Here is a 288,358-nt window from a genome sequence, read left to right on the forward strand (position 1 = left end):
CCACAAACCTGCAATTTGTAAAAATATAATAAAGCAAAGGCTAAAATAGGTATGTCGGTATGAAACATTTTGCCCAGGAGAGAGCTCATTTCAGTTCAATTCAGTCTGTATTGACCTCCTCTCTGTGCTCAGTCCATTTTCTTGGCCCCTGTCTTTAGGAAGTATCTAGTCTGTCTAAAGAAGCAACAGGCTCACACACAGCCGTCTATAATAATAGCTGCAGAAGGTACTGTTGAGGTTTTCCATGCATTCTTCTTTATTTCTTATTACAACCTTGTCATGTAAGTGTATCAGGAATGCTTTTGGCCACAAGCATTAGAAAACCCTTCCACTTACTCAGACAAGTAAGGAGTTTATTTTTTCCCCACATGAATCGGTTTTCAAGTTAGGAAACTCAGCACTGTCTGGCTGGTTAAAGTCATTATGAAGAACTAATTTTCTTCTGAAAAGTGAAAGTGTTAGTCACTCAGCTGTGTCGGACTCTAAGACCTCATGGACTGTAGCCCGCCAGGCTCCTCTGTCCATGAGATTTCCCAGGCAAGGATACTGGAGTGGGTAGCCATTTCCTCCCTCAGGGGATCTTCCTGACGGATTGAACCTGGGTCTCCTGCATAGCAGGCAGATTCTTTACTGTCTGAGCCACCGGGGAAGCCCAATTTTCTTCTATCTACCTATTTTACCACCATTAGAGTGTTTTTCTTTCTTGAATAGAATAGAATGGATGCTGCCCCTCCAGACATCCCATCCACATTACAGACAGAAAGAAAGGGGATTGAGTGATACAAACTGTAACAGGTAAAGAGCAACAGCCTCCTCCTTGTCAGACATTGCCTTTTTTTGGAAGGAAAGGTCTCCCTGGGGTCTTCTGCCTGCATCTCATCAGTAGAGTTATGTCATGTCATGGCCATCTCTATCTGAAAATGAAACTAAAATGTAACTAATTCACTGACCAGTCTCTGTAGTAGAATAAGGCAGAAGATAATATGGTTGAGATGAATGCTGAATCAGCTAATCTACAGTAGCTGCCAGGGCAGGTGTTGTCTGGATTTTCCAGATAAGGAAACTAAGGCTGAAAGAAGTCACATGATAAGCCTGAGTGAACTAAGACAATGTGGACCACAGGCTGTATGTCAGTCTGTCCTGCAGAGATTTTGTGCATTGCTCAGAGAGAGGTGAAGGAGTACCCTTCATCAGTGTCTACCCCAGCCTCCTTGGTTCAATGTCCCTTGCAGTCATCCCCAGATCTTGGACAAGCAACATGGACTTGTAGAATTCTTGAGGCCACTGCATATCTCTTGAGAAACTGACCTTTCAGATGGTGGTGTTGGAGCATTACCATGGCGGTGTATGCTGCCAGCAGACCAAGGCCACATGCCAGTAAATTTGTGTGGCACCATCAGGGCTAACAGAGAATTTTGCTCATGGTCGAGTTGGTGTAGAGGTTGGTTACAGCATTTGGGATAACTTAAAAGAGAAATGGTGAAGAGGAAATGGCTTGAGGAGGTAGAGGTAGAAGAAGAGTCTTTGTCCCTGTTGGACTGGCTTGGGCTTGAGTGGATAGAGAGACCTGGGGTGAACGGTAGTGCTGGAGAGGAGCACTGAGGTAGTCCTGGGGTCTGTAGCTATTTGGATGGTCCACTACAAGACCTCAAGGAAGGTAACTATGAATTTTTGAGAGATTTAAGGAAGGCCTAAATAAAAAGATACATGCCATAGTCACAGACTGGAAGCCAATATTGTAAAAGTAGAAGTGCTGTCCCTAAACTGATCACTAGATTCAGTGCAATCCCAATTAAAATCACAAGATGCTTTTATGGAACATGACAAGATGATTCTAAAATTTGTGTGGAAATATAGAAAGTGAAGATTAAGACATTCATATAAAAGGACAAGATAAGGGAAATTGTTTGAGCAGATATCAAGATTTACTATGAAGTTACAGCAAGTAAGATAGTATGATCTTGGTGCCAAGATAGAAAATTGAGCCAGTGGAGTAGAATAGAGAACTCAGGAATAGCTTTTGCATGAATATATGAGAAAAATAATATTGCAGATTACTGGGGAAAACATGAGAAATGAGAGGTGACCATGTAGATAGGTATCCATGTGTGAAAAAAATCTGACCCTATTCCCATATCATCTATAAAAAAATTTTTTTTGATGAAATGGAACACTCTAGATAGATTGGAGTCCTAAAAAGTAAAGATAGAATAGTATTTAAAAGATAATATGGGAGAATACCTTCACGACCTTAGAAAAGGAAAAATTTTCATAAGAGATACAAAATGTACCAATCATAAAAGAGAAAATTATTCTACATTAAAAATTTCTGTTTATCAAATGCACTATTAAGAGGGTGAATAAACAAGACATAGAGTGGAGGGAGATATTTTCCACACTTATAACTGACATTATATAAAGAACACCTACAAATCAATAAGAGAAGACAACATAATTTAGAAGTAGGAAAGTACTCAGATACACTGTAAAAAGGAGGTCAAAATGGTGAATATACTTAAGGAAAGGAATTCAGTCTTGTTAGTAGTCAAAAAATACAAATTAAAGCCACAGTGAGATTCTGTTACACATCCATTAGATGGGTTAAAAAAATTCTAAAGTCTGGCAGCACTAAGTATTGGCTAGGGTGGGGAACTCTCTTACACTGTTTTTATTTATTTATTATTTATTTTCCTTGGGGTATAGTTGCTTTACAATGTTGTGTTGGTTTCTGCTCTACAACGAAGTGAATGAGCTACATGTATACACACATCCTCTCCCTCTTGGATCACCTTCCCACCCTTCACCCCCCCCACCCATCTAGATCACCACAGAGCACCAAGCTGAGTCCCTGTGCTATACGGCAGGTTCCCCCTAGCTATCTGTTCCACATATGGCAGTGCGCAGACATCAGTCCCAGTCTCCCCGTCCATCCCCCATCACCGTGTCCACAAGTCTGTTCTCTATGTCTCTATTCCTGCCCTGCAAGGAGGTTCATCTGTACCCTTTTTCTAGATTCCACATATGAGAGCATAATTCTGGTGCAACCACTTTGGAAAACTGGCATATTTGAATAAAATTAAAGATTTGCTAACCCTGTGACTCAGAAGTTCCGGAATAAGAATGTACATGAGCAAGAATGTTCGTAGCAGTATTGCTTTCAAAAGTATCAAACTGGAAACAACCCACATGTCCATCAACAGTAAAATGGATAAACTGTATTATATATTCAATGCATACAAATGAATATTATACAGCAACAAAATGAACCCAGCTATTATATGCAACAACATAGATGAATCTCATGAACACAGTTTGACCAAAAAAGCCAGAAACAAAGGAATAAACACTACATGATTTCATCCATATGACATTTAAAAACCAGCAAAACTAAACTACCTCAATTTAGGCTTGCATACGTAGGTAGGATGTGATTATTGTACATATCATGATAGTGTACCCCTCTTGTGGAAAAAGGGGGGATAATTAGAAAGGGACATGTAAAGGTGCTCCAGTGGTGTTAGATATAGTTTCTCTTGACCTGTGTTGATTATCTGGGTGGTCACTACTTGAGAATGATTAAAATCTACATTCATGTTTTATGTACTTCCCTGGGTATTACATTTCAGAATTATACTCAGAAAGACTTTAAGAGACCTTCTGATTTAAACCCACCCCCATTTTCTGATGAGGCAACTGAATCTGAGACCTTTAAATGGGTCATCTAAGGCCATTAATTAGTAACCATCAGAACCAGGAATACCCTCTTGTCTCCAGGGTAAAGACTTTTCCATCTACTTTACATTTGTCTCAACTCAAACATCAGTAGTTCGGTTCAGAAAGGGTTAGCCACACAGCTGAGAGAAGGGCACTTCTGGGTGACTTGGGTCATCACAAGGGCAGGTAAAAAATGCCTCATTCTTCTCCTAGGGTCCCAGCCCCATGCTGATGGTCCAGGCAGTATTAAGCTGGGACTCCAGTATTAAGCTGGAAGCTTCACCCTGGTGTACTTAAGGATTCCATCCATTTAAGTCATTCAGCCGTGTTCAACTCTTCGTGACCCCATGGACTGCAGCACACCAGGCTTCCCTATCCATCACCAACTCCCAGAGCTTGCTCAAACTCATCAAGTCGATGAAGCCATCCAACCATCTTAACCTCTGTCGTCCCCTTCTCCTCCTGCCTTCAGTCTTTTGCAAAAAGACCCATCAAGGTCTTTTCTGATGAGTCAGTTCTTTGCATCAGGTGGCCAAAGTATTGGAGCTTCAGCTTCAGCATCAGTACTTCCAATGAATGTTCAGGACTGATTTCCTTTAAGATTTACTGATTTGATCTCCTTGAAGTCCAAGGGACTGTCAAGAGTCTTCTCCAACATCACAGTTCAAAATCATCAATTCTTCAGTGCTCAGCTTTCTTTATGGTCCAACTTTCACATCCGTAACTACTGGAAAAACCATAGCTTTGACTATGCAGTCCTTTGTCAGTAAAGTAATGCCTCTGCTTTTTAATATGCTGTCTAGGTTTGTCGTAACTTTTCTCCCAAGGAGCAAATGCCTTTTAATTTCATGGCTGCAGTCACCATCCACAGTGATTTTGGAGTCCAAGAAAATAAAGTCAGTCACTGTTTCCCCATCTATTTGCCATGAAGTGATGGGACTGAATGCCGTGATCTTAGTTTTCTGAATGTTGAGTTTTAAGCCAACTTTTTCACTCTCCTCTTTCACTTTCATCAAGAGGCTCTTTAGTTCCTCTTCACTTTCTGCCATAAGGGTGGTGTCATCTGCATATCTGAGGTTATTTCTCCCTGCAATCTTGATTCCAGCTTGTGCTTCATCTAGTCTAGCATTTTGCACGATGTACTCTGCATATAAGCTAAATAAGCAGGGTGACAATGTACAGCCTTGACATACTCTTTTCTTAATTTGGAACCAGTCCGTTGTTCCACATCTGGTTCTAACTGTTTCCTCTTGAACTGCATATAGATTTCTCAGGAGGCAGGTAAGGTGGTCTGGTATTCCCATCTCTTTAAGAATTTTTCACAGTTTGTTGTGATCCACGCAGTTTTATTTCCCTGCCCTGCTCCACATTCCTTGGATGGAACTTTTGGACCTAAAAGATCTGGCTGGTGTAATCAGCTCTTGTGAATTATATGTTTTATTACCTCTCAGTCAAGAAGACAACAACCTAAGAGACATAGAGTATAAGCTCTGAGAGGACAAGAACCATATTAGACTTGTCCAAAAGGCACTGTATTCCCAGTGTCCAGCACAGGGACTGGCACAAAGAAAGAGCTCCAGCAATACTGATTGGTCATTTGTTAAATGAGGGTTGGGTGGTCATTAATTGAATGGCCAGCCTCGGATGGCTGTTGGGCAAGAAGGAGCTGGGAGTGAAATGGGGAGCTGAATAAAGGTCCCATTCCTTACCTAAGGCAGTCCATGGTCAGTATATGGGCTTTGTAAGTAAGCCACCAGTGCTTGGAGGAGGGAGAGATTAATGTAGGTTATCTGGTTGAAGAAATCACATTGGAACTGTCTTGAAGGATAAACAGAAATTGATAATTGGCAAAAAAGAGTGGAAGATATTATAGCATGGGCAATCGCAGTGATGTGGGGAAACTCCAGCCAATTTTGGAGACAACAATTGGTTTGCCCTCAGCAAATCATTCAGGTTGGGGAGTATCAATTCAGTCAGTGTGTCTCTCTGCCCTTTCTGACTTGGCATTCAGGAGAGCTTTGCCCCATGGCTCTCCCACATCACACCTAGCTTCTGCAGGGTGAGGTCATGCTTCCTCTATAGGGTCCAGCCCAGCCCTTGTTGATTCCCATCTACTCTGTACCTGGAACAATGGCTGCCGCCATTCTCAGTGCTGGCCCTTGATGCTCAATAACTAGTTCAGTGGCTTTGCCGAATCCCCCTTTGATCATCGGGTTCTCTGTCAGCAGTGTTTTTCCTTGTGACCATATGAATTCCAGATGACAGTTCTTCCAGATGTCCTGGATTGCTTTTTTAACAAGTTGAAGTACACAGTTCCATCCTGGCCGTCTCTAAGGCCCCAATCCTTCTGCATTTGGTCCCCTGGCCCCCCATATTTTCAGCAACCAACGTAATTAATGTGCTGTCTAATTTGTTTTCCCAGAACTGTGATTATGCTCAAGGTATCTCAAAGCTTTTTACAGTAATTACTGGGAAAAGGCTCAGAGAGTGTGAACTGTGCATGTGGAGTGAGCTGTCATCTGGCCCTTGGACACTTAGATATTAAAAATCTCTCCAACTGTGTCTGCCTTCATTTGCATTTCCAAATTTTTAGGTTAGAGGGCCTTTCAGTTGATTGAATAATGGGTTAATGGCATCCTCGCTCTAATTAAATCGAGATTGTCTCTTTGTGAAAGTGCACACTTGATAGTCTCTATCTGGATCATTCTAATTGCATTCTGAGAAGGTGCCATGGGGGCTCTGAAGAAGTGACTGTCCTGTGTGAGGGTAGAAACTCTGTGTAAGGGGAGAAGAGCAGGTCCAGGAACACTTAGGCTCTCTAGTACTGTGTATTCAGTGTTGCTATAATACAAGACTTGGGAGAGCAGGGACCTGCTCTGTCATGTTGAATCCCATATATTCTGTACCTTGAACAATGACTGCCACTGTTCCCAATGCTGGTTCTTGATGCTCGATAACTAGATCTTTTTTCAATTTTTATTTATTTTTAATTTTTTGGTTATGCTGCATGGCATGCTGGATCTTAGTTCCCCAGCCAGGGATTGAACCTGTGTCCCCCGCAGTGGAAGCATGGAGTTCCAACCACTGGACTGCCAGGAAGTCCCATTGATGACTAGTTCTTAAATGAATGAATGAATGAATGATTTGCAGCTGTGTTGTCATACTAACAATCCAGTGGGGTAATCTGGATAGTCACTTGGATATAGTTTAAATCCCATATTTCAAGATATGATTTTCAGATCCAGAGCATGAGAAGGTTCTGGACATAGGAAAAACTAAGTTTGAGCAGTTTCTATATCTCTCCAAATATTGAATATATGAACATGGTCCCAAAATGAGCATTCTGTTATAACGGGAGAGGCAATCTCCTCAACAAACTCTTGCCTTGCTAATAGCCATCTCATTTCTATGCTAGTTATTCCATATGTCAAAATCTTTTATGTGAAATCCTATCCTGATACCAGTTCTAGCTAACTGAAAACACATTGTTCCCTCTAGCCGTTCATCTGTATACTTAACTCTAATCTGTTTTTCCCCTTAACCCTAATAATCCTTGACTGCAGAGAAAGACTCTGCTGTGGTGGGAAAAGTATTCTGGGTATGTCCACTACAAACACTTTGGCAAAAAATATAACAACCAGTATTATTTTTTAATGTGTGGTCTAGCTTACAAGAAAGAAAAGTGAATCTTTCGTTAGCCATCAGGGGAATTCAAACTAAAACCACAACGAGATACCATTTCACACCCACAAGGATGATTATTAAAAAAACAAATACAAAATAACAAGTGTTAGTGGGATGTAGAGAAATTGGAACACTTATACATAACTGGTGAGAGTATAAAATGGTGCAGCCACTGTGGGAAAGTTTGGCAATTTCCCCAAAAGTCAAACATAGCATTATTATATTACCCAGGAATTCCACCCGAGAGAATTAGAAAACATGTGTTCAAACAAAACCTTATGCACAGATGTTCTTAACAGTATTATGCATAATAGTCAAAAATTAGAAACCACCTAAATGTTAATCAACTCAAATGGATAAACAAAGGATAGTCATGCAATGAAATGTTAATACACTTTATCTCAGGTTGCTTTTTCCCTCCACAAAAGTTGATGACCAGATGTACCACATAGAGTTCTGTCTATTAGGAGGTTTATGGCCTTGAGTAGAGCCATAATGGGTCAGCAGTACATTTTTGGTTCACAGCAACAAATCATTCATGAATGAGAATCAGGTTTTTAAATTTTGTTATATTAGCTGGTCATACAGAACTCCCCATGAGGTCTTAGGTCTGAGATGAGGGAGACGTATTAGTACCACAGAAGGAGGTGGTGTGGGAATTTGGAACACCTGATAGTGTAAATTATTTGAACTCTCCAGTTTTGTTTGAACTCAGTTCCTTCATACAATTGATTACTGCTGTGCCTCTCAAGCTTGTGACTCAGTGGAAGTTACAGGATCCAACCTTCATAAGTTACATTGTCATCTGGTGCCCCATGATCATACACTCCGTTTCTGCTAGGGCTCAATGGCATGCCAGGAGCTATTGCTTGAATGATGGATATCTCTCTGCTGCAGACAGCATCAGTTCAGTTCAGTTCAATGGCTCAGTCGTGTCCAACTCTTTGCGACCCCATGAACTGCAGCACTCCAGGCCTCTGTGTCCATCACCAACTCCTGGAGTTTACCCAAACTCATGTCCATTGAGTCGGTGATGCCATCCAACCATCTCATCCTCTGTTGTCCCCTTCTCCTCCTGCCCTCAATCTTTCCCAGCATCAGGGTCTTTTCCAATGAGTCAGCTCTTCGCATCAGGTGGCCAAAGTATTGGAGTTTCAGCTTCAACATCAGCCCTTACAATGAACACCCAGGACCAATCTCCTTTAGGATGGACTGGTTGGATCTCCTTGCAGTCCAAGGGACTTTCAAGACTCTTCTCCAACACCACAGTTCAAAAGCATCAATTCCTCTGCACTCAGCTTTCTTTATAGTCCAACTCTCACATCCATACATGACTACTGGAAAAACCATAGCCTTGGCTAGATGGACCTTTGTTGACAAAGTAATGTCTCTGCTTTTTAATATGCTGTCTAGGTTGGTCATAACTTTCCTTCCAAGGAGTAAGTGTCTTTTAATATCATGGCTGTAATCACCATCTGCAGTGCTTTTGGAGCCCCCCAAAATAAAATCAGCCACTGTTTCCACTCTTTCCCCATCTATTTGCCATGAAGTGATAGGACTGGATGCCATCTTAGTTTTCTGAATATTGAGCTTTAAGCCAACTTTTTCAGTCTCCTCTCAGCATAGCTTTGAGTATTCCAGAACTCAAGAATTTGTACTGCTACTGTCTCCCAATAGAACTTGCCAGAGATTCCATGCAGCACATTTATCTACCACAGATACTTCTAGCCCCATTGACCTCTGCTGGGTTATATGAGCCCAGAGCCTTTTGTGACAGCCTGGACCTACTGAAGCACCCTGTCTGCCTCTAGGCTCCACTCAACACCCACAGTTTTCTGATTCATCTGATAAATGGGACTGAATGATATTCCCAACCATGGTATGTGTTATCTCTAAAATCCAAAGAGACCTATCAAGCACTGTGGCCCCTTTTCAATGCTGGGGGTATGAGGTGCTATAGTCTCTCCTTTATTTTGGAGGGGGGCATTCCAGCACACCCCAGACTATTGGACCCCCAAATACTTCACAGTGTGTTAGGCCTCCTAAATGTTTGTAGGATTTATCTCCTACCTTCTGGCACTCGGGTGCCTTACTAAGACTTCTAGAATACTTATCATTCCCACTTACCAGCTCTAAGTAGGATGATTTCATCAATAGGGTGGACCAACCACCATGAGGTTCTGTGGAATGTGGAGATTATCAAGGTGCCTCTGGACTACAATGAGACAGACCCTAGGAGAAGTAATCTAGCTCTAGGGCAAGACTATGAATGTGTTCTTCTCTCTGTTGGAGGTTAATGCAAACTGCTGTTGATTTGCTTTTCTGATGGAGATTAAAAATAACACCTTCACCATTTCAGTAGATGCTTTTCAAGTACCACAGGCTGTATTGATCTTCTCAGTAAAGATACTGTATCTGGCATAACAGCTGGGATTGGGATTATAATTTGTTTAGATTTATGGTAAAAGCAATGAATCATCTTTGCCCTGATTCATTTGATTTTTAGGTCTTTCAGGGTGGCACCATTCTCTGCTCTTCCATGCTGGATGCAGTGTTATTTCTGATTTACTATCATGCCCAGGAGGCAGTGGTTTAAACCTTCCTTACTATAATGACTCTTGCCCGGCAGGCCAGGGAACCAGATGCTAAGTATATCCATCTCAATTATGCAATCAGAGACTGAGAAAATGAACCTGGGCCAGGACTCCACGTAATGCCTGGCCTCCACATACCCCATCCCTAGGCACGGGGACCATAATGGCATTTTTGGGGTCCCCATGGTAGCAGTGTCAACTAAAATCCTATGTCCAGCAGCCTTCAAATATCCGGATATTCTCACTGCATCAGTGTGCAATTACACCAGTGACTGTAGGTCCCTTTGGAGGAAGGATTGGGAGAGTATCTGCTATATACTCTTGATGCAGCATTGCAGGGTTCCTCAACACAGCTCAGCCCCTTCGAACATGTGCTCTAAAATCTGGCTCAGATTTGGAAAACAGGTGAGAAATCATGACTTTTTTTCATTGCAATCAACCTGCTGCTCACCCTCTACTGATTTATTTTGATCACAGTAGTTAAGCAACATCTTCATTGGCTCTCCACTTCCTGCCCTTAGAAACATCAGTGTCTGTTAGCCATTGCCCTGATCCCCAAGGATCAAGGCCCTTGATTCCAACTGACTTTGATGTTCATTATGGTAATTACACCTGCATTGTCTCTGAAGTTAAGTGTTGCCTCCTGACCTCCCTATTCCAGAATTCTATCATCTCGTTGACACTAGGGACACCAGTTCTGCAGCAGCATCTCTTACCATCAGCCCTGGCCTCTACAGACAGCACTGAGCCCTCTCTCTAGCATATTCCTCATTGCCTTAATGAAGGAAGTGTCTTCTGGGCCTTCCCAAGGAACACAGTCAACTGGAGAGGTCTCTGGCATTACAAAAGAAGTCCATTCAAATGCTTACCTCTTTGAGGGTTTTGACCTCCTCCTTAACACTCTGCCAAGGCATCTCTACCTTATTTCCTGTAGACCATCATTGATTCCAAACTTCAAGGAGCCATTCCAACAGCTTATTTAGTGCCAGCTCCAGGCATCCTTGCCATGATATCAAAGACAAAGTAATTGAAGTGTCAGGGCTTCCCAGGTAGCACTAGTGGTAAAGAACCCACCTGCCAATACAAGAGACATAAAAGACGTGGGTCTGATCCCTGGATCAGGAAGATCCCCTGGAGGAGGGCATGGCAACCCACTCCAGTATTCTTGCCTGGAAAATCCCATGGACAGAGGAGCCTGGCGGGCTACAGTCCACAGGGTCACACAGAGCCAGACACAACTAAAGCAAATTAGCACAGCATGGCACAATGGAAGTGTCTCCATATCATTAAATCTTCTGTTACCAGCCTTATATCAAATCTTTCTGTCCAGTAATCTTGAGATTCATCTCCATATATATATTTTGTCATATATTTGTCACAATCTGAAGCTCTTTTGGGGAATAATTTATTATGACACAAAAAAGACAATATTTACCCCCTAAAGCCATGCTGAAACCCAACCCCACTTATCAATCTAGGGGTGGTAATAGAAAGCTACTCTCCTAGAAATGTGGGGTACCTCTGCTGGTCCAGAGGATTCCAGGTTCTCAAAGGCATCTATCCAAATATGCCTATCCTGTGTGTCAGGATCCTGATTTTATCTTACCAGGGCTGTGATTTTAGCATAGATTTGTTAGGGCTATGAATTCATCTTCCTTCACAATCAGATCTTGGTATGATTTTTAGCACAATCTGTCCTCTTGCTAAAGGTAATGAGAATCACTTTAAATATTGCCATGCAGGCTTGATGGACTTCACAATGTGTCTTGATTTGAGAGTAGGCTGTCATGAGCTTGTTATTTATGTTCCTTCTAGATTTCTATGGCAGTTTACCAACCACCTCTGCTTTTAGTTGCAAGAAATGGAAAACCCAAATTGAGCTGGCTTGAAAAATAAAGGGGATCTATGGCTTCCCTGGTGGCTCAGAGGGTAAAGCATCTGTCTGCAATGCAGGAGACCTGGGTTTGATCCCTGGGTTGGGAACATCCCCTGCAGAAGGAAATGGCAGCTCACTCCAGTATTGTTGCCTGGAAAATCCCATGGATGGCGGAGCCTGGTAGGCTACCATCCATGGGGTCACAAAGAGTTGGACACTATTGAGCAACTTCACTTTCACTTTCACTTATGGGTTCACATAGATGAAAAGGACAGAGGTGAGTGGAACTTCAGGGCTTATTTGGTTCAGGGGTTCAGTGATGCTGTTCCCCTTCAGAGTCTGGTTTCCCTCCCTCTTTCTGCTCTGCCTTCCAAGGCTCCAGCTTTATCCCAAGACTGGCTCCCTTCATGGTGCCAAAGTGGCTACAGAAGTTCTGGGCTTTGCATCTGCTTACCATAATGTGGTGTTGGAGAAGACTCTTGAGAGTCCCCTGGACTGCAAGGAGATCCAACCAGTCCATCCTGAAGGAAATCAGTCCTGGGTGTTCATTGGAAGGACTGATGTTGAAGCTGAAACTCCAATACTTTGGCCACCTTATGCGAAGAGCTGACTCATTTGAAAAGACCCTGATGATGAGAAAGATTGAGGAGGGGAGGAGAAGGGGACGACAGAAGTTGAGATGGTTGGATGGCATCAGCAACTCAATGGACATGGGTTTGGGTGGTCTCCAGGAGTTGGTGATGGACAGGGAGGCCTGGCGTGCTGTAGTTCATGGGGTCACAAAGAGTTGGACATGACTGAGTGACTGAACTGAACTGAACTGAACCGTAATGTCCCAGGGAGAAGATCCCTCTGCAGGTAGCGCTTTCAAAATAAAAGAGGAAGTTTCTTTCTCATATGGCCCAAACAGTTGACACTTGAATCTCGTTGGTCATATTGTGTCACATCTCCATTTCTGAGTCATTATCCTGATTATCCCCAAATAATCAGGACCCACCCAAAGGAGATGGGCTACCATCAGGAGGGCGAGATGTCTGAAAAAAAATATTGGGTATTGCTAGAGTTGCTGGCTAGGCAGCTAACAGATAAAGATAGTTAAGTGTATTCCAAAATTTTACAAAGAAGTTGTATTTCTTTGGGAACTGAAGAAAACATAAATGTAAAAATGCTCTTTGATATTCATAATAATACTGTTCTATATGCAACAAAAAATATCAAACTCCTTTTACTAGCCTTTTTCATAGTAATGTACAGAATGAGGCCAGCATTCTAAAGTCAGACTTCACTTAATAATACAATTAGGGGTGATGTTCAAAATATTTAATGAACAGCATGGCACAATTATAAATCAGTCTGAGTGGTCACCCAATCAATCAGGGACCATTGGCTCTTAATACTGCATCAGTGATCTCAGCAACAATTGTAGTCATTATCACTTAGCAGTCACTGTCAACAGAGTACCACATCTAACCATCTGGTCTACCTTCAGTCACCGGTGCTGGGCACCTCATTGTAGCCCAGTGATCCTTACTGACACCCAGCCTTTCACCATACTTGGACAGAGGATCCCCACAGCCAGACACACACTTCAAGAGAGATCAGGACTGTTATTGTAAAACAGGAAGGGAAGTATGAGCTAAAGAGAATGAAAATAAAACTCAGAAAAGCCTTCCTGGTCCTCTGTTGGATTTAGTGAAGAAAGACAGCATCACAGTCAAGAAAAGCCAATGTCAAAATGAACCTGATCATTTGCAGCAGTGTCATCTTGGGTAAGCTACTCCACCTTGCCAAGCTTCAGTGTTCACATCTATAAGTAATACAGAATTGCCTTGAAAATTGGTTATGAACATTTCAGTTCAGTTCAGTCACTCAGTTGTGTCCAACTGTTTGCAACCTCATGGACTGCAGCCTGCCAGGCTTCCCTGTCCATCACCAACTCCCGGAACTTGCTCAAACTCATGTCCATCAAGTTGGTGATGGTCTAATGAACATTTAGAGGTAATGTAAATAAAAATGATCCTCTGGAGAAGGAAATGGCAATCCACTCCAGTATTCTTGCTGGGGAAATCCCATGGACAGAGGAGCCTGGCAGGCTCCATGGGGTGACAAAAGAATCGGACATGACTTAGCAACTAAACACACATGCACAAATAAAGTGTTTAGCTAAGTGCTAGACATTTTAATTAATCATTGAGTTAATCGAACATAAGTATCTGTTACTACCATCTCGAAGAGAATGGTTGGAAAACTTCAGACAACTCAGGGATTAATTGTAGGATTAGTCCTCTGATTTCTAAAGTAAAGGAAACTCAGGCACAGACCTCTCCATCATTTCACCCCCATTTTGGGCTTGAACCATCCACTCATCCACGCTGCCCTGTCTCTATAAATATAATGGGCTGACAGCCACTAGTGCTGGAAACAACTCTTCCTGAACTGGAATTTCTGACAGCTAACTTCCACAAGCTGTTCATGAGTTATTTCAAGGGACATTTTGCTGTCAATCACTTACCCCTGAAGTGGACTGCACAGCCTGCTCTGCACCCAGGATCATAAGAGGGGCGGGAGCAACATTTGTTTCTTGGAAATTAGAACACTAGTTCATGACCCATAAAAGGAAGTTGAGAAAAGGACTGTGATGCTAAACAAGAAAAGGAAACTATTCTCATCAGGAACTCCATATATGTGAAGCATTATGTTACCTTGCAGAATCCTCATAAGAATCCTGGGAGGCAGGTAATAGATTCCTATCTTACAGGTCGGGAAACTGAGGCTCAAAAATGATAATTTGCCCCACCTGGTAAAGGGAGGTGATAAGTTTCAAGTCTGGGACTTTTGGGGTACAAAGTTCTTCCAGTATTTCTCAGAGGTTGTGCTATGAGTACGATTCTGTTTTGCATGTTGTCTAGCACCTCTGGCCCCTGGGCATTAAAGGTCACCAGCATGACCAGGTCATTGTAACAATTAAAATTGCCTCCACACATTTTCAAACCTCCCTTTGTTGAGGGGTGGGATGCCCCAGGCTGAGAACCACGCAGATAGATAGATCTATGGTGAATTTATCTGTAATAAAACAGCATCAGATTTCAGAATGGGATCCTGACAGAGTCAGAGGAGGGAGGACAGTTGCAGACTCCCACAACTTGTGTGGAAACACATTTGTGAATCTGAGTGGGTGTCTTCCTACCTGGAGCCAGTAATGCTCCTCTAGGCATAGTGTGTGCATGCAAACCAATGTGCACATGTGTGAAGCATGCCCTTGACTATGGAGTGTCAAGTCCTAGTTTCCCAGGCCCCCTACTCTCTTCCTCCACATTCAATCAGTCTCTTCTGTCCTGTTGAGTCCCCCTCCTAAATACACTGCATACACATTCCTGCTACCCTACTCTTCTTCAAGCCTGATCATCTCTCATCTGGAACATTGCAATGGCCTTCCCTCTAGTTGTAGATACCACCCGTTCACTCTTCATACTGCTGCCAGCTTGATCTTTCTAAAAGGCAAATCAAAAGACCACATCACACTCTAACTCAAAATTCCTCAGTCACTGCCACTGCCTTTGCAGTTTTAGAAGCAGACCCTGTATCTAAATGAAATCTTCAAACAGAAGTGCAATATATAAAACAGATAAATGCAGGACTGCTCTGTTGAATTATGTAGACTCCTGGAGACTTCACTTTCACTTTAGCAAGGCATACAAGGTCTTTCATGATCTGTCCCCTGCATACCTCTACAGCAACATCTTTTAATTCTCTAGGATGGGTGTGGTTTGGTGGCTAAGTCAAACCACCTACATTCAAATTCTTTGCCACTTAATAGCTGTGCAAATTTCTGTTTATAATAGCCAGGACATGGAAGCAACCTAGATGCCCATCAGCAGATGAATGGATAAGGAAGCTGTGGTACATATACACCATGGAATTTTACTCAGCCGTCAAAAAGAATTCATTTGAACCAGTCCTAATGAGATGGATGAAACTGGAGCCCCTTATACAGAGTGAAGTAAGCCAGAAAGATAAAGAACATTACAGCATACTAACACATATATATGGAATTTAGAAAGATGGTAACGATAACCCTATATGCAAAACAGAAAAAGAGACACAGAAATACAGAACAGACTTTTGAACTCTGTGGGAGAAGGTGAGGGTGGGATGTTTCAAAAGAACAGCATGTATACTATCTATGGTGAAACAGATCACCAGCCCAGGTGGGATGCATGAGACAAGTTCTCCGGCCTGGTGCACTGGGAAGACCCAGAGGAATCGGGTGGAGAGGGAGATGGGAGGGGGGATCGGGATGGGGAATAAGTGTAAATCTATGGCTGATTCATATCAATGTATGACAAAACCCACTGGAAAAAAATAAATTAAAAAAAAAAAAAAAAAAAGGGAAAAAAAAAAAATAGCTGTGCAAATTTGGATGTATTGTTTTACATCTCTGTCCCTGCATTTCCTTACTGGTAAATGGGCTAATAGCACTTCATGGAGCTCTTTTAAGAATTAGAAGAGTTTATATTTGTGAATCACTTGAAACAATCCTGGCACATAGTGAATACTCAGTAAACATGCACTCTTATGACTTTCTTCTTTTAATTTTAAAAAATTTCATTCATTTATTAGGTGCGTTGGGTCTTATTTGCTGGCATTTAGGACCTTTTAGTTATGGCACATGGGGGATCTTTAGTTGCAGCATGAAGACTCTTAGTTGTGGCATGTGGGACCTAGTTCCCTGACCATAGATTAAACCCAAGGCCTCTGCATTGGGAGCATGGAGTCTTAGCTACTGGCCCACCAGGAATTCTCTGACCTTTCTTATATCTTACCCGGAATTACCCTAGATTCCAAATTCCCTGGTGGCTCAGACAGTAAAGAACCTGCCCGCAATGGGGAGACCAGGGTTTGATCCCTGGATCAGAAGGAAATGACTACCCACTCCAGTTTCTTGCCTGGAGAATTCTATGGACAGAGGAGCCTGGTGAGCTATAGTCCATGGGGTCCCAAACAGTTGGACATGACTGAGTGACTAAAACTTTCATTTTTCACAAGTTCCCTAAAATGTCTTACCCACTCTATTACTTTGTACACTGTATATGAGTGTGAGCAGTTGTGCGGGGCTTGACTATAAGACCTAGAGTCATGAGGCCACACGTGGACTGATATAGCATCAAAAAGCTCTCCAAGACTTGAGGGGACTCCAGCCACCAGAGGCTTTAACCAGGTGCCCTCTTCTCTCTGAGCACAGGCTTCTACTCTGACTGGACAGCCCACTCTGTATTCTCTAAATTCTTATGGAATTCAGTCTGATTGAATTCAGTTTCCAGTGCCTGCTAATTGTGCAAAGTCCTTTGCGCCCAGTTACTTCATTAGACATTAGACATTATCTACTTGTCAGGAGGTCATCTCTTGTGCAATCAGTGGCCACAGCACTTCAGAGAATGGCTTTGCTTTTCTTCTCTGAGGCAGATCTATGGATGAGGCAGTACAGCTGGTAGGGAGGTTGTGATCAGGCTTCCCACATTATATCCTACAACCTCCACGGAACGGACACCTTTCCACCTTTCTGCCTGGCAAACTTTGCATTCACCTATCAAGTTTGAACCCAAGGACCACATATTTCTTCGGCCCCTCTTCTCTGATTCTCCCAGACAGTACTGGGTGCTGTTTTTATACATGCTGGACCTTGGTACAACTCTCCATTGGAGGATCTGTCTTATCAACCTCTGTACTCCTCTCTGCCCGTTTTTTCCTCAGATACAATTCATATGTAACATTGTATTAGTTTTAGGTATGCATGATCATCTTTTCACAAGAATTCCTCCTGTGTCTCTACTACCTGGCACACAGTAGGTGCTTAACTAAAAACTTTATTAGTGAATGAAAGAAATTTAGGTATTCATGCAAAAGAAGGTAAATTTCAGCCCATGTTTGTTCCATTTGCTTCATGTGTTGTTGGTCATGTGTTAGCTTCTCCAGGAACATGTCTTTGATCTCCTGCCTTCCCGGACCTGAAAACAGCATTCCTCTGTGCTCTATGTTAAGTTTGTGTGGTACCCTGTAGTTTGTCTGTTTGTTTTTTCACATTTATCACCTAGGATGGAGACTTATTTCCTTATATATTTGTCTTTTTGCCTAGAAGGGAGCTCACTGAGGGCAAGAAGTGGGACTTATTCATCTCTAAAGCTCCTGTGTCCTCAAGATACACAGGAGTATCTTGTGTACCCAAGATACTTCTTGAAATAGAGCAGGTGATCAATACATGTGTTTTGAATGCATGAATGAATATAGGCTTCAAAGCTATTCCAAAATAGCAGAAAATTCCCAACCCATTAGCTTAGTCTTTGCAATGTGATCTTCTTGCTGCAGACCTCCTTTTTTCATTGTGTTTGGTTCAGAGTAAAACTACTTATTTTCTTTTCTCATAGTTTTCACAATGTCCCAGAACATATTTCAACTGACTAGAGGGGGTGAAGGGATGGAAAAATATCATCAGTGTTCCACTGTAAACAACTGAAATCCACTATAAACCTCTTCAAATTGGTTTTTGTATGATTGCTTTGCCTACACAAAGTCACAGCGCTCACAACTGAACGATATGTGGAATTCCTCTACTATCCCTAGTTTCTTCCTGCTTCCTCCCTCCTTTGCAAACTCTCTGCCATTTCTAGTCTGACACATGTGCATTATGCAAAATGCCAAGATGTTTTTGAAAAAAAAAAAAAGCTTCTTCTCAATGCCTATTAGCTCAAAAACACCTCAAAAATTCCTCATACCATGCATGAAAATAAATTTCAGATGTATTAGACCTAAATGTGAAACCAAACTGTAAAACTGTGAGAAGGGAAAATAAGTTAATATTATGAGTTTCTAAGAAAAAGAGGATTTCTTAAATAAGGCACAAAAATTATGAACAATAAAAGAAAAAATAGATTTGAATCCATTAAAAATAAAAACTAATTATCATAGACAAAGTTAGAACACAACTAAAACACCAGTAAAAATACGTGCAACATATTTAACAGACAAAGGAAGAGTATCTAGAATATATGAAGAATTGCTAAAAATTAATAACAAAAAGACACACTCAATATAAAATAGGCAAAGGAGCTGAACAAGGAATTCACATAAGAAGAAAACAAAATGGGCAGTGAGCTTATGAAGAGCTGCTTAATTTCACTAGTGATCAAGGAAATGGATATCTAAACAATAATGACTATTTGCAAAAATTAGAATCAGACAACATCAATATTGAAGAAGATGTGGGGAAATGTGAATTTTCAACAGTATGGACAATGTTTTAAATTAGTACAACTACGTGAGAAAATAACTTGACAATTGTTAATAAAATTGGAAATGCACACATGTGATTGAGCAATAATATTTTTAGGTTTATACCCTAGAGAATAAATTACACATGGTTACATGGAAACACATAAAAGAATAAAGGAATTTTTTTTTGGTAATCTTGATAAATTTGGGAACCTTTGATGTAACAGTGTAGCTCTCTGTGAAAGTCGCTCCGTTGTGTCTGACTTTTTGTGATCCCATAGACTATATCATCCATGGAATTCTCCAGGCCACAATACTGGAGTGGATATAGCCATTCCCTTCTCCAGGGGTTCTTCCCAACCCAGGGATCAAACCTCGGTCTCCGAATTGCAGGCAGATTCCTTACCATCTGAGTCAGCAGTGAAGCCCGTCATAGTGTAGACTGACCCGCAGAGCAGAGACAAGGAAAATGACTTGCTTGCAGGTTTTTTATTTGTTGATTCATTAACATAGAACTCAAATCCCACAACACTATAACTCATGTCTGAAGGATGCTTATCTGTGCTTAGTCACTCAGCTGCATCCGACTCTTTGCAACCCCACAGACTGTAGCCCACCAGGCTCCTAGGTCCGTGGAGATTCTCCAGGTAAGAATACTGGAATGGGTTGCCATGCCCTCCTCCAGGGGATCTTCCCAACCCAGGTCTCCTGCATTGCAGGCAGGTTCTTTACTGTCTAAGCCACCAGGAAAGCCCAAACACACTTACTTTCTTCATAAGGCACATCTCTTCCTGAGCTCAGGAACACCAGCCAGCACTTCAACATCATGCTTGGGAGTCATTTTAAACAGTGAAATCACCAACAAAGGGCATGTAAATGTGAAAAACGTCACAGTAGGTAGACTACAAAAAGTACCCTAATTTATGATATGAGAGTTGAAACAAGAAGGCCGAGTGTTGCCTTGTTCCATCTTTGGTGAGACTACAAGGATCTGATGACTCAGAATTTTCCCCTCAATGTGTATCTATGAAGGACCATAAAGGGGAGGTATATATTGATTGGGGGAGTTACAAGGAAAGTTTAATGAGTAGCCAAATTTGCAAATATAAAATCTTCAAATAAAGAGGATTGACTATATATGTAACAGTGGCTTTTCATGAAATGAAGACATTCATGTAACAAGCACCCAAGTTAAGAAATGAAACATTTAGCCCCCCTTTGGGCTCTCTTTCAAGGACAACCACTCTCCTGACTTCTAACATCATAGATTAGTTTGTAGTATGGTTTGTTTTTTCTTTCACATTATATCAGTTTAAGCATGTATTGTGTACTCTTGTGTCCAGCTTTTTTCAGTATTATATTATCTGTATTGTTAGACAAGTCTTCCCTGGTGGCTCAGCTGGTAAAGAATCTGCCTCCAATGCAGGAGTAGGAGTTCCCTGCATTGGTTTGATCCCTGGGTTGGGAAGATCCCCTGGAGATGGGAAAGGCTACTCACTCCAGTATTCTGGCCTAGAGAATTCCACGGACTGTATAGACCATGGGGTGGCAAAGAGTTGGACACAACTGAGCGACTTTCACTTTCAATACAACTTTAATTGTTACATACGATTTATAATATAATCTATGAATCATATTCATCCATGTTGTATTTATCATTTTAAAACATCTTTGTCAGTCTGTGTTATTCGATTAATTTTTTTCAGAAGTGAGTTTATATTCTTATTGTTGCTTCTGTTGTCTTTCTTAGAACTAGATTTCCTCATGTGTTTTACACTTTTGATTTTTAAGGTCATTTTAAGTGACCTTTAAGCAGGGAAATTCTCTGCTTCTTCACCTTTCCTTTTTTTTAAATAAAAAAAAATTTATTGGAGCATAGTTGATTTATAATCTTGTGTTACTTTCTGCCATACAAAGCGAATCAGTTATACATGACTCTTTCCTTTACTTTCTAGTAGTGGAAGGGGTGTGCTCCTGCCTTCCTCTAACTCCCCAAGTTCCAGTTCAGAACTGATAATAGGCATGTTTCAGCACCCCTCTTCTGCTGCAACTTGGGGCTATTCAGTCTCAGAGCCTGCAGGAGACTTGGCTCAGGTCCTGGTTGTGATGTTGTATCTGTTCTGCTGTCTCCTTAGGTTCCTACTGACCTGGAAACAGTTACACCAAGAGGTAGGGTGGCAGCCTTGCTAGTGAAAAGTGAAGTCGCTCAGTCATGTCTGACTCTTTGCGACCCCATGGACTGTAGCCTACCAGGCTTCTCCGTCCATGGGATTTTCCAGGCAAGAATACTGGAGTGGGTTGCCATTTCCTTCTCCAGGAGATCTTCCCGTCCCAGGGACTGAACCCGGGTCTCCTGCATTGTAGGCAGACGCTTTACCGTCTGAGCCACCAGGGAAGGCCTTGCTAAGCCCCCCTCAAAGAAGGGGCACTGACTCCTACTCCTGGCTTCATGCGGGGAGCCTGACTCTCTTCGGCCTTGTGTGGAGCTCTTTGGCTCTTGTCTCTCTTTTGGAATGGGTCTCCTGCCACCATTGTCTGGATCCAGACTTGGAGACCAGCATGCCCCTGGCTTTCACCCTTGCTTGCTATTGCGAATTCCTGGTCCCAGAGATGCTTCCCTTGTCTTTGATCCCAGTTATCTCTTTTTGGTTATCTTTTAATATTGGACCTGTCCTTGCTATATTTCTGGAGATGGAAGAAGTTGTAGAGCAATAAACAACTATATACTATGGTGCCTAGAAGTCTGTGTTGCTTTGCTTTACAAGGATAGCAAAGCCATTTTTATTCAGCTCAATAAAGCACTGTTCAAGAGTCTCCAACTAGGTGGAAACACCCCAAATGTCCATCAACTGATGAACAGTAAACAAAATGTGGTATACTTATATAATGGAGTATTAGTCAACCATTAAAGAGAATGAAGTACCAATGATACATGCAATTACATGGACAGACATTGGAAATATACTAAGTAAAAGAAGCCAAACATGAAAGGCTGTCTATTGTATAATGCTATTTATAGGAAATATCCAGAACAGGCAAATCCATAGAGACAGAAAGCAGACTGATGGCTTCCAGGAACTGGGGGAGCAGAAAAGGGGGAATGACTGCTAGGAGGTATGGTGTTTCATTTTGGGGTGATGAGAATATCCCAAAACTAGATAGTAGTGATGGTTTTACAACATTGTAAATGGACTAAATGCCACTGAATCGCACACTTTATAATGGCTAAAATAATGAATTTTGTGTTATGTGACTTTTACCACAAGACAAAAAAAGAGTCTCTATTCTGCACAACTTTCCTACTGCTCCCATTTGAATGTATCACTCCTTAATTGCACCAGCACAATACCTGGTCTGTCCCTCTGTCAGACTATAAGCATTTTCAATAGAAGAGCTGTGTCCAATTCAGATTTGTTTCTCTGTTACCTTGCTTAGTGTCTGACACAGAGAAAGCCCAACAAATGCTTGCTGAATCAATGAATGAACAAATTAGCTGAACTCAAACACAACCACTCAAAAAAAAAAAAAAAAATCACCCTTCCTCAGGGTCTGTCAATTTATTGTTAGAATGCTCCCCTGGGGAAAGGATTTTCATTCAGAAACATATTGTGACACTCTCATGGCTGAAGCCTTTGGTGTGAGAAAACAGTGCAAAGGGCCCTGACCATTCCCTGGGGTCCCCTGAAAATGTTGACCTCCTAGCTTCTGCCAGCCCTGACCTATCATCTGCTGGAGGTGCAACTGCAATGGCTGCAGGCTCAAATATTCAAAATATTCTCAATAACAAAGCTCAGAAATGCTTCTGCTGAGTCATTCTCCAGCACAAAGCATTTTCTTTATGAGGCTCTCATCTGTCCTCTGAGGCGTAAATTGCAAATATCGCAGCCTCATTCTTCAGAGGTGCGTTAAATGACTTCTCCTGGGTCAGGCAACAAATGATGAAATAAGTGATGCATCAAATTGGGAAAGACTTCAAGGGGGTCTTCCTGTCTATGCTCCTATATATGATTACATATTTGTAGGCTTTAGGGTTATAAATTTCCTGAATACACAGCTCTGAGACTGAAATTTTGAGGTACAAAAATTTCTTCCTCAACTTTAGCTTCAGTTCTTTATGATATGGCTGAAGATGTTTCTTCTTGTTCCAACTTGTGTGGAGAGGAAGATAGGAAAGGGTTATTAACCACCTCCCCCACATCAGTGCTTTATATCCTCAAGTGACTTTTAAATTATCCCTTTCACTCTTCCATATTAAAATGTGCAATCTTTTTGTTAAAAATAATTGGGGACCTACCATGTGCCAGGAACTCTGGATTCCAACCTAAGTAAAATATAAACCCGCCCTTCAAAGTGGAAATTCAGTCTTTCTTTAGGGTTTGCTTGAAGTTCCTCTTTCTGACTCTAATCCAACTTGCTAAAATGTGCCCCTAGATCTACCAGCAGGCAAACATTTTACTAGCTTATTATTCTTCTCTGTGTGTTTAATAAATGGAAAGAGTCTGTGTTAATCTCTCTTCATGTTGTGCCAATGATCAGCAACCTGTGGACAGGTTGGGATTGTCTGTGCCCAGTCACATTGAAATCCCTTCAATTACCTGAAATGGAGCAGTTAGTTTTTGCCTGTGAAAGAAACAGAGCAGAAACCTGAAAATAATTGCTTTTTACCAGTGAGTGTAGAGTTCCATGGAAACATCCCCTTCTTACACATCATCCCCAGGTCTGACATCACGGAGACACCTCACCTGGCTTGACTTATGCAAACAGGGCTCTTCTGGGAAACCCCACAGACACCAGCAGTGCCCTGCAGTTTCCAATCCCTGTGTGGTTCCTGGAGCTGTGGCTGAGACACAGCAGGCACAGTCAAGATGTGTATTTCTCTGTCATCTAGGAGACTGAAGCCATCGTTTTCTTTGCTGTCTCATCCTCCTAGCAAGAAGGGATACATGGGGCCCCTAGCCTGCTTTGAAAAAGACATGCTAGGATTCTGAAACTAGCCCTGCAGCTTGCCTCCAGCATGATGCTAACTACTCATGAGACAAGCATCTCTGTCATTGTGCCACCTACAAAATAGAGTTACACAGTAAAAGGATTTGGGATTTTAAAAAAATGTTTAAAAAAGCTGGTAACAGTCTCCTAAGAGGGGGTCAGAGTAGCTCATAGTCACCTGTCATTCATGAGTCCGGACCACAAATACTGTTGTCCTACTGCTGTTGGTCAGCAAGGTATTGAAGGGTCTGCTTTGGATGTGGCTTCTCTCCCCTCTCAATGCCTGTTGTACCATCTTCTTGCGTGTGCCTAAATTATAGCTAAATATACGAAGGCAGGGGACTGTCTGCCTTGTTTGTCACTCTCTTAGTTTGGCTTCCCCGAGAAACAGATGCTGGGACAAAAATTTAAGTGCAAGCAATTTATTTGAGAGGAGATTACAGGAAACACTGGTAGGAAAGGCAGGCAGGGAAGCCAAAAAAAGAATCATTACCAAGAAGTTATATCAGGGGTAACTGGAGCCTGATCCCACGGGTGAAGCCTGGGAAATGGGATATTATACAAATCTCAGAGTTGTCCTACCTGAGGAGTGAGGAAACTGGGGTATTTATATCCCAGTTTCCATCAGTCATTGGTTGAGGGCAGGTCCTGTATAATAGTAATTGTATATCAATGCAAAAAAAAGAAGAACCTTAATTCTTACTTCACTTCATGCAAACAATTTAATGCAAGGAGGGTCATATGTCTAGATGTAAAAGACAGAACTATAAAGTTTTCAGATGAAAACATAGGAGAATATATGTACAACCTCAGAGTAGTCAGAGATTTCTTAGGCAGGACACAAAAAGCACTAAAAAAAAAAAAAAAACCCTTACAAATTAATAAAATTGACTTCATTCAGAATTAAATACTTCTGCTCTTTGGAAAACATTGTTAAGAAAACAAAAAGGCAAGTAATAGAATGGGAAGAGTATTTTCAATACATATATCTAACAACAAACTTGTATCCAGAATATATAAAGAACCCCCTACAAATCAGTAATGATAAAGATTTGAACACATACTTCATGAAATAAAATATACAAATGGCCAGTAAGCTGTTTGAAATGGGGCTCAACATCATTTGGTATCTGGGAAAGCAAATTAAAACCACAGTGAGATGTTACTATAGATCCACTAGAGTTGCTAAAACTGAAAGGACTTGACATGCAAATGTCAGCATGGATAACTGGAACTCCCATATTTTGCTGGTAGGAGTACAAAATGGTACAACCCCTGTGGAGAACTCTTCGGCAGTTTTTTATGGGGTTAAACATATCTATCTCTAGAAACCAGCAATTCCACTCCCTTGGTATTTAATGAAGATAAATGACAGCACATCTCTACAAAAAGACTAATACAAAAAATGTTTACAACAGCTTAAAAAGCCAAGCAAACAGAAAACAATTCAAATGCCTATCAACAAGTGAGGAACAAATCATGATATAATCATGCAACAGAATGCTATTCATCACTAAAAAGAAATGAACTACTGGTTTATACAACATGGATGAAGCTAAAAGACAAAATTACACTGAACAAAAGAAGATATAAAAGAATATATCCTGTGGTTTTATATATAGCTCTCTATATAAATATATATATATATATATATATATTTGTGGCTTCTCAGGTAGCTCAGTGGTAAAGAATCTGGCTGTCAATACAGGAGGTCCAGGAGATGCAGGTTCAGTCCCTGGGTTGGGAAGATCCCTTGGAGGAGGAAATGGCAACCCACTCCAGTATTCTTCCCTGGAAAATCCCACGGACAGAGGAATCTGGTGGACTGTAGTCCATGGGGTACAAAGAGTTGGACACAATAGAGTGACTGAGCACATACATACATACATACATATATATATATATATAAAGTCCAGAAACAAAAAAGCTTATCTACAGTGATTAAAGTCAGATCAGTGGAAAAATTCAGACCAATGGTTGCCCCTGGGAGTTGGAGACTGACCGGAGGGAGGCACTCCTAAGGGAACTTGGTGTTCCAAGTTTGGAAATGTTCCATATCTTTTTTGGATGGTGCTTACATGAATGTATACAGGTGTTAAAACTTGCCTAATTGAATATATAAGATCTGTGTTTTTTATTGTATAAAATTTTTATACCTGAATAAATATTACAGACATATCTTTAAAAATGAAAACACAATGGCCATTAAAAACATGGATTAATTTGTGTTCTGTCTACCCCACCCCGTCAGCCACCCGGTCGTAAGCTTCAGGTGGACAGAACATCTGTTTTATCTTCTGTATTCCCAGTACCTACTACAGTGTCTGGGATCTCTTGGATGCTCAAGTCACATTTGTTAATATCAGAGGTTTTTAAGAGCCTCTGTGCATTGAGCTGTGGCTTTGTATCGAGCTGTGGCTTTGTATCTCTCTCTGCAGACATGATCCATTCTTGGCAGACACTGGTGGCTCCAGAAACTCGAGCACAGGTGCATTGTCTAGGAAGGGAGCTTGCAGGTGGGAGCCCAGCAGGGCCCTGGGTGTCCTTGGGCACTGACAGGGTCCCAACTGTGAGCACCATCTGCTCCTGTGAAGGGTGTCTGACAGCATCCACAGCCAGGGACCTGGAAGGTGAGCGCCTCTGAGACTGAATATCAGGCTCCCATCCCCATCCTCCTGCCTATGGGGGTGCATGGAAAGTCACTTTAACCCCACAAACAGAAAGTACCCACACATGTGCTGCTTTGTAATTTACCAAGAATTTTCCCACAGATGATCTTACTTTATACTCCCTAAGACCCTGGAAGATTGGTATTGGCTAACTCTGTTTCACAGAGAGGTTAAGTGACATCCCAAGGTCACATAGCTGGCAAGTGGTGAAATTGGGATTCAAACCAAGTTTCTAACCATTTACTACTATATTAAATGCAGTACTGCTGTGTCATTTAAGGAACTTCGGAAGCCATTTCTCAAATCTGACCCCTTCAAGCTCTACTGGACTAATGGAAAGATAACTAACAAATACCCCTTATCTTGAATACAAGTTATTCTACATGCCCCTCAAAGATGAGCCTGCCTGGACCACCACTGTGATAGTGTCACTTCTCTACGTCAATTTTCCATACTCTTCACCATCTACCAAGTAAGATTCACTCTCCTTAGCTACTGTTCAGTACTCTTCTGCCTAACTCATCTTTGTGGCCTCATCTTCCTTAAAACCCCTTGCATTCTAGCTGGTTATGTCACTATCCTCATTTCTGCAACTTTACTCTTCAACTTGCCCTCCACCTGGAATACCAGTTTCATCCATCTTCCCTTGGGATGCTTTTACTGACCTTTCAAGTTGGGACTGAAATGCCACTGCCATTCCAGATTGTACAGTTTCACATTACCTGAATCCTTAAAGCACCTTTCACTTGGCATTAACGTCATATATCATGGGTACCTCTCTTTGTCTTCTTTATTAGATCCTAAGGTCCTAGAAGGCTATATTCATGCCTAACATATTTCCATAATCCCTGTAGTTACTAACATAACTATATACTGTAGACATTTAAAGGTGTTTTGTTGAGTGAATAAATGACCCCTTCTCCAACCATGGCCTATGCATTTAATACCCTTTGAAATGCATGGTTTTAAAAATTGTTTGCATTTTAACTTTATGTGTTGGATTAACACAGCTTCCATCTTCCACACACAATGCTTCCAATTTGACCCAGCCTGCACAGATACCCAAATTCTTTGCAAGTGGGGTAGACTCAAGGAGAGATTGCAGAGTCCACAGTCCTACACCGGCTGCACAAATTGCTTCTACTCTCAGGACACTATTTTGCACCTCCATCTATTCAATGAGGGTAATAATCTCTGTTTTGCTTTAATTTACCACAAGGTTGTTGAGAGAACAAATAACAGATGTAGAAGTGCTTTGTTGATTATAAATCATTCAGACCTGTTACTGAGTTGCACCTGCTGTTTGAGCCTCATCCCATCGTTGGCAACATCCCACCCATTTGCTCCTCTCTTTTAAAGAGAACTGGACCATCTGGAGGGAATATGTCTAGGGTTTCCTGAATGGTGGGTAGAATTGGGGCTGTGTTTTGGTGGGGTTGAGGTGGGCAGGGCTGTTGTCATCTGAAAGGCTGCTGTGAAAAAGGAAACCACACTTGTCCACATAGCGCAGAGACGTAGCCTAGTCCCAATGTGTAGAAATCTCAAGGCCAGTTACCAGAAAGGTCTCAGAGCGGCAGATGTCCTGGGCTTCCTGACGGAAGTTGAGGGCCGGAACTACTGAAAGGCCAACTACCATTTATAAGCGTCACAGTCCCACTTGAAGGTGGAAGTTACCAACACCACTTTGCCCACCAAGATGAGATGCCCAAGGTCCAGAACTACGCCCTTAACCAGAGGACAAACGCAACTCCCTACTCGCCCCACCCTCATGCGAGTCTCTGGGGTTTGTCCATTGGCTTCCACTCTGGGGGAGGGTGGGTCTTGGGTCATTTCGCTTTCTGATTGGCTAGCTGCACCGATTGACAGGCGTGCTGCGGCTGCCCAAGCCAGGAAGAGAAACATGGCGGAGGCGGGAAAAGAGCACGCGAGTCTCGGGTTACGAGCAGGAGACGCGGCACAGTGGCCTTTGCAGCGGTATGGCCGCTTCATGCCCTCCGGCACTGGGGAGCCGCCTGGGCCTGGCCAGGAAGCTGGGATGGCTTCTTCCCCGACATGGAAGGTGAGGCCTGAGGGCGGAAAGGGTTGGGGGGCTCTCACCCGACAGGGAAGGAGGGACGACTGCAGCCTGGTTCCTGAGGGACTGGGATTCTTAACCACTGAGCCACCTAGGAAACCCCTACCTTGTTACCTTATCTTAAATTAGAGATAATAATGGTACCCACTGGGTGGTATGGTTGTGTTAATATATATAAATCACTCAAACAGTGCCTCGTATAAAGTTATAGAAGGGTTTTCTGATAAAGTTATATAAGTGTTTATTTTGTCCTGGTGATATGTTTTAATGCCACGGGTTGCTGATCATTCACTTCCTTTTGGTCTGGTTTCACTGCTGGATGTGGACCCTGGGGTTTTGGATTGTGCCTGTGTATGTATGTTGGTATGATTTGGGCAGCAGTGGGTAGGAAGAAAGTAAAAGAGAATGCAAATTTCAGATAAAGGATACAACATGTGCAAAGGCCCTGCACCTGTACAACCTCAGAGAGTGTAATGTACAGACAAAAAGAGTGAGTCTGGTGCTTAGACAACAAGGAGTCAGATACCATGGGATGAGATTGTCTAGAGAGGTAGGCAGGTACCTTATGAACAATGTCCTAAAACCAATAGGAAGCCACTAAAGGGTTTTAAGTTGGAGCATGTTCATCTTTGAAAGATCACTCTGGTTGAAGAGTGGAGATAGAATTGGAGAGGAATACGAGTAGAGTTCAGAAGATTCCCTGGAGAAGGGCTAGGTTACCCATTCCAGTGTTCTTGGGCTTCCCTGGTGGCTGAGATGGTAAAGAATCTGCCTGCAATACAGGAGACCTGGGTTTGATCCCTTGGTTGGGAAGATCACCTGGAGGAGGACACGGCAACCCTCTCCAGAATTCTTGCCTGGAGAATCCCCATGGACAGAGGAGCCTGGTGGGCTACAGTCCATGGGGTCTCGAAAGTGGCGGACATGATTTAGCAACTAAATAACAACAACAGGTAGAGTCAGGAAGATCACTTAAAATGCTTTTGCAGTGTGGTGGGCAATAGCTGATAATGACTTAGGAGGGCAAGGATGGGAGGATAGGGAGGGAGAATGGCAGTAGAGATGGGGAGACCAGGCATGTTACAGCTATGTTTTGGAGGCCAAAATGACCGGACTTGGAGATTGACTGGATATGAGTGGTGAGAATAAAGAGCTCCTGGGTTTCTGGCAGGAGCAACTGGATTGGGAAACATTGGAGGAAGAATAGTGAAGGAAGGATCCAAGACTTCAGTTTCAGATGTATTGGGTTTAAATGCATTTATGCAGCATCCAAGTGGAGATGTTGAATGCAAAAACATCTGGGCTGGAGATGTAAATGTGTCATCAACATGAAGGTGACATTCATAGTTAAGAGATGATACAAGATTTCAGGACCAAGCTTCAAGGTAGGTCAGGACAGGTAGAGGGGACCGAGTCCCTAAAGCAGATTGCCAAGGGTCAGAGAGTTGGGAGATACCAGGAGAAGGCAAATCCATCAAAGCTACAAAAGATTATTACAAGAGGGAGAGAACAATTAACTTTGTTGAATGATGCTGCAGAGTGAAGAATAATGATGACTAAGGTGTGTCCTTTGGATTTAGCAACATGAAGATCCTTAATGGTTTTTACCAAGAGAAGTTACAGTAGAATGAAGGGGGTGGAAGCCAGATAGGGGTGGGCTGAAGAGTAACTAGTAAGTGAGAAAGTGTGACCAATGTGTGTGGACAATTCTTCTGAGAGATTTGACTGTAAATGTGAGTAGAGATGGGGCATAACGAATTGTTCACCAATTTCTAGACTGTTAGAGCTAAGACCATTAAAAAAGGCATTAACTACTTAGTTGTATTCTGTAGAGCACATCCTGAGAAATTGTAATAGTTATTGTTCAGTCGCTAAGTCGTGTCTGACTCTTCACAACCCCATGGACTGTGGCACTGCAGTCTCCTTTGTCCTCCACTTTCTCCTGGAGCTTGCTCAGATTCATGTCCACTGAGTTGGTGATGCTATCTAACCATCTCATCCTCTGCCCCACCCCCACCCCCCTTTTCCTTTTGCCTTCGGTCTCTCCCAGCATCAGGGTCTTTTCTTCCAGCATATCTTTTTGCCTTTAATACTGTCTATGGGGTTCTCCAGGAAAGAATACTGGAATGGGTTGCCTTTTCCTTCTCCAGTGGACCATGTTTTGTCAGAACTCATTATGACCTGTTCGTCTTGGGTGGTCCTTCAGGGTATGGCTCATAGCGTCATTGAGTTATGGAAGCCACTTCTCCATAACAAAGCTGTGATCCATGAAGGGGAAGTTGTAGTATAGCTTGCAAATGCAAAATTGAATGAATAGCATTAAATTGAAGAATCACTAATCTATCATAGGATCTTGAAAGAATGGAAACGTTTGAGGACAATTAATTATTGAAATTGCCCAGCAGGTTCCTTGATACCATCTCTTCACACCCTTATAATTCTTTCTCCTCAAGCATCTTTGTTGGGTGCACAGCCTCAGATGCAACTGGGTAACTATTAGACTCCTATCTTGCAACCTGGAGGTCAGGGACATTAGACCATTCTAAGGAGTTATTACATTTCTTTCCTCTTCTTTGCAAGGCTCTTCATAATTGCTTATAAGGAGCAACACTTTTCAACAGTTTTCAAATGTTTGGCATAAAGCCACAGCTACAGTGACAAGAGATGAGGTTTGCTTTTGCAGTGCTTTTGAAAACTGAACATTTGTACTTTTCTTTGAATCTGTGCCGAACCATCCTACCTGCTGTGATCAGTTTCAGCCTAGGTCTGTCATTTTGGGAGGGAAAAACGAAAGAGAAAACAAGATTTGTTCTATTTTATGTGTTCTGTGACTATTGTGCAATAGTAATGATAAAAGATGAGCCATCTAAAGAACTGCACTAAGTCCCATGTGAATTTCTTATTTTAAAAATGTGGTACCTCTGCAGTAAGAAAAAAAAATGTGTGTTAAGTAAAGCATAAAAATATATTATTTTGGAGAATAGAGTCATTCTGGTCTTTTTTTCTCTAGGGGACTTTTTAAGTTCAACCTTGGTTGAATCTGTTTTGAGTTTTTTCATTTTTTCTTAAAATTGTGGGGAGAATCTGATTTCCTGCTCCTGTTCTATATAGTTGTTTAATGACAAAGAAGACTTTCATCACAATGGCCACAATGCTAAGGCAAAAATGTTGATTAAGAGAAAAAAATGAATAGTACAACAAGTGTAGTACTTCTAAGACTTGGAGTCCTGGTTGAGAGGTAAGGTCAAGTCTGAGACATCTTATATAGAGACTATGGAATGTATATGTATATTGATTTATTTGTCTGAATTGAATTATTCTTATGAAAAGTTATTATCTGTAGATAAGTTAGCTACAGTTTGGAAGCAGATAAACTTTATTTTTAATTGAAGGATAATTGTTTCACAGAATTGTGTTGTTTTCTGTCAAACCTCAACATGAATCAGCCATAGATATACATATGTCCCCTCCCTTTTGAACCCCCTCCCATCTCCTTCCCCACCCCGCCCCTCTAGGTTGATTCAGAGCCCCTATTTGAGTTTCCTGAGCCAGACAGCAAATTCCCTTTGGCTATCTACTTTACATATGGTAATGTAAGTTTCCATGTTATTCTTTCCATATATCTCACCCTCTCCTCCCCTCTCCCCATGTCCATAAGTGTATTCTCTATGTCTGTTTCTCCATTGCTGCCCTGTAAATAAATTCTTCAGTACCATTTCTCTATATTCCATATATATGCATTAGAATATGATGATTATCTTTCTCTTTCTGATTCACTTCACTCTGTATAATAGGTTCTAGGTTCATTCACCTCATCAGAACTGACTCAAATGAGGTCCTTTTTCTGGCTGAGTAATATTCCATTGTGTATATGTACCGCAACTTCTTTATCCATTCGTCTATCGATCGGCATCTAGGTTGCTTCCATGTTCTAGTTATAAATAGTGGTGCAGTGAACAATGGTATACATGTGTCTTTTTCAATCCTGGTTTCCTCAGGGTATATGCCTAGGAGTGGGATTGCTGGATCATATGGTGGTTTTATTCCTAGTTTTTTAAGGAATCTCCATACCGTCTTCCATAGTGGCTGTATCAATTTACATTCCCACCAACAGTGCAAGAGTGCAAATAAACTTTTTGTAATACTGCAAAAAAAAGTGTGAAAAAAATCAACAATTCAGAGACTTACTTGGTGGACCAGTGGCTAAGTCTCCACACTCCCAATGCAGGGAACCCAGGTTCAATCCATGGTCAGGGAACTAGCTCTTACATGCCGCAACATGCCAGAGATTGAAGATTCTGCATGCCACAACTAAGACCCAGTGCAGTTAAATAAATAAATATTTAAAAAATCAACAGTTTGGGACTGTGCTACTCAGATGTCAATGTGCATATCCGTCATTTTGTAAATCCTGACTTAGTAGGTCTGATGTGAGCAGTGAAATCCTGTAGTTCTAACAAACTTCCAGGTGATACGGGCTGTTGGTTCAAGGACCATACTTTGCAGAGCAAGAGTTTAGAAGACCTTGAATGAAATGGCAACCCTATAGTAAAATTAATAAAAATGGATTTGTGGGGTTATGAGGTAAGGCAATCAGATTAATAATGAATATGCAAGTGTTTTATTAGTAGGGTTAATATTTAAACCATCTGTCATTTAAGTGGAATAAGCAAATGAAACACATCTTGAACTTGATTTTAATTCCTTACATCTGTTAGCCCAGCCTTTCTGAAAGAATTATCATAAATAATAACAGATTGGTCCATTTTATGTATTTTATGCTTGAATGTAATTTAGTCTACTAATTTGAGAATAATTTTGAAAGGTGATGTTAATTGCAAGTTGCTTTTAAATTAAAGTTATACCACATTTTCCACACTCCAAGGATTTCTCAGACATGCCCTAATTGGTTGAACCTGACAGTGTCTTGTTTTTTTCCTTTCAAAAGGGGGGAAAAATCCTTTAGTTTTTATAGAAGGAACTTAATATAATTGCCCTACTTAGAAATTAAGAAATAGAAAATGAAGTTTGTACTTAAAATGAAATTTTAAATGCAGATTCAACATAAGATATACTTTGGGTCCTCTTAACAGCATCCTTTGTATTTCATGTGCCTGCATATTACCTAGCATATGATAGGTGCTCAGTAAACATTTGACTGTGTGGTAGCTTACTTTTCTTAAGATAGTGTGATAATTATGATGTGATGATTTAGTTGCTCAGTTTCGCTGACTCTTGTGACCCCATGGACTGTAGCCTGCCTGGTTCCTCTATCTGTGGAATTTTTTAGGCAAGAATACTGGAGTGGGTTGCGATTTCCTTTTCCAGAATCTTCCTGACCCAGGATCAAACCTGGATCTCCTACACTGCTGGTAGTCTCCTGCGTGGCAGGCAGTTTCTTTACTGACTGATCCACCAGGGAAGATATTTCTACTATTTATTGTTTATTTTGGTATGTTTCTTACAGCAGTCCTATGAAGCAAATATTATTATACCATTGTATAGATAAGGGAACTAAAACTCAGAGAGGTTCAGTGACTTGCCCAGGAACACAGAGAACTTAAAGAGAGAATTCACACCCTGGTTTTCATGCCTCTAAAACTTGTCCCTTTAACCACTATGCCGTTTGTCTTAGAACTGTTAATATTTCATATGAGGACTAGCTGTTCAGTAATATAGATGAGGAATTTTGAGATTAACACACAGGGTGAAAAATGATAAAAATGATTGTAGCTTTTTTTTTTTTTTTTAAGGAAAATTTAAGATTCAATAAAACCCCAAGAAAATTATTTTTTAAAATAGTGAAGTAGTAGTTCTTCTTTGCCTACCTGGTAATTTTTGATTGGATGCCTGATGTGAATTTTGCCCTATTCGGTGCAGGATATTTTTGGATTCCTATAAATACTCTTTGAGCTTTTTGCTGGGATAAGTTATTTGGAAGCAGTGTGATCCTTTCAAGTCTTGCTTTTGAGGTTTGTCAGGTGTGACCAGAGCAGCATTTGATCTGGAGATTTTTTTTTTTTCCCCCTCCCAAGGTGAAACTCTTGAACATACATGCTCTACCCAATGCCTTTACACTGTGAGGTTTCTCTCTCTGGCTGATAAGAACAGACCCTGTTCCCTGCTCTGTGTGAGCACTCAGGATTGTTCCTGAAGTCCTTCCCGGTGGTTCTTGGCCCAGACTCTGGGCCTTTGCTCCCACACGTGTATGCGCTGAAGATTTGAGGAGGGGTCTCTCTTGGCGTGGCGCTCTACTCTCTGGTATTCCAGCTTGCAGACTCACCCTGACCTTCCTGGACTTGAGGCTGCGTCCCCCCCACTTAGGGACAGCTAGCCAGGTTCTGCCCGTGCTGCTTCTTGTAGCTTGGCCTGGAAACTTTCTCCAAGAAGTATTCTAGGTCAATGGTAAGACTCACTTCCTTTTTTTCTGTTATTTCTCAGGAATCATGTCCTTTAAAAACTGTTGTTTCCTCTAATTTGTGCAGCTTTTTAGTTGTTTCAGGCAGGAAGGCCTGTTATATACATTAGTTTGACCAGAAGTGGACATCCATAGTGGGTCATTTGATTCAGCCCCATTTTGTCATTTTTCAATTCAATTCATCAGTTCAACAAAAATTACTGATTTATCTACCGGGTACTTGTCATTTACTTAGGCACTAGAGAGGCTATGGAATTATCCTTGTGTTTCGTCACAGTCTTCAAATATTGGGGTACTTGAATACAGGATTCCACGTAAGGTCTGATCACTGAAGTGGTGTTTCTCAAGGTGTAATAGGCAGACTATTTTCACCAGTCCCTTGAGGTGCTGGTTGAAGATGCAGATTCATGGTTCCTGCACCAGGCCTAATGAATCAGAATCTCTAAGGATGGCTCTCCAAGTGATCCTTATGTACTGCAGTCTGTCTTCATGCCCCAATTCTGAAGGAAAGGTGAGGGAGAGGGAACAGTTGATAAAGTAGTACTGATATTGTTTAATTATTTATAATTTATGTAGTAATTTCATAAACCTCTTCCCACTAATTCTCACATTTAATATCTCTATTTAAATCTTATTACCCTTTTATACACAAGAAGCTGAGCTGGGCTAGGTTAAATAGCTTGCCAGAGGTTTACAAAGAAATGGAAGAACTGATTGTAAAACTCTTGTCTTCTTCAAGCCATTCTGCTGTATACTGCTGCTTCCTTCAGTGGTACCTCCTTTTATGAAGATGTAGGGGGGATGGTCATCAAGAGTTGTTATTCTTTCATGTAGGTTGCTTTTTTAAAAAGTTGACAGATTATGTTGCTTTATAATTTGTATTAAGATTGGCTGTGAATAACAGAAAATGCAAAATAACAATGGATTAAATAAAGTTTATTTTTTACATGACAGCACAGGGCTGGTATGATACTCCATAGTGTCAGGAAATGAGAATCCTTCTATTTTGTTCCTGCCATGTCTCTGTCTCACAGTCCGCAATAGAACTGATATTCTGAATGGCCTGGTGGAGGAAGGGATGAGAAAGTAGACAAAGGAAGTAGACTGCTGTCCCATAAGGAAGTTTCTGGTTAGTTGCCACATGACACTTTCTGCTGTAGCCAGAATTTAGACCTATGGTCGTCTTAACTGTATGAACAGTTGGCATATGTAATCTGAATTCCATGAGATCATATGTCCAGTGAGAATCAGGGGCTCTCTTACCATATAAGGAAGAAAATGGCTATTGGAAAACAACTGGAAGTCTCTGCTAAGAAGTGACAACTCATTCCTGGTTGGAACTCAAAAAGCATTTCTAATAACAACAGCAACAAGCAAAAAAACTTATTTAGTACATAATTACTATATGTCAGTACCTAGAAAGGTGATTGACAGACATCCCCCAAATATTTATTGAATCAATGAATCAAGGTCAGGTATTCTGGTAAATATCTTATCTTACATGACATCATTTAATCTTTTGATGACCCTATAAGGTAGTTATTACTGTTTGTATTTTATAGATGAGGAAGTAAGTGTACTTGTAAGTTGCAAAACAAGGATTTGATCCTAAATCTTTCTATTCCAGATAGTAGTAGTCATTAGTGTTGTTCACCAGATTTTACTAAGATTGCATATCCCTGGTCTCTTTTAAGTTGTGTCTTGTGACTGGTTTTGACTAGTTAAAGGTGAGCAGATGAGCAGAAGGTGCCTATGGAATATGCAGGAGCTTTAAGAGCCAGTGGATGATTCATCATCTTTCTCTTTGCTTCAGTATGGCAAGTATTGGCTGCCCTAAGTCCTATAGTGAAAATGATAGGCAGTGTGAGGTAGGGTGGGAAGACAGGTAGAAGGATGCATGGGTAGTGTGAGTGAGAAATAAAACCTTTGCTTTGGGGAGTTGTTAATTTCTACAGCACATTCTAGCCTACATCTGACTGATACAGAAATAATTTTTATAATTGTGGTTGTTTAATTGAATTGTATGTCACATACAGCGTACATTGTAGATTGCTTAGGCTTTTCTGGAAGGATCTTCTAACAGATGTTCTAACATTTTTTTTTTTCTTTTGACAAAATCATCACTTGTTCCAAAGTACCAGATTATAAATACATATTTCCAACTCTATTCTCCTTAAAAAACAAAAAGTTAATTTGATTGTATAACAGGCATAGTTTTCATAGAGGCTATGGCTTGTTTGCAAACATGGTTTAAGGTAGAGTTTATCTAGACAAATATTTTGAAGAATTTTTTTCAGTTTAGTGGTTGAAGAAGTCTCAGAAGTTATAGTTTAAAATGAGGCCTGAGAAAATAAAAATTCATTTATGTTTAGGATTTGTTCCCTGCCTGCTTTGTGCTGGACACTGTTCAGCGCTCTGTTTAGAGATGATTAAGGCATCACCATTGGGAAATACAGCCAGTTAAGCTCAAGTACCTGCTTATTTGGAATATAGGGTGCTTTTCACCTAAAAATGACATTATGGCATCTGAGAAATAAATTAGAGTGTTTCTTTAACTAGATTTAGAAATACAGTTTGGATATTGGAACTGTTATAGTTGTGAATGAACCTTGTTAGTGAATAAATAGAAGATAGTGACTATGAAGATAGCAAGGCAGGTGCAGAGGCCTAGGATAGGTGTGCCAGTGGGAGGCACTACTTTCTAGTATGCTGCTGCTAAAGTCGCTTCAGTCGTTTCCAGTTCTTGGCAACCCTATGGACCATAGCCCACCTGTCCGTGGGATTCTCCAGACAAGAATACTGGAATGGATTGCCATTCCCTCCTCCAGAGGATCTTCCCAACCCAAGGATGGAACCTGCATCTCTTGTGTTTCCTGCATTGGCAGGCAGGTTCTTTACCACTAGCGCCACCTGGGAAACCCTTCTTTCTAGTATAATTGGTGATTTTTATAGTATTTATTAGTTTGGGAGATTTTCAAGGATTTCTAAATGTATTGGAGAAATGTCCTATAACTGTGTTTTATAGAAAGATCAATAACCAGAGGGACCTTGATTGGTAATCCGGCCATAAAGTCATAAAGATCTTATTCCTCTGTTGGAAGGTAGGTATTTTGAGTAAATATATTCCACTTATGGCTAGTAATCAAGGTGAACAAGTTAACTTCAATAGCTAGGTTTAAAAGCACTTGAAAATTTTACAGTCATTTATTTTATTGGATATATGTGGTAAAAAGAAGGGGAATCACATCTCTTGCTCTGATGCATGAGATCATATTTTTAGATTCTAAAGAAAAAACAAATTGCCCAGGTAGTTTTTTTTGGTTTGGGTGTTATGCTCTTAATAATTGTATGTGTTTTTGTTATTGTTAACACTTTACATTTCTGTGAAACATCAAAAGCAAAATACTGAATTTTACAGTTTGGTAATGGTTGTATAGCAGGACCACTTTTATTAGCATAATATACCCTACAAGTTTGTTGAAATAATTTATGAGTCTCTTTAGCTACCAAGAGTGAGTAAGGAGGCAACTAATAGTCTACTTAACAATTTCACACATTTCCATATTTTATGATGCATAAATCAGCAGTTTGGGCCAGTATATAGAGCTGTGACACTTTCTAAGGGGTCTTAAAAGCAGGAAGAAACTCAAGTACATAATTTAGTTTGTCCCATCTGACAGGTAATGCTAGCCTTTTGTGTAAATATATTTTAAGTACATTTGAAGTACTTTTCTATATTTCCATATATTTCTTTTAATCTTTTTGATAGTTTTAGATTAGTCCTATAGTACATTCTTGCACAAATACATGAATTTAAAATGGAAGACTCTCTGATCATTTCACCAATATATTAATAGAAGCTGTGCCTGAAAAGCCTGCTTGTGATAGGCACGCTCTGTATCTCAGTGTGTGCTACTGTGTTGATGGCAAAATACTGCATAGCCAGAGGTCAGGTTGATGTAGATCTTTCTTTCCCCAGTTTTATTGCAATATAATTGACATTTAACAGTGTATAAACTTAAGATGTACAAAATAATGATTTTATATATATATGTATATATATACATGTATATATATACGTGTATATGTATATATGTATATATATACGTGTATATGTATATATGTATATATATATGTGTATATGTATATATGTATATATATAGTGAAATGAAAGGTTTAGTTTAGTTAACCTCCATCACCTCACACAGTTACACGTTTTTCCCTTGTGATGAGAACTTTTAAAATCTGTCAGCAACTTTCAAATACACAATACAGTATTGCTAGTGTAGTCATGATGTTGTACATCTCCAGAACTTATTTATCATATAACTGGAAGTTTGCACCTTTTGACCACCCCTACCCATGTAGCTCACCACCCTCTTTTTTTTCCACCAGTCTGTCCTGTTGCTATGAATTTGTTTTTTTCTTTTTTAATTCCACTGTGATATCATCCAGTATTTGTCTTTTTCTGACTTATTTCACTTAGCATAATACTCTCAGGGTTCATTCATGTTGTCACAAATGGCAGGATTTGTTTCCTTTTTTTTAAAGGCCCAATAATGTTCTATTGTGTATATGTGTATCCACACACCATATTATTTTTTACCCATTCATCTGTTGATGGACACTTAAACAATTAAATAATGCTCCATGAACATGGGGTACAGATACCTCTTTGAAATAGTGATTTTGTTTCCTTATGATGTATTCCACACAGAAGTGGAGTTGCTAGACCACGTGGTAGTTCTACTTTTAACTCTTTTTTTTTTAGGAAGCTCAATACCGTTTTCCATGGCGGCTGTCCCAGTTTACATTACCACCAGCAGTGCACAAGGGTTCCCTTTCTCTACACCTACCAGCACTCATTACCGCTTGTCTTTTTGATAATATTAATAGCCATTCTGACAAATGTGAGGTGTATCTTATTGTGGTTTAGATTTTATTTCTCTGATGGTTAGTGATGTTGAGCACTTGTATCTGTTGGACTTGAACTAGTTCTTTAGAAAAATGTCTTTTCAGATCCCTTTCCCATTTTAAAATTGGATTAATTGGTTTTATGCTATTGATTGGTATGAACTCCTTGTATATTTTTTTAATATTAACCCCATGTAAGATAGGTGGTGAGCAAATATTTTCATCCAGAGCTTGTCTTTTCATTTTGTTGGTCATTTTTTGATGTACAGAAGTTTGTTGGTTTGATGTAGTTCCAGTTGTTTGTTTTTGCTTTTGTTGCTTGTGCTTTTTTTTTTCCATTTATTTTTATTAGTTGGAGGCTAATTACTTTACAGTATTGTAGTGGTTTTTGCCATACATTGACATGAATCAGCCATGGATTTACATGTGTTCCCCATCCCAATCCCCCCTCCCGTCTCCCTCTCCATCCCATTCCTCTGGGTCTTCCCAGTGCAACATCCAAAAAAAATCATTGCTGAGACCAGTGTCAAGGAGCTTTTTCCCATTGTTTTCTTTGAGAAGTTTTATGGTATCAGGTCTTACATTTAAGTCTTTAACTCATTTTGAGTTAAATTTGTGAGTGATGTAAAATAGGGATCTAGTTTCATTATTTTACATGTGAGTATCTGATTTTCCCAGTATCATTTATTGAAGAGACTGTCTTTTCTCCATTGAGTATTCTTGGCTCCCTTGTCAAATATTTGTTGATCTGTATATACCTGTGTTTTTTCCTGGATTCTCTATTGTGTTCCATTGGCTTATGTGTCTTTTTTTTTTTTTTGCCTGTACCATAATACTGTTTTGATGACCTAAATCTTAAGCCACTAGAAAGAGAAGATATGAATGTGATGTTCTGACACATTAAAATGATCTTTTTTTGTGAAAACTTTGTCATTAAAAATAGCTTTTTAAAAAATTTTCTGTTGTGCTAAAGTGAACATTCCAGCAAAATGCTAAATTTTCACCCATTAAAAATATTTCCCAAGAGCCATAAATAAGTAATTTTTTTCTCAGATTCCTAGATTGTATTAGGCATTATGATATTTGGAATTTCTGGGATGGGTTAGGATATTTCATGTAGTACTCTACTACATGTAAGCTGAATGCTTTTCTTTACCCTTTACTTAATCAACAAAAAATCTTTAGTAAAACTTTTGATTATGCTTGAATTTCTTTAATAAAGGTAAATAGAAGAGTATAGTAGACTCACACGTCCATATTAACAGCTTCGACAGTTACCAACTCATGGTCAATCTAGCTTCATTGATACTCTTTCCATGTCCATCATGTTTGACTGTACATGGTCTTAGTTGCAGCATATGGGATCTAGTTCCCTGACCAGAGATGGAACCTGGGCCCTCTGCACTGGGAGCACGGACTCTTAGCCACTGGACCACCAGGGAAGTCCCCACTATGTTATTTTGAAGCACATCTCAGCCATCTTAGCATTTTATCAATATTTTAGTTTGTATCTCTAAAAGATAGAAACTTAAAAAACCCCACAATCATAAAACCGTTTGTTACCCCCCCAAAAAAATAACAGTTCCTTGATACTATCAAATAGTTCATGCTCAAATTTCTAATAGTTTCATAAGTTTAATAATTCTTTTAAACAGGACCATACATGGTGATTGATTAGTATTTGTTTTAATCTTTAAAGTTTCTTCCATATGTTTCCCTGATCTACCCCTCTTCCTTCCTTGCAATTTATTTGTTGAAGAAACTGAGTTCTGAAGAGTTTCTGACTATATGATTTTGTGACTGCATCTCTGGAGTGCAATTAATGCGATCCTTAGTCCTCTGTATTTCTTGTGAATTGATAGCTGAATCCAGAGGCTTGATAAAATTCAGACTCAGTTCTTTTGTTTTGGGGGGTTATGGCTAGACTGCCTGGTAGGCACCACCTATTGGAAGTGTGTAGTGCCTGTTCACGTCTCTGGAGTTGCAGCTGTTGCAGCACAATGCCTTTTTTGTTGTTCAGTCTCTCAGTCATGTCCTCTCTTTGCGACCCCGTGGACTGCAGCACACCAGGCTTCCCTGTCCTTCACCATCTCCTGGAGCCTGCTCAAACTCATGTCCATTCAGTCGGTGAGGCCATCCAACCATCTCGTCCTCTGTCGTCCCCTTCTCCTCCTGCCTTCAATCTTTCCCAGCATCAGGGTCTTTTATAATGAGTTGGCTCTTCACATCAAGTGGCCAGAGTATTGGAGCTTCAGCATCAGTCTTTCCAATGAATATTCAGGGTTGATTTTCTTTAGGTATGATTGGTTTGATCTCCTTACTGTCCAAGGGCCTCTCAAGAGTCTTCTCCAACACCACAGTTCAAAGGCATGAATTCTTGGGCGTTCAACCTTCTTTATGATCCAAATGTCACATCCGTACATGACTACTGGAAAAACCATAGCTTTGACTATAAGACCTTTGTCAGCAAAGTAGTGTTTCTGCTTTTTAATATGCTATCTAGGTTGGTCACGGCTTTTCTTCCAAGGAGCAAGTGTCTTTTAATTTCATGGCTGCAGTCACCATCTGCAGTCATTTTGGAGCCAAAGAAAATACTCTGCTACTATTTCCATTGTTTCCCCATCTATTTGCTATGAAGTGATGGGACCAGATGCCATGATCTTCGTTTTTTGAATGTTGAGTTGTAAGCCAGCTTTTTCACTCTCCTCTTTCACTTTATCAAGAGGCTGTTTAGCTCCTCTTCACTTTCTGCTGTAAGGGTGGTGTCATCTGTGTATCTGAGGTTATTGATATTTCTCCCTGCAATCTTGTTTCCAGCTTATGCTTCATCCAGTCCAACATTTTGTTTGATGTACTCTGCGTATAAGTTAAATAAGCACGGTGACAGTATACAGCCTTAATGTACTGCTTTCTCAATTTGGAACCAGTCTGTTGTTCCATGTCCAGTTCTGATGCTTCTTGACCTGCATACACATTTCTCAGGAGGCAGGTCCAGTGGTCTGGTATTCCCATCTCTTGAAGAATTTTCCACAGGTTGTTGTGATCCACACAGTCAAAGGCTGTAGCATAGTCAATGAAGTAGAAGTAGGTAATTGTTTTGCTATTTGTTTAATCATTGCCTTTACTCTGTTTCTCTTCTTCCACTTTTGCTCCTGTTTTTAAGATTTGTTCTCCTGTGGCTGAGTATTTGTTTCACATTATCTTGTACATGTGATTTCTTCCTCTTTGTAGTTATGCTCTGTGTTTCTGAATATTTCTCCTACTTGATCATTCAGACCATTAATTTGATCTCACCAGTGTCCATCCAGTTCTTCAGTTAAGCTACTGAATTTTTATATTTGTAAAGCATGTTTTTAGCTCCAAGGCGCATTAAATGTTATTTATAATAATAGTTGTTATTTTTTGGCTCAAGTTGCTGTTGATCTCCTCCTGCAGTGTGTTTACTGCTCAGAGCTACGTGTTCTGTGTGTTCTGTTTGTTCTTTGTCTCTTTAGCCTATTTGATATGTTGTTATTTTCCTTTAACTTATGCCTCTTCTTACCTTTGGGGCTCAAGCCCAGTATACCTTAAATGTTAAGTGTTGGAGTGTGCGTGAGTCTCACCTTCTAGGTCTTCTGTAGAGGAGTACAAAGGACTCAGCTGAGTAAGTTGCCCAGCTCCACTATGACTCCCTAAAGGCTGGGAGAGCACTCAGAATTTCAGAATACACAGGCTAATCTTCCTGGCATAGTCGACCAATTTCTGTGAAGCCCCAAGTGGATAATTTTTAACACTTTGCTCTCCTAAATGATGAAATTATATATCACAAAAATATCATAAAGAAAATTATTTATTATGCAAACAGCAAAAGTTCTTTTATTGAGATTCATTATTATAAGCATGACAGTGAGATAATTAAGGAAAAGGAAATGCACACAATAGTGTAAGGCAGGAAGTAAAAGCACAGATGCTTAGCCAGTTGTTTTTATATCTATTGAACAGCTAAATGTTTGAACTTTGCTTCTTTGGTTAGAGGCTGATACTTTATGTAATTAATTTCTTTGAGAAGTGATTTAAAAAGGTAAAATTGAAAATCTCCACAGGTACAGTTTAGGCAACTGATGATAAAATTGCTGATATGTTTTATTCTCTTTTTGTTATTTAGTTTGGAAACATTTAATGTTGTAAAAGAATAATGTTTTAATATTAAAAGTATTATTCAAATTTAGTAAAATATTTTGAGTGTGAACTAAAATTTTCACTTGCCAAACAAAAACATTCCATCTTGTTGCTTGCACTTTGGTTGTTTTAAAATTTTCAACACAAATATAAATGCCAAAGAGAAGGTTCCATGAAATGACAGCTTTGTAGTAACTTAAGTTCTGTTTCCTAGTCTTTATAATCCCTGTGCTGTCACTGTTTATTTTGAATCTATGATTTAAATGTAGAAGAATGTTGTACCACAGGGTTCAAATCAAGTGTATCCTAAGAAAGGGTTTGAGACAAGAACTTTGCAGCAAGCTTGAAGTATATCAAAGCCTTGTGAACTTCTCTTGAGGCAGATATATGTGGTTAAGTCTGCATATATGTGTGCCAACTTTATAATTGGGAGTTTTCCAGATGAATGTCTATGTAGGAAACAAAGTTTATTAAAGAATAAATAATAATAATCTGAAAATTTGAATCTTAGGTAATGTATTGTTTATTTATTTATTTTTTGTAATGTATTGTTTAAACTCAGCAGTATGTATTGTTTAAACTCAGCAGTTGTTTTGAACTTAGATCAACAAAAGATTTTTTTCAGGGAGGGGTATTTCATCGGTGACATTGATTAGAATTGCTAGCACTTGGTGGTAATAAAGAGCAGCTGCTTTTTAGTGAGTTCAGCTATTGTTTATAAATTCTCAGCAAAGCATTCACTTATTGCCTGCACCAGGGTTGACTGCTCTCACCATCCCACTCTTGGTATGCCACTAATTATATTTATTGTTTACTGTTGTCTATACCTTGTCTTGCATCTCATTCCGCATTAGATCCACGAGGGCAGCTAATGTTTTGTTCAGTGATGTATCCCATCTAAAAAATGCTTCTGAGCGTCAGTTAGGTGCTCAGTAAATATTTGTTGAATGAGCAAATGAATCAATGAAGCGGTCAAGGACATTCCTTTCTATGTTTTTTTTTCTTTCCCAAACACTTATAAGAGAGAGCAATACATAGTGGGTACGTTGTTAATGTTAACTGACTGACCTAAACACTTGGTTTATGGCCTCTTCTTTGGACTCTTGAGTTTCCAAATGAATTCTAGAATCAGCTTGTTAATTTCTAAAAAAGAATTTAAAGTTTTATTATTGCTGTAACAAATTGCTACAGACTTAGTGACTTAAAAAAAAAAACACCCAAACTTAGTTTGCTTACACTTTACTTACAGTTCTGGAGGTCAGAAGTCTAAAACAGGTCTTAAAAGGCTAAAATTAGGGTGTCAGCAGGACTGCATTTCTTCTGGAGGCTTTAGGGGAGACTTATTTCTTCCCTGTTCCAGCTTCCAGAGGCTACCTGAGTTTCTTGCCTTCTCCTACCCTTCCCTCTTCAAAGCCAGCAGTCACGTTTCCTTCTCTGACGGACTCTTCTGCCTCCTCCTTTCCCTTACAGGGACTGTTAGGATTCCACTGGGCCCATCTGGGTAATCCAGAATACTCTCTTGTCTCTAGATCCTTAACTTAATCACATCTGCAAAGTCCCCTTTGCCATGTAAGATAAGATATTTACAGATTCCAGGGATAATGACAGGAAGCTTTGGGTGGGGATTATTATTCTGCCTGTGTCAGCATTTGACGGCATTTAACAATATTAAATTTTCCTACGTGTGGACAAAGTGTCTCTCTCCATATATTTACTGTATATTTCTATCAGTTTTCAGCTTGTAGATCTTTTACTCCTTTTGTCATATTTATATTAATACCTAACTAGTTCATATTTTTCATGCTGTTGTAAATTTTGATGTTTTTAAAATCCCAGATTCCAGTTGTTCTTTACTAGTTTGTATATATTTAGTTTTCATGTATTGATCTTGTATCCTGCAGTTGTTCTAAAATTCATTTGTTAGTTCTAGGGAAGTAAATTTGATTTTCTATATAAATGATCTTGTTATCTGTGAATTAAGATAGTTAAGACAGTTTTTCATCTTTCTTTCTAGTCTGAGTGCTTTTTCTTTTTCTTGCCTAATTTCAGTGGTTAGAACTTCCAGTACAGTGTTGAATAGAAGTGATATTCTTGTCCCTTATCTTAGAGAGAAAGCTTTTAGTCTTTCACTGTTAAGCATGATGTTAACTGTAGTTTTTTCATAAATGCCCTTCATCAACTTGAGGAAGTTCCTTCTGTTCCTGGTTTGCTGATTTTTTTTTTTTTTTTAACTCAGGAATGGATACTGAATATAGTCAAATGTCTTTTATATATTCTTCCATTTATTGAGCAGTGATCCTATGATTTTTCTTTTTTAGTTTATTAACATGGTGAATTACATTCAGTTCAAAATACTTCCTAATTTCTCTCTTAATTTCTTATTTACCCATGGGTTATTTAGAAGTTCAGTTCAGTCACTCAGTCGTGTCCCACTCTTTGCAACCCCATGGACTGTAGCACGCCAGGCTTCCTGTCCATCACCAACTCCTGGAGCTTACTCAAACTCATGTCCATCGAGTCAGTGATGCCATCCAAACATCTCATCCCCTTCTCCTCCTGCCTTCAATCTTTCTCAGTATCAGGGTCTTTTCCAGTGAGTTGGTTCTTCACATCAAGTGGCCAAAGTATTGGAGTTTCAGCTTCAACATCAGTGCTTCCAGTGAATATCCAGGACTGATCTCCTTTAGGATGGACTGGTTGGATCTCCTTGCAGTCCAAGAGATTCTCAAGAGTCTTCGGCAACACCACAGTTCAAAAGCATCAATTCTTCAGCGCTCAGCTTTCTTTATAGCCCAGCTTTATAGTATTTAGAAGTGCATTGTCTAGTTCCAAAATATTTGGGAACCTTTTCAGAGATCTTTCTGTTTCTGATTTCTAACTTAATTTGTGCTCAGAGAACATACTTTAAAATTTACTAAGACTTGTTTTATGGCCCAGAGTTTGGCCCGTGTCAGTAAATGCTCTGTGTACACTTGAGAGGAATATATATTTTGCTGATATTGAGTGGTGCCCTGCTGTGCTTAGTCAGGGTCATGTCTGACTCTCTGTAACCCCATGGACTGTAGCCCGCCAGGCTCCTCTGCCCATGGAGATTCTCCAGGTAAGAATATTGGAGTGGGTTGCCATGCTCTCCTCCAGGGGATCGTCCCAACCCAGGAATCAAACCCAGGTCTCCCACATTGCAGGCGGATTCTTTACCATTTGAGCCACCAAAGAAGTACAAAAATACTGGAGTGGGTAGCCTGTCCCTTCTCCACGGGATCTTCTCGATCCAGGAATTGAACCAGGGTCTCCTGCATTGCAGGCGGATTCTTTACCAGCCAAGCTACCAGGGAAGCCCATTGATATTGAGAGGAGTGTTGTGTAAATGTCAGTCAGGTCATGTTGGTTGGTAGTGTTGTTCAAGTCTACTGTATGCTTGCTAATTTTCTGTGTACTTGTCAGTTACTGAGAGTGGGTATTGAAGTCTGACTATAATTGTGGATTTGTTTACTTTTCCTTACAGTTCTGTCAATTATCGCTTAATGTATTTTTATGTTTTTTTTTTTTACAAATATTTATTTTAATGAAGCTGGTACAGATGATGTCCATTTAAAACCTATGTATCCCAGGCCAAAAAGTATAAATAAAGCGTTCTGTTATATATACTTCTGCATGAATAACGTTAACTGCTAATGAAAATTAGAACTTTTCTGGAATCTTTTGACAAGATTTTTCTTTCATCTTAAAATGCTTTCTTTCAGTGAAGCCATCTTTGGTCATTATTCTCACCACCTCTGTCATCTTGATGCCAACTGGGTATTCCACTTCTTTTGGTCCAGACCCTCAGATGTTACCCTGGAGAAGGAAATGGCAACCCACATTTTTGCTGGGAAAATTCCATGGACAGAGGAGCCTAGTAGGCTGCAGTCCATGGGGTCACAAAGAGTCGGACACGACTGAGCGACTTCACTTTCTTCTTTTTCAGATGTTAAAAGTAGCTTCAAGTTAAGGAAAGGTCATTTTTCCACAGTTCAGTTCTCTGAAAGACTTCCGACTCCAGCTGAAAGTCACAGACCGGGAGTGAAGCAGTCACATGCTGCAGGGCTGATTGGAAAGTCATTATATTACAATCATTATATAGCACTTGCAATGGGTGATCTTATTATCACAAGCCTGCAAATCCACGGTTCTGGGAAAGGTGGCCTCTCTGTGCACACATGTAGTTTTTAAAAAGGAGAGTGCAGTATGAAGGGGGCTGAGATTTGATCGGGCTTCCCAGGTGGTGCAGTGGTAAAGAACCCGCCTGCCAATGCAGGAGACGCTGGTTCTGTCCTTGGGTCAGGAGTATCCGCTGAAGTAGGAAATGGCAAGCCATTCCAATATTCTTGCCTGGAAACTTCCACGGACAGAGGAGCCTGGGGGGCTATAGTCCATGGAGTTGCAAAGAGTGGTTAGACACGACTGAGCATGCATGCATGCATGAGGTTTGATCACCAAATCAGCACGATTAAAATAAGCGATAACAAATAATAGACACTAGAATTCAAATTACTAGATATTTTACAGAGAGGGGGTGCCACTTTTCAATTCTGTTTTAAACACCACATTATAGAAGCACTATTTTAAAAAAATAAAGAATTAAGGGAAAAGAAAAAAAAAAAAACCTAAACCATTGAATGACCCCCTGTTTGTTCCTGATAAACTTCAATCACATCTTCTCCCTTCAATCCCAGGTCTTTTGGCGTATGACTGTCACCAGTGCTCTGGCCTTCAAAGAGAAACCTGGTTGAATTCATGTGAATTCCCTGTCTTTGACAGTTGCTTCTTTGAGTTTCTTGAGATATGTCATCATTTTCACTTTGAAGTGAATCTCACTGCTATCCTGTCCAGAAACTTTGAGTTTAATATGTTCTTCTCTCTTCTTATCCCCCAAGTCCTCAATTGAAGATCTTGCCTACTGGTCAGACATGATGATGGTGGCGTCCCTTGCTGTCTCTGCACAGCAGTGGCCTGGCTAGGCAGAACCTTGCCTGCTTCATGTATTTTTAAGTTCTTGTTGGTGATGTAAATGTTTAGGATAATTATGTCTCTTGACTAATTGACTCGTTATCTTTATGAGATGATCTTTTCTATACCTTTTGATGGTCTTGCCTTAAATTAATATAGCTATTCCAGCTTTCTTTTGACTAGTGTTCAGTTCAGTTGCTCAGTCGTGTCCGACTCTTTGCGACCCCATGGACTGCAGCACGCCAGGCCTCCCTGTCCATCACCAACTCTTGGAGCCTACCCAAACTCATTTCCATTGAGTTGGTGATGCCATCCAACCATTTCATCCTCTGTTGTCCCCTTCTCCTCCTGCCCTCAGTCTTTCCCAGCATCAGGGTCTTTCCAAATGAGTGAGCCCTTCGCATCAGGTGGCCAAAGTATTGGAGTTTCAGCTTCAACATCAGTCCTTCCAATGAACACCCAGGACTGATCTCCTTTAGGATGGACTGGTTGGATCTCCTTGCAGTCCAAGGGACTCTCAAGAGTCTTCTCCAACACCACAGTGTTAGCAGTGTGTATTTTTCTCACCCTTTTGTTTTTTACATGTTTGTATGTTTATATTCATATATAGTTGTGCCTTGTCGTCTCATCTTGTTGTCAGATTGTCTTTTATTGAAATGTCTAAACCATTTACATTTAATGTGGTCATTGAGAGGGTTAGTGTAAGTAGTCTTGGTATTTTCTTTGTCTTTGTCCCACCTGTTCTTCCTTTTATATTCTTATTATTTTGGATTCATTAAATATTGTTTTTAGTCACTTATATCCATCTTCTTTTAAAGAAGATACATAGACAGATAAATAAGTAAATATAAAAAACAGAATTGGTAAGAATTGGTGTGATTGGGCATAGTCGTGGAGAAGAATTGGACCCATTCTGTTGACCAGTGCCAGCTGCAGGCATTGCAGTTTTCGGTGTATCTCATCAATTTGCTGAGCATACCTCTCAGATATTATGGCTTCGCCAGTATTCAGAATTCAGTCTGTAGTAGGTCAGACCGGCAGCAGACTACCACATGGTGACCACAGTCTTTTTGGTGCAAGTTTGGCCTTGCACCAAATACTTCAGAGCTTCTTCTTAGTCCAGCCATTGACCTGGTCATCGCTGGTTGTCATTTAACATCTACTTTTCGTGGCACATTACAGTCCAATTGAGAAATGGTTCATTGTTATTGTGTAGAATAAGAGAAGATGACACTTCAAAATGATGATTATTTTGATTTTCAGTGAGCTCGCGAGGCACCCACTTACCAAGCTTTTTCACCTTTCCAATTTGCTTCAAATGTCTAATGACTGGAGAATGGTTGACGTTGAGTTCTTCAACAACTTCTTGCGTAGTTGTAAGAGGATCAGCTTCTATGATTCTCTCAATTGGTCACTGTCAACTTCTGATGGCTGGCCACTGCACTTCTGATTTTCAAGGCTCTCATCTTTGCAAAACTTCTTGAACCACCACTGCACTGTACTTTCTTTAGCAGTTCCTGAGCCAAATGCTTTGTTGATGTTGTAAGTTGTCCCCACTGCTTTATGACCAATTTTGAGCATAAATAAGAAAATCACTTGAATTTACTTTTTGTCTAACATCATTTCCTTAGTTTTAAAATAAATATAAAATGAACAGTAAGTAATAACTCTTTAGCAAAAAAAATAGTGATAAATGTGCATTAAAATGATGTATAATATAATCACATTTAAGAATGTATTGCAGTATCAAATGGTAAAGTTCAACTGTGCAAAACTGCAATTACTTTTGCACCAACCTAATACCTGATTTGGATAATGGGGCAGGGAGTTGTTGGCAGTTTTCGGTAGGATGGTCCGGAAAGGTGTTACTTGGAAATATGATATTTAAGCAAAGGCCTGAAAAAGATCAAAGAATGAGTCATGTGGATCTAGGAGGAGACAATTTCAGATAGAACAGCAATTGTAAAATCCCTGAGCTTTATAATCATAAATGTGCCTAGCAGGTTCAAGGAGCAGCAAAGAGGCCAGTGCAGCCAGAGCAGCATGGCCAAAGGGACAATGAGAGCAGAGAGGTCATGGAGGGCTAGATTGTGGAGCACCTTGCATGAGTCTCTGAAAGAGATGGAAAGCTGATATTGGGTTTTGAGCTAGAAATGACATGACCTGACTTAGGTTTTAAAAGGATCACTCTGGAAGATGGTACTTTAGGACATTAGTCTGCCATCTTCTTGGATCCCTGGCTTGCTGAATAAAGTCTCTATTCCTTGCCATAAAAAGGACCACTCTGGCTACTGTAATGAGAATAAAATGTGTTGGAAAGGGAGAGCAAGAATAGAAACTGGAAAGCCAGTTAGGAGGTTATTGTAATAAGCCAGCTAGAGATGATGCTAACTCAGGCCAGACTTGTGAGAAGTGGTTAGACTCTGCATATTTTGAAGGACTTGTTCTTGGATGTGGGTATGCAAAAAGTAGAGGATTCAAGAATGATTCCAAAAAAAAAAAAAGAATGATCCCACAGTTTGACCTAACAAAATGGAAGTATAGAATTATATTCTGAGGTAGGAGGTGGGAAAATTGTGGGAGTCAGAAACCTCCAGCAGTCTGGTCCATGGTCGATGTCTTGTGCATGCAGCCTTGCCGCCCCCTGTTTTGGCTCTGAAGAGTGGGCCTTGGACCTGGAACACTTACTTAGCAAGAGATAGAGTCCTCACAGCCTGTGCTTCTGTGTTCTGCTGAAGCATCATATGGCACCTGGCCAGCTGCATTGCTGTATCTGTCACCTGGGGGGAGAAGGAGGAGTCGTTTTGCTACAGCCCTGAGGGGTGAGTACTGGCCAGCTGCCCTCCATGGCCGCCTAGAGGGATTTGCTGGCCATGGGGGAACCAGCCTCTGGTACTAAGCTTGATCAAGTACTGTTTCCTCCACTGCTTGACTGTTGTTTTCCATGGACTCCAGTACCACGATACAGTGAGCAGAAGTGTTTGGACTTCTACTTCTGGTGACAGGCAACAGATGCCACTTGCTTGACAGTTTGTGAATCTTGAATGAATGGGAAGATTTGGATGTCAAGTTAGGGGCTGCTAATTTTGAGGTGATGGACTGTTAAGTAGAGATGTTGAGTGGCCAATTAGGTGTAAAAGTTTGGGGATTTCCCTGGTGATCCAGTGGTTAAGACTCTGTAATTCTTACTGCTTGAGGAGCTAAGATGCTACATGCCACATGGCACAGTCAAGTAAAAAAGATGTAAAAGTTTGAAGGTCAGGGGAGAAAATATGATATAATTATTTGGAAAGAATTGTCATCTCCATAAATGAGCATTTCTGTCTAACAAGAAATGTATATAAAAATATTCTAAACAGCATTATTTGCAGTAGATTTACACTAGAAAACAATATTCATCAACAGAAGACATAAAAGAATTCTCTATGATTCCATTCATATAAATAAAACTAAACCATGGTGTTAGAAGTCAGGATAAATATTATCTTAGGGAAAGGAGGGAGCAGGTAGTGATTGGGAGATAGCACTAGAGTAATTTCTAGATGTTTGTATGTGTTAGTTGCTCAGTCATGTCTGACTCTTTGCAATCCCATGGAGTGTAGCCTGCAAGGCTCCTCCTTCCATGGGATTTTCCAGGCAAGAATATTGGAGTGGGTTGCCATTTCCTGCTCCAGGGGATCTTCACCACCCAGGGATTGAACCCGAATCTCCTGCATTGCAGGCAGACTCTTTATCGTCTGAGCCACCATCTCAGTAGCGATTGTGTGTTTGCTTTATCATCCCTCATTGAACTGTTCATTTAAGTGTTGAGCACCTTTTGGGACATATGTTATAGTTATTTAAAAAAAAAAGTCTAACTGTCATGTTAGAATATTGGCTTCCAAAGAATTTGTTTCAGGCTCCAGTTTCAATAGCTGTGCTTGATTGCTAGCTGTCCTTGCCCTTTTAAGTGTTCATGAAAATTACAAGGTAGTCTGTTTAAAACTATGATGGAAAAGCATTGTACAAATAATTGAACTCCTAATATTGGGAAAGAGGCTGAATAACAACCACTGAGGGAAATAGTGCAGGGCTTAGCATACCTCCTTTGACATCCAGAATATTACTTGATTTTTAAATTTGGAATTTAAAGTGAATTAGAGAAAAGTCTAATTTTCCCCCTCAGTCTTTCCCATCAGAAAGTTTCCATAAGCCTCTTACCCTTACCCATCAGAGAGCAGACAGAATTAAAATCACAATCATAGAAAACTAACCAAACTGATCACATGGATCACAGCCTGTCTAATTCAATGAAACTATGAGCCATACCTGGTAGGGCCACCCAGGATGGACGGGTCATGATGGAGAGTTCTGACAAAACGTGGTCCCCTGGAGAAGGGAATGGCAAACCACTTCAGTATTCTCCTTGAGAACCCCATGGACAGCATGAAAAGGCAAAAAGATAGGACACTGAAAGATGAACTCCCCAGGTTGGTAGGTGCCCAGTATACTACTGGAGCTCGGTGGAGAAATAACTCCAGAAAGAATGAAGAGATGGAGCCAAAGCAAAAACTATACCCAATTGCGGGTGTGACTGGTGATGGAAGTAAAGTCTGATGCTGTAAAGAGCAATATTGCATAGGAACCTGGAATGTTAGGTCCATGAATCAAGGCAGATTGGCAGTGGTCAAACAGGAGATGGCAAGAGTGAACATCGATGTTTTAGGAATCAGTGAACTAAAATGGACTGGAATGGATGAATTTGACTCAGATGACCATTATATCTACTACTGTGGGCAGGAATCCCTTAGAAGAAATGGAGTAGCCATCATAGTAAGCAAAAGAGCCTGAAATGCACTACTTGGATGCAGTCTCAAAAATGACAAATGATCTCTGTTCATTTCCAAGGCAAACCATTCAGTATCACAGTAATCCAAGTCTATGCCCCGACCAGTAATGCTGAAGAAGCTGAAGTTGAATGGTTCTATGAATACCTACAAGACCTTCTAGAACTAACACCTAAAAAGATGTCCTTTTCATTATTGGGGACTGGAATACAAAAGTAGGAAGTCAAGAGATACCTGGAGTAATGGGCAGATTTGGCCCTGGAATACAAAACGAAGCAGGGCAAAGGCTAACAGAGGTTTGCCAAGAGAATGCACTGGTCAAACTCCCTCTTCCAGCAACATAAGAGAAGACTCTACACATGGACACCACCAGATGGTCAATACAGAAATCAGATTGATTATATTCTTTGCAGCCAAAGATGGGGAAGCTCTATACAGTTAGCAAAAACAAGGCCAGGAGCTGACTGTGGCTCAGATCATGAACTCCTGATTGCAAAATTCAGACTTAAATTGAAGAAAGTAGGGAAAACCACTGGATCATTCAAGCATGACCTAAATCAAATCCCTTACGATTATACAGTGGAAGTGACAAATAGATTCAAGGGACTAGATCTGATAGACAGAGTGCCTGAAGAACTATGGACGGAGGTTCGTGATATTGTACAGGAGGCAGTGATGAAGACCATCCCCAAGAAAAAGAAATGCAAAAAGGCAAAATGGTTGTCTGAGGAGGCCTTGCAAATAGCTATGAAAAGAAGAGAAGCAAAAGGCAAAGGAGAAAAGGAAAGATATACCCATTTGAGTGCAGAGTTCCAAAGAATAGCAAGGAGAGATAAGAAAGCCTTCCTCAGTGATCAAAGTAAAGAAATAGAGGAAAAAATAGAATGGGAAAGATTAGAGAGCTCTTCATGAAAATTAAAGATACCAAGGGAACATTTCATGCAAAGATGGGCTCAGTAAAGGACAGATATGGTATGGACTTAACAGAAGCAGATGCAATTAAGAAGAGGTGGCCAGAATACACAGAAGAACTATACAAAAAAGATCTTCATGACCCAGATAACCACGATGGTGTGATCACTCACCTAGAGCCAGACATCCTGGAATGCGAAGTCAAGTGGGCCTTAAGAAACATCACTGTGAACAAAGCTAGTGGAGATGATGGAATTCCAGTTGAGCTATTTCAAATCCTAAAAGATGATGCTGTGAAAATGCTGCACTCAATATGTAAGCAAATTTGGAAAACTCAGCAATGGCCACAGGACTGGAAAAGGTCAGTTTTCATTCCAATCCCAAAGAAAGGCAATCCCAGAGAATGTTCAAACTACTGCACAGTTGCCCTCATCTCACATGCTAGCAAGTAATGTTCAAAATTCCCCAAGCAAGGCTTCAGTAGTACATGAACTGTGAACTTCCAGATGTTCAAGCTGGATTTAGAAAAGGCAGAGGAACCAGAGATCAAATTGCCAACATCCACTGGATCATAGAAAAAGCAAGAGAGTTCCAGAAAAACATCTACTTCCACTTTCTTGACTATGCCAAAGCCTTTGACTGTGTGGATCACAACAAACTGTGGGAAATTCTTGAAGAGGTGGGAATACCAGACACCTGACCTGCCTCCTGAGAAATCTGTATACAGGTTAAGAAGCAACAGTTAGAACTGGATTTGGAGCAACAGACTGGTTCCAAATCAGGAAAGGAGTACATCAAGGCTGTATATTGTCACCCTGCTTATTTAACTTATATGCAGTGTACATCATGCAAAATGCCGGGCTGGATGAAGTACAAGCTGGAATCAAGATTGCCAGGAGAAATAGCAACAACCTCATATATGCAGATGACACCACCCTTAAAGCAAAGAAGAACTAAAGAGCCTCTTGATGAAAGTGAAAGAAGAGAGTGAAAAGATTGGCTTAAAACTTAACATACAGAAAGCGAAGATCATGGCTCCAGTCCCATCACTTCATGGCAAATAGATGAGGAAACAGTGGAAACAGTGACAGACTTTATTTTCTTGAGCTCCAAAATCACTGCATATGGTGACTGCAGCCATGAAATTAAAAGACGCTTGCTTCTTGGAAGGAAAGCTATGACCAACCTAGACAACATATTAAAAAGCAGAGACATTACTTTGCCAACAAAGGTCTATCTAGTCAAAGCTATGGTTTTTCCAATAGTCATGTATGGATGTAAGAGTTGGACTATAAAGAAAGCTGATGGTGAAGAACTGATGTTTTTGAACTGTGATGTTGGAGAAGACTCTTTTATGTTCCTGGACTGCAAGGAGATCCAACCAGTCTATCCTAAAGGAAATCAGTCCTGAAAATTCATTATAAGGACTGATGCTGAAGTTGAAACTCCTATACTTTGGCCACTGATGTGAAGAATTGACTCACTAGAAAAGACCCTGATGCTGGAAAAGATTGAAGGCAGGAGAAGAAGGGGACGACAGAGGATGAGATGATTGGATGGCATCACTGACTCAGTGGACATGAGTTTGAGTAAGCTCTACGAGTTGGTGATGGACAGGGAAGCCTGGTGTACTGCAGTCCATGGGGTCGCAAAGAATCAGACATAACTGAGCAACTGAACTGAACTGAGAGAAAAGTGAGTAGGAAATCTTGAGTATCTATGAGTTATTTTGCTTTAATTATCTCAGCTCTCTACCACAACTGTAGAATATATCTAGCAATATAAAATATAATGAGAGTAAATGCATGGTCTTATGTTTAGGTTCAGATGAAGAAAGTGAAAGTGTGATTTACCAACATAGATGATGAAGTTTCAGGAGGTTTTGTTGATAGGATCACTCTTCAGTGGGATTACCCCTCCCAAGATTAATGTGAAATAGTAGGCTTCATTATGCAAGTAATGGGAGATGATGAAATCACACCAAGAGTATTATGGTCAGTTTGGGGTACCCTGTTTTTAAGAGTGACATTACAAATTAAATCTCATCTCAAGAAAAACACCAGATTTTGAGGGGTTATGAAAATGGAGTATATGGCTGAAAAAACAGACAACAACTTGTATTCTGACAACAACTTGTAAGGTATTATTCCCATGTTACAGAAAGGAAATTCAGGCTCAAAGATAATGATTTATTAAAATGTAACTCAAAAGTGGTTGTCTCAGGCACCATATCTCTCAATTCCTGATTTAGTATTGTTATTTCAAAATATTGGTTTTTGTTGTATTTTTTAAAAAGCTTGGTTATTAACCCCTGTACGAGGAGAAACTTGAAACTATAGGGGAATGATTACACATTAAATGAGGTTGAAAGGGAACATTTAGATTGGAAGATCAATGTGAGAAGATAGTTTGGTTTTAACTATCAGAACTAACTAACAGAAACATCTTAAATACATTTTTCTCTTTCTTTTTCAAGGTTTTTGACTCCAGTGAAGAATCTGGGCATCTTGTTCTCACCATAGTTATATCGGGGCATTTCTTCATTTCCCAAGGACAGACACTGTTGGTAGGTTTTATGCATATAATATGCATATATTTCTTTGTAAGCTTAACATTAATTTTGTATCCTTAAGGTTCTTCAGTCTCATTGAAATTTATCAGGTTCAACAAATTAAGCATTTATTGAATGTTCTATAACAGAAATAAAAAGACATAGTATTTCCTGCCATTAAAGGGATTTTAGGGTTTTCTTGGGAGTCAAAGTGGATCAAAGGGTTAAGATTAATCAGTATTATAAAGGATTCTTCATTGGGGAGATTGGGTTGAAGACAGTTTAGACTTATAGAGAAATGGATGGAGAGTTTTCTAGATAAAGAACATGTGCAGAGGAATTGTTGTTTAGTAACCGACTTGCTCTCAGTTGGTTGTTGTCGACTTCTGATGGCCTGCTGCTATGCTTCTCATCTTCAAGGCTCTTATCTCCTTTGCCGAACTTCTTGAACCACCAGTGCATCAGGCTAAATGCGTTGTTGATGTTTCAAGTTGTCTCTGCTGTTTTACAACCCATTTTGAACTCAAATAATTTGCTCGAATTTGCTTTTTGTCTTACATCATTTCTATAGTCTAAAATAAATAGAAAAAAAAACAAATAATAAGTCACTGAAAAATGAAAGTGAAAGTTGCTCAGTCATGTCCGACTCTGCTACACCATGCACTGTAGCCCACCAGACTCCTCTGTCCAGGGAATTCTCCAGGCAAGAATACTTGCCTGGTAGCTCAGACAGTAAGGAATCTGCCTACAATGCAGGAGACCCAGGTTCAATCCCTTGATCAGGAAGATCCCCTGAAGAAGGGAAAGGCCACCCATGCCAGCATTCTTGTCTGGAGAATTCACTGGACAGAGGAGCCTGGCAGGCTACAGTCTATGGAGTTGCAAAGAGTCAGACATGACCAAGTGACTAACACTTTCACTTCCACTTCAGTAAGTCATTAGCAAAAAAACTTGAAGCAAGAAATGCACATTAAAATGATGTATAACATAACCACATTTACTTAAGAATGTATTCCAATATCAAATGGCAAATTTCAGTAGTGCACAACTGCAGTTACTTTTGCACCAACCTAATAATTCCCTGTGCTATACAATAAATCTTTGTTCTTTATCTGTTTTATATATTGTAGTTTTATCTGCTAATCCCAAACTCCTAATTTATCCTCTCATCTTTCCCATTTGGTAACCATGAGTTTGTTTTCTATGTCTGTGAGTCTGTTTTGTAAGTAAGTTCATTTATATCATATTTTAGATTCAACATGTAAGTGATTTATGATATTTGATTTACTTCACTTAGTATATTAATCTCTAGATTCATCCATGTTGCTGCAAATGGCATAATTTCATTCTTATGGCTGAGTAATACTCTGTTATGTCTTGGCTGCTATGAACATAGGGGTGCAAGTACCCTTTAGTAGAATTGCTAGATCATATGGTAGTTCTATATTTTAGGTTTCTGAGGAACCTCCATACTGTTTTCCTTAGTAGTTGCACCAACTTACATTCCCACCAACAGTGCAGGAAGATTCCCTTTACTCCACACTCTCTCTTGCATTTATTATTTGTTGACTTTTTAATGATGGCCATTCTGACCAGTGTGAAGTGATACCTCACTGTAGTTTTGCTTTGGCATTTCTCTAATAAGTAGTGATGCTGAGCATCTTTTTCATGTGTCTGGCTATCTGTCTGTCTTCTTTGGTGAAATGTCTGTTTTTAAATTGGGTCGTTTGGTTTTTTGTTGTTGTTGAGTTATATTATCTGTTGGTAGATTTTGGAGATTAAGCCCTTGTTGGTTACATCATTTGAAAATATTTTCTCCCACTCCGTAGGTTGTGTTTTCATTTTTTAATGCTTTGATTCAGTCCCATTTGTTTATTTTTATTGCCTTAGGAGACTGACCTAAGAAAACATTGCTACGATTTATGTCAGAGAATATTTTGCCTGTGCTGTCTTCTAGGAGTTTTATGGTGTCATATCTGATGTTTAAGTCTTTTAACGGCCTTTGTTTTAAAGTCTGTTTTGTCTGATGTGAATATTGCTACCCCTGCTTTCCTGTCATTTCCATTTGCATGAAATATATCTTTTTCTATTTCCTCACTTTCAATCTATGGGTTTCCTTCACCCTAAAATGGGTCTCTAATAGGCAACATATTGTAGGCTTTTATTTTATATCCAGCCTGCCACTCTGTATCTTTTATTGGAGCACTTAGTTCATTGAAATTTAAAGTAATTATTGATAGATATGTATTTATTAACATTTAAAATATTGTTTTCCAAAAGCTCTAATTTTATAAAAATGCATAACATTAAAAATGTTTTTTATTCTGAATACACATAAACACAGACATACTGTAGAAAACTTATGGAATAAAGAAAAATATAAAGGAGAAATAAAACTCTCCTTGTTTGAAAGTTCATTTTTTTAAAATTGAAGCACACTTGATTTACAGTATCATGTTAGTTTCAGGTATATGACAAAGTGATTCAGTTATATATATATTTTTCAGATTATCTTCCCATTACAGGTTATTACAAGATAATGAATATAGTTCCCTGTGCTATGCAGTAAATCCTTGTTGCTTTTCTGTTTTAAATGTGGTAGTGTGTATATGCTAATCTCGTACTCCTAATTTATCCTTCTCTCCCCCTTCACCTTTCGTAACCAAAAGTTTGTTTTCTGTGTCTGTTAGTGTCTGTCTGTTTTGTGAATAAATTCATTTAATTGTCTTTCTCTATCTGACTTACTTCACTTGGTATGATAACTTTTATGTCTAGTCATGTTGCTGCAAATGGAAAAAATTCATTCTTTGTATGGGCCAAGTAACATCCATTGGGCGTACCAGATCTTTATCCATTCATGTGTCAATGGACGTTTAGGTTGTTTTCATGTCTTGGCTGTTGCAAATAGTGTTGCTATGACCACTGGTGTACATACATCTTTTCAAATTAAAGTTTTCATCTTTTCTGGATATATGCCCAGGAGTGTGATTGCTGGATCATATGATAACTATTTTTAGTTTTTTAAGGAATCTCTATATTGTTTTCCATAGTGGCTGTACCACTTTACATTCTCACCAACAGTGCAGGAGTGTTCCCTTTTCCCCACATCCTCTACAGTATTTATTATTTGTAGGTTGAAAGTTTATGTTTGAATTGGTATTTAGAAACAAAATGAGTAAAGAAACAAGATAGTTATTAATTTCCAGTCAAAGAAATTGTACAAGAAAAGAAATGTAAGAGAAGGCTATTACATCAATTAGCTGTGATTGGTATCTATATTGACATAATAAATTTGTATAGATATTTACTGACTACATAGGCGTAATATATTCATTTAACAAATGTTTATTGAGCAATTACTGTATGCTGGGCATTGTTCTAGATGCTAGGAATACAGCAGTGAACAGCAAAAACAAAAATCCCTGTCATGATGGAGTGTCATTGTTCTAGTGGGGACAAGCAGTAATAAATAGATCAAATATATTTAAAAGATATGAATTTTTAGTGAATCTCTTACATGTTCTGTTATGGCAGCATCCCACAGTTGTATGCTGTGACAATTCATCCCTCCACTCTAGTGGAAGATAGCTTTATCTTTGAATGCGAGATGACCTGCAAAGGCATCTTTGTGTTCCTTGTTACTTTTAAAATTGTAGCACTACTTGGACAGTTGTGCTTTATCTGCCGCTATTAGGGCTTGTATCAGTTGCCAAGAGACAAGATTTCTTGTTTAACTTCGAAAGTAGGATATTCCAGATGATGAACTGATGGATGTCGAGCACAAACTAATTCTCCTTGTCAGTATCATGGATCTTTGCTGAATGGTGACATTAATGCTGTTTGACTTCCTCAGACATAGGGTCCCATCCTGTTCTTATCTCTGCTCCATTCTTTTGCACCAATAGTAGTTGTTGTTACAAACTTTACATCATACATGGAATGATTTTTGCACGGCAGTAACAAGACCCAAGTTTATAAAATTCTAAGACATCACTGTTGAGATGTCTACAGCTTGGTACATGTTGCACATACGTGTATAACTTGGTTAATATTTTTAAAAATCTTCTTTAAACACTTTTTTAAAAGATACCTTTATTAAGTTATAATTTACATAAAATAAAATTCACTAATTTTGAGTGTTCAGTTGATGTGTTTTGATAAGCATATATATTTGTATAACTACCACACGATCATGATATAGGACATTTCAGTTAATACAGAAAGTTTCCTTGTGTGTCCTTATAACTCGTTCCTTCTGCCCAGCATTGGTATCTAGCAAAACCACTGATCTGCTTTCTGTCACCATAGATTTGCCTTTTCTAGAATTTCATATAAATAAAATCATACAATATGTAGTCCTTTTGTGTCCAGCTTCTTGCACTTAGTATAATACTTTTGAAAGTCATCCATATCGTTCATTCTTTTCGTTACTGAATAGTATTCTGTTATGTGGATAACAGAATTTGTTTATCCATTTGATTTTTGATAGACATTGCGTTGTTTCCATTTTTTTTACTATTATGAATGATGCTGGTATAAACATTTGCATACAGCCTTTTTTTTTTTCATTTTTCTTTAGTAAATTCCCAAGAGAGGAACTGTTGCTGGATCATATGGTACATCTGTGTTTAACTTTATGAGAAACTGCAAAGCTGTTTTTCAGAGTTGCATTCCTACAAGCAGTGTATGAGGGTTCTGGTTGTTCCATGTCCTCACCGACACTTGGTATTGTCAAGTTTAACTATTTTAACTGTTCTTGTACATATGTAGTGGTATCTCATGGTGGTTTTAATTTTAATTTCCTTAAAGGCTAATGAAATTGACCATCTTTTTGTGTGTATTTACCATCTGTGTATTTTTTTTTTCCATCTGTGTATTTTATTGAAGTGTCTTGTTTCTATCTTATTACCATGTTTAATTGAACTGTTTGTCTTTTCATACTGAATTATAAGTTCTTATTTGTTCCTTTTTTTGCATTTCTTTTTTAAAATTTTATATCGGAGATAGTTGATTAACAATGTTGTGTTAGTTTCAGGGGTACAGCAAAGTTATTCAGTTATCCATATATATCATCTATTCCTTTTTCAGATTCTTTTCCCATTTTAGGTTGTTATACAATATTGAGCAGCATCCCCTGTGCTATACAGTAGGTCCTTGTTGGTTATCTGTTCTAAATGTAGCGGTGAGGACATGCCAATCCCAAACTCCCAATCTGCCTCTCCCTGCCACAGTTCCCCCCTGGTAACCGTAAGTTTTTCCCAAGTCTGTGAGTATGTTTATGTTTTGTAAACAAATTCACATGTATCATTTTTTTACATTCTGCATGTAAGTGATATCATACGGTATTTGTCTTCTCTGTCTGACTTCACTTAGTATGATTATCTCCAGGTCCACCATCTGTGTTGCTGCAAATAGTGTGATTTCTTCTTTCAGTGGCTGATTTTCATTCTTTTATTCCATTGTGCATACGTACCACATCCCCTTTATCTGTCAGTGGACTTATGGGTTGCTTCCATGTCTTGGCTATTTGTAATCAGTGCTGCAGTGCACATTATGGTGCATGTATCCTTTCAAACCATGTTCTCTGGATATATGTTCAGGAGTGCGATTGCTAGATCATTTGGTAGCTCTATTTTTAGTTTTCTAAGGAACCTCCATACTGCTCTCCATAGTGGCTGTACCAATTTGTGTTGTCACCAACAGTGTCAGAGGGTCCCCTTTTCTCCCCACCCTCTCCAGTATTTGTTTGTAGATTTTTTGACAATGGCAATTCTGACTGATGTGAGGTGATATCTCATGGTAGTTTTGATTTGCATTTCTCAGTTCTTATTCTGATGATAGCTGTTTTATCAGAAGTGGGTTCTGCAAATATTTCATCCAGTCTGTGACTTACCTTTTCATTTCTTAACAGTGTCTTTTGATGAGCCAAAGCCTAAAATTTTAACAAAGTCCTGTTTTTTTTTTCTTTGTATGCTATGTAAGAAATTTCCATCTACTCTGAGATTGTGATGATATTTTTCTATGTTTTCTTCTGGAAATTTTATGATTTTAGCCCTTACATTTAGACGTATAGTCCATTATTTGTTGTAACATAACATTAATGTTTATTATTATTTTGTATAGTATCCTTTCTTCTCTTCAATTAAAGCAATATTGTATTGAAAACTACTGTTATGGAACATAATCATGGATCTTAGGGAACCTACTTCTGGAACCTTTGAATTAATGTTTAATATATAGTGAGGGATAAGGGTCTGGGTTAATTTTTTCACACATATATAACAATTGTCCCAGCATCATTTATTGCAAAGTCTATTTGTCATTGAAATTACCTTGGCACCTTTTTAAAAAATTGGTCTGCTGTGTATATGTGGGTCTATTTCTAGACTTTCTTTTCTCTTCTGTTGACCTAAATGTCTATTCTTACTCCAATAACATACTGTCTTGATTACTTTAGCTTTGTTGTAATTTTTGAAATTAGTAATGTAATTCCTCCATGTTCTTTCTCTAAGTTGTTCTGTTACTTGCATTTCTGTTTAAATTTTAGAGTCCGCCTTCCTGCAAAAAAGCCTGCTGGGTTTTTGATTGGAATTCCTTTGAATCTATAAATCATCTTGGGGAGAATTGACATCTTAATAGAGTCTTCTGACCCATGAACATGTTATAACTCTCCATTTATTTATATCTTTTATTTATTCCATTTATTCATAAACTCTCTCAGCAGTGAATTTGTAGTTTTCACAATAGGTCTTATACATATTTAGTTAAATTTGTCCACAAATACTTTATAGTTAGGTTAAAATAGAATTTTAAAAATCTCAATGTCTAATAATTTGTTGCTAATGAGTAAAAATATATTTGAATTTTTTCATGTTGACCTTATATCCTGTGATCTTGGCTGAATTCATTTATTCTTCAGCTTTTTTTGTAGGTGTTTTGTAGTTTTTTCTACATAGGTGATCTGTTGTCTGAATAGACAGTTGTACATTCCTCCTTTCAGTCTACATACTCTGCCCACCTCCCTGCTGTTTCCCCCCAGGATTGCACTGAGTGGGGTATCCTTTATGATGTTGAATAGAAATAGTGGGAGTTGGCACCCTTGTCTTGTTCCTGGTCTTGGGAGAAAAGCCTTCAGTCTTCACCAGTAAGCATAGTGTTAGCTGTAGGGTTTTTGTCAATCACCCTTTATGAGATTGGGGAAGTTACCTTCTGTTTCAGGTTGCTGAGAGTTTTCAGTCATGAATAGGAGTTGAATTTTGCTGAGTGATGTTTCTTTATCTATTGAGACGTTTTTTTCCTTTTTTAGTTCTGTTGATGTTAACAACTTTAAAAATATTTAGTTCTTACAGGTCAATGTTTATTATAGAAATTTTATTTTTAGATTATGTGTATGTGTGTGATAAAATAAAAGCACACATTTTTAAAATCTTTTTGGAAAAGATCTTGATGCTGAGAAAGAGTGAAGGCACAAGGAGAAGAGGGCAGCAGAGGATGAGATGGTTAAACTGCATTACCAACTCAATGGACATGAATTGTAGCAAACTCTGGAGATAGTGAAGGACAGAGAAGCCTGGTGTGCTGCAGTCCTTGGAGAGGGGGTCACAAAGAGTCAGACACAACTTAGCAACTGAACCACAACACTTAAAAAACATTTTGCCCCTAAATCAAGGGACAGTTTTGTCAGTTTATGCAGTGTAGTCAGTATTTTCTGGATTCCACAAGAACCAACACATAGAAGAGGAAACATTTTTAGATTATAGCACATTTCAGTTGCAATTTTGTGTTGGTATTACATTTACATGCCCTCTCCCTTCATACTAATCTGGATTGTGATATATTTTTAGCATTTTTCCCATAAAAGGTAGGGACAGGATAGCCATGGAAAGTTTTAGCCACTTCCATTTTAGTATGAGAATCTAATTATTGGCATGGATTAAAATGTGCTGTATTTATACTATCAAATTTTATAGAAGCTGCACAACCACCCCCACCCCCCAATCCCGAGAAAGTACAAAGTCACTTTTTTCAGAAAGATTAATTGCTCAGGCTTGGTAACAGCTCCCTCTGTGATGTTATTTTATCGAAATCCAAACAGGTTTTGGGCTCTCTGCTTGGACCTGGGCAGCTATTTAGATTTGATTTCCCTAAAACTTCATAGTTCTTTACCACCTCCTGTGAGGTCCATGGGAACTTAATGCTTCAGATTAAACTGTAGCTTGGTACAGTAGTACCATAGGTTTCCATTTTGCCTGTTAAATTAGCAACTGCATCCATGTAAGAACATTATTGCCAAAAGACTCCATGCAGAACCACCACTAGGCCATTCTGTTGTTATTTATTTCAAAGGGTTGCTACAACCAAAGGGCTGGGAGACCTTGGCTCCATCTTTAGGCTACCCCTTTCCAATCTGGGATTTTGAACAGATTCTCTCTTACATATTGTGGGCTTTAAAACTGTCTTTAATCCTGATAAATTACACACACATGAAACTTAACCTCTTCACCATTTTTAAGTGTAAATGAAGTACTTTCACATTTTGTGCAGTCATCACCTATGTCTGTCTCCAGAATTCATCTTGAAAAAGTGAAACTCCACACTCATTAAATAGCTCATCGCTCCTCTCCCAGCTGAGCCCCTGGCAACAACCAGTCTACTTTCTGTCTCTGAATGTGACTACTCTAGCTGCCTCATGCAAGTAGAATCATACAGTGTTTGTCATTTTGTGACTGGCTTATGTCACTGAATACAGTGTCCTCAAGATTCATTTAGTTAAAGTGTGTGTCAGAATTTTCTTCTTTTTTAAGGCTGAATAATATTCCATTGCATGTATATACCACATGTTTTTTATCCATTTTTCTGTTGATGGACACTAGGTTTGTTTCCACCTTTTGCCTATTGTGAGTAATGCTGCTATGAACATGGGTGTATAAATATTTCTTTGAGACGCTGATTTCAATTCTTTTGGGTATATACCCAGAAGGGTTACTGGAACATAGGGTAATTCTATTTTTTGAGGAACTACCTTACTTTTTTCCCACAGTGGCTACCATATTTTACACTCCCATCAACAGTGCACAAAGTTCCAGTATCTCTACATCCTCACTAACGGTTGCTATTTTCTTGTTTTTTTTTTTAATTGTAGTATGTATAATTGACATATACCATTATTAGTTACAGGCATACAGTGGTTCAATATTTGTGTACATTGCAAAATGATCACCACAGTAATCTAGTTAACATCCAAACCTTCCATAGTTAACAAATTTTTTTTCTTATGATGAGAACTTTTAAGATCTAGTCTATTATAGTAACTTTTGAATATGCAGTATAGCACAGATCTTCGTTAATATGTGATTATGTCCTGATAAACCCATCATAAATTTAAAATATTAATTTAAAAAATTGATTTAATCACCTGGCCTACTAAACATCATGGCTTAGCTTTGTTGTTGTTCAGCCACTCAGTCATGTCCAACTCTTTGTGACCCATGGACTGCAGCACGCCAGGCTTCCCTGTCCTTCACCATCTCCTGGAGCTTGCTTAAACTCATGTCCATTGAGTCAGTGATGCCATCCAATCATCTCATCCTGTGTTGTCCCCTTCTCCTGCCTTCAGTCTTTCCCAGCATTGGTCACCCAGTGAGTTGGCTCTTCACATCAGGTGGCCAAGTATCGGAGCTTCAGCATCAGTCCTTCCAATAAATATGCAGGGTTTAGGATTCACTGGTTTGATCTCCTTGCTGTCCAAGGGACTCTCAAGAGTCTTCTCGAACACCACAGTTCAAAAGCATCAATTATTTGGTGCTCAGCCTTCTTTATGGTCCTACTCTCACATCCATACACAACTACTGGAAAAACCAGAGTTTTGACTAGATGGACCTTTGTCCGCAAAGTAATGTCTCTGCTTTTTATTATGCTGTCTAGGTTTGTCATAGTTTTTCTTCCAAGGAGTCATAGCTTTCTTCCAAGGAGCAAACATCTTTTAATTTCAGTAGCTTAGCCTAGCCTATCTTAAATGTGCTCAGAACATTTACATTTGCCTACAGCTGGGGAAAATCATCTAACACAAAGCATATTTTGTAAAGTGTTGAATATCTCATGTAATTTATTGAAATCTGCCCTGAAAGTGAAAAACAGAATGATTTTAAGTGTATTGGTTGTTTATCCCCATGATCAAGTAGTAATTGGGGGAGCTCAGCTTACTGTCGCTGCCAAGCATCACGAGAGAGTACTGTATAGCATATTGGTAGCACGGGGGGAAAGATCAAAATTCAAAGTACAGTTTTATTGGATTTATATTGCTTTTGTACCATCATAAAGTCAAATTGTTAAATTGAATCATCATAAGTTGGCAACTGTCTTTATTATTAACTATTGTCACCTCGGTATACCTTTCACCCCCAGGACTTTGGTTCAGTTTAGTCGCTCAGTCGTGTCTGACTCTTTGCGACCCCATGGCCTGCAGCATGCCAGGCCTCCCTGTCCATCACCAGCTCCCAGAGTTTACTCAAACTCATATCCATTGAGTCAGTGATGTCATCCAACTATCTGATCCTCTGTCGTCCCCTTCTCCTGCCTTCAATCTTTCCCAGCATCAGGGCCTTTTCAGATGAGTCATCTCTTCACATCTGGTGGCCAAAGTATTAGAGTTTCAGCTTCAACATCAGTCAGCATCCCCAGGACTTACTTATTTTATAACTGGAAGTTTGTGTCTTTTGATCCCTTTCACAACCCTGGCAATTGCTAATTTAGTCTCTGTATCTATAAGCTTGTTCCTTTGTTTTTATTTTTAGATTCCACGTATAAGTAAGATCATACAGTATTTGTCTTGGTCTGAATTAATTCACTTAGCATGATGCCCTCAAGGTGCTTTCACATTGTCACATGACAAGATTTCATTTATTTTATGGACTGAGTAATAGTCCATTGTATATGTAAACCACATCTTCTTTATTAATTCGTTGATGGACACTTGAGGTTGTTTCCATATCTTGGCTGTTAAAAATAATGCTGCAGTGAACATGGGGTACATATGTCTTTTTCAAGATAGAATTTTAATTTTCTTCAAAAAAGTACTCTGTGGGATTGCTGAAGCATATGCTTCTATTTTTAATTTTAAAATTCTATTTTTAGATTTTTGAGGAAACTCCATAGTGTTCTCCTCATCAATTCACACTTCCACCAACAGTGCACAAAGGTTTCCTTTTCTCCACATCATTGCTAACACTTGTTATTTCTTGTCTTTTTCATTATAGACATTCTAACAGGTATGAGTTGATACCTCACTGTGGTTTTGATTTGCATTTTCCTATTGATTAGTATTGTTGGGAGTCATTTAATATACCTGTTGGCCATCTGTATGTCCTCTTGGGAAATATTTCTGTTCAGATCTCTGCTTATTTCTTAATGAGATTGTTTGGGGTTTTTTGCTATTGAGTTGTAGGAGTTCTTTATATGTTTGGGTATTAACCTTTATTAGATGCATGATTTGCAAATATTTTCTCCTATTAGTATGTTACCTTTTCATTTTGTTGATGGTTTCCTTTGTTGTGAAGAAGCTTTTTAGTTTGATGATATAGCCATACTTGTTTATTTTTACTTTTGTTGCTTTTGCTTTTGATGTCAGATTCAAAAAATTATCACCAAGACCTTTGTCAAGGAGCTTACTATAAATATCTGTTTTCTTCTTGGAGTTTTATGGTATCAGGCCTTATATTCAAGTCTTTAATCCATTTTAAGTTATTTTTTGTTTATGGTGTAAAATAGTGGTCCAGTTTCATTCTTTTGCATGTGGCTGTCCAGTTTTCCAAACACCAATTATTAAAGGGACTGTCCTTTCCCCATTGTGTATTCTTGGCTCGTTTGTGGTAAATTGAAAGTGAAGTCGTTCAGTCGTGTCTGACCCTTTCCGACGCCATGGACTGTAGCCCCCAGGCTCCTTGGTCCATGGGAGTTTCCAGGCATGAATACTGGAGTGGGTTGCTATTTCCTTCTCCAGGGCGTGTGGTAAATTAGCTGATCATATATGCTGGGTTTGTTTCTGAGCTTACTATTCTGTTCCATTGATCTATGTATCTTTTTTATGCCAATATCATACTGTTTAATTATTATAGCTTTGTAGTATAGTTCAAAATCAAGGTGCATGGTGCCTCTAGCTTTGACCTTCTTTCTCAAGATTGCTTTGGCTATTCAGGGTATTTTGTGGTTCCATTAAAATTTGGAGATTGTTTGTTCTACTTAAATAAAAAATGCCACTAGAATTTTGATAGGGATTGAATTGAATATGTAGATTGCTTTTTGTACTGTGGACATTTTAACACTTTTGGTTCTTTCAATCCATGAGCATGGACTCTTTGCATTATTTATGTGTTCTTTTACATTAATGTCTTACAGTTTTCAGTATACATGTCTTTAACCTCCTTGGTTCAGTTTATTCCTAGGTATTTTATTCTTTTTGATGCAATTGTAAATGAGTTTTGTAATTTCTTTTTCTGGTAGTTTATTATTAGCATATAGAAATGAGCAAATTTTTATATGCTGATTTTGTATCCTCCAGCTTTATTGGATTAATTTACTAGTTTTTTGGTGGAGTCTTGAGGGTTTTCTATACAATATCATGTCATCTGCCAACAGAGATAATTTTTTACTTCTTCCTTTCCAAGATGGATGCCTTTTTCTTTTTGTTGCCTAACTGATCAGGCTAGGACTTCCACTACAATAAGTCCGCTACATATGAACCTTCAAGTTGTGAACTTCCAAAGATGCACATGTGTGTTGCATCAACATCAGGAATGAGTGAAATCACAGCTCGCTGCCCCCCCGCCCCAGCTCCTAGTGCTGAGGATGCTTCAGCTCTGCCATCTCCCACCTTGTCTCATTCCTCCAGTCAGTGACTCTTCTTGCCTGTTCACGTGATGCCAGCCCCTCTGTGCCAGCTATTGTACTGTACTGCTGTGCTTTTCAATGTACTATAAGGTTAAAAAAATTCTTTTTTTAATTTTTGTGTTTGTTTTTTTATGTATTATTTCTGTGAAAAGTATTATAAACCTATTACAGTGCAATACTATATAGCTGATTATGTTAGTTGGGTATCTAGGCTAACTTTGTTGGACTTACAAACAAATTGGACTTACAAAGGTACTCTCAGAACAGAATGTGTTCATAAGTAGGGGATTTACTATACTATGTTGAATAAAAGTGGCTATAGAGTGGACACCCTTGTGTTGTTCCTAACTTTAGATGGGAAGTTTTCAGCTTTTATCATTGAGTATGATGTTAGCTGTGGGTTTGTCATATTTGCCCTTTATTACGTTGAAGAATATTCTTTCTATACCCACTTTGTTGAGAATTTTTTTTAAAGTCGTAAATGGATGTCGAATTTTGTCAAATGCTTTTTCTGGATATATTGAAATGATCTGTTGATTTTTATCCTTCATTTTAATGTGGTGTATCACATTGCTTTGCAGATGTTGAACCATCCTTGCATCCCTAAAATAAATCCCTCTTGATCGTGATGTATGATCCTTTTAATGTATTATTGAATTAGGCTTGGCTAATATTTTGTTGAGGATGTTTATGTCTCCATTTATCGGGGTTATTACCCTGTGATTTTCTTTTCTTGTGGCATCCTTGTCTGGTTTTGGTAGCAGGATAATGCTAGCCTCATAAAACGAGTCTGCAAACATTGCCTTTTTGATTTTTGGAAACTCTTCTTCTCTTTTCTGGAAGAGTTTGGGAAGGTTTGATATTAATTATTTAAATGTTTGATAGAATTCACCAGTGAAGCCATGTGATCCTGATGGATTATTTTTTACTGATTTGATCTCACTAGTAGCTGATTTGTTCAGATTTTCTATTTTTTCATGACTCAGTATTGGTAGGTTGTCTAGAAATTCTCCCCTAGGTTGTCCAGTTTGTTGGCATATAATTGTTCATTACATTGTTCAAATGTAGTTCTTATGATCGTTTGTATTTCTGTGGTGTATTTGTATTCTGTATTTTGTATTCTATATTTTGTATAAATATTCTGTATTTCAGTTGTCTCTTACATTTCTCATTTTCTTTGATTCCTCTTTTTCTTGTTGAGTGTTGAGTCCAGCTACAGGTTTGTTGATTTTGTGTGTCTTTTCAAAGAACCAGCCCTTAGTTTCATTGATATTTTTTCCTGTTGTCTTCTTAGTCTCTCCTTTTTCAGTTATTTTTAATAGTAGCCATTATAATGGGTGTAAGGTCATACCTCATTGCATTTCCTTAATAATTGGTGATATTGAATATCTTTTCATTTGCTAGCTTGCAATTCATTTATCTTCTTGGGAGAAATGCTTATTCTGGTCTTTGCCTGTTTTCTGATTGGGTTTTTGTTATTGTTGAACTAACTGTGGGATTAAGTTCTTAAAACTATGATATGTCTCCAAACATACACACACACACACACATACAGTTAAGCTGGTGAATGCAGGTGTTTTTTATTTTTGTTTTTTGCTAGGTTTCCCATGATTTTCTTCTTCTTTTAGCTTGCATTAAGGGCAGGATGAGGCCTGTGAGCCTTTTTAAGGCTAGGGACATGGAGGTGTGGCTTTTCTGGGGCACGGGGTTCTGTACCGTGCTCAGGCAGCCACCCTTAAGTGTCAGATTGCTCTTGCCACCTGCTTCTTTGCTACCCTCTCAGTCCTGCTTGGCTCCTCCTGTCCAGGTGCTGGAGTTACTGATCATGGTGAACTTACCCTTCAGTGAGCTGCCATCTGTTTCCTTTCTCTCAAACCACTTTTTAAAAATGTGGACTTCATAACTTCTTTTGGAATAGTTCTCTAAGTTTAAAAACATATTCTGGACTTCGCTGGTGGTCCAGTGGCAAAGAATTTACCTGCCAATGGAGAGGACATGGGTTCGAGCCCTGGTCCAGGAAGATCCCAGGTACCATGGGGCAGCTAAGCCCGTGTGCCACAACTGCTGAGGCCTGTGTACCCTGTTGCCCATGCCCCGCAGCAGGAGAAGCCGCTCCAGTGAAAAGTCTGTGCCACAACTAGAAAGTAGTTTCCACTCACCACAACTAGAGAAAGCCCGTGTGCAGCCCCGAAGACCCAGCACAGCTAAACAGATAAATAATAAATAAATAAAATTCTATAAAACCTATTCTGTTTATAATTATAAATCTTTAAAGATCTGCCTTTATCAGCATCTCCCTTCTCAACTCAGAAGTTGCAGAACCCAGAGTCTTAAGCTAAAGTTCTTAAAGATAGCCAAAGAGAAAGTCACTCAGTCGTGCCCAACTCTTTGTGAGCCCATGGACTCTCCAGCCCATGGAATTCTCCAGGCCAGAAGACTGGAGTGGGTCGCCTTTCCCTTCTCCAGGGGGTCTTCCCAGTCCAGGTATCAAATCCAGGTCTCCCACATTGCAGGCGGTTTCTTTACCAGCTGAGACACAAGGGAAGCCCAAGAATACTGGAGTGGGTAGCCTGTCCCTTCTCCAAGGGATCTTCCTGACCAAGGAATTGAACTGGGGTCTCCTGCATTGCAGGCTGAGTCTTTACCAACTGAGCTATCAGGGAAGCAAAGAGAGCCAAATGGGGGAAATTATTCTCTAATACTTTAGCCTCTGTTTCCAAGCATTCCTTTTTATCTCAGTTGGTTCTGATCCAGCCCAAGTGTCTTCACCTAAGCAAAATTATGTCTGTAACAAGAAGTTAAATGGCCTTGAGACAATTTTAGTTCTATTTTCTTGGGAAATACGGGTCATCCTGGAAATGGGGTTCATAATTTTTGGTTTGTCTTACTTTTCACATTCAGCTCAAATATTCTTCCCAAAGGAATAGATTGTTTACCAGTGAAAATGTTATATTCCTATTTAAGTGAGCTCTGGAACTGTCAAACATTAGTTTTAACTCAGTTAATTTTACAAAATATTTGTCCAGTCTCTTTAACAAGTGGTGCTGGGAAAACTGGTCAACCACTTGTAAAAGAATGAAACTGGAACACTTTCTAACACCATACACAAAAATAAACTCAAAATGAATTAAAGATCTAAATGTAAGACCAGAAACTATAAAGCTCCTAGAGGAAAACATAGGCAAAACACTCTAACATAAATTACAACAGGAACCTCTATGACCCACCTCCCAGAGTAATGGAAATAAAAGCAAAAATAAACAAATGGGACCTAATTAAACTTGAAAGCTTTTGCACAATGAGGGAAACTACAAGCAAGGTGAAAAGACAGCCTTCAGAATGGGAGAAAATAATAGCAAAGGAACTGACAAAGAATTAATCTCAAAAATATACAAGCAACTCATGCAGCTCAATTCCAGAAAAATAAACGACCCAATAAAAAAATGGGCCAAAGAACTAAACAGACATTTCTACAAATAAGACATACAGATGACTAACAGACACATGAAAAGATGCTCAACATCACTCATTAGCAGAGAAATGCAAATCAAAACCACAATGAGGTACCATCTCACGCCAGTCAGAATGGCTGCTATCAAAAAGCCTACAAACAATAAATGCTGGAGAGGGTGTGGAGAAAAGGGAACCCTCTTACACTGTTGGTGGGAATGCAAATTAGTACAGCCACTATGGAGAACAGTGTGGAGATCCTTAAAAAACTGGAAATAGAACTGCCATATGACCCAGCAGTCTCACTACTGGGCATACACACCAAGGAAACCAGAATTGAAAGAGACATGTGTACCCCTGTGTTCATTGCAGCGCTGTTTACAATAGCTAGGACATGGAAGCAACCTAGATGTCCATCAACAGACAAATGGATAAGAAAGCTGTGGTACATATACACAATGGAGTATTACTCAGCTATTTAGAAGAATGCATTTGAATCAGTTCTAATGAGATGGATAAAACTGGAGCCTTTTATACAGAGTGAAGTAAGTCAGAAAGAAAAACACCAAAACAGTATATTAACACATATGTATGGAATTCAGAAAGATGGTAACGATGACCCTGTATGCAAGACGGCAAAAGAGACACAGATGTAAAGAACAGACTTTTAGACTCTGTGGAAGAAGGCGAGGGTGGGATGATTTGAGAGAATAGCATTGAAACGTGCATGTTACCATATGGAAATAGATCACGAGTCCAGGTTGGATGCATGAGACAGGGTGCTCAGGGCTGGTGCACTGGGATGACCCTGAGGGATGGGATGGGGAGGGAGGAGGGAGGGAGATTCAGGATGGGGAACACATGTACACCCATGGCTGATTCATGTCAATGTATGGCAAATACCACTACAATATTGTAAAGTAATTAGCCTCCAATTAAGATAAATTAATTAAAAAAAATATTTGTCCAAATCACAGTCTCAATTTCAAAATTTTCTGAGAGGAAAAATTTGGCACAAACTTTTAAAATCAAGTGCATTCTTTAAATTAGAACCAGTCTTTGGTCACTTTTTCAGGAAGGATCAAGGAAGACTAAGTCCTTCATAACTTTATTTAATTACCCACTTCTCACATTTAAAACTACTGGCATCAATTAATACCAGGTTTTTTTGTGTTTTGTTATTTCTCCTACAGAAAGAGTTGGGCTAGCAAGAGTTAATAAAGCATTTTGCTGCTCTGTTTTTATACTTTCCCACATTAAATAAATTTCAGCTCTTATGCATTCCTGGTCTGAAGAGTTGCTGACTACCCATCCCAGAGACATGTGAGAGCATCCTCTATCGAATTTCCTCCACCTCCCCTGGCTTTTCAGCTTCCTCTGGGGATATGTGATCATCCTCCCCACCTTAGTGAGGTGCCAGGTGAATTAGGCCTTAGACTATCTTGTCTTTCCTCTTTTCAATTATCCGTTGGGCTCAACTCTTCAGAGAAAAAGAGAACAGTCTGTGAACTCCACTCTGTGACTACTCCAGGGAAAAACATAAGTGCTCTCATCTCTCTTGTCTCCACCCATATTTTCTTCACTTGTCTTCCCAGTATTCCTTCCAAACTTTTAATGAGGGTGGTGGTATGTCTGTGCCAGTCCAGTCTCACTTCTGATGCCAACTGATGTATTTCAGATGAATGGAGGGAGAAAGCACATTCATACACAGTGGAGTTACATTAATTTCCTTAATTAATTGGCAAAGGCAGTAGAATCTTATTAAAAGCAAGGTGACCACTCATGGCAGCAGTAGATACAGTGAATCTCAGCAGAGCTTTCCTTGACCCTGTTGTCTGATGACACCATTTTTGCCAGGCTCTGAAAAAACCTCTTTCCTAAGCCATAGCCTCTTTATACTTGGGATTCATGTTGTTGATGTTCAGTCACTAAGTAATGATCAACTCTTTGCAACCCCATGGACTATAGCATTCCGGGCTCCTCTGTCCTCCACTATCTCTTGGATTTTGTTCACATTCATGTTCATTGAGTCAGTGATGCTATCTAACCATCAGGTGGCCAAAGTATTGGAGCTTCAGCTTCAGCAACAGTCCTTCCAGTGAATATTCAGGATTGATTTTCTTTAGGATTGACTGATTCGATCTTCCTGCAGTCCAACGGACTCTTAGGAGTCTTCTTTAACACCACAGTTTGAAAGCATCAATTCTTTGGCACTCAGCCTTCTTTATGGTCCCATTCTCACATCCGTACATGACTACTGGAAAAACCATAGCTCTGTCTATATGGACCTTTGTTAGCAAAGTGATGTCTCTGATTTTTAATACCCTGTCTAAGTTCACCATAGCTTTCCTTCCAGTGAGCAAGCATCTTTTAATTTCGTGGCTGCAGTTACCATCTGCAGTAATTTTGGAGCCCAAGAAAATAAATCCTGTCACTCCTTCTATTTTTTCCCCTTCTATTTGCCATGAAGTGATGGGACCAGATGCCATGATCTTAGTTTCTTGAATGTTGAGTTTTAAGCCAGCTTTTTCACTCTTCTCTTTCACCCTTACCAAAAGACTCTTTAGTTCCTCTTTACTTTCTGCCATTAAAGAGATATCATCTGCATATCTGAGGTTGTTAATATTTCTCCCGGCAGTCTTGATTCCAGCTTGTGATTCATCCAGCCCAGCATTTCACATGTTGTACTCTGCATATAAGTTCAATAAGCAGGGTGACAATATATAGCCTTGACGTACTCCTTTCCTGATTTGGAACCAATCAGTTGTTTCGTGTCCAGTTCTAACTGTTGTTTCTTGACCTGTGTATAGGTTTCTCAGGAAGACTGGAAAGGTGGTCTATCTAGTACTCCGTCTGCTTAAAAATTTTCCACTGCTTGTTTTGACCCACACAGTCAAAGGCCTTAGTGCAGTCAATGAAGCAGAGGTAGATGTTTATCTGGAACCCTTGCTTTCTCCGTGATCCAGTGAATGTTGGCAGTTTTAATTTCTCTGCCTCTTGGAAACCCAGCTTGTACATCTAGAAGTTCTCAGTTCACATACTGCTGAAGCCTAACTTGAAGGACTTTGAGCATAACCTTGCTAGCATGTGAAATGAGAACAATTGTATGGTAGTTCAAACATTCTTTGGCATTGCCTTTCTTTGGAATTGGAATGAAAACTGACCTTTTCCAGTCATGTGGCCACTGCTGAATTTTCCAAATTTGCTGGCATATTGAGTGCAGCACTTTATTTATTTTTTTTCATTTATTTTTATTAGTTGGAGGCTAATTACTTTATAGTATTATAGTGGTTTTTGCCATACATTGACATGAATCAGCCATGGATTTACATGTGTTCCCCATCCCGATCCCCCCTCCCGCCTCCCTCCCCACCCCATCCCTCTGAGTCTTCCCAGTGCACCAGCCCCAAGCACTTGTCTCATGCATCCAACCTGGGCTGGTGGTCTGTTTCACCCTTGATAATATACATGTTTCAATGCTGTTGTCTCAAAACATCCCACCCTCGCCTTCTCCCACAGAGTCTAAAAGTCTGTTCTGTACATCTGTGTCTCTTTTTCTGTTTTGCACATAGTGTTATCGTTACCATCTTTCTAAATTCCATATATATGCATTAGTATACTGTATTGGTCTTTATCTTTCTGGCTTACTTCACTCTGTATAATGGGCTCCAGTTTCATCCATCTCATTAGAACTGATTCAGATGAATTCTTTTTAACGGCTGAGTAATATTCCATGGTGTATATGTACCACAGCTTCCTTATCCATTCGTCTGCTGATGGGCATCCAGGTTGCTTCCATGTCCTGGCTCATAAACAGTATGGTGCAGCGCTTTAATAGTGTCATCTTTAGGATTTTAAATAGCTCAACTGGAATTCCATCACCTCCAGTAGTTTTATTCATAGTAATGCTTCCTAAGGCCTACTTGACTTTACACTCCATGATGTCTTACTCTAGCTGAGTGACCACACCATCATGGTTATCTGGATCATTAGGACCTTTTTATATAGTTCTTCTCTGTATTCTTGCCACCTCTTCTTAATCTCTTCTGCTTCTGTTAGGTCCTTACCATTTCTGTTCTTTATTGTAGCCATTCTTACATGAATTGTTCGCTTGATATCCCGTTTTCTTGGAGAGACCACTAGTCTTTCCCAGTCTATTGTTTTCCGCTGTTTCTTTGCAGTGTTCATTTAAGAAGGCCTTCTTCTCTCCCCTTGCTTTTCTCTGAAACTCTGCATCCAGTTGGGTATGTCTTTCCCTTTCTCCTTTGCCTTTCACTTTTCTGCCTCAGCTGTTTGTAAAGCCCCCTCAGACAGTCACTTTATCTTCTTGCATTTCTTTTTTCAGGGGATGGTTTTGGTCACTGCCTTCTGTACAGTGTTACAAACCTCTGTCCATAGTTATTCAGTAAAAAGACGTGGAGCTGACTATGGCTCACCTCATGAGCTCCTTATTGCAAAATTCAGGCTTAAATTGAAGAAAGTAGGGATTCCTGTTACCATTCCAGAAAAATGTATCCATTAGCTTCTGACTAAAAGGATGTTTGCAAGCATTGAGTTCACATCTAAATCATTTTCTAAAGTTGAAAGCTGTCAGTCCTCAGGTGTTTCTTCAAGTTTTTAAGCATCCTGGAAATCCAGTGTCCTTCACATTATTGAGTTACTAGGGTTTTGTCGTTGGTATTATTGGCATTATCTCTCTAGAGTAAGAATATTCTATCTTTAAATGTATGTTGAAATGTTTTTTTCTTGATTTGTCATTGGCTTTTTTAAAAATGAGTTTTGTTGGAACATAACTTATACACATTAAATGGTACTAATTGAATTCATTGAGTATTGATCAATGTATACAACAACAGAAACCACCATCACAATCATGATATGAAACATTTCTTTCATCACCAAAAACTTCATATCCTCTCATCCCTAGATCCAGGCAACTGTTTTGTCTTTTTCCTTGCTTTCTGTCACTACAGATTAGTTTTGCCTTTGCTAACAATTGATATAAACAGAACTATATAGTGCATACCCTTTTGTGTCTGGCTTCTTTTATACAACACAGCGTTTCCGAGACTTGTCCATGCTGTTGTGTGTAGCGTGTTCTCTCTTGTTGCTGATGAGAATGTCATTTTATGAGTGGTATCACCTTTGTTTATCCATTCACCTGTTGATGGATTACTCTGTACTTTTGCTAGCAAGCACTTTGTGTTATCAATTTTTATAGCTTTAGGTATTCTAGTGTCTGGGTAATGGTATGTCATTGTGGTTTAATTATCATTTTCTGGATGACTAATGAAGCACATCTTTTTTTTTTTTTTAATTTATTTATTTTTTTTTTTCAGTGGGTTTTGTCATACATTGACATGAATCAGCAATAGATTTACACGTATTCCCCATCCCGATCCCCCCTCCCACCTCCCTCTCCACCCGATTCCTCTGGGTCTTCCCAGTGCACCAGGTTCGAGCACTTGTCTCATGCATCCCACCTGGGCTGGTGACCTGTTTCACCATAGATAGTATACATGCTGTTCTTTCGCAACCCACCCTCACCTTCTCCCACAGAGTTCAAAAGTCTGTTCTGTACTTCTGTGTCTCTTTTTCTGTTTTGCATATAGGGTTGTCGTTACCATCTTTCTAAATTCCATATATATGTGTTAGTATGCTGTAATGTTCTTTATCTTTCTGGCTTACTTCACTCTGTATAATGGGCTCCAGTTTCATCCATCTCATTAGAACTGGTTCAAATGAATTCTTTTTAACGGCTGAGTAATATTCCATGGTGTATATGTACCACAGCTTCTTTATCCATTCATTTGCTGATGGGCATCTAGGTTGCTTCCATGTCCTGGCTATTATAAACAGTGAAGCACATCTTTCATATGCTTGTTTGCCAGATTAAGAAACAAAACATTTTATTGAGGTATAGTTGACATTGTAACATGATATCAGTTTCAGATATGCAACATAATGTTTTGATATTTGTATGTATTGTCTAATAATCACCACAATAAGTCTAGTTAACATCTCTAACTCTACATGGTTATAAAATTTGTTCCTTATGATAAGAACTTTTAAGATAGCAACTCTTAGCAACTTTCACATTCTCAATACAGCATTGTTTAACTGTAGTCATCATGCTGTATGTTACATCCCCATCAGTTATTTCTTCTATAACTGGAAATTTGTACCTAAGAAACAGAACATTTTGAGAAACCCCAAAACCTCTCTTGTGTTCCCTTCCAGTCACTGTTGTAGACCACCACTTTCCCAAAGGCTAACCACCATTCTGACCTCTAACAGAACAGATTACTTTTGCCTGTTTTTGGACTTTGTATAAAGTGAATAATACAGGACTCTCCTCTGTCTGGGTTCTTTCACTCTTTGTTATATATATGAGACTTGTTCTTGTTATTGTTTTCATTTATAGTTTGTCCATTCTCATTTTGGAATATATCACAATTTGCTTATAAGTTGTATTGTTGATGATGTTTGAGTTACTTCCAATTTTTAGCTATTAGAAGTATACTGCTGTGAACATCTTAGTATATCTCTTTTGGTGAACACTTGTTGGAGAAGACTCTTGAGAGTCCCTTGGACTGCAAGGAGATCCAACCAGTCCATCCTAAAGGAAATCAGTCCTGGGTGTTCATTGGAAGGACTGATGTTGAAGCTGAAACTCCAGTATTTGGGCCACCTGATGCAAAGAGCTGACTCATTTGAAAAGACCCTGATGTTGGGAAAGATTGAGGGCAGGAGGAGAGGGGGATGACAAAGGATGAGATTAGATGGCATCACGGACTCAATGAACATGAGTCTGGGTAAACTCCGGGAGTTGGTGATGGACAGGGAGGCCTGGCGTGCTGCAGTTCATGGGGTTGCAAAGAGTCAGACTTGACTGAGCGACTGAACTGACTGACTACATATTTTTGTCGGGCATATATGACCAGGAGCAAAATGGATGAGTTTGAAGCAAAATGGATGAGTTACAGAACACTTCTCAAACTTTAATGTTCGTAATAATTACCTGAACTCGTAGTAAAATGCTGAATATGAATCAGCGGGTTTGGGGTGTGGTCTGAGATTTTGGTATTTCTAACAAATTCCTAGGTGATGTGTTGTTTACTAGTCCATGGACATCCTCAGAGGGAAAGTTCAGAGAGTATGCCTGTATTCAGCCTTGGTAGATACTGCCAAAGAGCTTCCCAAGGTGATTATGCCAGTTTACACTCCCACTAATAGTGTATGAAGGAGAAGGCAATGGCACCCCACTCCACTACTCTTGCCTGGAACTTAATGTATGAAAGCACTCCACGTTCTTGACAAAACTTGGTATTCTTTTTTTTTAATTTTGGCAATTTGAGTAGGTGTGTAGTGATATCTCATTTTGGATTGAATTTGTATTTTCTTATGACAAATGAAATTATGTTTTTTCTTACGTTTATTGGTCATCTGGATATTATCTTTTGTCAAGTATCTGTTGAAATCCTCTCATTTTTCTATTCAGTTATCACTGATACAGTTCTTGCTTCTGTTACTATGTTTTTATTCCCCTTTTATGCATTTTAGTATTCTGTGATCACATTTTTATTCTTATTATGACATATTTCTTCCAACTCTCACTGATTTTTGTCTTAGTCTTAGCCAAACCTCAGCTTGTTATTCCAATATCGGATCTTTCATCTCTTGTCTCAAAAAAAAACCAGTTTTTAAGAATTTTGTTAAATTTCACACAGGCGGTTTTAATTAAAATTTACTTCTGTTTCTCGATTTTTTTTTTTTTAATTTTATTTTTTCCCCAGTGGGTGTTTTGCTAGCCCCAGGCCGGTGGTATGCTATAGTTACTCATCCACCTTCCTGCTCTTTCTGCCTGCTGTTTATGGGAGAAATTCTTAAATTTCCTAGATCATCATTTGGTATACTGCAGTGCATGTCCTGGGGCAGTTGTTTTCAGTGCCCTTGGTTGGTAGTGGTAAAATGGATTCCAGCTGGGGGGATTCTTATTTTTTCCCTATGGACCACCTTTTCCCTAGCTCTTGTCCTTCTTAATGGTGTTTTTGCCAGTATTGCTTCTGCTTTCCCTCTGAGTCACCGCACTTCTTTTCAGGAAGATAAGTCACTAGTTGACTCTTGACATTGTTCTTCCATCCGAATCTATCTAACATGTCTTACAGAAATTCTTCAACAGTTTCATCATGTGAGTGGCATCCATTCCTAGCTTCCAGTGTGGATGTAGTTCTCTCCTATTTTAGACTTGTTTTGGCATTTTAAATGTGCTGGGGTGAAAGTGTGAGTTCAATGCCCATATTCAAGAGGTTCTCATCCCTAGAAGTATAAAACCTTTTAGATAATTTTTAATTTCTTCCCACTAAAACAGTTAGTATTCTGCCAAAGTATACCTTTTCTCTTTTGCATTTTTCTGTGAGATTTGGTTGTTCATGGCACTTTAGATGAGGTTATGTCTTAGTAGTTGGGTGATCTATTGTCAGTGGGCTGGAATATCCAAATACAAATCAAGAACATTTATGTAGATAAAAGTAATTCGCTTATTATAGTGGATCTGACAAATGAGGCACTCTAATTGGGTGATCTTTGACCTAAGCCTGAGCTACTTTGTTATACTAAGTGTTTTGTGGAAAGTGTGTATCTCTAGCTTCACTGATATGGTAATGGCTCTGATAGGGAATTTAAGGCCTTATCTAGCCTGCTTTGCTTTTAAAACTATAATTATACTTTTGTTCTGTAGCACATAGTTGTGGTTTCTATTTTTTATCCTTTCTTCAGAGACTAATTATTGACAATTTTAAAAAGTGCTTCTATTTTGTATTTAGTATGAAAATCCTAAGCATACAAAGCCACAAATACTGACCATTTCTTCTTTTTCTCATCTTTTCTCTAAGTGAGTCATAAGTTGGGAATAATACTTTTGAAAAACATTAGCTACTCACAATGAGTTATTTTGGCACTTAAAACCCAAGTGCCTTCCCCTCCTCCTTTTTTCATTTCCTAATATCTCAGAGTCAAATTTGCCAGATTTCATAGATTGTGTCTTTATTTTTAGAGCTCCTATTTAGTTTACAAGATTTGTAGTTTGGAAGGAAAAGTGCCTCTTGGGGGCTAAACTCTGGTTGATTCTTATTGCGTAATGTTGAAAGTCTGCATCAATGTGTAGCTCTCCAGATATCTGTGATATATTTTACTATCAACGTCATAAGTTCAATCAGAACAATGTAAATACCACGGTCTTAAATTTTCTTTTACAGTACAAAAAAAAGTCTTTAAAAAGTTTCCTTCTTATCATTTTTGAATGCAACAAAATAATTCTTGTATGTCCCTATTACCCTCTTATCAAATTATGTGGCATAAGTTTGGTCATAGTCCTCAGCTAGGCTTTTGGATTTCCTTATCTTGTTAAAACTTTATAGAATTTAGTCTTTCTGAAAACACATCTTTGGTATAAATTTTTTCCCCACATTGTTCAAGTCTACACTAGTTTCAGTGGAACCAACTCTAGTTGGATTCCTTTAAAATAGCAAATCTTAAAAAAAATAAAAAATAAAATAAAATAGCAAATCTTTTATTATTATTATTGGAGACCAGTCGTAATTTTTTAGATCACTAATATTAGCTTCCCTGGTAGCTGGGTTTTCCTGGTAGCTCAGCTGGTTAAGAATCTGCCTGCAATGCAGGAGACCCTGGTTTGATTCCTGGGTTGGGAAGATCCCCTGGAGGAGGGCATGGCAGCCCACTCCAGTATTCTTGCCTGGAAAATCCTATGGACAGAGGAGGCTGGCGGGCTGCAGTCCCTGGGGTCACAGAGAGTTGGACACAACTGAGTGACTAAACACAGCAATATTAGCAAAGAAACAATGAGCAGATTTTACTTTGACTGTTACTGTTAATACTTAAACTCTTCTTTTTAAACCTTTAAAGCAGTTAAATACTTGTGAATGTTTAATACTTTGGTGGAACTTGTTAAGGAGGCACAAATTTATATACTTGAAGCCAAGAAAATGTAGTCGGTTCCAAATGATGAGGTTTAGATTATAAGCACCAGCACCATAATCTTAAAAAAAAAATGTTTTTATTTGGAAATAATTTCAGACTTACAGAAAAGTTGCAGAAATACTACATGGAATTCCCATATACCTTTCACCCAGCTTCCCCTTAACATTTAACATTTGTTGTTTAGTCACTAAGTCGTGTCCAACTCTTTTTCGACCACATGAACTGTAGCCCTCTGTCCATGGGACTTGCTAGGCAAGTATACTGGAGTGGGTTGCCATTTCCTTCTCCAGGGAATTTTTCTGACCCAGAAAAAATTTTTGCATCTCCTGCATTGGCAGGCAGATTCTTTACCACTGAGCCACCTGGGAAGCCCACATTTAACATAGGACAGTGACCAAAAGCAGGAAGTTGACTTTGACACAGAATACCGTTAATTAACAGATCTCGTTCTTATTTCGCCAGCTGTCCCACCGTCCTTTTGTTGGCCCAGGATCTAACCCAAGATCCCACAGTGCATTTAGTTGTCATGTCTCCTTGAGCTCCTCTAGTCTGGGGCAGTTCTTCAGTCTTTGTCATTTATGACTTCTACTGGACAGTTATTTTGTAGAATGTCTCTGAAAGACAGAGATGTTTGACCTTTATCAGTTCAACATCCTAGACAGTACATGATGTTGATATGTCTCATTACCAGTGATGGTAACCTTGATTACTTGGTTAAGGTGGTATACCAGCTTTCTCCATTGTAATGTAATTTTAACATTATTGTTTCTCCCTTTAGAGTTAATAAATGTCTTTTGGAGAGACATTCTGAGGTACCCAGGTTTCCTGTTTCTCATCGTACTTCTGTCCACTCATTTTAGCATCCTTCGATGATTCTTGCTTGCAGTGGTTATTTCTCTGGTGTTTGTCAAATGGTAACTTTATGATTTTTTTCTACACTTACTAGTTGAAATTCCCTTATTTTTAAAAAATGCTTTCCCTTATTTATTTATTCGTTTGTTTGATTATATCAGTATAGATTCGTGGATATTCACTTTATTCCATAGATTGCTGTTTATTTTGTCAGTAACACCATTTTATGAGTTAGACTATCAGGATTTTTAAATTTCCTCATGAACAATAAAATTCAACTTTAGGCAAAATATCCAACTATTCTTACCCTCAGTGCCTTGAGTCATAAAATGGAAATACTATCTGCTCTGCTGTATATAAAATAGTTTTCCAAACTGTAAAATGTGATACAAATGGTAATAGTGTCAATTATTTTAAATGCCTGTGGTTATTTAGAGATCAAAGGCTGTTTTCAGGGGCAGACTTGAGAGTTAATTCTTTTCGACTGTTCACTTATTTCTAGAGGGAGGACCAGGAATGAAGGTGACCAGAAGAAAGCCAAAAATAAATCATAGAAATACAGAGCAGCAAGTATTCTCACATTCGGCTATACAGTAAATGCCTTCTCACTTCCCTAGAATATTATGCAAATAGTGTATTTCTTTGACTTTTAGTTTTGAAAACTCCCTTGTTTCATATAACAGAATATATCACCAACTTAAACGTGGCTTATAAAAACAACATTAACTTAATTTTTCCTGTACCTCAAACTGTTGTTTGGTTTGGAAAAGTTATCTCTCATATACTTTGTTAATGGATGTATGAAGCACACAGAGCCATAAGGTATTGTGCATGTTACTGCTTTTGGCTTTTTCCCCCCCAATTTGTTTTGTGAGTCTTTTTAGATAGTGATGACAATACTGTGTGCAGAAGTCCTTGATGTGACTTTCTGTTATTTAGTTTCTGAATCAATATATATGTCCGATGCCCAGGATCATTCATTCCTCCATCCTGTTTGCTCTAGGTGTTTGGAGGATCTATTGAATGCTAAATTTGTGGTTTAAGATTTTATTTTTTTTTGTCTTTGGGGATGAAGGTTTTATTTCCTCCTGTCACAACAATCAGGCAAAAAATAGTAGACAAAGCTGCTAAGTAGGTCGACTTGCCTGAGCTTGGTGAGGTGGCAAATTCTAATGAGATTTCCTGACTTCAGCAGTTACTAGTGCTGGGAACAGAGAGAAGAAATAGCAGTATTTGGACTGCAAATAGTCAAGGAAGAATAAATGAGTTTCCACTTTGTTCAACATTTGTAACTGAGGAAACAGAAGATTTCACACCATGGAGTGTTTTGTTTTGTTTTCTATTTCATGTTAACAAACATGGCCAAATAAAGGCATGGAACCAGAATGAAATAAAGAGATCACAGCAAATGATTACATTAGTGGGCATTGGCTATTTCAGTTGCCATCTTCTGTGTTCTTGTGCAGTAGACTGGACTTGCCACCTTGTTGTAGGTGTATGTTTATGAGAGCTGGAAGGAAGTACAGAAGCTATCAAAGGTTGCTGTTTTCTGCCAGTTATTGTAGGATGGATGTTTTATAAAATCCACAGAGACCTCAAAATCAACAGTAAGTGCTGTGAACTTCAAACTTTGTGGTTTAGCTTAGCTTTTGGTTTTAGCTTGGAGTTTCAGCTTTATTTTTTTAAAGATTGGTTTTTGGCTGTTTATGTGTTTGCGTGGTGGCACGCAGCTGAGTTCTCCCCACGTCACCGCCATCCTAACCTGGTCTACACAGTGAGGACGTCAGGCTCTCTCATGGAACACCTGCTAGGGTGTTGACACTCCTAAGTCAGTTTACTCCGATTCTTTTCATTGAGTGGAACTGAAACCTCTTATGAGGAGGAAGTACTGTGGGAAAATATTTTTTAATTGCTGCAAGGCCATGTGGAAAAATTTTAAATAGAAATATTAAATATTCACACAAAAATTCAGTTTGTTGCTGTGAAATTCAGCCCTTCATGCTGAATCATTGGCTTGGTTGACAAAGAATCACTGGATACTTTTTAACAAATTATATTTAAAAACAAAATATCTTTAACACTTGTGTTCCCCTCATCTTTACTACCACTAATTCAAGTTTAGGCCCTCATTATTGCTCTTGTTTTTTAATTAAAAGTTTATTTTGAAATAATTATAGATATTAGGCCCTACTTATCTCCTGTCAGGGTTATTTCAGTAACCTTCCACTGATCACTTTTCATCTCTTATTTAGTGTCTGTACTGTTATCTGAGTGATCATTCTACAACCCAAGTCTGATCAGATCTTTCTCTTCCTTATGGTTGCTTCAGTGGCTTGCAGTTGCCTTAGATAAAACTTCTTTGGGTAGAATGCAAGGACTTTAATGGTCTGGACTCTGCCTGAATTTTCTGTCTTTAACTCTTGCACTTCCTCAAATGACTTCTGATTCCACGGAAACTGTAGTTTTACTTGTCACCTTTGCCTTTTAAATTTCTCTGCCTGACATGCTTTTGTTTAATTGTCTCACTGATTAGCTCTTATTCATGCTTCAAGATACAAGTTAAACTTTTTATTCTAGATATTGTCAAACATACACAAAAGTAAAGAGGATAGTATAATGAACACCCATGCATCCATCACCGAGCTGCAGATTATTAACAGCAAATCTTTCAACTTTGTTTTTCCAACTCAGTCTTTATTGAAGCCTTCCATGACCTCCCTAGGCAGCAGAACTACCCCTGTCCTGCGTTCTCCTTGGCACCAAGGCCCTTCTGCTCTTAGACGCCTTCTAAGTTGGTGTAATCGTGCCATGCCATGCTGAGTCCCTGAGTCGTGTTCGTCTCTCTGCAGCCCCATCAACTGTAGCCCACCAGGCTCCTCTCTCCGTGGGATTCTCCAGGCAAGAATTCTGGAATGGGTTGCCATTCCCTTCTCCAGGGCATCTTCCCAACCCAGGGACTGAACCTGCGTCTCCTACATTGCAGAAACCCCTTGTATTTCCAGGTTATGGCTGAAAATGTGAAAAGCATAAAAATTTATAGGAAGGTCCAAAGTAAACGATGAAAGTTTACCCTATGAATCTTTCCAGTCTTATTGAGGAAGGACAGCATTGATTCACTTTTAAGAAAGCTGATTTCATGGTTTATTTTTCAAAATAAATGTTTCATTTAATGGAGGGTAGATGCAAAGATGCAGCGTAATCATCAGAGCAGTAAATACTTAAATATATACAGTTCAGGAATAGAGTTTATTTTCTTGTGAAATGAGTTTTATTAATATCATATTCTGTAGATGCGCTCAACAAGATTTGAGAGAGTTCTGTTGTGAAAAGTGTGACACTAAGAGCGGTATTAGTGGGGAGAGAAGGTGATTCTGATTTACACGGGCTGCGTGCTTGTATGCTCAGTCTCTTCAGTCGGGTCCGGCTCTTTGCAACGCTGTGGGCTCCTCTGTCCATGGGATTCTCCAGGCCAGAATACTGAAGTGGGTTGCCATGCCCTCCGCCAGGGGATCTCCCCCACCCAGGGATTGAACCCACATCTCCTGTGTCTCCTGCACTGCAGGTGGGTTCTTTCCTCACTGAGCCACCTGGGAAGCCCATACAGACTGTAACATTCTATGCACTTTGTGGACTCCATGTCATTATTAATAAACAAAATGTTATGGAAAAAATGAAAATAAAATAGCAAGCTGAAGACTCAGTTTCCACAGTAACATTTTATCCCACTAATTAAGGTTAGATTCCACTTAAAGTTTTAGTACTGAAAATCTGTCAGAGAATTAAAAATATTGAAAATTTTGTGTTGATTTTATGAAATTCTGGCCAGTTCTTTAGATTACCGTTACCTCCCTCCCAAAACTATTTGCAGACTATTATTTGAAAAAGGATGATCTCTCCAAGGCATGTGTTGGTAGTGAAATTAAGTAATTTTTCTTTTTTTTTTTTTTTTGCTTTTTTCATTTACAAGGAATTACAGAAGATTTAAGGGTTATTTAAAGATACTTTGTTATGAAAATAGTTCAAATAGAAAAATGTAGGGAAAAAATAAAATACTTTGCACCCAGCTTCAAGCAGTCTAATATTTTTCTACATTTCCATCAATTCTTACTGAAATTGATTACACTGACTAGAGAAATGCAAACTTAAACACCAGTGACACACCATTATATGTCTATTAGAATGGCCAAGATCAAACAAAAACTACAATAGGAACTATTTGTAAGGATGCAGAGTAGATGGAGTTCTCCCACTTTGCTGTTGGGAATTCAAAATCATGCAGGCGCTTAGGCAGAGTCGGGCAGTTTCTTGTAAAGTTAAATATATGCTTACTGTATGACCTAATTGAAGGCCCTTAGATATTTACTCAAGTGAAATGAAAACCTATTTTCACATGAAAATTGGTTCACAAATGCTTACAGCAGCTTTATTTATCACCCTAAACTGGAAAGAACACAGTCTCAATCACTGAATGTATAAATAAAACTGTGGTCCATCCAGGTAGTCCTCTCAGCTGATGGACACAGCACCATAGGTGAATCTTGAGTGCATTTTGCAAGTGAAAGAAGCCAGCAAAGGGGAGGGCCTACTGTGTCGTTCCCGCTACCTGACATTTGCTGTGGTTGTTTGTCAAGCTCAAAGAACTGTAAATTTTAAAATGTAGATTTTGCTGTATGTGAATTACAACTTAATAGATATGACTTAATTTTCTCCCATCTTTTAAGGGTATAACAAAAACATTTATAGAAAAAAGTGCTAGAATGCCTGGAATTCACTTCAGATTTGGCAGTTGAACTATAGATTAAATAAAATTGTCTGTGAATGAGTTGTTGTTGGATTGGAGGATGAGTGCATGAATTGTTAGTTTTACTGTTCTCTCTACTTTTATATGTGCTTGAAATGCCCTGTAATAAAAATTTTTAGTGTTGCTTATCTGATAGATGTGGAATGGGATCTCATGTGTAAAATTTTTATTTTCCTAATTATAGTGAGCTTTAGCATTTTTTTAGATTAGCAATTCAGGATTCCTCATCTGTGAATTGCCTTTTTTTGGTGCCGTGTCCATTTTCACATTAGCTTGCTTGTCTTTTATTTGTCAGTGTTAGACTTGTCCGTATTCTGGATATCAGTCCTCTGACATGGGCTAGTATATGGGTTGCAGACTGCTTTTCCCAATGTGTCATTCAGTTCAGTTCAGTCGCTCAGCTGTGTCCAACTGTTTGCGACCCTTTGGACTGCAGCACACTAGGCTTCCCTGTCCATCACCAACTCCCAGAGCTTGCTCCAAACTCATATCCATGGAGTCAGTGATGCCATCCAACCATCTCATCTTCTGTCATCCCCTTCTCCTCCTGCCTTCAATCTTTCCCAGCATCAGGGTCTTTTCTAAGGAGTCAGTTCTTCACATCAGGTGGCCAAAATATTGGAGTTTCAGCTTCAGCATCAGTCCTTACAATGAATATTCAGGACTGATCTCCTTTAGGATGGACAGGTTGGATCTCCTTGCAGTCCAAGGGACTCTCAAGAGTCTTCTCCAGCACCACAGTTCAAAAGCATCAATTCTTTGGCGCTCAGCTTTCTTTATAGTTCAACTCTCACATCCATACATGACAACTGGAAAAACCATAACTTTGACTAGACGACCTTTGTCGGCAAGGTAATGTCTCTGCTTTTTAATATGCTGTCTAGGTTGGTCATGGCTTTTCTTCCAAGGACCAAGCGTCTTTTAGTTTCATGGTTGCAGTCACCATCTGCAGTCATTTTGGAGCCCAAGAAAATAAAGTCTGTCACTGTTTCCATTGTTTCCTCATCTATTTGCCATGAATTGATGGGACCGGATGCTATGAACTTCGTTTTTTGAACGTTGAATTTTAAGCCAACTTTTTTAGTCTCCTCTTTCACTTTCATCAAGAACCTGTTTAGTTCTTCTTCATTTTCTGCCATAAGGGTGGTCTCATCTGCATATCTGAGGTTATTGTTATTTCGCCCAGCAATCTTGATTCCAGCTTGTGCTTCATCCAGCCCGGCATTGCATGATGTATTCTGCATATAAGTTAAATAAACAGGGTGACAATATACAGCCTTGATGTCCTCCTTTCCCGATTTGGAACCAGTCCATTGTTCCATGTCCGGTTCTAACTGTTGCATCTTGACCTGCATACAGACTTAGAAGGCAGATCAGATGGTCTGATATTCCCATCTCTTTAAGAATTTTCCACAGTTTATTGTGATCCACACAGTCAAAGGCTTTTGCATGGTCAATAAAACAGAAGTAGATGTTTTTCTTTGTAGCCAAAGATGGAGAAGCTCTATACAATCAGCAAAGACAAGACTGGGAGCTAACTATCGCTCAGATCACGAACTCCTTATTGCCAAATTCAGACTTAAATTGAAGAAAGTAGGGAAAACCACTAGACCATTTAGGTCTCCTACAGTGTAGTAGGAGCCCCTGAGTGAATGATCCTATATTCACTGTTTGTGGTATTCTTCATGTATCAAAGTTTTAAATTTCTCTATAATTTGATTTGGCATTTGGTCAGTTTGTTTACCAGTTAAATATGTATGACCTAAATCAAATCCCTTACGATTATACAGTGAAAGTGACAAATACATTCAAGGGATTAGATCTGATTACAGAGTGCCTGAAAAACTACGGACGGAGATTCATGACGTTGTACAGGAGGCAGTGATCAAGACCATCCCCAAGAAAAGCGTGTCACTGGTGTGTTCTGATTAGTTTATGGTGGCTTTACCTGCACGTTAAGTTTCTAGTTTTTACATAGGTGGATTTATCAATGTATTTGTGTTTTGTGCTATTATATCTTGCGTTATTCATAAATGCTTCTGCAGAAATATTTTCATATCCATTTGTTTTTCAGTCTTTCTGGAATTTCTCTTTGTGTACAGTGTGTTGTAGGAACACAGAGTTTTGTTTTTGTTTTTTTTTCTTATATGGATGACCAGTTGTCCTTACACTGTCGTTTTCTTACTCTTCATCCCTGGGCTGCCCACTGACGTTGGTTACCTTGCTGGGCTATGGTCCTGCTTGGCAGGAAGAATCCTAGCCTTACCCTCCCGCTCACAACTAGCAGTTGTTTCCCTTTCCCTTGAGTTTCTTTAGATAGCTTGAGATTTATGCTCTTTAGCTTTGTTTCCCTTCAAAGTTTGGAAATCAGTCATTTAAAATTCTTCCTCAGAAATATGTTTTTGGAGGAAGGCAGGGAGAGGAGCAGATTACTGCTGATTTTACACATTGGGCTGCCCTGGAATGATCTGTTTACATTGTTTTTTGTTATTTATTGAAGCATTAATTGTACATATACACAGCATAAAAAATATGGATTTTGCTAGAGACTATAAACCTTTTATTGTATTCTATTTTAATTTGGATTAAGAAACCCTGGACCTTGGGCTGTCTAAATTTCTACAACAGAATTTCATTCTTTTCTGTAACCAGTCTAAATTACGTTGTATTCTTTGGTCCCGCCATATTCCGTTGCTCCTCTGTACATCTGTGTCTGCGGTCCCCATTTTCTCCGGTGACTTGTTGCGCCCCCCCTGCTTCACGTTACCTTGCTCACTAGTGTGTGAGTTCTCACTGTCGTATTTACCTTTTAACTGCACGCACCTGGCACTGCTCCTACAGTGCAGTAGGAGCCCCTGAGTGAACGACCCCACATTCACTGTTTGTGGTATTCTTCGTGTATCAGAGTTTTAAATTTCTCTATAATTTGATTTGGTCAGTTTGTTTACCAGTTAAATATGTATGTATTATTAGTCAGGTCCTACTATGTATACTTAACCTATTTATCTCAAATTTGCTAGATCCACCGAGATTCGTATGGAAATAGTTTTTTGCTTCCTGATGCTGTGTGTACAAATTTTCTGACCATCTCTTTGGTACAAGCTGGTTGGGATCCTTTTACAATTATTTTTTTTTAACCAATGCCCTTTTCCCTAAATAGAGCCATTTCTTATCCAATGTTCAGCTCTGGTTCTCTGTCTTAACCTGGTTATAGTTCATAGAAAAATTCTGATTACATCTTGCTTACTGTAGCTCTTTAACATTGTACTCCTTAATTTGAAAAGGGTTTCTTTTTATTTTTATTCCTAGTGATGGAGCATTTGAGGAGGGCATGCCTGAGAAATGTGGTTTGTATAGAGAACATCCTTTCAAAACTGAAAAGAATTAATGCCCCACTGCTGTTTTTTTTTCTTTTCATGAATAAATGTTTTTGTATTGATTTAGTCTTTTTATGCAGAAAACTTATAGTAGGCCCATAAATTAAAGTTAAGGAAAGCTTTGTTATTTCTTAGAAACTAAAAGCGTTCCTTTTTGCATTTGGTCTTTTGTCACACACATTTTCTAATAATGGAAGATAGAGAACTGAGTAATAGGACTCTGAATTGTGACCCTTCTCTTTTTGAAAAAGCTTTGCCACATTGTCTTGTTCTGTTTTTAATGTCACTTAGTATTATCTAAGCTGTACTGAAATAGCAAGAGGTGGCATTATACCTAGCTCAGCTGGTTCACTGCCCTGTTATAATTACTACTACTTGTGAAATCTAAAACTTAAAAGTTTAAAAAGATGCCATGGTGCTGATATAACATAGCTGAAGTGCCACTAGGAATGATTTCAACAGAAGTGCTGTATGTAATTCTTTAGGAACTAGATCAGATATTAATATCAGCAGTGAATAATGTGGATGTACTTGGTTATAGTTTAATTCAGCCATATTTATTTCTATATCAAAACTAAATCCATTCATTTGTAGAATCATTGTTACAGCAGTAAATCTTTGAGGATATAAATGTAAATGAACAAAAATGAAAGAAAGTGAAGTCGCTCAGTTATGTCTGAACTCTTTGCGACCCCATGGACTGTAGCCTACCAGGGTCCTCTGTCCATGGGGTTTTCCAGGCAAGAGTGCTGGAGTGGGTTGCCATTTCCTTCTCCAGAGGATGTTCCCGACCCAGGGAATAAATGAAGGGGTTTTGTAAATCCTGTCTTTCTTATATGCCTGAGAAACCGATGACCGTGTCAAACTTACGTGCCCCTTAGGAAATCAAAAGCAATACAGGTCTAAGAGAAGGTACTTATATAAATTTCTGTGCTGACTTCATAAATTAGAAACTTAGAAAGGATTTTCTAAATTACCAAGGAAAAGATTCAAGAGATACTGACTGTACAAATGTGGAAAACTTTGGCATGTCCAATAAAATCCATTGTTGCTCAATTCCCTAGTCGTGTCCAGCTCTATGCAACCTCATGGACTGCAGCATGCCAGGCCTTCCTGTCCCTCACCATCTGCCAGAGTTTGCCCAAGTTCATGTCATTGCATCAGTGATGTCATCCAGTCATCTCATTCTCTGACACCCTCCTCTCCTTCTGCTCCTAATCTTCCCCAGCATCAGGGTCTTTTCCACTGAGTCGCCTCTTCACATCAGGTAACCAAAATATTGGAGCTTCAGCTTCAGCCTCAATCCTTCCAATGAGTATTCAGGGTTGATTTCCTTTAAGATGGAATGGTTTGATCTCCTTGTTCTCACAGCAAGTATACTGGGGTGGTTTGCCATTCCCTTCTCTAGTTGATCATGTTTTGTCAGACCTCTCTACTGTGACCTGTCCGTCTTGGGGTGGCCCTATAGGGCCATAGCTTCACTGAGTTACACAAGCCCCTTTGCCTCAACAAGGCAGTGATCCATGAAGGAGATATAATCCATAACCAAACCAAAAAAAATTTAAAGTGGTGTAAGGAAGGCCACTCTAAATCAGATATAGAAACCCAGAATCTATAAAAAATTGATTAAGTTTTGCTGTATTAAAAAAATAAAAATTTTCTGCATGGATAAAATGGCCATAAAGTTTTTGAAATAGAAGAAGAAAAATGACAAACTAAAAAAAAAAATTTTTTTCAAGTTAAGACCAAGTGTTCATTTCTTGGATTATATAAAGAATGTCTGCAGTTCATTTAATAATAAATTATAACCCCATTTGAAATGGGCAAAGGATATAAAAAGATTATCCACAGAAATGGAGACTGTGTACACTTTAGATAAAATATATCATGTATGTATATCTGCTTACTTATCTAGAGGTTTTATAAAAACTTGGTCTCAATGGTTGCTCAGGGAGGTGAACTGGGTGGCTGAGGACAGAGAAGAGAAGAGGACTTAACTAATTTTTAATTTCCCATTTTTTAAAATTGGTTTTAAATGAGTATTACCATAGATACGCACAGTCCAATAGAAATACTTCTGATGATGAAAATTCTTACTGTCCAGTATGGTAATAGCCATATGTGCCTTTGGAATCAACTTTTGGCATGTGATTAGTTTAACTGAGGAGCTGAGTTTTTAATCTCATTAAATTTATTATTTTTAATTGAAGTGTAGTTACTATACTTTAGGGGCTTCCCTGGTGACTTAGAGGGTAAAGCGTCTGCCTGCAATTCAGGACACCAGGGTTCAATCCCTGGGTCAGGAAGATCCCCTGGAGAAGGAAATGGCAACCCACTCCAGTACTCTTGCCTGAAAAATCCCATAAATGGAGGAGCCTGGTAGGCTGTAGTCCATGGGGTCGCTAAGGGTCAGACACAACTGAGTGACTTCACTTTCCTTTTCCTTTAGAGTTACTATATTATGAAAAAGGTATACAATATAGTGGTTCACAATTTTTAAAGGTTATACTCCATTTTTAGTTATTATAAAATATTGGCTGTGTTCTGTGTTGTACAATATATCCTTGTAGCTTACTTAAACTTGATAGTTTGTACCTCCCACCCCTAAGACATGTGTAACCGCCTCCTCCCCTCCCTATTGGTAACTGTTAGTTTGTTCTCCGTATCTTAGAGTCTGCTTGTTTACTGTTATGTTCACCAATTTCTTGTACTTTTTAGATTGCACATGTAGGTGATAATCATGCAGAATTTGTCTTTCTCTGACTTTATTTCACTTAGCATAATACCATCCACATCCATCCTTTCCTTGCTGCAGATGACAGAATTTCATTCTTTTTTACAGCTGAGTAGTACTCTGTTGTATATATATACCACATTCTCTTTATCCATTTGTCTTTTGATGGATACTTAGATTGCTTCCATATCTTAGTGATTGTAAATAATGCTGCTGTGAACATTGGGGAACATGTATCTTTTCGAATTAGTGCTTTGGGTTTTGTTGTGGTTTTTTTTTTTTTTGAGATATACACCCAGGAGTAGAATTGCTGGGTCTTACAGTAGTTCTCTTAGTATTTCATGAAATCTCCATACTGTTTTTTACAGTTGCTGTGCCAATTTACATTCCCACCAAGTGTATGAGGGTTCCTTTTTCTCCACATCTCACCAGTATTTGTTATGTATGTTCTTCTTGATGATACCTATTCTGACAGGTGTGAGGTGATATCTCATGGTGGTTTCGTGTTTCCCTGATGATTAGTAATGTTGAGCCTCTTCTCACGTGCCAGTTGGCCATCTGCATTTCGAAGAGGATGCAGATTATTTGAAATGCTTTTTAACATTTTGACTTTTTTCCATTATATATTACTCTTATCTGTATGTATACATATGCATATGTGTATTTTTTATGTTAAAATAGAGAAACATTTCCCAGGGAGACAAGATTGCTTCCAGGCTGAGTCCTAAGAAAAAGTAAATTAAGGTAGACCAGCAAAACTTTGGAGAATATATTGATGAATGAAGTACCCCATGCCCTGGAAATGAGACAGCATTCTGGGCCAAGCCTTACTTAAAGAGATGTTGTGAAGGATTTGTATAAGCCCCCAAGATGCTATAGTTGTCTGAGACCACACCTATGGATTCCACTGCTCCCAACAGTTTTTTGGGGGCGGGGGTTGAGAGAACTTCACCAGAGCAGAGGTGTCTTCTATGTCTTTAGACCTTTGTCTTAAGAGATTTCAGGTCCTTAATAGTCCTTAGGATTTCTTGGCAGTTTATGACTTTCAAACGTCTTCTGTTTATAAACTAGATATGTAGGTGTTCATATACTTCACCCTCCCCACTTATTCCTTTGCACACCATATAAAAGAGCTGGTTTTTATCCTGGGATAAATAGTGTTACCAAATTCTCAAGCCTGTATGCCTGACTCACTGTGAGGCCCATCAATACTAAACACTAGAGTTTGGAACAGAGAACGATTGCTCCAAGGAGATGAGTGGCTCATGCCCTAAGAACCCCAAAGTTACTGAAAGCTTTCAGCAAAGCCCCTTCGAAAGCAAAAGGTGAGGGAGGGGCGTGGTTGGTTGTTGCAGACTTCTTGAGGTCAGGTCATGGTCAGGTAAGGATGTTCCTGTAAATCTCTACCAGATGAATGTTATTCTCTGTTCTGACCAGAAAGGGCAAAGTCCCCTGCTTTCACCCTCCAAGGTCCTGGTCCTGACTAAGAGGAGGCAGAGCTCAGTTGGCAGCTCCTTCAGGGCCAGGTTCCCACATCCTGCCCAGCTGTTGTCCCTGAGGGAGCCAGGCACCCAACCCAAACTGGCCCTCAGTGTCCTCAGGCTGCGCAAATGGGAGACCCCAGGTATCATAGACTGCAGCCCAGGCCACTGCTCGTAGGTCGCAGAGACAGGGATGAGACGGTCACTGCTCCTCAAGGCCTGGGTCATGGCTAATGGAGGGCCTTAGTGAGGGCTCTGGAGCTCTGCAGGATATAGTCCCCAGTTTGTTTCCTGGGCCCTCCAACTCACCCACTGGCCCAAGGCTGGGTGAGCAGGAGGGGCCTCCAGGAAAAGACCTGAATCCGCCTCTTACCTCACTAATGACCACCACGCCGCTAAGCCTTGAGTGAATCACTTCCCCAGTGGTCACTCATTGACGGTTGCCAGTGGGCAGGGCCACTGTGGCGCTGACCAGTAGCTGAGCAGGACACTAGCAGTCGCTGACTGACAGTTGGTTGCTCGCGGGTGGGGCCCACTGAGGCATGAGCAATGGCTTAGCAAGACGTGTTCCCTAGTAACAGGGTGCAGTCACGAGGCACAGCGGTGGCCGCCTGCTGAGGGCTGTGCTTGTCCTGCTCTGTTACAGTAGGACATTTTTGAAGGATTCTACGCAGGGGAGTGACAGTTGTATTTTTTTAAATGAAAATGATCTTCTCACAGTTGTGCAGCAAAAAGGCTGGATGGGCAAGAAGATGCTTTAGGAAGCTAGTTACTAAATCAAGAAAATGGTGGCTCATACTCAGATGCTTGGAGTTGATTCAGTGGGTTGATTGAGGAGATATTAAAGGTAGAATCAGTAACTAGTGGCAGATTGGAAATGGCAGTGGTAGAGAGGAGAGTGATGGGGAACATCTAGGTTTCTGGCTCAGCTGAAGGTGGCATCCTTCGTTCTGGTTAGGGGACTCCAGAGGAGAGCCAGCCTGGCAGCGAGTGTGTGTGATTACTACAGCTCTGGTTCTGGACAGTTGGAATTTGAGGTGTCTTTGAGACACTCAAGCAGAGATGTCAGTTCCACAGGTTCTCTTTACTGTTTAACAGTTAAACGTAACAGTTAAACGGGTTCTTTGAAGGTCAGAGAGAGGTCTGCGCTAGAGATAAGATTTAGGAATCACAGGCATTTAAATAGTAATTGAGGCTGTGGATGTGGTGAGAATATCCTGGGGAGGGGATAAAAAAAATGAACAATGGAAAGAGGAGGTTGAGGAGATTAAGATAGCAAAGGAGGTGGCAGAGAAGGAGCTGTCAAGGATAGGAGGAAAGCTGGGAGAGTGTGGGGTCATAGAAGCCAAGGCAGTCATGTTTCAAAAAGGAAAGGGGGTCAGCTATGGTGAATACTGCTAAGACATTGAGTAGGAGCAAGATTTTTAAAAATGAGTTAATCAGTGTGGAGTTAAACAAGAAGATGTGGAGTTTTGAAAATGGTGTGACAATTGGACAGGGAAATCTGGATAGATAATTGAACTCTTAAAAAGAGAATTATGTTTGCTTTAATCCATGTATTAATTAAATTCTTTGGGTTGCAAATAACAGAAACCCAGCTCAATTTCCTTTAAACAAAATGACTTATTGCCCTGTGGAACTCTCATGTCCAAGGATAGGAGTGGCCCCTGGGACCTTGAACCTAGGGGCTCCAACAGTATCATTAGCTGTGTAGCTGTGTGTCTCTGTCTCTATCTTTCTCTCTCAACTCTGCTTTCCTCTAAGGGAGGATTTCTCCTGGTGGTCCCTGGCAACTTAAGGCCTTTTTTTTAATCCTTACAATTCTAATGGGAAGAGTGTCCCTCCTTCCCAGTTTTGGCAACAACCTCAGGATTTACTTGGATTTTTCTCATTTATATCACAGGCTTATCCATAAACTAATCACCTTGGTCAGAAGCAGATAGATATGCTGACAGGTGAGGCCTGAGTCACCTGCTCACCCCTGGATCTGGGCCAGATAAGCAAGTCAGCCTTGTCTTAATCACATGGGTTATAAATAAGGTGATTTTCTAAAGGAAGATCAAGATGTGTTCCCTGAAGAAGGAAGAAGGTATGCTGGGCAGATGGAAACAACAGACATCTATTTCAACTGTAAAATAAGCCTTTGGCTCAATATATTAGAATACCCTCTTCTGCAATGTATTTTGTAGGCAACTTTTCAGCATAAAGGATGACTAGATTTCTCTGTTATTATAACTTATAGAAAGAGCCTCTGGGTCTGATTCTTATGGCTAGAGAAAGGTAATTATTTTTGTTCCATGTACTGCTACCCGTTTGGGATGCTAAATAATAACTAATCTTCACCAAGTATTTGAGTAGATACTTAATATCACCAGTCATTAGAGAAATGCAGATCAAAACCATGAGGACAATCACCTCACATAAGTCAGGATGACCACTATAAAACAACAAACAGAAAATAATAATGTTTATGAGGATTTGGAAAAATTGGAACCCTGGTGCACTGTTGGTGGGGTTGTAAAATGGTGACTGCAGCTGTGAAATTAAAAGATGCTTGCTCCTTGAAGAAAAGCTATGACAAACCTAGATAGCATATTAAAAAGCAGAGACACTACTTTGCTGACAAAGGTCTGTATGTATACTCAAAGCTATGGTTTTTCCGGTAGTTGTGTCTGAATGTGAGAGTTGGACCATAAAGAAGGTTGAACGCCAAAGAATTCATGCCTTTGAACTGTGGTGTTGGAGAAGACTCTTGAGAGTCCCTTGGACTGCAAGGAGATCCAACCAGTCCATCCTAAAGGAGATCTGTCCTGAATAGTCATTAGAAGGACTGATGCTGAAGCTGAACCTCTGATACTTTGGCCACCTAACTCGAAGAGCTGACTCATTAGAAAAGACCCTGATGCTAGGAGAGATTGAAGGCAGGAGGAAAAGGGGACGACAGAGGATGAGGTGGTTGGATGATATTACTGACTTGGTGGACTTGAGTTTGAGCAAGCTCTGGGAGATGGTGAAGGACAGGGAAGCCTGGAGTGCTGCAGTCATGGGGTCGCAAAGAGTCGGACACGACTGAACGATTGAGCAGCAGCAGCAGCCTATGACCCAGCAGCTCCACTTCTGTGTATACGTCTGAAAGAATTGAAAGCAGGGGGTCTCAGAGATGTTTGTACACCCATGTTTTATCAGCATTATTCACAGTAGATAGGCAGAAGGTGGAAGCAACCCATGTACCCATCAACAAATGAATGGATAAATGAAAATGTGGTGTATCTGACAATGGAATAATATTCATCCTTAGAAAGGTAGGGAAGTCTGACACATGCTACAACAGGAATGAACCTCAAACATCATGCTAAGTGAAACACGCCTGTCCCAGTAAGACAAACACTATATGATTCCACTTCTGTGAGGTCCTCAGGGTAGTCAAATTTATGGAGACAGAAAGGAAAATGGTGGTTTCCTGGGGGAGGGGGAGATGAGGATCTATTGTTTAAAGGGTACAGAATTTCAGTTTTGTAAGATGAGAAGTTTCTGGGGATATGTTGTACAACAGTGTGAATGTACTTGGTACCACTTGACCATACACTTAAAAATGATTGTGATGGTTAAGTTTTATGTATTTTTTAATCACAATTAAAAAAAATTCTAAAGACATACTGACTAAATAAGCCAGTTATACAGATTTCCTTAAGGACTAGTTTATTACACTTTGCACTAAGGATGGGTGCCTGTAGCCAAAGCCATGGAAATGTTAGGGGTTCAATTTACCGGAAGCTGCATGTAGCACACCACTGCTACCACCTCGTTCCCTTTTGTGCTGGATGTACGTCTGAACCAAACAGTAGTTTTACTTTGCAATGGCTTTGATAGGTTTGTATGATCCACTTGCCCTCATTTTCCTAGCCTTGCATAGTTCAGTTGTGTTATGTGTTATCTGTAACTACCTTTTTTAAAAGAGTACTTCTAATCTAGTTCCCAGGAGTTTGTAATCATCATCATATTTGTTTATAAGAAGTCAATCCATGACTTCTTTTATGTCATTGGACATTTTTATTCATTCAGTAATAAATGCCTACTGAATATCACTCTTTTTAAAAATTTTACTTTTATTGAGGTGTAAATAGCATTAACATTTTATTAGTTTCAGGTATATGATGTACTGATCTGATGTTTGTATACACTGAGAAATGATCACCACAATAATCTGGTTAGCGTCTGTCATCTTACATAGTTAAATTATTTTTTCTTCTGATGCGAACTTTCAAGATCTACTATCCTAGCAACTCTCAAACATACTATAGAACATTATTAACTATAGTTACCGTGGTATATAGTACATCTTCATGACTTGTTTTATAGCTAGAAATTTGTGCCTTTTGACCCTCTTCAGCATTTGAATGTTATTCTTGAGCTAAGAGATAGAAGTGTGCATACAGCCCTTGCTCTCAAGGGACTCAGACCAGAAAGCTACATAGGACAGATGGTGTGTGCTGCAGCGACAGTGTGCTCAAGGTATAGGCGCCTTGGGGATGGGCCAAGGTATAAAGAAAGTCTTCTTAGCAGAGCTAAATGACTGGGATAAACTTAAAAATTGTTTTAGCATACAAAAAAAATACTTAAGAGAAAGTAGACAAATCCAGTCTTGGTGGGAAATTTTAATACACCTCTCTTTTTTTTTCTTATTTATTTATTTATTTTTTATTTTTATTAGTTGGAGGCTAATTACTTTACAATATTGTAGTGGTTTTTGTCATACATTGACATGAATCAGCCATGGATTTACATGTAATACACCTCTCTTAATAGCAAATAGTAGAGCAGATAAAAGTCAGTAAGCACTAGAGGATAAAACAATGAACAGTCTTGACCTTGTGAACATACATACAACACTGTACCCAGAATGATTGAATGCACATTTTAAAGTATGTATAAGTGCCAAAGTCAAGTATTTGTTAGTCTAAGGGGTGCTTAGAGGACATTTTGTAGTCATTATAAAAGTATATTGTTGTTCAGCTGCTCAGTTATGTCTGACTCTGTGACACCATAGAATGCAGCATGCCACGCTTCCCTGTCCTTCACTATCTCCTGGAGCTTGCTCAAACTCATGTCCATTGAGTCAACGATGCCATCCAACCATCTCACCCTCTGTCATCTCCTTCTCCTCCTGCCTTTAATCTTTCCCAGCATCAGGGTCTTTTCCAATGAGTCAGCTTTTCATATCAGGTGGCCAAAGTATTGGAGCTTCAGCATCAGTCCTTCTAATGAATATTCAGGATTGATTTCCTTTAGGATTGACTGGTTTGATCTCCTTGCAGTCCAAGGGACTCTCAAGAGTCTTCTCCAGCACCACAGTTTGAAAGCAACAGTTCTTCGGCTCTCAGCCTTCTTTATGGCCCAGCTCTCTGTGATTAGTCAGTTAGTTAGTGCAGTCCCTCAGTCCTGCGCAACTCTTTATGACCCTGTGGACTGCAGCACGCCAGGCTTCCCTGTCCATCACCAACACCTGGAGCTTGCTCAGACTCATGTCTGTCAATTCAGTGATGCCATTCAGCCATCCTATCCTCTGTCATCCCCTTCTCCTCCTGCCTTCAGTCTTTCCCAGCTTCAGGGTCTTTTCTAATGAGTCAGTTCTTCATATTAGGTGACCAAAGTATTTGAGCTACAGCTTCAGCATCTCCTTTCTGTCCAAGGGACTCTCAAGAGTCTTCTCCAATACCACAGTTCAAAAGCATCAGTTCTTTGACGCTCAGCTTTCTTTATAGTCTAATTCTCACATCCAAACATGACAACTGGAAAAACCATAGCTTTGACTGTAAGGACCTTTGTTGGCAAGGTAATGTCTTTTTTATTATGCTGTCTAGGTTGGTTATGGCTTTTCTTCCAAAGAGCAAGTGTCTTTTAATTTCATGGCTGCAGTCACCGTCTGCAGTCATTTTGGAGCCCAAGAAAATAGTCTGTTACTGTTTCCATTGTTTCCTCATCTATTTGCCATGAAGTGATGGGACCAGATGCCATGATCTTTGTTTCTTGAATGTTGAGCTTTAAGCCAGCTTTTTCACTCTCCTCTTTCACTTTCATCAAGAGACTCTTTAGTTCTTCGTCGTTTTCTGCCATAAGGGTGGTGTCATCTGCATATCTGAGGTTATTGATATTTCTCCCAGCAATCTTGATTCCAGCTTGTGCTTCATCCAGCCCAGCATTTTGCATGATGTACTCTGCATATAAGTTAAATAAGCACGGTGACAGTATACAGCCTTGATGTACTCCCTTCCTGATTTGGAACCAGTCCATTGTTCCATGTCTGGTTCTAACTGCTGGTTCTTGACCTGCATACAGATTTCTCAAGAGGCAGGTCAGGTCGTCTGGTATTCCCATCTCTTGAAGAATTTTCCATAGTTTGTTGTGATCCACACAGTCAAGAGCTTTAGTGTAGATGATGAATCAGAAGTAGATGTTTTTCTGAAACTCTCTTGCTTTTTCTATGATCCAGTGGATATTAGCAATTTGATCTCTGTTTCCTCTGCCTTTTCTAAATCCAGCTTGAACATCTGCAAGTTCACAGTTCACATATTGCTGAAACCTGGCCTGAAGAATTTTGGGCATTACTTTACTAGCGTATGAGATGAGTGCAATTGGGCGGTAGTTTGAACATTCTTTGGCATTGCCTTTCTTTGGGATTGGAATGAAAACTGACCTTTTCCAGTCCTGTGGCCATTGCTCAGTTTTCCAAATTTGCTGTCATATTGAGTGCAGCACTTTCACAGCATGATCTTTTAGGATTTGAAATAGCTCAACTGGAATTCCATCACCTCCAGTACCTTTGTTCGTAGTGATGCTTCCTAAGGCCCACTTGACTTCACCTTCCAGGATGTCTGGCTCTAGGTGAGTGATCACACCATCGTGGTTATCTGGGTCATGAAGATCTTTTTTGTATAGTTCTTCTATGTATGCTTGCCACCTCTTCTTAATATCTTCTGCTTCTGTTAGGTCCATACCATTTCTGTCCTTTATTGAGCCCATCTTTGCATGAAATGTTCCCTTGGTATCTCTAATTTTCTTGAAGAGATCTCTAGTCTTTCCCATTCTATTGTTTTCCTCTATTTCTTTGCATTGATCACTGAGGATCACTTTCTTATCTCTCCTTGCTATTCTTTGGACTTTGTGCATTCAGTTTAGTATATCTTTCCTTTTCTCCTTTGCCTTTCACTTTTCTTCTCCTCAGCTATTTGTAAGGCCTTCTCAGACAACCATTTTGCCTTTTTGCATTTCCTTTTCTTGGGGATGGTCTTGGTCACTGCCTCCTATACAATGTCACGAACCTCTGTCCATAGTTCTTCAGGCACTTTATTTATCAGATCTAATCTCCATGATAAGAAAAGATGAAAGACTGAAAATCAGTGATTTAAACTTAGAGCTTAAATCGATGGAAAAATAGCACATCAAGTGTAAAGAAAACAGAAGGGAAGAAACAGAGAAGAAATCAATGAATTAGAAAGCAAATATAGAAAAATAACCAACAAAGCCAAAAATAAGTGCTTTGAAAAGATTAACAAAATTGATGAACCCTAACAAAAATTGATTTTTCAAAAAATAGAGAAGATGTAATACTAAGAATGAAAAGGGAGATACCACTTGAACCGCATTAAACATTAAAGAAATTAAAAGAAGATACTTTTAACATCTTTATATCATGCGATTTGGTTGTTTGGATGAAATGTACAAATTTCTTGAAAAATACAACTTACCAAAACAGAAAAAAAGAATAGAAAATCTAAGTAATACAATATTTATTAAGAAATTCCATTATTTAAAACCTTCCCATGAAGAAAACCTCAAGGCCCATAATTTGTCTGGCGAATTCTTTCAGACATTTAAGGAAGAACCAATACTAGTCTTGCACAAACTCTTGCAGACAACAGAAGAAGAAGGACTTTCCTAATTTTTCTTATAAGAAAGATATCAAAAGAATAATATAGAAGGATCTCTCTTACTGACCTTTTATTAATGTAAAAGTCTTTAATGTAACATTAGCAAATTGAATACAGAAAAAGGATAATATGTTATAGCAAAGTAGGTTTTTTCTTTTTTTTAATTAATTTATTTATTTTAATCGGAGGCTAATTACTTTACAATATTGTAGTGGTTTTTGCCAAACATTGACATGAATCAGCCACATTCGCACATGTGTTCCCCATCCAGAACCCCCCTCCCACCTCCCTCCCCATCCCATCCCCCAGGGTCATCCCAGTGCACCAGCCAAAAGTAGGTTTTTTCAAGTATGCAAGAATAGCTTAATATTTTAAAAAATCAATGTATTTAACCACATTGACAGGAACTAGAAGAATTATGTGAACATTTTGATAGATATAAACTTTTTGACCCAGCAGAAAAGGGCCCTTTCAAAGACTCTACTTGTCTTCCCAGCCTCCTATCGTAGTGTTGTTATCTGTGTACACATTCCTTCAGCCATATGTGGAGCAGTTTGTACTTCCTGAATCCTAAGTTATTTTTTTGCCTCTATCTTTGCTCGTGTTGTACTACCTCTTCTTAATCCAGTGATTTAGACTTGTCCTTCAGGAGTCAGCCCAGGATCCTGGGAAGATGTTGGCGGCACAGTCTCCCCTCCCCTTATATACAGTAAAAGGCCTTTGGATAACTTCTACCTCCACAGTCGATATGTAGAACATTTTTATGACCCTTAAAGGGAGAAAACTTTTCTGTAAATATCCTAATTACTGACCTATCTGCTTTCTGTAGAAAATACAGATTAAATTTGTATTTTCTAGAGTTTCACATAATCAGAATCGTATAATATGAACTCTTATATGTATGACTTTTTTCACTTAGCATGTTTTTGAGATTCACCCATGTCATTGTAGCTCATTCTCTCTTCCTGCATAGTCGTATTCCATCTTATGAATATTCCATAGATTATCCAATTACATGTTCCTGAACATTGAGTTGATTCTGATTTGAGACTTTTATGAATAAAACTATCATGAACATTACTGTACAAGTTTCCCTTTTTTTTTCTTTTTAGTGTATAAGGTTTTGTGTATGTATGTATTTTCTTTTTCCCTGGGAAAATTCCTAAGAGTGAAATTGCTGGATAGTATGGTAAGTATGTTTTATACTTTATAAGAAACTGCCAAATTGTTTTCCAAAGTAGTTGTGGACCATTCTAAACTGACCAGCAATGCATGAGTATTCCAGCTGCTTCTTATCCTAGGCAACACTTGGTATTGTTAATCTTTTTAATTTTAGCTTACCTGTTGGGTTTGTAATGGTATCTCATTGTGATTTTAATTTACGTTTCTCTGATAATGAATGTTGAGTATACTTTAAGGTGTTTATTAGCCATTAATAGCTCCTCTTTTGTATTAGAATGATCAAAAGGTAACACTTCATTTGTTACCTTTTTATCAATTTTATCTTTTTCCTATTGAGTTGTTTGTCAGAAGTTTTTATTTTTTAAATTAATTGTTGTTTTGGAGTATAGTTGCTTTAGTGTTGTGTTAGTTTCTGCTGTAGAGCAGAATGAATCAACCGTAGGTGTACACATATCTCCTCCCTTCTGGACTTCCTTCCCATTCAGGTCCCCACAGAACATTGAGTAGAGTTCCCTGTGCTATACAGTATGTTCTCATTGGTTATTTTATACATAGTATCCATAGTGTACATGTGTTAAGTCTCAATCTCCCAAATCATCCCACCCCCCCCCTTGATATCCATATATTCGTTCTCTACGTCTGTGTCTGTTTCTGCTTTGCAAATAAGATCATCTATACCATTCTTCTAGATTTGACATATATGTGTTAATATATATTTGTTTTTCTCTTTCTGACTTACTTCACCCTGTATGACACTTTCTAGGTTCATTCATGTCTCTACAAATAACCCAGTTTCATACCATTTTATGGCTGAGTAATATTCCATTGTATGTGTGTACCACACTTTCTTTATCCGTTCCTCTACTGATGGACATGCAGGTTGCTTCCATGTCCTGGCTATTGTAAAGAGTGCTGCTGTGAACATTGGGGTGCATATGTCTTTTTGAATTATGGTTTTTCTCTGGATACTCTGTCAGAGGTTTTTAAAATATATATATTCTGAATTTTAAGACCTTTATCTGATGTGTGCACTGTGAACATTTTCTTCCATACTGTGGTTTACTTTTTGGCTTACTTTTTCATCTTCTTATTATTGTCTTTTGAAGAGCTAAAGATTTAAATTTTTCAGTTCAGTTTATGAAATGTTGCCTCATGGTTCATACTTTTTGTGTCCTGTAAAAGAAATCTTTGCCTGTAATTAATTTATTAGGCCTGAATTTATTTTCAGTTAATTTTTATACATGGTGTGAGGTAAGGGTCAAGGGTTTTTTCCCCCATATTAATAATTTAGTTGTCCCAATACCATTTGTTTGAAAGGCTATATACTTTGTTCATTGAACTAATGTGGCACTTTTATTGAAATTAATTGCCCATGTATGTGAGGGTATGTTTTTGGAGTCTGTTCTGTGACATGACATGCCTATTCTTATGCCAAAACCATACTGTCTTGATTACCCTAATTTTATAGTGCTCTTGAAACTAGTGGTGTAATTCTTTCCATCCTGCCATTTTCAAGCTTATTCTAGGTCTTTTGTGTGTTCATATGAATTTTAAAGTCTGATCTATAAATTTCTACAAGGTTTTAACTGGGATTTCCTCAAGTCTGTATGTCACCTTGGAGAGAGTTCAGTCTTAACACTATCATAGTCTAGTCTGTGAACATGTATATCCCTCCCTTTGTTTAGGGCTCACTTCACTTGTTACCTTTTTATCAAGTATCACAGTCCTGCACCACCTGCTTTCCATTGTCTGACCTCAGTTGTTGCCAGGAGTTTGTCCAGGTTTCTCGTTGTTTATGACAGAAGTATAATTTTTGACTCTCATATTCCTTCTTGGCCAGAAATGGCATCATAGCTTTTGAATCTTCTCAAAGTGTTAGTCAGTTGTATCCAACTCTTTGTGACCCCATGGACTGTGTAGCCCACCAGGCTCCTCTGTCCATGGCGTTTTCCAGGCAAGAATACTAGAGTGGGTTGCCATTCCCTTCTCCAGGGGAATCTTCCCGACCCAGGGATCGAACCTCGGTCTCCTGTGTTGCAGGCAGATTCTTTACCATCTGAACCACCATGGAAGCCCTGAATCTCCTCAGATCTCTCCATAAAAATAAATGAAATAGGAAGGCAAAGCCAGTTGCCCATGAATGTCATCTACAACACAACCAGAAGACGAGGCATCTCTTTGACCCTCAGAATATATGAGGCTAAATCACTGACAGCTGAAGACCTGTGTGATTTCATCTTCCGTACAGGAAGAAACAAGGGATCAGCCGAGCTTCTGATGCCTTGAGATTAGTAAAGGCTTTTCAGAATTCAGAAGTCAACTTGAGAAGGTTCCCACTAACAAAGAGGATCAATAACTGCAATGGATTGAAGCAGCAAATACATTTTAATTTGTGAGTTTCAAATGATACTTCAAAAAATACCCTCATTGTCATCATTGGAGTGTACTAGGGAACCACCTCATTATTTTGAAAGCTGGCAAATATAAGAAAAAAATCAAGTATTTATCCTGTTTCCTATTTTTACCTAGAGTAACAAAGTAGTTGAGGAAACAGTTTCTCTTTATAGATATATTTTAGCTCATAAATGAAGAATGAATGAGGGGCTTCCCTGGTGGTCCAGTGGTTAAGAATTTGCCTTGCAATGCAGGGGAACACCGGTTTGACCCCTGGTTCCATGAGGCAACTGAGCCTGTGTGCAACAACTCCTGGGCCCATGCACCCTAGCGCCTGTGCTCTGCACCAGGAGAGGCCACCGCAGTGAGACGCCTGCTCACTGCAACCAGAGAGTAGCCCCCACTCGCTGCAACTAGAGAAAGCCTGCACATAGCCGTGAAGACCCAGCACAGCCAAAACCAAAAATAAATATATTAAAAAAAAAAAAAAATGAAAAAACTAAAACCTTGTTTTGCAACCACTGATGAAATCAGTGGGTCTTGGCAAAGATGATCAATGGCTGCTAGCTTCGCCAAAAAAGGCCTAAAAGAGATTTCTGTGGAATCATTCATGACCACATAGGAAGTAGGTACAAAAATCTAAGGGAAAAAAATCAAACCTGAACTGATCTAGCTTCTTGATCTGATTACCAGTCTATAAGAATTGAGACAGAGGTATCTATTAAAAAACAATAAGGATACAATTACAAAAGTTAGCAAGGATAACTGTAGAGTAGGGATCAGCAAAGTATAGCCCATGGGACAGACCTGCCTCACCGCCTGGTTTTGTGTGTGTGTGTGTGTGACTTGTGATAACAGTTTTTACATTATTTAAATGGTTGGGAAAAAAACAAAAGAACAATATTGTGGAAGATGTGAAAATTATATGAAATTCAAATCCCAATGTCCACAAATAAAGTTTTGCTGAAACACCGTCACGCTCAGCGGCTGTGGCTGTCCTCATGCTACAGAGGGCAGCCATAGACTTAAATACTTGTAACAGAGACTACAGATTCTACAAAACCTAAAATATTTACTCACTGGCCCTCTACAGTTAGAAGAAAAAAAACAACCCAGCTAATCTCTCATTTAGAGGATTAATGACCCAGTTTCTTCAAAAAAAGAAAGAAAAGTAAGGAGAAAAAAAGAGATGAAAGAAAGAACCAGTAGTTTACCAGATTTATGTGACATATTAATTGTCATAGTATATAGATCATATTTGGACCCCTATTCAAAAAAAATGAAGCAGTGTAAAATAAAATCAGAAACATGAACAGTGATAAAGACCTGTGATGCTATTATGGAGTTGTGAAATAAGATTGACCACATTATGAAAATTGTGACCGGAAGATGGGTGCATGGCAGTTCATTACACTATTTTCTGTATTGACATAGATGTTTGAAAATCTATTTTGCAAACCTAAAAATAAATTATTTCAAAATAAGTTTTCTTAAAAACCACTTTGGGGTTATTTCCTCTGGACCTGATAATCGAATGCCTCTTTGCTGTGCTTCTGAAGAAACATGAACTTGCCATGTTTGTTTTGTTTGTTCCTGCTGAATGGTTCGTTTGATTGATTTCCTCAAACTATTGGTCCCTGGGGGTGGGGGCCATGTGTTATTTGACTTTGAATCATAGAATCTGGTACATAACTGGCACATGTTAGATCCTTAATAAATATTTTTGGAACAAATTGTGACTTTTCATGGCATACTGTGATTTCTAGATGTTAAACATTCTAAAATGTAGTCTTTGTTTTGTTGACATTATTCACTAGTATTTATTTATCTTACACCTTCAAAACAGCCTGTATTTCAGCATGAAGCCAAATTGTTTATATACCTCTTACGAATCAGGAAAATATAACTCTAAATTGAGGCAGGTTATTGAATGGGTGTGTTAGTTTAAACAGATAGCATGGTGTTTATCTGCATGGTAAGTGTGGTGTAGTTCTTTCCAAGTAAGACAGTTATTCTTCAAGTACAATATTGTGTATTTCTAAATGTAGTGAAAAATGTCCATATTCAAATCTAAGATCAAAATCTATCCTCATACCAACTATAAATTATTTTTGTTACTTAGTTTTTGTTCTTTATTTGCTTAATAAATAGCAATTGGTTGTGATTGTTGACATTTTAAGATTAAAAAATCCAACTCTTTTGCTTTCTTTCTTCATTCTGCACATCACCTTCATATTCTGTAGCAGCTCCTTTATCATGGATATTTTCTTTCCTGTTTTCAGTGTAATTTGAACCTCACAAATGCTGAGCTGCAAGGAAAGTGAGTTAGAAAAACAATCATGATGGTTAAGTCAGAGTCTACTTTTCAAATAAGTCACCTGGCATGTCAGTGCTTCACGTTCATGGTACCTTTTGGTACCCTGGGCTTGGGCTCTCACTCATATTGTGAATTGTCAGATGGTTAGTCATCAAGTTATTTTTGTAACCATATTCTCCTGTGCTCTTTTCCTCTCAGTCAGGGTATTTGTAGCAAATGTGAGCACTTTCTCTTGTTATTTCCATAAAAGTTAAATGCTCTGTTTTCTTTAGGGCCCTTATAATCATATCTAGCATGGTTTTAAAGCTAATTTACCTAGCTAAAAGCCAGCGACCACTATGATACCCTCTTGGCTTGCTTGCTTAAACTAGTAGGTGAAGTCAGACCTGAGAGGTTTCTAAAGCACTCGAGAAACTGGCTCAATGACAGTATCAACACCAAGGGAAATAGGCTTGGTTAGGGTGAGCTCGCAGGTAGTTTTTCCCACCAGCCTTGGACGTTAGATTATCTACATCTAACCTCTGTGTCCGTTTGTTTAGGTCCTTTTCTCTCTTACTTTGTTGGCTTCGTTTTGGTTTATCTTTATAGTAACTTGTAACTCTTACTTATAATGACAGGGACCAAGGAGAACATGGATAACTAAAATCTGGAAATGAAGTTCATAATTTATAATACTTGAAAGTCAAAGCCTGAGGCTCTCTTTATATAAAAGTGCAGTGTGACCCCAACTTGGAGTTGTGTGGGGTTCTGGCCACTGTACCTCAAGGAGACTGCAGAGCTGGACAGCATGAGGGGATGGGCCAAAGTATGATGGGAGGAAATAGGGGGTGTCAAAGTATGATGGGAGGAAATAGGGGGTGTCAGCGATTGGCATTCTTTTTTTATTCAACAGATATGCAAGATACAAAGATGAATGTTCTTTGGAGTTTTCGCTAAAGGGGGAACTAGAGGGGAAGGACAGAATGACAGGTACACAGACATTACAGTGCACAGCGCCTCCTGACTGCTGATTTCAGTGCATATTTTTAGCCCTATTTTTACGCTATCCCTGGACATCACCTGACACTGTTGACCATTCTTCACTAGAGTCTCACTCCTCTAGGCTTCCACACTCCTCTGTCCTAGACTCGAGTTCTTAATATTGGCTTCTGTTCTTTCTTATAGTAAATTTGGTATTTCCTGGAGTATTCCTCTTCTCTTCCTTCCCATTATCCACACCAAACCATTTTTCTACCCCAGAACTTTGAGGGCATTTGGCAGACTCTTCAGTTAACAGTGGGTTCCTTAGCCAGTGATGTTTGGCTGGGTGAGGGGACAGCATCGCAGGCCCCAGGGAGGGAAGCTCCCTGGATGAGTGTGATGCATTCTCCCTTCCTTTTGGGCAGCCTCTGTGTCTTTTTTAAACCCTAGCACAGTGGCTGGCCATGGCAGGAGCTCAGAGACGGTGTGTGTTTCAGTGGCAGCAGGTACAGTGTGCTGTGGGAGCGCAGAGCAAGTCACTTAACTGAGAAAGTTAGAAAAGGTGGCACAGAGGAGCCATCTCCTTAAAGGAGACTCCAAGAGGTGGACTTTCAAAGATAAGGAGATCAACTATTAAAATGTAGGAATGTATGAATGGCAAGTGGTTAGGTATACAGACTTCTTTTTACTAAATCCCAAAACATTAGAAACATTGGCATGAAATATTTTGTTGATTTTCATGAAATTTCATTGACACTTAAAGATGCTTCAGCAAGGTTTAGTGAATGAAAGAATGAAATTTCATGAAAATCAACAAAATATTTCATTCTTTCATTCACTAAACCTTGCTGAAGCATCTTTAAGTGTCAAAGATTGTATGTTGTATGTATTGTTGTTTTCATTGTTTAGTTATTAAGCCATGTCCGATTCTTTGCAACCCCACGGACCGTAACCCTCCAGGCTCCTCTGTCCACAGGATTCTCCAGGCAAGAACACCAGAGTGGGTTGCCATTTTCTTCTGCAGGGGGATCTTCCCGACCCAGGGATTGAACCCAAGTCTCCTGCCTTGGCAGGCATATTCTTTACCACTGAGCCACCAAGATTGCCCATTGTATGTATAATAGTAAGCACAACAAACATAGCCCCTGCCTGTCTGGGCTAATAGTGTAGTGAAAAAATAGACATTAAACAATGAACACACACACACATACACACAAACTGATAAATGCTATGAAAGAAAAAAGTACGGTGCTATTGGAAAGTGTAGAAGAGTTACCCAGTTGAGATTTGGGTTAGGTTGAAATGAACAGTGGTTAGAGGTTAACTAGGTAAAAAGCCGGGGAGAAGAGGCAGAGGGAAGAGATGTGTGACGTTCTAAGGAAGGGTGGGTTGGCTAAGTTGAAGAGTAAGAGCCATAAAATGGCTCATCTCAAAGGTGTTGTCAGGGAAGAAGGCCATTCCTGTTCCGGCACAGCCACGCCAGAGCCCTGAACTGAGGGGCTGCAGGATCTAATCTAGTGACATTTGCTAAACATCGTGATAGTTCCCAAGGATCCAAGGGGTAATAAGACACACTCTAGAACCTGCCTTGCACTGCCTAGGGATTCCACCTCATTCTTATCAGGGACAAAGAAATGTGGCTGATTACAATAGAGCATGCTGAGTACCGGATCCTGAGAGAGCATGGAATTCTGGGAGGTCAGCCAGCTTTGCCTTGTGGGGTTTGGTTGGGATAAAGTGGGGGTTTAAAACGCCAGTGAAAAAGGAAGGCCACTTCAGGAACAAGCTCTGCAGCAAAGCCAATGTGTGAGGAGCCGCCTGCCGCAGCAGTGGCAGTGTAAGTCAGCAGGGTGGTGGGATGAGACAGCCGTTCGGGGACTGGCTCTCTGAGAGCTGGGGGTTGACTGGTTTTGAGGGAGGAGTAAGGAGAGGAGCCCAGGGGGATCCTGGTTGATCCCTCAGGGTGGTGACTGACTGGGATGTGTGATGCCATCCATGGAGGCAGCCGCCTCCGGGAATGGCAGTGTCTGTGGAGAAAACTCTTCCAATCTGGCCGAGCTGACATGGAGGGATGTGTGAGCTAGCCAAGTGATGGCTCAGGGGACCCACAGTGGACTAGAGGTGGGAAGTCAGAGGACCAGAGGAAGTCAGGCCAGGGCCAGGAACCGCTCATTTATTTTCTAATAAACTTTTTATTCTAGAATAGCTTTGGATTTACAGAATAGTTGTAAAGATAGTACAGAGTTCCCATAGACGGATTTATTTAGGTCCTGCTCTCATCTCTTCCTTGAGTTTATGCCATGTTGGAATAGGAATTCTTGTTTACCCAAATATTCCCACATGCATGCATATGAGGCTTAATGTGGTTAAAAATCAAAGCAGTATGAAAAGATATATAGTAAAAAGTCTTACTTCAACCTCTGCCCCATCCATACTGTTCACTCTCACTCCCGACAGATAATGACTTTTATTAGTCTCTTGTGTACTCATCCTTCCAATTTTTAAAATGTTGTTGTTATTGTTTAGTCGCTAAGTTGTGACTGACTCTTGCGATCCCATGGATGGTAGCCCGCCAGCCTTCACTGTCCCTGGAATTTTCCAGGTAAGAATACCGCAGTAGGTTGCCATTTCCTTCTCCCTGACTCAGGGATCAGATCTAGACTCCTGCATTGGCAGGCAGATTCTTTACCACTGAGTCACCAGGGAAGCCCTTTTAAAATGTAAATACAAGCAAATAATAAGAATATACCTTGTATGTTCCCTCCTTTCCTTATACAAAGATAACATTGTCTTGGACATTGTTCTGTAGCTTGCTTTTCAGCACAACAGTGTACCTCACAGATCAATACATAAAGACCTGCACTGTCCGGGAAGGGAGCTGTAGGCCATACGTGGCTACGGAGCACTTGAAATGTGACTGGTGCAACTGAAAAACAGAATTTTAACTTTTATTTAAAAGTTAGGTTTAAAAATTAAAGCACTGTAAAATATTTTCCCACTAAACTCTGTTGATTTGGTAGAATTTCATTTCACATTAACCATTTAAAATACAGCATCTCAACTGAGATGTAGTGTAAGTGTGAATCACACACTGGGTTTCAAAGAGTACCAAAAAAAAAGAGAACATAAACTATCTTAAAAATGTTTTACAGTGTTTGCCTGTTGATCATGTTTTGATACATTAGTCGCTCAGTCATGTCTGACTCTTTATGACCCCATAGACTAGCCCACTAGGCTCCTCTGTCTATGGAATTCTCCAGGCCAAGAATACTGGAGTTGGTTGCCATTTCCTACTCCATTTTGATGTATCAAATTAAATACTAAAAATTTACCAGTTTATTTATGCCTTTAAAATGTAGCTAGTAGACAGTTTAAAATTACATAGGTGGTTCAAATCATACTTCTCCTGGACAGCACTGACATAGAACATCATGGTTTGTTGTTTTTTTTTTCACAGTTGTATAGTATTTCATTACATAGCATATCATACTTTATTTAACCAGTCCACTGTTGATGTATACTTGAGTTGTTTCTAATCTTTTTTTTTTTTTTTTCCTAATCTTTTACCATTGAAAATATGGAGATGCTTAACCCTATCCATGCATCACTTCATATGTGCAAGTTGATCTATGAAGGGAATCCTCAGTCCAGCAGAGGTTGCTGGGTTAAAGAGTAAAAGCATTCATAGTTCTGATGACACCATGTTGCCCTCCATAAGAGTGTACCAGTTTGCACTCCTCCTAGCAATGTATGTGTGCACCAGTTTCCCACATACTTCCATTTTAAACAAGTTTCTACATGTTTGGGATAATAATGAATACGTTTCTTTTTGCTGATTCTGAGAGAGTTTTAAGAAGAAATCACAAATGGTTTGCCTGACTTGTTTTTTCATTAAAAAAAAAAAAAGACTCCTATTAATGATAGAATTCTTAGAATCAACATTTTAGAATGGTCTCTTTTTTTTTTTTCCTCCTTTTTAAAAAAAAAAAAAAACTCAAGAAATTAACCCACAGTTTCCTGAACAACAAATTTCCTTGCAGGTTGTAGCTTTCATCATATTCAAATCTAGGAAGAGAAAGTTGATGAGAGTTCAGAAAACGTTTTTATAAAGAGCTGGAGACGTCTCATGTCCCTCCAGCGCCCCCACTGGCTGTGGTAGACTAACACTGTAAGGCAAACGCAGTTGCACGATTCTGTATACTGTCAGCTCATCAGTTCCCTGAGGGAGTTAGGACTAAATGCCAAGCACCTCTCCTGAGCGGCCATAATCATTAGGCAGCCCACTCTATTTACAGAAAAGCTTATCTTTACACCTTTAGGCTCCAGCAGTTGTCTCTCCCTTGAGATTTATGTGCCCTCCCTCTACTGCTCTCTTTGCCTGTTTTGTTTTTTCAGATTGAAATAAAGAACTAGACATTCAGCATCCAAAACCAAATTGCTTTCATTCTTCCATTCATAGGAATCGAAAATAAGATTCTCATGTAGAGAAATCTCACTATGTAGTTGGGATGTGGCAGATAACTTAATTAGTATAATGGAAACCTTTGGCTTCCAGGAATTATAAACTCGTATTTTGCCAAATCCTAGAGGTGTAACATTGTATTTTATAGCAAATAGGACTATAGGCATTTGCTATCTTTAAAATAGTTTGTTGATTTTCTATATGAGAAGGTTAAGAAAAGCAATACAGGCTGAGACTGTTAATGTTGACCGTGACTCAGGAAGAGCACTGAGGTACTGGGACCCTTGGAAGCGCCGTCCTTGGCAGTTGGTGATATTGCGTCATTTCTGTTGTGCTTAAGTTCTAGAATAACTACATAGACAACTTTCTAATAGGAAGGAGCGGCATCACAGCTATTCTGTCTCTTTTGCTTCTGTTGCTAATTTTGCTTAATTATTTTGTTTCAGGAGGGGTTTTCACTCATTGGTAGCAAGAACTGGTTGAAGATTGTAAGACGCATGGATTGTCTGTTGTTTGGAACAACAATAAAGGTAAGATTCTGCGTGGCCAACTGTTTTTAAGCAACTGTTCATACACTTCTCATCTGCTAAGTGTGTATGGGAGTGGGTGCAGGAGCTTCTCTTTGCAGGTGAATTGGTACTGGGAAGAACACATTTGTTTAAGAAAGGTTTGCATTCTGAGCAAAACATGAAACAAGGACTATTGAGAGGCAGAAGCATAGTTACTAAGGGGATGTTGCTGAAGAACCAGGGCTTTGACTGATCTGTCAATACCTGTCTGACAGAGCTCTGCGACCAGTCTCCATCTCCCAGCACAAATTGGGAGAAGGTGGAGTTACATCATTGTTTGTCTTGCTATTTAGATTTTGAAAGGGGTGTGCTTTCAAATGCTTCACTGAATGTCTTTTCATTTTTCTCTTTAATACTAAATAACAAAATTCCTTTTTATTTGCTTACTTGGCTGTATTAAACATACAGAATGATCCTCATGAAAGCAACATGAAAACTAATCACCTGTATTATTTTCTTTCAGAAATAACTGTAAAAACCAATCTGTTAACATTCACTGACTAGATAATACTGAAGTTCAGGTAAAAGATCCTAATTTTTATTGGGCTCATAGACTGAGAGTTGAAAGAGGTCTTCAGAGCACCAGCCACTCCAGAGGATCCCCAGAGAATTCAGAGGGTCCATGAACTGCATGGATTTTCACTGACCTAAAGGTCACTGAAATTTATAATTTTGTTCAACAATGCCTGTTGGCATCAGACCACATTTGCACCAGTAGAAACCAAATGTCATCATATCACTTTTTAGCTGTTTCAGATATCTTCAATGTCATTTACGCTCATCATACCCCAATGTTATGGTGGTGGTTAGTCCTGCTGCTGGATCTTTTTATTGAGTACATTAATAAGGAAGCATATATCTTATTAGAGTATAAATTACTGCTAATAGTGTGATAAATTATTTAAGTATACTTCAGTATAATTGGGCTTCCCTGGTGGCTCAGACGGTAAAGCGTCTGCCTACAATGCTGGAGAGCTGGGTTCGATCCCTGGGTCAGGAAGATCCCCTGGAGAAGGAAATGGCAACCTACTCCGGTAGTCCATGGGGTCGCAAAGAGTCAGACATGACTGAGCGACTTCACTTCACTTCACTTCTTCAGTATAATTGGTTTCCTTTGAACTCATATATTTTATGTGATTAAAAACATTGTTCTGAGAAGGGATCCTCTGGCTTCATCTGACTGCCAAAGGGGTCTGGAGCACGTACTCAAAACATTCAGGAGCCCCTGTTTTCATTTTACATGTGAGGGGACTGAATTCAACATAAGCCAGTAGCCAGCTAGCTATCAGAAAACTGGACCACCCATTGGTCTCCTGACTCCTATCGATGGTGTCACATTGAATGAGTATATGTGTCTTCTAAAAAGTTATACTATGCCATGTGTCTGATATTTGAGTTTTAATTTTTTTTCTGATTGTTATTAAATTTTTTAAAAAATAACTGTAAAGGGGAAATAATTTGACTGCTCAAAAGTACTAGGCATGTGTATTGTATCAGTCAGGACAATGTTCAGATGCATGTGACTGAAAATCCAGGTGTAATGGCCCCCCGCAAAATAAAGGGTTATTGTTCTCACCAAGTGGACGAGCCAGAAGCAGGCGGCTGCCGGCAGTTGGCTCTGCAGCTCCACTGTGCCCGAGTCAGTGCCTCTGCGGGTCCGTTGGCCTCTCCCTCACAGTTTCAAAATGGCTGCCGCAGCCCTGTCATGTTTCCATTCATGGGAAACCAGCTTCACCTGTTCCTTTTGTGAGGAAAGCATAAACTTCCCTGTAAGGCTGTCTACCTCCCACAGTCCCCGAAAGATGTCTCCTTCTGTCTCAGGGACCAAAACAGCATAATGTGGTCATCCCGATCTGCCAAGATTAGCCAGTGAATGTTTTGGCTTTTCCAGCCTCTGGTATGGATTGCCTCATGCAGTGAACAGTGTCTGCCATATAGATAATTTATAATTTGGGGATTGTGGTATACAGAGGGCTTTGTATCCTGCTTTCCTCACTTAACATTATATCTGGAACATTATACCAAGGCATTTCTTAGTCTTTGAAACATGATTTTCTGTGACTACCTAGTATTTTTGTTGTTTCGATGCACTGTGAATAGGTTAACAAATTCCTGATTTTTCACTATTGTAAAAATGTTTTGATTTTCATTAGGATTTATTTACAGAGTTCTTGAAATAAAAGTACTAGAAGTATGAATGTTTATTTTGTAAATGTGCCCTCCAGATAGGTTGTTCCTGTTTCTTACAGCACTGACGATCTGTAAAAATGCCTATTTGTCCACATCCTCTCCAACAGGGTGATGTAATTTAAAAACTAATTTCTAATTTGATAAGCAAAAATGAGCATCTTCCTTTAATTTGCATTTCTTTGGTAACTAGTGAGAATGAATGTTTTTTTGTGTGTTTGTTAGCCAGCCATCTGTATTTCTTCTGTGAATCACCGTCTATTGCTTTTGCCTAATTTCCCTCTTCAAAATCTTTAGACTCTCTATGTATAGAGATTGCATGTTAAATGCTTGTATTTTGTGTAGTTATATAATTTTAAAGGTGATTATTTGTGTATATACCATGTACTTTATATGTAGATTTTTAAATATTCAAGTTTAGGATCCTTTTGCCTGTTGTTATTGGAATGGTATTCTTTATCCAAAGATAGCTGCCTATTACTAGATTTTTTCTGAAGTATTTTAAATTTAGCCTCCTTACTAAACTATTGTTAGCTTTGATAATTTAATTTCTAGGAAAGTAATTTTATAATCTGCAAACAATGATAATTTTCTTCCCATAATTTATACTTACTACTTTTCTCACCTTACTGGATTATCTAGACCTTCCAGAACACTGTAATTTGACAGTTATACAGTCATCCTTGACATCTTGCTGATTTGAATGGGAACAAGTGTGTAGACATTAAGAATATTTCTGGCTGTTGATTGGATATTCTTTACCATGTTAGGGAGATACTCTTTCAACTATAGTTTATTTACTAAAACTTTTATCAGGGTTACATATTAAATTTTAACTCCTATCAAGATCATTATTTGTTTTACTTTTTTAATCCTTCATTATATTAATACTGAGCCAACAGATTGTTATTTTTGCCTTACTTGGCAAAGGGTACACAACTTTTTTGCTTCTTGACTTGGATAACTTGTAGTTAGACAAGTATTGCAAAACAAACATTTTTTTCTGTAAATTGATAAATAAAAGTATTTAGAAATAAAATGTTTGTTCCTTTAACAGAAATTTAACATAACTTAAATTCAAGGGGCAATAAACATTATGTTTCTTTTCTCTTTGGCTGAAATAAGTAGATTGTAAAAGATGTGCCTACTTGTAATATGGGCTTCTTTTTCTTTTTCAGTAATTGTAATCAAAATGATCTTGGCTGATTGGCTAACAGTCAACATGTAATTCCCTATGTGAAAAGACTGATTCAAAGGAATAATCCTAAACCCACTGTCTTGACTCACCTCCCGTAACTCACTGAAGAATATTTTCATGGTTTTCTCTGGCCTCAGCCTTGAGTATCATCTCTTGGTTTCAAAGCAGTGTTGAAGTCCTTTGTCCATACTCTCCCACCCCCAATTTCTGCTTAGAGGAATTCACTGCTAGTGGTGGGGAGATTCTCACATCTCCTCGGCTGTCTTCCTGCGTGGTGCTGACTGGGCCCATGTCTTCGCGTTGCTGATACCCTGTAACATTAGCTACAGAGCCTGCAGCTTAAGATCTCTGCATGGAGATGCCATTCACACTTGTGAGTCAGTATTTAATGGACCCAACGCTTCCCTGAAGGTGAAACCTCATTTTCTTGTGTGTACATAAAGATAAGTATAAAGAGACAGGCACTTATCCTTACCATTCGTTTCTTCAAGGAGTTTTCTATTAGTTGTAAGAACTTGAAATTAAGTATTTTGAAGGAGGGTAGGAACACTTTAACATATAAGTCACCACTTTTGTCATTGTTCGTCATCACTAAGTTGTGTCCGACTCTTTGCGACCCCACGGACTGCAGCACGTCAGGCTTCCCTCTCCTTCACTATCTCCTGGAGTTTCCCCAAACTCATGTCCATCGAGCCATCCAACTGTCTCATCCTCTGTCGCACCCTTTTCCTCATGCCCTCAATCTTTCCTAGCATCAGGGTCTTTTCCAGTGAGTTGGCTCTTTTCATCAGGTGGCCAGAGTATTGAGGTTCGGCTTCAGCATCAGCCCTTCAAATGAATATTCAGGGTTGATTTCCTCTAGGATTGACGGTTTGATCTCCTTGCTGTCCAAGGGACTCTCAAGAGTCTTCTCCAGTACCGCAGTTTGAAAGCATCAATTTTTTGGTGCTCAGCATTCTTTATGGTCCAACTCTCACATCTGTACATGACTGCTGGAAAAATCATAGCTTCAACTATGTGGGCCTGTGTCGGCAAAGTGATGTCTGATGTCTCTACTTTTTAATACACTGTCTAGTTCTGTCATAGCTTTTCTTCCGAGGAACAAGCGTCTTTTAATTTCATGGCTGCAGTCACCATCTGCAGTTATTTTGGAACCCAAGAAAATAAAATCTTATCACTGTTTCCATTTTTTCTGCACCTGTTTGCTATGAAGTGATGGCATTGGATGCCATGATCCTCATTTTTTGAATGTTGAGTTTCAAGCCAGCTTTTTTGCTCTCCTCTTTCATCTTCATCAAGTGGCTCTTCAGTTCCTCTTTGCTTTCTGCCATTAAGATGGTGCCATCTGCATATCTGAGATTATTGATATTTCTCCTGGCAGTCTTGATTCCAGCTTGTGATTCATCCAGCCCAGCATTTCACATGATGTACTCTGCATATAAATTAAATAAGCAGGGTGACAATACACAGCCTTGGCATACTCCTTTCCCAATTTTGAGCCAGCTGTTCCATGTCTGGTTCTAACTGTTGCCTCTTGACCTGTGTACAGGTTTCTCAGGAGGTAGGTAATGTAGTCTGGTATTCCCAATTCTTTCAGAATTTTCCACAGTTTGTTTTGATTCCCACAGTCAAAGGCTTTAGTGTAGTCAATGAAGCAGAAGTAGATGTTTTTCTGGAATTAGCTTGCTTTTTCTATGACTCAGTGGATGTTGGCAATTTGATCTCCGGTTCCTCTGCCTTTTCTAAATCCACCTTGTACATCTGGGAGTTCTTGGTTCACGTACTGCCAAAGCCTGACTTGAAGAATTTTGAGCATTACCTTGCTAGCATGGGAAATGAGCGCAGTTGTGCAGTAGTTTGAACATTCTTTGGCACTGTCCTTCTTATGATTGGAATGAAAATTGACCTTTTCCAGTCCTGTGGCCATTGCTCTTTTTTCCAAATTTGCTAGCATATTGAATGCAACACTTTCACAGCATCATCTTTTAGTAATTGGAAATAGCTCAGCTGGAATTCTGTCACTTCCATTAGCTTTATTCGTAATAATGCTTCCTAAGCCCTGCTTGACTTCACATTCCAGGATGTCTGGCTCTAGGTGAGTGATCACACCATTGTGATTATCTGAGTCATGAAGATCTTTTTTGTACAGTTCTTCTGTGTATTCTTGCCACCTCTTCTTCTGCTTCTGTTAGGTCCATACCATTTCTGTCCTTTATCTAACCCACCTTTGCATGGAATGTTCCCTTGGTATCTCTAATTTTCTTGAAGAGATCTCTCGTCTTTCCCATTCTGTTGTTTTCCTCTATTTCTTTGCATTGATCACTGAGGAAGGCTTTCTTATCTCTCCTGGCTATTCTTTGGAACTCTGCATTCAGATGGGAATATCTTTTCTTTTCTCCTTTGCTTTTCACTTCTCTTATTTTCACAGCTATTTGTAAGTCCTCCTCAGACAGTCATTTTGCCTTTTTGCATTTCTTTTCCATGGGGATGGTCTTGATCCCTGTCTCCTGTACAATGTCATGAACCTCCGTCCATAGTTCATCAGGCACTCCATCAGATCTGGTCCCTTAAATCTATTTCTCACTTCCACTGTATAAACATTTTCCAGTTAGCAACGTGATTTGTGTATTTAAAAAATACAAAATACTGTTACTATGTTAGCATCTGAATTTCTTTACAGAAGAAATTGAATAAAGGTACACAATACATATCGCCTATTTGGGGTGGCTTTTGGGTAAACTGAGTCTTCTAAAACTAGAGAAGAGATTGGACTAGAAAAAAGGAAACTAATTCTGTTAAAATAATAGGCTTATTGTTATTGTTACAATTTAGTTCTTTTTTTAAACTTACAGTAAAATAAATTTGATGTAGTTGCCACTTAAAAATTTTAATTGCATCTCTCCCACATTTGCTGGTTTGCCAGGGGATATAAATCATACAGCTAATTAAAGGCAGCACGTGATTGATTTGTCTGTGATTTGTAGGTAAGTCTGGCCTCTTTAAGGATAAAAGGGCACTGCAAATTAATGAGATACATTGGCTGTCAGCATTTGCCTTTCCCCAGATCCCCCATTTTGTTTTTCAGATTCACTGGCTTGTTTAACGTGGTGTCTATTTGGCTAGCTCTTTTATATACTCAGGTTTGGAAAATTTTGTTCAGCCAGGATTGTTAGCTTCACTGATGCTCCACCTAAGCAATTAGACGGTATGAAATCTTTGTTCCAAAGTAAGATGAAACATGGATCTTTTACTGCAGTCAGTATAGTGACCTTCCTAATCTTTATGATGGGCTTTTCCATTTTTGCTGATGTCAGTCCCCTGAAGGAAGTGAATATATTATGAGGCACAGCTCCCAAAAGGGAAAAGAAAACTAATTACTGGCTTTTCTATGTGCACATTGACAATCTAGGGTAACTGCTCCCTTATTGACACCCCTTCCCCTTCAAACAAAGGGAAGACCCCACAGTAGAAGTAAAGTGATATGACGAGGGTTGCTGAGGATAACTTTTGATTTGTCATACAGAACAAGAGTCGTATGTTCCGGGTACAGTTCAGTGGAGGCTCCAGAGAGCAGGCACTGGAACACTGCTACAGCTGCGTGCAGAACCTAGCCCAGTACATCACCGTCCAGGTGCCCGACGGAATCAGCCAGGAGTTCAGGCCAAGTCCTGGCCAGGGGAAGGGCTGTGTGCAAAGCATCCCACCACAGTATGGCGTAAGTAGGCAAGTAGGTGGATGAGAAACCTGAGAAGGTAATGCTGTGGGGGCCAAAATCACAGTGGAATTTGCCACGTCCACCACATTTGTAGCTTAAAGATATCTAATGTTGAGTGACTTACTTTTATTGACATATATATAATCATAGTGTTAGTTTCATGTATACAATAGTGATTTGATATTTTTATACAAAATGACCACATTTAATTACCATCTGTCACCATACAAAAGTATTACAATATTATTGACTATATTCCCTGTGCTGTACATTATATCCCTGTGACTCATTTGTTTTTACTTTTTTAAAAAAGACTTATTTTTGGCTGCACTGGGTCTTCACTGCTGTGCGGACTTGTTTTCTCTGGTTGCAGTTAGTGGGGCTGCTCTGGTTGCAGTGTGTGGGCTTCTCATTGCAGTGGCTTCTCTTGTTGCAGAGCACAGCCTCTAGGCGCGGGGGCTTCAGTAGTTGGGGCACATGGGCTTGCTTAGTTGCTCCACCGCATGTGGGTCCCATACCAGGGACCGAATCCATGTCCCTTGAATTGGCAGGGGGATTCTTAACCACTGGATCACTAGGGAAGCCCATTCACTTATAATGGGAAGTTTGTGCTTCATAATCTCATTCACCTGGTGTGCCTTCCCCCCACCCCAGTTCTGCAGCCATGTTTGTTCTCTGTGTTTATGAGTCATTTTATATTTGTTTTTAGATACTACATATTTTATTGTGTATATATTGGGTGGGCTAAAAAGTTCATGCAGGTTTTTCTAACATCATAGGGAAAAACCCAAATGAACTTTTTGGCCCACCCTACACACACACACACCCCTCATTTTTGTATCTATTCCAGTGTGTGTGTGTACGAACTTTCTGGCCCACCCTACACACACACACACACACACACACCCCTCATTTTTGTATCTATTCCAGTGTGTGTGTGTATGAACTTTCTGGCCCACCCTACACACACACACACACCCCTCATTTTTGTATCTATTCCAGTGTGTGTGTGTATGAACTTTCTGGCCCACCCTACACACACACACACACACACACCTTTCTGGCCCACCCTACACACACACACACACACCCCTCATTTTTGTATCTATTCCAGTGTGTGTGTGTATGAACTTTTTGGCCCACCCTACACACACACACACACACACACACACACACACATTTTTGTATCTATTCCAGTGTGTGTGTGTACGAACTTTTTGGCCCACCCTATACACACACACCCACCCCTCATTTTTGTATCTATTCCAGTGTGTGTGGGTGTATACATATACACACACATACCTCATCTATGGCCACTGTAAATAATGCTTCAGTAATCATAGGGGGGAAAATATCTTTTTGAATTAGTTTTTGTTTTATTTGGATAAATACCCAGAAGTGGAATTACTAGATCATATGATAATTGTTTTTAATTTTTAGAGAAACCACCATACTGTTTTCCATAGTAGCTACCAATTTACATTCCCACCAGTAGTGCATAAGCATTCCCTTTTCTCCACATTCTCACCAACACTTTACTACTTGTCTTTCTGATAGCCATTCTGACAGTTGTGAGGTATCATCTTGTGGTTTGATTTGCAGTTCTCTGATGATGAGTGATGCTGAGTATCTTTTCCTGTGCCTCAGGCAAGGGCAACAAAAGCAAAAAACAAACAAATGGACTAAATCCAACTAAAAAGCTTTGCATAGTAAAGAAAAGGATCAACAAAACAAAAAGACAACCTATTGAGTGGGAGGAGGTATTTTCAAATGATACATCCAGTAAAGGGTTAATACCCAAAATAACAAGAACTGATATAACTCAGTATCATATAAAACAATCTGATTAAAAAATGGGCAGAGGACTTGAATAGACATTATTCCAAAGAAAACACTGAGTTATTTTTTTAATTCAAGGTTGATTCTCACTATAGTTACCTATAAGGCTAGAAATTAGATTAGCTGGGAGTTTCAGGTGTATCATGGGTGTTAACTATAGTACAGTGGTTCTCAGAGTATGATGCATGGACCCTTCCCTGAGACCTTTTCAGGAGTCCAGAAAGTCCATATTATTTCTGCAATAATATTAACAGATTATTTGTCCTTTTCCTGTATTGATACTTGTTATTTAATGGGACAAAAGCATTGTGAGCAAAGCTCCTGTCACCTTAGCATAGATCAAGGCGGTGGCATCTAGCCGTTCCAGTAGTCGTGTTCTTTCTTCACTGTCACTGCAGTAAGAACCAACTAACAAAACCATCTGTGTTCTGAAGCACGACGGCTTTCTCCTGGGAAAGCACCTGCATGGCAGCACTGGGTGCCGAACCAGCCTCTCTTTATGGAACACCATTACCACTTAACAACAGACGAACTACAATTATTCAGATTTGGGTGGCTGGTGGCCATTTTCTCAAGTGAATGTAGTAATCCTATTACTTCAAGAAGACAATTTATAGTATTTGACAATGATCAAATAACCTTTCCAAGTGAAAATTAGAATCTTGGAAAACTTGTATCTGCCACTTGAGCTTCACAGCTTCCTAACCCAGAAGACTTTCTTGACGGTACTGGTAATGAACATGATTTTTAAAATAACTACCTCACAAAATGTTTCAACATGTGGAAGATCTGTACACTCCAGTGAACCAGTATTTTTCAAATAGCAAATACATGGTGCTACAAAACCATGCATGGATGAAAGATCTGAAGTATGAACTAGATCAATGGATTGTTTGTTTTTGTACCTGTTAACTTCCCTCCACCTATTTCTCTATTTTACTGTCCCATTCCCCTCTCCTCTAGCAACCATCTGTTTATTCTCTGTATCTATGAGTCTAGTTGCTTATTCATGCCTTTTAATTTCCACATATAAGTGAAATCATACAGTACTTGTCTTTCCCTGATTTACTTCATTTAGCATTCAGTTCAGTCAGTTAAGTTGCTCAGTCGTGTCCGACTCTTTGCGACCCCATGAATCGCAGCACGCCAGGCCTCCCTGTCCATCACCAACTCCCGGAGTTTCCTCAAACTCATGTCCATCGAGTCAGTGATGCCATCCAGCCATCTCATCCTCTGTCATCCCCTTCTCTCCTGCCCCCAATCATCAGGGTCTTTTCCAATGAGTCAACTCTTCACATGAGATGGCCAAAGTATTGGAGTTTCAGCTTCAGCATCAGTCCTTCCAATGAACACCCAGGACTGACGTCCTTCAGGATGGACTGGTTGGATCTCCTTGCAGTCCAAGGGACTCTCAAGAGTCTTCTCCAACATCACAGTTCAAAATTTTTGGTCAATTTCTCGGCACTCAGCTTTCTTCACAGTCCAAGTCTCATATCCATACATGACCACTGGAAAAACCATAGCCTTGACTAGATGGACCTTTGTTGGCAAAGTAATGTCTCTACTTTTTAATATGCTAATCTAGGTTGGTCATAACTTTCCTTCCAAGGAGTAAGTGTCTTTTAATTTCATGGCTGCAGTCACCATCCACAGTGATTTTGCAGCCCCCAAAAATAAAGTCTGACACTATTTCCACTGTTTCCCCATCTATTTCCCATGAAGTGATGGGACCAGATGCCATGATCTTAGTTTTCTCAATGTTAAGCTTTAAGCCAACTTTTTCACTCTCCTCTTTCACTTTCATCAAGAGGCTTTTTTAGTTCCTCTTCACTCTCTGCCATAAGGGTGGTGTCATCTGCATATCTGAGGTTATTGATATCTCTCATTTAGCATAATACCTTCTAAGTCCATCCATTTTGTCACAAGTGACAAGATGTTTTTTATGGCTGAATAATATCATATTCTCTTTATCCAGTCATCTATCAACAAACACTTAGGGTTAATTTGCTCCCGTATCCGGGCTACTGTGAATATTGCTGCAGTGAACACAGGGGTGCAAATATCTTTTTGAATGTTTTTGTTTTCTTTGGAAAAATACCCAGAAGTGGGATTACTGTATCATATGCTAGTCCTGTGGGGTTTTTTTAAATTTCTCTTCAATAAATGGTGTTGGGAAAACTGGACTTCCTCATACCATATAAAATCATACAAAAATAAAATCAAAAGGGATTAAACACTTAAATGTAAGGCCTAAAACCATAAAACTCCTAGAAGAAAACATAGGCAGTACACTTTTTGACATCGGTCTTGGCAATATTTTTATGGATCTCAAGCAAGGGAAATACAAGCAAAACTAAAAAAAAAAAAATCACTGTTTTTTGTGATCACGGTTGCACAGCAAGGGAGGCTATTAACAAAATAAAAAGGCTGCCTACTGAATGGGAGAAGATATTTGCAAATGGTATATCTGATAAAGGGTTACTATTCAACATACTGAAAAGAACTCATACAAATCAACATAAAAAAAATTATAAAATGGGCGGAGGGCCTGAATAGACATTTTTCTAAAGACATACAGATAGCTAACAGACACATGAAAAGATGCTTAGCGTCACGTATCAGGGAAATGCAAATCAAAACCACAGTGAGATATCCTCACACCTATTAGAATGGCTGTTGTCAAAAAGTCAAGGTATGGAGAAAAGGGAACCCTTGGTACACTCTTGATGGGAATGTAAACTGGCATAGCTGCTATGGAACAGTCCAGAGATTCCTCAGACCAAAGGATTTTAATATAATAATTTAAAAGTTCATTGCTATGATTTAAGATTGTGTTGAAACTAGCCTTTAAGAAACTATCACTTGTTGAATTTTGATGTCAGATCAGAGTATCCATAATTACCTGAAAAACATTTTTAAAAAATAACTTTTTCCATCTATATATCTGTATGAAGCCAGATTTTATGTACTTCAACCAAAGCAATATGTTGTCAGATTGAGTGCAGAAGTAAATATGAGAGTCCAGCTAGATATTAAAAGAGAATTGCAAAAATCATTGTATTTTTGTGTTAGGAAAGTTATTTTCATTAAAATGTTTTTAATACTAACATATAATGGATTTATAATTTTAAATGAATAGTTAAAATTTGTTTTAATTCCTAACATATAAATATCAGATAGATGTAATTCAAAAGCTGAGGGCCTCAGTGGTTTGTAGGAATGTAAAGGAGTCTTGTGATAAAACTTTTGAGAATCAATTCTAGAATTTCTCCTGCAGGTACATCTTCAAGCATTTCGTTGGCATAGTCCCACATGCTGCTAGCATAGGTTACCTCTGCTCTTAGGATGAAATTCCAGTTTCAGGCTGGGTTTTTTATTTATTTTGAGCAATGACTTTCCAAACCTGGCTTTCCATTACTTCATCCTGTAAGTTCCCCTTAAACTAACTGGGCCAAGACAATTCATTTTTACTGTTTTATCACCAACTTTCTTTTTATAGTGTATCTGGGGCAAACAGATTTTATATTATTTATCATAAAATGTTTTTCTTTAAACAAGTACTGTACAGTTTCCCTTTGATTACATTTAGTTTGCCATATCATATTTTAATGTTTTAGAATTCTTCCCATTTGTTTCTGCATGACTTTTTGTGAACATGTCTTAACACTAAAGCTGGTTTTCTTACAAATCTTGGATCTAATTTAAAACATTTTGCCTCATCAGCTTCTGTTTTATTAAGAATCCCCTCTCTAAAAATGGAATGATATGGCTTATTATAAGATACTTTGATGCTTACGATCCTTTACCCCTTAAATAGATTGCCTTTCTTTGTAGGTGTCACTGACCAGCTATTAATAGATTGAGATTATAGTACCCAGTGCATGCATGGGGTGCAACAAGAACCAAATAAGGTCCCAGCATTTGGGAACTAGGTCTGGAATGCCTCATAAAGGTAATGATATAGAGGACATACATATAGTAAAGACATACACACGTCAGGGTAGAACCTAAATACAATTATCTAAAAAAAGAAAAACTGAGACAGTACCTTAAAGAGGCTGTGGGTCTTTTAACTACAGTGGCAGATGAAGGCCCTGGCCCTCTATTTAAGCTCATCCCAAATACCTAGGTAGAAATATCCCCAGAGCGGCTAGAAAATGTTCATATCTTTTCTTGATTCTGTATTCAAGGCCTCCTTGGATCTGTAGTTTGGTGTTCTGGGTAGATGAGATGTAGAGTGTTGTGCAAAAGACTATAGACTTTGGAATCCACATGGATCTAGGTTGGAATCCTTGCCTGTTAGTAGCTGTGTGTTCTCAAGCAAGTCACTTACCACGTGGTGAGACTGCAATTCTGTCTATAAAGCACCTAGGACAATACCTGGCAGATATCTAAATAAGATGATTCATTATTACTGCCAGTGCTGTTACCTTTTCAGATCTGCCTTGCTTTGCAGGTGAACAAATAAGCATACCAGTTACTTATTATGAAGAGTCAGCACTCACCAGTCAGTAGGGCCATAGTGAGATGGAGTGTCTGAGGCTGCAGAGCAGGAGACAAAAACTCCCTAAGGCCTGCCCTTAGCTTCCGCTGTTCAAATTTGGTATTGTGCTCCCTTTTTCACAATCCAGCTCCAGAGGTGCAAACTCTGGCCAGGCTTTAGTTATCTTGCAGCTCTCCTCATTCAGGTATCTTTTTCCCAGTCCCTGTATTACTTTTGTCTAAAATGGTTTGTTTTTTTTTTTTTTGCAAATTAGAGGTAATTCCGTATCTCTTTTTTTTTTTTTTTTTCAGGTTCTTGAGTCACTTCCTGGCTTATATTTTTACTTTTCCTCTGCCTTGTAATTTTGCTAATTGTGGCCTAACCAGGTGTTTCTCAACCTGAGGGCTTGAGGCAACCCAGCCCACGGCAGCTCCTAGATGAACTCTTCCTCCGCTAGCACTAGGAGTCCAGGAAGGGGCGGCCAAGGGCTTGTCACTGCGTGCGCAGAACCTGCCGTCTGCGTGCACTCAGATGGAGGACTGTCCAGTCCTTAGAGCCATCCTTCTGACTTCCGCTGCTTCCATCACACTTGGCTGTAGATCAGTGTATGTGGCATATGAGTTTTGGTTAGTCTTCCCTAGTTGTTTGAAGAACATGGTGTGAGCTGAGCTGATGTCTCCTAGGAAAACCTCAGAGCTGGAAGAAACACTAAGCAGTGGAATCTGACTTTTCTGGATGAGGAAAAATGGGGTTTGCCTAAGGATTCCAGACTCATTAAAGCCCCTTACCTTTTAGCTCACTTTTATTTAGTATTTCTAACTAGTTTTCTTTCCTTTGTTCTTTTCTTCCTCTGTCCCACCACCCCATTTTTGATGCTTCAGATACACATTTCTGCCAACACCCACTGAAATTAGCAGGACATTTACTTTGGCAGTCAGAACATACTGATACACACCTTCCAGGCAGGGCCTTGGGTTCTCCCTGTGATACCACCAGCTCGCAACTGTCTGGAGATGATTAGTACTCCAAGTGCCACTGCTATCCAGAACACAACTAAGCCTGCAGGCATGTGGCGAGGAAGGAAGGGTGGTGGGGCTCTTGGAGAAGTTTTTGTTTTTAGGTAGAAGCAGCCTCTAATGCCTCCAGGCTTCCTCCTACACCTTGTTCATTTTATTTGCCTAGAAAACATCCCCAGTTCTGCTTAAGAACAGCCCCTCCAGTAAGAAGTAGCTTAGGCTCTGGAGCATTCCTACCCCTCATGCTTATTAGCATACACACCCTTCCTGTACTGCCCTCCACTACAAGCCTGAAGTCTTACACTCCCCTCCATGCCAGCACTTCCTCAGTTTCATTCAAGTTGTTTTACTTGTTAGTTTCTTACTGGGTTGTGGGTTCTTGCAGGTTTCCTGTGGCTCCCTTCCTTTGTTCATCCCAATGTCTAGTGCACAGTATACACAAACATTGTTGAATGAATATATCTAGGAATTGTACTAACAGAAGAACTTAATCATAACCTCAGAATGTCTAAAATGAGATTTTTTTTAAAAGTTACAACATTTGGTTATCTTGCAACTATAGTGTTCCCCCCGACCCCATTTTGCTTTTCTACAAGGAACATGTATATTACCCGAGTAATAATCATGGTTTGTCACCTTCTATAAATTATCAGAAGCTGGGCAATGTCCACTGCCCTCCAGTACCAGCACATGGTCCTGGGCTGGGCCTCTTAAGACAGAAGTGTGCCACGGTGTCAGGCAGGAAAAGGCACTACCAGCCTGTGAGACGTCAGGACGGCAGGCACAGGGCGGTGCCTCAGATTTCCTCTCTGTGTCTCTGCTGTGGTAAATCAAGTAACAGCCAAGCTTAAACCAGGACAGACTACACCAACAAAGACTTTAGTACCTTTACTGATTTTCTTCAACATTTTAATGCATGTGTTCCACTTCTTTAATGGCCTAGGGTATTTATGATTATGTTCAGCCAGTCTAACTGCATGCTGTTTCACTGCAGAACTCAGAGCAGCAGCAGAGGGTGCCGGCTGACACAAGCAGTCCAGGAGGAAGGACCTCAGTGGCCTGGTTAGCTCAGGTAGGGCCTATTTCCACATTCAGTTTTCATGTCAGGAAAACAGTGATCCCGAAGAACTTGGTATTCCTCTGTTCAATCCTCTGTTCTAGAACAGTAACTTAAAGTGTTACTGTATAAGATGGTAAAGACAGAGACAGGCCACTTCCACCTATCCTTGTTGTGAGGTTAGACATGATGGCACATACTGAAGAACTATCTTCCTGAGGAAATAAAAGACAGAAAGTGGTCTCTAATGTTAGCCTTTAAATATGTGAGATAAGCAATTTATTCACCACCATCCTAAAAGAGGAATAAAGGTAAGAATTTCAGTTTAACTTTGGACATGAAATTTGGAAACTCTTCTAAGACAGATACCAATATGAATCTGAAATCGGATCAACCATGGTTTCTGTAGGGGCAGATCTTCAGTGTGAGGATCTCAGGTTAAGGATGTATGGAGCCCTGGGAAGACTCCACTCTGTTACCACAGAACTGCTTTTGGACGTGGCCCCTCCACTTGAATTTTGCTGTTACCAAACACTCTTGCAGAGCTATTCATTCAGGCTCAGGGTTCCTGAGGCTGGTCGTCTCCTCAGTGCGTGCATTCCCTGCTGTGCTTGACAGCAGGTTCTCAGCCAACAGTTCATGCTTTCCCTAAAATTCTGCATGGAATTCATCAATATCCAATTTTCCTAAGTTTTCTTTTTACGTTATCTATTAACCTGTGCTAACAGTGGTGTAAGAAAGAAGATAGGGGTGTTTCTCCACCTGGCACACCACTCATGCAAAATAAATGGGCAGTCACAGATTTTAAAACCTGAAAATTAAGACTAAATAAGAATTCATGTCTATTTCTTTTAGTAAGTCAGAACTATGACAAAATTTAGAAACCTTGTTTTCGAGCAGCAGGGCAGTTTGTAGCCTTGTATCTGCACCAGGATTATAGGTTAACTGAATCAGAGTGACTAAGCCACAGAAAAACATGAGCAGAGTAGGGTGTGATATCCTTATTCAGGAAGTATCAGTTACTATAAAAGATGAACCTCGGTCCAATTTATTTACAGCATATAGAAGAACCACGTATAAAGAAAAAGCATCAGGCTAGCTCAGATATGTTACTTGTTTGCTATAACCTTCTAGACAAGTCATTCTTTGAATATAAATTGGTAAAATTCTTGAAAGCCATTTAGCAATGTAGATAAAATTTAATATCTTATTACCTATAATACCATTTCATCTACACAAATATACATACAAAGATGTTTTTCAGTAATTTTAATAGTAACAAAATAGGAACAATTATTCACTAATGGGATACCGAGTGGTTAAAAAGTGCCATAACCATAAGCGGGATAAAATGTAGTCAATAAAAAGTGACATCTGTCTTAATCTGTTGACATTGGAAGATATTCATAGTACATTGTTTTTTAAAGGCTACAAAACAGCACACATGATTTGACTTTTGTAGTAAAGACACACACACGAAATAAATTTGGAAGGAGATACTACTACCATGTTAATAGTGGCTCTCACTGGAGAACAGGGAGGGCTTCATTTGACTTTCATTTTCTTCTTTCTACCTTTAGATAGTCTGAAAAGCTGGTTTGAATTTAGAAAAGTCAGTTTCTATTATAGATAGTTCCTTGAGAAATGTCAACTGTATACATATACACCAAACCATGCAATCCATGGAAAGGGTAGAAAACCTACCTATCTAGCAGAATTAACATGAGGAGTGAATAAGGCTAAGTCAAGGCTCAGAGGTAGGTGGACCACACACAGAGCTGAAGCCATCTTCGTTGCTTGGGTCGGTGCATCTTTTGCGTAATCTTCCAAATTGCCAAGCACAGTCACAGACTTTTTTTTTTTTTTTAAACTCTCCTCATGTTTAAATATTGGCAGCTTAGTCAACTGACTTTAAAATACTACAGGTTACCAAAGACGACAGAGAGATGACAAATAAGCATGTGAAAAACGTGCAGTATTATATGACATCATTTGTATGACATTCCAGAAAAGGCAAAACTATATACAGTATGGAGGACAGATCATAGTTGCTAAGAGTTGAGGGTTTGACAATAAGAGCAGATAGCAATGAGGGAATTTTTGGGGGTGATGGAAATGTTCTGCCTTCATTTAGCAATGGACACATGCCTCTACTTGTCAAGCCTCATGGACAGAACCAGAGAAAGACACAGCAAGCTGTGTCCTTGGGATAGTCAGTTTGTAACCTTTATTACATTCAGAACCCAATTTCCATATGATGAACAGCTCACATCCATTCTTCCACCTATTAGGCGGGAAGGATGAACTAAGTGGAGTTCATTCATTGATAGACTTCTCAATCCACAAACTTAATCAGCACTGTACTCTTCATTAAAGCAGTCAGTATCTTTGCAAATCACTTTTGGTATACTTGAAATACTAAGGATACCAGTTTATCTCACTCTGTATGTATATTTAGAAACATTATGTAAAGGAACACTGACTTTTGGTGTCTCACTTCCCAAATCTTACCTTAAGACAGTTTTCCTGTGTTCTAGTATTCAGGCTGTTGCTTTCCCCTGTACTCTCTAATAAACTACTCTTTTGGAATCCCCACAGTCTCTCATGGCATCAGAGGAGCTGCCACTTGTCTATGAACAATCTGCATGGAATGCACAAGGGTTAGGCCCCTTTCTACGCTTGTGCCTCATGGATCAGAACTTCCCGGCATTTGTGGAAGAAGTGGAAAAGGAACTAAAAAAGCTGACAGGGCCGAGTGATTAACAGTCTGTGTACATACAGAAATTGGGAGCAATGGGGAAAAATGCTTCCTCCTAAGATTATAGAGAATAAAGAGTATTATTCCAACACCTTTTATCAGTTTTATTTTTAAAAACAGGTGAATCCATTTTTTTTTTTTTACATCATTGCACTTCAGCAATTACACAAAACACAAGTACATGCATCTACCAATTACGCACCGCGTGGGAACCCTGCTGGGCGTGAAAATCTACACCCGAATCAATGAAAAAATACAGTGTCAACCTCAAAGAATAACTAGTTGCATAGAATACCATGCTATAACATTTCAAGATCATTGAAAACAAAAGGTAAATTATAAAAGTTTGCCTTAACTGAATGTACAATTAGGTTTTAACACATCAGTGCAAAAGGATTTAGGAATTTACATGATTTAACAAGAAAAAATAATCACTTTAAAAGCAATCATACATATATACTGTAATTCATTATATCCATTCAGTGAATTGTTCCAGCTTCTCATCAAAGTCATAGGTTAAGCCCTTAAAATTATAGATTTCAGTTTATATTACTCATCTTTATGTACCAGAACTGAACAATTTCCTCATCTGACAACATACAATAAGGAATGAGTATCAGCAGCTTAAAAATGAAACAAGCATTTATTTTGGATTTCTCCCACCCCAAAAAATATAAATATATATATATATATTTATATACTGTATATATCTGTATGTTTTGCTGTACTTTACAAAAATGTATCACTAGATGGCAGCAGTGCATTTTAGAGCTTTGCCAATTTAACAGCTGCATTAAGTAAAAAATGGCGCATGCATGATCTGACCCTCAGAGATCACCTTTTCACTTCTATTTAAATATTTTAACAAAAAATAAAAAATAAAAGCAACATTCACAGCACATCAAGCCCAAAATAGTTTACACCTTCTACACTGAAGCATTGTTTAAAATGTACCTGGCTAGATCACCCTTACAGGAGAGGCTAAATAAGGCATGCTTTAGACAGTCATCATGGTGCTGCTCACTTGAAAGGGGAAAGAACCAAAGAGGTCCAAGCAGAAAATTTAGCGGGTCATGTTGCCACCAGTTTCAGGAACCTAAAGATCTGTGAAGAAAGTATTCAGAAATTAAAAGGGAACATGCACTGTCACTGAATAGGACACCAAGCACCACAGAAAGCTTTGGTTCAAACAGCATGCTCAGGGATGTGGTGTGAAATTCTGATCTCCATGTGCCTAAGCAGGAGGCACTCTGGCCCAGCTGTGCCTGGCCCGGAAGCAAAGTGGGACCAACTGGCCTCCAGAATAATCCACCTAAGAAGGTGACAATTTAACTTTTACCTCTTTTTAAAGAAGTAAAGGGGTAAGGTGATGCTTTGAAACATCATACACACTCTGAAAAGCATCTATGTTTTACAACTCAGCTGAAAATGTTCCTTTCCAGCTGCTTCACTGGACAGACAACTTGTTCCATCAGTATTGGAAGCTCTGAAATCAACTGAAAGATCTTGCAACATAACATCAGCTATTGAAGACTTTGTGAAAAAGTCAAAAGAGGCACATTCATTTGAATATAACTTAAAACTTCTAAAGAAGTCCATACTTACATTATAAGTAGTATTTAATTTGTGTTTCTCTGGCGCAAGTTTTTATCTTTGTGATTGTTGGTAGAGTTGGTTTTCCTTTGGAGGAAAAATTGCATTACAAGAGTTAAGCTCAAGGTCAGTAGCAACTTTTCAAAGTATAACACATGGAAATACAGGGACTCTTTCACTTACTGCCATCCCCGGTATAGTAAGAAATTTTACTGCATGATATTAATACACAATTAATACACCCTGTGTAAAGTGCCTACAACCTTAATCGATCCTTTTGACTCCCAAGGCAGATAATACCCAGGTAACATGGGCTTTGATTTATAAACTATAATTACGACAAAAGTGAGTTAGTTAGTAGCTTTTTCTCTACTCAACACCACTGTCTCGTCTCTTCTTAATTATATTCAGGCAGGGCTGTGCTCTCTGGCACTGAACTAATTTGAGCACGCTTCTGCCTCTGACTTCTTAGTCCCCAGCTCTAGGAAAGAGTGCAAATCTTGGATTGATTTGAAATTTGTAGTTTTGTCTCTCTTGAATACCCACAATTTAATGGAGCCAGGCAGTTTATCCATGCTATAGTCTAGCTTGAAATGAACAAAACCTGAAGCCTCAGACACACTGGTCATTTCCCCCACAGTATCAATTTAAACATATGGGGTGTGCAGAATTTTAAACATTTTTTTTTTTTGCATGGTATTCCACTTTATATTGCTACTAAGGACAAAACTGTACCGCCTGTCCTGGGAATCAAAGGGCTATCAGTCAGCTCCATGTCCAGCTAAGAAGTCTACACTGCAACACTGCTTTCCATTCACTGTCTTCCCCTACAATCTTAGCTATGCCCTTTAGTTAAACTGCAAATACAAAATAACCCAACCAGAAACTACTGAACCAAAGTCCAACAAAGTACTTACATTGGCCCAGCTGGTTCATCGTCTACACAGGTATTCAGGTTTTAATAATCCATTGAGAGACAGGAGAAGAAGGGAGAAAACTGTGAGACTCTGCATCAGGGTTAATAGAACAGCAAACGGCAAGTGGCAAACATGGCTATTCATAGCATTTATTCAAGGCCATTCCATCTGGAGGTGCAAAACACTCATGGAGTTATTATTTCTAGATTCAGGTTTTTAATGGCAGGTATGTTGTTTCAATGGTTTTAGTTAACACTTTGAATGCTTGTCATGAAAAACTGCAACTGGAGCGGACAGATAGGCTGCAATATTATTATACTCATCTTGTCCCCAAGTTCCAGTGGTTCACTCTTAAATAATGAGAAGACAGACCAACATTTCAGTTGTAAAATCCTGCTGTTTGTTTTCTTGTGGTGAATGCATGCATAGTTTTGACTCAATCCTGCAATGTAAGATGGATGTGTATGTGCCATATGTTTAGCCACACATCCTCTCTTCCCCACAGGACACTGTTCCTGCTGTTCTGTAATCTTTACGAGAGTCTGTAGTCTGGAGAATAAGATAGAGGAAGCCACAATAGTTCAACCTAATAGTGGGCCAGTCAGGCTGGGCTGTGCCAGCAGCAAGTGTATGCAGACCAGAGGATGTTCTGTGACAGACCAGAGAAAGCTGAGTAGTGCTGACGTCCCTCTAGGAAAGACTTCAGACAGAAAAACAGGCTCATTCTTGTGCCCTGGCCAAAACCAGAACCCAGATGAGCCATGAGTTATCTCTTTTTTTTTTTTAATCAAACACTTACATTATCTGAGTTTAGGTGCCTTCTTAAATTGGTATTTTCTGATTCTGATTTATGAAGTTTTTCTTTCCTGTTTCAACTAAGGGCAACTTGGTCCCCTTTAATCAGGGTTATATGTATGTGTGTATATATGTGTGTGTGCGTGTATACATATATACACAGACACACAAGAATTTTTTAAAGGCCCATAAAGGTGGGGGAACAAGTTAAGTGCTCTTAGTTTCTTTTTATTTTACAAAAGTCAGGTAGACTAAATGATTCAGAACTGAAGGCTTCTAGAAAAACTCTCAGCAGGATTCCACAAGGGGGCTTGGTGCACATGAAGCAGTTATGGAGATTACAGTCTCAGTGTAGGCATCTGCAGGAGCACACATCAGGAGTAATGTCTGTCAGAGGGAGACATTGCTCCACCTGTTCCTTCGAGGCAACGGAGAGGCAAAGCCACCGCCAGCACACACAGTGACTGGAGCAAAAAAGATTTCAAAAAAAAAAAACAAAAAGAAAAAAAAACAAAAACGGAAACAAAACTAACCACAAACCAATGACTTATCAGCCAAAACAATAGGCTAGCGACACACCAGTGTCCACAGGATTCTACTACTGAACAGTACAGAGAACGAACTAGGACTCAGACACCCAAGACCCCTGGGTGCTGTCGCACAGTGGAATGATACAGAGACGTACCAGGCACTGAGACACACGAGCCTGGCCTGCATCCTCCCTCACCGCAACAACCTAACATGCTCAGCATCCCGGCCAAGCCAACCCAGCTACATGCTAGGAACTCAGCACTGCAGGGACTGACAGGAGCAAACTTAAGAGTATTTTTAGTGCTCTGGCTGTGTACCCGAAAATACAAAATTCTAAAGCAAGATAGCTGATTCAAGAATATCACCAATCTACTCCCAATTTTAAGAGAAAAAAAAGCAGGGGAGAGGGAATCGCGATCGCCAAGCTCATCTTTTCAAAGCATGACACTGTCAGCACCAACCCAAGCACTTCACACCATGAGCTTTTCTTTCTTCAGTAATGTGGATGTATGTACACCCTGGTGCCTGACTAATAATGTCATTTCCCAGCCCAACAAGCCGATTAACGTGCAAAGGGCTGCATGAAGGGGTTTTAGCAAGAGTGGCTCTGGTGTCGCTGCCATGCCTGCAAGTGGGAGCAGCTGCTGTACACAACAGTGTCTACATCTCACAGCCCCTTCATCTCTCTCCCCAAATTCACTTTCACATTTACAAGGAACAAAGAGCCTCAGGTCTCCCATTTCCCTAACCTGAACCACTATCTGCAGCACCACTCTCTTTACAGGTCAAACAAAACAACAACTTGACCCCTAACAGGGAAATCAGGAGAGAGGGAAAGAACAGAACTACAGAAAAAAGGTACAAAAATTAAAGTAAATGAGGATTAAACAGCAAACTGAAATCCAAATTAGTTGTGAAAGTGAATGAAGTAAACTTGAAGAAAAGTGTTAACATTATGAACTGTGCATCGTATAGACTGAAGCGGAGATTAAACAAACTCCAAAAGCATGCATATCACTCACTTACCACCATGTTTTAAGGGTTTGATGCAATTGAGGGGGGAAAAAAAAGAAGTCATAGTAACCGACAAGTATCAACATACCCCCAAACCCTCAGGCCAAAAGACAGCCACTTAAACAATGACTATTCTCTCCAGCTGGGTATTACTCACAGCCACTGACTAGATGAGAAGAGGAGGGCTGGGGAATAATGGAAACAAGATGCTTCTGGAATCCATCTTTGAGTGAAGTTCCTGGTGGGGCTGTTGCAAACACTGATTCAGCTGAATGTTGTCTACCCAATCAAATGCACTAGAACCCTCACTCCCCTTCCCCTACATTGACCCAGAATCTGGAAGGGTGCTCTGCAATGCCTAGTAAATAGCAGCTTACTTGATATACCACCACCTCAAAAAAGATGGCTTTAATGTCAAAATGAGTTGACTGGTCAAAGCTCCTTTTTCACTGCCTCATCTCACTGAGGATGAGTTTTTATGGTTTCTAAAACCACTTAAATTTTGCCAGATCTCAGCAGAGTAGCACAAAATCCAAGAAAGATTAACAATTACTTCCAATTTGCTTCCTTGTTCAGTTCTATTATACTTTCCTCATAAGGTAGCTTGTTACTGGCTCAGATGACCCCTGGTTAAGAGACAACACATGTGTTTCGTGTATCATTTTTAAAATTCATATTTCTTTCCCAACATTCCTGGCCTTTGTAAAGCTTCATATGCTACCAATGTTTTGATCATCTAATTGATTTTGGCACATTAGACTAGCTCTTAATTCTGAAGTGTCAAAAAGAGTTTGGATACATCACAGCCACTAAAAATGGTTCCCACAAAACTGCAAATATCTTTTCTACCAGTATCTTAAAGGAAAAGTGCCTATACTTGCTTATAAAGGTTATCTCCCTAATGGTGAATGTAGAAAACTCTTTGATGCCAGCACTTTTCTTAAATCAGCTTCTGTTTTCATTCAAGGTCAGTAAAATGTGCAATAGAACGGAAGGCCCCAACAACTGAGCAGGCTCATTCCCCATCTCCTCAGGGTACTGGGGAGAGATCTGAAAGCTTACTCTAATCACTCTCTGGGTTCAGTCAGCAGGGAACCAACACAGCAGGTGTGCTCCAAACATGTGTCCAGCAGTAAGGTGGATGGAAGACTAGAGGGATGCTAGTTGTATCTAGTCTTTTTAGAGAAATAGCATTTAACATTTTCAAAGAATGTAGTCAGGAGGTGAGTAAAAAAAAACAAAGCCCCCACTTGGCTCCATGATTCATCTGTTACTAAAAATGTTGACAGCAAAAGGTGACAAGCAGATAATCCTCAAAGACACCGTAATAGGGACCTAAGGGATTTAGATATAAGTTTCACTTACAAAATGTCCTAAAAATACTCTACTTTTTCTAGTAAACAAAAAGTCATGGGCCTTTTTCTTTACCTAAAAAGCAGCTAAACCTTAACACCCTATTTTCTACGTGAGAAATCTAAAGCAGTATTTGCTTTTCTAGTGAAACACAGGCTGAACTATGTAAGTTGAAATTTGTGTGTTTTTATACTTTTGTATTATTCCCTTAGTGCTTTTCTAATACAGTGGTGAGTTACCAAAAACTCACAAACTGCCCAAACTTTATATATGACTTTTATATAAACTTTTTTCATATAAAAAAGGTTGAGTTAGAAATGCATTATTGTTGTATTTTGATAATAGTATACCCACTGGCAGAGAAAAAGCATGTCAGGCCTCTTTAAAAAAAAGAAACAATTTTCACAATGGTATAAATAAGTCAACACAGAGCTATGAACGGTCATTTGATAGGTAAAAAATTTATCACCTCTAAAATTCCAAATCTGTATCAGGTATAATGTACCTCTTCATTCATTCCCAAAAGGAGTATATGCATATATCTGTATGTAAATCTGAGGCAGGGCAGATGGGAGGAAAGCACATGAGGTGAGTTTGCTCTTGTGAATTGCACAGGAGTTGAGGGGAAACTGGCTAAAGAAGAAAAAGACACAGCATAAGGAAAACTCATGGAGGAACTTTTTTAAAAAAATTACTTCCAGAAGAAAAGAAACAAGGGGAGGGCAGGAATAGGGAGGAGTCTGAGAAAAGGAGGAAGACAAAGGAGAAAACTATGGGATGGAAATGTTCAAGCAAGGGCAAGGGGATGACAGAGAATGGAGCCTGGACCGTGCTGGCCGTCAGGAGGGGAATGGAGAGCAGGCAAACTGCAATAATCCCAGTATCCCAGATTTTTCACACCAGTTCAACAACAACAACAAAGTAAAAGCTGCTTGCATTACAGCATTTTTCTAAGACACTAGAGCAAGACGGTTTTACTTTGCACTTACCCTGCAGTCCTCTTTTATACAGGATTCACTCACTCTCCATAATAATTTATCTTAAAAGAAGTACTTTCCCCTTAGGAAGCTGTTCATGAGTTTTGCTGGCCACAGATGTCTCTTATTAGAAACTCGTCCCCATTTGTGTTCAACTGCCATAGAGCTCTTAAAAAAAAGATAGCTGCTACCTCGGACAGGTGCTTGCAGTTGTCAGAATCAATACTAACCATTCCTCATGTTAGCACTGAGGTCTTCCATACATACTGGGACAGCAACCTGGTAAGTGAAATGGCTTCCTGCAAAAACCACTAGAATCTCTGACAGGGACAGGCTAAGCCAATGTGTCACTCTGCCAACAGAGGAGCAGCCAGCCTTGTCTTAAAAGTTAAAAAATAAAGTTTGGAAGCTCATTTTTACCTTTTTCTACTGACTTTTTGCATCTCAACCTTTCCAAAACAGAAGCCAAGAAAGGTGATATTTAACAAAGCAAAACCATTCAGAGGGAATGAAAAAGCTCTTTTCAGGAGTGAGAGAAAACCACTCCTAGTAAGCCAACACTGAAAACACACTGGCAGGCAACTCTTCCCCTTTACTCTCAGATCTAAACATAGGTACTCTGCTTTGGAAGTCCTAATTTGCACTAAGAAAGAGAAATTTTGAGAAACAAGCATTACTCATACATGATAAGCCTAAGAAAGCAGTTTTACTTCATAGAATAGCAGTTCTGTGGACCCAAGAGAAGGAAAGTAAAAAATCCCAGGAAACGCTGAGTCGCACAGAACAAGCCCAGGAATTTGCACAGGCCCGTCTGCTTCCAGCTGTGTCCATCCCGTTCCTCCATCTAGTTCATTGCTCAACGTACCCTTGGATGGACGTCCAAATACATTATTAGTTTCAACAAAAAACCTTGTCACCAACCTCACTACAATCCTCCCTCTACCAAGTGCAAGCAAAGAGACTGAGGAGCTGCTGAGAAAAGAGGAAAAGAAGGGGAGGTGGCTGCTGCCCTCAAACGCGTCCTTCCAGAGAATCTGAAGCCACTGGCATGCCCTCAGGGCCGCACTCCTTCTAAGGGAGCACCAGATGTCCCTGAGCATTCTCCACTGACACACATGGCAGGCAGCGCATCCCGCTGGCCAGCCACAAGAACACAGACCGCTCTCTGGGGCAGGGCACAGCACTCCAGTACACAAGCATGGGCCCAGAACGGCCAGACTGGAGTTGACATCCTCCCTGTCACCCAGAGCTGGCCCCCGCTGAGCCTAGGGGCACACTCTTCCAGTCCAATCAGTGACAGGCAAAGGGTGATCATGGCTGGCTGGTCAATTATTTGTTTTTGCTGACAATATTATAGGGCTGGAGGATGGAGCTGGGGGAGCTAGTTAGGAATCTGAAGTACCATGGGTGCGAGTCTCAATCAGCAGTCTCCCCCGCCAATTACAATCAGAGAGTTAGAAATGAAACATCCATAACAAAAACACAGAAACTTCCAGAACCTTCTCTGACTCTAGGTATGTCTATCAATCTAAGATTCTTGTTCTTTCCAATGCCTAACAATTGGCTGTCGTTCTGCTGCTCTTATTCACTTACTTCTCTGACCCTGGGCCAGTCTGAGAGTCCTGCTCAGGCTGGGACGCCAGACAGTACTGCTTTGCTATTTGTTTTAACTGGGGGTGGTGATGCGTCAGATGCTCTCCACCATTCTTTGTGAGACAGACAAAAAGCCAAATGGCAGGGGCCTGCTTCACCAGGAACCTTGAAAACCTTCTGAAGAGGCCAACCAAGGGAACCAAAGGGTGGCCTGTTCCCATGGCTTATCCCAAGAACAGTTTGACTAGACTGGTGCAGTTACCTATAGGGGCTACACCAGGCAACCATGTGACAACCAATCAGATACCTTAAATCTGCCTGAAAAGGCCAGGTGGCCTGCGATCTTGGGGTGGCTTCTAGGCTTGACTTGGATTCTCCTCAAGCTCAATCTGCCTGATGATCTGTATTGGAGGAGGACAGAGCTGAACAAAGAGACTGACCACTGCCCATTCCCCACAAGGGGCCTGAAGGGCAGAAGGGACTGGGGTTTGAGAACACCCACATGGAAGGACAGAGCTAACAATTATAGCTCGAAGTGGCTAATCTTAGGGGTAGGGGATGAGGAACCAGTATAAGAATTTTTCCTTCTCTCCTTTTGGGACTGAATCCCAATATCCTTATAGTCCTCTTTGGGTGCTTGGAAACCACCCCCAAGGAACCAGCCCCAACATTACAGCTATTTTGTAGGGATGCTCTTACCGTCAGGAACTTCATCTGGCCTCTTCCTCTTTTCATATACAACAATGATCACCACAAGGATGATGATTTCTGCCAGAATTCCCAAGAAAGGCCAGAGTGGGGCCAGGTGGCTCCGTACCCTGAGGATGGTGACCATGGAGGAAGAGCCAATGGAGTTGGTAGCATTACATTCATACTCGCCAGGGTCTTCTGTGATCTGCAGGTTCGTGATGCTCAGCTCAGTGTAATTTTCCCTGTTGATGATGATGAAGCGGCCAGAGGTATTGACAATATCCTACTCAGGAGCAAAAAAGTGAGAACACACAAAGATCAGAGTAGGTGAATTAGTGCCCAACACAGGGTGACACTTTTCTCCATCCTAAGCAAAACACTGAACTGGATCAGGAAGCAGTGTCTAGTGTCATTTTTGTCCAAGCAACTTTGAACACTTGATCACTGACTTCCCTTCAATCTCAACAACAACCAATCAATAAGCTTCCAGCAGAATGAGGACTTCTCCAATTTTAATGAAGTGAAGGGACATCCTTCCCTGCAGACCCAGAAAAGATGACTTAATCTGGAAGATGTTGCTCCAAACACCAGGAAAGAACTCCGTAACCAGAAAGAGGATGGAGAAAGGGTGTGAGCTCCATGGTCAGGTATGTATCTGGTAACATCAGGCCTATTTGATGACTTCAGATTCAGCACATCTACCTCACACTTGGTGAATTCTGGAAAGTTTCCCTAAACTTCCCCTACAAACAATGCCAAGAACTTGCTCCTAGTCAGAATGGAGGAAATTCATAACTTCCACTTCCTTTCAGAATTACAAGGTTAAAGGAAGGTTTAGTTAAGAGATATTTACTAATATATGCTACATGTTTTATATCCAACCTAAGAGGAAGGTGAGAAAGGGAGAGCATGACACAAAAATGACCTCCAGAGGGAACCAGACCTCCAAAGAGATGGTCCCAGGAACGTGCAAGAAGCGCCAACAGAGGGCATGTATAGAGCCACACTGCACTGAGTGGACACTGCTAGGAAGAGTCACGGAAACTTGGAGAAGAGCTAACATTTGAACTAGACTGTGGGAGAGGAGAGCTGACCAAGCAAGACAGGAATGCTCCAGGCATGTGTGGGAAGACAGGGGTGAGAGTATGACCAGGGGTTTGGGTGGAGCTGGAACAGGTTTGCAGCTCTGGTCTCCTGGGATACTAGCAGGGGAAAAATTTGACTCTGTGTCAGTTCACATGCAGCAACTGAAGGATAATCAGAAACAGTAGAGAAGAAAGGTAAATATAATCTCCAGAATGATGTCTAGCTATAGCATAAATCATGTCTGCATTTAAGTATGGGTTTGGCTAAAATGAGATATTCATAGCCTTCAAAATTAAGAGTTATTCTGTGAAAACTTCAACCCTAGGATTTGAAAAGCTGCCAACTCCTCTAACTCCTGCTCTACTCATTCACTAATTCCACATTTCTCACTTATGATCTTTGGTCCACAAGCCTTCAAAGGGTTTTTAAATTTTTATTTTATTTTCAATTGGAGGATAGTTACTTTACAATATTGTGATGGTTTCTGCCATACATCAACATGAATTAGTCACTGGTGTACACATGTCCCCTCCTTCTTAAGCCATCCTCCCACCTCCCTCTGCATCCTACCCCCTCTAGGCTGTCACAGAGCACCAGCGTTTGGATTTCCTGCATCATACAGCGAATTCCCACTGGCTATCTATTTTACATAATGTATATATTTCAATACTACCCTCTCAAGTCATCCCATCCTCTCCCTCCCCCTCTGTGACCGTAAGTCTGTTCTTTATGTCTGTGTCTCCACTGCTGTCCTGCAATAGGATCATCAGTATCATCTTTCTAGATTCCATATATACATGTTAATATATGATATTTGTCTTTCTCTTTCTGACTGACTTCACTCTGTATAATAGGCTCTAGGTTCATCCACCTCATTAGAACTGATTCAAGTGTATTCCTTTTTATAGCTGAGTAATATTCCATTGTGTATATGTACCACAGTTTCTTTATCCATTCATCTGTTGATGGACATCTAAGTTGCTTCCATGTCTTAGCTATTGTAAATAGTGCTGCAATGAACACTGGGGTACATGTGTCTTTTTCAATTACTGTTTCCTGAGGGTACATGCCCAGTAGTGGGATTGCTAGGTAATATGACAGTTTTATTCCTAGTTTTTTAAGGAATCTCCATGCTGTTTTCCATAGTGGCTGTATCAGTTTGCATCCCCATGAACAGTGCAAGAGGGTTCTCTTTTGTCCATACCCTCTCCAGCATTTACTGCCTGTAGACTTTTTTGATGATGGCCATTCTGACCAGTGTGAGATGATACCTCAGTGTAGTTTTGATTTGCATTTCTCTAGTACAAGGTTGAGCACTTTTTCATGTGTTCTTTAGCCATCTTTATGTCTTCTTTAGAGAAATGTCTGTCTAGTTCTTCCTCCCACTTTTTGATTGGGTTGTTTTTCTGATACTGAGCTGCATAAGCTGCCATGTGTATTTTGGAGATTAATCCTTTATTAGTTGTTTCATTTCCTATTTTCTCCCATTCTGAGGGCTGTCTTTTCACCTTGCTTATAGTTTCAAAGGGTATTTTTAAAGTACTATCATATGCAAGAAACGTTTGTGGTCCGCCACCAATTTACCTTGGTTAATCTTTATAACCTTTCTAAGGAACCTGGATTACATGATCTCTAGGGTCCCTTCTGATTCTAAAGACTGACAATCAAAGAGGATGCCTGAAAAGTATAGTTCTAGGCATACAAAGCCTGGAGAGTAATGTATGACATCCCATCTGAGAGAATAGGAGATTGGTCAAGCATTAATCAAGAGTCTAAAGTTTTGACTCTCCCAATACCATCAGGAGTCATCCCACAGATTGGAAAAGATGTTTTCTTTGAACTTTTCTGGAGCAGATACTGCCAGATTTCCAATGCCTAAGGCTGCCAGTGGGCCTCCTTAGATTGTCTCAATTCCTAATCAGTAATTTAATATGTTTCAGGAATATATAATACTATTAACTGCTCTTACTGCCTTGCCTTCCCTAAAAAATGAGAAAAATACATGAAGACCACTTCAAGAACAATATTTTCTCTAGGATAAATGGACTAGAATAATAGTAAAATTTTAAGACTGGGGTTAGCTCTTCTCGGGTGTCTTATCTTGAAGGCAAACAGCCAAGCCTTTTACCAGACAGTTTTAATAAATTCATATGTAGGGATTCCATGCTGAGCAGAGACTATCAGTGCCCTTCAAATTCATGGTATAACCATGACCCCAGAAAGGGTGACCCAAGCCACGGCAGCTAGGATGGCAGGTTGCAGAGACTTGTCCCGATGTCTGGAGCGCCCCAGGAGAACTCCAGCAACCACAGACACCCACACACAGAGGGCCAGGGCTGCCTCCTACTCACCACGAGCATACCATTCTCCTTCTTGTGCCATGTCCACTCTGGGTGGGGGTAGCCAACTGATTTGCAGTACATCATGGCATCCTGCCCTTCATTCTTGTTCTCACTCCGTTTGTGGCCAGTGATGTCAGGAGCAGCTGTGACAAAGTGTTGAATACCGTTACCATGGGAGCCTATGCTGAACAGGATACAAGGCCCCAGCTACTGCCTCAGAGCCCTGCTTCTTAGTCAGTCTTTAGACCCACCCTCATATTCAGCTTCGATAACATGCATTTCAGGTCAGAACAGAGCAATGGAACCAATCCCATGCCCTAACCTCCCACCCACCAAAGCAGGCACCAGGATTACTATATGTGAAGCTCTACTAATAATATGGGTGGTTCTACAACCTACTGGAAGACAACAGAGGTGCAACTGTATAAATTAAGCCATCCTTTAAAGAAATGTAAACAGAAGCTATTATCTTCTCTGCCAGTCATGGTTTTTTTCTCACAACACCTGCATTAGCAGTAATTATGTATTATATCAAATGCCATATATTATGTTAAGGAAATGAGAGAGCCCTGAGATCAAACACCTAAAATCAAGTCCTATTGTAAGGTATATAAAAACAATGAATGATAAATGCTTGGAGAAGCTACCCAAGGAATATCAATAGCCAAGCTTCTCCCAGAAAATAGGGAATCCAGCAAACCAGTCTTCACAAGAGAAGAAAGAAATGAACAGGAAATTCAACCAGTGTCTCACACGGTTGTTTTAATGACTTAAGAATCTGATTTATACACCTGATTTGCAGTTATCTCAATGAACCAAATCTTCAGGAAATTTCTAGACATGCTGGAAGCTGTTGGTCTCTGCTTTTCATGATCATTTAGGAAAAAATAAGCAGCATATGTGGCTTAAATATTAGATAAAGTTCAAGGACCCAAGAAGCCTGAGATGAGAGCTAATTCTTTGAATTTGGCCTTCTTTTATCTTAACTATAAATTTCCACCTTACCACATCAGTTCTACTAATCTGAAAGCAATAAAACTCAAAGTAGGCCAGACATCGCTTTGTTGGCCAAAATGCGAAAGAGAATCAACAGGCCTGGTCCAAATTCCAGTTTTGCGAGTTATTTAATTATTCTATGCTTGAATTTTATACCCATCATCAGATGGAGTTATTTCTAGCCCCTGCCTATATGCAGTGTCTTACATAGACAGATAAATGTCATTTTGAGACTGTAAAAGCCTGTATAATTATACCATGGGCTGAATCCCATGTTTTCCTTCTGATTGGCTTGGTTTTTCTTGGCTTAAAAATAATCCCATGTCCTGCTCCTCTCACACTGTGCTTCCTAAGACCACCTCCTGAGGCACCTGGATAGGAAAAGAATGATCAAGGCCCCAAGCCACCTCTACAACCTGCCAAATGAAAACCTGGTCATTACCACTCAGTGTGAGGTGTTTTCCAGATAGGATATTATAAAGGAAATGTCTTTTTGTTTTCCCAGCCACAACTCCTCACTACAGAAGGGAATGAGTCAGGCTGGCTCAAGTTCTCCACATGCCAAATTTCTTCCACAGTGGATCAATCACCTCTCAGGCCTAATGTTTAACCTGGTCACTCTTCCTCAGAGCTTTCTGCAGTCAGTAAATATTAAGAACTACTTAAGCACTCCAAGGAGCAAGCTCCACAGCATACTAACACGCCATCATGGGGGAGCAGGGAGACACAACAAGCAGAAGAGCTACCACACTGTACCTCTAGTATGTTTCATTCATTGGACAAACATTTGTTGAGCACTCATCATGTGCCAAATTCGTCACAGAGTGGCAGGAGAAGGCCTTTCTGATAAAGTGAATTTTAGCACAGTCATGAAGAAAATAAAAGAGTAAGCCACATGTATCTGCAGGAGGAACACTCCAAGTAGAGGGAAAGGCAAAAGCTTTGGGGCAGAAATGTGCTTGTTATGTGTAACGAACAGCATGGAGGAATTTGGCTGAAACAGTAACCAAGGGGATGATGGTAAGAGATTAAATCAGAGAATGGAGCCTAGACATGATAGGATTTTGTAGGACATACATTGTCCGACAATTGCTTTGGCATTTACTCTAAGTCAGCTGGGAAGCCACTGGTGAATACTAAGCGTAGGTATGAAATTATCTCTATGTTTTAACAGGCTCCCTCTGGCTACTATGTGGACAACAATTGTAGAGAGAGAATAGTGGAAGTAAGATCAATTAGGAGGTTCTGAGAACAATCCAGAAAGGGGGAGGGGGAGGTTTGGATGAGGGCAGCAGCAGTAAAAGTGAGGAATTCTGGATATTTTATAGGTTAATATATTTGTTAATGGACTGAAGGTAGAACGTGAGAGAAAAAGGAGCCAAGCATGACCCCAAGGTTTCTGGTCTGAGTAACTTCAAGAATGGAATTGCCAGTTACTGAGATGAGGAAGACTGAAGAAGAATTAGCATGGCTATTTTTTTTGTCGTTGGTTTGTTTTATTTTGTTTTGCTTAGGGATAAAGCAATGATGGTAATAAAAAACCAGGAGTTCAAAGTTTAGGAAATGTTAAGTTTAGGACTTAATTTAACATCCAAGTAAAGTTGTCAAGTAGGCAGTTGAATATCAAGTCCAGAGCTCAGGGAAATGGTTGAGATATAACTTTCAGAAATTGGCTTACATGTGATGTTTTTTTCCACTTTCATTCTCCTTTGCCCCACAGAGAATACTCAACTCTATTTACTCTGGCCCAGTTAAGTGCTTCCCTGTTAGGTCAGTTGATAAACAATCCGCCTGCAATGCAGCAGACCCCAATTCGATTCCTGGGTCAGGAAGAGTCACTGGAGAAAGGATAGGCTACCCACTCTGTAGTTTGGCCTGGAGAATTTCATGGACTCAATAGTCCATGGGGTCACAAAGAGTCGGTCACGATTGAGTGACTTTCACTTTCAGTTACTTGACTAATTCCAGTAGTGCTGTGAATTCAGCAACATCAGATTTTGCCTTGGAGACTCATCCCCAAGATTATACATAAGAACCACTTAGAAGACTAAAACCTGAGTTGGTTTATGGCTATACAGTCTCTAAAAAGCTACTACTCTTGAAGACCAAGACCTGGGTTTTGGTCTTTCAGTCCTACCTACCTCGGTGCTCAGGTTGAAAACACCACACCCTCCTTTCATTCATCTACTCCAGTTTCTATGGAGGCTTCTATTTACAGACAGGAAGGTGCCTAAAAGGCTATTAGATGCAGAGACAACAGGAACTTATTGCGCCCCCCCGCCCCACCCCCACCCTTTGTTGGCCATGTTTACATAGTAAAGCCTACAAGTTTTCATGGTTAGATCTACTGCTGCTTTCTCAACTCGGCAAAGAATACTGAGTGAAGCTTAGGAATAATATCCCCTCTTCCTAATGTACTCAAAAGAAAATGCCCTGATTATTCACCCTTGGATTGGTGGAAGTATCACTAGTATACTAGGCAGACAGGAAATTAACGCAGGTTACATCACTTTACCCTTATAAGGAATGATTATAACAACTATCACTTCAGCCTTTGCGTCAATGAAGTAGGTCACTTCTCTCTGTTCTTTAGGGGAGCTGCTCAATCAGAAAACCTGTTCTTGCCCCACCAGCTGAGCTAGATGGCAGACTAACAGCAAGAAAGGTAACTGAACTCTCAGAACACGTCAGCAGTGGTCAAAGAAGGGGACTCTTAGGGCACAGAGGCTACCTTTTAAATAATCCACAAATTATTTGATATTCTTCCCTTCATGAGGTGGAGCCCAATTTCCCTCCCCTTGAGTGTGGGCTGGACTTAGTGACCTGATTCTAAAGAATAAAATATAGCATATGTTATACATACACGTATTTATAAAATGTTTTTTCTGTATGTATGTATATATATAAAAAGGCGTACAACTTTGGAAACTAGTTTACAAAATACAAAGTGGCTTTCTGTGCATGCATATGCTGTTTCTCTCTTTCTCCCAATCACACACTCTGGGGGAGGTCAGCTGCCATACTAGGAAGACACTCAAACAGGCCATGGAGAGGCCCACAAAGTGAGGAATTAAGGCCTTCTGCACAGTCACTGAGGCAGTCATCTGGGAAACAGATCTTCCAGCCCCAGCCAACAACCTGAGAGACCCTGAGTCAGAAGCACCCCACTAACCTGCTCCAGAATTCCTGACCCACAGAAACAGTGAGGTAGTATTTGTTGTTTTAAGCCACTGATTTTGGGGATAACTTATTATGCAGCAACAGATTAATATAATCACCCAATGATGCAGATATTACCCCATTTTTATAGATTAGAAAACTCAAGTTTGGTAAAGTTTTTAAGAACTAAAATTATACTGCTAATAAAAGGTAAAGCCAAAATCCAAGTTCAGGAATTTCTGATTCCAGAGGCCATGTTCTTTGTTCTTTACCAAACAGAAAGGGAAATAAACCAAACTAGAACAGAGTCCACAAACAATAAAAATATACAACATGCATTACTGGTAACTGCAAAGCAAACTGCCCAAATGTTATCTTTGCTTGCAGATGTATTAGAACACTCTAGACCAGAGGAGGGACTGATCTATCTGCTATAATTTAACTACTGTACTTCATATATTATAATGTAAAGCGTCTTGGACTTCAAGCAGAGAAATTTGGCTCTACTGAGACTCTATTACTCACTGAGTAACCCAAGGTGGGTCATTTAAAATCCTTTGAGTTTCAGTATTTACTTCTGTAAAATGGGAATAAAATACTCACAATTCACAGAGGTCTTATGAGGATTAATTTACATCTCTCTATTAATCTAGCACACTCTTGGAGCCCAGTGTCAAAAATAAATATTTAAATTTCATTTTCAGTCAGGGAAAGTTTAGGCTAAGGCAGGTGTTTGAGTTCTAAGAAATCAAAGAGATGCTGAATATTATGTCTTCTCCCTGTTTGCTGATATAAACAGGACTCTCGTTTATAGCTCTAATAAAGTTTACTTATGTCAGATACTGACAAATTATACTGAATAATGGCCTATTTATATTGATTATGGTACCTTGCCTTATATGGGCTTGCCATTTAATAAGGAGCTACTTAAACAGGTCCTGTTGGTCTGCAGGTAGGTCTGAGGAGTTGAACAGAGTAAATACTGCTTACTTCCCTTTACCTTCTCAGGAAGGCACAGATGAGGTAGCAAAGAAGTAGTAAAGATCTTTAAAAGAGATCACAGACCCACTTGGAAATTAACTCATGATCTGGCCTTATTAGCTACATACTCTAAATCCCATGAATTACTGGATGGACCCTTCTAGGGTCCTGATGAATGCAACACTGGGCCCACCATGTGGCCCTCTCCAAGTCTTGGGTTGCCCACCGATACCTGACCCGATCTCATTATCTGGGCCTTTGGCTGAGGACAAAGGCATGTTCCTCAGGACCTTCTGCTGCCTAAGCTGCAGGCACTTAGAGAAAAACATCCAGCTTCTCTGCTAGGCTGGTGGATGTACAGAGTGTCAGCTTAGGCAATGGAGGTATTTTTAGTTGAAGTGAAGAACTGACTCGTCGAAAAAGACCCTGATGCTGGGAAAGACTGAAGGCAGGAGGAGAAGGGAACAACAGAGGATGAGATGAATGGATGGCATCACCGACTTAATGGACATGAGTTTGAGTGAGCTCCGGGAGTTGGTAATGAACGGGGAAACCTGGCGTGCTGTAGTCCACGGGGTCGCAAAGAGTTGGACACGACTGAGCAACTGCACTGAACTGAAGGTTAAATAAAGTTAACACAACAGAGCTGAGATAGGGATCAAGGTATGGGGCCCCTTACCTGCGCTGCTCATTTTTCAAAGCAAATTCATAATCGTGCAACTAATTTTCAAAGAAACTCCACCCTTAAAAGATACTGTACAGTGTCTCATCATATAACACACTGATAATGTAGAGATGGTCTCTCTGCTTCCTTCAGGCAACCTATCAAATCCCAGAGACAAATTTTCTATAGGCAAAAATATAAGTTTGGCTGAAGGTAGACGGAGAGTTAAGATATACTGCTAGCCAAGGGCCAAGCCCAAGAAGCAATACAAGACGGCCAAGACAGAAGCAAGAAAGATGTTGGCTTTTTGGCTCAGTAATTATACAGAGTAGATTCACCACTGATGTGAGGACTAGAGCAGTCTGGGACTAGTGCTGCCTTCCACGGACGAGGCCTTTTCTTTTCCTGCAGGTGAAACCACTGGGCAGGGGGCACTGAAGTCTCCACTAAGACACTATACTCATCTGGAGTGCTTTTAATAAGCCTGATGCCTAGGGCACATTTCATATACCTTAAAATCAAGTTTGAGAACCGCTGCTCTGACACCTTTCCTGGCATCAGTGTCTGAGGGGATTAGAGGGAGTGTCTGAGACAGGGAGATGAATGTTTCAAAGTACAGGGGGCACTGAGGTGACAGTCTCAAGGTTAAGAACTTGACAGTCACTACTATTAGGAAAAGAAGCTTAAAAATCACTTCCTTCACTAACCCAGCCTCTCATCTGTGTCCATATAAGGAAACCACAGACCTTTAGAGCCTTATAGAACCTTCAAGATCATCTATCTCAGCCTACTTCATCGTATACTTGGAGAGTCTGAGGCCCAACAAAGGAATGTGACTAGTCAGGATCATGGCAAGTTTTTAACAGCAGGGTCAGGATTAGAACCCATTTCTTCTCTCAGTCAACTCCTTTACATTGTTATTTAATATGTTCTGAACACAGCAGTGTGGCGTAGTGCTTAGGAATATGTGCTGTGGCACAAGGGTGCTTGAGTGAGGACGCTGGCTCCACTGGTGGACTCTGTCACACTGAGCACGTCATTCAATGCCCTTGAGCCTCAATTTTCTCACCTGGAAAGTAGAGAGAATAATGGCATTTACCTCAGAGTGCTGTGAAGACTACAAGAGAGGAGCCACACAAGTAATGTACTTGGCACAGTGCCTAACACACAGTAAGCAAGCAGTAACGTTAGCTGTTCTTAGTCTTGTAACAATGAAGTAGGTGAGGGCAGCACCCTGAAGAGAGGAAAAGAAGGAACAGGTATGGCTGTGGTTGATGTCCAAAATGTTCAAGCAGCTCTGCTTTCAGACTTTTCAAGTCAGGGCAATTCTGAGACAACCGGCTTTGACATCAGCTTTAACTTAACCATGACACAACCTCAAAGCATCTTCACCTGTCAAACTAGCTGCCCATCAAACAAATAAATGAGCACAAAAACACTCTGCATGCGGAAAGTGCTGTACAAATGTGAGAGATGTATTATTACTCTTAATAATGATATTTGTCACCATCACCATACAGTCTGCCTCAACCAGTTTGAACGTTGATGTATCAGTCATAAGTCCATGCAACGAAGTAAGAAGCAGGGAGTCAGGACAAGGTCACTCACAGAAGCCCTAACATTTAGTCATAATATTCAAACAGAAAGAAAGCTAATGAGTAGGGACAAGTAAAACAAGATCAATCTTGGCTCTCATTGTCACCAAAAGATTGAACTCATTTAAAATGCCCAACGAGCAGCAAGACATAATGATGGGCTTAATAAGACACCAGACCCAAACCTTCTCAGTGCTGGGATGGACCTTTCACAAGAGGTGATGGCATGTCTGTTGCAGAGGATTTGAAGACCACCAAAATCCTTTTCCAAAAACAGCAATAAAACTCAAACTCATTGTTTGTTGGATTAATAAAAATGATTAAAGGGTGAGGATAGGGTCTGGGAGTCATGAGAAGTGTTTTTTCAACTTTGTAAACTACATAGAAAATTTTAACTTGCTTTTATGAGCACATTTTTTAGTTTTAGAAAAGCAAGTAAGATGAAAAGAGAGGGAGCAAGGGCTAGAAAAGCTGAAAATTTTCAGGGACAGAAAATTCAACATCTATTCATTCACAAATGCTGTATGGGTAAGGCGTGGAGTCTCTGGAAGACACAAGACTCTGAGGAGTCGAAAGGCTCAAAAAGGAAGACGATCCCAAGAGAGGCTGTTTATGGGACAGAGGTCCTACAAGGTCTAGTTATCACTGTTCCCTCTCCCCCTGGCCAGCCCTGCTCCATCTTCCTCCCCCAGCATCTGCTCGGGTCACCTGCCAAATACCTAAGAAATGTAATCCTCAACAGTAATAGTATCTTCTTGTTTACACTGTGCCTCATGCTTGTCCTTTGAAAAAAGAGAAAGAACAAACCCTACTTCAGGTGCAAGGCCTTCCCTGCTGCTGCTGCTGCTAAGTCACTTCAGTCGTGTCCGACTCTGTGCGACACCATCCCTGGGATTCTCCAGGCAAGAACACTGGAGTGGGTTGCCATTTCCTTCTCCAGTGCATGAAAGTGAAATGTGAAAGTGAAGTCGCTCAGTCATGTCTGACTCTTCGCGACCCCATGGACTGCAGCCTACCAGGCTCCTCCGTCCATGGGATTTTCCAGGCAAGAGCACTGGAGTGGGGTGCCATTGCCTTCTCCAAGGCCTTCCCTACTACATGTATATACAATCATCCCCAAAATTCCTTTCTCAACAGGGATCTACAGATTAGGGTGGAAAAGCACTGCCACCTCAGGTCTGTTTCCAAATATGTGTCCCTCCCTGTGGTTCCTTCAGCCTTTTCTTTTGTACATAACAAGTAACTCAAGATTTGGTCATGTGACACACAATGCCTTGTCCCTGGCTAGTCTAAGTCCTTAACTCCCCACAGGGCTGAGGCCAAACAAACACCTTGGGAAGTTCTCAACTGCAGGGAAAGCCAGATGGGGAAGAAGGGGTCTGAGTGTAGAGTAATGGGCTGAATTATATTGCCCTTAAGTGCCAATTTAGTTAAAACCACAAATGAAGATTATGAGTCTCCTTTCGGCAGAGGTCACTTACGTTTCCTGAAAATCCCCTGAACTTCTCTGTTCTTGAGTGCCACCACCTCTTGCCTATTACTTAGTAGAGTTTTTATAAATCATTATAGCTATAAAAAGATAACTTGTCTCTTATCCCACCCTAGTGGAGCTGAGAAAAAAAAAATAAGAGTTTACATGAAAATGCTTTGGGAATAACACACACACTGGTCTAAATTCAAGGCAATTTTCTACCCCAACCACAATCAGGAGCTAGTTTCGAATATGATCCTGGGTCTATGGAAAACCTTTTTAAATTTACACAAGAAAAGTCAAATGTTCAGGCTTTATCAGACCAAACTATCCCTAACCCGAAAGACATTAAGTGTTCAGCTGTTTTCTATCCAGGTGTCAGGGGAGAGTAGGAAGAGAGGATAACTAGAATTCCATATGCATTTTCTTGACAGATTAACATACCTGCCCAAGCTAGTTACAGAATATGTTTTAGCATTATACAAAAACAGAATTCTCTTAAGGTCTACTTCTTTAAAATTAGGATGTTTAACACCACCTGCCCAATCCTCCTCACAGGACTATTGTACAGTACAAATGCAATAGAGCACAGTACATGCCTTCGCTATGGTGAGATACTGTGTATGCTGTAACTTCCTCAGAAGACACTCCTGCCTGAAGCTTCCAGACCACTTCCCTGCCAAAGAGAATGTGAGGAAAGATGCCTCTGGGGCACCTGAACCCCACCTTCTCAAGCAGCCAACCAATGGAAAAATAACCCCTCTCCACTCTTGAAATGCTGCACAGAAATCATTAACTCCTAATCAATATGATCAGAGTTAGTCAGGACTTGCAATTGTATGTAATTTATTCTTTAGGCTTGGAGAGCTTGATTAACTAGACACACCACTTTCCCTCCCTCACCTGTCCTAATCTGTTTCCTCTGCACTTGAACTTTGTGCCAAAGGCTCAGTCTGGAATGTTGCAGGGCTTTAACTCTCATACGGAGGAGTCAAATATCTACTCATGTAGCTCAGCTCATCTGGGTGGGGAAGGGCCCTTGGCTGGTTTAGAGAAAATGTTTTCTCATACCTACATCCTATGCTGAACAAATATGGCATTCTTTAAAAACAGAGATAAACCCAGATCTCTGGAAGAAAAACCACAGAGTTAATCAAATCCTAGGTTCTCTGGTTTGCGTGAGCTGTAACCAAGCCACTGTGACTCAATCCCTGCAGGCATTTAGAATTCAATCTTAGCTGCTAGAGGCACTACCCATCCTTACGTCAACAAGGACACAAGTCAGGGCAAGTGTCACCAAGACACTACTTTCATTTAGTAACACCATGTAATAGAAACTTTCACTATGTCCAAGCTTTTTTTTTTTTTTTGAGTCCAAATTTTTAGTCTTCCAAATATTTTAAGGAAAATCTGAATACCTGCTATAAATTAAGGAAAATCTTAATACCTGCTATATATAGGCCATTCCCGTTTCCTAAATTTATCCTTCCAGTTTCTAGAAATCACCCTATAGATTTAGACAACAAGTTTGTGTCCTTTCTAAGCAAAAATGAAAAGGCCTGGAAAACACCCTCATCTCTTCAGTCTGACCTCGAACAGTAGCCCTGCCTCTCCATGGTCATTTTATAAAATGGAAAAACGTGGTGATGGGAGTCAAGACTTAAGTTCCATGCTATCATAGCGTTGTCACAAACTGATGGTAGGACAAGAGAGCCAATGGTTTTCACTTTTCTGGGTCTCAGTTGCTTCTTTGAAATAATACAGGCAAGTTGGGTTAAATGTTAGTTAGCTCTAACTCTTACAGTTCTATTGGCCTTCCTTGAAACTTCCAACTACAATCTCATCTTTAAGATGCCATGCACCCAGAGGTTCTTTTAAAATTCTAATGAATTACCTACAAATAGTTTAAGTTCATTGGAGAACTTAACTGGCACACTGGAGATAACTACACAATAATACTTAAAAGGCACTATTCTAAGAACTTTACCTAAGGATGAACCATATGAAGCTGCCAACACTGAAGTATTTTTTGAACTACAAAAACAGCAACTTCAACTTATTTATTCCCTCTAACCAACCCATGTGCCATGTGGTAGGTTTTACAAAAGATGAAAACAGAAGCATAGAGAAGTTAAATAACTTGCCACAGTCATACAGCTAGATGATGGGGTTTGGATTTAAACCCAGGCAGTTGGGCTCCTGAGCCTTCAGTCCTAACCATAACATTACATACTGCCTCCCATAATGAAAACAAGAAAAGCCTGAAGACTGGAAGCCCAAGCCAAGATAGTGTCTCAGAAGGAGAGTGAGAGGCTTACGCCGCAGCCTCTGTTGGGTTGTACCTTTTACTTCAATGGTGGCATTTGCTTTAGGAGCACTGAGAAACTGATATACACAGTGGTATTCGCCTGAATCCTCAGCTCTCGGCTTATTGATCCTGCAGAGATGAGAAGAAAAATAAAGTGAGGAAGCTGGGAACAGTCAAAATACACAACAAAAGGAGAATCAGGGGCAACCAGGGACCCTGCTCTCCGAATTGTGCCCCTGCATGCAACTCACTTCCTTCTAACTATAAGCAAAAACCTCTCTCTGTGTATTAATGACTTACTCCCTACTAGGTGCCAGGAATACAGAGATGGTCCCTAACCTTAAGATATTTCAGCCTATTGGAGAAATACATTACAAAAAAAGTAACCAAAAGAGTTGTACAAAGTACTAAAATCTACACTTAGATACAAAGGATGGGCCCATCACCAAAAAGTTCTTGCTCACCTTGTGGTTCCAGTCAAATAAATAAGAGCAGAAAGAAAGCATCTTTTCCTGCACTTTACTGAAGAGTTTGTTTTAGTGGTACTGTTCTTCCTACCCTGTATTTTAGTAGCATGCTTTTCTGTAAATCTAATAACAGAATAGGATCAGTTGGGGGTGGGGGGAATCTGCCATCAGAGCATCAGCCACAGAGATGCAGCTCAACTCTTAGGTACAGCTAGAACTCCAGGGCCGTGCATGATCTGGCCCTTCCCGAGTGTCATCTCAGCCACTTTCTAGCCCTGCAGGTCTCTTTTCAGTTTTTCCCCATCCACCTGCTGAACTTGTTCCTAGCTCAAAACTCTGACAAAAGATGTTCTGTTCTATAGAATGCTCGTCCCATTATTCTTCATCTCCCTAACTCCTTTTCCATCAGTCTTGGCTTACATGTCATTTCCTCCCACCCCCAATCTAAATGACATCCCTCTCCCTGACATTCTCTCATACTATACTGTAACCCTTCACAGCACTTATCACAATGTCTAATTATTTATGTGATTGCTTGATGAATGTCTGTTTCCTCAATAGACCAAGTTCTATGTGGACAGGCATTGTTAATTTGGTGCACAATTCTATACCCAGCACATACCCCAATGCCTGGAATATAGTAGAAAAATGAGTGAACACAAACAAGAGTGAACAACTATGCACAGATCCAGACCAAGTTAAGCAGAGTGAAAGGAAGGACTGTGAAAAGTGTGTGTGATGAGAACAGTACTTCTGAATTCTAAAGGGTGATCCTAAACAAGCTTTCTTGGACCTGAAAGTCAGCTTCTTATCAGCTAACTGCACACTGGCCTACATAAACCACGAGCTCAAACATGTGCAGAAAGGCTAGTGTGTAATTACAGTAAACAGAGAAACATCAGCTTCCAAATTAAATATTGTTTCACTCCTACTTTTCTGCTGAACAGTTAAAACATACTTGTGATGACCAAATCTCCACTGCACTAGTTAACATCTGAGAAAAACTCCTAACCTCAAAACACTGGCTAAACGCATTTATCCATCTTACTGTTCATCTCAAAAAAGAAACAAGAGACTATGGATGAGGAAAGACACAGCCCACTCACAGGACTGTCTCAGCATACCCATGGCAGCATAAGATTCTAAGAGGAGCCGTCAACAGTCTACTCAAATTGACACAAATGACCCGTGAACAGTCTACTCAAATTGACACAAATGACTCTTCTTACATCAATATGCTCCCAACAAGAAAACAGAGGCAAGTCAGTTGCTCTTAGTAATGTTCCAGAGTTAGGAAGGGGAGGAGGAGAAGCAGCAGCAATATCTTCAGGGTTTAGATTTACTGTAGTAACTTGAGAAGACGACTCCCAAACTAGGGGCCATGCCAGTGGGCTCAAAATCTCCCCACAACATTTCCTTCAACTAGCTGCTGGGAAGTAACTGAAGCAAATCAAAAATGTCCCCTGCAGGCTAAGCACAAGCACAGTTTGTGACGGGCTCCATGGCTGACTTACGAGGTGGCCCAAGGGTCTCCTCAGCTGTTACTCTACAAAATGTGAGTTGTTACTCTACAGATTTCCCAAAACACTTGTGACAATGCAGAACACCCTGGAAAGCCTCAAACAGGCTGAGGAAAAGAGAAGAGGCATTCTATAAAATCAGGTTCAAACTTTATATAAAGTTACAGCTCAAAGCTTTAGGGGTAACATAGTGCAAGACAAGAGAAATACAATTGGATACCTGGTATCTTTGAAGAGGTATTATAAAAAAACAAACTTGCAAAACTAATGGACAGACCAAGAATAGATGCCTTTTATTCCACCCAATATCACTATTCAATTAACCTTTTCCAAACTATGAGGACATATCTCAGGCTATATTTCAAATTTTATATCAGAAGAAACTACAGTGGAAACAGATTAACTACCTTGCCACAAAATGGTATAGTACAATAGAAAAACAAACAGAAATCCTCAATGATCTAGATTCTAAAGAGTCAGAAGACCTGGAACCTAGGCTTGGTTCTGCAACTTATTAGACACAGTATGTTGCCTTGAAAGGAGTCAAGCGTTATTACTCTTTGAGTCTCAATTTTCTTACCTGAAAAAAGAGGAAGAGGATCCACAAATTAATGTGAGTCAATTAAATAAGGGATAGGAAATGATCTCAATTCTGCAAAATACTGCAGAATGTCCTTGCTATCACTGGGTACAAAGGTTTTCCTGGTCTCACTCCAGTGCACTCTTTAGTCGCACTGCATCATCCTGCCAAATAGGATTAGCTGATCCTTTTCAACTAGGAACAAACTATCCTCAAAGGTGAGGTGCCATGTGTTCTAAATATTTCAAAATATACCAAATCTTTGGGTGCTGGATAACTTCAGCCAGCAAATATTCCCCTTTCACCAAAGGGTAATTACAGGGTACCATCCTTTTCCAGATCACTAATGAGCCCTATATACACTGGGCCTGATCAGGTTATGGTCATAATAAAACACTCCTAAAAGCTAACTCACTAGGAAATCTACTCAGTGGGAAGAATACTTATGGTGATCTTGCTCTAAGAATCCAAGATCAGATTTCAATCTGATTCCTCAAACTACTGGATTAAGTCAAGAGACCTGCATTCTAATTGTGGCTTTTTTATTGACTAGCATTACTACCTCAAGCAAATCACTCCTAATGCCCTCAGTTGCTGTTATCATAATGAAGAGATCTTTTATGGCTCTCAAACCTGGTTGCTCATTAGAAATTACTTGGAAATCCTTGGAAATTCTAGCCTCACCCCAGATATACTCTGGATTAGACTCTCTCTCGAGGACCATATATATATATATATATATATATGTATGTATGTATGTATGTATGTATACATATCTCTCATGGCTCTCCCACATAGCTTAATTACAGGTTATGAATGTGAAGTAAATTCAACCACGTACCCTCTCATCTTCCCAGGAGCTGCTAGTCCCTCTCACCTGTATTCCATGTTGCTGGCATTCTTACGAGTGGCAGTCAGTTCTACCCCATTCTTTGTCCAGTAGCTGTATGTAAGGGTGTGAGAGTTGGAGGTGAGGTTACACTGCAGGGTAACAGAGGGCGGAGAGCTTTCTCGAATAATGACTTCTTCACTGGTGACAATCCTTGGTTCTGTAATAAGAGTGCACAATGATAGGAAGCCATAGTTCCATTCTCCGTAGCCCTGGCCTGAGAGTAGGACGGGGTAGGTTGGGGAGACTAGAAGAGGGAGGGCAGACAGGACCACACGAGGAATTTCACTTTACCACTTTGGAGGAAGTCAATAAAGGAAAAACAATGATTATAAGCAAATGATCACTAGCGCAGACAACAGCCTGAAGACCAGCTGGCCTAGACGTGAAAAGAATGGGAATATTATGGATGCTTGTACTGGCAACAATTCACTTACGCATTTGAATACCATCATTTTTTGAGATAAGAACCACCAACCAATTCGGCTTCAATTAGAAAATCAGGCTCCACCTTGCAATTCTGAAGACAAAGGCAGTATCATTTAGATAACTAATAAACTTCCTATGGCGTCACTAGGCCTTGAAACAGTAATAGTTGTAATTAGGTAATACATGTATGGCTTTTCCCACATTTAAATCTGAAATCTATGGCAAACCAGCCATGGCCATTAACTATGCAGAAAAAGACAATATATATCTTAAAGGCAAATTTCCTACTGAAAGTCTATTGCATTTTCCAAATTTTGCCGAGAGAAAATTCCTAAGGAACCATCAGTTCTTCTCTCCAGCCCATATTTTACTTCAAAGACAAAATATTTTCAGAATTGCACTTTAAAATATTTTTCAATCTAAGATAATCATAACTAGAATGTAGTATATGCTGGTATTATGGGCTCCTAGAATTTTAGAGCTGAAAGGCTCTTAGGATTCAATGAATCCCAGTCTTTAAGAGCTAGAAAGGTAAAATGACTTGTGCAAGGCCATAATTATTATTAGTGACAAAGCTGGGCCTAGAAAACACATCTGACCAAATTCTTTATCCCTCCCCCTCCAAGCCAAAAGTACCCCCATAACACTTTCCACCCTAGAGAAAGTTATATACTTCGTCTTTGGGTTCTACCTGGGCTTACATAACCTGGGATCACTCATCTAGTATCTACAAAAATAACCTGTGTCAAATGTTATAATACATTGAGCAGAAATATTTTAAGGCACACTGTATCAATACCATTCCTGAAAGGTTCATCTTTAAAGCACTTTGAATTCCATCACTATATTAAAGTCAAGAAGTCTATTTGTTGTCTTTTCTTGTTCTTATTTTTAATCATTTCCCAAGGTTAGTTCTTTTTCTACTTTAGGTCGATCATTCTCCAGTAAAGTTAAAATCTTTTCCAATCCACAATCAGAGGTATTTGCTCTTTTTTTCCCAATTATTTCCTAGAAATCCTTGACTAACTTTCCATTTTCCTGCACCTGGCTACTTCCTGTCTACAACTCTCTAGCAGCTCCCTGACACCATTTTATACACGTATAGTGCTGACTCTATAATTCTTAAAGACAAAACTCTCTCTCTTCACTTGAACCAAGCTTTGTTCATTTTGCAGGAAGGGGGAGAGGATGGAGAAGTCATGGGACACTTGAAAAGTGTAATGCCCAAGCACCTCCTAATCAATGTAACATTTCTGACTGTAGAGCTCATATTGTCAAAGAAACTTGTGATAAATAAAGCAAATCCTCAAGTTTGCTCAAGTAAATCGGTTCTTATTATTTTCCAACTTTGGCAAAAAGATAGTGGTTATCTTCCAATCAGCATTGGTCCTTATCGGTAACACCAAACAGGGTCTCTATGTACAGATAATGGAGGCATAGCAGCCACTAAGACAGAAGCAGATGCATGTAAACACATTAGCGCAGTGGTGTCCCATGGTTTCCAAAACACACTGGACAGAAGCCAAATCCCTGGGCCTTAAGTCGAGCAGAACAGCTGCAAACCCTGCAATGGAAGGCGCACATACACCATCAGCAGAAAGCATCACAATTCCAGGAAAATCAAAACCAAGCAAAAACAAAAGAGATAAAGAGAACCAGTACTCCACAGAAATTAAAAAATATAAAGGCAACATTAAAACCCAAACACACTTTTAGTTTTTTACTGAATTTTTATTATCCAATTTTATTTTCTGTCCCATTTGGGACTCGTCTTCTGGTTCTTCCTCTCAGACTGCACTGAGAAAAGGTAAACTTTGAGGCCAAGAGCTTCAAGATGGTTAAATTATAAGGAGGCCAAAGTAAATGCTACTCTTACCTGTGGTGATGCAAATGACCACTGCAGCTCAGGGAGATTAAGAAGTTGATGAAAGCAACCTGGTGAACTTTCTGCCATGAATTCTCAGAAGGCAAAGGAAAGCACATTTTCCCTTAGGTGTTAAAGATCCAGGAGAGAGTCAGCAGGGAGCAAGTCGATAATTTTAACAGGTTTAAATATGATTCTGCACCATAGGAGGGTTGTGGGGTGGCATAACCTCCCTCCTATAATCACTATATATGGAAACCGGTACTAGACCAAGTTCTTTGCTCACAGTGCCACAACTGCATTCTGCACCAGGATGAAGGTGGGGCTTTTATTTCTGACCAAATATTGGTGGTCAAGCATTACTCATGACAGTCCAAGAGAGATGAACATTTAGGAGAGGCTCAAAATTCTTACCTGCCACTTATTCCTATTTAGAAGCACTGGTTCAGAGACCCTTACCCTAGTCACCATTCATATGTAGAACATGCTATGGACAGAGAGAGAACCTACAAACTGGGCATACTTCTCCTACTGCCAGGAGGTCATCCTTAGAAAATTTCAACTTCCCCTTGGAGACAAATATCATTGAGGATGCTGAAATCATAAAACAGTCCAATTAGAGTGGAATTCAGGGTGTTTAAAAAATGAAGAAGATTGGCGCTCTAAATCAATTAACTAGGATTAACTGATTGATAGGGAAGTCTGGGGAGAATCTAAACTAGCCAAGGTTTGGTTCAACCACATGCAGACACCCTTAAGTTAGGAAACTTATTTCTAAGTAAACTGGGAGACTGCTATATACTCTCGAGAATGAGAGGCAGGTACCCCAAAGACTCATCTTCTTTCAGCCCCAAGGCATGACCTTTTAACTATGAGTCTACTTGAGTCAGGCTCCTACAAGTACAAGAACCAAATGCCCAGCCCAGTCCATGCCTACAAACTTCTGCAGACCTTTGTGGCCATTTGGGTAACTCTGCTTTTACAAGGAAAGGAGCAATGGGGGCAGGAGAAGGAGGCGTGCAAAGGGAAAAAAAAATCATTAAATAAAAGAAAAAGCACTGGGTTAATGTTCCCCGTTTTCACATAAACAAAGTTTTCTTTTTCCCTTTCCAGAAGCAGGTTCTCTGATGCAACAGTGCCAACTGCAGCAGTCTCTGCTACCTCTCCTCAAAGTCCTCTTCACAGGCATCTACTGAGTTGCTATAAAGGACAACTAACTTGCTAGTTTCCACAGAAGTATATAGATCCAAGGCCCATTTCAGACGACCTCCTGTGTTATTACCAATATCCTCATAAATGCATTTTACTGTTTTTATTTAATCTCTCTAAATCGATCAGTTCTTTAAACCAGAATTGGCTCTAGGGGCTCTTATTGAATCCCTGAAAAGAAGGTGAAAAGCCCAGAGGATCTTTCCATTAAATGGAGAATGCTTCCTCAATTACAATTGGGACAGATGTGGGCTAGAACTCCTGGCCAGAAGCACTGGCTCTGTGGTAGCTTCTCCCTCCCTCTCCTTCCCACCATTAAAGCAGGAAACACTATTCAGAAAGAGAAGGCCACAAAAGCTCCTGTGTCTGATGTCTCACTTGTACCTGCTACTACAGATGAAGAGAAGGGTTCTGAGTAAACTGCTCCCCTCACTCTTACCACTCAGAGGAACAGGGCTAGAATTTAGTTTCCTCTTTTTCTTTTTTCAAGAGACAAGAAAAGGCCAGTATGAATGGCTTCCAAACTACTTCTGGGGTTGCCAGCCTCTGGGATGGTAGTGTGGCACTGACCACTGTGCCAACAGTCAGTCATCAAACTATCTGTCAGCAGAGCCAACTCTGACCTTGAAACAGTACGATGGGATTTAAAAGAAAAATACTTTGCAGCTTAGTGTCACCTGGTTCCTAACAGCAAGATCTATGGAGAAAATCTAAGGCTGCTGCTCTTTAGAGAATAGGAGACTAGATGAGCAGGACCATGAGGAATACACTGCTGCAGTGGAGGGCTGTTATCAGAGAAGCACATGCCACTGCTTTAGAAAAGAAAAAGAGCTAGAACTATGGAAATATCCAAGCTTACATGCCACCCAACAACCAAAACACATCACCACACCACACCCATGGCAACATTCCCATCATAGACAGGATGACACCAAGTCACAGTGAGGGAAGAGGCTGGGCAGACACAAACTTAAAACCATAGAGGTGAAGGCAGCTACTCAGAGAGCTTCAAACAGATGAATAGAGAAATAAAAAAAATAGTTAGATTGGGGAGAGAAATAAAAATAGAAAGGCACCAGATAATAAATCAGCAAAAGGATAGCAGGAAACCTACTACAAAATTAAAGGGGAGGGAAAGAAACAATTCAACACTACCCTGGTTTGACTGTCTGGTTTTGTGAGTTTTTAGAGTTTTTTTGTTGTTGTTGTTGTTAGCCTCCCCAGTTCTCCCTCCCCACCTCTTCCCAATGCAGATGATTTTGGACAATCACAGATTTCCCCAAGTTCTTTGTTCCTGAGGAGAGAGACACAGAGAAGGGTTGGGGGATAAGGGAGGTAAAGAGGACAGCAAAGAAGATACAAAAAAAAAAAAGTTGCCACAGATATTTTCATACACTACAACCAGAGGGTCGTGGGTTTGAAAAAACGAAGACAAGGGGTGGGGTGAGTGGGGAAGAGGGAAAGGAAGCAGAAGGGAGGGTCATCGGGCCACCTCTAACGACTACAGTACTACTACTGTAGGGTGCTGGACTCACTCTGAAGGACGCTTATGGTAGCCTGGGCTCGAATCCATGTTATGGAAGGGTTTTGCCTCAAGTCATTCCTCTTGGGGTCGTTGCTGGCCCTGCACTCGTAAGTCCCAGAGTCCTCCAAGGTGAGCCGGGTTATTCTCAGCACACTCACGCCGTTTGACCCGTAGGCGGTGTTTACGGTGACACGGCGCTTCCGAGCACCGTCCCACAGCTGTCTGAAAGACTCTGCCCGGTTGACTTCTGCGTACCACCACTGGATCTCTGGCGTGGGGCTCCCGACCACGTCACAGTACAGCTCAAAGGCGTCCCCAGTGAGCTTAGTTTCTGACATGGGCGACTTGACAAACCCAGCTAGAGGGAGGGGGAGCAGGAATGCAGTGACAGGCCAATCAGAAAAAAAGAAGAATCAACAGGTGTTAATAGTAATTTAAAGAAAAGAAAAGAAAAAAAGCAAATGAGTTGCAAAGAACAAAAAGGATTCATTTTTAAACTATAAAGAGACAGTAAATAGCATTTCATACAAGCTTTCAGAAGAAGAACCACCCTGGGAAGCTTATGAAGCAAAGGCAGGCTAATTACAAGCTGGGGCAGCCCAGGTGCTGGCCAGGCAGAAGCAAGCCCACTGGAAAGCATTTTAGCAATGGGCCCAGCCGGTAGGAATGAGAAAGCCTCAGGTTTCAGGGAAGTCTCTTTCCATAGAACACAAACCATTACCTTTTCAAACTCAGGCAAGTGATGAAAGATAACCGAAGTGGCAATAGGTTTACATGCCAAGTCAGGATCTCTCTTTTGGATGGGTGAACACTTGGTTAGAAATGCAATGTCTTTTATAGGTCACAACAAGAAGCATTAATGACCTATGACATCTTCTTTTGGGAGTCAGAGTCCACATCTCACCTGAAAGGCTAGCAAACTTCTCACTCATGCAGGATCCTATCCTGAATTCAGGCTAGACTTTCCCCGCATCTGCTCCTTCGGTGGACCCACGGCAAACAAATAACCCCGTTGTTTGTGAAGCAGCCTCTATCTGAAAGCAAACCCTCTGGTACAGGAGAGCAAGACAGTCTGTACTTCAGAGTGAGAATCACTATGGGGGTCAGCTCAGTAGTGGAAACAACAGTAACTCAACTTATTGCCAGTGTCTGGAGGGACTATTTCCTCCACAATCCCATAAATTTATAAACCAGAAAAATCTCCTGAAAAGTCAGTCTTAAAAATAACCATGACACAAAAACAAAAACCAAACCAGAACAACAACAAAAAAAACCCATGGCGTCTGACAGGCTCTCTTCACATTCTTTAGTTGCCTGGTTCCCAGAGGCCAGCTCAAAAAGAATGAAAACTGTACAATGATGTATTAAACTAAACTCTATGGTAAAGGCTAGACCTCACCAACATTGCCAGGCATTGCACAGGAACTAAAAGTTGATGTCTACTTTCACGTGCCCATAATTTGTTTGAGGTTACACTTGCATAAGACAAGGTGGCAATGGCAAAGAGAAAAAAAATAAATAAATAAAATCCAGACTTATTGGAAGAACTTGGAATGGAGTCCATATCACAGTGTAAGCATACTCTCTCTCACCCATTTACTCCACCAAGGGTCTATTCGGCATTTCTACCAATTCAGGCTAAAAGGTACTAATAATTCAGTATCTAAAGTACAGGCAAGAAGCTAAAACAGGGTACTCTGAGTCACTGGGCAATTTCTCTTGGGCCCAAGCCAGATCCTCTGCAATGAGCAGAGTAAGGCCAGCATCTACCAACATCAGGCTAAGAACATTTCAGAGAAGTATGAATTAAATGGAACAGTTTCCCTATAGACCAAAAGCCAAGGATATAATGGGACTGCTGAAAATGGAAGTTGCTAAGTGGAAATTTTTCTGTTTACATCCACAGCATATTTGTCTTTGGAGATAAACTCTACACCATGGACCTCAGAACCCTATGGGAAATACTACACTTACTCAAGTAGAGGTCAAGAACTCCAAATTCATACTAGTCTTTCAAATGATAAAAGATTCAGAATCTGGGAAGGATAGGAAAGCAGTCATTAATAGCCTCAGATGAACTGTTCCGCCTTCAAAATGACACGCCTAAACTACCTTTTGAGACCGGGTATCTGTTCCTTGAAAGGAACTAGTTATGAGAGGCCCCAAGAAGCCAAAAATATATCATTCTCAGGTGCAGGGGAAGTTTCAGAATTCCAGAAAGAAGACACCAAGCCATGGCATGAAAAGCTGAGCTCACTTCCAGATAAAAGGGTACCCAAGGAGCTTATGTTTTAGCTTTCACACTATCTTTTCATTCATTTTACTACTGGCTCAATCACTGAAGAAAACTGCTTATCAGTAAATCCCTAGAAAGCAAGGAAAAAAGTATTATTCCCCTTTAATCATACTCTTGATCATTAACTGGAATTCACAAATGCTCTTATTCTCACATTCTCTGTGAACTGGGGGAGTTTATGTCCACTTGAATGATGTGATAATGTGCCTAATTATGCTCTAGAAATATGTTGTTAGTGGATGTCTGTCTTTTTTCTCCCTTCTTCTGAATTGCGCTTCAAAACAAGCTTAGATCTAAGCCTATTCAATCTACTGACCATGCTATGTAGAAGGAATGCCTGCAAGTATGTCCAGAACCACCAAGAACCCATCCAATTTCAAAATAATCACAAATCCCAAGACACCACAATTCAAAGACAGTGGAGAAACAGTCTGAACACAATTCTCCACTGCCCAGAACGAAGAAAGTCACTCAAACCAACACTGCGACTTCTGGACAAGACTTACTTCTAAGGAAGTGCTGATCTGATTTAGTTTAGTTTTCTACTCATATACAGGGAAGGGGACCAAGTCGATAATGTTCCTTGAATTAGTAAATTATATGATATATATTTAGGGCTTCCCCTGTGGCTCAGCGATAGAGAATCTGCCTGCAATGCAGGAGACACAGGTTTAATCCCTGGGTCAAAAGATCCCCTGGAGAAGAAGTGGCAACCCACTCCAGTACTGGGAAATCCCATGGACAGAGGAGCCTGAAGGGCTACAGTACATGAGGTTGCAAGAGAGTCGGCTAAACAAAAACAACAATGATACATATTTAAGCAAACTTATCTAAAAAAAAAAGGGTAGAAATCCCTTAAAACAATGACAACAGACATCTGTCTGTGCTCTGAGGGCTATTATTATTTTTTATTATTATTAGACATGTATATCAATAGATAACATTTTCTAAGTATATGTTATGTGTTAGACAATGTGCTACACACTTTTATACTACCTCATTTAATCTTCACAACATAACATAGATGCAATTATAATCCCCTTAAAAGATGTGGAAACTAAGGTCCAAAAAAGTTGAGTACTTCTCCCACAGCTACAAGCTAATAGTGAAAGAGTCTAGACTGGAATTCAGGTGTGTCCAAAGCCAAAGTACGGTCTCTTAACACCACAACTGCAGTCAATGTGTCTCCCTGGGCCAGAAAAGTTATAGATATTTTGGTCACCACTTAAATATAATTGATTAATTCTGGCTATGAAAAGTCAAGACTCCTCCACTGGAACATGCAGCACACTATGACGACTAACTCCTTAAAATTATAATCCTATTGAAGATTGGAGACAGAATAGCACAAGGATCAAAGTCCTAAAGCAATTATGCGAATGTGAGTGAGTGGGGGGTGGAGGGTGGATGGTGGGAAGCCGGAGAGAAGAGTGAGAAAACAAAAGATGGTTCAGGAGCAAGACTTTCCCCACAGTTCTGATGATTCTACCACTCTGCTCTTGAGAAGCCTAGCTTCGTAGGAAGGAGCTTAAAAGACATTAAAGGCATTTCTCTAGTGTTGTAGTTAGTGGCCAAATTACTAAAGGGCAAGCACCTGAAATTTTTATAAAACAACAGTTTACAAAGTGCTTTCACACATATCACATCTCGTTTTGTTCACATAAATTCACAAGGTTCATAGATCAAGCGCAGAGATAGGTTCATGATTTGATCAAGATCACTTAGGTAGCTAATTCTTAGTGGAGCGGGGATCAAAACACAGGTCTTCAGCTTTTAGTGTACATTTCTTTCCCCAAAAAACACACTGCCTCTAAATAAAACAAGTAGGGAATTCCTTGATAGCTGAACACTCATCAAAAATCATGAAAACAGATCTATTTCTCCTCCTAGCAGTAGGGAAAAGAAAAAACAAAAACAAAAAAAAACCACTCTCTCTACACAGTACTGTGGAATCACAGCAAGGCAAAGTTATTAGCTACCTCATTATCCGTCCAAATTTAGCTCCAATTCAGGAGAAAAGAACCAGCTCTCAGCAACAGCAGGCGGCAAGGCAGTTCACAGTCTGACTCACTGCCCTGCCTTTCATTACCAAGGGCTTTTAAACAAATACATGCCCTCAACATGAGAGCACACACTGCTGAAAGTCAGGAGACCAGGAAAAGCATCTGTTTGATTTCCAGGTCAAAGCTCATCCAATATTTTGGAAAACCCCTAATTTCAGAAAAATACCTCCGGCCCCCTCTCCACCATCATCTCCATCCACTGTAATAGGTAACTGGGCTCAGAACTCAAACAGGTTTGACAAAGTACTAATATCAGTTCCTCCAGTTCAACAATGATAAAGAGGGAAGCCAAAGAGTGGTCACTAGCTTTGTGGGAGGGAGGAACTAGAAGCTGAGGGTGGAGGAGGGTGGCAGGCATAGTATTAAAAAATGAAGACAGTAAAACCAGGAAAAGCCTAAAGTAAAACTGTGTAACTGGGGATGGGATGAGAAGATGACAGCTGGGGCTAGCAGCCGGAGAAAAGGAGGAGCTCTCTGGCAGGGAAAACTGAATGTGTAGATATGTAGCAGAGGGTGAGAAGAAAAAGGGAACACAGAGGAACAAGTTGAGCCCAATCCCAAGAAAACTGCTTTTACATATGCCCTAAGGAAGCAAAAATGCTATCCCAGCCCCATACATGAGGAACCATCAGTGATTTTTTTACAGTCAATATTCTCATTTTTCTCCAGGGCTATCAGTGAACAGATAGTAAGACTCACTTATATTCCTCTCTCAGCTGACTACTGCCAAGGCCAGGCCTTTAAATTTAGCCTGTTTTTGTCACCTTTAAAAAAAAAACAAAACAGCTGTTCCCTTCAAGCCCCTCTCCACTACTAATTCCCTGTGGGTGGCTCATGCTGTTCTTTCCTTCGTGCCTCATAATAAAGAGGAAATGACAGCCAAGGACACAGGAGAACTTCTCTCCCCCTCCCCCATTCACTCATATCATGCACCTCAAAAAGAAGACAGACTCTGAGCAAGACAAACTGATATCTAACTCCTATCATAGGTATGGTATTTCAAATCTAAGTGACTCTTAACTGCAATAAGCCTGCCTATTCTTACTGCTTATTTTAATCCTTAACACTATCCCTCAACACCAAAGATAGGTCCTAAGTCCACAAGCACTCATTCTGTGTGTTAAAACCACGTGTAAGGCAGGCCTGAGGCCCTGAGAGTGGATGAAAATGGGGTAACCTCATTCTCCACAGGAGAAAGGAGGTATATGGGTCTCATCTCATGGACCAGTCTGATCTGCAGGTAAGAGACAGCAGCAATTACAAAGCATTTTCCAAAGTCACATCTATTCCTTTCACAGCTACCTCTATCAGGGAGTCACGACAAAGGTTTAGAAATTAAGATCTTCTCCATTAACCAGCTTCTTTTTCAGGGCCATCCTTTATTCTGAAATTATAGCATCCAAATGGCTAAAACAATCTGTTTTGGCATATTTTAGTCAGCCTTGTTTTGAGAAATAGGAGACTACGTAGTTTAGTGGATAAAAGTAGCAAACTCTAAATCTGGATTACTTGGAAGTACTGTCACTAATTGTATGACCTTAGGCAAGTGACCTAACCTCTGAGCTTCTCCCTAATCTGTAGGCTGGGCTAATAACAGTAGCAACCTCAAAGAATTGTTGTGAGGATTACATGAAATTGACATACAGCTTAAAACAGTACCTGGCACCTAGTAAGCACTCAATAATGTTAGCCATTATTCTATGTCTCCACAGAAATTATGCTGAACAAGCCAGATGCAGCAGCCTTCAGCACTGTTCCAACGACAGTCTGGGAAGTAGAAACTTTGTCTTAAAGGAGCTCCAACTTAGAATCCAACTTCATCAATAAACAGCAAAAAAATTATTTTAATTAAAAATAAGAACCAGAATGGAAACATTAATTGCAGAAGGCAATGAAAAGTTGGGAATTCTTCATTCCTTCCTATCCTTGAAGCAAACTAAAAATAAAGTGAGTGGTAACAGCAGTATGGACTCAAGGTATTAGCAAATGTTATTACAGAGTTACAAGTCATTCAATCTAAAATAATGTGAACAATATGGAAAGCCCAAAAGTAATGAGAATAAAGAGAGGCAGTACAAGAGTCTCCTTTAAAAAAACAAAAAGTAAATTAGCCTACTAATTATAAATTAAGCTGCTTGGCAATGATATATGGGAAGATACTGGATATCACGCAAACTGTAAATTCACAAAAATGTCAAATAAAATGGTAGTTACAGGATTTTGATCACATCAGGTTATTTTTTAAGAAGAGTCAGTTTTTGAGTCAGTACCTCCACAACTTAAATTCTCTTAACTTTGAGCAGTTTCTTCAAGTGGGAATGATGCCACTTAAGGTAGCTGGAGAAGTCATGTGACATATATGGAAGAGTTCTGTAAGTTCTACAAATGTTAAGTTACTTTAGGATAGACAAGAAATAGGCATTCAATATGACTGATCTTCATTCAACACAAATTTTCATTCAGTCCTGCTGTCAATTCCCTTTCATAGGCTAAACAAGCATGACCTATCAAGATCCATGGGACTAAAGCAGTCACACACACACACACACACACACACACACACACGCTTAAGTATGATTAAAAGGGGCTTTCCTGGGGGCTCAGCAGTAAAGAATCTGCCTGCAATGCAGGAGACGTGGGTTCCATCCCTTGGTCAGAAAGATCTCCTAGAGAAGGAAATGACAACCTATTCCAGTATTCTTGCCTGGGAAATCCCATGGACAGAGGAGTCTGGAGGGCCACAGTCCATGAGGTCGCAGAGAGTCAAACACTACTTAGCAACTAAACAAACAATGATTTAAAAAAAAAAAAAAAAGTCACAGGCTTGTCTCTTACCAGAAAATACACACAAAAATTTGCATACGATATAGGGAGAGATGTCCCAGACACCAGGTTAAACACTGAGTTTTGACTGTATTGCTACTGGATGTGTGGACAGATAAGGGTCTCTCTATTTAAATTGAGAGCTCACCTTATAAGGATATGAGCCATGGTTTACAACATCTGGGTTGGCTTCTTCAACTTCTTCAAACTCAGTCTCCTCATCTGAAAAATGGGGATAATAATTCCTACCTTCTTCATAAGGTCATGGTGAGGTTCATATGAACAATGTAAGTAAAGTTACTTTGTAACCTATAGAGCTAAAAATGTAATAATATAAGATGGCTGTTTTATGCAAGCAATCTACTTTGTAATTTAAAGGATGACCTAAATCATTTCTGGGTATTCTACTGAAGTACCTCAAAAACACTGTGGGTTGAGAAAGTTGGGGGGACAGAACTCAAAGACTCACCCAGGATGAATGGGAGTTGTTCATTACACTTCTTCTGAATTTTTCAATTTTCCAGACGAAAGAAGTATGAAAACCAATAACCCAGAGAATTTCAACATGTTTTAAATAGAAAGGGACATTAAATAAAGTAAGACTGCCAGAATTAAATTTTTAAAAATTAGAATACTAGTTTAAGAAAAAAGAGGGTCTTATAAAAACAGAACTTGACACCAAATCTAAGGAATAAGAAGGACTGGAAATTTTTAACAGCAGAGTGAACAATCAGCTCAGAACTCACCCCTCCTGCATTTCTTCATGCTTATCTAGCATGCTCCAGGAAGGGGCTCAGTAACACTCACCTATGTCCCAGAATATCCTCAAATGGGCAATAAGAGATTGAAAACTCTGCTTATAGGCTATCTATCATAAAATTCTAGCCACTGAGTCTATGCTTTTACTAATAATGCAGTAAACAGCTTCATTATTATAGACATTCCGTGAGACTAACAACACTTCTTCCTCACATCAGGGAGGAAAGAGGCATTTTAACTTAATCTTGAGCAAAGAAAGTGAAGTGAAATATAAATAAGGACCAATCTGACTGTGACATCAAAATGACCATAACCTTAGTTTTCAACTAAGGATGTGTCCAAGGGGAAAAACACAGTAGCCACAAACTGCTGTCAAGCTAGTCTTTTCAGGAACTTTAGAAAATCTACTTTTTAACTCTACAAACAGTATTCAAACTGTTAATACACAAAGGAAAAAAGCTAGTTTTGCTAGCCATTAAAAACCACAGATGTTTCATCCAAAGGAAACAGACAATGCATACAAACCAGCAGTATCTCAAAGAACATTCTTAATGAAAGCTCTGGTTTCGAACAATGAAACCCTTACATATTTAAGCAAACACTAACAAAAGCTCTTATCCCAGGAGACTGTCAAAACTACCTATGGGCCAACAGAAACACACCTAAATGGAACTTTGAAGCCAGAAACAATTTTTTTGGAGAAGAGACACAGTAACAGAGTATTTGAAGAGTATACCTCAACTGACCCTTCATTTAGGATTTATTAAAGACAAAATGAAAACAATATTCTGGAAAGGTTGAATATTCCAGTTAAATAAACCATTCTCAAAAGCAAAGAGGGAGTGGAGGGGAATTCCCTGACATTCTAGTGGTTAGGACTCCATGCTTTCACTGCTAAGATTTCAATATCTGGTCAGGGAACTAAGATCCCACAAGACTTGCAGCCACAACCAAAAACAAAAACAAACTAGTAAAACTAAGAGAAAAATAGATTATGTAATCCTTACACCACTCAAAAGCCATGGGCAATTAGTAATCTCCACTAATTACTTTCTTTGCAAATTTCTGTATTAGACAAGTGAAATTCGCAGAAAAAGTAATTAAGTAAAGATTACACAATTTATTTTTCTTTTAGTTTTACCAGTTTTTCCTTCCCAAATGGCACAGCGGTAAAGTATCTGCCTGTCAATGCAGGAGACGCGGGTTCAATCCCTGGGTCAGGACGATCCCTTGGAGAAGAAAATGCCGCGCCAGTACTCTTGCCTAGGAAACCCCATGGACAGAGAAGTCTGGTGGGTTACAGTCCAGGAGGTCTCAAGAGTGAGTCACGACTGAGCATGTATATCACCATCACAGATTCAATATAACTTTTGATAACGAGCTCACTTTCTTGTCCCTGACAACATACCAACAACCAGGATTTAAATGTTAAAAATAACACAATTCAGCACATTCTTCCAGAGGATAATACAGTTTATCTCATTCTTTCATCCTCATATATCCCATAAGAATGACAGGAAATACAAGTAGTTGGAGCTGATAGTGTGAATTTAATCTAGAAGATATTTTAACTGAAGAGGTAAAAAGTCCCTCTCCCACCTTCTTTTAAATAGCCAATCCCAGAAGCCAGAATCAAACACTTTGCACACAGGAAAATTCAATCTTTGAATCACATCCCAAGATGTTAGGTAATATAGTCAGTTACAGTCTTCCCAGCTGATGAATTATTTCCAAGGTATAAATAGTTTATAGTGGAAATCACACTGGGAACTTCGTTATTATATATAAAGGCAACACTTTCTTTAGATGGGAAAATCCTAGAGCAGTGATTTTTAAACTATCATGCATCAGAATCACCTGTTAAAACACAGATTGTTGGGCCCCGTTCCTGGAAATTCTGATTCAGTAGATCTGGAATGGGGCTTAGGAATAGGCATTTTTAACAAGTTCTCAGATGATGCTGGTATTGCTGGTTCACAGACCACACATCAACAACTACTGTCTTACAGAGTCTGAAACTGCTAAATTTTTAGCTTTTCCAAAAAGAAGAAAATAGGGGTAAAGGAACCACACAGATGTTTCTGAAACCATATAAAGACTCTCCTAGTAATGAGTCTGATTCATAACCAAAAGAAGGAATGTGGGCAAAATGGTTTCTAAAAAAGTGTCACTCACTATGACTTCATAATAATGACTTTTATCTAATAATTGTTCAAGTTATCTATAAGCTGAGAGAAAGTTACTGAGGGCTTACTTAGCAAGGACTGTGCATAGGGACTATTAAAATAAACCTTGCTCCTAAAGGGACTCAATTTTGTATAACTTGAGACAGGAAAACAATTACAATACAATTGGCAACGGCCACTTTTATAACAGACTTGTGAAAGACAACAAAAACATAAAAGAAGTTACTAATTTTGCTGAGCGGAGAGGGCCGACATATGCATAGAAACCTCAGGCATACAATCTGAAAGTAGCCTTGTCAGCTGGGGGACAAGGCCTTGCTCTAGGCAAGAGGAAACAGTTTTGAATACAGTACTGAGAAGTGGCAGAAATAATTAGTTCTAAACAAAGCTAAAAAAATTCAACATTTTTTGAGTCATTTTACATGCCAAGCACTTGTCAAATGTTCATGCTACTCATAAAAATAAGACATCTATAGCCTCAAGACCTCACAATTTAGGGAAAGTGACAAGCATCCTACAGGCTAAGAGCTTGGACTTCTTTCAACAGAATAAGTGATATGACAGATCTGACTAGTGGTTGTATGAAGGATGGATCCAAACGGGGAAAGGAGTTAGGAAACTCATTCACTAATCCAAACGAAAAATGAGTCTGAACTAGTTTAGAGAAGCTGTAGAAATGGTGAGAAGATGACGGATGTAAGACATGTTTACAGGATAGAATTAACTGAAACTGACTATGGAGTGGAGAGTGATACTATAAATGGAATAAAGGAAGGCAAGCTGAGAATTGGCTTTGGAGGCACATACAGGATGGGCTATGCTGGTGAGATGTTCAGATATTATAATAAAAAACATATACATGGATCTGGTATTTAGGAGAGAATCGGAGACTAGAAATACACAGTTGGGAATTATCAGCTTAGCTGGAAGTTGAAGCCATGGGAAGAGATGAGATCACTCAGAGGATGAAAAAGGAACTGAGGATGGAACTTTCTACATTATTAACAGTTCTTTCCAAATGATTCACCACTGAATGTAATGAACTTTTACTAGGATAAAACACACCAAAATAGGAATTAATCCCTTCCTGTTATCTGGACAATACTTCGTAACCTCAGGTAAATAATTTATTATTCTGCTTTGAAAAATTAAGAAGAAAGGTCTTTTCATGGTTCTGCTGTCAGGGTCTCAGACTGACACAGTATCCATGCCAGAAGCTCTCACAGCAGCATTAGACTTTACTTGAGTAGACTATGTAATGCTATTAGCCTTAACAAAGAATCCTTAAACTTTCATAAAAATAGCACCTATCTGGTTCCAAAGATTATCCTGGGAAATGCTTTTTCTCTGAAAAAGCTACCACTTAATCACAACCAAATTTTCTCAACTTTTAAAAAAAGAAAATGTACAGAATCTCAGCCTAAACCCCAAGGCTAAACAAACTCTCACCGTGCACTCTGCAATAGAGACTGAAATGAAACAAAGCCAAGATGCCACAGACCAAGTGATTCCAGAGGAAAAGAAAAAACCAATGAGAATTATAGCTCCTATTTAACGTTGTGATAAAAATTCATTAAGTTTGTGATGTCTATGTCCTTTTTCCTGCCTTCTAGTCCTCCTCAATGTTTCTTTAAATATTAACCAGATATGACTTTGGAAAATAAGGACTGTAACACACAAGCAAAAGAGTTTCTTCACTTCAACAATGGCACCGAATGGGAAATTTTCTCCCCCACTCTGGGCCCCAATGGTCCCTAAATTTAAAATTTTGAGGATACTGAATAAACTACACTGAGTTTTATTTTCACATTTTTTTACAAGGATTTATGAAAACAGACAAATTTTACTCCTTTAACTATGGACCGTATTAACAATATGTTGAAACTGCAACTTTCCCATTACTTAAATTGTGACGGTGGCAAAATTTATACAAGTCCAAGCAATGTTTATGTTCTTTTTCCTGCCATCTGGTCAGCTTCAATATTTCTGCACCTATTAACCAGATATGATTTTGGAAAATAAAGACAACACAGGCAAGCGACCAAGAGATGCTCTACTTCAACAAAGGCACACAATGTCTCTAATTTTGTATCCCCACAATACCTTGCTGTACATACTACACTCAATAATATTTGTTAAATGAATGGTGAGAAACACAATTCTCACTCACCAGGAATTAACCTTAAAATTCTTTCATTAAATTTCAACCTATTAACAACTTAAAATGTACCAGTAATTATGTTAATGAACAGTAAAATAAATAAAACCGTCTTTCTTTGATTAGCGGAGTTTTTCATATCAGAGCCATTTTTCTGAGTGTCAACAGAATCATAAATTCTAGGAGATTAGGCTATGGCATATTTGAATTTATCAGAGAGTCCCTAGAAGTTAATTAGAAAAAAAAAAATCCCTAATGTCAGTTTGTTTTGTTGCTGTACATCCATTAATCCTAATTTTTTGTTGTTGTTCAGTTGCTAAGTCATGTCTGACTCTTTATGACCCCATTAACTACAGCACACCAGGCTTCTCTGTCCTTCACTATCTCCCTGAGTTTGCTCAAACTCATGTCCATTGAGTCAATCTCTGAGTTACATCCCAAGATGTCAGGTAACATAGTCAGTTACAATCAAAGATCTATTAATCCTAGTAGGCAAGGAAATAAAAATTGAGTGTAAAAGATTTCTGATTTGAGATTTTACTTTACAGTTAGACTGCAACTTTTGTATTCTTTTTCAAATTAGGTTGATGATGCTGCCTATCATCAATTCTAAAAAAGAAGGAAGTTCTTCTAGAATCAAAAACAGCCTAGAAAGCTCCTTCTTTGAAATGATAACCTTTAAGAAAAACATCTGTGGGGAAGGGTCAGGGAGTAGGACGTTTTCTAACTATTCTTTTTTCTGTTTTAAGAACACTCTAAAAAGATTACTGAACACATAACTGAACATCTCTGAAACCAAATTATTATACCAGGAGCTAAGCTTTACTGATGTTCATATATGTCAGGCACAGGGCAAAGTATATCATATAATTTAATTCACTACCCCTTAAGATTGTACTGTCATTCTACAAATGTGCAGAGGCAGGATGCATGCTCTGGCAGTTACAAATTAATAAAAATGTTTCATTTACTACGAACAATTAGAACTAACATCCTACATACATTATTTAATTAAAAAACATTTTATCTTAGAATGACTATCACACAGTATTTTCTACTTCTTTCTCATCGATATTACCATTTCAGGCTTTTATCACTACACAGCCATCTCCAATTATCTATTATCTCTGTGGAAATTGTGTGGGCCTATTAGCTTAAAAAGTATTTGACATTACTGTGACTTACTGTTTTAGGCTGGCACTCCTAAATAGTAAACTGGAACTCAGTGGTAGATCTCCAGTTCTTACTGGCAGATCTTCAAGGTGGTTGCTACGACTAAGATTTTCTTCCCACTAAGGGATGAAAAGGAGTAGCACTTTCAATCCTTTTCCAAGCAGAGTCTCAACAGCACACCTCTGTATTCTCCTATTTGAATTTGGATTTCAGGACAAATGACAGGTAGCTCTTTCTCATAAAGAAGCTTACAAACCTTGCAATAAAAATTATTTTACCAAGTACACTTTGCATAGGATGATTATCGTTGTGCTGTCTGATAAGACTGTATTAAAAGGATCATCTTTTCTTTTGGTCTTATTTCAACTGTGGACACATGTAATAGTAAAAATATTTCAATCGTCTACTTTGCAAAGTATCCACAGATACCAAGACTGCCCAAGCAGACTGTAAACCAAAGGTAAGAAACATCCTTGTGCAAAAACTTCAGAAGTAGGTTTACAAAGGGGTCATCCATTTCAATAATTTTAAAACCCAGCTCCTCGGGCCCAAAGGATTCTTTGGAACAGGTTAGCGGATTTCTTCTTCCCCAAATAGTTCTACATTTATCTAATTAAATATTAAGATTCTATTTTTTTAAATAAGAAAAAACTTGCTACAGGTTGAAAATTCCTAAATCTGATTCTCACCCCAATCTAACACTTAAATATCATAGTCTTAGAATGTAACTGAAAACCCTTACTAGAATCCAAAATTTCTGATTCCTGTTCACTACTACTATCTCCTCCCTCCTCAATTCCTCAGGAAATCCCAATATTCAGTCAAGAATCCAAAACTATTCTTTCATAATTACTTCTCAATTATACTCTTAATCATTTTGTTTCAGGTCTTCATTATCTCATAACTCCACAGTTAGGTACTATCTACAACTCCACAATGAGGGGAAGGATCAGGTTAAATTACTTACCTACTGCCCCAAACATAGGCAGTATGCTTCTCTTGAAAAGGGATAGCAAAACTGGATACAGTACACTTCCATTAAAAATTAGCAGAGTGGTCCCAGGAATTATTTACATGCCAAATAGTAAATGTATAAACATTTAATATTTTCACCAAAAAAATACGACTGAGTATAAAAATACAGCAATATATTGTTCTTTTTTCATTTAATGAAGCTTTTTCTTGTTTGGAATGAGAAAGGTCTGCTTTTTCTTGTTTGGAATGAGAAAGGTCTGCTTTTTCTTGTTTGGAATGAGAAAGGTCTGCTCAGTGAGCCAATTTCTTATAAAGAATTCAGTCATCATCAACATAATTCCCTTCAGTGACAATAACAACAGATGCATCCTAGAGGCTCCATACATTAATATGAATGAAAGGATCTGTCACTCCAATTACTATACTTAAAAAATGAAGGCTATAAATATCAAAATGAATTATAACATAATTAATACAGGGGCTTCCCAGGTGGCTCAGTGGTAAAGAATTCGCCTGCAATGTAGGAGACCCAGGCTGGATCCCTGGGTTGGAAAGATCCCCTAGAAGAGTGCATGGCAATCCACTCTGGTATTCTTCCCTGAGAAATCCCATGGACAGAAAAGCCTGGGCTACAGTGCATGGGGTCGCAAAGAGATGGACACAATTTAGTGACTAAACAATGACAACAAAGCATTACAGCCTGTAAATGCTCATGTTTTTAAAGAACAAGCTTTTAAAAGAAACACAACTACTAATAGCGCTTATCCTGAGGAATGGGAATCGAGGGGTCAAAGGAAGAACTTTAATATTTTACCTGTAATACCTAAGTATTATTTGAAATTATGTTAAGCAAATCCTTTCCTAATTTTCCAATAACTTTCCTTTTTCAAAATTTTAAGTTAAATAATTTCATGTCAAAATGTTGTTTAATCACTATTCAAAGTAGGAAGAGTCAGCCTCTCTGCCTCTCATACTACCTCCTATAGTTAGCCATATTTATTCTTTGAAACTTCAACCTGATGAAAGCTTCATTACCTTTTAGGCAGGGATAGCTCACAAGCTTATATATCTGGTTACTGCAGGCTCACCTGGTACTACTGGGCTTTTTCAGGTTTTTCCAATGGTGTATTTTGAGAGTTTAAGATGATACACTTCTTGAGCTTTTTCAGTGACAAATGGATAGTGTTACAGAATGGTAAGGTGACACTCTTAAAACATTACTAAAAACATGTTCCACTCAAATTCTTTCCCATTCTGAGTTTAAACAGCCAGTAAGATATACATACCTGTTACTGAAATATAAATGCCAGCAAGCTCATACTTTTGGCTATTTCTGAGCAGTTTTCTCTTACTAATCTGTATACTCTAATTTTTTTTTCCTTTAATGCACATCAAAATTTGCCTTTTCATCCTACAGCTGTAAAATCCGATTACCCCTAACACTACCCCCGCCCCATAATTGAATTTTAATGTCTACCTGCCACTGAGTAGCAAATTATATGCTCCATGGGCAAACATTTCAGAATGTTTCATGTGTACTCCACAGTTAAGAGGCAGTCTTGCAGGGAAGCACTAAAATTTACCAGCCCACAGCAAGTACCTCACAGGTTACAATCAATATTCATTACCAGCTGCCTGCCTGAAGTTCCTTCTGCCTTAATGTCCCCAGTTCCTTCAGGAATTAATTTCCTTTGTAACTGGCCTCAAAGACTACCTAAGCTGTTTCTGAAAAATATGAACTTTATACAACCCTGTGGGGATTAAAAAAGCATGTTAGAAAAATCTCAGTAAACATCTACTAGGAAAAGCAAAAATACCCCAAAGTCAGTATGCAAACATATCAGCTCAAAATATCAGTAAACTAAACAAACTTTTGTGTATTAGAAGTATAATAGAATTTGCTACCCTTCTGTCTCAAAGGGATTCAAATAAGAGAGGACAAAGAGTTTAAAAGTGACAAATGTTTATCTAGAAACAACTGAAAATACCAGAAAGGACAGGACCAAGTAGAGATGGGTAAAAAACACTAAAGTAAGATGTGTGTGCCAGTCGCTCAGTCGTATCTGACTCTTTGCAGCCCCATGGACTGTAGCCTGCCAGGCTCCTTTGTCCATGAAATTCTCCAGGCCAGAATACTGCAATGGGTTGCCAGGGGGGAGAGGGGGACTTATAAAAAATAATATATACTTATCACTATAACGTAAGGCTCAAAATAATATTGTGAAGGAAAACAAAGATGAACAATACAAGTATGAAGAACAGGAACAAGGAAATAAAGCACAAGTATTGCTTTAACCATTTAGGTTACTGTGTTAATTACTAAAGAAAAATAAAAGTTTAAAAAATTTCTGCTGTTAAAGTATGAAAACAAGATATACAACAAGATGTATATGCCTCTAAAGGTTTTTACACGAACCAAGAAAATGTAAAGCTTTCAAGACATTTACTGGGCAAATGAAAGAAAATCATAAATCAGTTTCCTAGTAAAAATCATGTTGCTAAATTTCTAGCTCAAGCAATAAATATAAAAGTATGTCACTTCTATGGCATAATCTAATTTTGAAGGTACAATAAGGTACTGCAATACTAGCAAAATTACTTGCTCCAATATTACTTCAAAAATAAGTATCATGCTAAATAAAGATCATTGCTCTGCTAAGACTGAAAGCTAACTTGAAACACTAAGGACGCTAATCTACTGAAATAGTTTGGAATCTGCACATTTAGTGTTATAAGCATCAGGCTCCAAACAGCTTTAAATAATCAGGCTTTAAATACCTTAAGTGGTAGGTAAGTTGTGTTATTAACCCAAAATTTCATTTTAATTACTTCCCTGTTTCTGTTGAAAGTAAGAAGTCTAATATCTCACATTATCAGAGATTTCAAATTTCTTAACCATTTCACTATAAGTACAGCTAGCTTTCAAAAAGATTAAAAAGTAAAGCAAGATTCCATATATATGCATTAATATATATGTTTTTCTCTTTCTGACTTACGTCACTCTATGTAACAGGCTCTATAATATCCAACTCACTAGAACTGACTCAAATGTGTTCCTTTTTATGGCTGAGTAATATTCCATTGTATATATGTACTACAACTTCTTTATCCATTCATTTGTCAATGGGCATCTAGTGGATGTCTTAGTGGACACAGCAGAGGAAGGAGAGGGTGGGACAGATCAAGAGTGCGCCATTGAAACATATACACTATCATATATAAATAAAGTGAAAGTCGCTCAGTTGTGTCCAACTCTTTGTGGCCCCATGGACTATACAGTCCATGGAATTCTCCAGGCCAGAATACTGGAATATTCCAGTATGCCAGAATACTGGAAGAGCCTTTCCCTTCTCCAGGAGACCTTCCCAACCCAGGGATCGAACCCAGGTCTCCTGCATTGCAGGTAGATTCTTTACCAGAGAAGCCCAATCATATGTAAAATAGACAGCTAAGGGGAAGTTGTTGTATAACACAGGGAGCTCAACCTGATACTCTGTGACAACCTAGAGGGGAGATGGGGTGGGGGGGTAGGAGGGAGGCTCAAGAGGGAAGGGACATACTTATACTATGGCTGATTCACCCTGTTGTATGGCAGAAATCAACAATGTAAAGCAATTATCTTTCAATTAAAAATAAAAATTTTAAAAGTAAACCAAGATAACTGAAGGCTATTAGTGACAGGAAATCTTATCAAGCACATTCCTTTGTCAGCTATCATGCTAGCTGATTTATGCAAGCCTTTCATTTTAACCTGTGAGGTGTGTATTACTCCAAATAAACAGATGAGGAAACAGAGTAAGAGACTTAGCAAAAATCAAGACTCCAATCCAGTCTCTTAGGCTCCAAAATCTGTTAACATAATTCTTTGGTGAAGAGGACACAAAACAGGGGGCCACTGACAGTTTTACTTGACCAGCACAGTATTTTTTAATTTTTTAAAACCATGGAATTTTTTTTTTAAAAAGAAACTTATTTTGTATTGGGGTATAGCCAATTAACAATGTTCTGATAAGTTTCAGGTGAACTGCAAAGCCACTAAGCCATACATATGCTGTTGTTCAGTCACTAAGTTACGCCCAACTGTTTGCAACACCATGGACTGCAGCAAGCCAGGTGTCCCTGTTCCTCACTATCTCCCAGACTTTACCAGAGTTCATGTTCATACATATATATGTATCCATTCTCCCCCAAACTCCCTTCCCATCCAGGATGCCACATAACATTGAGCAGAGTTCCATGTTCTACACTATAGGACCCGCACAGTACTTTTAAATGTCCAGTATTCAGTCAAAGCATGTATCATATTCTCCACTTCAGCAAACAGTACTTGCCTAGCTCCTATGGTAAACAAGTTTGCATCCCTGCTTTAATACATGTCAACAAAGACAATAAAAACAAGTGAAGAGCTGCTCTCCTTGCCTTTCCATTCCTAGAAGAGGTGTGGTTTTGACCAGAGGTTGTCTCAGGAACTAGGCACTATAACCCATTATCAGAGGATACTTAAGTGCAGGCACAAAACGGAGATGTTCTCAACTGAAGCTGCTGACTTTTACAAAGCATGTAAAGTTGAAGGTGTATTTTTGGTTAACACAGTAATTTGGATATCATTAATAGCCTGGGCTAGGACCAGGGATGGAGATGGAAATGGCAAACCACTCCAGTGTTCTTGCCTTCAGAATACCAGGGACAGGGGAGCCTCGTGGGCTGCTGTCTATGGGGTCGCACAGGGTCGGACACGACTGAAGTGACTTAGCAGGACCAGGGATCTTCAATATCCCACAAAGTGTCTTACACAACAAAGAACTATCCCTTTTTCGACACAACTTTCAAACGACATTCAAGATGAACACTTAGTCTGAGCCTAGAATCTCTTTTCTAAATACACCACAAAGTATTCTTGCACGGTTTTTATCAATTTTCCAGGAATGAAGTTACTATGTAAAGTGAGGATGGCTGCTCTATGCTTAGTCACTCAGTCATGTCCAACTCTTTGCAACCACAAGGACTGTAGCTGCCAGGTTCCTCTGTCCATGGAAAATTTCCAGGCCAGAATACAAGAGTGAGTTGCCATTTCCTACTCCAGGCTATCTTTCTGACTCAAAGATTGAACCTGTGTCTCTTGCCTCTACTGCAATGGCAGGATTCTTTACCACTGCGCCACCTGGGAAGTCTATCAAGGATTATAAGAAATTCAATATTGACCTTCCCTAGCAGAGGGGGATACTTCAGTGAAAAGGCTAGTCTGGTAACAATCATCTAAAAACAAATATTTTATGATATGATAGAATCATAACCAAACCTGAAATAATCTGGCCCTTCTCACTAGAACTTTATTTTCCTCTTCACTTTCCTATGAACTACAAGAGTTGAAGTTAGCATATTAAAAGTAAACATAAAAGTACCACCCTTATAGTTCAAAGCTATCCCTACATGACTCTCTACAGTAAAGCAGCTTATAAAGCATTTTCCATATGTTACTATCTTATCTCATAAAACCCCTACAGATTAAGTATTACACTAATTTTAAAAAGAGAAACCACAGGAATTTAAACAGAAGTAGAATCCAGAGCTACTGCCAAATTGAGCACCCTTTTCCATTCAACTACACTGTCCCAGAAGACGACCTAATAGGTTTTATCTACATTTCACGTTTACAACGGTGACAGATTATCAATTTACTTACCCAGTACTACAGTCTCCAACTCAGTTTAGGCATCAAATTTAAAATATACTAATGTTCTAGTTTCATAAAAACCATGGATTATTTTTAATACTTTGTTAAACTGCCTTAAATATATTTCAAATAAATGTGTAAGAATAGTTATGATGATCTTTATACTACTTAATACTTAATATCATTAACTCTGGAGGCTAGTACACAGTTCAATTCTTATCATTCTTACAGCCACCTCACCCCAGTCCACACCAAAAGGACAGGAAGTAGATCTCTTATACTGAATGACTAATACACAGCAACACACCTCCAATCAAAAGACTTTATAATAAAGCTCATGAAACCATGATTTTTTCTTAGTACTGAAATTTAACTATAAAGAAATTACATCCCACATACACGTTCCCTGATTCTCTAAATCAGGTGGTTATAATTAAGCAAGTTAAAATTATTCTGAACCCACTAAGAAGAAAAGGGTGTGGGCAGTCATATCTTCATTCATTTCTTTTCTTCTTCCAAGACAAGAAAGCAAATATGTTCCAAGACCCTAAGGAAAAACTGTAAAGGACTTTGAACCAAGAGCCCCATCTTTATCATATACCCTCAAACAATAGTGTCCTAAATTTTAAAATACTCTAGCTAAGGAGGGGCTTCCCTGGTAGCTCAGCTAGTAAAGAATCTGCCTGCAATGCAGGAGACCCAGGTTCCATTCCTGGGTCAGGAAGATCTGCAGGAGAAGGGATAGACTACCCACTCCAGTAATCTTGGGCTTCCCTGGTGGCTCAGCTGGTAAAGAATCCACCTGCAATGATGGAGACCTGGGTTTGATCCCTGGGTTGGGAAGTTCCCCTGGAGAAGGGAAGGGCTACCCACTCTGCCTGGAGAATTTCATGGACTACATGTATAGTCCATGGGGTCAGAGTCAGACACTACTGAGTGACTTTCACTTTTCACTTAGGTAAGGACAGAAATGGGGAACTGCAGGAAAAAAAAAAAAAAAAAACAGCCTGAGACCCTAACTTCACCTTAAAATAGCTTTAATTTTTAAAAGAATAAATGAAAAACTCTGTCAAATATAAGATGGCAGAATTGAAAAAACATATATATAGAAATGTGATGTAACAGAATAAAATAATACTATCCTAAACTACATTTACGCATACAGAATTTGCAATGTAACATGATTTTGCTCATATTAAATCTACTTTTTAAAGGTTTCTTTGAATACACAATACAGGTCTTTCCTGTAGCTCAAAGCCTGCAATGCAGGAGACCCAGGTTCAATCTCTGGGTCGGGAAGATCCCCTGGAGAAGAGAATAGCAATCTACTCCAGGATTCTTGCCTGGAGAATTCCATCGACAGAGGAGCCTGGGGATCTCTGGTCTGTGCAACTGCAAAGAGTTGGACACAACTGAGTTACTCTAACACTACTTTAATACACAAAAACTTATCAAATTACGAGATGGAAGATCCCCTGGAGAAGGAAATGGCAACCCACTCCAGTACTCTTGCCTGGAAAATCCCATGGACGGAGGAGCCTGGTAGGCTGCAGTCCATGGGGTCGCTACGAATCGGACATGACTGAGCGACTTCACTTTTTTTCTATTGTTTAAGTTCTAAATAGAAGATAAAAATAGCAAAAAAGACATTCTTCTAGGATCACCAGATGTGCCAAATAAAAATTCCTCATTATTTTGCTGAAATTCAAATCCAACTGGGCATCCCGCATTTTGATCTGGCAACCCTACACTCTTCAAGATAATTAAAATGAGCTCCCATCTCCACCAAAGTATTGCAGCACCATCTCCACTCATAAAACAGGCTGGGGTTTCTATCACAGCAGTATTTTGACTGATGAAGCCTTAAGAATTAATCTGAAGTGTTCATTTCCTGATAAGCCTTTCTTAACACCTAAAATGGACCTAAATTCTAAGAGCCAAAGGTTAAACTTTTACTAGGCTCCATCCAGTCTAATGAATGAACTCTTACGAAGCTTATGCTTCTATGTGTTAAACAGACATTGGGAAAATTTCGGTGTCCATTTTTTATAACTAAACAAAAAGAAGTTGCTTATGAAGGTTATAATAAACAGAATTCTGTTTAAAGTATTACAGGCAGGTCTTAAAAGCTACTTTAATGGATTCCAAAATTAATCTACTGTTTTTCTTGAATCATAACCACAGAAATTTAAAGCTAAAAACAAACTAATTTCTGATCCTTAAAAACTTCTGGAAAGGGAATTCCCTGGCATGCCAGGAGTTAGGACTCTGCATTTTCACCACAGAAGGCCTGGGTTCAATTCCAGGTGGAGGAGACATCCCCAAGCCAAAGGGCATGGTCAAAAAAACCCCAAAAAACAAAAACCTTTCTGCAAAATCCATCTCATTGCCTTTTCATTCCCAGAGGTTTTTTTCTCCTACTGGGCTCCTAAACAAGTACTAGATATAACAAAAAGAAATATTCTATTTTATGAGGTCCCTATCAACCCGTTCTCTGCCCTACTTATAATGGCTCTGATTATGAGTGAGTGCAAATAACTCTATTCTGCTAGTTGCATTTAAATCATCTTAATACTAAACCTATGCTTTTTCTTCCCAGTGGTCTAGGACACTGCTCTTTGATACAGCCCATCCATCTTTGGAGACTACCTAATTCCCTTACTTCATTTACACTGCTACCTTGAAGGTATTAATAGATAATCACATCCCCCTGGTGCTCCCTTTTCCTAAATTTAGCTCCTTCAGGTTTTTCTCCTAAGTCTTATGCTACCATCAGCATAGAACTATCTGCATCTTTTCCTAAATGTGGTTGGAAAGGGTTGAAAATTATTTGGACTTCAATCCTAGTAAGAAAATAGAAACCATAATTTTGATATGTGATCATTATCTTATTTGTCTAAGAGTAATTCAATGACATTTCACTGCACTTGAAACCTCTTTATACTTGCTCTTTTCCAGGTAGCAGCCCTTTCTGGTTTGCATTAAAGCCACTTAGTTCATCTTTCTTGATGAATTATTTGAGAGTCAGGATTAATGATATAATTTCAATGCTGGAGCTGCTTAGCTATTTCTTTCCACTTGGTCCACAATGGCTTCCAACCTGTTAAACTTATAAAATTGAAAAATCCTAAATTAAATTTAACATTTTCATTTAACATTTTCAATATGGATTGAAAATTATTTCACAAGTAGTTGCCAACACAGGACAAGACATCTTGCCTTTTTTTCCTTCAAGCAGCAGTGATATCTAAAAACAAGAAAATAAACTTGCTACTCTAGTATCTTACACATGAAAGGCAAATAATTCTTCAGTGATGGTTCTGCTTCCCCTCTCCCTTCCTTCCCTTGGCCAGTGTTCAAGTTATTCTGTACTCACCAGAAATGTGTCTCAAACAACAGCATCAGAGTAAGCATTCCGCTCGGAATAAACAGCAGCATTCCAGTCTTGTACTCAACCAATAACTCAAAGGTAGGGCTAGGGAATAATGACTATAAGCGCTAATTTAAAAGAAAGGACAACTAAACATACTGGAAAATTTGTGCTTTGATTAGGATATTCAAATTATTATAGCCTTCCCTTTCTCGGAAATTCAAATGGGATGGAAGAATCAATATTATATAAGTAATGGATAATGTATTGTTAAACAATGCTGTATTCTCTTTACTAATAATGACTAATAACAGTACATGTTGATATTACAAATAAATAAATGCCTTGTGAAAATCCTTATTATATTTATAAAAATCATATTGCTCCACAGTACATGGTATATGTAAATAAAACAAAACTACTCCATACATGACAATGCTCTGCCTTTCAAACATGAATCTCAGAGCCTGTTAATAAATTATGAAATCAATTTAGAACGTAACAATAATTTCCTTTAAATACATTACAGAGTAAGGAAAGGTACTGTTTCACAAAACATCACATATTTCTGCATATACTTAGTCACAAATAAGACCTATTTATCTGGGTCAAAAGTTGGAAAGTCTTCTTCCAATGAGCTTTTATATTTTTAAAGTCATTACAACATGATTGTATATAAACCAAATTATTTCTATGTTATTAATATAAGCTAATCCCTAACTACATTTCAACATCTAGGAAATTTTAATTTGTAATGTTAATTTTTCAGGTTATTTTTAAATTATTCAGCAGCAAGGATGTGGCTGATAACTACTGACACTAGATGATGACTATATGGAAGTTTACTACATTATTCATTCTACTTTTTGAAGTTTGAAATTCTGACAAAAATGTGAAAAAGAAAAAATAGGAAATGGACCTAACCAATTTATAGTAAAATAATGAATAAATTTGTAATCTGAGACTTTGACACTCTGATTCTAAGGAATATCAATCTAAAAACTTCCTCAGACTTAATTCAAGTAATGCTTGGGTTTCCCCATTCAACTATAATGAACAGATTTAAAGGCCTTTAAAAAATGCATAAGGGACAGGAGAAATTAATTCAAAAACAGAAAGCAAAGCTCCTCAAATGATAACATAAAAATACAATTAGTTAAGTGTGCTTCACTGTCTTTTCATTGCCTCTTCAATAGTCAACTACTTTTCAACCAACAGAAAAAACACAAGATATCTACCTACCAGGGAGTGATTTTCATTTCTTAATTGTTTCATTCAGACTGGCAATTTTCCCAGCAAGTTTAATATGAGATCTCTATAACAGACACCATTCTGCCGTCACTGAAACATGAACTACAAGTGTCATCTGAAATAGGGTTACAGGCAGTTGGATTTCAAAACAGTGGATGCCTCAAAGTCAGTTTTCCTTAATATCAAAAAAGTTAAATTTCTAAACTTCATTAAAACAAAGCATTCTCTCTCTAGGCCTTCTAAACTGTAAGGTTAATAGAACTGTGTGATTTTAGAACCAGAAGGGAATTTAGACATCACCTAGTCTAGTGGTTTACAAATACTGTCATTAGCAAAAAAACAGTGACATAATTTATATATGCAAGCACACTCTCTACTGCATATGAAACATTTTGCCTTGTTAGTATTCTATCAGAAAGGACTTGACACTGTCTTGTATTTTATATTTAATCACTTCTAGATTATGAGTATACATTTGAAATTGATTAAAACTATTGGTACAGATTAGAACTTAATGCTTTCTAATAATAGTCTCACATATAGAATCCTGACACCTTCAGAGTGACTTCAAATCATTTCATTATGTTTCGCTGTCTAGTTAATTTGAAGCAATACTTGGGTGTAACAATGATATAAATCAAGACAAAGCAAAAGGAAGCAAAGCACATCCAAACTGACATACTTCTGCAAAAAACCATTACCATACTGTAAGGTTTCAGTATGTGGAAAGAAGGTTAGTGTTAAAACATTCCATAATTGTTTTCAGAAAGGTAAAAGAACACCATTCAGTACTTTTTAGTACAAGGAACTTAATACAGCTTTAATGAAAAGGTAAGACTGGGTTTTTTAATTTGAAACACAACAGAAACAAGAAACAAAACAAAAAACCAGTAGATGTCTGAGGGACATCAAATAAATCTACTACTAACTTACTGTATGCAAATAAGCTAGATACTTAGGGGAACTCTTTAAATATTTAGTAAACCCCGTTTCCACACAGACCAATTAAAAGTTCTCAATGATAAGGAAAAAATAACCTCACGTTAATTAGGTTTGACTAATAAACATAATGTCTTTGCATATATACAAAAACAATAAAAACTTAGGCCTACTTTCAATTTTAGATTACACAGTAAACCTGAATTGTACAAATCTTGACTCTTGAATAAACTCTTGAAAAACATAAAATTTACTTGTGTATTCAACTTTTTTAATGTACACATCAATACCTCTGGAATAATGCTTTTACATAGGATCACTACAATATTTTACTTTAAATTCAGTGAGAAGTTTACTTTTCTATATATAAGCTTATAGAATGTAATAGTTTATTTTCAACTAGTTTTACTGGAGAGGTTTCCTGCCTTTACAAAGCTAATCCTTATCAACTAAAATTAGGAATTCAGGGGAAAAAAAATCCATCAAAACCTCACAATTTAAAAATGCATTATCTAAGGTGCTTAAAATTAAGCTCCATATCATCAATGGCATTTATAAAAAATCGTGTAAAACGACAGTGTTTTGTTTAAAGAGGCACACTGAAAGCAAGGCCAACTGTTCCCAGGAGATGATTTTTCATCATTACATATTTTAATTTTGATGTATGGATTTACTCCAGAGGACCTTGGTCTTTTCTGACAGATTCTATTTATCCAGATGCTCATCAAAGGAAGATTCATTTCTCATTCTTGCTTCCTGTTTCTTCCTTGTACTAGAACTACAGCCTTTCTTCTTTTTCTCGCAGAACTTCATTCTCTACCTCTGATCCTGTCCAGAATGTACTCACTGTAAACAGTATAAGAGACTGCCTCAGACACTTTTTCACAGAATTCTCTTTTCCAAAATTTCTTCGCAAAATTTTATTCAAGCTTTCATTGAACATCTCCTGTGTGATATCCCAAACAATCATTTTTCTACATGCTTCATTTGTACAGATATGAACACCTTATCTTTTTCCCAAATTGTCTTGTAAAAACACCTTTACATAGACCCAGCAAAAATTTCAGATTTTAAATATGAAATATCTTAACTTTGAAAAAACAGCTCAAACTAAATAAATGAAAAACAATGTCCAATGTCCAAACTGCCAGAGCACTTTTCTAATCATATCTGGTTATCTTTGCAGCCCCGTTAGATATTTATTTTAAAAATATGAATAAAGACAACACAATGACATTTTGCCTTTTATTAATGTCTAAATGTATACTCCACAGGAGAAAATGTTTCCCATCAAAATTGTATTAATGAGAAAAATCAAGGAATTACTTTAAGACAAAACAGTCTAATTTTTCATGAGGATCTGTATGACTCACACAAAATCAGACCTGTAATGAACTTCAATCTTAATTTATGCCAAATGTTTGGACTGTGGGGCGCATTTACATGTAAAGGCTTTTATTGTCTTTTGTTGTTTTAAACCATGATATACTAACAGGGTAAGCTCTGTTGTGTCAGGCAACACAAAAACCTACCTGCATCTCTTTTCTAATTTGAATCCAGGAACCCTGAAAAGCAAAGACTAACAGCCCAGAAACAGATCCTGATGTTGTAACATGGCCTTTCCACCCTGGTCCCCTGACCAGTTTCTCGTGCCTGGGTGCTTCATTACATCAGTAGTGACACTGTTGTCAGTTGCATGAGAGTCTGGAGGCTTGTGATCTCCTTAGGAAATGCTAATGAATTTCAAGGCAAACAATTTCTTCTGGTCATTTAAAATCTTTTTTTGGACTAATTACGTTAAGATTTGTTGCTTGATATTTGGCATGTCATTTGTGCCACAGCTGCCATAGATACCATGTCTTCCATTGCTCATTTTAGTTCACGCAAAGGAGAGATGCACAATCAACAGCAAATGTCTAAAAACATACTCAAGGAGAGAAAACTGCCAAACCACTGAAGCAAACAGCACTCGACAGAAAAGAAAAAGAGTCATGAATCATCTCATGCAAATACTGGCATTTTTACAAAGCACAATGTTCACAACTATCTAGTAGCATCCAAGCAAAACCGTTTCTTAAAATTTAGATCATTAATAAAATTCATTAGATTCATTTTCTCCCACTAAACAGTGTTATTTATTTTTATATTTTCAATATAAATATATTACATTTTTACACTTCACATGCACTCATCAGCTAACACCTCCAACACTTCACTGTGGTCCAGGCACTACATTCTATTTCTCTTATTCACAACAAGATATTCAGTTCACTGAAACAAAACAAAAACATGAAATCTCCCAGACAATGAAATGGAAATATGAACTTCCTCACCAGAATCTACAAATGCAGACGCAACACAGCTGGTCACTTTTCTAAAAAAAGTTACATAAGCAAAAAGCACAAATCTGGGGCCTTCAAATGCCCTATTTAACTTTACTCAAGATGACAGTGAGCAGCATTAACAAAGCTCAATATATACACAAAGTAAATTAAGTAATTAAAAATAGCATTTCTAAAGGATAATAATAGTAAGTAGCTAACATTTACTCACTATATTAAGCAAACAGTACATATAGTACTGTTATGCTACACTTAGTACATATAGTACTGTTATGCTACATATAGTAATGTAGCATATGTTACATATAGTAACATATGTTACATATAGTAACAAGTGTTACATATAGTAAAACTTTACTCCCCAAAACTAATTATATGCCAGGCAGAAATCTAAGTGCTTTAAGACTGTTTCATTTAATTCTCATATCATCCCTAGGGGAGTGGATTATTATAAACCCCATTTTACAGATGATAAAACTGAGACTTAGAAGTATTAAGCATATTACTCAAGGTCAGTCAGTCCAAGAGATGGGGCTCAAACCCAGGTCTATCAGGATCCAAAGTCTGTGCTCTTGACCATCATATAATACTGCCTGGTTTACACTAAACTCAATTTTAATTTCAGTCTAAAGCTTTCAAAGTCTTACCAGGAAGTTTATTTTTTAGGACAGGTTTCTTCCTTTAAAATGACACCTTAAATAAGCATTTTACTTGAAACTAACTATGATCCTACAAGTCTAAATATCTGGATGGGAAACAAATTCTATCTGAATGAAAAGCCCTGAATCTCTCTGGTAATGTATCACAGCTAGGGGAGACCTTAAGGGTCATCTAATTAAAATTCTTCACTTTTTCTTCACTTTAGGAATACTGAAACAGACCTTTTGAAAAACATCTACACTCAGTCTAAACTACCACACACTTAAACCAGAAATACTTTGGTTTGGGGAGGTTCTTTTTTAAAGTCATCATTTTAAATGGATAATCCAACTTTTCAAGATCGTCTAGAATACAATATCGACTTCTGAAACACTATAAGAAAATACAAACCCCAAGACATGAGGTCAGACTACTGAAGAGCTATTACCAACAGAAAACTTTAATCTTACAGACATGTCATAAAAAGCTATAAAATGGCATCCTCACCTCTATGGACTCAAACTCAAAATACAGCCTTTCTTTTCTTGAATTAAATTTACATTCATTTGGGTCAACTACAAGCTCAGCTTCACTTCACCAGTCACGTGACTGAATTCAAGCTCATTTCAAGGAAAAGGCTGCACTATGCTGCATTTAGAACACATATCACTGAGAATAACCAGATGAGTCTTTGTAGGCCTATGCAAAAGCCTTGCTTTAGTTGCTAAGAAACTACAATTTCACTGTATTATAAATTTTCTAAGAAGCTGTGTGCCAGTACAGAGATTAAACATGTTAAGATCAAAAATCTCTCAGCTATTGTGCCTAATGAAACCTTGCTTTTCCCACAAATTGAATAGCTGAAATTATTGTTAACACAGACTAAAAACTGATAAGACAAATCAGTTTTGTCTTAACTCTACCTTGCCTTCCACAGTGGCCTCATGCTTTGAAGGAAAACGGGGAAAATACCCAATATGCTTCACATATTCAATGCTAGAAATAGGAAAAATGTTTCCTTCCTGACCCCTGCAGTGATCATTGGAAGCCATGAAGCATACATAAGATTTTATTTGTATGATTTGGTGCAACAAACACTTACATTTAACTGATGCTTTTTTGATCTTTAGGAATATATTTTCATTGTAACCTTCAGCATTTTAAGCCTGCATTCTCCTTAGAATGGTTAACTCCATTAGCTTTATCATTGATTTTATTTTTTAATGAAAGCCATTTTAATTTAAGCTCTTCCAACAAGAGTAATTTTAAACTGTTCTAGCATAACAATAAAGAAACACCAAAGAATTAGCAAAAAGAATTTACAGTTCACTCTCCAGTAAAGTCATGAATGAGTTCAACCTCATAATTTTTTTTCCTAGAAAAATATTTTTGAAATCTCTTAAAGGCTCTCTCCACAAGGGCAGAAACTGTTCACAATACTTCTCTCATCTCTAAAAGATCGATTCAGCAGCTGAATTTTAACACATACCTTTAACAATCAGAATCTTTTTTGTCTAGATCCTCCATCACCATGCTTCCCCACCACGTCTCCATCTTCTCTAAAGAATTTCAGTTCAAAACCCAGTTCAATTATCTCCTTTCCATCGTACCCTGAACACATCCCAGGGACTACTTTTATGTTCCTCAGAAATAATGTCTCTTCAGTTTTTGAAACTTTTCGATCTTAAAAACACATTTCCCTCCATCTCCCTCTCTCCAGTGCCGGCCCTCAATCCCACCACTGCAGTTTCAGCTGTGTGAAAGGCCCAACCAATATCATACAGCACTTGCCAAAACTCAGCTCCTCCCTTCCCTAATATATCCTCCACACTGCAAACCAACATTACACCCCCGGCTTCCTGCATTTTACTCCCTTCCCTTATTTTCTGTCTTCCCCCACTTCCATTTCTATAGTCAGGCACCCTTATTTCTCTAACAAATAATTCCCCCTACCCCAGTTTCAACCCTTTCTCCCCATCCTCTGCTCGTTTCTCCTCTCCTTATTTAGAAACTCCTTTTTGCTCTCCCAACCACTACCCTAGAATGCCCAACACTCCACCCTCCTCAGCAAACCCAGCCCTCTTCCCCCACTTCGTTTAGAGCTTCTGCTGCTCCTCTTTCCAGATCCCCTACTGCAGTCAACCCACTACCTCGGCTTGCCACCCACCTTCCCTCCACCTCCACAGCCAAGGCTCCCGGATTCCTTACCCCCGCCTTAGGGCTCTAGTACTCTCCTCAGTGTTCTTCAGGACTCCCTTCCCCCAACGTCTCTTATTTTTTTTAAGGATGTCACCAGTCTTACAGGGCCCCAGAAGAACCTTGGACGACCCCAGCGCCTGGGACCCCCGTTCATCTGTGGAGCCTAATACCACTCTCTGTCACCTTAAACACAAATGTTTGTCTCGTGCAGCCTTCTATAAACGCTGCACCCCTTCCTTATCCGCCCCCGCTACTCCAGCTCCTCAGGTAGGCTTCTTCGGGCACCCCTCCCCGACTCGGAGCGACGAGCCCCAAGATATGGAGCCTCTAAACCAGCAACACCTCAAGCTCTTATCGGACGCCCCCACCTCTCGGACAGGCGCCTCCGGTTCTCACACCCGCGCGCCTCTTCGAACTCGCGACCGGCATTTGGTCCTGTCGGGCCCGCAGCACCTCAGACTCCGACGAGCCCCCTTCCCCGGACTCCGCCACCTCCTCCGGCCCCGAAATGCCCTCTCCGGCCGCCACCGTCCCTCAGCCCCCGCCCGGCCGGCCCCCGGCGCCCCGCTTACCGTTCTGAGCGGCGCCTGGCCCTGGGAGGAGGGAGCCAGAAACCAGCAACAGCGAGAGGGCCAGGGCACTGGGGAGCGACGAGCCCGACATCCTCCCTGCAGAAGACGGAGCGGCGAATGGGCCGGGGCCGGAGCCGGGGCCGGGGAAGGGAGGGGAGGGAGGGAGGGGGCGGGCGAGTGCGCGAGGGAGAGAGCGAGGGAGGCAGCCGTGGCAGGGCTCCGTCCTTCCCCGTCCTCCTCCTACCGCCGCAGCGCCCAAGCCTCGCGAGACCTTCGCTCCGGGCCGTGGGCGGCTGAGGAGCGACAGCATCAAGGCTCGCGAGAAGAGGCAGGTTCAATCGATCCTCCCGCCCCTCGGACTCCGCGTCCCCGCCCCTGCAGAGGCTGATTGGCCTAGCGCGAGGTGGGTCACGTGCCAAGGGCGCTTCTGGCCACGTGACGGTTCGAGGCGGGGCTCCTCCGGCTCTCTTGGCCCTGGGGAACCGAGAGGTCTGTGTTTTGCTGATTCCTCTGTGAAGTCGGAGCTCCCATAAATAAGAGGAAGCTTTGAGAGTATGTTTCCTCCGCCCATCCTGCCTTTCATTAGTTGGAGCTCTTGGCTGCAAAATTTAATGCACCACCGACTCTTTTAAGCCTTACTCTTATTGTTCCCTATCAAACTTCTATTATTTCTTCCTTCTGGACTTTAACCTTAGACCCATTCCTGGCATCTGGCTTCAACCTCCCACTTTAACCCCCTGTATTAACCTTCTAGGCTAAATGGCGCACTCCCCGTGCCTGGTATCACCTTGTGCTTTACTGCTTCTACATCTCCCTCTGTGTGAAATGTCCTCCTTTTCCTCGCCCTTCTATTCCCCCGCCCCCATTTTGGCCTTATTTTAACTACCTAGAATCTCAGGCCTGAAAATCAACTAGACTAATTGCTCGTTAGACAGTTTGGGCACTAAATTCTACAAGGAAGTCAACATGTATTAACTATACGAAAAATCTTCGGAAGTATTTTTGTGCAGCAAACATTTATTGAGTACTTACTGTGTGCCGGCTTTTCACATTCGATGTGAAACCTACCTGAAAAAGTGGTCCCTACTATCGCGAAGTTCACAACCTAGCTTATTAGAAGAGCGAGGAAGAGGACGAATGACTGCACACCCATTGGAAAGGAGCCAGCTGGGTGCTCTGGCAGTGTCGCTACTGTTTGCATGGAAGTTTGCGGAATGCCCTTTTTAAGGGTATTTTTGGTACAACCAGAGCATCATCAGTCCTTGGTTGCTAAAGGAGTTTCTGGGTCTTAGCTCATCCCTGACTCAGAGCAGACATCCGAGGGAATGTCTGTGGAATGAAACTAAGAGGGGCCAAGTAAGCAGTCCTGGTGACCTGACTCAATTTGAAGTGAAAACTTGAAAAATCTGGAAGAAGGAGCATTCACCATGACCTTCACTCAAGCCAAAGTGGTTTCAAGCTTTCAGTGTGAACCAGACACCTGGTGGTTCCAGCCTGAGCTTTCTAGCAAGCTACAACTATGGCGTATTGTTGACTGAAATGAAGCATTATCCTTCAAGACCTCAGGTGAGTGAGTGATAAAAAGCTTGGCATGTGTCTTTGGACAAAGGCCATTGTGCACACAGCTTTGGATGGAGGGCTACAGGGCTCCTGGTGAGACCAGGACTTTCAACTGATGGGAGTTTTCATGGTATGCAACCATCCTGCCTCATCATCAAAATCTGCATCTGATGGGGAGACTTACAACAAGGAATCCTTACGAAATAATGGTGCTCATTTAGTGGGTTGGGACATTGAGGCTGAGAGAGGCATAAATTACCCAGGATCTGAATGGTTTTGGTGATCATTACTGCCAAAAAAATCTGGTTTGTCTCCTTCTAGGGACACAGCAGGGGTGCCTTTCCTTTCCCTCTTGAAGCGGGAATGGCATGTGACTTGCTTCCACCAGGCCAGTGAAAGTGACATGCATCATTTTTAAGCAGAAGGATTTCTTTTCAGTTGAAGACACCAGAGCATACTCTCTTCCCTGCATGGAGATCAGTGATCATGATCACTGGCATGTGTCAAAAATGAAGCTTATGTCAGCCTGGGTTCCTAAGTTGGCATGAAAAGCCCAGACCTTCTGCCAAACTGACAGTTCCTATTGACTTAAGCTACTGAGATTCAGAGGTGTTTTCTCTTGCCTAACTTGGATTGTGCTAGTTAGGGAAAACAAGTCCACCCCCCTACTACCACCACCATCTACTAACTGTGGCTTGGACAAGTGACCTGTCCCGCTGGATCCTATTTTTCTGTCAAATGATGTTAACAATAGTATTGATACATACTTAATTCATATGATTTAAGAGCAGTAAATGACTAAATTTATGTACAATGTTTAGATCAGTGTCTGGTTCATGTAAACACTCAAATGTTGGTGATAATGATCAATATTATTGCTGCTGCTGCTACAATTTTAACTCCAGCCCTGTGCTCTTCCTACTATGTCATGCTGCTTACAAAAAGTGATTCAGGAAGAAAATTTTTAAGTACAGTGTTACCATCAACTCTAAAAACCTGCAGTTATGAGGAATCTTTTTACCTAGAAGAAAATGTCATCAAATCCCATGATAGTAGCTGTACTTTCAGACCTCCTTTTAGGGGAAAAAAAAAAATCTTATAACTCAGTACCTTTTTTAAAGGAACCTAGGACTGATGCTGAAGCTGAAGCTCCAATACTTTGGGTACCTGATGCAAAGAGCCAACTCAATTAGAAAAGACTCTGATTTGGGGAAAGATGGAGGACAGGAGGAGAAGAGGGCGAGAGAGGATGAGATGTTGAATGGCATCACCGACTCGATGGACATGAGTCTGAGGAAATTCCGAGAGATAGTGAAGGACAGGGAAACCTGGCATGCTGAAGTCTGTGGGGTTACAAAGAATTGGATACAGCTGAGCTACTGAACAACAGGGAATTTAACTTTTTCCTCTTTTTTAAGGTTTGTATTACACGTAAACATTCTCTTTACAGGTATGTGCAGGTGTGTGGGAGGATGGCTGAACTCCTTGTAGTATCTCATAAGAGACTTAGAGGTCCTCAGTGCTCAGACTAAAACACATTTTCCTGGCCTCCAGGGACTGCTTGAAGTGAAGTGAAGTGAAGTGAAGTGAAAGTCGCTCAGTCGTGTCTGACTCTTTGTGACCCCATGGACCACAGTCCATGGAATTCTCTACGCCAAAAATACTGGAGTGGCTAGCCTTTCCCTTCTCCAGGGGATCTTCCCAACCCAGGGACTGCTTGGAGATCTGGTTTTCCAGTATTGATAGCACCTCTTAATCGCAAGATAGAGCATTCCCAGTTGAAAAGCTTTCCTGGTTTGGTTGCTTGGTTGGTTGGTTGATTTGTTTTTGGTGTGGTTCATTGTCTTTGGAAGGATGCCAGTGTTAATAAAGTTTGACATTGAACTTCTTTATGGTTTCCCTACTCCTTTCTCTGCAAAGATTTGCTCTTTCCATTCAGATATACTACCCTGCCCATCTTGATTGCTGTCATCTTCTGACCCACCAAAGTAATTTTTCCCCTGCTCCTTCCAACTGTTAGCACCATCATTGAACTCCGGGTGAGTTCAGTATTCATGTTTATGATCTAGTCAATACCTTGGTCTCTTATCTCCAAAAACCACCTCAACTGAGCCACCACTTCCAAGGTTACACCCTCAACATTTTAATCATCCATAAAAGGCTCCATCTTTGGAATATGAAAATATAATAGATCTCACTTTCCATTTACTCTCCTATCTTTTCAGTTCCATGTTCTAGGACCTCATTTGCTGTCATTCTTCAATCTCATTGAGACCACTAATCCATTAATCCCACAAACTCCTGTTGTCCATTCTTCACTTCCCTTCTGGTCCAGTTTAGAGCCCAAGATTCATCATTATAATTGTTTCCTTACTCACCTTAATCTCCACCATTCTTTCCTAGAAAAACCACAACCTGGCTAAGCACTACACTCTGAGATGAGGTTTCACACTATGTGCTTGAGCAGCTGAATGTCGCCTGAAAAAAAAATCATATAGAGAATGACATCATTTTAAATTCATGGTCTCAAACCTCAAATGCATACTCAACACCACCCAGAAATCCTACTCTTTCATTTGAAGTAAGCATGAATTTGCCACTGCAATGGTCACATGCAAGAAATGCTCATTTATTTCACTCCTTTGAACGAAATTTAATCCATTCTGAGCACCTTTCTGCCAAGAAGACAAGAAATTCAATTTTGGTCATAATGAGCCTCCCTCTCTACTTCCCAGAATAATGGGAAATTCCTAGGGATTTATGCAGTCCAGGACATTATTGAGTTTTTTGGTGTGACTTTTTTTTTTTTTTGAAGTTCACTCTGGTCGCTCACTGCTGGTGTCTGCATGGCCCAGACCCACATGATCCCTTGAAAGTGAATGGTTTGATACTTCCCATCACTCCCCTCACCAGCCTCACCCTACACCCCACTCCTTTTCTGTTCTTTATGATTGCTCTGCTCCCTTAGAGCCTTTGTACATTCTGTTCTCTTTGCCTAGAATGCTCAACCCCCATCCTGTTTACCTGGTCTACTTCTCATCCTTCAGATGTCAGCCTCAAATCATCCCTCCTTAATATGAAAAATTAAAACCATAATGAGATACCACTTCACAAACATTCAAATTTAATAATTTTCTGAAAACTAACAGTACCAAGTGTTGGTGGGGATATAAAGCAACTGGAACTCCCATACATATACTGCTGGTATTCATACAAAAATAGCAGAACGACTTTGGAGAACTATTTGGCAGCTTCCCATGAAGTATATATATCTAATCTGTGACCAGGAATTCTATTCTTGTATCCCTACTGCCTAAAAAAAAGAAAATATATTCTCACAAAATAATTTAAACAGGAATGTTCATAGCAGCTTCATTCATAGTACCCAAAACAAGAAACAATCCAAATATTCATCAACAGGGTGACTGGATAAACAAACTATGGTATATTCATACAATGGAGTACTATTCACCAATTAAAAAAGAATGAACCTCATGCAATAAAAAGAATTTTAAAAATGAAATAATAAAAAAGATTAACAAAAGAATAATAATAAAAAGAATAAAAGAATAAAAAAGAATGATACATGCAATTATATGGATGAATTCAGAAGTGTAATACTGAGAGAAATGAGACCCAAAAAAGTATATACTGTATAATTCTACTTATATAAAATTCTGCAGTAGGCAAAACTAATGTATATTAATAGATAGTGAATCAGTTTCAGTGTTTTCCTGGGTGACTGACTGGAAAGGATCATGTGGGAATTTTCCATTGATGGAAACTTTCTATGTCTTGAAGTGGGTGATGATTTCACTGGGTGTGCATTTGTCAAAATTCATTGAAATTATACCTCAGTCAAAAATGTGCAAAACAAAACTGTCCATTGTTAAGGAAGACTTTTCTGGGCTCCATAACTCAATTAAGCCTTGGTATAATATACACCCATTGCTCCATTTGCCTCTTTTTGATATCGCTTATCACAGTTAGAATTTTACATTTATTTGTGTGGTCATTAGACTCACACCTGGCTCAGTTTCTACACTTCCAGGAGGAGGAAACCATGACCAACTTATCCACCGCTGACTCTCCAGTTCCTAACATGGTATTTGCCATTCAGAGGGTATTTAGTGACTAGCTCATGAGTGAATAGATGAGTCACATAGCTGGACCCAGAATCTGAGACTCCTCTATCTCAGTCCAGCGCTCCTTCCACTCTGCCATTCCAAAGAGACTCCAGCGATTACCAAGGATGACCAGTTCTCAGTGCTTCCTTTCTTTGTGTCATTAAAAACTGTTATCAAACCTTGTGTGATGAGTTAATTTAACATATCTCCATATCCAATCTCCCCATCTAGAACATGAGCTCATTTAAAACCCTTCTAAAGTTTTTCACAGCTTACAAGGCATTTCCACATTGGATATCCCATAATTTTACTTGGTCACCAAAACTCCATTTCATAAGCAAGATGACTAAGGCTCAGAAAGGAGAACAACTTATTCAATATCCTCAGTTGGCAGGTAATAAAACCAAATGGAATTTGAACCCAGATCTTTTGGACTGACTCCAAAGGGAAAATGCTGAGGGTGGCTATTATCATCTTGAAGAAGTCAGTCTCCTAAGATGACCCTCTTCAGATTCATGAATCTTGTCTGAGGATGAAGTAATATCCTTGGGCAAGGTCTGCTGAGGTTAGCATAAGATTGACTCATCTCCTGGCCTGGAATTTGGGCTGCTCATCATTTCTTCAGAAGGCACTTCGGGTACCACCTCTACTATGATGACCAGTGCTAGGACAGGACAGGGCAACTTAACAGCTTGTGTTAAAGATGGGCTTTAGGGGTCAATATATAAGCCCCTTTTAATCCCTGCTCAAGTATGGACACAACTAAAACAGACATAGGAGTCTGTGTCCCCCTTTATTTTATATATATAAACGAGTCAGACACGATGGAGCACACACATGCACATATATGTATATATAATTATGTATATGTAGTTAAAATCTCTGGACTGTATAATACTATATTATATATTATACATACATATATGCAAATAGATAAATATCCGGTTCCCATCTTCAGAGATTTCAACTTAATTGATCTGGAGTGAGGCCCAGCATGTGTAGCCGCGCGTTGTGCTTTAATGTGCTATAATGCCTGCTTCTCAAACTTTGATATGCATTAGGTCACCTGGGAACTCTAAGAAAATCCCAGTGCTTAGACTGCACCAATTAATTCAGAATCTCTGGAGGGGTGATCCAAGCGTCAGTTTTAAGAATCCACAGATGATGCCAATATGCAGCTAAAATTAAGAACAAGTGTTCAAATGCAATCCTGAAAAAAAAAAAAAAGTATATAGCAGAATGACAAAGAAGACTTAAAACACAGATTTCGGGCCCCACTGTCTTGAGGGGGTCATAGCTGGCTTATTAAACTAAGAAATGCAGATTATGACCTGTGACTGAGGAGGCAAAAACCACCCACACAGGGGCAGCAGGCAGCTCCCTCAGTATCTGAGCTCCACTTTGAGGAAGTGAAAATCCTGGATAGTTTTGATTGAAAGCACACTTTCAATATATTCACACAAAGGAAGTCAAGTTACAAGATTTAGTACTTAACAAGTTCCAGAAACAGGGATGGGGGAAATGATGAGTGGGAGGAAGGACACTTCTCCATCTCAGGACATGAGGGAGCAGGAGACAGAGAGCAGGGTAGCAAGCACTTACTCTGTACAAGGTGGTTGGGGCAGGGGTCACTCACTTTTCTCGGCCTCAACTCTTAAGTGGTTATTTTAAAAGGTGCCCCAGGAAAAGTAAAGTGGGAATTCATGGTGGGGATCCTAAACTCAAGTCCTTATCTTAATGTTCAGAGTCTAAGTGTGAGAACAGTTGTTATACTGTAAAACGCTTAGATAACAGTTCACAGTAGCTGTTTTCTCATCACACCCTCAGAGGTTCAGAGTCAGTAGGCCTGGGGGCATGGGGTGCTGACAATTTGCATTTCTAACAAACTCTCAGGTGATGATGGTGCTCTAGGTTTGGAGACCACACGTTGAGACTGGCCTCCACAAGACAAAGTGGACTCCCTTGGTGGTCCAGTGGTAAGAATTTGCCTTGCAATGCAGGTGACACAGAGTTGATCCCTGCTCCCGGAAGATCCCACATCCTGTGGAACAGGTAAGCCCATGCCATGCTAGAGCCCATGGGCCACAAGTATTGAGCCAGAGCACTGAGAGCCCATGCTCTGCAACTAGAAGCCACGGCAATGAGAAGCCCATGCACCGCAACCAGAGAGTAGCCCCCACTTGCCCCAACTAGAGAAAGCCCACGCGCAGCAAGGAAGACCCAGTGCAGCCAAAATATAAATACATAAAAAAGTTTTTAAACATTTTTTTAAAGGAGGATTATTAGGTTCTGGTTTTAAAGGGGATAGAGTCTGCAACACTGTTGCTGGTATCAGAATGTCCAAGTTGCTTCTAGGTCCCTGATCTTCCCACTGTTGGGAATGGATTGGGAAACATGTCCAGTGTCTCCATGTTAATAATTATAGTGGTAACAGTGTGTCTCCTTGGTATTGTCCCTTTCTCCTAAGAAATGCTCTGATCCACTTGACTCTAATCAGACCACTTCTTTCTTGCAAGACCCTTTCGCCCTGTTTTGTTCAAGGGAGCTCTCTAGACTCCAGTGAGGCCACTCAGAAGTCCTGGGAAATTTTTGGATTAAAATTTAGGAAGGACAGTATCTCACTTATATCCTCAGTGATATGAACAACAAGATGTGAGACTTGAGGTGTCAGTGGCTAGAAGTCCTGTCACGTGTAAGTCTGCAGAAAGAGGATGAAGCTGACAAACAAGAACTAAGGATGTTCCCTTTCCACTGTGAGTTCATGGAGGGGCATTATTTACTGTTTTATTCCCCAGTATCTAGAATGGTAAAAATGGGCTTCCCTGGTGGCTCAGATGGTAAAGAATCTGCCTGCAATGTAGGAGACCAAACTTGGATCCCTGGCTTGGGAAGTTCCCCTGAAGAAGGCAATGGCTACCCACTCCAGTATTCTTGCCTGGAGAATTCCATGAACGGAGTAGCCTGGCGGGCTACAGTCCATGAGGTCACAAAGAGTCAGACAGGACTGAACAACTAACAGACCAGTATACCAGCATAGTAAATGGCACAAAAAAGCATGTTATTAAATGTTATAAACAGTTTTATTAAGGCATAATTAACAGACAACAAATTGCATATATTTAAAGTATACCATTTGATAAGTTTTGGCATATTTATACACCAGTGAAATCACTATCATTTGTCACCCCCAGAAGTTTCCATGTGCCTCTTTACAGTCCCTCCTCCCACCTCTCCCCACCTACCCAGATAACCACTGATCTCTCTGTCACTGTAAGTTTGCTTCTTTTAGAGTTTTATATAAGTGGAACCATATGATATGTATTATTTTTTGACAGCTGCATAATTATTTCAAGATTCACCCATATTGTTATGTGTCAGTAGTTTTCTTTCTTTTTATTTTTGTCTGCACTGGGTTTTCGTTGATGTGCAGACTCCTCTCTAGTTGCAGCAAGTGGGGGCTACTCTCTAGTTGCAGTGCACGGGCTTCTCATTCCAGGGGCTTCTCCTTTTGCAGAGCATAGGCTCTAGGGCCCTGGCTTCAGTAGTCGCGGTGCATGAACTCTAGAGCACCGGCTCAGTAGTTGTGGCACACAGGCTTAGTTGCTCTGCAGCATGTGGGATCTTCTCTGACCAAGGATTGGATCTATGTCTCCTGCATTGGCAAGTGGATTCTTTAGCACTGAGCCACCAGGGAAGCCCAATACTTCCTTCTTTATTGTGAGTAGTATTTCACTGTATAGATAAATCACAATTGGTTTATCCAGTCACCTGTTGATGAACTATTGGGTTGTTACCAGGTAATGCCTATTACAAATAAAGCTGCATGAACATTTATGCAAGACTCTGGACATATGCTTTCATTTCTCTTGGGTAAATGCCTAGGTGTGGAATGATTGGATCATATGGTAGGTGTATGATTAACTTTTAAGAAACTGCCAAACTGCTGTCCAAAGTTGGTTATACCACTATGTTCCCAGTGGCATTTGAGACTTCTGGTTCTTTTATACTAACACTTCACAAAGTCAGTCTCTTACGTTTTAGTCATTCTAATGGGCATGTGGTAAACCATGTGGCTTTAGTTTGCATTTCCCTCATCATTAATGACATTGAACATCTTTTAATGTACTTATTGACAACTCATTTATCTTCTTTGATGAAATGTTTACTAACATCTTTTGCCCATTTTTAATTGAGTTTTCTTATTATTTAGTGCTAAGAATTCTCTATATATTCCAAACATAAATCAGATGTACATTTTACATTTTCTTCCATTTTGTACCCTGCTTTTCATTTTCATAATAGTGCCTTTTGAAGAGCAAAAGTTTTTAATTTTGATCAAACCCATTTATCAACTTATTCTTTTAATGTTTATTTTTTCATGCCCTATCTAAGAAATCTTTGCCCAACCCAAAGACATAAAGATTTTCTCCTGTGTTTTGTTCTGGAAGCCTTAAGTTTTAGCTCTTACATTTATGTCTATGATCCATTCAGAATTAATTTTTGTATATAGTAGGAGGTAAAGGTCAAGATTTCTTTTTTTTAAGGCAGTTGTTGAAAATACTATCCTATCCCCATTGAATTACCTCGGCATCTTTGTTGTGAATCAGTTGTCCATATATGTGTTGGCTATTTCTGGTTTCTACTGTGTTCCACTGATCTATGTGTGTAGCCTTCTACCAAACCATGTCTCAACTCCTATAAGTTTATTCCAAGCCTTAAAATTAGATAGAGAAAATCCTTTGGAAATAATAAATAAGTAAATATTAAAAGTTTTTTCTCATTTTTAAATAAATATAAATAAATATAATTTATTTTCTTTAAAATATAATTGACTATTTAAAGCAAAAATAATAATGTATTATGGGGTTTATTACTTTTGTAGAAGTGAAATGTATGACAACAATAATATAAAGGGCTTGGGTGGGGAAAAAGGAGTATACTGATTTAAGGTTTTTCACACTTTAAATATGAAGTGATATAATATTGTTTGGAGGAAATCTGTTATCACCTAAAAATTTTGTGGAGCAACTACTAAAAAATAAAAGAGATAGAGTTAACAAACAATAGTGAGAATAAAATAGAATCTTAAAATATACTCAATTAATTCAAAAGAAGACAGGAAAGAAGGAAAATTAACAAAGAAAAAATGGGTCAAAGAAAAAACAAATAGTAATATGATAGATTAAAACACATTCAAATTAACAGTTATATTAAAGGTATATACTCCAGTTAGAAGACAGAGATTGTCAGATTAAATAAAACAAAAAACAAGACTCAACTATATGCTATCTATAAGAAAGCCACTTCAAATATAAAGACACAGGTAAGTTTAAAGTAAAAGAATTTAAAAAATATCCTATGCAAACAAGAATTAAAGGAAAATTAGAATGGTTATGTTAATATCAGACAAAGTAGACTTCAGAAGGATAAATGATACTAAGGAGTAATAGAAACATTGCATAATAATAATGGAGTCATCACCCAGAGCACATAATCTGAGATGGTATGTACATGAAAATAGAGCTTTGTAATACATGAAATAAAATCTGATAAAACTGAAGGATGAAGGACAAGTCCAAGATTATAGTTAGAGATTTCAACACTTCTCTTTCAGTGATCGATAGAACAAGTAGATAGAAAAATCTATAAGCATATAGAAAACTTGTGTAACACTATCCATCTACTGGACCTAATGGTTTTCCTACGACACTTTACCTAAAAGAGCAGAATATGCATTCTTTCCAAGTACACATCACTAAGATGGCCTATGTTTGAGGCTATAAAACACATCTCAACAAATTTAAAAGTATTGAAATCACACAAACTATGGTGGTGGTGGTGGTTTCGTCACTAAGTTGTGCCCTACTCTTGCGACCCCATGGCCTGTAGCCCACTAGGCTCTTCTGTACATGGGATCTTCCAGGCAAAAATACTGGAGTTGGTTGCCATTTCCTTCTCCAGGGGATCTTTCCAACCCAAGGATCAAATCTGTATCTCCTGCATTGCAGGTGGATTCTTTAGTAACTGAGCCACCAAGCCATAAAGGAATATATTACAAGTGGATGAGACAAAGATATCTGGAAAATTCTTCAAATAGTTGGAAATTGAACAATATACTTCTAAAATAACACAGGAAGAAATTATAATGGAAATTTAAAATATGTTTGAATGGTCTATTACATTTTTAAAAGGCTTAAAAATAAGAAAAAGTATTTATTATATTTATACTGACATATTTACCATTTCTAGAACTCTCCATTCTTATGTAAAAGTCCAAATTTCCATATGATATCATTTTTTTTCCTGCCTAATAAACTTTAACATTTGTTACAGTGGTGATTTGCTGGTGATGAATTTTCCAGGCTTTTGTTTGTCTCTTTTGGAAAGTATTTTTGTCAGGTACAAAATTCCAAATCGACAGGTTTTTTTTTCAATCCATGAAAGATGTCATTGCATATGTTCTAGTTTGCAAAGTTTCTGATGAGAAATCTGTAATTCTTGCTATTGTTCCTCTAAACATATGTGTCTTTTTGTTTCTGGATGCTCTTAAAATTTTCTCTTTATCACTGTTTCTTCAGCAATTCAATTATATTGTGCCTTGCTGTTTGTGGGTTTGCTTCTTTATACTTGGAGTTCATTGAGCTTCTTAGCTTTGTAGGTTTATAGCTTTCATCAAATTTGGAAAATAAGCCATTATTTCTTCTAATAAATTTCTTTCTCCCTTCCCTCTGCAACTCAGATTATACCTACTTTAGATCACTTAATAGCATCTTATAGGATTACTAGGCTCTGTTCATTTTTTCCCCAGTCTTTTCTCTTTGTGCTTAATTCTGGATAGCTTTTGTTCTTTTGTCTTCGCATTTGCTGATCTCTTTTTTTCTTCAGTATTAAATTTGCTCTTAATCCAATCCTAGACAGATTTCATTTCAGATCATTGTGTTTTTCATCTGCAGAAGCTCCACTTGGGTCTTTATATATTTTTCATTTGTCTCCTCATTATTTTTGTATTTTCCTTCCCATATTGAACATATTTATAAGATTTACAATAGCCATTTTAATGTCCTTGTCTACTAATTCCATCATCTCTGTCTTTTCTGAGTTTGTTTCTATCGAACATTTTTCCTCCTGGCTTTGTGTCATTGTTTTCCTGCTAATTTGCATACCTGTTCACTTTCCTTACATGCGCTACATGATAACTTGTTTTATGTTGCATTTTGTTGTATTTTTTTAAAGCATGTTGGGCTCCGTTTAAATTGGTAACTAATGACAACCTACTGTATAGTACGAGGAACCCTACTCAGTGCTCTATAATAACCTAAATGGGAAAGAAATCTGAAAAAGAGGATTATGTATGTATAGCTGACTCACTTTTCTGTACAGGAGAAACTAACACAACATAGTAAAGCAACTGTAATCCAAAAAAAATTTTTTTTTAATTATTGTGGATCAATTTGATCATTCTGAGGCTTGCTTTTCTGATCATAACATCAGAGCAGCTGATGTTTATTCCCCAGGTTTATTAAAACCCTCTGTTAAGGTGTTCTTCTTCTTCTGAGGATGCCTCTCATTTTACAGTCTTTTCATTCTGGCTGGAGAGAACAAAAACTAGTCCCAGCTGTGTGTGAGCTCCAGGAACTATTCAGCATATTGTTTTCCAGTGGTTCTTTTACCAACCTTCTGATTTCACCCCAGTCATGTACAGCTTAGACTCAGCCAGAGACTAGTCTCAACTATCCTTCTGCTGATCCTAGAGCAGCAGTCCCCAACTTTTTTGATACCAGGGACAGGTTTTATGGAAAACAGCTGGGGACCAGTGTTCAGGTGGTAATGCGAATGATGGGGAGCAATGGGGAGCAGCATATGAAGCTTCACTCCCTCACCCACCACTCACCTTCTGCTATGCAGCCCAGTTCCTAACAGGCCTCAGACCAGTACTGGTCTGCAGACTGAAGTTTAGGGCTCCCTGCTCTAGAGCTTTCTGTTTGCTCTAGAGGAGGAACAGAAATGTTCCTCCTTTCCAGTATAGTACCCCACAAATTCTAGCCATGACAGCCTTTCCAAATTCAAATCTCTGACTCTTCAATTTGGCAATACCAATTCTGGTTGAGTCCTCCCTTCCTGCACTCAGAAAATTTCATCAGGGCAGTAAGCTGGGGAAATTTTAGGACTCACAATGTTTGTTTCCCTTCTCTCAGTCCTATGCTGTGTGTTCAACTTATATTTCCTTCTTTACAAGATCAGTGATACAAACCATAAAGAAGGTTGAGCACTAAAGAATTGATGCTTTCAAATTGCGGTGCCAGAGAAGACTCTTGAGAGTCCCTTGGACTGCAAGGAGATCAAACAAGTCAATTCTAAATGAAATCAACCCTGAATATTCATTGAAAGGACTGATGCTGAAGTTGAAGCTCCAATACTTTGGCCACCTGATACAAAGAGCTGACTCATTGGTAAAGACCCTGATGCCAGGAAAGATTGAAGACAAAAGGAGAAGAGGGCAGTAGACAGCATCACCAACTCAATGGGCATGAATGTGAGCAAACTCCTGGAGATAGCAAAGGACAAGGAAGACTGGCATGCTGCAGTCCATGGGGTCACAAAGAGTCAGACATAACTTAGCTAGTGAATAACAATGACCCAGCAATCCCACTGTTGAGCATATACCCTGAGAAAACCACAATTCAAAAACATACATGTACCCCAAATGTTCGTTGCAGCATTATATACAATAGTCAGGATGTGGAAGCAACCCAGATGTCCACTGACAGATGAATGGATAAAGAAGTTGTGGTACATGTATACAATGGAATATTACTCATCCATAAAAAAGAACGAATTTGAGTCAGCTGTAGTGAGGTGGATGAACTTAGAGCCTGTTATACAGAGTGAAGTAAGTCAGAAAGAGAAAAACAAATATTGCATATTAACGTATATATAGGGAATCTAGAAAAATAGGACTGATGAATGTATTTGCAGGCATGGAACGGAGACACAGATATAGAGAATGGACTTGTGTACACAGCAGGGGAAGGAGAGGATGGGACAAACTGAGAAAGTAGCAGTGACGTATATACACTATCATGTGTAAAATAGATAGCTAGTAGGAAGCTGCTATATTACACAGACAGCCCACCCTCGTGCTCTGTGACAGCCTAGAGGGGTGGGATGGTGGGGTGGTGAGAGAGGCTTCAGAGGAGGGCATATATATAATTATGACTGTTTCACGTTGTTGTATGGCGAAACCAACACAACGTTGTAAAGCAATTTTCCTCTATTAAAAAAAGAAATGTTGGTTAGTTAAGCATTAGCAGGTGAAAAAATAATAATCTCTTTCATTTTGCTAGTGATTGGCTCAGAAATGTGACTCAGTTTTGGGAAATGAAACATAAGGATAAATTAATGAAAGGTTTCTGGTAAAGATTTTCTTATTCCTAAGAGAAAAGAAACACAGGAAAACATCTAAAATTGTGGCAGTCATCTTGCTATCAGTTTGAGACAAAGAGATGGAAGAACACAGATATGGGAAGAACCTGGGCTCTAGATGGTGTCATGTAGTTAATAAATCAACTAATTCTGGAACCCCTACATCTGGACTTTCTGTTTCCTTATTGCTTAAGCCCATTTCTGTTTCTTAGAAATGAAATAATGTTTTATATGGAAAACAACATTGGATGCCTGCCTGATATTTTTTTTCTGTTTTTTAATGCATGTCAGTAATACTGTTTTGTTCTTCTATTGCCACCTTTTCATAGCCACATATTCTTACTTTATAGATGCAGTTTGCTTGACTGTCTTCGAGAACAGTAATTTACTTAAAATTTTTTTTAAGTTCTGTTTCCTAAATTAACTTTGTTTCTTCTAGGGTTGAATGTCCTATTTGTTCATCTTGGTTCTTCTCTTCCATGCTGTTGGTTTTCCTAATGTCTAATGATTCTTAATTATCTATTTATATTTTTAATGCAAGACTAGGTTAATATATAGCTTATAGTCATTCTCTTAATAATTGAAGCTATATTTCCACAACTGCTATCTCTCCTTCACTGCAGGACTGATGAAAGGCTCTAGGTAAGAAACAGTCAGAAAAGTTTATAAAGTGGCTAAAAAAGGAAAGACTTTACTCAAGGTGAGTGCTTTATTTTAATCATGAGTGGACTGCATTTAAAATTTTCTTCTTTCCTCCATTTATGTTGTGAATTTAAAGAATTGTCTTCCACGTAATCTGATTCTCTGATCCCAAGACCCGACTGGGAGTCCCCTTCAGGCAGATTTTCCATTTTGATTAGAGAGTGGTAATCATGGCTTTATCCTGAGGCCAAACACTGCAGCCGGCTGCTCTATATATAGAGGAGATGATGACTGGCTGAGTTTTCCAGGGCAGACCTTTAATTAGTTATCCATGGTCCACTCATGCTCTCTGCCCTTGTTAACTCCTTGAAGCTTTTTGAGAAAAACACATCTCTAACTTATGTCTTCAATCACTGCTAGATTTGCTTAGCATGTGATTTTCTGTGCTGTGCTTTCTCCATCAATTGCATGCCATCTTCGTTAACTGAGCTTTTCTTTCATGGGCCTTTGGTGCATCAGACTGAATTAATCCTCAGTTCACAGTAACCAGTTATCATCAGTCTACAATATTGCATCATCATCATCTATTGGTACTACTATTGGTACTACTATTACTATTATTTATTTTGGTCTTCATGCAATATTCCAACTTTTTTAATTTTTTGGTCATTCCAGGCAGCATGCAGGACCTTAGTTCCTCCACTAGGGGTCAAACCCACACCCCCTGCAGTGGAAGAATAGAGTGTTAACCACTGGAACACCAGGGAAGTCCCATCAACGCCTATTCTTCTTTACAGGAAGAATGTATTTTTACTTCATATATTTTTAGGGCTTCCCTGATGGCTCAGGGGGTAAAGAAACCACCTGCAATGCAGGAAACATAGAAGACATGAGTTTGATCCCTGGGTCAGGAAGATCCCCTGGAGGAGGAAAATGGCAACCCATTCCAGAATTCTTACCTGAAAAATTCCATAGACAGAGGAGCCTGGCAGGTTACAATCCAAAGGGTCTCAAAGAGTCAGACAGGAATGAATGACTAAGCGCTTATGTATTTTTAACTTACGTAAATGGTACTAAAAAGATTTGTTTCTTTTTTCAGTCAACACTGTTTTAAATATATACCCACCCTATTCTATAAATATACAATTAATTCTTTAGACTGCAATCTGGTAGTCCAGCAAATGCTTCACTCCATTTGTTTATTTATTCTTTAATGTTGAATACCTAGGTTCCCTCCAACTGTCTACTTCCACAAATACCTCATAGGGATTATTTCCCCATGTATTTCAATATTTGCTATTTTTATATTTTCTAATTTTTGCCCATCTGAGGGACATGAAGTAGTATTTCATTGCTGTTTTAATTTATGTTTCTTGAGCATCTCTTCCCATCTACAGGTTAACCACTTGGATTTTCCCATCTGCAAATTGCCTGTTCATCAGGATATCCTAGATTATGATACTCAAAAAATTTTGTTGGCTTAAAAAAAGAAATGTTTATTTTCTGTCTTTGCTACCTGTCCATATTGGTTGTCAGAGGAGCTCTAGTCCTTAGCCACTCGGGGACCAGGGGTGTTGAAGCAGCCATAATTTTGGACACTGCCAGTCATTATCCCAGAGGAAAAGAGAACATGATGAATCATGCACTGACTCTGGAGCTTACACCCAGAAATGATACAAATCATTTCCACTCACATTTCTTGGCCATAACTAGGTACATGACCACATTTAACTACAAGAATATGGGAAAGTACAATCCTACTGTCCAGAAGGAGAACTGAAAATATTTGGTAACCAAGCATCATCTGTCCTTCTAGTCAACGAATATTCAGTGGTTTTTTTTTCCCCCTTCATAAGATACACCCCTCTCAACCTAAGGGAATTGTCTAAATATTGTTAAGTAGGGAAATTTTTTCCTTCTACTCTTTTAGGTTCTCGCTGGGGCCCCTGTAACAAAAGACAGATTAACAAAAGAAAAACAAACAGAAGGTTATTCCCATGAATATTTCATATATATACATGGGAGAACCTCAGAGTAACTCAGGGAGGGGGCTTAGAACTTCAGCTTACATAGCATCTTCAACAAAGAACAATAAATTCATAGAAAAATGACAGAACAAAGGAAACAATTTCTTAGGCTTCCCAGGGAAAACTGCAGGAAGGTAAATATACAGGGAATTAATGGTAGGCAGAGGCTAGTTAGTAAATTTATTATGTAGATTCCTCTGGTGTGTCCAGACTGATAGGATCTAAAGTTACCTCTGGTGATTAATTTTTGTTCTTATTCATAAAGAAGGAGAGGGGACACTGTTGAAAATTTATATCCTGCTTTAAGGCAAGTAGGAAGAGGGCAGGGAACTATTTTTGTATTTGCTTATTCTCCACTGACTTCAGCTCAATTCAGTCCTTTTGCCAAAGTGGCATGTTTTGGGGTAACATATTTTGGTTTCCTGTATATTCCATACAGTCATACCCACCTTCTATTCTGGGTATGCATATGTTCCTTGCTTTGACCCTGGTTTCCTTCCATGAGGGTAGCTACCTTGTCCTTTATTCTTTGCAACCCCTGGTTCTACCTTCTGGAAGATTCTTTCCTCTCCATCATCTTCTTTGGCCTTATCTGCTGTAGGCATCAACACATTTCCATTGATGGTTGCAGGCCCTAGAGTCATTTTAAGGTTCAAAGGGTCACAGACTTTTAAAGTTTACACTTAATTTTTTTTGGCAACACAATGCTCTGTAAAACTTAGTAGCCTTAATATTTATTTGAGTCAGTTCCATATGACAGAGCTCATCCATAGTTATTTTCTAAATGAACTTGGATTTGCTACATTATTTCTTTCTCATCCAGTTCCCCATCCCTTCCCTTTCACTTAATTGCAAATAAGGTATTCAGCTTTTGTGGAAGAGCTGCACATTTAGACTCTTTCCTGAGAGCTCTTTTGTCCAATCAGAAGGAGTTACTGGATACCTCACCTTTAGTTAGACCCTCAAATTGATACATCTTCATCCATTCAAAAGTTTTTATCACTGGATGAAATGGCCATAAACTTGACTTGATCCTTGACCAAAAGATGAGCTTTTTTTTTTTTTTTAATTGTTTATCTAGTTGTGCAGTATTTAGGATCTAGTTTCCTGACCAGGGATCAAACCTGGGCCCCCTGCATTGGAAGCTCAGAGTCTTAGCCACTGGACCACCAGGAAAGTCCCAATAGTGAGTTGTTAATTGGCTTTTGACCTTTCAAGTCCTTCTCATTTTCCTTTTACTTATTAGGATTGAGAAGCAGTTATCATTTCCAACTGCACAAGAGCCCAATTTTCTGACCCCCCTTAATTTCCTTCCATTCCTGCTTAGAAATATGTCAATTATTTTCTGAGATTATTTCAAACGCAGTCAACAGAAACTAATGCTTGCTACTATCTTCTTTTCCCCTCAGGTTAAAAGTATATTAGGTGTAAGGACCTACCATCCAAGTTATTGCAGGTGGCAATTTTACCCAATAGTTTGCCACAAAATAACATGAACTGCTATCTTCAAACACGTGCTCACAGTGTCCTCACCATCTGTTGACCAGTTTCTAAGTTTTTGCACAAATTTTAGCTAATATTGTTTGGTAGGACCCCATTTCTGTATCAGTCAGGATAAACTAAATTACGCTGATATGACAGACAACCATGAAATCTTAACAGTTCCAAGCTACAAAGCAGTATTTCTGGGTCACTGCGAGTCAGCAGGAGTCTCCACTTATCAGAGCCACTCAGAAACCCAGGCTAGTGGAATCACCACCATTACTAATATTGCCTGTCATGGCACCAAAGGGGGAAAAAATGTGGTAAACTGCACAACAGCTCTGCTTCTGCAGAACCATTTAAGGACTTTAAGTTTCTGCTTAAGTTTCTGCTAAGTGACACTAGTCACTTCCAAAGAAATTTTACCGAAACTAAGCAAGTTACATGTCACACCTAACTTCATGGAGACAGGAAAGTGTAATCATACCACAAACCCAGGAGGAAAATGAGAAACATTTGGTGAAAAACTGTTCACCAGACTTATCTCTAAGAAGTCATTTCCTCCTTTGCATCTGTTCTTCACCCTCCAATTTTTCTCACAAAACTATTGCTTCAATAATTAGAACTTTTTTTTTTTTTAAGGGCCCATTGGTTCAGGTAGAAATGAAACTTTTTGTAAAAGTTGACAGAAATGTATTGGCACTGACATACATACACTACTATATACAAAATAGATAATTAATAAAAATGCCTTGGCCACCTGATGCAAAGAACTAACATTGGAAAAGACCCGGATGCTGGGAAAGATTGAAGGCAGGAGAAGGGGACAACAGAGGATGAGATGGTTGGATGGCATCACCAACTCGATGGACATGAGTTTGAGCAAGCTCTGGGAGTTACGATGGACAGGGAAGCCTGGCATGCTGCAGTGCATGGGGTCTCAAACAGTCAGACACGACTGAGTGACTGGACTGACTGAACTGAATAAGAGCCTACTGTATAGCACAGGGAACTCAATACACTGTAATGACCTACATGGGAAAAGTGTCTAAGTAGAGTGGATATATATATAACTGATTCACTTTGCTGTATAGCAGAAACTAACACAACAATGTAAATCAACTATACTCCAATAAAAATTAATAAAAAATAAACAACAAAAAAAGAAAAATATTTGGTGAATGGAACTAATGGCTACCAATCTCACATACTTTGTCCATTTTTATTCTGGTTCCTATTATTTTCTTCTTACTTGTTAGAGGTCCTGATAGGGTCTAGAAGATATTGCTGCCTCATCAGTTTTAAATGTTGAAATGATCTTCTCTCCACGACTCAGCTGTTAACTTTGTTGATGGTGTCCTTCACTGAGCAGAAATCCTTTATGCTGATATAGATAAGTCACCAATTTTTTCCAGATTAAATTTTCTACATTGGGGATCTTGTTTAAGTTTCCCATCCCAAGGTCACAAGATGTGATATATATATTATACTTTCCACACTTAGATTTTATATATATCTAAATAATTCATCTTTAGAGGTATAGAGATCTTTTATCATAATCCTCAAAATGAGTCAATATTCTCAAAATTCATTACTTTTTCACTGATTTCTGATTCCATCTTTGTCATACTTAAAATTTATTGACATCTGTATCTGTTCCATTGACCTATTTATTTGCCTCCACTCCAGTTCTACAATGGTACTACAGTTTTGTATAATACATAAGTATACATTAGGGAGAATCTGTGCTTTTCCTCAAAGTTTTTTTAGTTATGATCTTCTAGTCTTTCCTATACATTTCAGAGTCAATTTGTTAAGTTTCTAGATTATTTCTGATAGAAATTCTACTCAAAGTATTGACTAATTTGAAGGATAATTTACATCTTTGTGGTGTTAAAATATCCCCCTCTTTAACATGGTATATCTTTCCAAACATCCTGGTCTTTATTTATGTCTTTCATTAGAGATTTAAAGCTTTTCTTGTACATTCTTTGATAGATTAATTTCTATAAATATTATATAGTTTTTATTGCTACTGTGAATGTTATCTAAGTTTGTATTACATAGTCAGATTGTTAACAAATGATATAGAGGAATGCTACTGACTTTAAAATTTTGTTATTATTCCAACCAAAAGACAAAGACTGGCTGAATGGATACAAAAACAAGACCCCTATATATGTTATCTACAAGAGACCCACATCAAAACAAGGGACACATACAGACTGAAAGTGAAGGGCTGGAAAAAGATATTCCAAGCAAATAGAGACCAAAAGAAAGCAGGAGTAGCAATACTCATATTAGATAAAATAGACTTTAAACAACGGCTGTGAAAAGAGACAAAGATGGACGCTACATAATGATCAAAGGATCAATCCAAGAAGAAGATACAACAATCATAAATATATATGCACCCAACATAGGCGCACCACAATATGTAAGAAAAATGCTAACAGGTATGAAAGGGGAAATTAACAATAACACAATAATAGTGGGAGACTTTAATACTCCACTCACACCTATGGATAGATAAACTAAACAGAAAATTAACAAGGAAACACAAACTTTAAATGACACAATGGTCCAGCTAGACCTAATTGATATCTATAGGACATTTCACCCCAAAACAATGAATTTCACCTTTTTCTCAAGCGCACACAGAACTTCTCCTGGGCCATATATCTAGCCTTGGTAAATTCAAAAAAATTGAAATCATTCCAAGCATCTTTTCTGACCACAATGCAGTAAGATTAGATGTCAATTACAGGAGAAAAACTATTAAAAATCCCAACATACGGAGGCTGAACAACACGCTGCTGAACAACCAACAAATCACAGAAGAAATAAAAAAAGAAATCAAAATATGCATAGAAACAAATGAAAATGAAAACACAACAACCCAAAACCAATGGGACACTGTAAAAGCAGTGCTAAGGGGAAGGTTCATAGCAATACAGGCTTACCTCAAGAAACAAGAAAAAAGTCAAATAAATAACTTAACTCTATACCTAAAGCAATTTGAAAAGGGAGAAATTATGAACCCCAGGGTTAGTAGAACAAAAGAAATCTTAAAAATTAGGGCAGAAATAAATGCAAAAGAAGCAAAAGAGACCATAGCAAAAATCAACAAACCCAAAAGCTGGTTCTTTGAGAAGGTAAATAAAATTGACAAACCATTAGCCAGACTCATCAAGAAACAAAGGAAGAAAAATCAAATCAACAAAATTAGAAATGAAAATGGATAGATCACAACAGACAACACAGAAATACAAAGGATCATAAGAGACTATTATCAGTAACTATATGCAAATAAAATGGACAACTTGGAAGAAATGGACAACTTCTTAGAAAAGTACAACTTTCCAAAATTGAACCAGGAAGAAATAGAAAATCTCAACAGACCCATCACAAGCACGGAAATTGAAACTGTAATCAGAACTCTTCCAACAAACAAAAGCCCAGGACCAGACGGCTTCACAGCTGAATTCTACCAAAAATTTAGAGAAGAACTAACACCTATCCTACTCAAACTCTTCCAGAAAATTGCAGAGAAAGTTAAACTTCCAAACTCATTCTATGAGGCCACCATCACCTTAATACCAAAACCCGACAAAGATACCACAAAAAAAGAAAACTATAGGCCAATATCACTAATGAACATAGATGCAAAAATCCTTAACAAAATTCTAGCAAACAGAATCCAACAACGTATTAAAAAGATCATACATCGTGACCAAGTGGGCTTTATCCCAGGGATGCAAGGATTCTTCAATATCTGCAAATCAATCAATGTAATACACCACATTAACAAATTGAAAAATAAAAACCATATGATTATCTCAATAGATGCAGAGAAAGACTTTGACAAAATTCAGCATCCATTTATGATAAAAAAAAAAAACCCTCCAGAAAGCAGGAATAGAAGGAGCATACCTCAACATAATAAAAGCTATATATGACAAACCCTCAGCAAACATTATCCTCAATGGTGGAAAATTGAAAGCACTTCCCCTAAAGTCAGGAACAAGACAAGGGTGCCCACTCTCACCACTACTATTCAATATAGTTTTGGAAGTTTTGGCCACAGCAATCAGAGTAGAAAAAGAAATAAAAGGAATACAGATTGGAAAAGAAGAAGTAAAACTCTCACGGTTTGCAGATGACACAATCCTCTACATAGAAAACCCTAAAGACTCTACCAGAAAATTACTAGAGCTAATCAATTAATATAGTAAAGTTGCAGGATATAAAATTAACACACAAAAATCCCTTGCATTCCTATACATTAACAATGAGAAAACAGAGAAATTAAGGAAACAATTCCATTCACCATTGCAATGAAAAGAGTAAAATACTTAGGAATAAATCTACCTAAAGAAACAAAAGACCTATATATAGAAAACTATAAAACACTGATGAAAGAAATATACCGTGTTTGTGGATTGGAAGAATCAATACAGTGAAAATGAGTATACTACTCAAAGCAATTGATAGATTCAATGCAATCCCTATCAAGTTACCAACGGTATTTTTCAGAGAACTAAAACAAATAATTTCACAATTTGTATGGAAATACAAAAAACCTCGAATAGCCAAAGCAATCTTGAGAAAGAAGAATGGAACTGGAGGAATCAAACTGCCTGACTTCAGTCTCTACTACAAAGCCACAGTCATCAAGACAGTGTGGTACAGGCACAAAGACAGAAATATAGATCAATGGAACAAAATAGAAAGCCCAGAGATAAATCCACGCACCTATGGACACCTTATCTTTGACAAAGGAGGCAAGGATATTCAGTGGAGGAAAGACAATCTCTTTAACAAGTGGTGCTGGGAAAACTGGTCAACCACCTGTAAAAGAATGAAACTAGAACACTTTCTAACATCAAACACTTAAATAAACTCAAAATGGATTAAAGATCTAAATGTAAGACCAGAAACTATAAAACTCCTAGGGGAAAACACAGGCAAAACACTCTCTGACATAAATTACAGAAGGATCCTCTATGACCCACCTCCCAGAATATTGGAAATAAAAGCAAAAATAAACAAATGGGACCTAATTAAAATTAAAAGCTTCTGCACAACAAAGGAAACTATAAGCAAGGTGAAAAGACAGCCTTCAGAATGGGAGAAAATAACAGCAAATGAAGCAACAGGCAAATAATTAATCTCAAAAATATACAAGCAACTCCTGCAGCTCAGTTCCAGAAAAATAAAAGACCCAATCAAAAAGTGGGCCAAAGAACTAAACAGACATTTCTCCAAAGAAGACATACAGATGGCTAACAAACACATGAAAAGATGCTCAACATCACTCATTATCAGAGAAATGCAAATCAAAACCACAATGAGGTACCATCTCACGCTGATCAGAATGGCTGCTATCCAAAAGTCTATAAGCAATAAATGCTGGAGAGGGTGTGGAAAAAAGGGAACTCTCTTACACTGTTGGTGGGAATGCAAACTAGTACAGCCACTATGGAGAACAGTGTGGAGATCCTTAAAAAACTGGAAATAGAACTGCCATATGACCCAGCAATCCCACTGCTGGGCATACACACTGAGGAAACCAGAATTGAAAGAGACACTTGTACCCCAATGTTCATCACAGCACTGTTTATAATAGCCAGGACATGGAAGCAACCTAGATGTCCATCAGCAAATGAATGGATAAGAAAGCTATGGTACATATACACAATGGAATATTACTCAGCCATTAAAGAGAATACATTTGAATCAGTTCTAACGAGGTGGATGAAACTGGAGCCTATTATACAGAGTGAAGTAAGTCAGAAAGAAAAACACCAATACAGTATACTAATGCATATATATGGAATTTAGAAGATGGTAACAATAACCCTGTATGTGAGACAGCAAGAGAGACACAGATGTATTGAACAGTCTCTTGGACCCTGTGGGAGAGGGCGAGGGCAGGATGATATGGGAGAATGGCATTGAAACATGTAAATTATCATATGTGAACTGAATCTCCAATCCAGGTTCTATGCATGATACAGGATGCTCAGGGTTGGTGCACTGGGAAGACCCAGAGGGATGGGATGGGGGAGGGAGGTGGGAGGAGGGTTCAGGATGGGGAACACATGTACACCCATGGTGGATTCAAGTCAATGTATGACAAAACCAATACAATGTTGTAAAGTAAAATAAATAAATTAATTAATTAAAAAATAAATAAAAATTAAAGAAATTTTGTTATTATTGCAACTGGGTTTACTAATGTAAAAAGTTATCAGATACTCTGTTGAGTTTTCTATGCATATGATCACATTTATCCTTTGAAAATAATTATATTTTTTCTCTTCTTCTCCAAACCTTAAATCTCTTTCTTCACTTTTTAATTTGTATTATTCTAATGCTAAGGTTGAACAGAGGTGTGGATATTATTCATCCTTGGCTTGTTCATAATTTTAAGTGCCTTCAATAAGTATGTTTTTTGAGGTATAAATTATATTTAGTGAAAATCATAGATCTTCAATGGGCTCTTTAATCAGTTTTGTTGGAAATAGACATTTGTTCACCTCAGAATGTCCCCTGTGCTCCTTCATAATCTCTTGCCTCTCCAGAAGCAACTACAGTTCCAATTTTTATAATTATGTTAATTTTGTCTATTCTAGAATTTCATATGAATGGAACAATAATAGAATGTGTTTTTATGTGCCTGGCTTCTTTCAATCAGAATAAAATTTTTGAGATTCATCTGTGTTATCACTTGTATCCTTTTTAGTGCTTAATAGTATTTCATAGTATGACTATAACACAGTTTGCTTATTCTCCTTTTGATGGGCGTCTGGGTTATTTCCAGTTTGGGACTTTTAAGACTAAAACTGCTATGAACATTCTTATACTAGACTTTTTGTGGACACAGGCTTTTTTATTTTTCTAGGAGTAGAATTGTTGAGTCATAAGATAGTTTATCCTTAACTTTTTAGGAAACCATCAGTTTTCCAATGTTATTGTTACATTTTAGACTTCCAGCAGCAATATGTGAGAGACCTAGTTGCTCCACATCTTATACATTTAGTATTGTAAACTATTGTAAATCTATTTCATTTTACCCATTGTATCAGGTATGTATGATTTCCCTTATTGTGTTGGTGCCTAATTGCTTTAATTAGCATTTCCATGATGACTAATGCTTTTGAGCACTTTTTCATCTAAGTTGACTAGCTATATTTCACTATGTTTGGTGAAATGTTTTGAATTTTTTACCCATTTAAAAAAATTGTGTTGTTGCTTTTATTTTTATCATTGTGTTGTAAGAATTTTTTGTACACTGTGGATAAAAAAGCCCTTTATCATATATATGTATTGTGAATATTACTCCCAATTTGGCTTGCCTATTTTTCTTTAATTTTTGTTGTCCACTGCCCCCAGCTTTTTTTTTTGAGACTGTCAAGATAATTTAAATATTTCATTAATCAAAGTTGTACCCAAAATTGTGCTTCATTTTTTCACTATATACTTTAACTTAAGGAAATCTGTAAAATCAGTACATTTGAGAAATCCTGAAAATTCCAGTAGCTATAAGCTATTTAAATATTGCTTACAGAAAGTATTTAAACAGGAGTGGGGGACACTACAAAAATTTATTTACAAAACAAAAGTAGAGTCGTAGATGTAGAAAACAAGCTTATGGCTACCAGGTGATAAGCAGGGAGGGATAAATTGGGAGGCTGAGACTGACATATACACTACTATATATAAATTAGATAACTAATAAGAACCTGCTATATAGCACAGAGAACTCCACTCGGTACTCTGTAATGGCCTATACAGGAAAAGACTCTTTAAAAAGAAGTGGACATATATGTAACTGATTCACTTTGTGGTACACCTGGAACTAACACAACATTGTAAATCAACTATAATCTAACAAAAATTTTAAAAGTATTAAAGTAAAGCCAGCACCATATAGACAACATACACTTAAGGACCTGAATGCTTCACATACAGAGTCATGTTTTTTTATTCACTGATAAACTAAAGGTCCATTTCAAGATGCTTCTCTTGTAGGTTTCATTTATTTTTTTTTTAGCAAGAAAAGCCCTATAAAGGATGGCTTCATAGTCTTCATAGTCAGATTCATCTTCATCTTGACTAATCTGGAAGTAACAAAGTTCATAAGTCTCCTTCTCAGATGCAACTACATGAAGCCAATCACGAAGATTGTTCTTTTTTAAGGTATTTCTTGGTAAAGTATTATAAATTCCTCTTAGAGAACTGTTTCTGAGAAACAACTGTGATTTTATTCTTGAAGGATTAAATGTGAGTAACATTCCCAAGATCTCTAATCTTTTCATTCACTTTAACCTTCTCCTATAGAAACGTTCAAAATTTCCAGAGTCAAAAGTTCTATCTTTTGACTCTGTAAGGTTCAAATTAAATTTCCAGGTTGACTTTCTTGGGTTTCTTGTCTTTCTTCGGCACCATCTTGGAGACTGGCCTCTTGATCTTCCCCTGGCTTTTTTCCCCTAATATTTATTTTATTTTATTTGGCTGGATCAGGTTTTAGTTGCAGCATGCAGGATCTTCAATCTTCCTTGTGGCATGTGGACTCTTAGTTTCAGCATGTGGGACCTAGTTCCTGGTCCAGGGAATTGAACTCAGGCCCCCTGCATTGGGAGCTTGGAGTCCTAGTCACTGGACCACCATGGAAGTCCCTTGCCTATTTTCTTGATGGTGCTTTCTGATGAATAGAAATTTTTAATTTTGATGAAGTCCAATTAATCAATCTTTTATGGTTTATACTTTCTGGATACTCCCTAAGAATTCTCTGCATACTCAGAGGTCACAAAAATATTCTCTTAGCACTTCTAGTGGTTTTATTATTTTAGCTCTTAAGTTTCAACCTATGAAGTGAAGTGAAGTCACTCAGTCATGTCCGACTCTTTGCAACCCCATGGGCTGTAGCCCACCAGGCTTCTCCATCCATGGGATCCAGGTAAGAATACTGGAGTGGGTTGCCATTTCCTTCTCCAGGGGATCTTCCCAACCCAGGGATCGAACCCAGGTCTCCCACATTGCAGGCAGAGGCTTTAACCCTCTGAGCCACCAAGGAAGCCCTAACTCAAATTGAGTTTTGTGTGTAGTGTGAGGTAGGGGTTGAGGTGCTTTACTTCTCATATGGATATCCATTTTTTCTAGCACCATTTATTGAGGATATTTTCCTTTTCCCATTGAATGTGCTTTGTCATTTTAATAAAAATCAGTTATTTGTATATATGTGGGTCTATATCTGGACTCTCTATTTGATTCCATTAGTTTATTTGACCATCCATTCTCCAGTAGCATATTATTTTGGCCACAGTTTGGGTTTTTCTTTTTTCCTTTTTTTGTCTGAAAAATGTCATTATTTTGCTTTCATATTTTTAAAAGTTTTTACTGGAGTATAGTTGATTTACAATGTTGTGTTAGTTTTGGGTGTAGAGCAAAGTGAATCAGTTATACATATACATATACCCATTCTTTTTAAGATTCTTTTCCTATATAGGCCGTTACAGAGTTTTGAGTAGAGTTCCCTGTGCTATACAGTAGGATCTCATTAATTATCTATTTTATATATAAAAGTGTTTATATGTCAATCCCAGTCTCCCATTTTACCCTCCCTGCTTTCGTATTTTAAACGGTATTTTTGTTGGAGATAGAATGACATTTGCAGTTTTTTTTTTCTTTCACCACCTTAAGAAAGGTCATTCAATGTCTGCAGCTTCCAGAATTTTGATGCAAAATAATCAAATCCAACTGTTGCTCCTTTGAAAATATACAATGCATCTTTATTCTTTGGCTACTTTTTGTTACTTAGCTTTGGTTTTCAGCCATTTGATTAAATATTTAGGCATTATTTTCTTTGTATCTATCCTACTTGGGTTTTATCAAGCATCTTGAATCTATACATTGATATCTTTGATCAGTTTTGGAAAGTTCTTGATCTTTCTCTCTTCCAACTTTGCTTCTAACTCATTCTCTCCATCCTCTCTGCTTGGATTCCAGTTTCACTATGTGTAAACCTTTTATTGTGTCTTGCATGTCTCTTCTTTCCATTGTTTTTTCTCTGTAGGCTTCAGTTTGGATAATTTATATTGAACTTTGGGTTTACCAATTCTGTTTGTTGCTTGTAAATCCATCAGTGAGTTTGTAATTTCAGAAATTGTACTTTGCAGCTCCAGAAAAAGTCCATTTGATATTTTTACAGATTACAATTCTCTGCTAAAGTATTCTTTTTAACAATTTTGTCATATTTTCCATCTTCCCCTTCAACATATTTGAAATAGTTTTTTAAAAATGCCTTGTCTGAGGCAATTGAAATACATGCAAAAATAAACAAATGGGACCTAATCAAACTTACAAGCTTTTGTACAACAAAGGAAACCAAAGACAAAATGAAAAAGATGACCTACAGAACGGGAGAAAATATTTGCTAATGATGAAACCAATAAGTGCTTAATTTCCAAAACATACAAGCAGCTCATACATTTCAATAACAAACAAAAAAAACCCAAGCAAAAAATGGGCAGCAACTTCCCTGGTGGTCCAGTGGCTGGGACTCTGTATCCCAATGTCTGGCAAGGTGGTGGCAGCAATGACCTTCCTCTGGCTGCTAGACCTGGGCAGCCTGGTGGCAGGGAGCCCGCCCAGGGGCACCAGGTGCTTCCCTGTGCAGTCCTCACTAGCTGGTGAGGAGGTCACGCACCCTGGACAGTTTTATGATCATAACAACTATAGGCAACTTCCATTTGTAGGTTGTCAGAAAGGAGTGAATGAAAACTTTACCACTGATCTGATAGCAGAGCAGCCTGTGAGTGAAGTCAGGAAGCAAGTGGTATCTTGTGACAGGAATGAAGGGGTCCAAGGCCAGCCATGGTGTACATAAACTCGGACAAAGAAACAAAGAGGGCAACATGCAGCTACTGTGGACTAGGGTTCAGACAGCACCATCACGAGGGGGATGCATGGGGGTACTTCAGTGATGGAGTGAATCAGGAGACCCTTAGCGCTGTATGTATTGCTTCACTAGTGTTGAATAAAGGGTGTTGTTCTCAAAGAAAAAAATAATAAAAATCCTGTGTAACCTTGAAAATATGGGTCAACTGTGGGTCTTCTTCTATTATCTTTTTTTCTCCTGAGCACATATGATCACATTTTCCTGCCTTTTCACATGCCTTATAATTCTTTACTGTACACTAGAGATCTGCCAGGTGGCGCTAGTGGTAAAGAACCCACCTGCCAATGCAGGAGACCTAAAAGATGCAGGTTCGATTCCTGGATGGGGAAGATCCCCTGGAGGAGGACATGGCAATCCACTCCAGTTTTCTTGCCTGAAGAATCCCATGGACAGAGGAGCCTGGTGGGATACAGTCCATACGGTCACAAAGAGTTGGACAGGATGGTAGCAACTTAGCATGCATGCAGAGATCTTACATATATGAACTAAGGCTGAAGAATTTTCCCTAGATAGGTTTTACCCTTTCTATATTACGTAGATAAGATATGGTGCCAATCACAACAATGTGATTAGGAAATAAACTAGATTGAGGCTGGGTTCTAGTTCTTTTTGACTCAGTCTCCTCTGGTTTGATTGAGAGCTAGTCACGTCTTTATTTCCATAGTCATAAGACACTGTGGGGAATTTGTTTATGCCTTCAAGAGATTTGATTGGCCTCTAAATCAATACAGCTTCAAATTTTGGCAAATATCAAGACTAGCTGTGTGTTTGACACAACCACCACCTTCCTCTAGCAGGACTTTGTCTCCTAAGCACTATGAATCTGTGCGGAAATTTCACTTTCTTATTCTACACCCTTCCTGCTACACACACTTCCCTCAGCCTCCTGTGTCACTTATAGAAAAGTGAAAACGTTAGCCGCTCAGTCATGTCTGACTCTTTGTGACACCATGGACTGTAGCCCTCAAGGCTCCTCTGTCGCTGGAATTCTCCAGGCAAGAATACTGGAGTGGATAGCCATTCCCTTCTCCAGGGGATCTTCCTGATCCAGGTATCTAGCCTAGGTCTCCTGTAGCAAATGTTCTGTGAAAGAAGATTGGCTATGCTGCAAAGGTGCTTTTCAATCAAAGGCCCCATATTTTTAATTATGGAAAATAATTTGACATTGTGTCTTGAAATACTTTATCTTGTTTCCTTTTCTGAGACTTCAGTTGAATGCATGTCATCCACTCCACTTTTGTCATCCGTACCTCTCAATTTCTCTATATCCTTTGTGATACATTTTATGTTGACTTTTGTACTCTGCCTAACCTTTCAACACTCTCATCTGTTCTTTGGCCAAATATATTCTGCTGCTCACCCCAGTTATTTCTTTCAATGATTACATTTGTCATTCCCAATATTCCTAGTTTTTTAAATCTTGCTTTATATTTACAATGCTTCTCTTATGCCTTGAAAGGATATATGTATTGTTCTTAATGTAAATTCTTCTTTTACCCAGTCTGTTCATTTCACTTCTCTGGTAGTCATTCGTTTGTTGGTTGTTTTTGGCTCAGAGCTTATGTTTCCTTGGAAGTGTCAGCTCTCTCAGCCAATAATGTGTATTTGGAAGGAGGAGTGAGATTAAAGACCAGATTCCTGCTTTGACTCCTCCTGCTGAAGATATGAGGCGAGCGCCTCAGGGTGCAGAGCCTCTGAGCATCTGTTTCCTGTTTCATAACACTGCCTTTCAAAGAACATGTTCGAACTCTGCCCTAGTCACTCCTCTTTCCTAAGAGCTGCCTCTCTGTACAGTCATTTTTCCCAATCAAGGTGTGGGGGAAGAAGGAGAGACTGCTCAGTGGCTGCCTGCCAGCCTTTGTTTGTTGAATCTATTTCTCACCCCTCGTTGTTGTTTAGTCACTAAGTTGTGTCCAACTCTTTGGAACCCCATTGACTGTAGCCTGCCAGGCTCTTCTGTCCATGGGATTTTCTAGGCAAGAATACTGGAGTGGGTTGCCATTCCCTTCTCCAGGGGATCTTCCTGACCCAGAGATGGAACCTCCATCTCCTGCGTTGTCAGGTGGATTTTTTACCACTGAGCTGCCAGGGAAGCCCATTTCTCACCCTAGCTGGCTCCAAAACTGCCTTTGAGGTTACCTTGCCATTTGCAGCTGGTGTTATATTGGTGTTTTCTGCCCACAGAAGTGGAAAGGCAGATTATTGTGGAGGAGAGAAAATCCACAACTAGAAAGTCTTCCCCTACATTCTCATCCATCCATGATATCTGACTTTTCTCCACCTCTAATTTGCATATCCACACAGATTGGGACCTGTCTGACTTCTGTTCCTCCAAGTTCGATTCTGGGATACATCACTCCTCTTTCATTATACAGTGTCTTCAGGGCTGAATTTGGGGGAGGAAATCCTCAGTTTACTTAATTCAGCATCAAGATGGAAATCTGAAACCTCCTTCTGCTTTCCATTATCTAGAAATTTCCCAATATTTTTGGTCTGCCAATGGCTCTTCATCTTATTTTCTATTTCTATTATGTATTGGTTACTTTAAAAATTGTTTGTATATCTGCTCTGTCATTTCAAATGCAAGGCTATGTTCTGAAAGTCTTCCTCCTCTTATTTTGAAGGCTCTCCTACTTGTTTAGAAGCTGGGGTCTCATCTTCCCTCTCCCTAGCTTTCCCATCTGTAACACGGGAGCAAATGGACTAGGTGGTATTTGAGGGCCTTCCCCTTCTCTTGTGCTATGACTTAAGGATCATGCCTGGCTATTGTTTGGCTTGTCTCCTTCTTTACATTCCACTTTAGTTTAGAAATGTAGGCTGCCGCTAAGGTGCTCGGTTCTTCCGAGGAAGCTAAGGCCGTTTTGGGGTGAGGCCCTCACTTCATCCGGTGACTAGCACCGCGCCCGGCAGCCCCCACCTAGCACTCGCCTGCACCATGGCCTCCGTCTCGGGAGCTCGCTTGCATCTACTCTGCCCTCATTCTGCACGACGATGAAGTGACGGTCACGGAGGATAAGATCAATGCCCTCATTAAAGCAGCCGGTGTAAATGTTGAGCCTTTCTGGCCAGGTTTGTTTGCAAAGGCTTTGGCCAATGTCAACATCGGGAGCCTCATCTGCAACGTGGGGGCTGGTGGACCTGCCCCAGCAGCTGGTGCTGCACCAGCAGGAGGTCCTGCCCCAGCCACTGCTGCTGCCCCAGCTGAGGAGAAGAAAGTAGAAGCAAAGAAAGAAGAATCTGAAGAGTCTGATGATGACATGGGCTTTGGTCTTTTTGACTAAACCTCTTTAGTAACACATTCAATAAAAAGCTGAGCTGTTAAAAAAAAAAAAATAGAAATGTGGGTGGGGGTGCCACATTCTCCCTGATCTCACTCTGGTCATGAGAAGTCAAAATGGAGAGCTGAGAAACGAAGGCAGTTTCCTCTTAGAAGAAAAGCATAAACCATCTACAAAAACAATTCCAAAATGAATAACCAAGCTAGATGAACAGAGGACTATCCTGAGAAATGTAAAACTGGTGTCAGGGGGATAATTTAAGGATTTATTATTCCCAAAGCAAAAGCAGACTTCCAAATTACCTTTTATCTTTTTCTGTTTTTTTCCAAAAGCCCCACTGAGAGCCCCCAGGAGCTGCTAATAACTAATGTGAGATCATAACTCCCTAGAAGATAGATGTCTCTGTGTGACTTGTGATGTCAGAAAACAGGGTGGTAATTTGAATGACCTCCAAGTATCTCGCATATCAAATACTCAGTGGTGTCCCTTTGTAAGGGCAGAAACCATGAATATTGGGAAGAGCTAAAATCCATTCTGGGAAGGTTTGGGGGAGTTGGGAAAAGCTCACTGCCTTTTAGATCTAATTTTGACTTATATTTGGTTATTCAACCTGTAGTCCCTGCCCATAAAGACATGAGTCTGACAGTTCAAAAAGTGAGAGGGCTGGGGTGGTGGTGTGGGCTTTGAGGTACAAGAATGAGGCACAGGCAGCCTTCACTCCTTGCCATCCATGGTTTTAGGCATCATATGGCCACAAACTATTGACCAAGGACCTCAGCTCAACCCTCATAGACATATGGGGAAACTGAGGCTAAGAGAGGTCAAGGACTTGCCTGATGTCACAAAGAGAGTCAGTAGCTGACTTAGAACTCAAGGCCTCTTATTCCCATGCAGGAGTCCAATACCTGTACCTAGGTGCCTTAGGTAAGTTTCTGAAGCTTCCAAGACCCCATTGAGTTTGAGGGAGACCCTGAGTCAGGCCTAGAACAAGGGCTAATTAAACATGTATCACTACTACTACATGGATGCTATGCTGTGCTGCAGGAATCCTCATTCATGACTGAAGAACTTGTTCCCAACACTCATAGCATTTCTGCAGGAAGATAGCTCTCAGTTGTAAGTCTTCTTTGGGAATTGCTTCTGCCAAAGAAAGTAACCTGGATCAGGCCATTCCCCCTTCCCAGGAGACCCACATCCAATGGTTGAACAGTGCTTGGGTACAAAAGACCAGCCCTGGCCCTAACACAAGACAATGCTAAAGAGGTCATCCCAGCTTCAGAGTGCCTTATGGCGTTGGCTGAGGCCATTCTTGAGACTGTATTGTAGCCCAACATCTCTCTCTGCCCACTTTTCTTCTTCTGGTGTTGAGCACAGAGCATCCCTAATGAACTTCCTGGGTGCTAATCTCCATATTAGAGTCTACTTCCCAGGAACCTGTCCTGTCACACTTGGGTTGAATTACAATCATACAGAAGCCAGACCTTAAGAAGGAGCTGAGGTCAGGTGGCTTCAGTCATGTCAGGGGAGCAGCTGAAATGAGATGGGCCAGCAGGTGCAGCACAGACTCTGAACCTAGAGGTCTGGATTCCTGCCTCCGCATAGCAGCCATCTGCCCTGCTGTAATCTTGCCTGCAAACCCCTAAATAGATAAGGGGTGGGGGGCGGGTGGAGAGTATATGTGATTTTTGCTGTTCCAAACTGTCATCTTTCATCCCTATTTAAAAACCATGCTGGACTTCCTGGTGGCCCAGTGATTAGGAATCTGCCTGCCAACACAGGGAACATGGGTTCGATCCCTGGCCCAGGAAGATTCCACATGCTGCAGGTGAACAACTGAGCCCAAGTGTGCTACAACTGTTGAGGTGATGCACCTACAACTTAGGCTCCACAACAAGCGAAGCCACCACAATGAGAAGCCCATGCACCACAACAAAGAATAGCCCCCGCCCCTGCAACTAGAGAAAGCCTAGTCAAAGACACAGAAATCCTGGGTCAGACTCAGCTTTTACCCTGCAGAATTCTGAGCAGAGGAATGACTTAACTTGCCTGTCTTTAAAAGGATTACTCTGGACCCTTCCCTGACCTCCACAGCCCCAGTCCACACTGCTTTCCCATCTTCTCTCCTCCCACTTCCTCCTCCAGCTCCAAGTATTGAGGAGTATCCTTGTGGACCTGGGATGGGGGTGGGGGTGGGGGCGTGGGATCTTTCCACTTATCACCAGAAGGGGGCGCAGGGTAGCAAATGCTATGTCACCCATGGAGGGAAAAACTTGGGGTGGTGGGGGAAGCGGGGAATTTGGAGGCAAACTTAGTTCCTTCTTAGGGTTTCCCTCGTAGCTCAGTTGGTAAAGAATCTGCCTGCAATGCAGGAGACCCGGATTTGATTCCTGGGTCGGGAAAATTCCCCTGGAGAAGGAAATGGCAACCCACTCCAGTATTCTTGCCTGGAGAATCCCATGGACAAAGCAACCCAGCAGGCTACAGTCCATGGGGTTGCAAGATTCTGACATGACTTAACAACCACCATCATTAGTCCCTTCTTGGCTTTGCAGACCATTTGTCTGTGGCAATAGCTTCATTAGTCCTGCCTGCTACAGGGCTAAGGGAGAAATTCTCCTGATGCTCTCAGAAGTGGCTGGCTGCAGGAGAGCCTGAGTGGATTCTTTTGGAGGAAAAAGAGACAGAGACCCTGAACAGATGACGCACTCTTCCCCTACCCCTGCCACCACATGGCCAGTCCCTGGCAGGGCTGTGAGGTGAGCCTTGGTGTCCTGGCTTCCAGCCTATTATACTGTCTACACCCGAGTCCTGCCAGCCAGGGTTAAGGCATCTGCTCCAGAGTTCAATGATTCTTTCAGCTACAAGATGTAGGGCGGGTACAGGGGGAGCAGGGGTGAGGAACCTGGAGGCGAATAAGCCTGGGTTCCTGCCCCGAGGGAGCTCTCAAATGCTTATGGAGATAAAGCTTGAGACAAGCAGAGAACACTGTGGGCAACGCACATCAGATCCGATCAGGGCTGAAGTTGGCACCTGCATCCTGAGGGGGACTTGCGGGAGGAAGTAACCGATTTGTCCAGTTTGAGAGAACCATTTCTGATAGACTTCCTTTCCCTGAGGGGAGGGAGTACTTAGGGTGGAGGGTGTGGAGTGATGGAGAGGAACACATTTTGACAGCGATGCTGACCCCATCAGAATGATGAAGGGCTGGTGGAGAAACTTCTAGGGTGAGGGGAGGAACTTTTTGGCTGGTGTCATTCCTCAGAGGTATCACCCCTCTCCCTGAATGGACAGTCCTTGCTGCTGCTAAAGCTGCTAATTGAAAACCTGAGGCCGATCACCATTTGTCTGTGGAGGTGTCGGGTTTCCTCGGAAAGTCTGGTTGTAGAGATTTCTTTAGAAGTTGTGTTTGTGATGATCTCATTTTGGGAAATGAGGAAAGGAGAAGAGATGCCAAATACGTTATTGTGCTGAAAGTCCTGTTTTAAGAAAACAAATGCAAGATTGAATGCATTAGCCACTGCCAGCCACAAATGTGGAAAAAGCAGTTAAGCCAGTAAGGAGTAGTACCCCACATTTGATGTGGGAATCTTGGGTGAGGTAGGAGGAAAGTCTGGTTTCCAGTCAGTGGTATGAGTGGGGAGGGAGGAGCCCAGTAAGAGGACTGACCCACCAGGGTGACTTTCCTGGTGGTCCAGTGAGTAAGAGTCTGTGTTCCCAGTGCAGCGGGTCCTGGTTCCATCCACCGTCAGGGAGCTAGATCCCACACACCAAAACAAGGAACCTCACATGCCACATCCAAGATCCCATGTTCCCACAACTAAGACCCAGTGCAGTCAAAATAAATAAAGGGGACGTCCCTGGTGGGACAATGGATGGGAATCTGCTTGCCAATGCAGGGGACACAGGTTCCATTCCTGATCTGGGAAGATTCCATATGCCACAGAGCAACGAGACCCACAGGCCACAACTACTGAAGCCCATGCACCTAGAGTCTATGCTCTGCAACTGGAGAGACACCACAATGAGAAACCCTGTGCACGGCAACTAGAGAAAGCAACAAAGACCCCCCACAACCAAAAATTAAATAAATAAAAAAAGTTTTTTAAAAGGAAGGACTCATCAAGGAGGATTGAATGAATCATTCTCATCACTGGGGCAGTGACGCTTTTCCTTGTGTCCCCGCCAGGACTGGGACTATGATAAGATGTCCTGATGATGCCCAGGCACACTGTCTCAAGCCCAACTAAAACCAAACAGCAATGTTAATACCTAAGGTTTAACACCTGGATTAACATAAGGACTTTTGGATTTCAAGAGGTTTATCCACTGTCTTCCTTACAAGAATCTCCATTGCTGACTTCGGATGCTGGACCTTTCATTCTCTGTGCCTTATTCTTCCAGCTGGAACTCTTTATCTTCCTCTTCTGTGCTCTCTTCTCTGAATGTCACAGGTCAAACCTAACAGCGGGGCCAGGGTGAGGGCGCTGTATATGAGGCACCTATGACGCAACTTGAAGGAGGTGCTCGCTTTCAGGGTCATGCAAGTGCGAAGTGATCTGAAGTTATTAGAACAAAACAACTCCCAATGTGATGACAGATTTCCCCTGGCATTATGGTGCAGTTTTTAATGTTCTTGTTTTGTTCTTTAATTCTGGCCCAAACCTCCTGTTGGGAGGATGACCCTGACCCTCCAGCAGTAGAACACAGAATCTGAGATAGATTCCTAGGACTGGGAGCACTGTAAGCCTGGGCTATGGAGAAGGAAGAGGGGGCTGAATGGCTCTACCTAGGACAGATAATGAAGAAGGGATGGTAGGTTGGGTGAAGGCAGATGGTTATACAAGCCTGGTTAGGGTATGTTTGTGTGTGTGTGTGTGTGTGTGTTGGGGGAGAAGTGTTCCTGGATGATCCTCCAGCGAGGAGAAGCTTCCAGCTGGAAGTATTTGAATCTAGACACCCGAAAAGTGAAAGTGTTAGTAGCTCAGTTATGTCTGACTCTTTGCGACCCCATGGATTATAGCCCGCCAGGCCCCTCTGTCCATGGCATTCTCCAGGCAAGAATACTGGAGTGGGTTGTCATTCCCTTCTCCAGGGGATCTTCCCAACCCAGGGATCTAACCCAGGTCTCCTGCATTGCCAGCAGATTCTTTACCGTCTAAGTCACCAGGGAAGCCCAGACACCTGAAGTCCACTCTAATACCCAAGTGCCAGGAATAAGAAACTTTCTAGCAGGAACCTGCAGTGGTCACTATGCACCATGTTCAACCCCAAACTGGATCTACTCATTCAAGGAAATGGAGTTGACTTAGTCTGGGCTGGCTGGCCTGCTCCAGATGGCAGCCCTGGGAGCACTAAATGAGTGGGCGGGACAGGTTGTGGGATGTGGCCTTTGCCAAGATATCAAGCACTTGAGGCCTGAAAACGCAGACGACTCAGGGGGTGATGTGCAACAACTAGCCTGAGTGGAGGGAGGCCAATGAGAAGACACTGGTGTCACAGGGATCCTCAGGGAAAAATTGCTGAATGGGGCCTTAAACCTCCACTTCAAAGCCAGGTTAAGGAATCCAGTTGCTGGACTTAAGAGTGTTCAAACAGATAAGGAAGACATCTGTCCTTTTGTATGTCAAAGGAGCAAAAGGAAGTTGTCTCTGAATTTCACCATGAACTCAGAATTTCTGTCCTGGGGAAACTAATATGAAGGTCAGAACACCCCCTCCCTTTGTCAGAATGGTGGTCTGATGTTCTTTACAGGTATCCTGGGGAGGAGAAGATTATGGAAGGTCACCATTCCTTTGTTACTGAGCATGGCCCCACCCATCAGAATAAGACCCAGTTTCCCCCTCAGTCAGTCCCTCCCATCAGGAAGCTTCCATAAGCCTCTTATCCTTACCCATCAGACAGCAGACAGAATGCAAACTACAATCACAGAAAACCAACCAAACTGATCAACTCAATGAAACTATGAGCCATACTGTGTAGGACCACCCAAGATGGACAGGTCATGGTGGAGAGTTCTGACAAAACATGGTCCCCTGGAGAAGGGAATGGCAAACCACTTCAGTATTCTTGCCTTGAGAGCCCCATGAACAGCACGAAAAGGCAAAAAGATAGGACACTGAAAGATGAACTCCCCAGGTTGGTAGGTGCCCAGTATGCTATGGGAGATCAGTGGAGAAATAACTCTATGAAGAATGAAGAGACAGAGCCAAAGCAAAAATAACACCCAGCTGTGGATGTGACTGGTGATAGATGTAAAGTCTGATACTTTAAAGAGCAATACTGCATAGGAACCTGGGATGTTAGGTCCATGAATCAAGGCAAATTGGAAGGGGTCAAACAGGAGATGGCAAGAGTGAACATGAACATTGACATTTTAGGAATCAATGAACTAAAATGGACTGGAATGGATGAATTTGACTCAGATGACCATTATATCTGCTACTATGGGCAAGAATCCCTTAGAAGAAATGGAGTAGCCATCATAGTAAACAAAAGAGTCCAAAATGTAGTACTTGGATGCAATCTCAAAAATGACAGAATGATCTCTGTTCATCTCCAAGGCAAGCCATTCAATATCACAGTAATGCAAGTCTATGCCCTGACCAGTAATGCTGAAGAAGCTGAAGTTGAATGGTTCTATGAAGACCTACAAAACCTTTTAGAACTAATGCCCAAAAAAGATGTCCCTTTCATTATAGGAGACTGGAATGCAAAAGTAGGAAGTTAAGAGATACCTGGAGTAACAGGCAAATTTGGTCTTGGAGTACAAAATGAAGCAAGTCAAAGGCTAAAAGTGCTTTGCCAAGACAATGCACTGGTCACAGAAAACACCCTCTTCCAACAACACAAGAGAAGACTCTACACATGGACATTACCAGATGGTCAATACCAAAATCAGACTGATTATATTCTTTGCAGCCAAAGATGGAGAAGCTCTATACAGTCAGCAAAAACAAGACCAGGAGCTGACTGTGGCTCAGATCATGAACTCCTGATTGCAAAATTCAGACTTAAATTGAAGAAAGTAGGGAAAACCACTGGACCATTCAGGCATGACCTAAATCAAATCCCTTACGATTATACAGTGGAAGTGACAAATAGATTCAAGGGATTAGATCTGATAGACAGAGTGCCTGAAGAACTATGGACGGACATTCTGACATTGTACAGGAAGCAGTGATGAAGAGCATCCTCAAGAAAAAGAAATGCAAAAAGGCAAAATGGTTGTCTGAGGAGGCCTTACAGACAGCTGAGAAAAGAAGAGAAACGAAAGGCAAAGGAGAAAAGGAAAGATATGCCCATTTGAGTGCAGAGTTCCAAAGAATAGCAAGGAGAGATAAGAAAGCCTTCCTCAGTGATCAGTCAAAGAAATAGAGGACAACAATAGAATGAGAAAGACTAGAGATCTCCTCAAGAAAATTAGAGATACCAAGGGAACATTTCATGCAAAGATGGGCTCAATAAAGGACAGAAATGGTATGGACCTAACAGAAGCAGAAGATATTAAGAAGAGGTGGCAAGCATACACAGAAGAACTATACTAAAAAGATCTTCATGACTCAGATATCCACGATGGTTATCACTCACCTAGAGCCAGACATCCTGGAATGCGAAGTCAAGTGGGCCTTAGGAAGCATCACTATGAACAAAGGTAGTGGAGGTGATGGAATTCCAGTTGAGCTATTTCAAATCCTAAGAGATGATGCTGTGAAAGTGCTGCACTCAATATGCCAACAAATTTAGAAAACTCAGCAATGGCCACAGGACTGGGAAAGGTCAGTTTTCATTCCAATCCCTAAGAAAGACAATGCCAAAGAATGTTCAAACCACTGCCCAATTGCAGTCATCTCATACGTTAGTAAAGTAATGCTCAAAATTCTTCAAGCCAGGCTTCAACAGTATGTGAACCATGAACTTGCAGATGTTCAAGCTGGATTTAGAAAAGGCAGAGGAACCAGAGATCAAATTGCCAACATCTGTTGGACCATTGAAAAAGCAAGAGAGTCCCCAAAAAATATCTACTTCTGCTTTCTTGACTATGCCAAAGCCTTTGACTGTGTGGATCACAACAAACTGTGGAAAATTCTTCAAGAGATGGGAATACCAAACCACCTGACCTGCCTCCTGAGAAATCTGTATGCAGGTCAAGAAGCAACAGCTAGAATTGGACATGGAAAAACAGACTGGTTCCAAATCAGGAAATGAGTATGTCAAGGCTGTATATTGTCACCCTGCTTATTTAACTTATATGCAGAACACATCATGAGAAATGCCAGGCTGGATGAAGCACAAGCTGGAATCAAGATTGCCAAGAGAAATATCAATAACCTCAGATTTGCAGATGATACCACCTTTATGGCAGAAAGCAAAGAAGAACTAAAGAGCCTCTTGATGAAAGTGAAATAGGAGAGTGAAAAAGTTGGCTTAAAGCTCAACATTCAGGAAACTAAGATCATAGCATTCAGTCACATCACTTCATGGCAAATAGATGGGGAAACAATGGAAACAGTGACAGACAACTTTTTTTTCGACTTCAAAATGACTGCAGATGGTGAATGCAGCCATGAAATGAAAAGATGCTTACTCCTTGGAAGAAAAGTTATGATCAACCTAGATAGCATATTAAAAAACAGACATTACTTTGCCAACAAAGGTCCATCTAGTCAAAGCTATGGAATTTCCAGTAGTCATGTATGGATGTTAAGAGTTGGACTATAAAGAAAGCTGAGCACCGAAGAATTGATGCTTTTGAACTGAGGTGTTGGATAAGACTCCTGAGAATCCCTTGGACTGCAAGAAGATCCAACCAGTCAATCCTAAAGGAAATCAGTCCTGAAAATTCATTGGAAGGACTAATACTGAAGCTGAAACTCCAATACTTTGGCCACCTGATGCAAAGAACTGACTCTTTGGAAAAGACCCTGTTACTGGGAAAGATTGAAGGTGGGAGGAGAAGGGGACGACAGAGGATGGGATGGTTGGATGGCATCACTGAGTCGATGAACATGAGCTTGTGTAAACTCCTGGAGGTGGTGATGGACAGGGAAGCCTGGCGTGCTGCAGTCCACGGCTTCGCAGAGAGTCGGACGTGACTGAACTGGACCGACTGGCCGTTCTTCCTTCATCAGCGCTGAGTAAGCAGTGGCAGCTCGAGCGCCAGGCCAAGCACTGGGGCAATCTGGGGTCAGGGTGGCTGCTCCGCATTGCCTTCAGGAGCCAGGTTCCTTCTGCCTTTCTCCTGTGCCTCCCTTACTTAGCTTCTGTCTGCATAGTTGCAAGACGGTTGCTTTACTGTTTGGTTTTATGTCTGCATTTCAGGCACAGGAGAGAAAGAAGAATAATAAAGGCAAAAGGCAAGGTTCGTGCCAGCTAAAACTGTTTTTTCTATTTTTTTTAATTGTGGAAAAATATACATAAAAATTATCTTAGTCTCTTTTAAGTGTATAGTTCAGTAGTCAGTACATTCACATTGTTATGTAGTCAATCTCCAGTCTCGGAACTTCCCTGGTGGTCCTGTGGCTAAGACTCTCCACTCCCAATGCAGGGGGTCAGAGTTTGATCCCTGGTCAGGGAACTAGATCCCATATGCAGCAACTAAGAGTTCAAATGCTATAACTAAAGATCCTGCATCCTGCAACTAAGATCTGATACAGTCAAATAAATAAATATTTTTTAAAATCTCCAGTCTTTTTTTGTCTTGAAAAACTGAAACTCTGTACCCATTAAACAATAACTCCCCATTCTCCCTTTCCCAGTCTCTGGTAACCACCATTCTGCTTTGTTTCTATGAATTGGACCACATTAGTACCTCATATAAGCAGACTTATACAATATTTGTCTGTGACTGGCCTTTTTCACTTAGCACAATATCCTCAAGGTTCATCCATGTTGTATCATATGTCAGAATTTCCTTCCTTTTTAAAGGCTGAATAATATTCCATTATACACATTACCAGGCTTCCCTGGTAGCTCAGCTGGTAAAGAATCTACCTGCAATGCAGGAGACCTTGGTTCGATCCCTGGGTTGGAATGATCCCCTGGATGAAGGGAACGGCTACCCACTCCAGTATTCTGGTCTTGAGAATTCCATGGACAGAGCAGCCTGGCAGGCTACAATCTATGGGGTCCCAAAGAATTGAACACAACTCTTCATGATTTTCACTTTAATTTAGTGAAAGAGCAACTTTCACTAAATACACATTACCACATTTTATTTATCCATTTATCCATCAAAGGACACTTGCATTGCTTCCACCCTTTGGCTATTGTGAATAATGCTGCTATGATCATGGGGATGCAAATATCTCTGAGACCCTAATTTCAATTCTTTGTGAATATATACCGAGATTTAAAATGTTGGATTCTATGGTAAGTATATCTTTAGTTTTTTGAGGAACCACCATACTGTCTTCCATAGTCCCAGCCCTTTAACAAAGGGCTTTCCCTGAAGCTCCAAGTGAGTTTCACTTTCACCTCATTGGCCATCTTAGATCATGTGACCACCTCTAGCTGCAAAGGAGTCTGAGAAAGGATTATTTTTAACTAGGCACAGAACAAACATTCCATGACCTGAGGAGATTCCTCTGTGCTGGGATGGTCCAGGTGTTTATGTCCAGGAGCAAGTGTCCAAGTTACAACTGAGCCTGTCCTACAGACACTCCGCCTAACCCCTGCTGACAGTGTTTGCCCTTTCTGGGGGAAATCAACACCCTCTTAAGGCAGTGCTTCAGGAATGTCAGCCAGTACTTGTTTCCGTCCCTCCTGAGCTGTTCTCTCAAGCAACAATTAAAGTCTCCTCACCAACCCCTACCAAGTGTAAACTGCTCTGTGCTATTCCTTCACTGCCCATCACAGCTAAGTTGTGCCTTCCCTGCCAGACTATAAGTCCTCTGGGACAGGACCTGTGTTACCACCTTGGGGCATAAAGCACAGGGCTGACTGCTGGTGGAGGGACAGACAGCGAATTCCTCCAGACCAGTTCTAAGTTCTGCTGCAGGGCTCCTGGATCTCGCAGCTCAGGGGCACCTCTCCATGGGATGCTTCTCCCCTAGATTTTGGGGCCTAGTAAGGGCTACTCATCTTGAGAATCATGAAGTCAGGCCCAGGCTAGACAGGACCTGACAGGGTAGGGAGGAGCAGGGAGGGGAGGCTGATGACCTTCAAGCACTCTGGACCAGATGGCCTGGTCCTTGATCCCCCAATCTCTGCCCGATCTCTAGAAGCAGTCATACAGACACCAACACAGACACAGCCACTATGAAACTTACTTTCAGATCACATGTGCACTTAGGTGCAGAGTTACAGATGTTCACAAATACACACACCCATGCATCACTCACACATACACACACACACACACACACACACACACACATACACTACAATTAAGTTTGAATTCAGCACTTAAATTCAAGGGGGAAAAATCTTAGTTCCTCCACTTATGGTTGGATATCCTTAAGTTACCTCTCTCCTTGTGCCTTAACTTCCATATTTGTGAACATGAGGATAATATTAATGATAGCATTTACCTCACTGAGTTGTGGGCTTTCCTGGTGGCTCAGATGGTAAAGATCTACTGCAATGCTGGAGATCTGGGTTTGATTCCTGGGTTGGGAAGATCCCCTGGAGGAGGGCATGACAACCCACTCCATTACTCTTGCCTGGAGAATCCCATGGACAGAGGAGTCTGGCAGGCTACAGTCCCTGGGGTCACAAAGAGTCGGACATGACTGAGCGACTAAGCATAGCACTGAGTTGTGAAGATGAAATGAAATAAAGTGGTAAAGTGCTTAAAACAGTGGCTGACAGAGATGCACATATATTCAAACACATTTCCTAAACCCTCTCCCATCTTGCTGCTGCCACTTGGTGGTGGACCTAGCTGCAATACAACATCAGTTCAGTTCAGTCGCTCAGTCGTGTCCGCCTCTTTGCGACCCCATGAATCGCAGCACGCCAGGCTTCCCTGTCCATCACCAACTCCCGGAGTTTACTCAAACTCATATCCATCGAGTCGGTGATTCCATCCAGCCATCTCAGCCTCTGTCGTCCCCTTCTCCTCCTGCCCCCAATCCCTCCCAGCATCAGGGTCTTTTCCACTGAGTCAACTCTTCCCATGAGGTGGCCAAAGTATTGGAGTTTCAGCTTCAACATCAGTCATTCCAATGAATATTGAGGACTGATCTCCTTTAGGATGGACTGGTTGGATCTCCTTGTGTCCAAGGGACTCTCAAGAGTCTTCTCCAACACCACAGTTCAAAAGCATCAATTTTTCAGTGCTCAGCTTTCTTCACCGTCCAACTCTCACATCCATACATGACCACTGGAAAAACCATAGCCTTGACTAGATGGACCTTTGTTGGCAAAGTAATGTCTCTGCTTTTTAACATGCTATCTAGGTTGGTCATAACTTTCCTTCCGGGGAGTAAGCGTCTTTTAATTTCATGGCTGCAATCACCATCTGCAGTGATTTTGGAGCCCAAAAAAATAAAGTCTGACAGCATAGGAGTCCTTTTATCTCTCAATTTTCCCACCTGTAAAACAGGGATAATATTATCTTCCTGGTCCAGGTGCTTTGAGGATCTAAACAGGCCCAACATGGAAAACTCCTAGCCTCCTCTCTGCACAGAAGTCTGCTGCACCTTAGCTATTACTGTCTGTAACTGATGGAGAACAGGTCAGAGAACAGGTGCAGGGGTGGGATATGCCAAGGCAAAGGCCTGACCCCCTATCACCCTGCAGGCTGGAGATCCAAGCCTGACCCAGCCCCATCTCCTCCCAGGCTGGAGTTGAGTCCTAGAAAGACAGAGCCCCAGATCAGGGTAGGGGGCGGTCAGAGCTGTCCCACCTTTGGGAGCCTGGGGTGGCCACTAGCCTGGCATGGGGCTGGGGGCAGGGCCAGCCTGGTGGCCGTGGGTGGAAGGAAAAAAGGAAAACCAGCTCAGTGGAAATTACCCTGCGGTTGGCTCAGGCGCCCACGACACACTGTATTTATAGAGAGCTCCCTGCCGCTCTTAATGCCTCACAGTCGAATTAACCCTTTCCAGGCCGCGGTACCAGTCTGGTGCCAGAGGAGAACACTGGACTGGGGAGTCAGACAGCCAGATTCGAGCTCTGGCTCTGCAGCCAGCGGCCTGGAGCCGGATCCAGGGTGGTCGATGACCATCCAGCTATTCCCCCTAGCAGAAAATAAACTGCGGATCTTGGGAGGGTGGGTCACGGTGGGGGATGGGCGGGGATCAGACCAGCACCCCTTTACCAGCGCGCCCGCGTGGGTCTGGACCCAGGGCAGGGGCGGGTCCCGGCCGGTGCCCTGCCCAGCGGGCGGGCTCCGGCCTCGGCCCTAAACTGCGGCCGCGGGGCCAATCCGGCCTCTGGGGCGCACCCGGGCCGCCTTTCCGGGCCCGCGGCTTCCTCCAGCCCGCCCCGCCCCTCGGACTCCCGAGGCCGCCCCCGGCCCCCATTCGGGCCCGGCCTCGCGGCGGCGGCGGCTGCAACTCGGCAGCGCTCCGCCGCGTCCCCGAGTCCCGGGAGTCGGCGCGGCGCGGTGAGTGCTTGCGTGGCGGGCCCGGCGCTGGTCGGGGCGGCCTTTGTCTGCGGCCGAGCCCGGCCCCGGGCCGTCGGGCAGCGGGCCTGCTGCAGGACTGCTGGGGCGGGCGGTGAGCCCCCTCCCTCGCAGGGCGCCCCCGCCCCAGCCCTCTCCCCCTGCCGGGGCTGGCCGCGGCGCCGGGAGCACGTTGGACCCCGGATCTGGGGCCCGGAGGCGGCTGGGGCTGCCAGAATCCAATCCCGCCCCCAGCCCTGCCTCCCCTTCCCCTGGCCGGCGGGGCCTGAGCACTGTGGGACCTGCCTTCACCCGGGAATCCGCTCGAGCAGGAGGCTGGGCGGGTGGCCGCCCAGGGTGACCGCGGAGGCCCTGGGTGTGCAGGGGAACCGAGGCAGATCTGTCATTGTGTTGATGATTCTGGAAAGCTTCACTATCTGGAAAGCCGCTATCTGGAGCAAGGAGTGAAGCGGAGTCTCCCCGGGCCCTGCAGAGGAAAACAACGTGACCTGACCGCCAGCTCTGAGGAGGGGGAGCTGCCAGGGAGAGGAGGGCCAAGGGTTGGATAGGGGAGGCGGGGTGGGGGGTGGGGGGGGGCATTCTTCTTGGCCCAGAGAAATGGAGTGGGCGACTGGAGACTTCCATGGGTAGCAGTGGACATGAGGGAGACAGATTCAGAGGACAGACAGGGATGGCTGGCCTGGGTGAAGGGATGAATAGGTGTGTGGGTAGGGGGCAGAACACAGGGAGCAGGGATGGGGCATTTGGGGGCTTGGGAAATCTCAGGGAGATGATGGGTGGGGTGGGATGGAGAGGAGGTGGAAGATGTGGTGGAGGGAAGGTGGGGACCCAGGGTGGAGGTCCAAGTCCTCGGTTGCTGCTTAGCTAGCGAATTGGCAGGTTCGGGGGCCTAAGGCAGTGAACTGCCAGAAAGGGGATTTATTTCTAAGCCAAACCTAGCCTAATGAGAAATGCGTGATGGATGACTCAGATATGGGATCTATCATTGAGGAAAACATTAAGCAAATAGGAAAGCAAGACCCATTGGAGAGTTGAGAGGGTTTGTTTGACTTAATTGAGAAAAACTACTTAGGTTCAAATTGGATGTAGATAATTATAAATGAGTCTGATTTCATCATTAAATGAAGGCCCTAGGTCTTTTTCTTACATGCCTGTCTTTAGCAATTTGCTTCTATATTAGAAAGTAATGAAGCTGTTCTGTTTTTAAGAGAGTTCTTTATTTAGTTCAGCCTCTTCTCTGACTCCCTCTTGCCTCCCAGAAGTTCCTAGGAAATCTGAAGCTGTGCAGCCTTCCTGTAATTTGGGGGTCTGCACACAGGTGGGTGCTTTTGGAGACTGAGGGAAACTGAAGTCTAAACTTGAAATTGAACTCTAAACATGTCCAGTTGGTTAGTCTGATCTGAGTGGCAGAGCTCTGAGGCTGTGGGTATGAGTGGTGGCTTATATTTCCAGCTTTTTTGGAAATGGGAATAATTTGGGTGAGTGTATTTTTCTGATATCTAGAGTTCCTGATATTAAAAGTGAATACTTATGTTAATCATTGATCATGGAAATCTTTCTGCCCTGTATTATGCACGTCACAGTCTGACCTCTTGATGTCAGCGACATTTTCCTTCATGACCTCAGGTCAGCGCTGTGAACATCCATTTTTGCACTAAGGGGACTCACAGGGGAGTGAGAGTTGCATTAAGTGGCTTCAGAGATGCTTATATTGCTCCCGTGACTGATCTTGGAGTTCTTTTCTCTCTTCAATGACATCACTGGTGGTTTCTCCTGCCTGCTTTCAGTGAGCTTTCCAATGTATTCCAGACTCCTGTGTTGCAAGAAATCGGACCATCCAGCTTGTTAAGAGATGGGAGTGTTAGTCGCTCAGTTGTGCCCAACTTTGCAACCCCATGGACCGCAGCCCACCAGGCTCCTCTGTCCATGGGATTTTCCAGGCAAGGATACTAGAATGGTTTGCCATTTCCTTCTCCAGGGAATCTTCCTGACCCAGAGATTGAACCTGGGTCTCCTGCACTACAGGCAGATTTTGTACCGACTGAGCTATCAGGAAAGCCCAAGAGATGGGAAGCCTACATTAAAACAGGACTGAGGATGAGAAGGGGTTTTGGGAATTGAAGACCGATTTTCCTTCCTGTCCTTGGCCCTCTGCACCTCTGCCCAGGCACCTGATGGAAGCAGGTTGCCTAGCTGACTGAGATGCTCAGGTACCTGACAGCTGGGTCAGGAGCTGGAATGTCTGTGGAAAGGACAGCGGTAGAAGTGTTGTCCCTTCTGTGGAGGCTGTGTCCTTACTCTGCTGAAGTTGAGTTTTGAACGGTCCTGTGGGAATGCCTCTATCCTTAAACTTTAATGCTCTGGAGTCATCAGTCTTCATTCTTTGGTGTAGGATTTGGGTTTGATGCTGAGCTGAGCAGTACTGTTCAGGATCAGAGACTGAGTATGATCACAGAGCCGGAAGTTGGGATGCCACAGCACTCAGAAAGTATTGTAGAACAAGTGTCTGGCCTGTTGTTTGCCACTTCTTGGTTGGATTTGTGCTATGTGAGGAAAAATGACCCAAGTCCAAGCGACCTCTGAGATGACCACCACACAGGGCCTGAGCGGTGGCTGTGAGTCATGGGGTCAGGGGAGGAGGAAGAAGGGCAGGCAGGATGATGTCACTGCCCATGAGCTTATCCTCTGAGTGGGTGGCCACTTCCACTGCTGTCCATTTCCCACACCCCTAGGGCAGGAATGACAGGGAGGTCCACCAGCAAAAGAGGGAAGGCAAAGTCAGGGCCTAAAGGAGGGCCAGAGGGTGGGAACTGGTGATCTTGGAGAAATTTCCTTTGGTCTCGTTGGCCAGAATGGATCACACATCTGAGAGAGGGCCACATGTGCTTGATGTAACTTTCGCCTGCCACCCCCAGTTCTGCCACCCCTGCGGGATGAGGTTCTAGATAGGAGCAGTGGGTTTTCAGGTTTTGGGAGGTGGGGCTGTGCTGGATGCTTAATAGAAATCGTCTCATTTCATCATCATAGCTGTCCTGTGAGGTAGGGAATCATTAGCTCCATTGTACATATGGGTAAACTGAGGCCTGGAAAAGGGAAATCACATGCCCAAAAACATGCAGCTGGCAAATGCTGAGGCTGGGTTGCTGTCTCCTCCAGGAGCTGGCTCTTTCTGCCACTCTGGAGGCAGACTTAGTTGGAACCTGGTAAGATGTGCTAAGGGTCCCTAGCAAGGTGTGCAAGGCAGAGAGGATTCATCTGGGGAACTGGGGAGATGGCAGACCTGACCTGGGTGTCCCAGACTAGTGTCCTTGCAGCCCAGCTGGAACCACTGTTAAGAGTTCTTACTGTTCCAGAGGCCTGGTCCTCAGCACACTCGTGCCTTCCAGGAGTCCCTCTCAGTTCTGACCAGTGCTTCCAGCCAGCTGCCCCCATTCTCCCTCATTCTCCCAAGAATGGATGCTTCCTCCACACCCCTAATGCCTTTGGGCCTTTGGTCTTCCCAAGACTTAGGGAGGTAATGTTGGAGGGAATTGCTGGGAGTGGGGATTGAGAAACATTTTTGGGGGGAGCCTTGGAGCAGGGAGAGATACTACTTCTGGGAGGCAGGACTTCCAGGTAACCTAAAGTCAATGTAGGCTCCCCAGGAACTAGACCTCCCATGGGAGAGATACTGAAATGTGTGGAGGCCTTGTACAAAGGGGTGTGTAGCAGCATGGGGGCTGTGTCCTGGAGGAGGAAGGGGGAGAGGATCAACAGGGATGAGCCAGACACAGAGATGGAGCCGAATTGTGATTTGCTGCTTTGGAGCTGGGGTGCTAGTGGAGTCCCAGGTGCAGAGGGGGTCAGAGAAAGAGTAATGTTCCTAGGGATCTGTACATATAGCCTGACAAGGGAGGCTCAGTGCAGAGGATTCAGGAGGCCTTCTCCCCATGCCCGTGGCAATAATAACAAAAGTAGTCATGATCCTTAACCACTGTTTGGGTGCTTTAAATCCTTTCTGTATGTCCTCTTATTTTATCCCTACAGCAGCTCTGTGGGGTAGTCATTGTTTTCCCCTTTTAATGAGATAGAATCAAATCTCAAAGAGGTGAAGTCATTTATACTTGATCATGTGTCTAGCCAGCCTTTAGAGTCAGAGTCTGAACCTAGGCTTGCCTGCTGAACCTGAGCCTAAGCTGTATGATGAGGCAGGCAAGAGAGCCCGATGATGATGTTTCACAGGTGAGGAATTGAGGCCCAGGGGCACCTGTAAGCTGGCTCTTAGTCACCTCTGATGTGACTGATGACTGAGCATGGGCCCCCCGGCAGTCTGCACCTTGTTCCCTAGGCTCAGACTCCCCTCTGTATGGTGGGCATGGAAGTGGGCACTGAACAGGTGCTCCAAGAGGCCTTCCAGCTCTGAGGCTAGGTGGAGCCTGCTATACTCCGGAGGAGGAACCCCTGGAGATCCAGAGGGGCTGGTGCTTAGGTGGAGAGGGGTCTGCAGCATTGTTCTGCCAGGGCAAACCTCTTTCAGGGTAGAAACCTGAAGACTGTCAGGGCAGGGAGTGTTTGGTAAAACACATCTGGAGTAAGTGGGCCCTTCCATGAGTGAAGTCTAGAAAGGTTTCTGGGAGGGATGAAATTTCCAGACACATCTGGGTGGGCACTCAGCAGGACTCAGCAGAGGTTGAGTGAATACAGATGTGTGTGGCACGGGCCTGCCAGGACAGGACCTGGGATCCGCCCTCCAACTTGGTCTTATGTTGTCTCAGGCCTTCCCATCCTCTCTCCACTCTCCTCCTTCAACTCCTGCCTTCTGGCCAGACCTCTTCTGAGCTAAGTGCAGCCGTCACCTTTTCTCAAGGTTCCGTGTTTCTGATGGGGTGTGTGTGTGTGTGTGTGTGTGTGTGTGTGTGTGTGTGGCCTCTGCACACACTTCCAGTTCTGAGTTGGTGTCACGCTGCCTTGTCAAGTGGCTGTTGAACCCTGGAAGACGCAGACTCATTTTGTGGTGGCTTCTTAGCCAGAAGAGGGTGTGAGAAGGAGGCCAGCTGTTGTGACAAAAGTCACTATATTCTTGAACCCACTGAGCCGTCTTCCTTCTCTCTGGTTTTGCCTCTTCCGGGTCTCAGGCCTTGACTTCAGTGTGGAGAGGGGGCCTCGATGGGGATGGTCTGGCTTGGGGAAGCTGGGTACTCTGCTCTGTCCTGTTTTTCCTCTTCCTTGTTCTTCCTAAATCCATAAGGGAAGCAGATCGCAGATGCCAAGAAAACCTTGGCCCCACTCTGCTGGGCTGGCGCTGATGACACACTGCTGTTTTGACTCACACAGAAATCACTTTGAGAGGAAGAATTGATTTCTTCTCTTGGGTAGGATCACGGGGCTGGGGAGCAGTGCCCAGCGGACAGCCTTGAACACAAAAGGCCCAAACTAACTCATTATCAGGAAAAAGGAAGGCCATCAGGGTTCCTAGGCAAATCTGGAGATCCCCTAAACTCTTTCTGCAGGCTCACACCCAGTTGTGGAACACCTATACTATTAATATTAGGTCAGGTTTTTTTAGATAATTTTTCTCAGTGGAATCCCATAATCATCTTATGAAGGCAGAGTTTAGATTCCTGTTTCACATATGAGCCAGCTGAGGCTCAGAGAGGATGTTTTCCCAGGGTCACATGTCTAGGAAGTGGCCGAGTCTGGATTTGAAGCTGTGTCTCCAACTCCAGAGACATCTTCTAAAATGCCAGGGCTCACTCTGTCCATGAGGCTTCTTGTGCCACACCAGCCCAGCATGTGGTGGTGGCCATAGCACAGGAAGGGGGCCAGGACCTTCCTCTGAGGGTTAGGGAGATGAAGACCCTGAGAGGCAATGGGGTGGAGCAAGTGAGTGATAGAGCCTGGTCTAAAGCCCACATAAACATAAATCTTCGATGTTGCTATTTTCCTTTTTCATTTGTTAATGAATAAAAGCATTAGATGCTTGTTGTCAAAGCAGCAGAAGTGTATCAAAGTAACTAGAAGGTGGAAGTAGATGCTTATCTTCATCCCCATGCTCCAGGGTTGGGTTCACTATCATGCTTCCAGACCCTTTTTCTTTTTTTTTTCAGACCCTTTTTCTATACAAACATTCATCCATCCATCTCTCTCTCTATCTAAACACACAGGCATTCATTCATTCATTGAGCAGTGCTTTGAACACTCATTATGTGCCAAACCTTAGCTAGAATTAAGGATCCAATAGTATAAAGGATCTAATAAATAAAGCAGACATGGTTCCTGCTCAGGGAGGTCTCAGTGTGACACATGGTAAACAGCAATGCATAGCAGGGACATCGATAGAATGGCAAACCCCCAACCCAGCTTTTCTGCAAGGTGAACCTCAGGATGTCATCCAGGAAGAAGGAACTGTGCTTGCAGAGACCCTGTGAGGAAGGGAACAGGGTCTCGTTGTAAGAGCTCTGATGAGGGGTGAATGGGGAGGTGGGCAGGGCTGAACCAGGCAAGATCCTGTAGGCTGATTAGATATTGAAAGTGATGATGTGGTGCCCTTTTGTTTTTATAGCTGTTTTTCTGGTTGCTGTGCAGAAGTCTAGATGAGAGTATAGAGCTGGGTTGGGGGACAAGAGAGAAAGTGGAGAGGTACATTTTGTAGCCATGCAGGCAAGAGATGATGGCAGCTTGGCAGACCAGAGAGAGAAGCCAAGGTAGAGGGGAATAGAGAGAGTAAAAATACATTGGGTTGATAAGCTTTTTCTCTAAAGGATCAGAAAGTAAATTGTTTAGGCTTTGTGATTATTACAACTACTCAGTTCTACTGCTGTGATGGGAAAGCAGTCAGAGATAACGTGTAAATGAATGGAGGGTGGCTGTGTGCTGATGAAACTTGATTTACAGACATTGAAATTTGAATTTCATATGATTTTCATGTGTTATGAAGAATTCTTAATTTTCTAACCATGTAAAAAGGTAAACCCTGTCTTAACTGGTAAACTGAACAAAAGCTGCTGGTGAGCTGAATTTGGGGCTGAGGCTGTAGTCTGCAGATCCCTGAGATATATTTGGGTGTTTGGGATGGCAGTTCTTGGTGATGAACTGTAAGGATAAGAGAAATCAGGGTTCTGACTTGATCAGAGGCGGTGGAGGATGATGCCTTTACGAAGTGGGAAGGGCTGGGGAGGAACAGGTTTGGGGCAGGAATCAAGAGATTGAAGAGGGACATGTTAAAAGAGAGGTGCCTGTGAGTCATTGGAACAGACATGTTTAGGAGACAGTTGGGCTTAATTTTGGAGCTCAGATAAGAGGTGTGGACTTGGAGAGGTAAATTTGGGAGTTGTCAGCATATAAATGATATTTAAAGCCATGGGAGTGGATGAAATCATCTAGGAAAAAAAAATAGTAGAAAGAATTAAGGAGAGGGTCTAGGAGCAAGCCCCCGGGGGTTCAGTGCCAGAGAAGGAAGGGCCTGCACTGAAATATAGGAGATGGAGAGAGAGGTAGATGACTAGATCTGGGACCATGGGACCATGCATTAATACAGAAATTAGGTCACATAACTCCCAATATATAATATACTTTATTCAGTGACCCACATGGACTTATTTCCATGTTAGTAGAGGTTCTTTTGAAAGGCTGTATGCTATTCCATTATACAGATGCACCATAATTAATGTACCCGTTCCCAATTGTTTTCCATTTTTGCTGCTGCTGTGTTTGAGAATGGAGTTAGTGTTTCTGTAAACCAGTCTATACTGACCAGCCCCTGGGCCAAGTCTTCTGCTGCTTGTTTTTGTATCATCTAGAAGCTAAGAATGGTTGACCAAAAAAATCATGTGATTCCTGAAAATTATACTCAATTCAATTCCGAGTGTCCATAAATAAAGTTCTATTGGAATACAGCTCAGCTCATTCTGAGCTCATTCCCTCACACTGTCCCTGGCTGCTTTCCTGTGGTAAAGGCAGAGCTGAGCCATTGTGACAGATATGGGAAGGCCTGCAAAGCCTAAAATGTTCACTATCTGGACCATCACAGAAGAAATTTGCGGACCCTTGCCTGACTCAATTTTACATCCAGAACCAGCAGTAGGTCCACACACACAGGCGGAGCAGGGTATTTTGAGCATCTCTAGGAGGACACAATCTAGAAAAAAAACTCTGATGTGCGAAATCCCACCATTAGCTCTTATTTTGAGTAAACCATTGCCCTTTTAAAATGTCATCCTTTAAAATTCAAACATCCTCAGCAAGGTTACCATTACATATGGATCAGCTAATCAAAGGTTGGCCCACCTATGGCAACAATGTTACTTCTCTACTCAAAACCCTTTCTCATCACCTACAAACAAAATCCAAACATGACCTCCTGTGCTGGCCCTGACCACCTGGGGAGCTTCAGGTCAGTGTTCAGGGTTCACTTTAGCGGGTTATCATGTCTCTAAGGTACCACCAGCTGGTCCTCAGTGTATCTTAAAACAGTACCGTGTACTGAACTTCAGTGATTTCTATGCATCTCCCTATTGGAACTCAGGCTCCTTGAGACAGACATAACTTAGTCCTCTCTCTGCCTTCACTGCCTACGTACAGGCACTCCATGAATAGTTCAGCAAATAACTAAATACACAAACAAATGTATAGTCAAGGACTCCTTCAGTTATGATAATAGAAACCTAGCTCAAACTGGCTCAAGGGGAAAAAGATTACTCATGTGTCTGGGCAGTGTAGGTGTTACAGCTTGCTTCAGGCATAGGGACTTAAATGTTGTGTTCAGGGCTCTGTATCCCTCCTGTGTTCACCTCTGCCTCTGTGTATTTGTTTGGATCAATTCTTTAGATTGTTGCTAGCTGAGAGATTCATTGCCCACAGCCCCAGACCACGTCCTCCTTAGCCACCTCAGCAGGAAAGAGTGCTTTCTGAGAGTGCCAGCAGCAAAGCCCTGGGAATTCTCTGATTGGGTGTGGCTGGGCGCACAGGCTCATTTCCAAGCCTGTCAGTGAGTGGGGGCAGGGCAGGGGTTCTCCAAGGAGCCAGAGCTGAGGCCTGAGGCTGGGAGTCAGCCCTACCAGCACCATATGGAGTGGGTTCCCCACAGGAAATTGGAGCCCTGTTATCACAATGATCCAGCCTAGAATGAGAGAGGGGCACTCTAGAATAAAGGACGTGGAGCAAAATGTCTAGTGAAGGCAGAGAAGGTCTGCGCAGCATCTATTTTGCTTCTGTATCAAGGAAAGGAAGGGAAGCTGTTAGGAAGGAACCAGAGTTCAGGCCAGGAGGGGAGGTGATAATCTGCTTTAATGGGTTTGTCTTCTGGCTCCTGAGACTGCCTGTCCTGGTGCTGCATGAACCTGGAGATGAGATCTCAGAGAAGCTATCAGGGATATTTCAGGACAACTGGGAAAGACAGCAGGGATTGGATGGAGGTGGGGAAGGTGTGGGTCACAGCATTTCACAGTTTCCCACTGTGTACAGAATCAATCCAGGACCCCTAACTGACCAGAAGGAAGGCTGAGCACCAAAGAGTTGATGCTTTTGAACTGTGGTGTTGGAGAAGACTCTTGAGAGTCCTTTGGATTGCAAAGAGATCAAAGCAGTCAATCCTAAAGAAAATCAGTTCTGAATATTCATTGGAAGGACTGATGCTAAAGCTGAAGCTCCAATACTTTGGCCACCTGATGTAAAGAGCTGACTCATTAGAAAAGACCCTGATGCTGGGAAAAATTGAGGGCAGGAGGAGAAGGGGATGACACAGGATGAGATGGTTGGATTTTGCAATCATTTAAGCTTCCAAAATGGGTCCCCAGCCCACTCACTGGTCTTTTCCCCTCTCTTCCTTCCTTCAAAGATTGAGGGCAGGAGAAGAAGAGGGCAACAGAGGATGAGATGGTTGGATGGCATCATTGATTCAATGGAATGAGTTTGAGCAAGCTCTGGAACATAGGGAAGGGCAGGGAAGCCTGGAGTGCTGCAGTCCATGACTGAACAGCAACCAACCCCTAGCCACCTCCCTTGCCTCATCTCTTGACAGCCTCTCCTCGGAATCCCATCTTCCCAGAGTCTACAGGAGGTGCCTGCTCTTCCATGACTTTGCTGGTGCTGCCCCTCTCCCCCAGATAGCTGAAATGTTTCCTCCTTTATGAGGTCTCGACTAAGCCTCCCCATTCCTCCATGAACTGCTTGACCCCCCATTCCCATAATACCTGCTATAAACCTGCATCTGTCTGTTGTATAAACAGATAAATGACTGCTCAAAGACCTAAGGTGGGCAAATAACCAGTTTTATGGGGAATAAAGTAGATTACAGGAAGAACAGATTGGTGACTTAATCGTGACAAAACCCTGGAACTAATAATCAATTGAGCACTTGAGGAAGAGTCCACCTTCTTCAGTTGAGCCTTTTTTTCTTTTCTGGTTTTTCCCCATGTGGTCGGTCCCCCACCAGAAGTAGTGGTACTCTGGGGATGAGATAACTGGGCAGCTGGCTGAGTGGCAGCACAAGTAGGAAGAATTGGGATCCCAGAACCTTGAACAGTGGGACAGACATTCAGGGGCAGACCCTAGTGCTATAGGGCTCTCCTGATTCTGTCCTCTCCCAGAGGACCTTGATGACACAAGGAATAAAGTAAGGAGAAGAGGGTAACCTTTTTAGGTAACATCCATCTATTTTTTTCTTCATCCATCAAAAAATTATTGAGCACTCCTATGCACCAGGTACTGTCAAAACAGTAATTCAAAAGATCATTGCATGGTTATAAAACACTGTGTTTGCACTTAATGCCACCAAATTGTACGCTTAAAAATGATTAAAATGGGAATTCTCTGTAGGTCCAGTGGTTAGGACTATGTGCTCTCACTGCTAAGGTCCCAGGTTCAATCCCTGGTCGGGGAACTAATCCTATGAGTTGAGGGGTGCGGCAAAAAAAAAAAAAGGCAAAATGGTAAACTTCATGTTATGTGTATTTTGCCATAATTAAAAAAAAAAAGATCATGGCACTTGGAGTGATAGACTTAGCTTAACTGGATGAAATATAATAGTAATAAATGAAACATCCTGTAAATCTCCCCCGGAATCTTTCAGAGGAGGATGGCAGAGCCATGGACCCATAGCAATGTGAGCAAATGACTCTGGTCATTGGTCACAGATTTGACAGTCTATTATTTTGGGTTATTTTAGTGAAAAAAGTGGCTGGCTGCCCAATATGACCTCTACCAGGAGAGGAAGATCCAAGACTTGCAGGGCTGTTATAAGGGAGGGGGCGGACATGTTCTCTGTGGTCCAAGGGGTCAAATGAGGAATTATATGGGCTGACAGATTTTATCTCAATAAAAGGTAGAGCTTTACATCAATGAGAGCTGCCCAAAAGGTGGTGGACTTCTTTGGGAGGTAGTGGGTACCCATCTCCGGGGGGACGTTGTAGGAATGGCCAGATAAAGCTTCCCTGTTCTGTTCTTAACTTCTGCAGCTTCTTCAGAATTTGTTCAGGGGCCTCTTCTCATTCCATTATCTACTCAGTGATCCCAGCTTTGGCTTCCAAGAGCAGCTCCCTCATCCTGTTCTGAGCTCCAGCTCTGTGTGACTAGAAATCTATCACACTTTTTCTCATGGATGATCCATCCACGGCTCAAGCCCAGTTGGAATTCTCCTCCCCCATCATTTCCAGGTCTCCCCATCTTCTATGTGTGACACACACGCTCAATGGTTGAAACCTTCCGTACATCCTTGGCTCTTTCCACCCCAACCATACATGCAATCCCCAAGACAAGTCATGACTACCCTTGAAATAGCTCCTAAGCTGGGTCCAGGTATCATTAAGTGAACCTAATGAGATAGTGTTCAGTTCACATTTTGAAATACCTATCTTAGATGTGGTTTCCTCTTGCTGTTCTGAGCAGTAGCAATTTTCATGGGGTGGGAAGAGGGAGAAGAGAAGGCGGGAGAGGAAGGAAGGGATGGGTCCCTAAATTAGTCACTTTGGATGCTGTGAGAAAGACCTGAAATAATGGTGAGGCTAGAAGAGATGCTTATTCTCACCCATGGGACAGTCCGGGTATGTCCAGGGCTGACGCTGCAGCCCCCCAGGGGCCTTCTGTCTTGCTGCTCTGCAGTCCCCAGGGTGTTGCCTTTGGCAGCATGGTCCTCTATGGCTCACCACATCTGTGTTCTAGGCAGTAGGAAGGGGGAGGAGAAGAGAGAGGGCATGCTCCTCTTTAAAGGCATGACCCAGAAGTTGTATACATCAGTTCCTCCTACATCCTATTAGCCAGAAAATGGTCACATGGCCATTCCCTGCTGCAAGGCAGGCTGGTATCTGTAGTCTTTAGCTAAATGGCTCTGTACCTAACAAAATATTAATATTCTACAGAAAAGGAGGAAACTAGATGTAAGGGGAACACTAGTGGTTTCTGCCACAGTCATTTTATACATTTCAATGTGACCTACATGGCAGCTAACTGGCTAGACCTTAAGGATATAGTACATGAAGGCTTAACATACTAATGAAGTTCCATCAGCATCCAGTAAAGCTCTTTTTTCAGGCTTCCCTGGTGGCTCAGACTGTAAAGAAACTGCCTGCAATGCAGGATACCCAGATTTGATCCCTGGGTCAGGAAGACCCCCTGGAGAAGGGAATGGCAACCCACTCTACTATTCTTGCCTGGAAAATTCCATGGACAGAGGAACCTGGTGGGCTACAGTCCATGGAGTCCCAAAGAGTTGGACATGACTGAGTGACTTTCACTTTTTTTCAAAGCCCTTCTTTCATAGATGGCAACACTGATCTCAGAGAGGGGAAGTCACCTATAAAGACTGCCCAGCAAAGTGCCAGGACTGGGACTAGAACCAAACTTTGGGCTCACTATTTACTATTTCAAAGAGATCTGTCTGAGAGTCAGAAAAGCAGTGCCAGGAGGCCAGGACTCTTGGGGCTAGGGAGAGACCACCTTTGCTAGCCTGTCTGCCTGGGGACAGGCTAGGACAGGCCAAATTCAGACTTAAAGAAAGTAGGGAAAACCACTAGACCATTCAGGTATGACCTAAATCAAATCCCTAATGATTATGCAGTAAAAGTGAGAAATAGATTTAAGGGACCAGATTTGATAGAGTGCCTGATGAAATATGGACAGAGGTTCATGACACTGTACAGCAGACAGGAAGCAAGACCATCCCCAAGAAAAAGAAATGCAAAGAAGCAAAATGGCTGTCTGAGGAGGCCTTACAAATAGCTGTGAAAAGAAGAGAAGCAAAAAGCAAAGGAGAAAAGGAAAGATATACCCATTTGAATGCAGAGTTCCAAAGGATAGCAAGGAAAGAAAAGAAAGCCTTCCTCAGTGATCAGTGCAAAGGAACAGAGGAAAACAATAGAATGGGAAAGACTAGAGATCTCTTCAGGAAAATTAGAGATACCAAGGGAACATTTCATGCAAAGATGGGCTCAATAAAGGACAGAAATGGTATGGACCTAACAGAAGCAGAAGATATTAAGAAGAGGTGGCAAGAATACACAGAAGAACTGTACAAAAAAGATCTTCACGACCCAGATAATCACGACGGTGTGATCACTCACCTAGAGCCAGACATCCTGGAATGCGAAGTCAAGTGGGCCTTAGGAAGCATCACTATGACCAAAGGTAGTGGAGGTGATGGAATTCCAGTTGAGCTATTTCAAATCCTAAAAGATGATGTTATGAAAGTGCTGCACTCAACATGCCAGCAAATTTGGAAAACTCAGCAGTGGCCACAGGACTGGGAAAGGTCAGTTTTCATTCCAATCCCAAAGAAAGGCAATGCCAAAGAATGTTCAAACTACCGCAGAATTGCACTCTAGTAAAGTAATGCTCAAAATTCTTCAAGCCAGGCTTCAACAGTACATGAACCATGAACTTGCAGATGTTCAAGCTGGATTTAGAAAAGGCATAGGAACCAGAGATCAAATTGCCAACATCTGTTGGATCATTGAAAAAGCAAGAGAGTTCCAGAAAAACATCTATTTCTTCTTTATTAACTATGCCAAAGCCTTTGACTGTGTGGATCACAATAAACTCTGGAAAATTCTTCAAGAGATGGGAATACCACACCACCTGACCTGCCTCTTGAGAAACCTGTATGCAGGTCAGGAAGCAACAGTTAGAACTGGACAGGGAACAACAGACTGGTTCCAAATAGGAAAAGGAGTACGTCAAGGCTATATATTGTCACCCTGCTTATTTACCTTATATGCAGAGTACATCATGAGAAATGCTGGGCTGGATGAAGCACAAGCTGGAATCAAGATTGCCAGGAGAAATATCAATAACCTCAGATATGCAGATGATACCACCCTTATGGCAGAAAGCGAAGAACAAAACAGCCTCTTGATGAAAGTGAAAGAGAAGAGTGAAAAAGTTGGCTTAAGGCTCAACATTCAGAAAACAAAGATCATGGCATCCAGTCCCATCACTTCATGGCAAATAGGTGGAGAAACAGTGGAAACAGTGGCAGACTGTATTTTTTTGGGCTCCGAAATCACTGCAGATGGTGACTGCAGCCATGAAATTAAAAGACACTTGCTGCTTGGAAGAAAAGTTTTGACCAACCTAGATAGCATATTAAAAAGCAGAGACATTACTTTGCCAACAAAGGTCCATCTAGTCAAAGCTATGGAATTTCCAGTAGTCGTGTATGGATGTTAGAGTTGGACTATAAAGAAAGCTGAGCGCCGAAGAACTGATGCTTTTAAACTGAGGTGTTGGAGAAGACTCTTGAGAGTCCCTTGGACTGCAAGGAGATCCAACCAGCCCATCCTAAAGGAAATCAGTCCTAAATATTCATTTGAAGGACTTATGTTGAAGCTGAAACTCCAATACTTTGGCCCCTGATACGAAGAGCTGACTCATTTGAAAAGACCCTGATGCTGGGAAAGATTGAAGGTGGGAGGAGTAGGGGATGATGAGATGGTTGGATGACATCACTGACTCAGTGGACAGGCATTTGAGTAAAGTCCGGGAGTTGGTGATGGACAGGGAGGCCTGGTGTGCTGCAGTCCATGGGGTCGCAAAGAGTCGGACACGACTGAGCAACTGAACTGAATTACCTGGGGAGCTGCTCATCGATTGTCAGGACTCACTCTTAGGGTTATCATGTGCCTCCAAATAGCTCTCAATTATCTTAAATAGTACTCTGTACTGAACTGCAGTGATTTCTATGCATTGGAACTCAGGCTCCTTGAGGACAGACACAGCTTGGTCCTCTCTCTGTCCCCAGTGCCTGCCTACCAGGCACTCAATGAATAGTTGAGTGAATAACTAAATACAGGAATATATATTCAAGGAGGGCTTCCCAGGTGGCTCAGTGGTAAAGAATCTGCCTGCCAAGCAGAAGATATGGGGTCGATCCCTGGGTTGGGAAGGTCCCCTGGAGAAGGAATACCCACTCTAGTATTCTTGACTGGAGAATCCCATGGACAGAGGAGCCTGGCAGGCTATAGTATGTAGGGTCACAAAGAGTTGGACATGGCTTAGTGACTAAACAATGACAAGAACAACCTCCAGTTGCAGGTAAGAGAAATTTAGCTCAAACTAGCTTGAGAAAAAAAAAATTGGCTCAAGTATCTGGGCAGTCTAGGTAGGCAGCTTGCTTCAGGCAGACCTGGATCCAGGGACTTAACTGCTGTTTTCAGAAGCTATTCTCTACTCTTCTATCCAGTGCTGGTTAGCAAAGATTGACACTAGTTCTATGACTTGATCCTTCTTGCCTTCTGGGGGAGGTGTTGTCCAAGCAGCCCCTGCAAGGGTTGCGAAGAGGCAGGGGGGTTAAGAGAAAATGGGGTGCTGCTGGTGGTCATGGTAGGGGCAAGGAGTTCCCCTGAGACGTCCCCAGAGCCAGGGCATCGTGGTATAGAGCCCACCTCCGCCCTTGATTTTTGGTTTTGGCTTTTTGGAGGTCACTCTGGGGAGGTTCCTTGTGGCTCCACCTCTGCTGGGGTTGGATGCACTTACTGTACCTCAGGCCTCGGGTGGCCTGGGCCCCTTCCTCCTGCTTCTCTGAGAAAGCCACCCTGTGGCTTTCCTGCCAGGGCTCCTTGGAATTCCCACATTTGGCTGGGACGGGCTCGATGAGGATGGAGGAAGAGGAGGAGGGAAAACCGGCTGGTGACTCACCGGGAGGGGTGGCACATGCTGACTCCAGGGCATCCTGCCTGGGGGTGAGAATTCCCCTTTGTAGAAAAGGTGGGCAGGGCAGTGTGAATGCAGCCTGAGGCCTATGCGTCTCCATGACCTGCTGTGTGCTGGGCAGCCAGTCTGTCCCAGTGGTCGCAGGTCATGCTTCTGTTGCCTAGCAATACCCTCTCTGAGATGTGTTCCCCACTCCTGCCCTCACTCAGCTATTGGGGAGGGAGCCTCTCCCTGTCCTCGGTTCTGGGCTGTCAAGGCTTCTCCCCAGGGAATGCATGGGACAGGAACTTCCCTGAGTCCAGAGTCTAGCAAAGGAGTTGAAGGGAGCAAATCCAACCCCTGGAAAGGTTGAAGGTAGGAGGAGAAGGGGAGGACAAAGGATGAGATGGTTGGATGGCATCACCGACTCGATGCGACAGGGAAGCCTGGTGTGCTATAGTCCACGGAGTCACAAAGAGTCGGACATGACTGAGAGACTGAACTGACTGACCACTCCCCCTACCCCCCGGGAATCCTCACCTTCCCTCAGGAGGGAAGGACAGCTCAGCCCTTGGGGAACCTGATTAGATTGGGAGACCTCCCCACATTCAAGGAAGTGGCAGCCAGTCCAAGCAACCCTGGCAAGTAAACCCAGCAGAAGCAGCAGGAATTAGCTTGATGAATGGAGGAGACAGTCATCAGAAAAGGCTTGAGAGCCAGGCAGAGTGGTGTGCGTTTATTCTGGTGGTAAATGGGGAACCGTGTGAGGGCCTTGTAGAGGAAGGATATGAGCAGATTCCTGCGTCAGGTCCTAAGAGGAGACACGCAGAGTGTGGGGTGGGCAGGGGCGGAGTGGAGGGTAACGGGAGGATCACAGGAGCGCTGGCCGCCCAGGTCAGGATGGGAGATGGTAGGCATGGGCAGCAGTGGGAAGAGTGAGGGAGACCCAGGAAGGACAGGCCTTGGTTCTGTCTTGGGGTAAATGAGAGCTCCTTAATCCTTAGTCTCTGTGATTCCTTCAGCAGACAGTCAGGCATGGCTGGCCACTGCCTGCCAGTATTTCCCTTCGGTCTGTGGTGGCCCTTGCAGGCAGGATGTGGTGCCTGCCAAGGGTGCCTTTATGAATGGACCTTGGAGGCTGCTGACTCAGCAGGCGGCACGGCTTTGAGGTCGCCAGGTTTGGACCAGAACTGTCTGGGAAGGAAGTGGCTGCTCAGGGCTTCCCCACTGTGGACAGCTGGGAGGTGGTGGTGGGGGGAGGGGGCAGGATGCACCCGGCTTGGCCAGGGGGACTCCCGCAGCTCAGCTGCTGGGTGGGGGTGGGGGGGGGGAGGCAGGCGGTGCTCGGCTGGGATGGGGAGGGTTGAGACTGGGTGCCTGCGACTGAAACTGATGCTGACTCAACTGCGGATGCCATTCGCCCCCTGGAAGGGCAGGGAGGCGTGGCAGGGGTGGAGAATGCAAACCCTTCTCAACTTTGTGAAAAATATGAAGTCCCCTCACTTATCTGGGCTTTAATTTTTTTTCCTCTTGCAAAATGGGACCAAGTCAGGCAGCCTGGCTCCCTGGGTGGTCTGAGGAATGTGAAACCTTTTCTATTTTTGTCAAATTGTATTGAATGGCATGACTCGACCCTGGTGACACATGGCTTGGTCAGGATGTGACGATCAGGCAGCAGCTGTGAGACCTGGGGAAAAGGCAGACAGCATTGGGGGTGGGGTGGGAGGAAGCCAGGGACTGGGAGCAGGGCTGGACCTGGGAGGTCGCAGAAATACCCCCACTCAATCGTGATTCCAGTCTGGGTGCGGGGATCAGTCTCAGAACAGGCCACTTCCGCTCAGTATATGCATGTTAAACTAGACCATGTCCTTTCCCTTGAGCCCCACACTCATTCACCGGGCCGCCTTCAGAAGTCTCGCCAGGAAGTTCCTGCACAACCACCTTTCACTACACACACCCTACCCCAAACCCTTCCCTGCTCTCTGCCTCCACAAATGCTCTACCTGGTCCCTAGGCTCAAACCATGGCCGCCCTGGCTGCTCCCTCCCTCTCTCCCCTGCCCTCTGTGCTGACACTTTCCCCAGACCTGCTTTGTCCCGTCTGTCCAACTCTTCTCATTTACCCTGCAGATGCTATCAGTGTAATCTTTATGAAACACAGCTCTGACTATATCCTTTCTTTTATTCCAGAACCTTCAGTGGCTCCCAGCTGCCTTTAGGATGAGCTTCTGACCTCTTGTTATGTTGTTCAGCCGCTAAGTTGTGTCCCAACTCTTTGCAACCCCATGGACTATAGCATGCCAGGCTTTCTTGTCCTTCACTGTCTCCTGGAGTTTGCTCAAACTCATGTCCATCGAGTCAGTGATGCCGTCCAACCATCTCATCCTCTGTCGTCCCCTTCTCCTCCCGCCCTCAGTCTTTCCCAGCGTCAGGGTCTTTTCCAATGAGTCAGCTCTTAGCATCAGGTGGCCAAAGTATTGGAGCTTCAGCATTAGTCCTTCCAATGAATATTCAGGACTGATTTCCTTTAGGATTGACTAGTTTGATCTCCTTGCAGTCCAAGGGACTCTCAAGAGTCTTCTCCAGCACCATAATTCAAATGCATCAGTTCTTCGGTGCTCAGCCTTCTTTATGGTCCAACTCTCACATCCATACATGACTACTAGAAAAACCATAGCTTTGACTATATGGACCTTTGCCAGCAAAATAATGTCTTAGCCAATCTCTAAGTCTTATTCTCCTCTACCAGCTGAGCCAAACTGATCTGTGTACATACCTGCGTTGCCCTGAGCAGGCCAGGCTTGACTATTCTTGGCCTTGCCTCTCCTATCTTTTGTTTGCCTATCAATATCTTAGAAGGGGTGGATCCTAACTGCCTGCTGCCCTGTCTCCCCTGATCCAGCCTCCCCAGTGACTCAATTCCCTCCTGCCAGCATCTCTCAAAATATCCCTCAGTGGGGAGCCCTGTAGGGTGTGGGAAGGAGAATCTCCCAGTGGGCTGCTGCAGCCTTCCACCAGGCTGGTCCAGGGGAGATGAGGTGAGAGAGAAGGCTTGGTAAGGACCTGCTGAGACAGAAGCCTCACTTCCTCTTCCTCACAGGCAGGGGCAGCCTTCCATCACGGAGAGCCCAGCTGTCAGCTGCCTCACGGGAAGATGCTGTGCGGACCGGGCAGCACGGGTGTGAGTGTGGCCCCCGCCCTGGGAGTGCTGTGGTTCTGCCTCACAGGTGAGGGGGGCAGTTTGGGGCCTCAAGGTGCCCACCAGGCCTCTCTGTCTGGCAGGGCTGGGAAGGTTTTGGCTAACTGCCCCCGAATCTCCTCTGTGCCCTGTCCACCTCATTCCTACCTTGGGATCCACCTTACTTTACATTTTTTAGCCTCTGTTTTCTCATCTGTAAAATGGTAACGTGAGCACTAAATGTGATAAGGCTGTTTCTCAAACACACGTGTGCTTCCTCCCGAGGGCCTTTGCACATACTGTCCTGTCTGCCTAAAACTTTCTGCCCCCACCCATCTGCATGACTCGATCCCATATTTCATTCAAGCCATTGCTCAAATGTCACCTTGCCCAGGCTTTCCTGGCTACTGTGTATAGAATAACATCTCTTCCCTCCCTTTCCCTGACCTTACTTTATGCTTCTTCCCAACACTAATCTCCACCTGACATATTACATGTTTACTTGCTTATTGCCTGCTCTGCTCAAAGAGCAGAATGTATCCCCAGGGCCAGGATTAATGCCAGCCACATAGCAGGTGCTCAATAACCATGTTGAATAAAGGATATAAGTCTTCCCACACAGTTCTTGGCACAGAGTTGGCTTTCAATAATGGCACCTACTTTAATGACAACACCATCATATTTCAAATCCTAATCTGCTCAGAGGGAAATGGCCTCCTCCAAGGGGGAAGACAAAGCTGAGTGTCTGGTGCCATCTGGTGGTCAAAAGAAGGAAGCACCGCTTTACCCAGCGGTACGTTGATTTCTCTAGAGAAAGGGCTTTGGGTGACTCCTCAGATTTCATCCCCCATGTGCCCCCATACAAGGGGCACCCTGTTGGTCTCCAACTGTAGAGCTGGCCTGTGGTGCCTGGCAGCCTGGCAGGAGATCCAGTGACAGCTTAAGGCCTTTAGAGATGACCACACACTGCAAAGATGATGATGGGTGTGTGTGTGTGTGTGTGTGTGTGTGCGCGCGCACGTGCGTGCGTGCGTGCGTGTGTGTGTGTGTGTGTGTGTGTTGCTTGCTCAGCTATGTCCTACTCTCTGCGACCCCATGGACTGTAGCCTGTCAGGTGCTTCTGTCCATGGAATTTCTCCAGGCAAGAATACTGGAGTAGGTTGCCTTTCCTCCTCCAAGGGATCTTCCCGACCCAGGGATCGAACCTGGGTCTCCTGCATTGCAGGCAGATTCTCTACTCTCTGAGCCACCAGGGAAGCCCAAAGACAATGATACCACCTCCCTGTATGTAATTAACAATGAAAATACTAACTATAAAATGCTATTTTTCAAAATGTGAGAAAACTTGAATGAGTGCTGTATTCAGCTAGCTTTGTTTCAAGACTGGTCTTCACACTTCCTGAGTGTGCCTGCTTTGCTGGTGCCCAGAGCACACACTTAACGTAAGCATTGCCCAAGAATGGCAGTGCCAGGCTAGGGGGCACATATCAGCAAAAGAAAAGCTGTCAGGAACCCCTACCTAACTTCCCAGGGCTCTAAAAGAAGAGCTGGACTGGAGGCAGAGGTGACTGGGTGGGAGGCTGCAGGGTAAACCCACAGGAGAGAGGGCAGGGGTGGGAACAGGGCAACCTGCCCTAGGGCGCTTTTCTCTGACTATGTCAGACTCTTTTTTCATTCCCTTTCAATCTCAGCTTAATATCTCTTTATGGAGAATGTGGTTCACCACCATATTTAAATGCATGGGTAATCTTTCTTTCTTGCACAAAAACTAATCACGTTTGTTGAGGAAAAGAAAAAGCACTTGTGATTCTTTCTCATCCAGAGAAAACCACTAATAATATTTGGGTGCATATTATTGTTTAGATTTTCTTTTCACAATTTATAAAGATAGTGTATACTGGGAAATGCAGCCAGCACAGACAGGTGTCATGCACCTGCCAGATTTTTTAAAAACTACATCTTTACTTTCTATCCATTGGCTTCTTTCTTTCTTAATACTCCTAATCACATGCTACCAAGAATTTGTGTGCTAGTTTGTCTCTCTCTCCCACTAAAATTTAAGCTCTTCAGAGGTGTGACCTTGGTGTTGTTCTCTGTGGCATTCTTAACGCTTACCCTTGGCATAGCATGTACTTACTATATTCATGTTGGTTGAACTAGAACCACAATAAACTCTCCTCAGCCCTTAAAAAAGGAGTGGACCGGGCCTGAAGGTAACTCAGAAGGGGAGGGGAACGGGAGGTCCCGAGTGTCCCACCCTGTTCTCACCGTCCTACCCTCAGGGGCCGCAGTAGAAGTCCAGGTTCCCGAAGACCCCGTGGTGGCCCTCGTGGGCACCGACGCCACCCTGCGCTGCTCCTTCTCGACCGAGCCCGGCTTCAGCCTGGCACAGCTCAACCTCACCTGGCAGCTGACAGACACCAAACAACTGGTGCACAGCTTCGCCGAGGGCCGCGACCAGGGCAGCGCCTATGCCAACCGCACAGCGCTCTTCCCAGACCTGCTGGCTCAGGGCAACGCGTCCCTGAGGCTACAGCGCGTGCGCGTGGCTGATGAGGGCAGCTTCACCTGCTTCGTGAGCATCCGGGACTTCGGCAGCGCCGCGGTCAGCCTGCAGGTGGCAGGTGAGAGCCGCGAAAGGGGGCGCCCTCCCCCTGGCACACCCCTCACACTTCCCACAGCCCTTTACCCACTGCCCCAGTGCTGACGCTTGTCTTCACAGCCCCAGGCGCTCTTTCCCTCCACTGTGTCCCACCGCCCTTGCATTCACCTGACTTTTGCCCTCTATCTTCTGCTCCCCTCCAGCTCCCTACTCAAAACCCAGCATGACCCTGGAGCCGAACAAGGACCTGAGGCCTGGGGACACGGTAACCATCACGTGCTCCAGCTACCGGGGCTACCCCAAGGCTGAAGTGTTGTGGCAGGATGGGCAGGGCGCGCCGTTGACCGACAACGTGACCACGTCGCAGATGGCCAACGAACAGGGCTTGTTCGACGTGCACAGCATCCTGAGAGTGGTGCTGGGCGCTAATGGTACCTACAGCTGCCTGGTTCGCAACCCCGTGCTGCAGCAGGACGCTCACGGCTCGGTCACCATCACGCCCCATAGAAACCCCACAGGTTTTTCTTTTGTTTTCTTAAATGTCCCTTGGGGTGGGGGTTAGGGGCGGGGAGTTGGCCCAGTCTCCACTGGTCATGGTATCTGAATCTAGCTCCTTACATTCAGTCTCCCAGAACAGAGAGACGCCCAATAATAATAACAGAAAACATACACAGGTTGCATAGAGGGAAAGCTTACCGTGGCAGGAGTAGGTGAGGGTGATGATCACAGGTCGTCTCAGCTCTCTGGGTCTCCTGACTCCAGGGCTCTGGAAACCTGTGGAAAGAGTGGAGAAGCATTCAGATCTCAGAAGAGAGTCGGAGAATAGGAGAGGGAAATGGGTCCTGGCGGAGAGGGGAGTTTTGCTAGGGCTGCAGGCTGCCCCAGGCCAGGTCCCCTGGAAGATGGACCTTGTCAGGCCAAGGCCAAGTTGCTGTGATTCTTGTCAGAAGATTAGGGAGATGTCTGGAAGTGTTGAGACTCAATCTGTTTCTAGGTCTGGGGAGAAAATGGGAAGATGGCATGGGACCTGGGGGTCGATGGAGGAGATATGGGAGGCAGTCCGGTGGTAGCCGAGTGTCCCCACCCCTCCTCACTGCCCTGCCGCTTCAACCTCGCCTTCAGGTGCGGTGGAAGTCCAGGTTCCCGAAGACCCCGTGGTGGCCCTCGTGGGCACCGACGCCACCCTGCGCTGCTCCTTCTCGACCGAGCCCGGCTTCAGCCTGGCACAGCTCAACCTCATCTGGCAGCTGACAGACACCAAACAACTGGTGCACAGCTTCGCCGAGGGCCGCGACCAGGGCAGCGCCTATGCCAACCGCACAGCGCTCTTCCCAGACCTGCTGGCTCAGGGCAACGCGTCCCTGAGGCTACAGCGCGTGCGCGTGGCTGATGAGGGCAGCTTCACCTGCTTCGTGAGCATCCGGGACTTCGGCAGCGCCGCGGTCAGCCTGCAGGTGGCAGGTGAGAGCCGCGAAAGGGGGCGCCCTCCCCCTGGCACACCCCTCACACTTCCCACAGCCCTTTACCCACTGCCCCAGTGCTGACGCTTGTCTTCACAGCCCCAGGCGCTCTTTCCCTCCACTGTGTCCCACCGCCCTTGCATTCACCTGACTTTTGCCCTCTATCTTCTGCTCCCCTCCAGCTCCCTACTCAAAACCCAGCATGACCCTGGAGCCGAACAAGGACCTGAGGCCTGGGGACACGGTAACCATCACGTGCTCCAGCTACAGGGGCTACCCCGAGGCCGAGGTGTTGTGGCAGGATGGGCAGGGCGCGCCGTTGACCAGCAACGTGACCACGTCGCAGATGGCCAACGAACAGGGCTTGTTCGACGTGCACAGCGTCCTGAGAGTGGTGCTGGGCGCTAATGGTACCTACAGCTGCCTGGTTCGCAACCCCGTGCTGCAGCAGGACGCTCACGGCTCGGTCACCATCACAGGTAGGGGCCGAGGAGCAGCTGGGGAAGGATAGAAAGAACCATCGCTTTTTATCTAGACTCTGAGCCAGAATTCAAATAGGTTTGGGTGGTCAAGATTTAAAAAAAAAATTTTTTTTTCTTAACATTTCACATGTCTCAAATTCTCCCCCAAGCAGTCCTTAAGGGACTTGCTATATTGTGCAGTAAGAATCATTTGTAGTATTTGCCCTCCTAAGAGTGTCTTGGTACTTGGGGACTGAATACCTGCCTGGAATCTGGAGGTGTTCCAGGAGGGAGTTCTGGAGAAGCCCAAGGCATAGCTCTGTCTGGAGTGCTTTCCTATGGGAACCTCTCCAAGTGCTGGGAAGGTGTTGCTACGTCACCATCTGTTGCTGGCACCATCTGACTGTGAGCGCCTGAGAGACAGCTGGGCCTCTCCAGGTGGTCAGACCCCTCACCCCATCAATGTCAGTTCTCCTGATGGAATTAAACTGGACCCAGCCAGCCTTTGAACTTCCCTGGTAGCTCAACTGGTAAAGAATGCACCTGCAATGCAGGAGACCTGGGTTCGATTCTTGGGTTGAGAAGATCCCTTGGAGGAGGGCATGGCAACCCACTCCAGTATTTCCTCCTGGAGAATCCCCATGGACAGAGGTGCCTGGCAGGCTCCAGTCTCTGGGGTCGCAACTAACCGCGGCACACAGCACTGGCAGCCTTTGGAATGGCTGGGCTCTCTCTGCTGCCCCCCTGTGGTCAAACACCAGATCAACGCTGCCCCTTTGGTAATTCCCTCCATCTCTACAGTTTCGGGTTCCTGGCCCAGACACACTTCCCTTCCTTTAGTGCCCACCTCAGTGGGTACCCCTTGTGCCTGGAGGGGTGAAGAGGGCTCAGACCTACACTCAGGCCAGGGGGAGGCAGTCTTCATCCTTATTTGGATCTCATTCTGGCTCCTCTGTACCTCCCCTTGGGACAGCTAACCTTTCCTAGGGACCTCCCTGCATTCTCTGGGATCAGGACAGCAGGTTCTGTTCATCTGGTTCTCCTATTTCTTTCCCATGACTTCCACCTGACCTGTGGCCCACAGAAGACCTGATCCCCCTGATAACCAGTTTCTGCGCAAGCCTCAGGCTTCACTGACTCACTCCTGTCTTCCTGTGCCCCATTTGCATGGACCTTGCGTGGCCTTCACTTCTGCAAATGTCCATCATATTTGCCTTCTAGGAATTCAAGCTCATTCCTCCTCATTCTCTTTCACGGTTTTCCTTCTGGCAAGGCTTTATTCCCTTTGCCCACCCCCTTCCCAAGATTGACTTCACCCTCTTTCTGGAGACCCCTAGGCCTATACTTTCTGTGGGGGAGTTACTGCTCTGGGCTATTGGATGTCCCATGGGGTCTCCTTGACCTTTTAGATACATCAGCATATGGTCTGATGTAGCCACAGGAGAGAATCAGAAATATTAGATACAGAAGGATTGACAGAGAATGTGAAGTTTTCAGAGAAGGGGGGAGTGATCAGAATGGGCTGCAGTTTCAGGAGAAGTCTCTAGGGACAGGTGGGAGTTGAGGGGACCTTGAAGGATTGGTGATCTTCGTGATAATTTGCACACTGAGCTGAATTGGCTATTCGCCACCCTGTGTAGAAAGGGCTCGTGAGCATGCAATTATATTCATATACCTGAAGATGCAGGTCTGAAACCCCACTCTGTCCTTGACTGGCAGAATGAGGACAAGCCTGACCTGTGCTGCAGGCACCGACACCAGCCTAGGGGTGGACATAGTGGGAGCCCCTCCGCCTGGGTGTTTCTGTGGCTCTGCTCCATGCTTTTCTGCAGGAGCCCCACCCTGGGATCCCCGGGGTTTCTTCCATGTGCTTCCTGGTACTATCCTCCTTTCCTGCTCAGTGGGGACATTTCCCCATCTGAGAGAAAAATATTAAAAATTGTAGTAGCTGGCATTTAAAGTGCGTTCATTTCACAGATGAGGAAGCTGAAGGCCAGAGAGAAGAGAGAACTTTCCCAAGGCCACAGTCTAGCACAGTGGCTCTGACTCTTTGGGGATTAGCCACCTCTCTGAAAACTGGATACATGATAAATGCAGTCATTTGCATTTAAGTTTTGAGGGCTTGTGGCCCCGCTGCACTCATCCATGGGGGTCTGTGAACCTTGGCTCCAGCATCCTGCAGTGAGCAGATGAACCAGAATCCAACTTTTAGCCTCTCAGCCTAATTTCCTCTCCTCCCCACCACCCAGCCTCCTGTTTTTGTGAGAGCAGGTCTGCCCTACTTTGGAGCCCTTGGCCTCTATTCACTTCGGGCAGCTTTGTGCCTTGGAAAACATTCTGGGACTCAGACTTTGAGTCCTCCAGCCTGGTCCCTCTGCACCTGCTGGAGGTTAGTTGCATGTGCTGTATGTGGAGGGGGCTCTGTGGAGCAAGTCCTGGATGTGGAGTCTGAGGATGCAGGTCTGAGCACTGCTCTGTCCTTGGCTGGTGGGACGAAGGCAAGTCAGACCTGTGCTCCAGGTACCAACACCAGCCCAGGGCTGGACAGGGCAGGAGCCCCACCTGCTGGGCGTTTCTGTGGTCTGCTCCATGCTTTCCTGTGGGAGCTTCCCCTGCTTTGGATTCCCAGGGGTCCCTTCCATGTGCTTCATGGGCTGGCCAGCCTGTCCTCTTGTGTCAGCTGCTATCTTTCTCTCCTGCTCCTGTTCCCCGGGGTGATGGGTCCCTTTGCTGCTGATATCCAGAGCAGCAGTGTAACCGGCCATGCCTGTTGGAAGTGACCCTGGCCGCAAACCCGCATAATCAGTGTTAAGGCCTCCACTGCCCGAGGGTTGATGGCACTGCTCTCTGCTCTGATGGCATCTTCTGCAGGAGTTTTTGTTAGATGTGTTGTCCCCAAGGCCTCTGCCCAGGACCCCATGTGGATCCTGGGGCTGGGCTGGAGGACAGTGCATTCGGAACAGCTGTGGGTCCTTACCCAGCCGAGGGCAGCTCAGCTTCTTCCCTCTGCCCCGAGATAGCCTACAGGAGGGCCCTCAGCATTTCACAGCACTTTTCCCCTGGCAAAGTCTCCTTCTCAGGGGTAAACCTGTACTCTGGTGCCCTCCGTGTCCACCCTCATCTTTATGCGGGAATCTGCACACATCTTCTGTCAAAGGCTGGATGTATGTGTATTTTAGGTTTTGTGGGCCACATAACATCTCTGTTGCTGCTGTCTTTCCTTTTTTGGTAACCCTTTACAAATGTAAAACTATTATTAGCTCGTGGGTTGTACAAAAACAGGCCACAGGCCAGATTTGGCCCATGGACTGTGGTTTGCCAACTCCTGATCTGTAAGGTGGAGAATATCCCCAGGTGGGGCTGGGGGAGAAGGGGGGCTTCCTGGGGAGGAATCATAAGCCAGGTGGAGAGTGAGGAAGCACTTTTCAGGTAGAGGACACCAACAGCAGTGGTGCAGGGGCTGGGAGCAGTCAGTCATCTCTACAGAGCATGGAATTACAGAGAAGCTTGAAGCACTCTTTTCATGTCAGTAGGGAGCCATAGAAGGTTCTTGAGCATCGTGGACCACAGATTCGTCAACCCTCCCAGGTTGAGGCCTGCCCACGGCAATCCCAGCTGTGTCAGGCTTTGGAGGGTTTGTGGATGTGGGGGGAAGGGGCATGGGAGCTTATGTAAGCTCCCTTCATGGTGTGGGGGCCCCATGAGGGTAGGAGCCTCCTGTTCACACTTTGGAGTCAGAGGGGTTGTCCTCAGGGCCACTGGGGGTCAGGCATGACAGTCTCTCCCCATTCTCCCCATTTCCCCTCCCAGGGCAGCCCATGACCTTCCCCCCCGAGGCCCTGTGGGTGACCGTGGGGCTCTCCATCTGCCTCGTCATACTGCTGGTGGCCCTGGCCTTCGTGTGCTGGAGAAAGATCAAACAGAGCTGCGAGGAGGAGAATGCAGGTAAGTGAGAGAGGGGGTGTGCATGTGTCTCCGGGTATGTTGGTGTGTCCATGACATCAACAGGAGTGTCACTTTCCAGTGACAGAATGAATGTGTGTGCAAATGCAGCTACATTGTGTGTGTATGTGTGAGATCTGGAGGCTGAACAGATCTCGTGTGCTTAAACAAGTGTGAGCCTGCCCGTGAGTGTGCAGACAGGCAGGGTGAGTGTGAGTGTGACTAGGAGTGAGTAGTGAAGGTGTAACAAAGGGATGGATGTGTCTGTGTGTGACTGTGAGAGCATAAGTCACGTGAGTGTGTCTGAGTGAGAGCACGTGGAAATCGAGCCACGCAGGCGTGACTGCTTTGTGGGTTTGTGTGTCCCCATGAGAGGATGTGTCATCCTTAGAGTGGACAGCGTCTGAAGCAGCTGCTGCTTGCTGGGGTTAGTGTGGGTTGACTTGGTGATTGGTAGGTGGTAAGTTGACAATGATAGGTAGGAGGTTTGACCTTGGTAGGGAAATTGACTCTGGTGAATGGTGGGTGGGTGAGTGAGTGGATCGTCCTTGGCCAGGTGAGTGGCAGGCTCCTGCCTGGGGTCCCTCTCATCCTGCCACAGGCCAGGTCTGCTCAGCCCCATTTACCTGCCTCCTGCATTCCCAGGAGCAGAAGGTCAGTGATGAAGGTGAGTAGGGCTGAGGAAGTTTCTGTTCCCTCTTCCAGGAGCCGAGGACCACGATGGGGATGGAGAAGGATCCAAGACGGGTAAGTCTGAACCCAGAGGGACTCTGTTGGCTGAGGACGGAGGCAGGGACAGGGGTGGGGACCCCAAGGTCTGGAGGGGCCCCATTTACTTGAAGGTTTGAATGAAATGTGTCCCGTGGACTGAGGCCTCCCGGCCCAGGTGAGTCTGGCCTTTGCTCAGCAGCAGACCTGGAGGCAGGTCTCCCAGGGGCTGCTTCATTTCTCCTGTCTACCTTTACCCACCTCCCAGGGCCACTCCACCCTGAAGGACCTGGCTCGGGAAGCAGGGCAGGCTGGGTTTTAGTTCCAGCCCCAGCTCATATAAGCCGAGTGGCCTTGAGCAAGTCACTTTGCCTCTCTGGGCCTCAGTTTCTGCCTAGCTGCTCCTTTCATAGGTGGTGTGAGTTAAATTAAATGAGATCATGCATATTAAGGGCCAAATATCATGCCGGGGACCTGCATAGGGCTCCACAGTTTTCAGTCCTGTTATTAGCACTGTGTTTTTAGCCTGACACAGTTCCACTCTGATAAGAGGCTGAATAACTTTAGTCAGTGCTTTTTTCTTCTGGGCTTCAGCTTCCCATTTGTAAAATGGCCTCCTGGCCTTTCCTGATGGCACCAAAGGGCTGTTTTGAACCTCTCTCGCGTGACTTTGCAAAGGGCCTGGCACTGTGGGGACACCAGCCTGGAGCCTGGAGAGGAGGCACCAAGGCCCTGATGCCCCATGGCCACTGGAGGCCTCGCTGCCTTCCCTCCCCAGGGCCCAGGGACTGGGGGAGCAGGTCCTTGCTGAGCCCTCTGTGATGGTGCCAGTTGACAAGGGTTACCCCCAGTCCCTGGAGAAGGAAGGGCAAAAGATCGATCTCTGGGGACTGCCGTTAACTGTGTCAATTCATTCTCTGCCTCTGGTGTCCGGGTGTGGCAGGTGGAGACACAGCCTGGGATCAGGCCTCATTTTTCTTGTTCAGCTGGCAGAAGGGAGGGACTGGGGAGAAGAGGGGAGCTTAGAGACATGCTTAGTCTCAGTTCTGCAAGATCCCGGGCCTACCTAGTGACGCCTGCAGCCTCCTTTAGCACCTTACTTAACCCTATTTGTAGAGCAGGCTTAGGGTACTCCCACATCCCTCACTCACAGGAGGGCCGGGAAGTTGTTCCCATTATAGAGATGCAGAAAACTGAGGCCTAGGGGAGGAGTGACAAGTCACAGAGCAGAACTAGAACCTGGGGCAGCAGCTGAGACCCCTTTTCCAGTGCTGTGATGTTTCCCTCACCCTCTCAACTTCTCCCTCCTGCCTCCTCCTCCCAGTCCTTCTAGACTTTATTTCTTCCTTACCACCACTTTCCACAGTTCCCCCCTTCACTGTGTACTCCTTCCTTTTTTGCAGCCCTGCGGCCCCTGAAACACTCTGAAAACAAAGAAGGTAAAGACATGTGGTGTTTGTGCATCTGTGTGTGTGTGTGCCCTTGTGTGTAGGAAGCTAGGGTGTGGTCATTGGTGATGGGGTTGCTGCTGCCCTAAGGCTCCCTCCCCCAGAAGAACAGCCTCGACTCCTCCCTGTTGAAATGGCAGCAGGCGGAGAAATCAAGGTCCCAACTGTTCTTAACAGGATACAGATATGACAGAGGCTTAACCGGGACAGGAGTCGAGATTGTCTTAAGGCCACTGGTACCCTGGAACCCACTTCCTCCTAAGGGGCTTCTACCTTCTTCTACTCAAAGCTTCCATTGCCAGGTCCAGGTGGCTGCTCCAGCTCCCACAAGCCTCCAGAACGAAGAGGGAAAGAGGAGAGAGAGGGGACATTTTTTTCTAGGGCTTGACTAGAAATAGCTCCTGTCACTCCTGTTTATATCCATTTGTCAGAACCTAGTCACGTGACTGCAACTCAAGTGAGGCTAGGAAATGGGGTTTTCAGCTGGACAGGCATGTTCCTGGTACATAGTCAGTGGTTAATAATTGTTAGTGATGGTTATTGGTCAGATTATCATAACATCAGCAGTTACATTAGGAAGTGGTTGGTTGGAGGTTAGTTTTAGTTTGAGAGTCTTCTTTATTAAAAGTGACCAGGAGCTACACCTCTGTGTGTGTCTGTTTGTTTATAAATATATGTATCTCTCTGTGTGTGTCTGTGTGTATTTTGAATAAGCTATTTCTCGCTGCAGACTTATCACTAAGAATGAGTGGCTTCCACTTCGAAGGTCGAAAGTTTGGGGACCTTAATTTTTGGCCAAAGGCTATGGAGCCTTAAGTAACTTTCAGGTTGCCTTGTTGTCCCTGTTAGGAAATAAACTCTCCATTCAGATCATGGTGGAGAGTGAGGCCATGGGTGTGAACGTATGGAGTGGAGAAGATGAATCAGGGGACAGACGGGGTGGGGGGCAGCATGGGGAAGGGAAGAGTGCGCCAGACCAAGGGAAGGGAAGGGTGCAAGGTGGCTGGACCCAGGGGGATTGAGAGAAGCCAGCGAGGACTTGGCAGTCTCCTTCAGGCACCCTCATGATCAGTCTGACGCCTAGCAGCTGTGTGTGTATCTGAGCCTTGAGGGCAGTGCTGGGTGTGGGGGCTGCCAGTCAGACTGCCGGTCCCCTCACACATACCCCGCCCCCTATCACCCGAGTATGTGACCACATCCCCGGGGTTCTGGCATACTCCCGAGACTAGCACTCCCGCATTTAACGCTCCCCCCTCTTTTTTCTTTCCCATCATGAAATGCAGATGATGGACCAGAAATAGTCTGACAGCGAGGCTCAGGGAGCTGCTGCCCCCGCCTCTGGGTGCACCGGAGCCTCGGCGCCAGCTCTGGGCGGGGGGCTTCCCTGCCTCCAACAGATGGCGTCCACTCTGGCGGATCTACTCATTCTGCAAAGGACACGATACACAGACCACGCTGCAGCCTTATTTCTCTGATGGACACGATCCCCAAGTCATCCTGCTGCCTTATTTCTCCAGTGACACGATACCTAAATCATCTTGCTGCTTTATTTCTTACGGACGCAATGCACAGACCTCCCCGCCACCGTATTTCCCCAAAGGATATGCTACACGGACCATCTGGCTGCCATTTGTCTCCAAAGATGTGGTACACAGTCTCCCCGTCGCCTTGTCTCCGATGGTCCAGATACACTAGTTATCACTTCTCAGCCTTCTCCCCCATCCGCCCGTAACTGTCTCCTCAGCGGAGGCCACTGCAGCCTTAGTATTTCCTCCAGACTAGAGGCGTCGCCTCCTGCTCTGGCCCCCAGATCAGCCTCTTCCCTCCTCCACCAAGTGAACACAGGGACCCTCCCCCAGGCATGCAGACGCGCAGGTGCACGTGCTGGAACACGTGAGGCCCTCTCCTGGCCCTGCCTCTTCCGGGGCGCCCTGGGCTGTGCCCCGTGAGCCCCGCCCTCCACCCGCCCTCCCCACGGGAAGTACGTGCTGGTCACACCGGGTCTCTGGGCGGCTGCGCGGGCCTCCTTGGGATCTGCTGCCGTCCCTCTGCTTTTCCTTTCATTGATCCATTCAAGTAACGTTCACTGAGCATCTCTGGGCGTCAGCACTGTGTTAGGTACTGGGGTCCCTGCGCGAGAAGACAAGCCCCTCCCTAAGGAGCGAGAAACCCTTGAGGCAAGAGGGACTCCTGAGGGGCTCCTGCCTTGCTTCCTGCTGAACCCCTCTTCTGGACCACAGTTCCCTGGATACCTCACTCCCATCCCACCCCGCATCCTTGCCCAGAAACCTGGAAAGAGAAACAGAGCCTCTCGCCCCAACTGGAGCATCTGATGGTTTCCAAAGTGTCTTTCCAGGGATGCACAGCGGGGACAGGCAGCCCAGACCCGACAGACCCTGGGGAGCTGGGAGCTGCAGCGCAGGGGAAGCCTGAGGGCAGGGACCATCCCTCCCCCACCATGGTGCTATTCCGGAGCTGGGCAGACAATTTCTGGCTTGTCTCTGGCCAGTCCCCAACCTCCAGTGGAGTAAACTTCTGAGGACCTGATGTCCTCCTGTTCACATCCCTCCCTTCCCCAGGAATGAAAGATGTGGGGGTTTCTAATTTAAATGTGGGACTCTGAGAAATTTTGTTAACTGGGGGTGCATTTTGGGAAAAATAAATGCCTTTGTAGAAAGATTTTTCTCTAAATTGTATGGCAGCAGGGCTCAACTGGAAGAATTCCCTTCTGGACATTTGAGGCCCAGAGTAGGGGTGCCTGGATCCCCTTACTCTCACTGTCCTTAAGTCGCTGGGTTTCCATGGCCCCTTTTGTAACTTCAGTTACCCACTTGGTAAGGATGCTGGCTGTCCAGAAAGCCAGGCCCTTGGTCACTGTATGGGGCTCCAGCCACTCCTAGAAGTGTCACCTAACATCTTTATCTCAGAAGATTCGGACTCCAGGCTTGTTTAAGGCCTCATGCCTCCATTTCATGGATGGGGAAACAGACCCAGGAAGAAGCTAACATAGAAAAGGAACTCTGCATGCTCTTTTTGGCTGACATAGTGGAATGGGCACCAGGCCTGAGTCAGATGTCCAGGTCTAAGACCTCATTTAGCCCTGCCCTGTGATCCTGAGCTGGGAGTTGAACTTCTCTGGGCTTTAGATTTTTTATTTTTCTGGCCATGCTGTGCAGCATACAGGATCTTAATTTCTCGATTAGGGACTGAACCTGTGCCCCCTGCATTTGGATTCTTAACCATTAGATCACCGGGGAAGTCCCAGGGCCTTAGTTTTCTTATATGAAAAATGGGCCTGAGATTTTTCACCACCTTCCAGTTTCGAAGACTAAGATGAGGAGGTGAACATGGCAAGCAAACCATTTCCAGAGAATCAGGTTCAAGGATGTGGGAGCCTGAAGAAGTGCATTGGGCTCCTTTACCCTTGGGGGCCAGGGTCTCAGAACTGGCCCACCAGTCAGTCCCCAAACTCTGTGGGCCCTAGGGCAGCAGGAAGAGCTTGGGCTGGGGGTCAGGACACTTGACTTTTGTTTTGTTTTTAATTTTTTTTTCTTGATTTCCTTTTTGACTTTTGTTCGTGGCTCTGCTACTGACTTGTGACCAAGTCCTTCATCCCTCTGAACCTTCATTGCTTTATATGTTAAGAAGGGGTGAAGGGACTTCCCTGGTGGTCCAGTGGTTAAGATGCTGTGCTTTGAATGCAGGGGTCAGGGGTTCAAACCCTGGTCAAGGAACTAAAATCCCACATGCCACATGGCCAAATAAATAAAAATTTTAAAAACAGCAAAATATTTTAAAAAAGAAGGGGTGATGTGTGCCCTTTGGAAAGATATGTGGAATTCTTTCCAAACTGGGGTGCTTCTTCTAAAGTCGATGGCCCTAGAAGTGAGTCCAGTCACCCTACTAGAAGGCCCTCCCACTGGTGCTGTGGGTAGGTTTTAGATTCAAAAACCTTTCGCTGAGGTTCTGTCTTTTGCCCCTTGTTTCTCCCTGTACCCTTGAGCGTGACCTCACCTCACCAGGCATCAACCACACCAGTAGAGTAGGGACAGTAGTAGTTCTTGTTTTGTAGGATTGTTGTGAGGGTTGGACAACATAGGAAGAAGATACTACAAACTGTAAAGTGCTGGGCACATGTGATGGCTTATCTTTCCCTCCCTGCAGTCGGGTTGCACACACTTGCTCCCTCGGCGATTTTGTAGATGGAGCACAGTGACCCAGGGCAAGTTGTCTAAACCTCAGTTTGCCCATCAGTAAAACAGGCCCATTGGTGCTTTTTCTTTTGGACAGGGCTGGGAGATGGCTCAAACACGACCCTGTATCAGATGCTTGAGGGAGGGACCCGGCGGGTGTGGAACTTCCCTAGGGGCTGCAGGGTGAGGAAGGTGGCCATTCAGTCCCCTCCAGTGACTGGTGCCCCCAGAGAGCAGTATTTTTAGCTGCTCTTCCTGGGCAAAGCTCCAACTCCTGCATTTTAATGGAGAAATAATTCTCACAGTGTGACAAGCTGTAGCCTGCAGGTGTCACATCCATATTAAAGAGGGGACAGAGCAGGGTTCATTTTCCTGGCTTGAGGTGTGACCGGAATTCACCTCCAGGACCATTTGTAACCAAGGCCGTGAAGACCAATTAGTGGCTCTGACCATTCAGGAGGAGGAGACTGGGTGTCGGGTACAAACAGAATGGCTGGCGGGCCTGAGTCACCCTGCCTTTCTCTCCCTGCTCTCTTCCTCTTCAGAGCGCTCTCTCACAAGCACGGACAGCGCCTTCCGTGGTGTCTGTTCAGGCAGAGGCACTTGACCTGGCTCATCCTGGGAGGTGGTTGCCTCGTCGGATGCTGGTACGTGTGGGCCAAGGAACAGTTGTTTAGTCGCTGAGTTGTATCTGACTCTTCACCACTGCATGGACTCTAGCCCACCAGGCTGCTATGTCCATGGAATTTCCCAGGCAGGAATACTGGAGTGGGTTGCCATTTCCTTCTCTAGGGAATCTCCCTAATAAGCAGAGACCCTGGCAGATTATTTTTTATTAGTAGTAAAAAAGATTTTTTTGGCCACATGGCATGTGGGATCTTAGTTCTCTGACTAGGACTTGAATCTGCACCCCCTGCAGTGGAAGCACGGAGTCTTAATTACTGGACTGTCAGGAAAGTCCCAGATCCTGCAAATTCTGAGCGGGGCAATGGCCAAAGATCTTAATGCAGAGCCCAAGTCTTAAACTGAGACACGAAGCCAAAGATAGCCCTGAATAGCCCCGAACCCAGGCCTCCAAGTGCAGGACACTCAGGTGACCCGGAATGGAGCCATCATGAAGTGAGCGGCCGGAATGTGGAGGAGGTATGAGGGACAGAGGATTCAAACACCACAAATGCAAATAATATAGAAATGTAGAAACTGGTTGTCTTCACCTCCAATCCCCTCACTCAGGGAAAAGTACTACTAACAGTTTGCTATCTTTCCAGACTTTTCCCCAGGCTTACTCATTTATAAAAATGAAATCACAGATTCTGTTCTACAGCTTTTTCCCCCTGTTTTCTTTACCATTTTCTCGAGTCAGTTCTCTTTACTTTTTATGTTGAGGTGTCTCATACACCTAGTGTGTAAAAAAGATGCTAGTCCGCAGTGTACGGCTCTGTGAATTTTTAAAGAAGTGTTTACATCACCATGTAAATATCACCCAGATCAAGATATAGAACACTTTCAGGATCCAGAAAGTTCCCTCCTGACCCTGCCTAGTCAATGGCCCCACCCAGAGAGACTACTCTGGCTGTTTTCACCATCGATTCGTTTTGCTTGTTCTTGAACGTCACATAAATGGATCCTACTATATATACTATTTTGTGTCCAGCTTTTTGCAGAGACCTCCTTCATTCTTTCTAAATGGCTCCGTAGTATCTCCTAGCACTGCTGTTCTAGAATAGACTTTGGCCGCTTCTACAGTTTGGAGGCAAGTACTGCAGCTTTGTGCTCCAGTTGCTACAGTCTGCAGCCTCGCACCAATCACTGGCCCATAGGCCTGTAGATATTAAGTGCTGGTAGAGTTGCCACTTGTTTGGGCTGCCTTTGCAGCCAGTCCTCATGGCAGGAAGAACGTGCTAGTGAAGGGCACTTAGGGCCACTGGCAAAACGATTCTAGACAGGGCAGCAAGGGTGCCAGGAATTGCCACCCCAGCCAGGCACTCAGACTCACAGTGGAGCCTGACCCAGCAGCGGATGAGGTCTGCAGACCTCTCTTCCTCCCCCACCCACCGTGCACTGCCTTGCCCTTCAACACCTAACTTGTGGGGGCCCTGCCTCAATTCCCCAGGAGCTAGGGGTCTTCATGGTTCTAGGACCCCAGTCTTAGAGGTGAGCTTGTCTGCCTCTTGCTGGATGGGGTGGGCCTTGGGCTGAGAGGTGCATCCTGCGTGCGCCGCACCTGACCACAGCGGATGGGGCCACATTCATCAGCATCTCACTTCGATGCAGGTGCCTCAGGGCACATTCCATTTTCTGCACTTGTTTCTGAGGGTGTTCGTGACCTGCCATTTGGCTCCACCAGTTCCAGGTAATTACAGTGACACTATCTCAGCACTAATGAGGTGGTGCCTGTTACAGCACAGGGAACGCTGGGCCTCACGGGGCACACACAGCCCAACCCTCAGAAGCAGAGGGTCTGTGACCTTTGTTCCCAGCCTTTCCGCAGCACCTGAGCAGTAAAATCGCCCCCTCCCCTCAGCTGATATGATTTCCTCATCCCCATCGCCCTCCTCTGGACCTGTTTCCTCATTGTCCCTTCCAGATGGAGACCCATGGATGAAAATGTTTCAGCCCCTAATAGATAATCCTGGGCACCACGCTCCTGCTCCACATCACATCAGTCCACTGGTTCTTAACCCTGGCTGCACCTTAGAGTCACTTAAGGAAGTTTTAATAATAGCAGTTTCCCGGCCCATCCCTAAAAGTTCTGATGCAGCTAAATGAGATCACTGCTAAATAGCTGATGTGTGTACCCCAGGGGCCCAAGCCTACCTTACAAGTTAATGCAAAAGAGGATTCAGAGAGACAGCCCAGAGCAGAGGCTTCTGAGACCAGGGGCAAGAGACAAGCCAGCTGTTCTCAATGAGACTGAATCAGACCAAAGAGTGTTTGTTTTCTCACTAAAGGAAGAAAAGAAAATACAGGTGCAAGGAAGGTTAAGGGGAGGGATCTTGTTTAGTGTGGAGAAGAGGAGGGCCTGTTCCTTGTGTTGCGGGGCCCAGAGGAGAGCAGGAACCCTAAGTTCCCACTCTTGGTCAGACCAGGCACCCAGGCTCTGGGGAAGTGAGAAAAGACAGGGCGCCAGGGATGACAGTGCAGCCCCCTTCAGCCTGAGGACAGGCGACAGGGGGCTCCCTCCTTTTCCTCCCACTGCCTCCCCTTCTCCCTCTCCCTTGTTGCCCCCAGGCCTCCAGATGTGCACAGTCATGCGGCTGGTCCTGGCTCCCTCCCTCCCTCCAGCACCACGAAGGGAAGGACCATCTGTCCTGCTCACTGCAGCCCAGCGGGCTGCGCGCGTGTGCCAGGCTCAAGAAAGCAGCCTTTGCACTCTTCCTGCTTCCTTTCCTCCCTCCCTCAAACTTGCTTCTGCCCCAGTGTATTCTGTGGCCTATACTGTTCTGCAGACCTGCTGCAGCCAAAGTGGCCTGAGGTTAGCGTCTTTCTTCTTCCACTGCCTTCCACCACCTTCCTGAGTGGTCTCTGGCCTCTAGTCCTCCCTCAGTCTCAAAGCTTAGCTATCTGGAGTCTACCTGTCTAGTCCCATAATTCAGGCTGTCAGGCTCCTGGGGTGCTAGTCTGCACCCTGTCTCATTCCCTTCCTGCCTCTTGTGCTTCAGTGTGAATGCTCAGTCTTTCAGTCATGTCCGAACTCTTTGCAACCCCATAGACTGTAACCTGCCAGACTCCTCTGTCCATGGGATTCTGCAGGCAAGAAATACTAGAGTGGGTTGCCATTTCCTACTTCCAGGGATCTTCCCAACCCAGGGATCGATCCCATGTCTCCTAAGGCTCCTGCATTGGCAGGTGATTTCTCTACCACTGCGCAACCTGGGAAGCCCCCTTGTATTTCAATATCCTCTCCTAAGCAGTGCCTGCAGAATGTGACCCTCACTCTCAGGGCACTGGGGGAAAGGACCAACATGTATCTCTGCTGGCCACTGAACTGACATTTAACCTTTATTTGCTAAGATAATTTGTTGCTAATGAATGAACACCCTACTTCTTATTTCTACAGCTTTCCTAATGGCTTGAAGTCTACATGCTCACTGGTGGGCACATCAGTAAACATTCTGAGAACCTGAAGGTGACCAGGTTGCAGAGGGTGCTTAGCCTCCATGGTTGACCACGCCAAGGGCTTGTGACATGGGAAGCATGGCCAGGGTGCTGATTTCCTTGGTCTCTCCACCCAGGCTGCCCTTCTGAGTATCTACCCACCTAATGCAGCCGGGAGGATAGGGGTCAGCCCTGCAAAAGAATGCGGGCTTCCCTGGTGGCTCTGCAGTAAAAGAATCTGCCTGCCAATGCAGGAGCTGCTGCTGCTGCTGCTGCTGCTGCTAAGTCGCTTCAGTCGTGTCCGACTCTGTGCGACCCCATAGACAGCAGCCCACCAGGCTCCGCTGTCCCTGGGATTCTCCAGGCAAGACACTGGAGTGGGTTGCCATTTCCTTCTCCAATGCATGAAAGTGAAAGTGAAGGCGCTCAGTCGTGTCCGACTCTTCGCGACCCCATGGACTGCAGCCTACCAGACTTGACTTGGGTTCAGTTCCTGGATCAGAAGATCCCCTGGAGAAGGAAATGGCAACCCACTCCAGTATTCTTGCCTGGGAAATCTCGTGAACAGAAGGAGCCTGGTGGGCTCCAGTTTATGGGGTCAAAAGGAGTCAGACACGGCTTAATGACTCAACACCACCACCACAGCAAGAGAATGTGCTGGCGGCCAGGGACTCCAGACCTGGGACATTTGTGGAGTGGGCTTTGTAGTGCTAGGAGAGGAGTCCATTTTACTCTGTCTGGAGGATGGGTGATGAGGGAGAAGGGGCCAAAGGTGACTGATGGGGCGGGAGGAGTTGGATGGGCCATATTCAATCCTCTTTATAAGCCTTTGCTCAAGCTCTTCCCTCACTGAATCTGCCCCCTCTTTTCTCTGCCTGTGTAAATCCTACGCACTCCCTGCTGTGAATCCCCTGGATCCCTGACTGCACCTCAAGTGTTTCACAGCCATAATAAAGCCCTGGCTCCTTTGCTGCTCTCTGGAAGTTCATCTCCTTCTCCCCAGAGTAGTTCTGGATTTGCCTGCCCAGCCTGGGGCACAGAGCAGCCCCTGTCCTCCACTAAGTACCCAAACCACATTCATCCAGTCTCTGAATGGAATTCACACTGAGGCTGAAGCTTACTTCTGCACTATCCCCAGAAAAAAAAAAAAAAAAAAGGATTTCCCAGCAAAGGAATAATGTAAATGAGGCTGTCAAAGGGTGTCTAACCTATTTAAAGGAATAATCTATTTTAAAAATCTCTTAGAAGCCCCTATTTACCCAGAAACAATTGATATGGTAATTGCAAGTCTTTCTCCTTTTTATTTACCATGGAAGGTTCCCTGAGCTCCGTTCACCGACCCCCACATTCTATGTGGGGACCGCTACCTCCTAACCCTTGGGGTGCTGGGTACCCTGTGTCCTTGCAGGTCACTTCTGCAAAATGGGGTCAAGAACAGTCCCCCCTTCTCTGGTTGACTGAGATGAAGAGAGATTGTCCAAAGGACTGTGGCTTCAAGGGGCACCTCACCTGCGCTTAAGCCGAGTGAATGGATAGGTCTGAACAGATGGCCTCAGGTTCAGCCTGTACAAACAGAAGAGATTTGACCTGAGACCAACAGAGAGGGGATAGGCAATCAGACAGGGTGTGGCAGGGGTGGAGGGGTACGGGAGGATGGAGATGGGGGTGGGGAGGATTGCTCAAGTCTCAGCTGAAGATGGCAGAAGATGAGCTTCAGGCTCGAGGGGAGGCAGCCGTGGCCCCCAGGATACCAGCATTGCAGATCAATGTAATCCCTTGGCCTGCAGATCGAATCTGCTTTCTCGGGGTTTAATTGACTTGTTGGCTTTGGCTTGGGGAAGAGAAAGAGGCTCTTTCCCAAGGGGAGGAGCTGTATCAGAGGCAGTCAAGGCATCTCCAGCCCTGCACCACCCCCACAGAGAGAAGGGAAAGAAGACACCAGTCTTACCACATCTTCAGGATCCTGGGCTGGGCTCTCCCTGCCCACTGGAGCGGGGCAAGACAAGGCGGAGATGCCTGGGCTGAGGGGCTCCTGGGGCTGGTTGTTTGACCCTGTGCACCTGCTCTGGCTCTGTTGTTCCTAGTCTGATGTGGTCCTGGATGGGTATGTGCTTGGGGAGAGGGGAGTAAGTGAGGGAGTGGGGAGAGGAGAGTGAAGGACAGCATCCACAAATCTGGGTACGTCAGCCTGCCCAGGAAGGGACCTCCCAGCTCTTTCCCCTGCACCACTGGGTCAGAAAGTGAAAGTGGAAATCGCTCAGTCTTGTCCGACTCTTTGTGACCCAGGCAATTCTCCAGGCCAGAATACCGGAGTGGGTAGCCTTTCCCTCCTCCAGGGGATCTTCCCAACCCAGAGATCAAACCCAGGTCTCCTGCATTGCAGGCGGATTCTTTACCAACTGAGCCACAAGGGAAGCCTGAGTCAGAGGAGGGGAACAACTGTCCAGCAAATGGGAACAGCCCTCAGAGGAGGACCTAGGAGGCCCCTGCACCAGCTCAGTGCTGGATCCACAGGACTCTGTTATATTACCTCCTGGGGTTGGTTCAATCTGAGGACAGATACATGGCTTCGAGTAGCTGCCTCCCCAAGGTGGGGGAGGGTAACCCAATAAAGTGGGCTTGTCCTCTTTGCAGCCCCCACAGGGCCAGGCCCTCTGAGGGAGTAGATGTTTCATTGGTGGTGGTGGCAGAGGCAGCTGAGACCTCACGAGGCATCTCTTCTCTTAGTCTCCACAGCCTCCTCTCTGTTCCTGTGGTTTTCCTAATAAACACCTTTGAAATATTTATGAAGGCAACTTCAATGAAGCAACACAACATTACTTTAAAATGATTTTCTTCTTCTGATAGGTATCTTTGGCATGAGTGCTGATTGCCAAGCTCCTAAGGGCAGAGCCATCAGGGTGAAGCCCTCAGGTAGGCACTTGGGACTCTCCCAAATGAGCTTAGCCGTGGTGGTCCCTTCACACTCTTAAGGGGGCCAGGCCGGGTGGCAGGTGAGCAGGTAGGATGGTTTGACAGCGCTCGGGGACTGGACTCCAGAGGAAGGGGTTGACTGGCTGAGGCTCTGGGAGAACTGCTAGGAGAAGAGACTGAAACTGGAAGTTTCTGTGGAACCATGGACAGCACCTCCAAGCTTTGCTCGTGGGAGGCTGAGGAAACCCAGGGCTGGGAGCTAGAACTCTGGGGTCCACACCCCACTTTGTTGATAGGAAGGTTTTTGCTCTAGAAAGAGGTGGTAGATGCCAGGGAATAGGTGGGGAGGGGCCTGAGATGCCTCGACCTCTGAAGAGTTGGTGGCTGAGCTCAGCCACTACCCAGCAGTGCTGGGAAGAAAGGCTATGACAGCAATATCTTGTGTGCACAGGATGGAGTGGCATTCAGAATCTGTAGTGGGACCAGATTTATCTGTCTGGACTTTGAAAGTCCAAGGATTCCCCACCTTACCTCCTTCCTGCACAGACCCCTGCTCTGCCCTGTCATGTCAGCTAGGATGGCGCTTTGCCCAGCCTCCTCCTGGAGCAGGCAGAGGGGAAATGGATGCTCCTTTCCACGCCCCTGCCCCTCCCCAGGCTGCAAGGAAAACCCCTGTCTATATCTATCTGGAATGCAGACGGAGGGAGGCCCTGATGGCAAAATCCAAGGAGGAGGATTCTATCCTCATCCAGCTGATCCCCAGAAAAGTCTCTTTCTAACAAGAACTGTTTTCATCACCATTGCCTAAAGCCTGGAGCTGCTCTAATTACGTGTCAGGCTGGAATCTGACAGGAAGCATTTTAATTATTAATTTGAAGTGTGCCGAGCATCGGGATGGAGGAGGGCTGGATCCTTCAGCTCACTCATGCCCAGCCCTGTCTGCT

The 288,358-nt window shown here is 41.4% G+C and overlaps 4 protein-coding genes and 2 pseudogenes across 10 annotated transcripts; 3 read left to right on the top strand and 3 right to left on the bottom strand.

Moving 5' to 3' along the window:
- Positions 1-26,714: 26,714 nt before the first annotated feature.
- REC114 (REC114 meiotic recombination protein) lies at positions 26,715-135,369 on the top strand. 2 transcript variants are annotated; one of them, XM_043471025.1, is made up of 7 exons: positions 26,715-26,750; positions 28,656-28,848; positions 57,557-57,646; positions 116,903-116,986; positions 123,934-124,125; positions 132,458-132,535; positions 135,119-135,369. In XM_043471025.1, the coding sequence occupies exons 2-7, from the start codon at positions 28,690-28,692 to the stop codon at positions 135,281-135,283; spliced, it is 768 nt and encodes a 255-aa protein (XP_043326960.1). In that variant the 5' UTR covers positions 26,715-26,750; positions 28,656-28,689; the 3' UTR covers positions 135,284-135,369. The 2 variants fall into 2 exon arrangements, with proteins under 2 accessions (XP_043326960.1, XP_043326961.1); XM_043471026.1 differs by lacking the exon at positions 26,715-26,750 and adding an exon at positions 28,542-28,572.
- On the bottom strand, positions 49,000-49,304 carry LOC122443136 (annotated as a pseudogene).
- NPTN (neuroplastin) lies at positions 132,337-199,523 on the bottom strand. 6 transcript variants are annotated; one of them, XM_043471022.1, is made up of 9 exons: positions 199,246-199,523; positions 167,837-168,184; positions 162,788-162,959; positions 159,378-159,472; positions 148,179-148,312; positions 144,751-145,024; positions 137,789-137,798; positions 136,884-136,958; positions 132,337-132,735 (listed from the first exon to the last, which is right to left on the bottom strand). In XM_043471022.1, the coding sequence occupies exons 1-8, from the start codon at positions 199,334-199,336 to the stop codon at positions 136,898-136,900; spliced, it is 1,185 nt and encodes a 394-aa protein (XP_043326957.1). In that variant the 5' UTR covers positions 199,337-199,523; the 3' UTR covers positions 132,337-132,735; positions 136,884-136,897. The 6 variants fall into 6 exon arrangements, with proteins under 6 accessions (XP_043326957.1, XP_043326955.1, XP_043326956.1 ...); XM_043471020.1 differs by having other exon boundaries at positions 137,789-137,810; XM_043471021.1 differs by lacking the exon at positions 132,337-132,735 and adding an exon at positions 135,368-136,382.
- Positions 199,524-226,485: 26,962 nt separating this feature from the next.
- Positions 226,486-226,960, bottom strand: LOC122444167 (annotated as a pseudogene).
- Positions 226,961-229,109: 2,149 nt separating this feature from the next.
- LOC122444168 (60S acidic ribosomal protein P1-like) lies at positions 229,110-232,805 on the top strand. Its single transcript, XM_043472964.1, has 2 exons — positions 229,110-229,265; positions 232,394-232,805. The coding sequence occupies exons 1-2, from the start codon at positions 229,110-229,112 to the stop codon at positions 232,751-232,753; spliced, it is 516 nt and encodes a 171-aa protein (XP_043328899.1). The 3' UTR covers positions 232,754-232,805.
- A 13,160-nt stretch (positions 232,806-245,965) lies between these two features.
- Positions 245,966-278,887, top strand: CD276 (CD276 molecule). The gene is made up of 10 exons (XM_043471027.1): positions 245,966-246,296; positions 265,512-265,638; positions 267,872-268,213; positions 268,395-268,709; positions 269,314-269,652; positions 269,834-270,130; positions 273,923-274,057; positions 274,760-274,801; positions 276,166-276,201; positions 277,494-278,887. Exons 2-10 carry the CDS (start codon positions 265,566-265,568, stop codon positions 277,514-277,516), a joined length of 1,602 nt encoding a protein of 533 aa, XP_043326962.1. The 5' UTR covers positions 245,966-246,296; positions 265,512-265,565; the 3' UTR covers positions 277,517-278,887.
- The last annotated feature ends 9,471 nt before the right edge of the window (positions 278,888-288,358 follow it).

This window comes from Cervus canadensis, chromosome 6 (assembly GCF_019320065.1).
Source record: "Cervus canadensis isolate Bull #8, Minnesota chromosome 6, ASM1932006v1, whole genome shotgun sequence".
NCBI classification, from domain to species: Eukaryota; Metazoa; Chordata; class Mammalia; order Artiodactyla; family Cervidae; genus Cervus; species Cervus canadensis.

What these genes read in the sequence shown, in the direction of transcription:
- REC114 (XM_043471025.1), top strand. Translation starts at nt 28,690, where the DNA reads ATGGCGGAGGCGGGAAAAGAGCACGCGAGTCTCGGGTTACGAGCAGGA. An exon ending in TGTTTGGAACAACAATAAAG is followed by an intron (nt 116,987 to 123,933) that starts GTAAGATTCTGC and finishes TTTGTCATACAG; the next exon opens with AACAAGAGTCGTATGTTCCG. An exon ending in CAGTGGCCTGGTTAGCTCAG is followed by an intron (nt 132,536 to 135,118) that starts GTAGGGCCTATT and finishes GAATCCCCACAG; the next exon opens with TCTCTCATGGCATCAGAGGA.
- CD276 (XM_043471027.1), top strand. Translation starts at nt 265,566, where the DNA reads ATGCTGTGCGGACCGGGCAGCACGGGTGTGAGTGTGGCCCCCGCCCTG. An exon ending in GCTGTGGTTCTGCCTCACAG is followed by an intron (nt 265,639 to 267,871) that starts GTGAGGGGGGCA and finishes TCCTACCCTCAG; the next exon opens with GGGCCGCAGTAGAAGTCCAG. An exon ending in ACACTCTGAAAACAAAGAAG is followed by an intron (nt 276,202 to 277,493) that starts GTAAAGACATGT and finishes CATGAAATGCAG; the next exon opens with ATGATGGACCAGAAATAGTC.
- NPTN (XM_043471020.1), bottom strand. Translation starts at nt 199,336, where the DNA reads ATGTCGGGCTCGTCGCTCCCCAGTGCCCTGGCCCTCTCGCTGTTGCTG. An exon ending in AGGAGAATGGTATGCTCGTG is followed by an intron (nt 145,025 to 148,178) that starts GTGAGTAGGAGG and finishes GCTCCTGAGTAG; the next exon opens with GATATTGTCAATACCTCTGG. An exon ending in GCCAGATGAAGTTCCTGACG is followed by an intron (nt 137,811 to 144,750) that starts GTAAGAGCATCC and finishes ATACCTGTGTAG; the next exon opens with ACGATGAACCAGCTGGGCCA.
- LOC122444168 (XM_043472964.1), top strand. Translation starts at nt 229,110, where the DNA reads ATGACCTTCCTCTGGCTGCTAGACCTGGGCAGCCTGGTGGCAGGGAGC. An exon ending in ACTATAGGCAACTTCCATTT is followed by an intron (nt 229,266 to 232,393) that starts GTAGGTTGTCAG and finishes GCCCCCACCTAG; the next exon opens with CACTCGCCTGCACCATGGCC.